Source organism: Denticeps clupeoides, chromosome 7 (assembly GCF_900700375.1).
Source record: "Denticeps clupeoides chromosome 7, fDenClu1.1, whole genome shotgun sequence".
In the NCBI taxonomy this organism is placed as follows: Eukaryota; Metazoa; Chordata; class Actinopteri; order Clupeiformes; family Denticipitidae; genus Denticeps; species Denticeps clupeoides.
Genome location: NC_041713.1, coordinates 19,556,603 through 19,810,472, shown reverse-complemented (window position 1 = coordinate 19,810,472; position 253,870 = coordinate 19,556,603). Strand labels below are relative to the sequence as shown.

The following is a 253,870-nucleotide window of genomic DNA, read 5'->3' as shown; positions in this document are numbered from 1 at the left end:
TGATTGTGAAGAACAGTGCTCACTAACACCTTGACTTTATTTGCAATTTCTGTGTGGGAAAGACTTGCACTTCTAAATCTAATGATGGTCTGTCACCACAGTCACTAAAGCAACACACTACTTTCTGCATAATGCTCACCAAGGTTTGGTGCTAGTGTTCCAACGCTACTTTTACGCAGACATAAAGGAGTTGGGACAAATGTAGGAACTGGTACATTAACACTTACAGTATTTATCAGACGCCCTTATCCAGAGCGACTTACAATCACTATTTAAAGGGACAGTCCCCCCCTGGAGCAACTTAGGGTTAAGTGGGATTTGAACCTGGGTCTTCTGGTTCATAGGTGAGTGTGTTACCCACTAAACTACTACCACCCTGTGGTAGCTGGTAGCACCAACTTTCCACTTTCGAGGCTTGACCAACCACCATGGTCGCAGAACAACCTTTTTATATCATTCTAAAATGTACATTATTTTCGCTCTGATACCAGCTCCTCAGTGGCAGTTCACCACTTACCTTTGTACTATTCAATGGCCGGCCTGTATTTCAATACAAAACTGGATATACAATCAACATTTTGTACAACATGCACTCTGATACGACATTGAAAACATCAGCAGGGTTGTAGGATGAGTAGTTATGGTCAGCATTAATTCAATAGAGCTCGTGTTTTGGAATTTGTTTAATGAATTACATAAAATGAAAGTGAAGTGATTCTCATTATGATACACTGAACACAATGAAATGTGTCCTCTGCATTTGGTGAGGAGTTGGCAGCCTGGGGAGCAGTGTGTGGGGACTGTGCTTTGCTCAGGGGCACCTTGGCAGAGTTGCAACCTTCTGATTATGGGGCCGAAATCGGATACCGTGAGGAATTTGCTGCAGCCTATGGCAAGAATTTCACACCACCAATGGCCAATCAACTTAAGTACCTCCATCTCCAGCAGCACTAATCGCCGTGATTTACTGTCCAAGGGTGAAAATTTGTCCAATGGTGAACTTCTGCGAATATTCATTCAGTCCCTGCAGTCGATGTCCTCACACACCTGATGGCCCACACCAGGGAGCAGGCTCACCACGAGCACCCAGGGGAGAGAGCTGGGCCTGAATAAGCAGTGTGTTAAAAGGGGCGTTCTTCTTTCCTGAGGCCGGCTGGATGAAGGTCCCCCACCCAGCGGTGTTATGAAGAACTTTTACAGTCTAGAACATAACATTAATACGAGATTTATTAGGCAGCGAGCAAACATTTATTCTTAAAGATGATGTGCTAGAGGAAGGAAAAAAGCGTCTCCAACAGTGCTGCTCTTGTGGGATACTCCTGTTTTGTAGTGACCGGGACCTACTGAGAGTGGTCTGTGGCATGTGAACTGACCAACCGGTGACGGCACCACGGGTGGTCCAGGGGAGAGGGGGCAGGCTCGAGCGGTCTGATCCAGAGGAAGAGCTGCTGCTGCTCAGATTGTTGAGTAAGGGGCTGCATAGCGCCACCTTAACAACGCTGCAGACAAACTCGGACAAATTAAGAGCTCAATCCAATCGAGCATCTGTGGAACGTTCTGGAAAAACGATTATGTATGATGGATCAGACTTGACCAGATCCCACAGCGAAGGTCAGGACTGACTAATCCTGACTAATTTACTTGATTTGAATGTGTATATCGGTCCCACATGATCAGAATATGGCCAACCAACATAAAAATTTCTCTCTGTCTCAATTAATTGTTATTCTTTAAAACTCAGTATTTAATTCATGTAAGATTAAAAAAAAAAAACATGTTGAGTCACCATAATATTCAGTTCCTTAATTGCAATTCATTGTGTCACTTTTGAAAATATAGTATTTTTAGTTATTTCAAATGTTGTTGTTTCTTTTGCTGAGTGAGAAGATAATTTAAGCATCTTACATTTGCTGGTATTTCACAGCAACTTCTGACCCAACTTCTTTATGTTTTAAGCACAGTCGCCCACCGGAATGGTAACCTCCTTGTTCAGTTCCAGCGACACCTCTTCCATTTCCAATTTCAGGTTTTCAATTCAGTCGCTTCCAGGCATTCTCGATAATCAACTGAAATGTACTTGACTAAATCATCTCGACAAAAGAAACGTGTATTAATTGTGTTACGTGTACAAAATTCATTCTGTTATTATTGTTATATCATATCTGATCAATTCCTACACTTGTGTTTCACAGTGAATGTAGTGAAATATTTCTTTAGAGATGGCTTTTTTCTTCATTTCAAGTTAGAAGGCAGTCATCACCAGTTCTCCCGCCGTTCTTCTCGTTCTGATGGCGGCCCATTGATACCCGTGCCGGGAATGCAAATGGCCACAAGCGGGTGGCGTGGATCTTTTTAACATGACAACAGCAGCCGATCGGGTTTGCCGTTCAAAAGGCCGAGATTCGCCGCGGGTTCGGGGTCCAGGATCTGCTCGGCGTGGGTTCCGTTTCTCCCACGGTCTCCGGTTCCCTCCTCATCCACAGCCACGGATGCCGTCGCGACCAAATAACGCGGCCGGGCCGACGCGCACCCCGGCCCGCCGCCGATCAGCTCGCGTCCGCGACCGGCCGCCGAGGGCCGCGCCGAGCCCCGCCGCCGTGCCCGTCCAGCCCGCCCAGGCCGCCCCGGCCCCGCCGCGGACGCGCCGGGCCCTGCGGCCCTCCACGCCTCGGGTCTACGTAAGTCGGCGTGGATCGTGACGTAGTCGCGTCGTTTCAGACAACAGGGGAATATTTATTTATGGGCCTGATGATGCTCCGCGCTGCGAGTCATGCTGTCGCTTTCGAACCCGTGTTTGCAGGTGCCGCCGTCTACAAAGAAGCAGGGCCGTAAAGGCAGCCTGTCCAAGACCACCGGAGAGCCGAAGTCGCGCAGCGTGAAGCGCGGGAACCTCTGCGCCATCCTGAGGTCCAGGAATTAAAAATACACCGCGTGGCGCTTTAAAAAGGACCCGAAGGACCGAACGTGGACGAAGGACTGATTATATTAATCTGCAGGTTTTGTGTCCCGATGCCACTCAAGAATAAATTTTGTAATTTCGTAATTTTGATGGGATCTTCGTAAATTAGCTACAAACTGCGCGTCGGCCGCATCGTCTGCAGTTCCGTGAACTGCCGCTGGGGGCAGAAACCAAAGCGAGACAAACACTCACAATTATAATACAATTACGAAATGACGGGAATTAAAGCATATTTTACTAAATTATTACATATAAAAAATTACTCATTAAAAGATGCCTAGAAATAATCGATTCTATATCTATAACATGCCACGACAATATCATTTCACAAAGTTTTTTTTAATTTTTTAAAATCCTTTAGTCTGTGATAAATCGAGTTTTATTAAAATGTATTTGCGAGCGTTTGAATTGAGCTCCGTTGGCTCCACGTGACTCCTATTCGTCCTTCAAAGTGCGAATGAATAGAAACGCTGTGCGAGTGCGCCACCTGCCGACAAAGACGCGAGCTTTTTTTTTTTAACAAAGAAGCAACGAATAGAAGTGAATTAACTCGATTTCTTTTAATAAACGCAAATTTCATATTACAAAATATCATAGAACTCACATCTAACTCAGGGTTCTTTTTTTCTGACAGCAGAGGAGTCACTTCTTTTCACTTGCTGGGTACGACATTCACTGGATTTCGAAGTTTTCTAACTGATGGTTCGCTGCTGGGGACCAGGAATGGAAGAAATTAGGGACAGAATATTACTCATACGTTACACGGCGAGGCTGCTGAGGGACAGAGAACAAGCTTTTGTGCAAGTTGTCGTCAGCGTTATACTTTCTCATTCATCACAGTTAGTAGCATTGTTACAGACACACACACACACAACAGACGTTCGCTTTTATCTGCTGTTTCTGTGGTTGTGGAGGATGCACATGGTTCCGTTTGGAGTCTGTGTTAGAACTCCGAAACCCCTGCAAAACACTCACGATAAACCATTACGGGAACCAAAAAGTAGCTTGGATTTTATGTGCCAACCATTACCAACTGTGTAAGAGTCAAGACATCCACTTTTTTGAAGTGGCACACAAAAGCACATTCACTGAACTTCAGTTTGACTTTTCTCATTTATCCAAAAAAGGATTCAATAATAATGGCATGATGGTGAGTAAAATGGCAAACACAGAACCTTGAAAGAGAACGGAAAATGAAGAAGTACTCAGCGCTTGTCCGTTTTAGCCCTTCCAGTGCCAGCCTGGCTCCAGGCCTCTGCGCCCCTGTAAGCGGCCGGCTCCGGGGCTGCTGCCGGGGTGAAGCGCAGGTCCTGGTCCCTGGGGAACTGAGCAGCGCCGGACGGGCCGTCCCGCTGCGGCTGTGGCGTGGGTTTGCTCGGGGGAGGGTTCTCCGCGGGTACGGTCCATGTCTGGGGTGCTGGGTCAGCCGCGCCCCGTGGAGAGGGTTCATGGCTGGGCTGAGGAGCTCTTCCCTCCGGGTCCTGCTGCGTAATGAGCTGCAGCAGAGCAGTGGCCACGGTGGGGCTGATGTCTTCAGCACGAGTCTGTTCTGCGACGGGTGCAGGGGAAGGCGGCCGGGTCTCCGGGGGGGGCACGTCGGACGTCTGGACACTCAGCTTCCTCGGCGCTTCGTCTGTAAAGGGGACAAAAAGGGACGTTTCAGCACAAGCGCCGTAAGGGGCGTGGCGATACCCGCGGCCACCGCCAGAGGGCAGCGCACGTTTCTGACGTCCGCGACACTCACATGTGAATGCTGCTCGGCGGAAAGTCTAATTATCTCATTTATTACGCACGAAGCGAATTAGACGGGAGCTGTATAATAATTATAATATAATAAGGACCGAAACGGCGTGTGAGTGGGAACATCGGCTTCGACGCAGGGAACACGTGACGCAATAAGATCTCTGACACGACGTAAGCGGCGTTGCAGAGATCATACGAAGGACAACTGATGTAACAAATATGTAAAAATATCAGAAATAAAGTTAAACAACGAGTCAGAGGACTGATTGATTGATGCGAGATCTAGAATTGATTACTCGAATCAAGCGATCAGAAAAGCTTAATAGAGGAGTTTTACTGCTTAATTCACGGCAGTAAGGCAGTAAATTACTTGAAGGAAAGATCAATCCGTGGTTGTAGTTTCTCATTATCACGTGAGACATACGTTCCTAATAGTGTGCTCATCAAAATAATAATAATAAAAAATTGTAAAGTATTTACCCCTACTTTAAATGCCACGTTTGTAAATGACTGTACCTGTACAATAAGCAAATTAGACCATACCTGTGCATATCCCTCCCATGAAGGCGAATAAGAGTCGGGATTCAGTAAGAGGTTGGGGGGAACGATCATGTCAAGTCAGGGTGACTAGCTACTCATGAGCTAATTTTCCACCAGACATCGCCTTACCATGAGCGCACAAAATGCAATTCCAAGGAAAAGTCAATAAAATAATTAGAATAATAAAACAAAAAACACCCTAGGAATAGCAGGCATGATAAATAGCAGACAAAATTGTGAATTAATTGGTGTGGGGAGGACATAAAAGAAGAAAAGAAAAAGAAAAAAAAAAACATGCAGGTGAGATCCAAGTGAATACATTTATTTCTGAATTATAATTTATTTTTGTTTTAATAAAAAAAGCTGACATACAGACTGTGATTGAGTCATACTTTGTGTAAGGATTAACAACTCCAACAAGCCAGCTTTACAGGGAGAAATGAAAGAAATGAAGTATGACAGAAGAAGGTGGGGAATAAAATAATAATAATAAAAAAAAAATTTAAACATGTGAGACAGCGCAGCGTATCCTGAGGGTCTCTGATACTGGAGCGTTGTCTGCTCCACCAGTGCACAATACATGCTCAGAAAAGAACAGTGAAAAGAGTGAAAACAACAACAAAAAAGAAAGTGGCATCTTCACTGGCAGTGGACATCTGTGCCTCCTCCTGGTCTATATTTACACTCGTACTCGGTCATGTGACCAGAGTCAGCTGAAGCCACTTCCTGTTCGGCCATCTTGTGAAAGCAGTCAGCTCATGTGCGTCTGTTGCCGAGGCGAGAAGCCCCGGCACTTTCAGCAGCAGCAGCAGGGAAAGGGGTACGACTGACACCTTGGGCTTGGGAATGAAGATTCGCATTAAAACCTAAAGAGAATTTTATTTAAGCATCTGGGTGGGCGGGGAAACAAAAAAAGATGTTTCCTCCATATAAAACAGAAGCATCTTTTTATTGTCTTGGGTTAATATGTATTTTCCGTTTTCCAGAAAGAAAATAAAATCGGAAATAAAATCTCAGCACAAATAATAAAATAACTCACTTAAACATGTTTACTGTGATCCCGTGCAGATCACACCCTTCCCATTTCACATTGCCCTGCCCACTAAAGACTGAACTCAGACTTGCCCTTCCGATCGGCACCTGAAATGGGGGCAGAGCCTCTGCGCGCAACTCCCTCGTCTGCCTGGATGCCATTGCTCTCGTCGCCTTGCTCCGCCCCTTGGGTGGTGATGAACTGGCTCAGCAGCAGAGTGAGGAGACGGGTCTGGTCATCCTGGCTGATCTCAGAGGGCGGCGGCGGAGGCGGCTGACTGACGGACGACTGCTCCTCTGCTGGCCTCGTGGGGTGCAGGAGAGAAGACAGCTGGCTCAGCAGCTCCAGCTGCGGGGCGGGTTCGGGCTCTGGGTTGGGCGGAGCAGTCGAGGATGTTGTCTCTGAGGCGGGCGCATGCAGAGACTCTGGGTTGGAAGAGGATGAGGAGGCAGAGTTGAGGAGCTGGGCCATCTGGGGGAGGGTCAGACTGTAGTCCGACTGGCTCTGCAGTAAGTTCAGCAGCACGGCCATTTCTGTCTGATTCAAGCCTACAGAGGGGACAAGCAAACGTTTATTCTGTTCAATCACCTTCCTGCAAAAGAATGATGTTGAATAAGATGAAAAGCAGCACTTCTCCAAGCTGTTGCAAAAAATAAAAAATCTCGATGGAAAATTACTCCATACAAATTAATACAATGGGTATCAATAGGAATCGGTCCAGAAATGGATCTTTGATGGAAATGCCAGAATCTAATATGGAAATTTGGAAACACATTTTCCATTTTGAAATAAATGCTTTAGATTTCCCCTGAGAAAAAGCTGCGGTACATGAACATGTTAACTAGATCAGTAAGAGAGGGAATTCAGTGAGAGTTTGGGGAAATTGCGCTATGTATTTAATTAGATTCAATTTAGACCTTTTTTTTTTTTTTTTTACACTATATTTGTTTGTTAACAATAAATTAAGATGACCTGCCGCAGATATAGGTCATGTATGACTTTACACAGTAAAAAGAAATGGGACTTCATGAGGATTTGCACAACTTCAGCACATACCTACACATCTACACATCGCCCACCCACACACAGCTCTTAGTGAAATGAAAACGGCAGAGCAGCCCAACTGAAAATATGGTCGACTCCTGAGTGTCTAACCTGCCAGTTCATTGGCTGAGATGGTGGAGGGAGGTGGACGTGCAGATGGGGGAGGAGGTGGTGGGCTGGGTGGAGGTCGACTGTTCTCTCCACTTGCGGGTGCACTGGGGTCCTTACGGGGCACTTTAGGAACAGGCACATCCTCAGACAGGCCACTCTGGCGCTGCCTACGACGTTTCTTACTCCACAACTCGTGGCAATCTTGCCAGTGAGGAAGACTGAAAAAACAGAGATCAGAAGAAAAAGAAAACTCAGAGAAAGAGACAAAGCGACAGCAAGCTCACCAGTGGTCAATCTTCACAGAACCGCATACTATATGTCTCTATTCATAACTTCCATATTCTGAGTTTCCCAAAACATCATAGGCCTATAAACAGCTCTTTTCACATTACATGTTTTTTGAAAGTTTTTTAAAGCCTAAAAGTTGGAAGAACTTGTGTATGCAAAGAGTGAAAACAAAGTAAAATATGAATCTCCATAATTTAGCCTATTACATTAAGTGTAGTCTTCTGACTAGCATAATAATAAAGCTAAAAATAAAGTTAAGAAATAAGAGATTACAGTTGACACCAGCTATAAGGAGACAGTGGGCAAAAAGTTGTTAATTCTCAGATGAACAGGGGAAAACAAAAGTTGTGGACAATCCCATTTGCAAGAAGTGCTTCACTATTAAAGCGAGTAGTTTAAGTTTAGCGAAGTATTTGCAAAAACATCCCTCCGAATTATACAAGGAGAGTAAAGTTGTTGTTCAAACTTAATATGAATATTTTTATGGCCACTGACAAGCAATTCTGTTGACGCAAGTTAACGTTTTTTTTATATATTATAGTTTTATCAACCTGCACAGGTCTGGATTAGGAGTCAAAATTAAAGTGGAAAACACACTACAGGCTGATCCACCTATGATGTAATGTCCTTAAAACAAGTCAAAATGATGCTCAGTAGTATTTGTTGCCTCCACGTGCCTGTATGACCTCCCTACAACGCCTGGTCATGCTCCTGATGAGGTGGCAGATGGTCTCCTGAGGGATCTCCTTCCAGACCTGGACTAAAGCATCTGGCAACTTCTGGACAGTCTGTGGGGATGGCGTTGGTGGATTGAGTGAGATATTATGTCCCAGATGTGCTCAACTGGATTCAGGTCTGGGGAACAGGAGGGCCAGTCCATACAATCAATGCCTTCGGCTTACAAGAACTGCTGACACTCCAGTCACATGAGGAGGAGGAACCCAGGGCCAACCGCACCAGCATATGGTCTCACAAGTGGTCTGAGGATCTCATCTCCTTACCTAATGGCAGTCAGGATACCTCTGGCGAGCACACAGAGGGCTATGCAGCCCCCCAAAGAAATGTCACCACATGACATTACTGCCAAACCAGTCATGCTGGAGGATGTTGCAGGCAGCAGAACATTCTCCACAGTGTCTCCACGGCTCTGTCACATGTGCTCAGTGTGAACCTGCTTTCATCTGTGAAGAGCACAGGGTACCAGTGGTGAATTTGCCACCTGTGGACGCTGGGCCCTCATACCACCCTCATGGAGTCTGTTTCTGACCGTTTAAGCAGGCACATATATGTAGGACTCTTTTTGCAGGACTCCTGTTCCTCCTTGCACAATGGCAGTGTTCCTGCCGCTGGGTTGTTGCCCTCCTACGGCCTCCTCCACGTCTCCTGACGTACTGGCCTGTCTACTGGTAGCGCCTCCATGCTCTGGACACTACGCTGACAAACACAGCAAACCTTCTTGCTGCAGCTTGCATTGATGTGCCATCCTGGATGAGCTGCACTACCTGAGCCACTTGTGTGGGTTGTAAAGTCCGTCTCATGCTTGAAAGCACCGCCAACACTCAAAAGTGACCAAAACACCAGCCAGAAAGTGTAGGAACTGAGAAGTGTTCTGTTGTCCCCACCTGCAGAACCGCGCCTATATTGGGTCGTCTTGCTAACTGCCAATAATTTCCACCTGTTTCCACCATTTTTTTATTTTATTTTTTTAAGTAAAATTTTCTGTGTTCTCCCCCTGGAGTATCGAAAAAGAGTATAGAGTACCCCTTAGTATCGGTTTCGAGTTTGAAATTTCAGTATTGTGAAAAGGCTAATTGGTGATATCGGTGTCTTAAACATTACGCGTCTTAAAACAACTTGAGGCAAATTTGAACTGAAAGTTTACATTAACGGAATTTACCAGACGCCTTTATCTAGAGCCATTTACAGTTAATAGCTACAGGGACAGTCGCCCCAGAGACACTCCGGTTGACAGGCGAGTGTGTTACCCACTAGGGTACTACCAAGTTCAGGGCTACTCACTCAGGTGGGGACATCTTGGTTGGCTCCACATCACACAGGAAAGCGCTGTTAAGCGCTTGTTCTGCTGTGCAGCGCCGACAGGGGTCAAGGGTCAGCATACGGTCAAGCAAGTCCAGTGCCTGGGGTGGGAGACTAATGCAGAAAATACAGAGAGAGCACAGAATAAACATCAACATCGTTCTACATCTGCCTACACTGGAATATCAGGTTGCCATTACAAAGCGCGCACAATCATACGCACAAGGCAAATTCTTCTCGTAGTCTCCGTCGATACTGTTTCTTCGGCTTCATGGTGTTGAAGTAGGGAAGCTTAATGACGTCGGGCCAGGCAGCAGGACAGGGGCTGCCACACAGCCGGCTTATGGACAGACAGTATAATTAGAAAACTTAACCAGCTATGTCTCCAGCAGAAGACACTACTTATTTTTGTGGACATCCTTTCATGTTCAGCTTTAGTGCATCCTGGATGGTCCAACATACCTAATGAGTTCCAGTTGCAGGAGCTCCTGATTGGCCTGGAAGATTGGCTTCTTAGTGAACAGCTCTCCCAAAATGCATCTGCATGTGTTAGAAAATTGAGCATTGAGCATATAGTTCAGACTGGTATAATTTCATGGGTTATACCACGCCCCTTCTTTCTTGATCAGGAGGTGACACAAAGAAGCATATAATCTGTCAGTGCTAGACATATTATATTAGTTTCCATATTAGTGTCATCTGCAGCCATGCATTCTGATGATGTGATGATCTTGAGATAAAATGACGAAAACTATAAATTTTTGTCCTCCACAGACTTTCCGTAGGTGATCATTTGGTTTAATAGGTAGATTCAGTACATTAATATACCTGCAATAAGCTAAGCAACTTTGGCACGACAGTTTGAGGCTCAACTGTCATTATTTTAGTCCACTTGGGTGTACTAAATGAAATCACTGAACATACACACGATCATAATGGTGGTCCTCTGAGAATCACACATTTTCCTAGATTGTACTTATCATGACATTTCAGAACTACTGATATACATACGGTGGACATAAAAAAAAAAAAAGAAAAAGTGTACAATGAAAGTTTTTTTTGTGATTCCCAGCTTTAATGTGACCTATAGAACTGAACAAATCTGGCATCTTATAGACAATCCAAAGATGAAGAGGAAGAAGATTTCACCTTGATGTGACAATGACCCAAAACATACACACAATTCATCATAAGAAACTTTTGGACCGGCCAAACCAATAGACCACACATACACCCTAAGGAAAATCTGTGGGGAGACCTGAAAAGGGCCTTGCACAAGAGACCAAATAGGTTTAAAACACTTCTACAAGGAGGAGGGGTCAAATATCAAGTCAAGGTGTGCCATACTGTTAAATCCCTACCCAAGAAGACTGAGTGCTGAACATAAATCAAAAGGTGCTTCAACAAAGCGTTAGTTTAAGAGTTTTGTTCTCTCCCCTGTAATAGATTTGTTTTTCAATTTAATTACACAGTTATAGGCAGTGGTGGCCTAGTGGATAAGGAAGCGGCCCCTTAATCAGAAGGTTGCCGCCAAGGTGCCACTGAGTAAAGTACCGTCCCCACACACTGCTCCCCAGGCTCCTGTCATGGCTGCCCACTGCTCACCAAGGGTGATGGGTTAAATGCAGAGGACAAATTTCACTGTGTGCACCGTGTGCTGTGCTGCTGTGTATCACAAGTGACAATCACTTCACTTTAACTTTTTCACTTTAAATCCGGCTTTTGTATTTGGTAAATTCTCTGCTAATTAGAACTATCAGTTCCCTTCATGTGAAAATGCTGTGAAAATTTAAATACACTGAGAACAAGATTGGACACCCCTAGCCCTCATTACTCAGCCCTGAGTAATGTGGTGGTGAGTATGTGTGGCGAGTATCTGTATTCTCTTACCCGCAGCTCCAAACATCAATGGCTGGTGAGTATCGTTCCTCCCCGAGAAGCAGTTCAGGAGGGCGGTACCACAGTGTGATCACCTTATTGGTGTAAGGACGACTGCATAAGAGCAAAAACATGGTTTTAATTCAACACCAAACACAACTTATTTGTGTAGCTCAGGGGTCGGCAATCTGCGGCTTGCTGTGGCCACTCCGCCTGTCCACCCCCCCCCAGAGTTGTTATTCAGTCCGTTCAATTAGAGTCGCGTTTATGAGTTTTGATATGAGCTTGATATGAGTTTTTAAATGATTTGCATGTGCTGACTAAGTTGATAAGCAAGTTGTGTAGAGTTAGCATAGCGCGCTAATTCAGGGTGACCAGATCTCCTGTTTTCCAGAAACTACCGGGTTTCTGTCTGGGTGATTAAATATTCGTCACATTATCGGCTTCTACACGTATATTTATTCTAATCAGAAAAAAAATGCATTCTGGCAGCACCCCCAACCCATGCAAAATATTTACTGTGTTTCTCGTGAAATTTTGTTAGTGCACAGTAGCATAGCTTTTTATGCATACCATAAAAGTAAAAGTAATAATAGGGTAATGAGTGTTATCTTGTCAAAATGCATTTGTGGCTGCCGGTGCTTTCTCTTTTGTGGAAACAGAATCCAAATGGCTCTTTAAGCGTTAACGGTTGCAGACCCCTGGTCTAGGCAATACATTTCTGATCGAAAGCAATCTTTTCCAGAATGAACTCAATAAAAGCACACAGTACTGACCTCTCTTCAGAGTTATACAGACGGGCCAGTCCAAAATCCGCCAATTTGATCTGTCCACTAGAAGAGAGAAAAAAATAAACTGAAACAAATAAAATACTCCAGCTATCATCCTTATATACAGAGATCTAACAGTGCAGCCTCAGGACCTCTTAAACGTTTTACCAAGCATCTGATCACATTAATGGTGATCCAAGCTACCATAGTTGAAAATAATTGATTGCTAAAGGAAAATGTTTCTTGTTAACAACAAAAAAGAAACTTGGGGGTTTGGGAAATAAGCCACAGGGCGACATCTAGTGTTCAAGTTGGGTAAAACATTTACTATGTTTGCCGCATTTAAATTGATCCCCCACAGAGGGAAAAAGGACATTTACTCGTGTTTTTTTGGTGTGAGTCTGTGAGGGTACCTATTGTTGAGCAAAATATTGGAACATTTGATGTCTCTGTGCAGGAAATTCTTTTTGTGGCAATAGTCCAACCCTTCCATCAACTGGCGCATGAAGCTTCGCACATGCTCATGGGAGAATGTCACCAATCCAGACTCGAGCAGCCCCATCAGATCATGATCCATGTACTCGAAAACTAGGTAAAAGGCACCTGCACACACACACACACACACACACACAGACAGAAATCAATATTTCATCAATGGGTTTGACATTTGTTGTAGTTATATTTTTGCTTGTAGCTAAATAAACAGTTTTGGGGGAAGCGCGTAAGATTTTGCAGAATCCTTTACGGAAAAAACATACAAGAAAAAAAGAAAGTGGACACATTAGGTTAATTTACTTTCATGTACACCTGGAACACAGCACCTACAGCGGCTGCATTTTAGCCACAAAAGCACAGCAGAAGCTTTTCACAGCAAGTCCTTTGGTGCATAAGTAAATTGCACAACTCATAATTGAATACAACTAGATCCTACCCAATGTGAAAAAAAAATATTCAGAACGTCAGCAAAAATAAAAGTTTTTACAGTTTTAGACCCTGCTGTGTAGGTCGGAAATTGTCAGTCTAGGTTGTTAGTAGGCTACCGGGTAACACTTGCCAAAAAACCAGAAGACCTCAAAGTCGTAGGTTCAAACCCCACTTACTACCATACTGTCCCTGTACCTACTGATTGTAAGCCGCTCTGGATAAGGGTGTCTGAAAAGTGCCGTAAATGTAACAGAACAGACTTAAAAGAAAAAAGAAAAACAGTCTTTGTGCGGACAATTAGACTGTGGCGACCCCAAACAGGAGACACCAAAAGGGGACAATTTGTCACAGTAGATACTCTGACATCAAAAAGTGATATGAACTTGTGTATTCACAACCCTTCGAAAGGCCCTTAAAAACTGCCAGGTTGTATGTTTAAGAAAATGACCTGAAGCATTCCACAGTTGGACCACATGGGCCTTTCTATCAGACAAAACTGACCTTTGTCCTTCTTAAAGTCTAGCGCATCCTGTTTATCCGTGACAATCTCCTTCATGTTGACCACGCTGCGATGATTCAGCTGCCTGAGGATCTTGATCTCACGAATTGCAGTGATGGGGAAGCCCTCCTTCTCATTGTCTAAACGTACTTTCTTCAAGGCCACCAGCTCCCCTGTTAAACACACATGTAGTCAAATATCTACGCCAAAAATCACATGAAGATTCAAAACTTTACATACCAGTGTCCTTGTCCTTGGCTTTGTAGACCTGGCCATAGGTGCCCTCCCCTATGATGCCAATGATATCAAATTTGTCCACACAGCGTTTGCCCCAGTCACTCTGGGTCTGTTTCCGCTCACCGTACCGTGGACAGCAGAACCTGCACAGGTATTAGAAATGCATGTTAGAGTTGGCCAAGTGATCTCTTTTCATGCATAATAAAGTGTAATAACACCAGTTCAAGGTACCATGGCCATATCGTCCACAGCCATCATTAAAATTAGTCACGATCAGAAAACCTTTAAAGTCCCTGTCATCTTGTATTGCTTTCTGCATACGAATTGTAGAGTATGTGATAAATTTCGATTAGCCAAATATCTGACAGCAGATCAGCTATCCGAAGCAGAGACATGTAGATATTGGCGTATTTTAGTTATGGATAATATCTATAAACATGATTAGAGCGCTATACTTTTCCACTGAAACCAATTTCTGTAGCATCTCAGTTATTGGTTACACCTCTAGGGAGAAGCCTATGATGTACTTTTATTCACATTAGATTGTAATATTCCTTTCACAGCTCAGATCTGCATTTGACTTCCTGGCCTCACACACACACACACACACACACACACACACACACACACACAAAGTGCGTTTTCACAAAGTTTATCCAAACGTACTTTGGTCTCTTCTTGTAGGTTGGCTGAACTGGAGGCGGAGCCTGTTGTGGGGGTGACTGAGGGGGGGAGTGGTCCCCTCCAGGCAGCGTGGGTGGGAGAGGCAGATCGCTCAGTAAGTGGCGTGGCCGCGTCTCTCTCTCCTTCTCTCGGCGGGTGGAGCGCTGTGGTGGTGTATTTTTCTTTGGGCTGTCGAGAGAGAGGATGAAATTGGCGACGTGTTCTGATTCTGTCCTTGGTTCCACTGGTCTGAGAACACGTGTCCTTACCTGTCCCGGCATTCTCCCAGCAGGACTGGGGGCAGAGGAAGTGGCGGCAGCGTGGAGGTCTTCATGGGAAGCGGGTGCCGGGCAGGGCTGCGCGTGTGCAGGCTCTGATTGGCTGGAGATCTGGGCGGTGGAGGAGCGGTCTTTGCGGCGAGGCCGGGCATGGGGGCCAGTGCTGGAGACTGAGGAGGGCAGGGAGGAGAAGAAAGGGGAAGCGGAGGTGGCGAGGACAGGGGGAGGGGAGGAGGGGACGAGAGGGGTAGAGGTGGAGGGGGTGAAGGGGCGGGCGGAGGAGGAGCGACACCCTTCTCCTCTGCTTGAGATGTTCCCGCCGGGGTTGATGGAGGGGGTGGAGGTGGCTGCTCCGCAGAAGGAGCCTTCTCCTTCTCTGGAGGATTCGGGGAAGGGTCTGGTTCCACCTGCCCAGGTCGGGAAGGAGTAGTAATGGGTGTAGCAATCCGGAGCAAAGGGGAGGTGCCACGAGAGGCGGCCAGCGAGGCGGCCTGCCTCTCCTTCTTCCTGCGACTTAGCTCGGCTCCAAGGCTGGATGTGATGGGCAGACGAGAAGACGGCGATCGAGACCCACCTCCACCAGACGAAGAGTGTTTTTTACTTCGAGATCGAGACGATGAGCGACGGGATGAATAAGGAGGCGACCGTGACCGGGACCGAGCAGAGCGTCTAAACAAAACAGAAAAGACAAAATCGGTCACATGCTGACAACACATTTAAAAGCATGGCAGCAAATCACAAGGACAGCAGCTGATCCAAAACCACACAGAAATCACCAGAGGCCGGGAGAGCAAAAAAATATTATAATATTTATATATAATATAAGACTTATCAGACTGTTTTGTGCTAACTGCCATGATGGCTGTAACACAGTTCAGTTGTAAAGATGTAATAGGAACTGGACTGATGTACACTTTAGGTCAGAATTAATCACTGGATGGTTTGTGAGAGGTGACATGGTGTTTCATTTGGGAAGATGATTTTTTTTTTTTTTTTTTTTTTTTTTACATAGGTTTGTATAAATAAGCACAGGTTTAGCAAATGCTGGGATGAGAATGAAGAAATTTGCCTAAAACAAATTAAGTGTAATGGCGCTTTGAAAATATTGGAAAATGTTCCCATTTGGTAAATGTGAATACATGAATGTATTTAATTAAAGGACGTTGATTTTCAATCCACACTGCTTAGAAATAGACAGTGTTAAATTTCACTCTATAACCCCGGAAAATGAAATAGGGTCCCAAATGTGGGACAAGTAGTATGTATGTGTAGGAACATTTGGGACAGGTCTCCATTGCTAGAGAGGCGGCTGAAAACTTTGGTTTACTTCCTTTCGCCTAAGCCCGGCCTCTTCCTCATTCCGGCCGTCAATTGGTAGATCAATGGACTGATATTTCCTTCCACCTGGCCACAACCAGCTCACTCTTTTACGTATTCTGCAATGTCGCTGTGCATAAAAGGTGTGTGCAGGGGTTGAGGTGAAATATAATTTTTACTGGGAGCTTTCGGCACGGTTCTGATTGACAGCAGTCATGGCCCCGCCTGGGCTAGTGCACAGCAGGGCCACGAACACCATCTGTTTGAGGCGGGCTTGAGACTCTGTTTGGGACACTGAATACCGCGGCTGTACAGGTGGCTAATTTCTCAGCGCTTATTGGAGAATATGAATTTTGTGCTACCCCAACAGCAAGGAAATATACACGCGCGCATGCTGGATGGGCATGGAAGTGTTCGTTTGAAGACTTTACTTCGGTCCACAACAAATGCTCCAAAATGGCTGCTCCCATTTAAAGGGCCCAACCGCAGCAAACGCATACAGCCTGATGCTTCCAACCCGGACACTAACTACAGGGAATTCTTTTCCCAGGAGAAGGCACGGTCAACTCTAAAATGTTCAATTGTTCCCCATTACAGCAAAGCAGTAAGTGTCATTTATTGCATTTTTCATGGGTGTTAGTAGCCTAGTGGGTAACACACTCGCCTATGAACCAGAAGACCCAGGTTCAAACCCCACTTACTACCATCGTGTCCCTGAGCAAGACACTTAACCCTGAGTGTCTCCAGGGGGGGACTGTCCCTGTAATACTGATTGTAAGTCGCTCTGGATAAGGGCGTCTGATAAATGCTGTAAATGTAAATGTTTCAGCTTTGTGACTAATGACACGACCAAAGGAAATGTCATAGAAATTGTTTTTGGGCCATAACATTTACTTGCGTTGACTGAGTAAGCCTGTTGTCTGCGTAAGTTATGCTTATTTCACCACATGATGCATGACTACTTCATCCGAGACAAATAGCAAAACGACATTTGCTTCATGAGACTAAAACCCTCAAAAGACAAACGGATGTTTATGGTTTACAAGAACAGTATTAAAGTGACCAGCACTACCAGCCCCAAAGACACGCATGGCCTGGACCGCAGGGCCCTTACTACCAAGTTACCACACAAAGGTTGCTCTACATACCTCGCCTGAACCGCGATCTTTAACAGAGGCCCACAGCTCACAGCGGGACAAACGTGTAATGTGTGAACGGTCCCCTCACCTGGACATCGGGCTCCCGCTGGAGGATCTCCTGGTGCCGTAGGGACTGACCGATGACCTCTTCCGTGACCCATAGGGGCTGCTCTCCCTCTCGTAGCTGGAGGACCTCTGCCTGGACCCATAAGGGCTGTCCGACCGTTGTCTGCTGCGCCGGGACGAGTCCCGGTACGGACTGCGTCGCGACGAGTAACTGTCCGAGCCGTCTGGGCCGTAGCCCCCAGCTCCTGGAGAGCTGTCCCGCCGGGGACTGGGGGACAGGGCCGAACCCTGCGTCTTGCGGCGGGGGCTCCCCCGCGACGAGGCCTTGCCTTTTGGGCTGGACTTGTAGGCCTTGGAGGACTTCCGGTGGCCGCGGTCCGAGCGATCCCCCTTGGACGAGGCGCTGCCCTCGCTCCGGCCTTCCCGGTGCTGCTTGTCTTTCCGCGGCTTGGAGCGGCCTGCCTCCTTGCTGCGTGAGGAGGACGGGGTTCCGGAGGCGCTGCTCCCTACACCGAGCCCCGGCTGGACCGCGGTGGAGGGAGCCGGGTCGCCCCCACGCCTCCCTGCCTCCGACTTCTTGGACACGGCTGTCACGGGCTGCTCCTTGCTCTTCCCTTCCTTCTCCCGATCTTGGCTCCTCTTCTTGGAGCCCCCCGCGCCCTCTTCAGACTCCTTCACCAGGTGCGGATCCTTGGCTTTCTTGCGGTAGTGCCGGTGTTTATGAGAGCGACTCTCCCGGCTGCCCCCCGAGCCGCCGCCGCTGTAGAAGTCATCGGAGCGCTCGTCGTCCCTGCGCTCCCCGAGCCTGGTGGAGGCCGGCGGGTCCGAGAAGGTGTCGGAGTCGGAGCTGATGTCGTCATACTCCACCAGCGGCTTGATGGCGCCCACTGCAGGACGCGGCGCGGGGCTGTGCGCGGTCGGCGCCGAGGCCTCCCCGGGAAACTCCGCTTCCCGCTTCGACGATTTATGCCGTTTGTGCTTCGGGGTCGACGCAGACGACGAGCCCGGGGATCTGGACTTCGGTTTGCCGTCTTTGGTCGTCATGTTTGCCGCAGGGCCGTGACGCGAGGCCGGGGCTTGATGAGGCCCAGGCTGCGAGATGCTAGCGCTACTGGATTCTGGCTTCCTCTTGGTCCCATGTTGACGGTCTGATCCAGGCATTCCTCTCGGTCAGCGGCGGTCCCTCTTCCAGGCGCAGACCTCTGCGGCCAAGACAATACATTAAGGGCTGAGATAATGTCCCCAAAATACAACCGGCAACAACAAACAACAGTTGATGTACAATCAGAAGCACAAAGCAAAAAAAAAAAAAAAAAAAAAAGTCTTCCCACGTTTCGTTCTCAAGTCTTTATCCCTTTTTCTTTCCGGTCAGGTCGCGTCGCATTTCTTTTTCATGGATGGAAAAGAGCCAAAAAGCGACTGTGTGAAAAATAAAATTCCCGTGAAGCCGGAGCGCTGGTCTCTATTTTAGCCAGTTAGCTAATGCTAACAGCTAGCAGCTTCGTAAAACAAAAAAAAAGACGAAAAAAAGACCGAAGTCGCCCTCTTTTTAGTCAGGTCATCCGAGCCTCGGCCTCTGGCACCAGATTAAAGTTTCATAGATCCAGAAAATTACGGTCTCTGAGCTCAGGAACGAACGAGAGTCCTTTTATCATTGGGCTATACGGTCTCGCAAACTGAAAAACTTGACCCGGTCGGCAGCCAATGTTTTCATGTTCGTTTTAATATGCCATCTTTATCTCTTTGCAGCTTTAGTATTGATCAGCAATTATAGTATAAGCGTGTGCAGAATATGTTCCAGTTTATTGTTCGTGGCTCTGGGAAGCAACCAGGCCTGGTTAGAGGGCGATGTTAATGGATTTCGAGACATCCACAGCCCTTGTTATAAGACCACACGAGGGCGGCCATTGAGGCGAGCGTTATGCGCGCTCCAGTTAACGGACCCAGAGAGAGGCGCTCGTGCCATAGAGCTATACAATCCAGATCGAGGTGCTGTTTCTCGTTCTGGCGAAGTGACGTTTCTCGTTTTTTTTTACATCGCAATTATAGTGTCAACGTATCTACACCGAGCGCTGTGGCGATAGATTCGTCCCGCGCTAGTCGCACCAGACGATCCTCGGGATGCTGTTCGCTCTAGGCGGTAGGATCTGTGTCACCCGAGCTGTCACTCTTCACGGCGGCCCTATCCGCCGCCCGGCTCTGGTCCCGCCCCTGGCGCGCCGCAAACGCCGTCGCTCACCTGAGGTGGTCCTGGAAAAAAACCAACTGTTCGCAAAACTGGGCACAGTTAGCAACAATTTGTGTAGTTTCTTACATAATAAAAAGGTATCAAAGTTTTAAACTGGTAACCAATGAAAGAAAACGCTATCGACGAGTTAATTTATTTTCTTTTTATTGTAAAAAAAAAAAAGAAAAAAAAAAGTAGTCCCAAAACAACCACTCATACTATTAAACTGATTATGCTATACTGACAGATATGCTGACGACACTGCCGACTGCAAGTTTCGGTTTCTAAACGTTCCTGAAACATGCATGTCTGTATAAAAGCGTCCATATCGAGGCCCAGGCCACCAGTTGTGCAGGAAACAAAACTAATCTTCTACAACTCGTAAGTAAGCCAGCTAATTATGCAGGGGTGACGCATGAAGATCCAACCTAACCAGACAACTGGCACGGATGTCCAAGCTCCCGCGACTCCGCTAATCTTTTTCGTAAAATCGAAAACGTGCAATAATTTCGGCGTGCACCTTTCTCCAGGCCTTAGCTGAAGACCCCACTGACTTAACCTGTGCAACCTATGTCACGTGTAACGTAGCGCAAGGAATTAATCATTCGCCAGCTCGGCTAACAAACCGTCGCTATCGACCCCTGACACCGGAAAGCCAAGCATTAGATCATAAAGGACTGAAATCACAATCGTAGATTTCACCTTCGTTAGTCTTCATCGGTGATGGCTTGTGCTGAATGGATGTGCTAAGAGTAGCAAGTTAGGCACCAAACCAAAGATCGAAGGCAAGTTAGCTAACGGAGACTTGCTACCACCATGTTTCCCCCGAGCTGCCCCTGTCGCAGGCCTATTGCGTCACAGGAACGCGACGCCGAGGATCCGGGCACGTCTGGGCGGCGGGCGGACCCGTCCGAGCATGATGGACAAATGCGCGACAAAACATGTCAAATTCACGCAGATCTGGGGTCAACAGTCGCTTACGACGCGAAATATTGCCCATATTAGTTTGAACGTAAACAAGCAGCATTATGGCTATGAGCTTTACCTGCTAATACTTTATTAGTCCCACCAGTGGGAAATTGACATTGTTACACTCACATCTAGGTGTGATTATTATTCAGAAGGTAGTGTCGTAAGATGTCTCTTTATGGCATTTCTAGACACTCCTGTTGTGTGAAACTTGACAATAATTCATTAAGAGATTAAAACAGACAATCTGGAGAATGCTCTGAAGACGCCCTTGTCCGGGTAGTGACAGGAACAGTCCCACTGAAGCAGCTCAGGGATACATTGGTAGTAAGTGGGGTATGAACCCCATGAAGTCTTCTGCTTCTTAGGCGAGTGTTTTACTCACAAGGCCACTACCACCCAATGATATTATTAAATTAGTACCCTGAGTCGCGTCACATCGCAAATTATTCCTGTACAGGGCCGCGGCTGCTGGGTCCCATGCTGGAAGGTCAGGTGCAGGTGAGTGGCCAAAGCGCCTAGCCCGGGACAGGATTCAAACACACCGCCTTGGAGGCTTAGCAGCCATGCAGAGCAAAGCAAAGAGGAAACCCAACTGGATCTACAAAAAGTAGGCAGTACAAACAATAAAAGCCTACTTAACAATTGTTGCCGACCAAGTATACGCCTTCATAGGTTCAGCCCTAATAGCGGCGTCCTCTTTCAGCAAGATAATGAGCTAACTTGATATTATGAAGCAGTCCTGTTCAGTTGTCTTCCAGGGGTGTTATTGCATTTTTTTGACCAAATGAAGGAGCAGCATGATTTGTTTTTTCCCTCATGCCACCACCCATATTAACAGTTGACCATATTGCATTTGTTTTATTTGTTAGAACATTCTGTTTCACCCATATGCTCTGGTCTAATCTCATACATGCCACATTTTATTGTTATTTCAGTTTATGTATGCTGCGCAAAATAAAGGGAATACAAACATATCTGAATGAATGAAATATTCTTATTGAATAATTTATTATTTACATGGTTGAATGTGTGGACAACAAAGACATAAAATTTAATCAACCCATGGAGGTCTAGATTTAGAGTCACACTCAAAAAGTGGAAAAACACACTACAGGCTGATCCACCTTTGATGTGAGGTCCTTAAAACAAGTCAAAATGATGCTCAGTAGTGTGCGTGTCCTCCACATGCCTGTATGACCTCCCTACAACACATGGACATGCTCCTTATGAGGTGGCGGATGGTCTCCTGAGGGATGTCTGCCCAGACCAGGACTAAAGCATCCACCAACTCCTGGACAATCTGTGGTGCCACGTGGTGTTGGTGGATTCATTGAGACATGTCGTCCCAGATTCAGGTCTGGGGAACAGGCGGGTTAGTTCATACAATCAATGCCTTCGGCTTGCAAGATCTGCTGACACTCCAGCCACATGAGGTCTAGCATTGTCTTGCATTAGGAGGAACCCAGGGCCAACCGCACCAGCTCGGTCCCTGATGGCAGTCGGGCTGCCTCTGGCAAGCACATGGAGGCCTCTGCGGCACCCCAAAGAAATGCCACCCCACACCATTACTGACCCACTTCTAAACCGCTTCATGCTTCAGGAATTTGCAGGCAGCAGAACGCCCTCCACAGCATCTCCAGACTCAGCCACATGTGCTCAGCTTTAACCTGCTTTCATCTGGAAATGATAATGTCTCCACCTGTGGACAGTGGGCCCTCATACCACCCTCATGGAGTCTGTTTCTGACCGTTAGAGCAGACATATTCACATTTCTGGCCTGCTGGAGGTCGTATTGCAGAGCTTTGGATGTGCTCCTCCTGTTATAAAGATGGAAGTAGCGGTCCTGCTGCTGGATTGTGGCCCTTCTATGGGGGCCTCCTCCACATCACCTGATGTACTGGCCTGTCTCCTGGTAGCACCTCCATGCTCTGGACACTACGCTGACAGATACAGCAAATCTTCTTGCTGCAGCTCACATTGATGTGCCATCCTGGATGAGCTGCACTACCTGAGCCAATTGTGTGGGTTGTAAAGTCCGTCTCATGCTTGAAAGAATTTACATTTACAGCATTTATTATATGCCCTTACCAGAGTGAATGACAATCAGTAGATACAGTAGTGAGTTTGAACCTGGGTCTTCTGGTTCATAGGCTACTACCACCCTACCTAAAGCACCACCAGCATTCAAAACTGATCAAAAAATATGCCAGAAGGCATAGGAACTGAGAGGTGTTCTGTGGTCACCACCTGCAGAACCACGCCTTTATTGGGGACGTCTTGCTAATTGCCGATAATTTCCACCTGTTGTCTATTCCATTTGCACAACAGCAAGTAAAATTGATTATTAATCAGTGTTGCGGACAGTTTGATTTCACAGAAGTGTGATTGACTTGGACTTACATTGTGTTGTTTAAGTGTTTTTTGACCAGTTTATATTGTCCTCTTTCTAATATGTATATTATTTGGTGTCCGTAAATAAGATTTTAATTGTATTTTGTATTATTCTTTTTACCTTGTGCATAATACATAAATAATTTAATGGCATGTTTTTGTTCCTTAGTACTAAAGAAAAGGCTTTCGAGATAATGAATGATTTCCAGTATTAAGCCCACATTTTCAGTTAAATGTTGAAATACTATGTTTTAGTTTAAAGTTTTGTTTTGGTCATGGACTGTCGCAACCATGCTTTATTTTGGCGCTATAATGACGTAGACCGTCCCCATGGCTTTGATTGGTTGCCATGTTTGGGGGCGGTGCTCTGCACAGGCGGAAGTGCAGTTTTCACGCTACCTAAACAAAAGTTCTTGTTTTTCGTCCATTCACAACATGAGTTTTACTTCAGTGTCCATATTTGAAAGCTTAGTTGTGGCGTAGCCGCGACCAGGCGGTGTTAAAAACTACTTTATTCTTCATGTCGGGCCGAACAAGAAATGATATAAGCCGACGGAAGACATGTCTGGCTGGGATGTGCTAAAGGCTGAAATGGATGCAACTACCTAAATAAACCGATGTAAATGCCGACCGCCACGTCATGGTCTCCCCCACCCCGGGAATTTCGACGGCCCTCCGTCAAAACGTGTCCACGGACGGATGTAATGTCTGTGCGGGCCGTGACGTGGCCGGGGTCCTCCTCGGCCCTCGACTTGTTTATGTCCGTAAAACGCTCAGACGCGACTGTCACCAGGGAGTCGCGTGTGCAGAAAACGCCACTTCGGTCCCCCGACGCGGCGTAAACATGTCACCGGCGCATAAATAAATGGCCGCAGTTTAGCGCGGCGATCCGCCGACGTATATTTGATTGCCTGCGTGTGTGTGTGTGCGTGCGTTTCCTCGTCGGCCAGACGCGGGCGAGTAAACAGCCGAACGCGCGTTCGGATCGGGGGTGGGGGGGTGTCGACGGAGGAGGGGGAAGAGACCCGTGGCGGGGACGGAGATAAGAACCAGGCTTCGCCCGCGGTCCGGGCTCCAGCGGCCAGCCTGCGCGATCGCGTCGCGGTTCCAGGAGGAGGAGACGGGAAGAAGAAGAAGAACCCCGCGGCGGAGCCCCGAGTCGGTGGCATGATCGGCGCGGACGCGGCGCCTCGCCTGTAACCACTCGAGTCGGGCTCGGCCGCCGTGCGCCGTCCGCGATGGGGAAGGAGGTGAACGGGGTGTCGCGGAGCCGCTTCGAGGTGAGCGCGGCCGACGGGCGCCCTGTTTGTCGTCGTTTTGTTGGGTTTTTTTTTTTCGGCCTCCGGGTTACCGAGTTAGTCGGCGGCTTCCGCAGTCAGCAGTTGGGATTTGGGTCAAACATCCCGCTCCCGCAAAGCGCGAATTCACGTCTAATTTCGCCACGACAGTCACGGTCCACCGAGGCGTTCATCTCGGCGTCATTTTTTTATTAGAGAGCTGGGATCGCGTCGCCTTCTGCTTCTTTGTGACATCAAAACAAAGACAATGGGACAAACGTGTCTCGCCCCCACCAAAAAGCCAGCACAGTTTCACGCGTGTTTAACACACGAACGCGACATTTGGGGTGTCCGCCTCGTCCGCCCGTGCTCTGCCGTTTTTATTTGGGGGGGGGGACATGGACGGCGGAGGCCGCCGCGCCGCGTCCCGGGACCCGGTCCGCGATCCCCGGGCCTCACGGCACCCACGGTGGGCTTTATTTCGGAGCGGAGTGGCCTTCGTGGCGGTTGTCGCGTAGCCTGGGCCGCGGTGAAACTTTGTGTCGCTAACTCGCCGCGTCCCGGTGAAGGGGGTCGAACCCGAAACCGGACAAAACGACCAATGCAACCGACGTGTTGTGTTGTGTGCGTGTGTTGCTCGTTGACCGAGTGCGTGTCATTGCTGGGCTGTTGTTTAATCCCCGGCTCGGCGGCGTGGGATTTGCGTGCTTTTATTTATTTTTAACGGCGCAACAGCTGACGGCGCCGCGGATCCGGGCCCGAGAGCCCGGACCTCCTGGCCCGGACCCGGCGGAGCGGCTTCATCGCCGGGACGCGGTTTACTTCTTTTTTTTATTTTATTTTATTTCCTCCCGGCTGTAATGCATCGGTTGCGGGAAGGCCGCAGTGCGTCGCCAGGCGCTTTTCGACTTCGACAGACATTCGGGTGGATCCCGGACTCGAGCGAGTTTCCGCAACAACAACAACAGCAACAAAAAAAGTGTAACAGCAGAAAAGTGTTGTGTCGTGGCTCGTTGTATCGGTCTGATTTCACGGTCCCCCTCGCCGTGTTGTGTGTGTGCGCGCCTGTGGGCGAAACAGCGCCCCCTGCCGGCGTTTCTGCAGCACGCCCACTACACACGGCGCAGGAGCCCAGATTTCTGCTTTCTCCTGGCTACGAAAATGTAATCGTCCACTACCCGAGCACCGCGGAATTCAAAACCGTGATTAATTTGGCAAAAAAACAAAACAAAAAAAAAACGGAGCTCTGCACGAACGCGGCGGCTCCATTAAAAACGGGAACGACCGTGGATCTTTTAGAATGCAGAGCCGCGCATCTCGACGGAGCTGGAAATATTCGCCGACGCCGCCAGAGAGCTCTTTGCGCGCTGACGATCTAGTGTTTCGTTTTATGCGCACACGACACCCTGTCCGCTCGAAATTAACAGGTGGGCGTTAATGTATTATGCATGCATGCATACGCGCATATTCCAACTGCACACAACACGACAATACGAACGTGATGCATTATTCAGTGGTGTAAATGACACATTATGTGACCTGACCGTGATGTATGTAGTGCCATGTTTGCGTTTCACGGCGTGGGGACGCAGTGGCCGTTTGGATATCCAGCCGCGCAGCGCAGTGCTGCAGCTATAACAGGATCCTAATAATATGAATAATTTAAGACATCCCCCCCCCCCCAGATCCCACGTCACGCAGGTTGAAGCAGGAGCGGGACGGCGCTCCGAATTCGCCCCAGATCCGAAGGGCCTGTGCGTTCCGCCTGACCCCGCTTCAACCGCCGTGTTTACGTCTGGCCGCCGCTGCGTGCGCGCACACGTGTGCGGCGCGGCACCGACGTGCTTATCGAGCGCAGCAAGCCGACTGACAGCAGGGCCTGGGAATGTGGGTCCCGGGCTGGAAACCAGACGCGGTTTGGTCGTTTTGAAGCCGAAATGAAACGCTTGAGACGTTAAAAATAATGTTGTAAATTATGGAAGTAACGCTGTAAAGAGGTGGTAGCGTGTGGTAATATGGGGTTATCCAGGTAGTGGGAACGCGTTGCCTTTCATTGTAGTGCGGTGCTAAAGGACTTGTGTGGATTGGGCCGGGAATAACCGGTACAGCTCTGCTTTATCATGGTCACTGTAATTCACATGCACAAAAGCGCTCTCGGTGGGGATGTTTTATAAAAAAACAAACGATAATTCAATCCAGTTGACTGCGAATATGGCTCATATTCCACCGCAAGGACGGTTCTTGTCGGCCATTGCTCCGTTAATGTGCCGTGTCATCGTTTTTTTTCAGGCGTCAGTGGCCCACCCAGCTGTGGACTACAGAGGACCAGTTGGAAATAAACCAACATGGCAACAAAAACTCTGGCTGCGTTAACAGTGGGGGGGCTTCTGGATGCGGGGGTCCTGCACTGTCGGCTTGCCAGTCACCGTTGTGGAGATGGGCGAAATACAGGCTTGCCAGGTGGTTAGTCCTGGTCTGGGTGGCTGACTGGCATCGTTTAGCTGGTTTTGCAGGTCCGGACGGCGGTTCCGGTTTGTTGTTCTCAGTGCGATTCGTTGAGTGCCGTGAATGATTCGGTCTGAATCAAATTCCTGCTGGCGCCTGTTTGAGTGTGAGGCAGGCGTGCCGAATTTTTTAACGCCTTAACCCATCACCACAGACAGCTCCTATTCATTATTAGTGTACGTAAGAGTACATGGAGTGAATACATGGAATGTGTCTCATAATCCACCTGTTGAGGAGTAAAGTGAAGAATGAAACTTGAGACACTTGGATGTTTATATTTGCATCTCTAAGGTTGTGAGTTTGTGTCCCGGCTCGGACCTTGTGCGCATGGAGTGTATTTGCTCTCCCCAGGTTGGTGTCCTCCTGGCTCTCCGGTTTCCTTGCACTGTCCAATGGCACCTACACTAGATGTATTGGTGACTGTGAACTGTCTGTATACACACACGCATGCACGTCCGGTGTCCCAGGGTTGCTCCAGCAACCACAACCCGAGTAGGACTAGGCAGTCTTGGACAGTGAGTGCATTAGGTGAAATGCCAAGAAAACACATGAATTTTTTTTATAGTGGTCTTATTGGTCCCCTAATAATGTATCTGAAGTCTCTTTATGAAGTTCAGCCGTGGTGCAGAATTACAGCCGCTTTAAATGCTAATGAGGAGGAGAGAGGCGGGACGAGGAGGAAAGCGGCCTATAGAGGTTGAGCGGGCGTTCACAGAAATGACATCAGCAACATCATTCACCCTTTTACAATGTTTGGCGCAAACGGAACTAAACATTTGTGCTTACATCCAGTCACGTGCAACTGCAATGCTTCAAACGTTTGGAAACCACGACGGTCGGTGGAGATAATGTTTTAGGGGAGGGGTGTGAAATTCTCTGGGCGGACAAAGCATGTGAAATGGGAGGTAACCTTTGACGAAGGTCCCCATCCGGTTTCGAGCCACCAAGGTGCCACTGAGCAAAGCACCGTCCCCACACACTGCTCCCCAGGCGCCTGTCATGGCTGCCCACTGCTCACCAAGGGTGATGGTTAAATACAGAGGGCACATTTCCTTGTGTCACTGTGTGCTATGCTGCAGTGTTTCACAATCGCTTCTGGGTTTGAATGTACTGGTTTTGTCTCTGTACAGAATAGCTGCAAGGTGTGTGTGTGTGTGTGTGTGTGTGTGTAGTGATCCCAGCGTTGGCGTTCCACACCTGTTATGGCGAAATCGATTCGAAATGTTCTAAATTGCAACAATGCGATTTTGCACCCTCAGGCTCTGCTCCATCGGTTAATGTCTGGGTTGCTGCGGGTTACACGTGCGCTGGGTGGGCTGGAACCAGTCCGTCACCGAGAGACTGGAGCGTTGGGGACGCGGTCAGAAGAGACGCTGCGGTGGGGAGAGCAGGCCTGGGCGAGCGACGCTCTGTCCGGAGCGGCGTGCAGCTTACCGTTCCTCTCCAGAATCAGCGAGTGGCGTTCAACGGAACCCTAACGGTCAGATTGTGAAAGTGTTTCGGATTCGGCACCGACTTCCGCTCCATAGGAAACAATGGGTTTCAGGGCAGAGCGCAGCGTATGTTGTTCGGCCTGAAAACGGCTGTGGGCCGCCCCCTGTGTCCAGTCACTTTGCGTTGATGTCCCTGTGTGATCGACTGTCATGATTGTCACCAATCAGATGTGTCCCATGTTAAAGCCACGCCCACTTAAACTCAAGCTAGCACACTCGCTCTCAGCTCCTGGTATGCTAGTTGCGTATTCCGTGTTTCAACATACGGTTATTTTTTTTATGCTACAGCTCCTCTCGTAGCTTGCTGTGCACCTCGGGTGAAATGATCTGGTTGAAGTTGTTTATTCTTTTTTTTTTTCTTCTTTTCTTCATCAGATGTTTTCAAACAGCGACGAGGCTGTGATCAATAAAAAGCTGCCCAAGGAGCTGTTGCTAAGGTAACGCATGTGTGTGTATTACGGTGCTGCCGTTTCTTGTTAAGCCTGATTTGATTATTATGCAACTCATCTTGCCCGTCAAGCGCAGTAATCAGACTGGCCAGCCGACCTGGATGGTGGAATGCCGTCCACTGACAAGAACAGGGTTAAAAAATACACACGCACACACACATACACACTCAGTTAATTTATGTCTTACTAACGATGTACACAAATGTTATGTAGTAGTGCACCCGGCAAAAGGAACCAATTTGCATAAAGTTGGACCCAATTCCGTTATGGCCTTAGTCGATGCGGCACTTGCCATCACCATTGCTATTAACACTAATCATTTTGTTAGTAGGCTTTATAACATTTAATGGGTTTAACGAATTTGCTAGCTTGATTCTTTAAAAAAATTGAACCTGCCCAAGAACTTGCTCTCTGGTTCACCTCAGCTCTGTTGGCACTCATGTCTGAGTGATTAGTTGCATTAAGACGCCATTTATGCCAATTTAATATATAGCCCCAAGAGAGCCTAAGTAAATACCCATCCAGTTACGCGATTTAAAGGGTGCGGATGATTTAAAGAGTCAAACGAGAAGAACATTGATTGCATCAGGGGAAAAAAATGACTGAAATGCGTTAATGCGTTTGCTTTGACGGCTGTACTTCTACAGAGAAATTCTATCCGAATGTGGCTTGTATGAGTCATGTGTGCCTAGTTGGTAAGTAGTGACTGCTGTGATCAGTGTAGTCATCACCTCTGCACAGCCCGGCCACATATTGACAAGCTACTTCAGTAGATCTCTCGGCAATCCTTCAGGAATCTGAGGGTCTGGCTGTCCAGACTTCATTATTTCCCCCCATTCGTTATTCATTCTGCTTATTTAGAGCGAACTCTCTCAGTATCCGGTGACCATGGCAACCTGGACCCTAATCCATCATGGTCTGTTTTCCAGAATCTTCTCGTTTCTCGATGTGGTGACCCTGTGTCGCTGTGCCCAGGTCTCCCGGGTGAGTTCATGTGTATTCCACTGTTTAGGTGAAACAGACACCGTCCTGCCTGAAGGTTGTGGCGTTGTACTGGCGATTGTGAAATAAAAGCACACATTACCTCACACAATAGATTCAGTAAAATCAAAGCAATGAGATGGGCAGGATCTGGGATGGTGGATTGGCCTTCCTTGATTGTGCTTAGCGTAAATGGGATTGTGTGATGAAGTGTCCTTTCTTTTCCTTGCCTCTCCAGTCGTGGAACGTGTTGGCTCTGGATGGCAGTAACTGGCAGCGCATCGACCTCTTTGACTTCCAGAGGGACATTGAGGTCAGAGAGACACGCCCACCGCACTCATTCTATCCATTGTCTGCTTGCACAATTACTGTGGTGGATGCGCATTCTCTCTTTTGACACTGTGTGTGTGTGTGTGTGTGGCAGGGTCGTGTTGTGGAGAACATTTCGAAGCGCTGTGGGGGATTTCTGCGGAAGCTGAGTCTCAGAGGGTGTCTGGGAGTGGGAGACAGTGCTCTCAGGTGAGCATGTGAGCGAGGGAGGTGAGGACGGAGACGTGATACTGTTCCTGGTGCTCCTGGCTGTGGTGGATGTTAAACTGCGCTGTTTTCTTACAGAACCTTTGCCCAGAACTGCAGAAATATTGAGCTGCTCAGTCTGAATGGCTGCACCAAGATTACCGACAGGTGTGTGTGTGTGTGTGTGTGTGTGTTTCTGTACTCAACTGTACCGATGCTGCAACTGGATCCGATCAAGTTGTTTTTTGACGAATGCAACTCTGTTTTTCTCTCTTCAGCACATGTAATAGCCTCAGTAAGTTTTGTCCCAAATTGAAGCACCTGGATCTTGCCTCCTGTACCTCAATCACCAACCTGTCACTCAAAGCTCTCAGGTGAGCAGTATACTCCCAAGAATAATGGGGCAAACATGCATAATATCAATCATAATATAATATGTGCATTATATCACACTTCTGACCAGACATTTTGATCATGGTAGAAAACTGTATTGATACATAGTTATTGTACAGTTATGGAAGCAACATAGTCAGTAAACTGTAATTAAAGAAAAATATAAATGATAATGTTTAAACTAAAGCAAAGACACTACAGCTTGAACAAAGTTCCATGAATATCTGCATCATATTTTGCAAAACCAGCCCACACCTTAATGAAATATATTCTATCCATTGTGGAGCTTGCCATGGCTGTGTCTGTTGTGGCCAAGTTCACAATGCTGATCAGTTGGCTGCTCCCTGCGTATTTAAAAAAAAAAAAAAAATCCTGTGCATGGTTTGGATATTTCATAGACTATTTTGTAAGTGGAGAGTCCGAATTGGCAGCCATTATTTAAAAAAAGCAGAAAATCATGTGGCACTTTGTATGGTTCCTCTTAAGCACAGTTACACATCCTCAGCCAATACCCATAAACACAAATACAAACCTAAGATGTTTCTATTTTGAATTCTGATTCGTCTTACACTCTTACATTTTTATACACTCTTGTTGTACATTATTGTCGAATTGTAATCAATATTGTCCTAAAATAAATACTTATATAATACATGTGGTGCTTTACAGCTGATTACACCAGACTCTGTTTTTAGTGTAATACTGCTATTATCACCATATTTAATGGTTGACAATATGAATGTAATCATTCCAATTACAGACTTGTCGCTGAGCCCTTTGTTTCACCTAGTATCCTTTTAACTTGTTTGCAGGTGACTAACGTGTGACACTTTCTTTTTTGTGTATGTGCGTGTGCTGACACAGTGAGGGCTGTCCCCAGCTGGAGCAGTTGAACATCTCCTGGTGTGATCAGGTCACTAAGGATGGCATTCAGGCCCTGGTGCGCTGCTGTCCTGGACTGAAAGGCCTCTTCCTGAAAGGCTGCACTCAGGTACCACTCTTACTAGTGGGTGTTGTCAAGATCACAACACCACAGCATCTCACAATATCGCACTCCCTCTCCTGTAAAGATTAGATTTGCAGCATATTATATCAATATTAAATGCATATTTTACTGTATGTTTTCCCACCTTCCGTCTCTGTCTGACTCTGTCTCCAGTTGGAGGATGAGGCCTTGAAGCACATTGGTGCTCACTGTCCGGAGCTCATCACCCTCAACCTGCAGACGTGTTCGGTAAGCAGCTGCTGTACGCCACACTCAGTACAATTGCTGGATAAACACATACTGTAGTTAAACTGTTCACTCTTGTCTGTGTGTGTGCTTCATTAAAGTCCCTTTCTTTGTATATGTTGAATGATTGATTGAAAATATGCTGGTCATATTTTAATTAAATGAATTAATACAAGAAGAACAAGGCCCAGATATTAACTTGTCAATTTTAATATGAAGTCTAATCATTTGAAAATCCTTTGAATGTGCACTTTTTGGTAAATCTAGCAACCATTCCTTCAATGAGACATGATCCCGTGTTAGTGCCGACATTACAGATGGTGTAAACAGATCCTGCTTTTGTCATGTTTTGCTTGACGTTCTACCTGAACCACAAAAATATTCAGCAGCGTCAGCTATTTAAAGAACCATATCTCTAAACATTACTGTGTAGGTGCTTTGTAGAATTCTTGGGTTTTCTCATGCAGTTTCATTGGCATTATCAATATATATCCAGGTTTTTCAAATAATGTGAAGTCAAATTTATGTATTGGGTTTTGGGAGGATTTTTTTGTACTACCAACTTAGAACTGGCATCCCGTCCTAATATTATTAAATAGTAGAGGTGTGAACCTTCACTGGTCTTACCATTTGATTCAATTACGATTATCGATGCCTTGATTTATCAATGCATTACGATGCATTCCATCACTTCTTCTACATTACTTCACATTATGTTTTCATGAGATGAGAGTTAAGGCCTCATTCACATGAACGTCTGAACCAGGTGTTTTTCTGGTGTTGATACATGGTAAGATGATACTATTGAATTAAATCTCTAAAATCCACTTAAAATCACTGCTATAATCAACCTGTCCTCCATCTTGGTTTCAGAGCTTTGTTTCTATTGGTGGTGCGACAGTTCATCACAGTGCGCAGGTCAAAGTTCAACAAAATTTTACTCTTTACTTTATAACGTCTGTTCTTGTGGATCTGCGCTTTGACTTGAAGTCAAGTTCATGGCACACTTTCTGAGGTTGGAATACCAGCAGTAGGTTCCAGAACTCTCAATTCATGCCATTTGTTGCCCTGGATTTAATATCAAGGTATATGTATGGTTGGGTTACAATTGACATGGTGTATTGATAATCATCATCATCATCATCATAATCGATTATGTTCTGCACAATGATGAATCATCCACGTCTGCATCATGATTCATTAATTATGAGACACCCCTATTTAAGGTACTAGGAATTGTTTTCATGTAATTTTCTCTCTCACTATCATTTTGGCCTGGTCGAGGTGACCCTTGCTAATCTGCCTCTGTATAGTGGGTTCTTCTTTGTGACTGTGAGGTTAGACAGAGGGGGGGGGTTCAGTGTATGGAGATGGGGATAGATGACCTCGCTGTAGCCGACATAGCTAATGTTGTGTGAAATCGGGCTGGCCAAAACACATTTGTTTTCCTGCTTTGCTTTGACACCCAGTTAACTTCTCTCTTCTAAATCCTCTACTCTCTTTTCTCTTTCGCTGTGTGTGTATCTGTGTCTGCACATATATGTGGAATTCTGAATAGCAAATCACGGATGAAGGTCTGATCACGATCTGTCGAGGGTGTCATCGTTTGCAGTCCTTGTGTGTTTCTGGCTGCGCAAACATCACAGATGCCATCCTCAATGCACTGGGACAGAACTGTCCCCGACTCAGGTACTTTACACACTCACATTATTACAGTACACATGTGATCTGTAGCAGCACCTGATCGGTCTGCATGTTCGTTCTCTTCTAGAATACTAGAAGTGGCTCGCTGCTCCCAGCTCACAGACGTAGGCTTCACCACACTAGCGAGGGTGAGTCTGCCGGCGCTCTCAGACACACACAAGCCTGAATGCCGAGCTACACTGTTACAGATGACTACTGATTGTTCTGCTTGCAGAATTGTCATGAGTTGGAAAAGATGGATTTAGAAGAATGTGTCCAGGTGAGTGTAGAAGGACTACAACACATCTCTGTACGTCTTGTGCCAGCAAATTAATTTATGAACTCTGAACCTATCCTGTATCTGGTACCAAGGCCATAGTCCAACAAGTTGCAAGGGTGGGCCTCCATGGATCAAATATTTTTTGTACACACGCTTTGCACATGCACCCAACTTGAGCCACAAGAAATCATGGTTCATCAGACTAGGCCACATATCTTGCATCACACCGTGGGACATTTCCAATGCTCATGTGACCGCAGTGTTTGGGGATGGGGTTGTGTGATTGATAAGTGTCTGTAGTTCTTTGCATTGATGACTCCATTAATGCTGACCAGATCCCAAACTCCAGCCCCGACTTCAAAAGAGCTTAAGCAGTACATCTTGAAACCCCAGTCTGCTTTAATTCCTGATTTGGGAAACCTTGCTGATGCAGTATAACTACCGTGTGTCTTGTTGCTGTTTTCAGTTTTGATGTAGTGATCTGTCATGAAACTGTTCACAACCTTGCTAGCACAGTTTGGCTGCTCCCCATTGGGCTTCAGTGGAAAGCAAAAAATTATTTAGACGGGTGTTCTCTCTTTTTTTTTTTTTTCACCTCTGCCTAAACTTTTGCGCAGTTCTGTATATCAGTCTGAACAGAATGAATGGATTTCAAGTGCAAATTTACATTCCATTCATCTGTATTCTGTTTCTCTCTGCCTCCTATTTTAGATAACAGATGGCACGCTCATCCAATTGTCAATTCACTGCCCTCGTCTTCAAGTTCTGGTGAGGAGACAAAGCTTATTCTGGATGCGTGTGTTGGGTTTTCTCATTCATGATTAAAGAAGCATTCAAAGGCTTTTCTAAAACAATGCCAAGCAAACAAGACTTTTTTTTTTTTGGTATAATTTCACACAGTGTGTCTTTGAATTCTGAATAACACGGTTCTCAGCTCCACTGTGGACTCATTTCAAGAACAATTTTTTGCCCATGCCTAATTGCCATATTACTTGTTATGAAATTCTGGTTTCTACAAGATAAATCCTATAATGAATTCCAGTAAATATCAAAAATTTAGATGGCATGCAATAATTCCAATTGTTTTACCCTAAACTAATAAAAACAATATGCAGGGAAGTTTAATGTGAACGTATGTGGTGGTGATTACTGAAAACTGAATCCATGTCCATGAACATATTCAGCAATCCATTCTTTTACATTATATAAAACATAAACATTTTCTGAGTACTTTGAGAATAATTTGTGTTGACTCTGTTTTTGGTTTGACTTGTAGCTTGTCTTGATTTCAGTAGGGTTCTAGACCGGATTAAAGGACTGTTAAAGGACTGTAAATAAAAGAGCGCAGCTGACCGCTCTGCTGTGTTCGTCCCAGAGTCTCTCCCACTGTGAGCTGATAACGGATGACGGCATCAGGCACCTGGGCAGCGGGCCGTGTGCTCACGACCGGCTGGAGGTGATCGAGCTGGACAACTGCCCTCTGATCACGGACGCGTCCCTGGAGCACCTGAAGACCTGCCACAGTCTGGACCGCATCGAGCTTTATGACTGCCAACAGATCACCCGCACTGGCATCAAACGCCTGAGGGTGAGGCAGTGGCTGTGTGCGTGTGTGTGTGTGTGTATATATGTATATACACACACACACACACACACACACACACACACACACACACACACACACACACACACACACACACACACACACACATATATATATATATATATATATATATATATATATAAAACCTGCATCATCTCTATTTAAGGATATGTGAATATCCCAATATAACAATATTTAACACTATATATAACAATCCCAGACAAAAACAAAACTATAATTTTTAGGAATTTTTGAACTCCGTAAAGTCTGTGTCCCTGTCTCTCTTTGCCAATGCAGACGCATCTGCCCAATATCAAAGTCCACGCCTACTTTGCTCCTGTGACTCCTCCTCCCTCGGTCGGTGGGAGTCGCCAGAGATTCTGCCGTTGCTGCATCCTGCTATGATGTTACCATAACAACCACCCCAACCGGATAATGTAACCCTGCCCCCGCCCCGCCCCACCTCCCCAACCCCAGGTGCACATAGTGCTGAGTCCCTTAAGAAGCTGCTTACAGAGTGAGAGAGGGGGAGGGAGGGCAAGAGTGAGAGAGCTGGAAAGAGAGCGCGCACACACACACACACACAAACCCATACAGTACAAATACACACACACACACACTCACACTACATGTCCCCCTTTGGCTCTGTGACGGACTAAATGAAGGTAGTTGGGCTGAGAAACACCCAGCATGAACGTGGCTGCAGCAGCTCTCATGTGGGAGCTGGTATGTAGAAATAATCCACAGGAAGCACCACAAAAAGTTTGACCTTGGGCATGTTGGCAAAGGAGGGTTCTGAAGGAACTCTGTCCCCTCCCCGTGGGGCTGATCAAATGAAGTACGGTTCTCTGCGACTACCTCCGCCGGTGTGTGGGGCAGCATGTGGAACGCTTCGGAACCACTACCACTTTACTCATTTCAACCACTGGCTCCCACTGGCAGCCCTGGTGTCGTTTACGGCAGCTGAACTGCCTTTTACTTTACACTACCACACCTTACACACAGACTAGACACTTGGAGTGTGCTAGCTGTGTGTTTTCCTCCCGCTGTGGCAATGCTTTGCATTACTGCCTTGATGCAGAGATCCAGAACCCCAACTGTGTGAATATCTGTGCACGAAAAACACACACACACACACACACACATGTAGAAATGCACAAACACACCCTGACATTCTGTACAGTGTACAGTACATACACACACACACACGACCAATGAGGGTCTCCCGTCACCCCTCGCCACTATTTCACATCTCCCTTCGTTTCCCTTTCGTCTCTCTTCAACTCTCGCGCCCCCTCTCGCTCTCTCAGGCTCAAGATTATATTTGAAGGCTTCGTCGGCCTTCAGGAAACAAAGTAGACTATTTTTCTAAAGCATCAAGACTTTGAGAAGGGACCTTGCGAAAGATGCCAAAAGATGCATGATGTTACAAGCGTAGTTTTCTAAGAAAAAAAAAAAAAAAAAGTCTTTACGCGGACACGCTGGAGGGGCTTCGGTGCGGAGGCAGCCAATGGCGGCCGGGTTGAGCAGAACTTCTCAGCCGCGGGAGGAACCGAACCGGACGGAACTGGACTCCCGCGCGGACGCTGTCACGAACGCACACACGCGGTGAAGACACGTGACTGGGGAGAGCGGCGTGTGTGCGTGGACCTGAAAATCTCCGAACTTGGGGCTCAGGATACGCAACCTGGCCCGATGTGACTGATTATGAGTTTTAAAAAAAAAAAAAAAGGACAGTATAAAAAAATAAAAGTTATAAAATAACGTAAATAAATACATACATGCGTACATAAATACATCATTACGGTAGGACTTGTGTTGGATTCTCATCACCACCGTCTTGGATGCGAAAGCTGGAGGATGGAACACTTGATGCCGAGGGGGAAAAAAAACAATCAAGTTTTTGTTTTTGATGAGTTTAGTTTTTATTTAACTTTTGTTTCAGCAGGTTATTTGTTCGTTTGAAGCTATGGGAACTTATGATGGTTGGACGTGTGTGTGGTTAGAGCGACTTTATTAGAGGATGTGTGTATACACACACTCACACAGAACCCGTGTAACACACTTTTGGATGATTGGGCTGGTGCAGGTCAGGGTTTTGTGACCGGATTAGCTCCTTCCCTGCTCTTGCTCGCTCATCTGTCTGCACTTCGTTGTTCTGCTGACGTTTAGTTGGTGTGTGTGTCTGTTTTTTTTTTTCTTTTCTGGTTCTGTTGTGTTCCCTTTCAGTGGATCCAGTTGGCCAAATGAATTCTGTTTCATACTTCATCTCTGGCACGATCAGATGAGATAAATGAAAACACATGAACAGATATGGAGTGAGTGTGACTGTGTGTGTGTGTGGGTTCTGTAATCATCTGTTCGATGTGTCAGGGGCTTGTGGAGAAGTTAGGAGTGTGTAGATGAAAGCTGGTATCTGTTGATCTTTCCGGAACCCCATCTTTGTATGACGTAATTGCACTTTCCTCAAATTCAGTTACAAAGCAGAATTGTGATTTATTCTCAGTCTCACACACATACACATTTCCCCACCTATACACACACTGATTCTGACACTCACACAGTCATACATAATTCTCACACACACACACACACACACACAGGCTTATGGGCTAACCTCGCAACTGCTGAGGGAGAAATACACCCGTTGTCTTTTGGCTAGATGGTGTGATGTCCAATATGTGTGTTGTCCAAACTCAGATTTTCACTCCGACCCCTGACCCCCTTTGCCTCCTGGTATCTTGGTTCATGGAGTAGATTGGAGTTGTGTGTGTGTGTGTGTGTGTGTGTGTGGGGGGGGGGGGGGTTGGGGAAGAGTCGGACGGGCTTCTCTGGATCAGTCTGGTTCAATGTGCATTCTGACCCTGTGTGTTTTTAGGGGGACATAAGAGACCTGAGGATGTGTATCCTGGGTAGTCTTTATCCTTGGGGGAAATATACAACTTCAATTTTGACAATGACTGTAGTTGTTATAATTACTGTAAATCTCTTTTTTTTTTTTTTTTTTTTTTTACAATTAACGGATATAAATGAATCTGTATGTATGAATAAATATATAACTATATTATTAAGAGGTGTGTGTCATTTTGCTACAAGGACATCTTGATGGAATCAGATGTGTATGTGAAAGTGAAGTGATCATTGTGAAACAATGCAGCACAGCACACTGTGAAATGTGTCCTCTGTATTTAACAATCACCCTTGGTGAGCAGTGGGCAGCCATGACAGGTACCTGGGGAGCAGTGTGTGGGGATGGTGCTTTGCACCTCAGTGGATCGGGATTTGAACCGGCAACCTTCTGATTAGGGGGCTGCTTCCTTAACCGCTAATGATAAAGTGAAGTGATTGTCACTTCACTGGGCTAGGCCACCACTGTGTGTGTGTGTGTGTGTGTGTGTGTGTGTGTGTGTGTGTGTGTGTGTGTGTGTGTGTGTGTGTGTTCAGATGGAGTGTAATGAGAAAACAACCTTTTTTTTTTTTTTTTTAATGTACGGAAAGCTGGGTTCTGTCTTATGGAGACGGTATTTGCAGATTGGGTCCCAGTGAACCAAATGACCAATTACAATAATAGACTTAAATCACTTATGTAAATCCCTCTGGATTAGAGCACCTGCCAAATGCTGTAAATGAAAAGTAAATGTATTTCTCAGTCTTGGGCCTCGGAGACCAGCTGGCAGATTTTTATTTTTTATTCCAGCCCAAATGGCTTGCGTCCTCCCACAGTCATTGTTAAGATGTAAAGACACGCCTTCACACTTCTTCAAGACTGAAAACTGTCTGGTCAGTTGACCTGGAATGAACCCTGCTCTATATAATTATGCAATAATCTGCTCCCAGCTGTACTGTAGTGTGATGCTGTCTTGTGGCCAGAGCCAAACACATGATGCTATTAGTGATTAAACCACAATATTTGATGGTCTGTTTAAAAAAAAAAATTACATTTTGTCCAGCTGTGATCCAGCCATTCTGTTTTAAATGTATTTCTGTTAAGGCACAATGTCCCTACAGGGACATGACACGGCATAGCATAGGTGAAAACAATCCAGAAATCAGGAACACACACAGTCTACACCAAACTCCGGACTGGCACACAGAACCGGAGTCCACCGCAAAAAGTCACGCCACAACAGGACTTTTATTTTCGTAAATTCTGTTACCAGAACAATATGTAAAAAATGATGTCATTCTCCACGTGACATGAAACAGTAAAGGAACGAAATACGTAGTTTCTACACCGCACACGAAGCTTATTGAAGAGATCCAGCAGATCCATGCAGGCAACCGGTCACGAAACACTGCGGTAAACAGTATGCTAAGGTTGAATGATGTTTAAAGAGTGATGGTCTCTCTCTTGTCAATCCCAGGATGCCTTGCAGCCAATGAGGATGTCAGGTCAGAGCAATGAAGTGAAGGGGCCGTGATTTTTTGTCTTTGTAAAAGAAACTTAAACGCATCCGGACCTGTATAAGATGTCTTTAGATTGTGAATTCTGTTGGAGTGGAGGGAAAGGCAGAAATGGCTTCAGATTATCAGGAAACCTACAGTTTTTAAAAGAGGTTGATGCCACTGGCACCACTATCATTTAAGTGATTCTTGTCTTTATACGTCACTTTGCATCACAAGAAAATATTACTTATCAGTGAACTATTACAGAGCTCCCTCTAAATGTCTCATATGAGAGGAAAAAATAGGATAATGATCATATTTAGATTTTTTTTTAATCTAATTTTGAACACTTGGTGGTTTTAAATGAGTTCATTGTGTGAAGAACTTCAAACTCGTCCTGCTATTCTGCAGGTTGAGTTTCTTCTGCGTTTCACCCTTCGTCCACACGAAGGCGCCAACACTCAGCGGTGTGGAGGTTGCCATAGGAACGGGCCTGGCAAGCATGCATAGCAATATTGCTGATCTGATGTACGGGGTGGCCTAACACTGATTACGCATTTGGGTCATGAAGATGATGGATACCCGGTTACCCTCTTAAATTAGCCTCGGCCGATCTGGGTCAAATCCGGCCCGCAGATCAGCGCTGCTTCCTGACACGTCATCCTCTCGTCTTCTTCATCCTTTCACTGTCTCTAATTTCCCCAAAGCACACAGTCCAGCGGAGACCAGCGTCATGACAACTCCGGCCAGGACACCTTGGTGGCATCAGATGCTTCTGGAGCTTCGGCTGTGCCCCTGGGGAGCCATTTTGGAGCCCATCTCTCTCCTTAAGTCTGCGCTTGTTGTCTGTTGGGGGACTTGTATTTTTAGCTCACTGCAGGGTGTGTTGTCAGCAACTCTTAAGAGGCCAGTGTGGTGTGGATGCCATGTCTCCAACTTGGTCCTTATCTCATTCCAAAAGGTGAAAAGAATAATAAAATAGAGGTGGACGCAGAGTTGTTGAAGTTGCATCAACATGAAAATGGCTCCGCTGTCCAGTCCATCTGTTGCGCCCTGATTTGTTTTGTGCTGGATGTCTCAAGTGGGCCGTGTCTGGGTCCTATATCCGCCGCATGACGTCACCGAATACGAGCACTCCAGCGTCGCTCGTCTGGTTCGGTGTAGCTGTGCCATTCTAGGGCTTCTCCCCCCGCCTCCCGGACTGCCCTCGTCTCCGACAGCCGAGATCCATCTTTTGATGTGGGGATTAGCTGGAATAGAGGAATTCGGTCACGTGGGTCGTTGTCCTCTGCATCGCTGTTACTCTTTTTTTTTTGGTAAATTTACTCACACCTGCAGTCCCTCTGCTTTCACGCAATATCAAAAAATGAAACAAAACCAGACAAGACATGGTGACGTTATAATAACACAGTGCATGCATCCCTTTCACATTTTTTTCTCTTTGATAAAGTGACACACACATGAAGAGTATATTAGGAAGCAACAAACAGGCAGCCTCCTGAAATGTCCCCCCGCCAAGCAGGAGACGTTGCTCGCGTCATTACGTGATGCTGACTGCAAATCAAATCGCACTCAGATCGGTGGAAAAGATGATCGCTTGTGGACGTCAGCCTCCGTCATCAACGGCACAAAGTGGCTGGAAAGAGGCTTGTAATGATCATTATTCCATCATTACCCCTGACTTGTAAACTCGGAATAAGTGACTGAAGACACCTGAAGGCATGAAGAACCTAGAAACCGACAGAACGGTCCCTGTACACCGCGTCCGACTGGTTTTCTACGCGAAATAACGTTATGGAAATTGGATCACGGCCTATTTTCTGTTTATTAGGCAGAAGGGTGACAGTCCCGCCTGTGGAATTACATTCACTTTCACTGCCTCTGCTTTTAAATCTTGTTCTTTATAGCCTTCCCAGACTGGTAAAGTTCTTACTATCCACGTCTTTTCTATATGTATAGATTATTCATTCATCGGAGGGAATGAATGTGCACCATGCATACGTTGAAAATGACAATGCATAGTCCATTTCGATGTCACGTATGTGTAAGTGGCTTCTCTCACTTACGTTTTACGCTGTAAGATGACTGAAACACTACTTTCTAGTGGGGAGGTGGTGGCCCGTGGCAGTGGTGGCCTAGCGGTTGAGGACGCAGCCTCTTAATCAAGAGGATAAAAAAAGCAGAAGACGCATTCCGTTTGTGTCACCGTGTGCTGTGCTGCAGTGTAGCGGAAATGAAATTCCAGGCCTCCTGAAATGAAGCAGTAGTCCTGCTGGTAGCGGGTTGACTTGGTGCCGGCTTTATTAGACAGAAACCTGGAACCTGTAGAGACTACACTGGTTTCTGTCGACTTTTCAGTGCACAGTCCATGAGTTTGTGGACATGTGTTGAGCACGTGGATTTGTCACGCGTCTCATAGTGTCTACTGACAGATGTCCGGTTCCTTTTACGCCATTTATCAGACGCCCTTATCCAGGTCAACTTACAGTGTTCCACCCCTTTTAAGTATCATGTGACTATGCATTTATGCCCTTTATGTCCTGCAGTGAATTAAAATGTAACTTAAAGGTTTACAGTTGAGTGCCTGCTCTCGGCAATCAGGCACGGTCCATCGTTAATTATACAAATCTCATACAGCCAATATGTTCTACCAAAAATGGTCTGATACACATGAGCAGAGCTGTGGGGTGGATCTGGTGACTCCTTAAAAAAAAAAAAAAAAAAAAAAAAAACATTCGAAACCCATCTATGCCTACAAATGACAGTTTTTGATGGATGTTACGTTTTTGGTTGTGCCAGAGCACGATTTAAGTAAAGGCAAATCAAAATGCAGCATTCAGTTTTAACTGGAAAACACAATATTATTTTTTCTGGTAGCTAACCAATTTCCGACTTTTCAAGACAGCATTTCAATACACTGTTCCATTTTTAACTAAATTAGCATATGGGTAAGGCTGTGGTCCAATCACGTGCATGCAATCGGGGGCGGGGCGTGGTTAATTTAACCTGGACTCCTTCCTTCAAAGGGCAGCGCCGCAGCGGCGAGGTGGCACACTGAGGAACCGGCCCCACCTCGGTGTCTCTGAAGAGAAGGAGACAGGTCCTCCGGATTATGGATCTTGCGGCTTTTGGACACGTTTCCGCGCTGTTTCTAGACTAGGAGGAGCGCTGGACGCAGTGAAACGTTTTAACCCCGAAGATTAGCGGTACCGGCGGGCATCTCCAAAAAAAAGGAAAGCGCGCAGCTTTATGGTCCGCGCAGGTGGACGCGCGGAACTCCGCCAGCGTTAAAAGTTCCGGAGCGCGTCGCGTCGCGACACCTGAGCGACGATGACCGAGAACAGCGAGGTGGAGGGCGAGCCCCAGCCGACCTGCGACCTGCAGCGCTCCCCCAGCACCATGTCCATCACGCCGGTGTCCAAGGTAGGCGTCCGGACAAAAACAACAACAACAAAAAAGTCCTGTCCTCCGAGCGCGCGCTTCGCCGGAAACGATGTTCTAGATCACGCCTGAATAATAAGTGCCGGGTTCTGTCCGCGTGCGTGTCGGAGGGCGTGAACTCGTTGGCGTCAGGGGACATTACCCACGTCACTCCCTTCGGCACGAGACGCCCGGTGCGACGGGGGCGACGAATTAAAGCCACCTGCGCGCGCGCGTCAGTGACGGCTGCGCGACGGAAGTTCGTTCCACGGAGAGGTCCTTTTCTCGGACGCGCAGTCAATTAAGAGCCAATTAAGAGACACGCAGACACCCACGCGACCTTCCGAACTAGAACAGGGTGCGGCGAGACTTTTTCACGCCGTGACGTCAGTGGGGAGGGTTCCACACCTGCATTTATGTGTGGTCAGCAGTGGGCTTCTGCTCTCAAGGGTTTGGAGTGTGCAGCAGAAGGACGAGCAAACTAAAGAAGGTCCATTTAAAAAAAAAAAAAAAAAAAAAAAAAAAAAACTCCAGCACACTTCCATCGTGAAGACATGACCTTTTATGGCACGTTCTGCTGTGTCCGAAATTAATTTATAATGCTCTGTTCCAGCACCATGGCGGCAGAATTTCAGCTCTCAGCTTCACATGTTTCTGGGTCAGATTTTACCGTCTGGGAAACTGGGACCCGCCTAGCGCCGGGACCCAAAAAACAGAAACTGTGATTACACCCGGGGATCAAGAGTTATTTAGGTTTTCTTTTTATTTTCAGCACATTCACATTTTCTTACTGCCTCGTCGCCACGTGAGTAATACCGGCCCTGATAAGCCAAGTGAGAGGCGGCGACGCCCAAATCAATGAGACGAAATAAAGAATTGATGTGCCTATTGGTCTGGTAATCCACCTGGCGTCAGCTCTGCTTGACTTGGCACCAGGCACTGCAGACAGAGTCCCCGCTCAATTTCCGAAGCTGCACTCCATCTTCACGTCGTCGCAGGGGCCTGTCTTTGGTAACTACATTGAGGGACGCTTCCACCTCCTTGATTGCCCACAGTGTGTTTTTTTTTCCACACATGCAGGCAGTCAGTCATGCTGGGAAGTGTAATAAATAAGTGCATCTCTGTCTGGTTGGCTCAGGACGCCAAGTCGCACCTTCGCGTTGTGTTAACGACGCATTTTGTATCGCCTCCGCTCACTTGCAACTTTGACTGGAATCCAAAAAGGTGCGCAGAGTGGAAAATACGTTCACACAAATGGCTTCTACAAGTTGCAAGAGGGGTCGGTGATCAATTACCATTGCAAATGGCGATCAATTTGTCTTTCATTTTGTGTGAGAAACCCAGCAATTTTGATTACCAGTTGAAGGCCTGATGAAGTGTCAGAGGTCAGATGATCAATCGGTGACCTGCTATTGTCCCACCGTCAGTACCAGCAACATTTGACGCAATATCTCTTATTACTGACCATATCAAAGTGGGAAAGAGGGACCTTTTCGAAAAGAAGTACGTCATTTTCCGTATGGTGATCTGACAGACCGACACACCTCTGCAGAGGAAGTGAAGGGATTGTCATTGTGAAACACTGCAGCACAGCACACGATGACACAATGAAATGTGTCCTCTGTATTTAACCGTTACCCTTGGTGAGCAGCGGTGAGTGCCCGGGGGGCAGTGTGTGGGGATGGTGGCACCTTGGCAGAGGAGGTTATGGGGCGTGTTTAGATATGTTTGGGGTTTTGGGGCCACCTGAAACATTAACACTGCTGACCTCTATAAAACGTGGCCTGAAGTCCGTGGTTGGAAGGTTGCTGGGTTGCTATGAACCTTCAGAGGTAGTCGTAGTAATAGATGGTTGTGGGATAATAGTGGAAAGTACGTTCCCTAGTCACGAGGAGGAGACAGATTGCACTTAAGCATCCTCGTGGGCGCGTTTTTATTTAGAATCCCTCCTCGAGTTTTGCTATTTAAGAAACAGAAGAGTATGAGTGAAGTAAACAGAGTGCACGTTTACCTGCTCTCGTCTGTAACCTCAGGATCAGTGGCCGGTTAAGAAGGCTCTGTCCTTATCTGGATCACTTCCAGTTCTGTGTCCTGTTAATTTCATCCTGCACAGGAATGCTGGTTCTGCTTCTGCGCTCGGGGTGTGTGTGTGTGTGTGTGTGTGTGTGTGTGTGTGTGTAAGAACAAGATAAATAGGGAGAGGGGCTGTTGTGAGAGTTAGTAATATGAAACCATGACTCATAAAGAGAAGATTAAAAAGCCGAGTAAGGAAAGACTGAACAACTCCAGAGCCGCTCCGGAGTCTCAGTGCCAAAACTCCCCCTCTCGCCGTTTTCATGTTTGTTTGTGCACGAACGTGTCCTCTGGGAATGTTGAAGAAGATGAGATCCGTGTAGTGTGCACACTCAGAAGCATATAAATACCTCGTGCAAAAAGTCAACTAATTATTACAGATGCTTCGCCTGATATTAGTTTGGTGGCTAATGACTTATGTAGGCATAGCTTGTAATACACACACACACACACTAAAATCAGTCCTGATTAGGGCAACCACATTCATTAATTTCCTCTCATTTTTCACCTGAAAAGAATATGACGTGTGTGTTTGTGTGTGTGTGAATAGACTGTAATAATACGTTAACCTTGGAGGTGACATAACATGACCCTTCTCCATCAGACTGTATTGACTTGCATGCTCTTCTAACACACACACACACACACACACACACACACAGAGCTGAGCATCTCCCCATGACTCACAGGAATGTATTAGGTCATGTCAAAATTGGTTGATTTGTCTGAAGGACATGGAACCTTCCAACCTAACTGGATATCAGAGGCTGATATCCCATGATGCAATGGTGTGACTTCTGCTGCTCTGTACATAAAAGCCTGTAGCCCGTGCGTTTCCGTGCGAACCAGAAGAAACTGAACACAGACACATGCAGGAATCATCTATAGAGGGATCAGCACCTCTGTGTATGATTAAAACCTCAGATAATCAGCAGATAAGTGAGATGCATAAATGTGGCATTTGTAGGGTATCCTTCATGGAAACTGTGTTCTCCAGATCTCAGTCTAATCAGGCCTCTGTGGAATGTGCTGGGAAATAGAATTTATGTGGACCTCCGTGCCTCTAGGTGGCACTGTTGTCAAAATATGTTTTCATGCCAATTTTTTCCATCTTTCTGCCCCTGTAGCTCCAACGGCTGAAGCGCTCACTCTCCTTCATGCGCAGCAAGAGTGTGGAGAACTTCTTCCAGCGGTCATGTAGCGACGCCCGTCTGCCACCTGACTTCCTGTCGGACCCCCCGCCGCCCTCCCCGCCCCTGTTGCCCGGGTCATTGCTGCCAACTGACACTTCACCCATCCCGTCCCCCTCTGTCAGCCCAAATCCTTCCATCAACTCACATTCACCCTCCTTAAGCCCCTCCCCTTCCCTTCCAGCGCCACGCCCACCGCTAATACACTGCTTTCTGGAGCATGTGTTCCGCCGGCCAACCAGCTGCCAACTCTGCAAGAACATCATTGTAGGTAGGACCACAGTTCACTTTTACCCACCTGCAGACAAAGTGCCTGCCATGGGATTTATAGAATAAGAGCACGCAGTAACGGTCCTAGATGACGTTTAAACAGGATGGGATCATTTAAAGCAATACAATTCCTTTTATCATTTGAAAATCTGAGTTTTGTGTCAGATGGTCAGGAGATGAGACGTTTACCTGATGCTCCGCACATAATCACATGTAAACATGAATAAATACAGGAAGTGTGGGCGGGGCCTTGCTGCTGGTTTATATATAGTCCTTTCTGCTGATGACATCACTTCCTTTGCCAAGTGCCCCTGTTGCTTCCTCGGCAAACGGCAGCAGTGACGGCACCAGCAGAAAACTCTGTACACTTACGGGGCGAGAACTGAGTGTGTTTATTTTATATGAGCACTCTGCAGTCTAATGAGCAGAATGTGGAATGGGATTAAAACCACTGGCGTGTGTGTGTGTGTGTGTGTGTGGCCGTTAGAGTTATCCACTTAACATTCCCATGCTGCATCACTCTACCCCGAATCTGTTCACTGTCAGGGTGACTGATGTCGAAGTCTGTTTCTCTCTCTCTCTCTCTCTCTCTCTCTCTCGCCGCAACCATGTTGCCGTGCACAGTTAACTGCATCATCCGTTTTTCCTACAGCCCCGTATGTCTTTTCCTCCACATCTCACTCCGCTTTCCTTCTCTTTCCTCCTGTCCCTCCTGCACTTGATGGCTCTCTACAGGGAACTCCAAGCAAGGGCTGCGCTGTAAGACCTGTAAGATGGGTGCTCACCTCTGGTGCTCCTCTGAGCTCTCCCAGCAGCCGTGCCAAGGCAAGGTATGGCGCTATAAACACATACAGAGGCATTTTGTGGCTTCTTTCATTTCTTAAAAAAAAAAAAAAAAAAAACTTTCTGGCTATGCAAGTGAGTATTTTGTTAAATATTAGCAGTGTGTATTGGCAAGGATTTCACAATACGATACGCATCACGACACGCTTATATCATGATATATTGTGATATTGTACATATTGCAATATCCTACAGTTCACTGAAAATGTTAAAACAAAGCTGATATACAAGATGCTGTGTACATTGCATACAAAAATATGTATATCGATACAACATCACCACGTAAAATATCACGATAAATTGCTGTATTGATATTTTCTAGCTCATCTGTGAAATATGTATCAGCAGTAGATTATAGTAGCGAGACGTATGTTTTCATTGGTGCGTATTTAAACAAGATGGAGTCTTGAGTCATTTGACATTGTGATTTTAATGATGCAATTAGTCAGAGTCCTCAGAGTGACATAACCTCGGGATATTGTTACCCCCTGGAGTCCTGTCATCAGAACGTACATTTTGTAACCTAGAGTTTACACCGTAACTGCTTATAGTGAGCGCCGCCTTATGTTGTATTTGACTCGAGCATTATTATTTGAGCATTTATTGAAAGTTGCAACCTATTGGTTTTTATATTATTATTATTTGAAGTGGAATGGGAAACACAGAATACTTGCGGCACTTCTGTATCCATGGGGACTTTTCTGGTGGAAGCTTGGGACCACTTCAGATTTGATGGGTGGATTTCTCCTGCCTTCTCTTTTGTGATCTCTGATTTTAAAATAGTTGAGTGCTTTGTTTCTGAACATTCCTGGGATTTGGGTCATGGTCATGCTGTAAGAACCATGATCACCAACTTAAGCCACTTGGCAAATATATATCACCAATATTTTTTTCTTGTACAAGTGACAGTCAACAAAAAGAAAATCATCCCAGCGGCCTTCACAGGGGCACCGAAAAAAAAATCTATTATTATTTATTCAGGCGTCCAGCCTCCCTCTGTCCCCGACCGGTGGGTTTAGAAAACGGATGGGTGGATGGATGGATGATGCTAATTTTGTTACCCACCCAATGATCTACTGCATGCACACCTCATGATTTACTGAAGATGGATGTAGACAGTTGAGCGAATGAGGCATGAAGACAGGGGACGTGAAGAAGAACGCAGAGTTCCTCATCTAAATGTGAAGTAATGAATGCAAATTATGATACACAGTCTAGAGTCAAGAAGGCCTTGTCTTATTTGAGAAATGGTCACGCGTGATATTGGTGCAGACGGACTGATGACACGGTGAATGGATGAAAGGGATGGTGATGAACATAGAGACGGGCCTTTCTGCTTCACGTGCTGACCGACAATCCCAGTCTGGGTCACAATCGATATTTTGTGTAGCGAGTTTTTACACAGGTAGTGTGGTGTGTGTGTGTTTGTATGTGTGGACACATCTGCCAGTCCTCTGCATCAATCACCGCGCCTCTCTCCCTCTCTCTTACCATGTGCATTAGCCGGCATGCGAGTAAATGTTTCGGAGTGTGCTGATGTGTTCCTGCCTCTGTTTTATCGTTTAAAAATCTTCCTTTGGCTCGTCTCGTCTCCACAGTCGGGGATGTTCAAACGCAACTTCAGCTCTCCTCTTCTTGGCAGTGACCCACTAGGCGTAGTGAAGGAGGTCCAGGCCACCCAGGGTGAGCGTGTCCTCTTTCTATCCTTCTTCCTCTCCTCTGGCCCGTATCTCTCTGGAAGGCTTGATTTAACTGTGTGTGTGTGTGTGTTGCAGAGTCCAGGGCCCGTGTAGACCCGGTGTATGCCACTCTGCGTTTCGGGACCTCTCTCGCTCAGATGAGCCGCTCCAGTTTTGGCAGCGTGTGTGAATCCCCAACCCGCAGTCTGGTGAGCGTCTGCACACAGGGCCGGGCCTGCGAGCGGCAAAGGGCCAAAAATCCAGAAACACATAAACCCCAATCAGCCGCCTGAGTTAATAAAACGTTCTCTCTATCAACCTTTTCCACTCCCTTTTTTATTAAGGGGGAAGGAGCAGAGGAGAGGGAGGAAGGGCAGACTGCTGCCGAGGTTGCCGAGGCTACAGAGGCTGCCGAGGAAGATTCAGTTCAGGAGATGGAGAAGGGTAAGTCCTGAACTCTGACCTTTTAACCTCATTGAACAACTCTTGAGAACCACTTAAGTGGTTCTCAAGGATGAGCTGTGTGGTTCTAAAGATGACCGACTCCGTACTCTTAATGATAACACCTCCTTTTTATGTTTTTTTTTTTTTTTTTTAAAGCCAGAATCAAACCAAAGTGAACCTGGTTTAACACATTTTTTTGTCACGGCTTCAGATCTGCAGCAATGTGAGCCTCATATGAATCTTGGGAAGTAATTAGCCTAGTTGTATGGCAATCGAAATGTGGGTTGATTTGGAGGAAACCCTTGACTCCCCCCCCACGGATGTGACATAAGCAGCCTGACGTGTGCTCTGGTGTTCCATGACCGAACTGCTTGGTTGAGTATTGTTTGTGTAGATGGGACATTTTTCTTCAGCTGTATTTCTCTGTACTTCAGATACCCTGCCCTCGGAGAATGAAAATACTCAGGTTGAAGAACCTGCCAAGGTAAAGTGGACCCTTTACTCTTTCCATTACACAAATACTCTCTGTGCGTCGTAGCTCTAAAGGAGAATTCCATACAGAAGACATTTAAATTACATTTTTCTTAATTCACAGATTTTTCTAAAACAACCTTAGTCAGTATGCATGAATTAAATCACTTTTTTGATAAGATTTAGAGAACAGAAGAGAAAGGGAGGAGATGGATGCTGCGCTACACCTGGGTGTGTAGCAAAGTGACAGCGGGGGGTTTTAATCGTCCAGAATGAGAAAATGTCCCTACTGGCTCCTCCCTTCTGTTCATCTTCTAGGTTTTGGACGTAAATTGCACAACAAAATGGTCTGGGTTGGAAGATGCAGAGGGTTTAATAAAATGCGGCAGTTGGAGTTTACTGAGAGGGTGTAAATGTTGGTCATTAACAGCACTCTCATTATTGTGTAAAAGTTGAGTCATGCTCAACCAGTCATTTCTCTGGCTTTCGTCTTTGGAAACGGGGTTGTATTTTATTTAAGTTTGGTAAAGGTTTAAGTAAAGAATCTCCTTGAATAATACGTTTGACAAAAATCAAAGCGTGGACAGCATTGATATTCCTCTCAGGTAACGTTGGCCTCTTTTATTTCCCCTTCCTGTGCCTCATCATTCTGTAGGTGCCGAAGCGGATTGAAGTTCACTCGGTCCATACTTATGTTGCGTTGTACAAGTTTCTGCCTCAAGAACAGAATGACCTAGAGCTACAGTGAGTTGGCCACTGCGTGTCAGCGCCGCATTTCAGGCAGGAACGAGGGGGAAAATGCTTCTCTGTAAAAAAACAAGACTTTTATCTAGTAATTGCCATGGTCCTCACAATGATGCTCAAACAGAAGTGTGTGCGTGTGTGTGATTGAAATGTAAATGTTGCATGTGTCTGCATGCTCTGCGCTGTGGCGTGTGGATGTGACCGTACTGTCTTCTGAAAGAACAGAACAAAGTAAGAAGTGGGCTGGAAATGAGGGCAAGGTGCGTGTAGGGGAAGAGGGGAGGAGACTCACAGGTTGAAGAGGGAGGCGGGTCGCCATGGGAACACATCTCAGCCATCTGTCATCTCGCTGTGTGTTTGGGTGGTGGTGGGGTGCTTTACGATGCATGGCCAGGTCTTTGTGTCTTTTGCCGTGTACATTTGACCCATTTTCGATTGTGCCTAACTTTTGTACTTTTATCTTTTTGTCTGTGGCCCACAGTCCGGGGGACAGAGTTCAGGTCACTGATGACTCCAATGAAGAGTGGTGGAAGGTGAGTACACATGAAAGGGGTCTTTAAGGTGCATTGGCACATTGGATGTGCATTAATAGGCATTTTGGTGCATGATTTGCTACAGTCGTGAGTGAATATTCCGTGGTCAATAATATGGCCCATAATCTTTTTAATTTCCTCCATTAGAGTGTTGTCTCTCTCTGCTTCTGTGTCTGATTTAATTTGGAGAATAACGTGGGTCACTGTAATCACTTTGGCTCTAGTCATCAGTGGGAGCTCACTGGCGTTTGATTATCCGAATTCTGATTCCTGCATTCTTTAACATCAGGGAAAATGCGGGGACAAGGTGGGATTTTTCCCTGCAAACTTTGTTCAGAGAGTCCGCCCTGGTGAGAGGGTGTGGCGAGTGACTCAGAACCTCCCAGGAGACCGTGAGATGGGACATATGACAGTGAAGGAGTCACAGGTAAGGAGAAACCTGATATTCTCTGTCACATTGTAATATTAGTTTGTAAAAAAAAAAAAAAAAAAAAAAGAATAGTCCATTCAGGCTCAAGAGTGAAAGTGAAGTGATTTGTTATTGTGAAGCACAGCACAGCACACAGCACATGACACAACGAAATGTGTCCTCTGCATTTGACCAATCACCCATGACAGGCGCCCGGGGAGGAGTGTGTGGGGACGGTGCTTTACTCTGTGGCACATTGGCAGCTCAGGATTCGAACCGATTATGGGTACACTTCCTTACCCGCTAGGTGACCACTGGTCTCAAGACAAAGGAAAGGACCTGCTGTGTAATGATCCTGATCACCTTAAAGTCTGTTTAAGGATGTCAGTGGTCCAGTATGATAAGATGGTCCAGTATGATAAGATGCTAATAATAGTGGGACCCATCATTTTTCAATGAACAGAAGTGGCAAGGGCAACACATGCTTGACAAATACCATTGATTGACAGGGTGTGAAGAGCCACTGGAAGGGGATCAGCCTGTTAGGTTGCATATACAAAAAAAAAAAAAATCATATATTCAAGGTCATGTGACAAAAATTGGTCCTAATATAAAATCACTCACTAAATGTGATTGCTTGTATAGGATATATCATATTTATTATGAAATTATTCCCTTCAGGACATTGTGGGCTTTTTATGGATTGTTTGTGGTCTGATGTGGTGCTGTTTTATTGGTAAATTGCTAGGGGAATTGAAAATTGCTCAACTGGCACCCCACAATGTGAGTATTTATGCCATGTGCTGATGACCTGAGATTGGCACAGTCACCTGTGAACTGGGGCTGGGTGAATAAAAATGATCACAATTGTTTCTGTATTCCAGCATCTCAGCAGCAGTGTCCCCATTTTAAATATTGAGCTGAATTTTATTGTGATCATCGATCATATAATCGCCCATCTCTACATTAAACCTAACCTGGATTAAGCATTTATAGAAGATTCATGCCTGAATGAATGTATGTAGAATTGGAATTGTGCAACAATTCTATAATCTGCTCACTTTCTTCCTTTCTCATAAGATATGTGTTGGAAAGAATGAAGACACAGAAGGTTTCCTGAAGCTCAGCAGCGGGAAGAAGAGAGGACTCGTCCCCACCAACTCATTGGAGGAGATCTGAATCTGGTGCCCATAATCTGCCACCCGCTCACCCGCATACTGCACACTACCTGCCCTCTGCACTCCAGCACCGGCAGTACAACGGCAGTAATGCGACTCGGTTACACGTCCCAGTCGCCTTTTTTCTCTCCACTCCAGATCTGTTAACCTCGTCTCCGGTCTTGATGCTGACTTGCCATCCCTGCCCATCAGGCCCCAGAGATGCCCACTTCCCCGTCACTCATGCCCGTTAATAATTTCAGAGACCACACACACACACACACAATTTCTGTACCAGTTGAAAGTTAAGTTCATACAAATGAACTAGTTCATGGTTCATTTCTTTTTTTTAAATAAATAGGCCAATATTTGTGTCATTTTGCCTCAGTCTACATGGTCTTTTCATGAGACCATCTTGTTGGTGGTGCACAATTGATGCTCGCGGCCTGATCTGCTCTGCCTGTGTGTACAAATTAAAATCTGTCTCAGTGGCTCATCACTCCAGACGACAGGCAAATGTTACACTGGACCCTGTCTATAGAGACGCCATGACATGTTCAATAAACACACACACAAGCCTACTCTGGATACAAAGAACTAGCACCTGCCTTCTGAGAGAGTCACTGTGTGATCATGGAAACACACACTCAGCCGACTTGTCTCTGTATTCCAGACCTGATCAGATGATTTCAAACATGCCCGGACGTCTACCAGTATCTATCTGCTGAACAGAAAAGGCTGGAACGCTGAACGTTTATTCCTGAGGAATACAGTCAGCCTGCCACGGAGCACAGATGAATTGAAAGAGCCTTCGCTTTGCCATTCCACGCCCTGTTCTCTGCCTCTTTCCTCATTTCCCCTGGTGGCCGGGCTGGGATTTGGATCCAGCTTAATTTAGCCCGGCTCTGGTTTACTTCTCTATTTCTGCACGGTCTCTGCCTCACACTCCCCCCGTCTCTTCTAGCTGTCTTATCCCTGAGACTCAAGGACAGGTTCTGTGTGTGTGCGCCAGACCCCTCATAAGCGGATGTTTTTAAGGTTAACTGTGACATACATTATGTGACACTCCGTGCCAGTATGTGAAAGCAAATCTCTCTGGACTGCCGGTTTACGTTTGACATGCGATGTGGCTCTATTTCATCTAGCTCTACGCTCGGGGTGAAGTTTGTGTTTGAAAAGGCCTGAAATAGCATTTGCACTGTATGTGCGATACCACAGATTTCCTTTTTGATCCGATACCAAGTAAAATTCAGGGTGGTATTGGCAACACGAATCCGATACTATTACTTTATACAAAAACTAAATGTGATTGGAAAGTCTGAATAAAAAGTGTGTGTCTTTCATTCTGAGAGTCCGCCCGGGTGAGAGTGTGTGGTGGGTGACACAGAATCTCCCAGGAGGCCGTGAGATGGGAGATGAGGTTGGCACCGCCCCTTTCTCTGACATCAGTAAGTCACGTTGATGTGTGAGGAGCAGTATTTCATCCGACATATTTACTTTCAGTTGGAACATGGTGCAAGAATAGAAGAATGAAAATATCGATACCATTGTGCCAATATTGATACCAACTTGGTATCAATAGTATCGGTATTTAGGATCGAGCCGCACATTCCTAATGCCGTTCCAGTGTGAGATTCTAGGCCGTTTACATCCTCACAAATAAACAGACGCCAGCAGGCTGGGAAACTATGAAGCAAAAAAGCTACCAAACGATGACACCGAGGGAGGTTTTGTTTTTTTTGTTTGCTAGATATCCTCTCCATGAAGGATCAGATTTCATGATTAATTTATTCATGATTCATCGGTTACATGGTTCTTCAGAGTGGCGAAGTTGCGTGAGATTGGGAATGTCAAGATGTTGGTTCGGAAAAGGTTAATTGGCGAGTTTAAGGTTGTTTCTGCAGCAGGGATCGCCTGCATTCGTTGCCAGGTAAACACGGTCGTGTTGCCGTTCCATGTGGTTTAATCCAACCGTGCAGCATATCATGTGGCATCCGTAGGGACTGAACACTGCACAGTGCGCCAAGAAGAGTATGTGTGGTTATAAATGCATAAAATGACTTGTTCACCCCTGCGTTTTGTGCAAGGATTCACTTTTTGTTAAGGTCTCTATAGCATCTCATTATACGTGGGTACCTGAGAAGTGTGTGTGTGTGTGTGTGTGTGTTTTCTGACATGATTATGAGAATTAGAAACTGCATAGTGTACTTAATAAAGATCTCAAATGAAAGATGTGTCTATTCTTTGTGCCGCCTATTTGTGCTATTTTCAGGCTGAACATTAACATAATCAACGCTAACTTGTTGTATGAGCGTCTTAAATAACTCTCCCGCTCCCCTCCTGGCGTGCTGAACGTCGGTACGAACGTTATTTGGAACCAGAGAAGCGGCGCCGTGGAGAGGAAGGCGAGGCACAGAGGTGGCACACTTCATGAGGGCAGAGCCGTGCCGTGATGTTGTGCATTTACATTTTTTTGTTGCGGCTTTCCAGCTTTCCTGTAATTCTCCAGCTTCCAAGTATCCCATTTGTTCTCTGTCTGCACAGCAGCTTGCCGATGGCTATAACAGACAAGGGCTTAAGGCTGTTTTGCATGTGTGTGTGTGTGTGTGTGTGTTCTTGTCACTAATGAGTCCCAAGAGATCCACAAATGAGGAAGTCTGTTTAAGAGAAAGAAAGGAAATAATGTAAGCCTGAAAGAAGTCAGTCAGATGTTAGCCAATAGGAAAAAAGGGAGTAATAGACACCATCAATATGGGAAATGTGGTTATGCAGATTGGAGTAATTATGATTCTGATCATTTTGCACTCGTCATCTTCTCGGAATGAGCAGGGTGACAGTAGGGCTGGCGGGTAGGGATTTTTGCGTAGTAGAAGGCAAGCGTACTCCTGCTGAGGTGTCGTTGTGCACGACTCTGAAACAGATCAGCAGGGTCGGGGCTTGGCAAGTGTCTGTGTGTCGTACGCCAAATGTCCCCTCCAGGCCGTCTCGTCCAAAACAGCTCACTACATTACGCTGAAACCTTACGACGGAATCATTACAACAGCGAACAGGGAGAAATGGAGTCTCGGGAAAGAAGGGGTGAACAGGAGGAGGTAGGAGACCCCACAAGACGGAGAGGGAGGATTTGAATAAAATCACTTGGGGAGACGCTTCACCAAATCAATGATTTCGTAGAAAACAATGACAATTATAATCAGCATTAATCAACCCTGCGAAGAATCGAGGAGGAACAGGAGTCTGTCGGGACTTTATGTAACCCTGGGAGAGAGATAGAGAGAGATATGTGTGTGTGTGTGCGTCTTGCTATTTTCAGGCTGAACATTAACATAATCAACGCTAACTTGTTGTATGAGCGTCTTAAATAACTCTCCCGCTCCCCTCCTGGCGTGCTGAACGGCGGTACGAACGTTATTTGGAACCAGAGAAGCGGCGCCGTGGAGAGGAAGGCGAGGCACAGAGGTGGCACACTTCATGAGGGCAGAGCCGTGCCGTGATGTTTTACCCGCGGTTACCTGCCCGTAGAGATGGAGATACTGGAGTTGAGTTGGAGTTTTCATCCGGTGTTTACGGTGAGATTATTCTAAAATACTTGAAACTCTCACGAAGGAACTCAACTCTTGGTCATGAAGTTCAGCATCAGATAAAAGTCTTGTCGCCCCTGACTACGCCACAGATTCCTCCGTGGACTGTTTGTGCCGCATTAAAAGCATCAGGTCGCAGTTTCCAGCCATCGCAGGGCGTGTTGAGCGTAGGTAGCTTCGCTTTGTCCAGAAGGACGACTCAAAACGAATATAAAACCAGAATACAATATTTTCCAAATCCTTTTCAACCTGTATTCAATTAAACGCACAAGACATCTAATGTTCAGAATAATGTTTATTTTTTCCACTCTTTTTTAATTTGATGTCATTTAAAGTATTGAATACAGGTGGCAAACACTTTTCCTAACTTCCAACATCAGGCCGCCTTCGTGGCTGCATCTCCTCCTCTTCTCATATCGCTTGCTTTTTGATTTTGGACAGGTTTCAGGTTTCGAGTAAAACCCTTGAATCTAGTGATAGACGTCTCGTCCAATGTGGGACGTGCGGGACGTGATCACAGACAGGACATAAAAAAAAAAAAAAAAAAAAAAAAAAGAGCTGCTCCTGAGGAGGTTGTGGGTGATCGTCTGTTGCTCAGCCCTCCCTCTGCTACTGCCAGCAGTATCCGTATACAGTATGCTCTACTTAACACATGGTCAGAATCACCTTCGGCAAGCATGTGAGCGAACACATACAATGAATTTGATTCCTGTCGATGGTATAAAACAACAATATACAATATTTTATATACAGAATTTAATTACAGCAATAGCACAACATACAAGTCCTACATAAAGTGTACATACGGCCCTCATTGCGCTTACCTTAAATTAGCCAAAGCCATTTAACAATGGTAGAGACAAGACGGATGCAGTAGGTGGAGGGCCAAATAGGTCAAGATGTGCAAGCTTTATTGCTTTGAACCTGTGCAACACATTACAGACCCTTCAAAGGAGCTGTCAGCCATTGTTGGATGACCTTTGCCTGGACCCTGGCAGCAGCAGTGACGGATGGAGTGATGTGCTCTTTTATTCCATATTGATTCTTTGCCTATTGCTGTTGATAAATGAGATATATCCCTACTGCCAGGAACCTCAAGGAGCCCCGCTTCAGAGCCCCGCCCTCGTGAACTCCTGTTTGGAACACCAGGCACGCCTCTGCATCAAGTGGAGGTAGAGCTCACCGAGGGACCTCGTTTTATTTCGAGTGGTGAACGGCAGGACAGTTCAGTGAACCTAAGGGCCAGTTGCTCAGACAGTGTCAGCTAGTGACCACAGCATCACTTTAATATAATTTATTCGAAATTCCAAAAAGCTGCCACTGTTTCACAATCTTTTGCTTCCTACACAGATTAGGCACAAAGTAAAGTCCACTAAAGTAGTAAAGTAGCACTGATCATCTGGTTGCCCTAAATTGGATATTGGTGTGTTGAAAGCATGAAAAAAGCTAAATGTAAGGAGAAGAGTGGCTCTGGCATTAATTTATTAGTAATGCTAGACAACTAGGTCACAGCCTCTCCAACACACAGCTTACGAGGTGACCATGAGGACCCTTGTCCACCACTGAAAGATCCTACAATGAACATAACCCCTCAATTTGCCCTGTTTGCACAATACACTGTTTTAATTTAGCCAAACGTATGTATAGTTTTGTATAGAGGTTTATTGCTAGATATTTCTATAATGCACATACAATTCACATGAGAAGCTTTGCCCACAAGCAGCAGGATGCAGTAAGGGAACAAGCTAATGGAGGAGTGTTGCATTTTTTTAGTACAATAAAACATTTTAAAACAACAGAGAGAGGGGAGGACCCAGTTGCAGATTAGTATTTATTTAAACTGGACAAACCAACACATAGGACCAGGCTTTGGGACAGTGGGGAGTGGAATCGGGAAAAGGGAAGGCTCACACTCCACACACCACCACCTAAAAAACACACACAAGACTGTTGCACATAATGTACCCCACATTCAAGACGGTGTGTCACACTGACTCCCCTCAAGGCCACGACCTGTGGCTGAGCACAGCCATTCTCTTCACTTTAGTAGGCACTGGTGCAGGAACCCTTTTATAGAGCAAGTCTGCAGATGCAGGCACACGAGGGGGCATGGCCTGCACTCGGTTTTTCCGGGCACTCTCGTCGGGTGTGCGGAGCTGTGGCGGGATCTGCTGTGACAGGAAGGTTTCGGGCATTTTAGGCTAAAGTGCCAGTGACAGCTGGTAAAAACAGTGTCAGTGGGGGGTCAGTGAAGCACTTGCTAATGTAATGACGTGGAATGATATTTAAAGAGATTATCATTCACATCAGCCAATCAAATTGGCAGGTCAAGAAATGTGGAATCATACACGTTTATAGCATTTATCAAACGCCCTTATCCAGAGCACCTTACAATCAGTAGTTACAGGGACAGTCCCCCCCGGAGCAACTTAGGGTTAAGTGTCCTGCTCAGGGACACAATGGTAGTAGGTGGGGTTTGACCCTGTGACTTTGTGATCTTCATCCCCACATATACAAAATTGTGACTGATTTTGGGCAGATAGCACCTTATCCTGACTTGGGAAATAGGAAAATGTAGCCTAACCTGCAACGGTAAGGGCCTCAAAGAGGTTGACTGGGTAAAAGAATCGGAAAAGTCTGTCACAGAAAAGCCAACTTTGCTGCAGGTACGCTGTGCTACATACATTAGGCCACCTGTCTTGCTGGTGACAAATGTGAGCCTACATCCGGGCTTCCGTTTCCCCTGGAGTGCTGCAATTTCATGGGTTGCTTCGGTCTGAATTTAAAAAAGGACGTGAGAACGTCTTCAACCCAGACTAGCGGCGTTTCATTTCATCCTTTATTTTTTTTGGTGCAGCTAAAGCAGCTCAGAATGAGCATGGCAGCTAGTTGTTATGACACTCAGAAGGACGCACTTCTTTTTATTGCACACATGCCGCATATGATTATGTATTAGAAATTCGGTGCACATTCATTCATTATTTTGCCATAATAATTATTTTCTGAACAAACTGAATACATAACAGATTAATCAGCATGCAGGATATTGATGCAAATGATTCTGTTTAACACCGTGTGGTTAATATCACCATCTTGATATGCAGCAATGCAGTCACATCGTGAGATTCTTGCTGTTAGCAAACACGTTATGGGGCAACATACGTTATAATTGCAGTACATGAAAATGAACTAAATGAGCATTCTAATTAAAAACACATGCAGTATTCTAATTCTAATTCTAATATACATTAACATCACTTGTTACCTTCTTTACACCATAAAATATGTTTTTTTTGGATGTGTGTGTTTTTTAAATCTATAAAATGATGTTGGAACCTCTACAATAAATAACTGATGAGTTCCCCTTTCTTGGTAATGTCTGACAAGACAGCAGGGAGCTCAATATTGATCATTTCCAGGTTCTTGACATTCATGGGTCTGGACTTGTTGTTCAAAGGTTATCCTAGGGGGGCACATCCCAACAACCATTACAAAATGGCTTTTTGAAATTCCACTAAACTGCATCTCTGAAAACTATGAAGTCCAGAAACAAAACGCAACAGGCGCACACACAAAATGCTTAGTATGAGACCGTGAGGGAGACGGGCAGAGTTTGCCTTGAGCTGCTCCCCAGCCATTGTGGAGTTGTTTGCCTGTCTGATGTACAGCACATTAAAATCCTTTGTGCTCAACTCGTCACCAGTCATTATGAAAATGCGCCCTGGGAAGCTCTGACTCACGTCAGCGCCACATTCTGATGCAGGCCTCGTACGGCTGCTTTTAAAATTGTTCTCTGTAGACGCGGCAGGGTCAGACTGTCTGCATGTTTAATGCCTATAGGTCAAAGTCTAAAACATGCACACACACACACATATCCATATAATCCAGCAACGAGCCAGACATGAAATTAATGACTGTATATCAATCGATGACCATGAGTGCTTTTGACGTGTGTGCGGATGTATGGATGAAGTGTGTATTTTTGTGCTGTGTGTGCCTGTACCTGTACCGCAGTGAGTCTGGTGGTTGTTTTTGTTGACATGTTTGCAGTTCTGTCTGCATTCAATGTATTTTTTTATTTCAGTTTTTGGTGTGTAAAGAAGTGTGCGTCTGTGTTTGAACGATTGCGTGTGCGTGTGTGTTCGTCTGGGGGGGAGGAGATCACGACAGAGGCGGTCCTGCTGATTTGGGAACGTTTAGGAATACAGATGAGGTTCCCGGAGAGACTCTGACATCCACAGCGTTGGCCACTGAGAGTCCCACTGCGTTCAATTACACGACGTTTATTCAACGCGTTGCTCTGGTAATTAACCATCACGTCGTGCTCCCGCCCTTCCTTCTCTCCATCGTTCCTCCTGATTTGTCCAAATTTACAAGTTCCATTAATCAAAATATCATATAAATTGTTCTCCTAGTGTTCATAGAGGTATATTTAAATTAGGTTAATTAGTAATAAAATGATCTATCTATGCATAAAAACAGAGGCCGTGTCCAAGGCTGCTGAATGAATGTTTAAATTACAGAGGATGTTCCTCATAATTCCAGGCGCCAGGTTCCTGCAAGAATAAAACATGAAGGAGCTGAGAATCTAGTTCAGGCCGTGTAACGACAGCAAATACAGGAGAACAGGGGCACAATGTTCTTTTTAAGTTCACTTCTTGCAGTGCCTTCAGTTCTTGGGGAAATGGGGAAGGTGGAGGAGTGTGGAGGCGATGGGTGAGAAAAGAAGCGTGCAGAGATCCAACAATTGCTGAGGGAGGAGGAACGTCAGGCGGTTCTCTTTCTCCTGAACTTTCACATTTAAATTTCAAACAAAAACGAGTTTTAATTGTTATACTCAGAAATTGCGGTCTGGTCTGAGATACCATAGAACTATGGTCTGCAAAACTATTTGATCTTTGGCTGGAGAGGGGATCGTCCCATCGGTAGTGATCACAAATTCAGATATTTCTCAGAAATACAACACACTGTCCTCACACATCCTTCATACTCCACACACAAAGTTCCTGAATCCGTGCTTTTGATTACTGACTACAATCCTGCAGAAACACAGGATTCTGCACAAATACACTGGTTCTCACTGTTTCTTGTGGTTTCTGTTTCTTTCAGTCTTCTGGGTCCAAAATGGATCTGGTCGTGGTGAAAAAAGGGTACAAGTGATCCAAGAACCTAATGTTATCGTGCATTGCTGTTGGTCGGATATTGGGTTGCTGCAGACTGGTCAGGGTGCCCATGCTGACCCCTGTCCAGTGGTGGATAGTACCAAGTAAATGTAATTTGTTGTGTAACTGTGCTACCGATTGAATTATATTGACCTGCTATAGTACAGTTTGCCAGACCATCCATGGCTTTATTTAAGCGATTTTTTTGGAAGTTTCATTTTCAAATGCATTTTGTGCCTGCCTCAGCCGCGTACAATTTCGTTTTACAGGAATTCACCACCTAATATAAGCAAACAGGTAGAGGTACGATTTAGTTCTGATGGAAATTTCTGATGGCTAGTTTGTTAGCTATACAGATTGGACAAACGCTGTTAACCATAATGGCAGTAGCAGGCTAAAGCTTTTTTTTTTATCCATTTCAATTCGATGGCTGTGTAAGCCTTTTCAGTTTATTTTATAATATGGTAATTTTTTTGTGTTTCCAGATCCTAAATGTTGAAGTATGGTACCAGCATCTTAAAATTATTGTATTTGGATACAATAACACATATTATCACAGACTGCATATTATAATGTTTAATGCAACTTTTACCTACTGAACGGAACACGATCGGCAAGGCAAGTGAAGCAGTGCATTGTGGGATTTGTTGTTGTGTGTCTGTTATCAGTGCTTCATTGGGCCATAATACTATATGTCTATATTAAATAATCTGGCACTCCAGATGTGCCCCACGGGTTTGATGCCGGCTATAAATGCATGTGAGACAACTGCACATAAACAAGCCAAGTATGTCTGTGTAGCCAGATGAAAACAGAGATCTGCTAATGAAATAAAGGGTAAAAATTTAAGGGGAAAAAGTATCATACATTATTGTATTTTTGGAATGATTTATTATATAGATCATACGTCTGGCAACACTGTGTTTTTCAGGGATGAATGTGATAAATTTGCTAACAATAAAAGTGATTAACGTGATTTTTAACTTTTCATGCTGGAAATCGAATCTATTATCATGCACAGTATGATGTAATTGGAGTGGAGTTGTGCTTTTGCCCGGCATCAGCAGACCAACCATGCAGACAGATTATCAGTTAGATGAACACAAGTTTCATTGAGGCGCGTATTTTACAGGGGCTGCATTAACAGGTCAAAATAGATTTAGTTGATTGTATTTACAGTCTTTTCAAAGGCCCTGAGTTCCTCCTAATGTAGGACAATGCTGGACTTCATGTGAATGGAGTGTCAGCCGTTTCTGCAAGACAAAGGCATTGATGCTATGGACTGGCCGCCCACCTGGAATCTTTTCTCAACAAAATCTTTTCTCAACAGATGTGTGAAGTGAAGTGTTTGTCATTGTGAAACACTGCAGCACAGCACACGGGACACATGTGTCCTCTGCTTTTAACCATCACCCTTGGTGAGCAGTGGACAGCCATAACGGAGCAGTGTGTGGGGACGGTGCTTTGCTCAGTGGCACCTTGGCGGATCGGGATTCGAACCTGTAACCTTCCTTAACTGCTAGGCCACCACTGCCACTAATGACAGTGTCCTCTTTCAACAGGATAATCCACCACAGGGCAAAAACAGTTCAAGATCGGCTTCGAGTACCTCAAAAAGCTGTTTGATCAGTGTATTATTTTATTATGCAGACAAATGTTATATCAGTAGGTCCATTATGTATTTTAATCGCACCTTCCCTTGAAACACAGCACACCAGATGTAATTTCACAGCAGAGCTGACGTCCTACTGATATCAGCCCTCAGGTGAGACAGAACAGCATTTATTCAGGGCAGTAATGAACAGAGCCTCACAATGAACACCACAGCATGAACAATGAACACAGGCTGCTGCTGCAGAATCATGCTGAGCGGCGGAGTGCTGGGGGAAATACCAGAAATACATGAGAAATCGTAGGCCACATTTCAGGGATCAGCCTCCCAGATCCAGCTTCTCGTGGTGCAGAACCGCCTCGACTGTGTTGCTGTGAACGTAGGTTCAGATGAAGACACGGTGACCATGAACAACAAATGCTTCGGAACGTCCCTGTATGGAAAAGTTCTCACTTCTGAGCCGATCAAAACATCAGATGTTTCTGGGAAGACGAGATATGTTCACAATTTCATTTTCCAGCTAGGAATACTGAAGACCACCTATACACTTTAATCCCAACATTTATTGGTGTCCACTTTTAACAGGATAAAAAAAGTGAAGTGATTGTCACATGTGATACACAGCAGCACAGCACACGGTGCACACAGTGAAATTTGTCCTCTGCATTTAACCCATCACCCTTGGTGAGCGGTGGGCAGCCATGACAGGCGCCCGGGGAGCAGTGTGGGAGGACGGTGCTTTGCTCAGTGGTACCTCAGTGGCACCTTGGCGGATCGGGATTCGAACCGGCAACTTTCTGATTACTGGGCCGCTTCCTTAACCAATAGGCCACCACTGCCCCATGCACCTAGCACCTAGCTACACTGCAGAAAATATTCAGGAATGGCTTGAGACTTCATCTGCTAGTAATAATAATTGTTTTGTATTCTCAAAATGTCTATACAGTTGCCCATAAACACAAACTACATACAGATAACATGGCATTGGAACATATATACACACATATATAACCAGCCGATAAAGAAGGCTGGACCAAGGGGTCCTGGTGGGTCTGCCACTAAACCGTGCCTCAGGACCCTTCTATGGGAGCTGAGGGCGAACGAGCGTTTTGTCTGTCTGCTGGCACACGTTGAGATCGACGCTCGGTTTATTGTGATTCAGTCCAGATCTCCTTCCCTCTCTGTCGGTGAGAGCCGACGAGGTGATTGGCGGCTCAGGCAGGAGGTCTCGGTTACCAAGATACCGAAGGATGCGCTGCAGCAGACAGGTTGTTGAAACCAAGTGTGTTCGTGGATTTCATGTACCCTTCGCATGAATCTCTTCATTCGTATAGGCGTGTGTTTTCCATATGCAGGAGGTAAATTCGACACTCGTGCCCGCGGGCCAGTTTTGTCCATTTTCCGTCCTCCCCACAGCCATGTCTCAGCTGATAGTTTATCTGTCTGTCTGTCTGTCTCCACCGCCTCCCGATCAAAGCTCTTTGATGTCTCTGTCTGCTTTTTTCTAATTCAGCTCCTCCGCTTGCTTCTGTTCCCACTCCACACGAGAGCAGCTGTTCCGTCTGTTCACCCGGTGACCGAGACTCACAGCAAATACTCGCTCTGCCTTTGTGCTTTAGTGACTCTCGGGAGTCATCTGATTGCTCTGACTGCAGAAAATCATCACTCTCCTGCCCGGTCCACCGTCTGTAAAGCCTGTTTCTGGTCCTCCTCTCTTCCCGGCCCTCGCTTCTTCGAAGTGGCTCCATAGCTGTCTGCTGATTCATACTGAAGGATGTACTTTATGCTAGATGGTTTGAGGAAGCATAGATAGTATCAGAGGAAATGCAGCTCTTTTCCTCTGAGGAACATCAATATAGACAAGGTGTTACGCACCTTGTAAAGCGATACAGCGAATTGTAACCCCTGTCAAATTTTGGCGAATGGTATTGCAAATGAAATACGTTTAACATTTACATTTAAGACATTTGGCAGACGCCCTTATCCAGAGCGACTTACAACGTGCTTTCCAGTTACCATCGATGAAGTGATCAGTTCTTTTTATTCACTCTTGTTGTAGATTCTGTACACAAGTTCGACAATAAGAACGTACAAGTTAATCTAAATATTCTCTGAAGAGGAAGGTCTTGAGCTGTCGTTTGAAGGTGCTCAGTGACTGAGCTGTTCTGACCTCGAGGGGAAGTTCATTCCACCACCGAGGGGCCAAGACGGAGAAGAGTCTAGATGAATGTTTTCCTTTTACCTTCAGAGATGGAGGGACCAGGCGAGCAGTACTGGAGGCTCGGAGTATATGAGGTGCAGTGTGAGGTGTAATAATGGTACATAGTGGTAGACCAGCTAGAAGGGAGATACAGTAGTCCAGTCGTGAGATTACTAAGGACTGAACCAGTAGTTGGGTGGCCTGGGTTGAGAGATAAGGGCGGATTTGTCTGATATTGTAGAGAAGGAATCTACATGAGCGGGAAAGATTGCTGATGTGAGTCGAGAAGGAGACTTCAAACAGTTTCCTTCTGGTCATTAGTTGATGTGTGTGTAACTCAGAAGTGTGAAAACGGTTCATTATGATAACGTGTATAATGGTACATAAACGATCAGCCACTCAGAATCTTGTCAGATGCAGGAACATTTACACCCAGTAGCACATCAGAGCGCTCTCAATGTGTTTTTTATATAATTTACATATGAGGCTCTGGAATAAAACTAGAGGAATGAAAAGGCGGTCGAGTTCCTTTCTAAACAGTTCTATAGCTATTCTGGAAAAACAGGGTCAACCGAGAGACTGCTTCCTCCTCTAGTTGTAGGTCATCTATTCTGAAGAGAAGACTGCTAAATCTGTGTTTTCAAGCCTGAATGGCAACCTACATCACAGGGCACACCAGCATCTGCATCTGGCTTTATATGAGATCAGCAGCAGCACTTCAAAGAACAAAATGGAAAAACAAAGATTCACTTAAACTATTACTGTACATTCTAGACAGCGCAAGTAACTGATTTGTGTGTTCTGCCATCATTGCATGTTCAAGGTTATAGTCATTAGCAGCTTCTTACAGAGTATGATGAGACTTTGTTTCTATATGGCCCTGGTGCAACATGCAGTAACACCGAACATCACAAAACCATCACAAGGTGCAAAATGCATAAAGGAGCTACAATCATTTAACCAACATAACAATGTGCAGAAGACACCGGTGGAGAAATGTAGAACTTAATTGCTGATCTTGCACACGATTATATCGCACAAGGGAGAAGGGAGAGACAGTGATCGATTTTATAGCCGTAGATTAACACCACCAGAGAATAAAGTCTGATTTGGCAGTAAATAAAGAACAATAAATCGCAGTGCAATTCCAGTTAATAACGTGCGCCCAGAGTTATAATTGCTTGTGGTATGGAGCTCTTGCGTAGTCTGCAGCAGAGAAAAGGGTAGTGGGTGGTAATGATCTTCCCAATGTTCATGGCTCTGCCCTAACAACGGGTCTGGAAGATGTCTTTTGGTGGGGCAGACGTATGATCCTCTCATTCGCTCTCATTATATAAAACACACATACATGTATACAGTGCATCTGGTAAGTATTCTCAGCACATAATTGTTTTGCATTAGTTACATTACAGCAGTATTACAAATGTATTTTATTAATTAGAATTGTGAAAGTTGGTTGGAGATGATTTGGAAATCATCATCATCATCATCATGCCGTGGGGAGGTTTTTCAGCTGCAGGAACTGGGAGACTAGTCAGGATGGAGGGAAAGATGACTGCAGCAACGTACAGACACATCCTGGATGAAAACGCTCTTCAACTCAAACTGGTGCGGTTCATCTTTCAGCCGGACAACGACCAACACAGCCAAACTATCTAAGAACGACCCTGTGAATGTCCTTGAGTGACCCAGCCAGAGCCCAGACCTGAATCCGATTGGACATCTCTGGAAAGATCTTAAAATGGCTGTTCACCGAAGCTTCCCATCCAACCTGAAAAAAGTGAAAGTGAAGTGATTGTGTAATTTATTTATATGCACCACACAGCATAAAAAAAGTTTGTAATTAAAATTTTTATTCTTTTAATATGTGTATGCGGGATGGAATTGGGGTTGGGGGGTTCCTAGCTTGTTTTGGACACAGGAAGGCGGGGCTTCATGAAAAAATCAGGTAAGGAAGTGGACTCATAAACGAACGGCTGTGGGTTCAAATTCCGGACTGCCAAGGTGCCACTAAGGTCCCCTTGATCAAGTTACATTTCATTGTGTCACTGTGTGCTATGTTTGCTGTGCATCACAATGACAAATGACACTTTCACTTTTAGATACTTCAATTCTGTTACTGATTGCAGGTGGGGTCCCAAAACAGTGGAACAGTAAGATAAGACGCGGTGCTCGTTGTAACGTACTGAGGCGGATACTGATATACACGCACGCCACTTCGGAAAGTGTTTTTTTTTTTTTTAATACTCAGATGGCGTTCCTTGAGTCAACCTGGACTTTGCTTGAGAGAGACATACAGTATGAGGTTTGAAATGCCAGTGCTGGTCTCTGGTGATTAGTTTGACATTTCGCTTCATTCAAACTGGTAATAGGCCCCAAACACAAAAAAAAACCCACACACTTGCTAAAGGCAACAAACGGAACATCTGTGTCTCTACGTAAAAGCTGCTGCCTTGGGGGACTGGTCGAAGCGGAGCTTGATGTCATCGCCAAAATCCTACTGAAAAATGACAGGCACTTCAGGGGGAACGGAGAATTAATTGGGGGGCGGGGGACAAACTTTCACACCTGCTCCACGGCCTCGGTGACCGTCAGCACTGAGCTTTCTTATTCAATAAAACCACAGGACACCACCGTAACTGGAGCAGGAGACGAAAATGAGAGAGGTGGGGGTTGTAGGTTCACAACCAGAAGAGTCCATGGATCAAGGTACTGTGCCCACATGCCGCACCATGGGCACCTGACCAAGGTGACAGGTTAAAAGCAGGGACACATTTCATTATGAGAGCAGTGTGCTGTGCTGTTTATTACAAAGATAATATACGAATACATGGCTCAAGAACAGCCAATGACAGCACAGGAACAAAGGTAGGGAGAATAATTTGTGGAAGATTTCATGGTCTACACAGACACGTGGAAGGTTACCAGCTGACGGGTCTTTGAAATGCTCCGTGTCCAGCAGAGGACACAGCCTCAAAAGGCTGTGAAAGGTCAGCCTGCTGTCCCACCATTTGGAAGTAAAGGGCTCGCACACAGGTGTGTGCGTACATTTGAAGTATTTGGTCTCAGAACACACAGGATCACATTGAATGTGGTTTATTAAGCACATTTTTCACATGAGGCGTATCCCATTTCATCTAACAAACACAGATTAACTTCAAAATCAAAAGCACGTCTCATGTCAACCAAAAATTTCCATATAATTACTTTCTTGGAATACTTTGAAACTTAAAATATTAATTTGAAAACGCGAAAGCTTGTTAAATTACGCTTTGGGCTCCAGAGGGCTCTGTGGAGGTTTGATTGCGAAAAGGTCGCGCAGGTTGACCTCGGCGTCCACGTGATGCGGGATTTTGCGTTCGTTGAACAGGCCGGAGAGATTTGCCTCCAGCTTGGCGCGGCGGGAGACGCGCATGCAGAGGGAGAAGAGGTTCCGGAGGTCCTCCTCCACCAAGGGCTGCTGGTTGCGACCCTCCAGCCTCTTCTGCCAGCTCTTGTTGGACCGCCGCCTCTTGCACTGCTGAGGAAACGTTGGCCGGAGAGGTCATTAGTAATACGAATTCAGAGGACCAGTGGGAAGACTCGCTCCGCGGACCCCTGTACGGTACCACCTCAACTTCACTCAGTACCGCTTCTAACCAGGTACTTTTCCCACCTCACGCAGCGTTGCATGAAACATCTTCATGTGACACAGATGAGATCAAATCGAAGATAACGCGGGAATACTATACTATATATGGCAGCAAATTTATACATATACGTCACACACACTCTAGCGGGAATAAGACAAACTAAGGGTCTTCCTGCATGTCATGGACGCATGACATGACCATCTAGAAAAAGCAGCCAGGATGACCTGCACTACAGCCTATGCTCGTCGATGGATTATATGACTGCAGAAAGTGTTCAAGCGGTTCAGTCAGTGCAGCCTCTGAGGGAAGCTTTCAGGTGCCCATCCTCACTGCTGCACCAATCTGAACAGTCAAAAATAAATCTAAATAATTCACACTTTCCAAAAGCCTGAAACTCATGTCATGCTAATACACCCCCCCCCCCCCCCCCCCCCCACCAGGCTGAGCCACGGCTTGCGCCGCATTACAAAGAAACACAATGAACACAATGAAAACAAGGTGCCTACCTTCACCTTACAGGCTTCTGGGTCGTGATGCACCAGGTGTCGGGCCAGGCTTTCCTACAAAACATGAACACAGACCGCTCATAAAAAAAAAAAAAAAAAAAAAAAAAAACTACAAATTTGCCCGATCAATTAAATCCGGCCATATGCAGCTCCTGCTTTGATTTACAAATCAGCTGTCTGAGCAGTTAAACAAACTGTCCAAGTCCGCAGGATCACAAAATGAAGCGAAAACGGCAATATAAAAAAAAAACAAAGGGTTGCCTATAAATAGCCAGACTAACGAACGCGGACGAGATTTGACTTAAAATCAAGCCCACCAACCATGGGAGGAAGCGAATTATGTAAGCGGGCAAAATCAGACCATTTTTTTTTTTTTTTACATTTTTAGTGTACAAGGCCGGCTGGCATTTTAAGACAGTTCTGCGGTTCAGGAAGAGGGGTCTTTCATTGGACTGCCGTAACACAAAGTAAATCTCAGGCCAGTAAAAAATAAATAAATAAATAAAAACCACAAAAAGAAGTCCAAACATCAGCACATTTTGACTGCAACATAACTCATCAGCATGAGACCCCATGCAGCCTGAACGCAACTGCAGCCGCACATTAAAATTCTCCCCTAGAACCGGTCCTGAGCGCTCATGACAAACAGGCCACTCTAATAATGACTCAATAAGAAATCAGTTATGCAAACGAGACGGAAAACCAAAGACCAGTCACTAAAACGGAGATGGACGAGACACTTTTACAAACCCAAGAACATTTTAATACATCTCACGGTTGGCCTCGTGTTACCATGGCGCCCACTTAATCCATGACAACTGGAATAAAAGAGATTACATTATTTTACTCAACATGTGGTTATCATTGCGACCTCTGTATTATGGCCATCTTGACCCAATTTGGTTTTAAAATAGCAAACCACAATTGACTTGGATGATTCCATGTAAAACCATTTATTGCAATTCAAATAAAGTGGATTTTTTACTGGAAAGAAACATCTTTAAAAGAGCTTTCTCCTGAACTGTATTGTAAACTGGATGTGATTAATTTTGATACCCCAATATGCCATGCCAATATCCAGAATCTGCGGTCAATCAAATGATTGTGGAGAGAGAGCTGGGCAATGGCGAAGCCTCGGTTTCGAGCATATGCAGCATTTCCCCGCGATACTAACATTTACAGTAATAGTGTAATTCAATTCGGTGTTGGTCCCTGGTACCCACCCTCATGGCAAAGCTGCGCGTGCAGCCGGGGAAGGAGCAGGCGTGGCGCAGTAGCTGCAGGTGCACTTTGCGGATGTGGTGCTGCAAGTTGAAGGTGGTGGAGAAGTACGCCTGGCACCCCTGGCTTGGGCACAGCAGCACGGGCTTCTGGAGGGCATGGGTGCGCTTGTGCCGGCGAAGGGCGTCCCGCTTGCCGATGGTCTTCTTGCACGCGGCACAGGAGAAGGACGCTGGAAGGAGACACAAACGGGGCTCGAACTGGTTTAACAATGAACAGTGGGGACCAGGGCGTGACCGATAGGAAGCGTGAGGTGATTGGCTGGCTGGCTTTTAATGAGAATGGGCGCAGAGCTCAGCGCTGGCACTTATCAACACCAGCAGCTTTACTTAATTACACCGGCTACACGCTTCAACTGTTCAGCGCCGCGAAGCCAGCAGCACACGGTCTGCAAACTAAAAAAGAAAGCAGCTCAGGGGACAATTGCTAGATGGGACATTAGTCATGTGTGGGAGTGGCGCCTCCAAAAAGAGAAAAACCTATACGAACGTTTGACGTTCTCCTGAGAGATGATGCTGTGGTGGCGGCGGCGGGGTTCGGGGACGAGTGAGCGAGCGAGAGCAGAAGCTGGCTCAGTAAAAAGGTGGCCCAGATTGTCACTGGAACGAAGGAAGCGGTCCTCGCCAGCTGAGTGGGCCAGAGCCGAGACTCGCTTTCAGTTCGCTTTGGAGGGAGTAAATAAATACAGAAAACGTAGAAAGTGCACGGTGGGGTCACCTGGGTGCTGGGCCATGTGCCTGCGCATTTTCCCCCACGTGTACTCCACCGCCTGACAACCAGGTTTAGGGCAAGTGTAACCTACAAATTAAAAGCATTACAGTAAATTAAAAACTATAGTCTCATAAAAATCATTACGTAAAAGCCCAACTCACCAGTATGGGTTTGCTCGTGGGCCTTCAGGGCAGAGCGGGTGTCAAACGTCATCTGGCAGCCTTCCTTGCTGCACCTTCAAAAGCATCACCACACTGCCTTACATGACTAGAACGGGAGATCGGCTCCTCTTGACTATTTCAAAATAAACCCTTAATGGCCCATAACTGCAGAGGGCAAATGCATGTCTGCGTCTGCAAGGATGAGCAGGCCAGACTCTTGGCAGAGTCTCACCTCAATTCCAGCAGCCCCGGCGGAAGCCAAGCTGCGCTTACCGAAAAGACGAAAGGCCATGTGATTGCTGGTGGTGTTTGAGGAGACGTCTTTTCTTAAACGTCTCGGTGCAATTTGGAAAGGTACACTGGGAAGGTGAAAAAAAAAAAAAGCGCTTTGTGTGTGAAACCGTAGCGGACAGAAGCGCTCTCTGACACCGGGCTCTGGCGCCACCTTGTGGCCGTACCTTGAAGTATCGGTCCTTGTCGCCATGAGCGTAACGAATGTGCTTCTTCAAATGATCAGAATTGAAGAAAGTTTTGGCGCAGCCGGCGCCAGTACATCTGTTCAAATGTCAATAACCAGGTCTTAAAGCTGTAAACGTATTGGCCAAAACTTTTTTACGTAAATACAACAGGTGACTCAACTAGGGTTGCCAACTTTCTCGACCCCCAAATGCGGGGCACTTTCTTGCGCAGAGCAGCTGACCCCCTTCCCTCTTACTTAGATTTTCCAAACACGCTTAGTTTTAGTAGGAGTTATCAGTCACTAACCAGAATTTTACGTGGTATCGGATCGAATAGGAAATCAGGGTTTTAGTACACCCCGAGTGGAAACTGCTCCTGTTCACATCCAGCTGCAACTCGGGAGGCCGACTGCAGCGCTGCATTATGGGATCTGTAGTTTTTGTGTTCTCAGCGCTGCTGTAGTAACAGATCTATATAAAGTGATCTCGCAGGATGTGGCACCCCTGAAACGGTCTACACCTCACAACTAGAGTACCGTCAGCATGGAGAAACTCATGCGAACTTTGCATGAGTTTCTCCATGCTGACGGTACTCTAGTATTGGCCGATGAGGGTGTGAATGGACAAATCACCCATATTTCGGGACGGTTGGCAACCCTACACTCAACAGCAAAATCTAAACAGTCGTGCAGTCATAAAACGACATTGGAACAAACGTTGCTGTAAAGAGTGGCGGGAGGTGTACTTGAACTGCTTAACTCCGGTGTGTTGCAGCGAGTGTCGCCTCAGGTGCGACGTGCGCGTGAAGCGGCGACCGCAGCCGGGCACCGGGCAGAGCTGGGGTCGCTGGACGAGGACAGGAAACACACGATCAACACGAGGGGACACGTGAAACGCGGGGACGTGCGTGCGTGCGTGCGTGCGTGCGTGCTGGACTTGCCGCCCCGGTGTGCGCGCTCTCGTGCTCCTTCAGCCGCCACTCGCGCGTGAACGTGGCGCCGCACTCGGCGTGCGTGCAGTTGAAGAGCTGCAGGCGGGGAACGGCGTCCGCTTTCATCGTCGTCGTCGTCGTCGTCGTCGTCGTCGTCGTCGTCGTCGTCGTCGTCGTCGTCGTCGTCGTCGTCGTCGTCGTCGTCGTCTCTCGCTCCTGTTTCCGTTCTGCGGGCAAATGGAGCGGCGACGGGGCGGGCGGCCGAATTTCAAGCCCCTCGTCGCGGTAAATGGACCGAGCACCTGGGCCGAGGTCACCGGGTCATTAGACTAATTGGATAATTAGAGCGGACGCTGCGTGGAAATCATGGTGTAAAAAAAAAAGATACACTTCCGCTTTTATCAACACAAGTTTTACTCCATACTGTTAATATGTTCCTTATGCATTCTGTAAGTAATGTTGTGCATCTGCGTGGACAATCTCGGGAATAATGGACGACTCTTGTTAACCCAGCGTTAACAGTAACGTGCAGGTACGCGCTCTTGCTTCCATGGAAGGGTGTCTGTCTCTGAACTGTTCCTTCCCAGGGTTTCTTCCATTTTCCCCTCCATGAGTTGTTCATTGTGTCCAGAGAGGATCTAAGTATGAGGGGCTTCATCTGTGGTGGCTATAAAAGCCCATTAAGACACACTGCTTGTGATTTTGGGCTATACAAAATGTAGTTGTAGTAGTAGTAGTAGTACTTAATGTAGTAGTAGCAGGTGCGTGTTGACTATGCCAACCTGCTACACAGGGCTTAATCTTACCTGGACGATGTGCAAGTATCATTTTAAATGAACCTATTAAGGTAAGTGAATATTAAAAAAGGGCTGATTCAGACAGTCTTGTGTTTTTGGTAAGGCTGTATTAACTATGAATTATGTGGAATGGCTACTGGATGAGGGTCTTATTTGGAGCATTGGGACTTTTTTCCCCCCTTCATTTAAAGGTGATATTAGAATAACTAGATATTTTTGTGCACTTAATCAACCCATAACTTGTAGGAGGGAGAGAGAAGCACTTTACATTCCACTCAATACAATATTTTGTAATATGGTTGATGTGGAAATGTGGTTTGATTAATGTTGATTGTGTTATTGACGTGAATGCTAAATTTCATTGTTTGAATTTGATTGACAAGGAACACCCAGTCATTTTAACCACAGTTATATATTGCGTAATGTTGTTATTGTTATGGCTATACATATCTGGATCGTGTTTGGACATGCAGTTGAAGCGAAATATTGTATGAAAATGCTGTCATTTTTATTCATATTTTTACTGTAAATAAATGTACAGCACAGCCATACTAATGTACTCTCTAGTAAAAACAAATCTGTCTGTGCATTAGTTCTAGAGTTAATTTGCTCCATTATGGCAATACAACAACGTGACATTTTGTGTGGAGAATTTATGTGCGAGCATTTTTTTTTTTCTATGTAGAAACTTTGCTGCTCAGATAACAGCATTGTCATGACCACAAAGGAAAGTTCTTTTATTCATTTTTAAATGGGGATAGAATGATTGTGCAAGATACATCTTTGATGATTAAACAAATAAATTTGTATGCATTTATTTTTGATTAATAACTTCTAAATGTTCAAATATATATTTCTATTTACATGGATCTACAATGTCTTGACAAAACTAACAAGAAGTAAGCTGTCACAACTCTTCTCTGATGTTTAGGAACAGCCCAAAGCCCCAAATGGAAATGAAACAAACTGCCAAACATTGTGGTGGTAGGATCAAGCCCTGGGCTTTGATTTGCTGCCAGGAGCATTAGACACATGAAGGAGGAGGACAACCTGCAAATTCTCCAATCAACACCTAGGACACAAACTTGGATACAATTAAGAGGACACTGATGTCAAACGCACGGCGAGACAGGCTGTGGAACTGCAGAAACAGGCCATTGTCTTGTAAATGTATTTGAGCAACCCAAGTACAGTGCATGATTAAAGCTTTTACATGTTTACTTTGCAGAAGCTTTTATCCAAAGCGACTTACAAGAGGAAGACACCAGCAAAATAGATTTTGAGTTCACAGAGTCCTGATAAGGCCTAACTTGTCAGAAAAAGAACATGCTCGGAAATTGTTAAGTGCTAGACAAGGACAATTTTTTCATTTTGTGCAGTGTGTGTGCATGTGCGTGTGTAAGTGTCAGATTCGTCTGAAGTACTTTTTGAACAATTGGGTTTTCAACTACTTAAAGGTGGTGGTAGTCTCGGCTAGTCGTATGGAGCAGGGCAAGTTGTTCCACCAGCCAGGGACAACAAAGGAGAACAGAGTTGATTGGAATCGGAGACCCCGTGAAGAGGGAATTTTCAGTCTCATTTCATTTGCAGATCATGTTCTTTCAAAAACATGAGGTTTTGCTCATTCGACAGGCTACAAATTACCAATGTGGGCAATTGGTTGGAAGATGTAAATCAAAAGAGAATCAGTATAAATGCAGTCAATTACTTTTGCTAGATGAACACACTGGATATATATATACACACACACACACACACAAAATAGTAATTGTACGATATTTGTTCTGGGGTAATCATTAATAATTAGAGGATTATTACTGGTGTTGAGAACTGTTACATTTTGGACAGTTCACTCGGAATCATGTTGCTCCACATGTTGAAGCCAATCAAGGCCCTACAGGTCCTAATAAAGTGGCCACTGAACGCAAATATGATCCTGCGCTCCTCCCTTGCTCCCCACTGCAGTGTGTCAGCATGAACAGCAGGGAGCACTCCACAACCAGCCAACCCAAACTAAACACATTCCGAAGTCAGGAGGGTCATGGGCGTCGGCCCACGGAATTTGGCAGGTGAAGAGCAGTGAAGGGAGTTAGTTTGGGTTGGATATTACTGTTACGCCCTGCCTTAGGTGCTGAAATGCAATCATACAAGCCAACGTGTAGAGAAAGTTCATTTTTACAGACCTTTTTTGTACCTGATTTTGTTGTCCAAGTAGGGCAGAGTGATATGCCATATAAATGATTTCCACAAAATGTTTATGTCAGAACTACGTTGTGACATCAGAAACAATAGGTTTTAATTGGTCAGTGACAACTTCCTGTAGGCCAGGGGTATAAAGGTCTGCTCACATGTGGAAAAGGGACTCTGAACTTTCTTGCTCAGGGGGTTTTCCATCGGAAGCCGGAAGGCTTCTGAGTCTTTCTCTCCCCCTCTTTTTCTCTTCTCCCTCTTTACTCTTTCTTCTCATTTTTATTTTCTCTGTAACCTTGGTACCTTTTTACATTCAATATTCACATGTAACTACAATAATTATTTACCGGTGTTAATAAATTAGAAACTGTTCATTTTTAACCTCTATTGTGCCATGCCTCTTTCTGCCAGGTAACATCAAATTGGAGTGGTCAGTGCTTTGTGTGGAGGGAGAAAGAGTTTTTCTACACACTCTGTTCTCTCTCACACCACATGGTCTTTTTTACAATCATGTAATTTCACAGACTCGAATACACAGTTTTTTCTGTTTTTTTTTTACATATTCACATATTTTACAAAATGTATTTGTATGACTTTCAGTATGGAGATCTAGCAAATTGTTTTGAAATGTAAAAAGTGCAAGCCTGAGATCGGGGATGTGGCATCACATGCGGCCATACAACAGAATAATTTATTGCTTTCTCCGCTTTTTTTTGTTCAGTGATACACCCATGGTGCCTAGCAGATGTCACGCGATGTGGTAACGTTCTTTGCAATAAATGCATTATGCTAGTGCATGTTTCCACCCTTATGCGTAGGTAACCTAATTAGCAACTGTGCTTTTGGGAAATTGTACTCACGTGATTGGTGCACGCATGTCTACTCTATATCAGCCAGCACATTTACATGATATTATAAAACACAGAATTATTGTGTTCGTCTAAAGAGAGAGTGACATGAGAGTGATAGACAAACTGCTCCTCCACATAAACCATGTCCAGGTTCTCACCTGGAAGCCTCAGCATCTACCTGGTGGTAGGCTATTGTGTAACACAGTGACCCATGAATCAGAAGACCACAAAGTCACAGGTTCAAACCCCACTTACTACCATTGTGTTCCTGATCAAGACACTTAACCCTGAAGGCGTCCTGCACTGCATCGACGCGGAATCGTCCACATCTGCAGCGCAATGATTCAATTATGAGATTCTTTTCGACATGCCTAATACCAAAAGACTTAAAATGCTGCATTCAACATTTTTTTGGGTCAATTTCTGCCAAAATCATGTTGAGCGTTAAAAAGAGTCAAGTAAACGCCTGTTACAAAGCGCAGCAAAAATGCGTATGTTCAGGAAGCATTCATATCGAACGCCTATGCAGCTGAACTCCGACCCTTTTCATTTTTATACAACAGTCTAAAAATCACCAAGCAGCGTCATTATGATCTAATCGATCATGTTCTGCACCATGTCAATTATACGATTAATTTCGAAACCCCCACCACACAATGGACAGACCTGAAAGGCCGTTTGATTCACTGAAAATTGCTATTAATTGTTTGTCTATTGTTTTGATATCACACGGAAAAAGTTGTTTTAGAGCAAATGGCCAAGTTGGACTATATAAGTGTCCGGACTAAAACTGCATGGAAATGTGCTGAATGTGACTGGGAACGGGACTCTGATCGACGCCTGTCAATTAACGTTAATTACTCACTCACTTTCCATACCCCCTTAGTCCTAACACACCCTGGGCGGGCGTCAGGGTTCACTCGCACATCTACGGCGTCTCGGAGTCACCAACACGCCTATACTGTGCAGAACTTTGGATGACAGGACAGATCCCGGAGAACCCATCATGAAGCCTAAAGGGCACATTTCGTTGTGTGTGCATCACAATGACAATCACTTCTCTTTCATATGATCTGGTGGGCCAGAGCTCACTACTAGAGTGGCAGTGGTGGCCTAGCGGTTACGGGAGCGGCCACGTAATCAAAAGGTTGCCGGTTCGAATCCCGATCCGCCAAGGTGCCACTGAGTAAAGCACCGATCCCCACACACTGCTCCCCAGGCGCCTGTCATGCCTGCCCACTGCTCACCAAGGGTGATGGGTTAAAAGCAGAGGCCACGTTTCACCGTGTGCACCGTGCGCTGTGCTGCTGCGTATCACAATGACTTCACTTAAATGACCATCTAGATGTCCTCCTTGCCAACCAGCATGCGGTGAGCGACCTCTTCCTGCAGGAATCAGGATCCGCGTCGCGCTCCTCCCACCTCCGCGTCGCGTCGCAGGCCGGAGGAAACTGCATGGCAACGGAGGGATGGAGGGATGGAGGGAGGGGAGGGAGCTCCCGGTCCCACGTGTCCTGCCTTCCTCCGCTGGCTCGGCGCTTCTTCCTTCCTTTCTTTTAATCGACAGCTCCCTCCTTTCGCAGGCTGGCCGCGTTTTTCATTTGATTTCATTTTTTCATTTTTTTTTTCCTTTGGAACCGCAGCGCCGCCCAGTCTCACATTCGCCCGCGACGGGGCGCGCATCTCCCCGCATCGCCGCCCGCCCGCCCCGCTCCCCCGGTTCATATTTATCGACCGCCTCGTCGTCGTGAGCACGTTCCCGTCCGGTTTTTCCTGCTCCATGTGAGCCCGCGGGGCGACGTGAACAGGATGCTGGTCCTGCGGTGCCTCGTGTTCGCTGCTGCGGGCGCCGGGCTGTCCGCGACAGGTAAGCGGGGACACTTGTTCCGCTTTTTATTCGTTTATTCTGAGAGAGGGAGGGAGGGAGGGAGAGAGAAGTGTCCCCAGCGCCCGCGGGGACAGAGAACGGCGACGACGACGTTGACGCGAGCCTTCGGCCATTTTTTTTACCGCGCACCTGATCTGTTGCGTCGCGGCGTGTTTCCTCACTGCGGCCACCAAGTGTCAGCTGTGGCTCCCCGGTCCCCCGCGGGTCTGGTGCCACGGTGGCCGGTGTCCACGTCTCGGTGTCTCGGCACATCTGTGTCAGGGCCGATGTCCACGTCTCGGTGTCTCGGCACATCTGTGTCCGGGCCGGTGTCCACGTCTCGGTGTCTCAGCACATCTGTGTCCGGGCCGGTGTCCACGTCTCGGTGTCTCAGCACATCTGTGTCCGGGCCGATGTCCACGTCTCGGTGTCTCGGCACATCTGAGTCCGGGCCGATGTCCACGTCTCGGTGTCTAATTGTGGCCTAGTGGGTAACACACTCACCTGTGAACCAGAAGACCCAGGTTCAAATCCCACTTACTACCATTGTGTCCCTGAGCAAGAGTGTCTCCGGGGGGGGGGACTGTCCCTGTAAATACTGATTGTAAGTCACTCTGGATAAGGCCGTCTGATAAACAATGTAAAAATCTCGGGGTTCTCTGTGTTGCAGGCGTGAGCGGCGGGTCTCCAGCTCAGGATGCAGGCTTGTGGGACCGGGTCCTCCCAGTCCTCCCAGAAGAGGAAGAGGAGCTGTCCCGGCCACACCGGCTGCTGCCGTGGAGGGACTCGGACAGGGAGAGCCCACACAGTCACCTGGACACCCGGTTGAGGGACAGCAGCGGGAGCGTCACGGTGAGTTGATGGTGGTGAGGGGACCATCAGGCCAGCATCATCGTGTGATTGTCATTGTGACAAATTAAAACATTTTTTTTAACCGTCACCCTTGGGAGCAGTGTGTGGGGACGGTGCCTTGATCAAGGGGACCTCAGAGACACCATGGCGGTCCGGGGTTTGAACCCACAGCCTTCTGGCGACGAGGCCGCTTCCTCAGCCGCTAGTATTGCAGTAAAGGGGTGTACATGGGTGTATTTGGAAATGTCACCTATATTCAAATCTGGATCCTGGTGGGGGCAGTGGTGACCTAGCGGTTAAGGAAGCAGACCCCGTTGACAGAAGGTAGCCGGTTTCGAATCCCGGTCCGCCAAGGTGCCACTGAGCAAAGCACCGTCCCCACACACTGCTCCCCGGGCGCCTGTCACGGCTGCGTCACCGTGATAACATGTATTCCGGTACAGGTACAGGTTTCGGTGCACGCTAAGACGCGGTGCGTATGTGCAGGTGATCAGGTCCTTGACATTCAGAAAAAACCACCGCAAGTTAACGTTGGAGTTAACACTCTTGTCCTACTTTTAAGAGAAGAGAAGCAGTTCGTGCGAACTTTGCTTTCCAAAATTTGACCACAACCCTCCTGACGTTAGAAGAGCTCCATGGCCGCACGTGGCCATGTACATTTAACAGAAACCGCGTGCTGGGTCGCGCCGAAAGAAGCAGGGTGATAAAACGTCCTCGGCAAAGACAGACTAGACTAGGACGGCAGCGCTGCCCCTGTCGTGTGCTTATTGTGGACGGAGAGTCTCGCTGAGGAGACAGGACACTTGTCTCGGTGGCCACCCAGAGGCATGTGGTTTCTGTATTAATGCCACGAACAACGGAGCGCTGCTGTCTTAATATCTTAAGTCTATGCTTGAATGCCTGTTCCCTTTTATTATATAATATATATAATATATGATTAGAGCTTTTTTTTTTTCTTATAAATCTCCCCTGCCTTCCACTTCATTTGCCGTGTTTCCTTTGTCTCCACCCCTCTGCTGTCTTTGTTCATTATTTAGCTGCCCGTTGAAGTATGTCCTCTTTAATATTTAAACGGGCCAACGTGCAAAGTGCTGCACTGGACAAAAAGCTCGTCTCATAGTAACGCATCCATCCATCCATCCATCCATACATCACTCCATCTGCGCTGAGTGATTCCGAGGAGCTGCATTATCTCGCTCCGGCGAAGATGCTCTATGATGCCACTGAAATATTTAACGCATTAGACCAGGCCAATCACGGCGAGCCCCGGCGAAGGAACCCCGGAGGTGCTTTGGCTTCGTGATAAGTTCTCTCATGGTGAACGTGGACAAAGCTTTATTGGTCCTCCAAGTTACTGATTTTGTTTGCTTTGAAAGACGATTCTACACTTGGGTTTGCACCAAGGAGCCAATAGCAGGGCGGGGTTCCGCGAGGTTCGTATTTGTTGTGGCAGGAAACCCGGACACTGACTCCATGCACAAGCATCTTGCGTGCCCGGAAATGCATTTATGGTCATGCGTTTGCCTCCCTTTGAGTCCCTGTTTCCTTCACGCTGATGATTTAAAAGGACCTGAGCGGTTTCGTATCGCGTGGGACATCCTCCTTTTTTCTGTTTAAAGTTGCACACACTAGTTCAGAAATTGCCATCCATACCCAATATTACCCGGCGTTTGACGTTTTTCATTCCCATGGGTGTGGTTATAAGAACCTGGGCGATGTCAGCTGCCAGGTCTTTACGGTGGCTCTCACCTGCCAGGCTGTCCCGCCTTCTCAAGGACGGTTCACGGTTGTCACATCTGTTCATCACTACATTGACTATTACATTTGTAATATTGAAAGCGGTGATGATACAGAACGTCCATATCAGTGTTTCAATATATGAACACTATTACGCAGCGGGCGGAGCCGTCTGTACAGCCCCGCGTTCTCTCCGTGGTGCGCTACTACAACTTTTAATCTTCCCCTTTTTACTATCCGGTAGTATGAAGCGGCAGGTGCAAAAACTGCTGAACTAAGAAGGCAAGTTTGGGAAAGACCCCAGCGGGAACCGGCGGAATTTCCCCATGTCTGCAGGCAGCCTTCAGCATTCGGGCCTTTTTTAGCTCCTGGAAGCGCAATGCAAATCCATTTTTGTAACCTGTGTCAAAAGAATGCTATATATTTCTATTAACACCGATGCTCTTTCTCTCCTTGCCTCCCTGCCGGTCAGCCTGTCCATTTGGCCCAGAGCAGCTTCCAGGTGGAGGCCTTTGGGAGCGTCTTCACTCTGGACCTGGAGCTGAATCAGTGAGTTGACGGCGCGGGTCTTATCGATCGGCACTTAAGTGCTTTAGAGTGACCAGTCAGCATCCACTTTTCGAGCAGAAGATGCAAGCGACGGTGCTTTTTCTTTTGCCAGTAATCTGCTCTCGTTGGATTATGTGGAACGGCACTTTGACCGGAGCGGAAATCCTTCAGAGTCGCTGGTGAGTGCCGTGTGAGTGCAGCAAATTTATGAACGTGCTACGGTAATATAGTCGTCTATGTACAGATAACTGCTTGCTAGTTACACGTATCCGTACGGCGTGGAGCAACTATTTAACTATTGGTGGTGTGGAACTATTTCTGACAGTTTAGGAACAAGGTTTAAAAAAGGGAGGAGTCTGTAGGCATGATTGACAGCTCTCACACAGCCTACTTCCTCATCACAGATGATCACTGGTGATCACTGGTTAACACTTCCTGTAGATTAAGTCTACACGTTACGCAGTAAATGGGGTAAGAACACGTGACTTTGCCGTCATCTGGTTCTTTAACAAGAACATCTTACTGAAAGACATCTAGAGATTTTTACCTGTATTGAGCGTTAACGTTTCTTTTGCGTTAAGTGTTGGCATGTTTTTTACATTTACATTTACAGCATTTATGAGACCCCCTTAACCAGAGCGACTTACAATCAGTAGTTACAGGGACAGTCCCCCCCTGGAGATACTCAGGGTTAAGTGTCTTGCTCAGGGACACAATGGTAGTAAGTGTGATTTGAACCTGGGTCTTCTGGTTCATAGGCGAGTGTGTTACCCACTAGGCTACTACAGCCCCTTTTTGACACCATTGGCTTGGATTTGAGACATTTGTAATTGCAATAAATGCAGATGAAAAAAAAAAGGTCATGTTAACACCATGATTGATTGAGTTCTTCGCATCTCAGCCACGCTGTTTAGTGTACAGCTCGTAATATACGTGTTGCTGTATACCTTTAAGATCCTGGCTTCCCGGAGGTATTTCATTCATCATTGATTTTCTTTGCTCTCATTGTGTTCATGTGTGCGGTGTGCAACATTTACTGTATACAGCACCTCCAGAACCCCTCCCTCATCCCACCCATGGGAGCCAGAAGTAGTTGCTGGTGCCGGATGCCTGATGCCTCTCAGTGTTTGGATTGTCTGTCCTGTGTTACCATTGAAGCAAGGAGGTGCAGCTTGGTGACACTACGTAGATGTAAAGGCAACACGGCTACTCGTTATCACTGGTGATTAAATACCACACATGAAATATACCTCCGAATGCACTATTCCGTTTCTTCTGACTAAATCATGAAAGCTGTGCAGTTTGAGTCAATTGCAAGACCTCAGCAAAAAAAGACTTTTTTTTTTTTTAAACAGACAGGCAGCAGAGAGAGCTGAGGTTCTGCAGGGCTTTTAAAACCAGGGAACTTCATCCTCCACATAATCCGACCATGTTAAATCTGTAGCAGCGTACAGCATTTATAAAGACAGCGCCGTGATAAATATCTCCTGTGTGTCGGGGAAACAGTGCTGGCCCATGTATTCCTGTCACAAGAAGACCTTTGTCAGCTGCCCACTTGCAGTCCCTTACATGCCCTTCTGTTAAACAGGCCCAGGGGTGCATTTCATCTCATGGCCACTGTGCACGGGGTTATATTTCTGTCGTCCACACGCATTAGGAAGTGGATGTTGGTGTCAGAGTCATCAGTTGTTAAGTTGGCGTTTCGGCAGAACAAAACAATGCAATTTTTTGTGGAAGAAGCGAGACAGAGGATGGTGTGGTGGTGGCGTGCGTCATGGTTAATTCGTCACTTTATATGACCCCCAATGGGGGGGGTGCGGCGTGAAGTTCGTTTCAGCAGCATGACATTGCCACTCCGTCCGTGGAAGAATTACGATCGGTGCTGCTGAAACCTGAGTGGAATCACACGGGACCTTGTGTGGCTGCTGACCATTCATTATATTGCTCTGTGAGGAAGTGAGGAGCACGTCCTTCACCCACATTGGAGTGGACAACGTGGAGTCAGCATATTTACAGCTCCCGCAGCATCTAGATCCATATTCATAAAAAAATCATCAACATAGATCTTTTTAAAAGCTTTGCATTTTATGTCAGCTCTTCATTTTTACCTCTGATGCCCTATAAAGTGAGACGGTGGGACTTGACGTTCTTTGGGTTTGATGACAGTCACATTGGAATTTGGTGGAACGTCTAAGGGATAATCTGCTCGACTGAGGTCAGATATGTAATCTGTATAATAAAAAATGTTATAGTATACTAGCAAGCATTTGAAGATCAGCCCCTCACACACACACACACAGGCGTAGACCACCCACTCTCTTCCCTTAGCACTTCCAGCCAATCGGGAGGCCGTTGCCATGGCGACGGGCTCTCAGCTAGACCCTCCACCTGCTGTGTGCTTCCGCAGTGGCTGTGCAAACTTGTTGGCAGAGAGGGGTGTCTGTCTGTTTCCCTGCACATTAACTATGCTGGAGTGACCCTAATTAGGACTCGCTCACCTCTTTCTTCATTTAAAACGCTTTTTAACCATTTTAGGTTTGGTTGAGGATGCACGGGCATTTGAGTGCCAATACAGAATACCAATCCAACCACAGTGTTTAATTAATAAAATGACAATGTGAGATGGCATCAGAATATTTAAAATGGGTCACAAAGTAGTTATTAGCAGCTGGTTATATCCCTGCCCTGGCACACACTGAGTATATAGCATAGGATTAAAAACACAGGATTAAATTGGGCCAATTGCAATTTGGGTCTAATATCAGTCTAATATGTAATTTTTTCCGTGCTCACTGGACTGGGGCCTGGGTGTGTGGTGTGTGGTGTGTGTGGTGTGTGTGTGTGTGTGTGTGTTCACAGGGAGGCGAGCACTGCTATTACCATGGTAAACTGAGGGGAGTACCAGGCTCCTGGGCAGCTCTGTCAACATGCCATGGCCTATGGTGAGACCACTTAAACTATGAAGACACATATCTGCCATGATTATTAATACAATTAATCCATTAAGCATGGGCATCTGCCATAATTGATCTAATCTATGAATGGCAGTATGCATTTATATTTATGAATATGATCACATATGTATGAATATTAATATTATTGTTTTATTCCAAGTGTTTACTTGAGCAGATCTGTCTTCAAGCAGTTAGAGAAAATTTATAACTTTTCATATGTATGAAAGCTCACTTCCAAAACACAGCAATGATTTTTTTATTAATTATTAAGCCACTGCATGTGCCTATGTTTTCTTTGTTGATGCATGTGACTTTTTTTTGTATTAAAAATAATCGTGTACTTATTAAAACATTTGTTTAATAAAATAAAATCACCCCTCAATGTTGAATTCTTTTTTTTCGGCCAGTGTTCCAGTCCCCTGACCCTTAATTATATGAATTATACAATTAGCTCTGTTAACTTGTGCTGAAGCTTTTCCTTTCTTTTTTCAGTGGCATGTTTTCAGATGGCCTCCACTCCTATGCCATTGAGCCCATCTTCAACGGGACCAATCAGGTGAATTTGTGTACAAGTGTCTGTGTCGGAATGGAATTGAATTTATGGTCTGTGTGTCTGATATACAGTCTGTCTTTAAAGGCTGATGGCACTCATAAAATCCGTAAAATGCCTGATGTCAGACTTCCAGCCTCCTGTTCAGGTATTTGTACTTTTCTCTCACGCTGCCATATTGATTTGTTCTACCTGGCATCTAACACTAGCTGAGAAAAGGGTTCATGGACTAATGTGACAGTTTGGACTAATGTGACAGTTTTACTGGCACTATCGGCAGAATCGTTGACATTGGGAGTGATAAGAGTGTGTTCGGCTTAGCCAATAAAACTTGGTTCTTTCAGTTGTCTCAGCTTTTAAAACGGAAAGGAAATATGGATATTAAATATGTTTATGGATTGTGCTGAAGTGTGCATTGTGGGGTTTTTTTCTGCTTGAAGTCAGAATGTCAGGTCAGGTTCTATTTATGCAGAGATTCGATTGGAATGTGATTACAGCCAATAATCAGATCAGGTTTTAGACACCAGTTTTAAAGCATTCTCATATGATTGAAATAGCAGTTTCGGAAATCAGGGTGGCCCTTTCCAAAAATGATATAGCGTAGCAGTTATGAGTATATACTTCATGTCATTTGCACAGCCATTTTTCAGTCACGCAGAACATTACAGGCACCTGGCCTATATGTGTTAGATTTTCACCTTTATCCACACTAGGAGGAGAGGTCTGGTAATATGTGGGCACGTATCAGTCTGTGAGATGAATAATTAAATCACTTTTTGGGAAAAACAGCAACACAGCAACACAGATTTGACCCAGGGCCAGGTACTGAGCTTTAATACTTTTTCTTATATTCTGGGCCGGGACACTCACTTTAGTTAAACTAAATGATTCAGTTTTACCTGCGCTTTGTTTTGTTCTGTATTTAGAGTAGTTATGTATATCTGGATCATGACCAATCAGCACACAGCAAGAGTTTACACATCCTGTGCCAGCTGATAACTGGTCTCAACTTTATTCACATTAAAAACACTGGAAGTCCTGGCTGTTATTGTTCTTGTTTTTATTTTACATTTTTTTTTGTTTTCTGAACGTAAGGTTGTGAACAAGACGGAGAAAATGACACTGGTGACAATGACAGTAGTGAAAATCTGGACCCTCAGAGAAGGCCGAAACATACGGAGGGACTGAAACGTTCCAAAAGAGCGGTGAGGAGCACCTCGTCTTTACACGCCCGAGAGCAGTGCTGGGCGGGGATGATGATATTTCACCACTATGCTGCCCGCCCTTTGATTTGTGCTTGTGTTCCTCGTCCCCCTCGCAGCTCTCGCGGCCCAGGGTGCAGACCGAAACCAAGTACATTGAGCTCATGGTGATTAATGACTTTGAAATGGTGAGTCTGTCATTCGAGGTGAAGGTAAATCTTGACGTTTATCTGCAACAGAGGAAAGTTTGCAGTGTGCCAAGATTGGCTTGTTGCCTGGACGGTAAATTTGATCAATAAAACCAGTGTCTTCAGTCACAACGTGTTGTCTTGTTTGTTAAAGTTACAGAACTGTAATAGTAGTAATAATTTAACTGTCTAGGATGTTTGATGTTAAAAAAAATGGCATCATGAATGAAATCTGGATTCTATGCTAACACTCTTTAGTTCGTTCTTCTCCGGCGCTCCACTGCTCAGACCAGGAACTTTGCCAAAGCGGTGGTGAACATGGCCGATGCGGTGAGAAATGCTGGGAATACGGGAATTAGAGGCTAACGCCTGCAGTACAGTCTAAACCTAGAGCTGTTTTTATAGTTTACAAAAAGTCTTGGCAATATGACCCAAACGTATTAACCATCATACAATTGATAAATGGATATGTAGTAAGCAGTAAAATATAAAATCATTTCTTCTGGGCATAATCCGGGATTACCATGTGTTAGAACCTCAGCGACTATTAAAATAGTTTATTATCCCATACGTTTGTGTGATGACTACCACTACATTTCTCAGCTTCAGATGAGTATTTCAGTTTTGCTAGTTTCTTCCTTCAGTTGAAATACTTGGTTCGTACTGTAGCATCACTTGCTCAGACAGGATCAGACGCTGTAGATACGGAACAGATGCATCGTTGGGGGTGGGGGTTAGTGTATATGTACTCACTCGCCTTTTGACCAACCACCCTAGATCTACAAGGAGCAGCTAAACACCCGAATTGTGCTGGTTGCCATGGAGACCTGGACATCTGGGAACCCCATTACAGTGGAGTCGGACCCCCTGATAACTCTTCAGAACTTCATGAAGTACCGCACGGAGAATGTGAAAGAACAGAGCGATGTGGTGCACCTTTTCTCGTGAGGGCCGCATCTCCTCTTGCTCTTCCTTTTGCTTACACACCCTTAAATTTGTTTAATTTGTCATATGAACAAATGTCACTGTCAGGTGTAAATTGACAGGGTTGGGGAGCCATAACATATCATACAACGCAACATCAAAATATATACGCAATAATCAAAATGTATGTTGTGTAAGTTGCAGTTACTGAAATCCAGTCAATGATTTGCAGCAATATGTGACTTACAGTGCACTTCAACCAGATATCCATACCAAGTGTTAAATAGGTTCCCTGCAAGTGAAAGCAGTTCTTTTTGCTGATATCGGTGTGAAGTGATGTGAAGTTGAACTGTATTGATGTGCTGATGGTGTTCTACCATTGGCTTCTTCAGGGGCAGCACGTACCAGAGCAGCCGCAGTGGGACGGCATACTCAGGCGGAGTGTGTTCCCTTGCCAGGGGAGGAGGCATCAATGAGGTGTGTAGCACTGTTAGATTTTCATTGAGCGTTCGATTATTTACTGCAGTATACTTCTTCATGTGTACCCATCTCCACAGTATGGGAATGTAGGTCCCATGGCCATCACGCTTTGCCAGAGTCTGGGTCAGAATATTGGCATGAAATGGAACAACATCCGCAACTCAGCAGGTGGGTGACCCAAGTGGACAGAACTCTCTACATTTAAATCAGTTTCTGGGACCGTACAGATTGAATGCATCCTCACATTTAACTCTTTAATATCCAAACACCTGTTCCATATCCATTTTTATAAATAAACAGACATTGTTGAATAGAAATGTGGTAGTGAGACTAAAGGTGTTACAGTCTCGCAAAAAATACTGCAGTCAATGCACATGTATGACTTCAGTCATAATTACACTGTCCTAATTTTCCTATCTGGACTGTAAAACTATTAAATAGAAATATATAATAATGCATAATGAATATGAAATACATTTAACTATTACATTCAATAGCAATATTATTGTACTGTGCGTTTTTGGTATTATTACATTCCTATTGAATATTAAAGAGAGAACAGTCCATGAGTTAAGGGGTTCCAGAATCAGATGTAAAGTTAACATTGCAGAACAGGCACTAAATCACTAAATGTGTTTCAGATCACATGTTTTTAACACACAAGAGGCATTATTAGTGAGTGATTGTTTCCAATTATAATACATTTACCTTTATGGCATTTATCAGACGCCCTTATTCTGAGCGCCTTACAACCAGTAGTTACAGGGACAGTCCTCCTGGAGACACTCAGAGTTAAGTGTCTTGCTCAGGGACACAATGTAGTAAGCGGGATTTGAACCTGTGAATTAATACGTTTGTTTTCAGGTGACTGTAAGTGTCCTGACACTTGGCTGGGATGCATCATGGAGGATACTGGGTAATAGCATCCACACACACACACACACACACACACACACACACACACACACACACACACACACACACACGTATAAGGTCCATCCTGGGGGTCAAATGGCAGGTCTAACGAAAGGCTGTATTGACCTAATAATTTGATCATATGTTTGCAAAGAGCAGCTGGCCCTCTGAGGTTTGATATGTGTGGATCTGAAAGTGGAAGTGAAGTGATTGTCATTGGGAAACACTGCAGCACAGCACACGGTGACACAACGAAATGTGTCCTCTGCTTTTAACCATCACCCTTGGTGAGCAGTGGGTACCCAGGGAACAGTGTGTGGGGACGGTTGGCAGTTAAGGTTTCGAACTGGCAACCGTCCGATTACGGGTCCGTTTCCTTACCCGCTAAGACACCACTGCCTCTACTGATGTGGCTCTACACCAGAAAAACATTTGTGTACCCCTGGTATACATTTGCAGTTTAAGGGTGTGCTGTGGTCCGAAACCTATAACCATTGTTATGTAATGCTGCAGGTGCACTCATAGTTCTTAAAGAGTCAAACAAATCTTCTCTTCTCTTCTGCACAGCTACTACCTTCCACGGAAATTCTCCCGCTGCAGTGTGGATGAGTACACACAGTTCCTGCTCCAGGGAGGTGGGAGCTGCCTCTTCAACAAGCCCAACAAGGTGAGGAGCAGCCCCTCCAGAGGCGACAGGGAGACCCCGCTGTCATCAGCGGCAGAAATGATGGTTCCGGCCTAATTAATTTTTCATTTGGCCCACATTCACTGGGATCCAATATTCATTAGTGGCTATATTCATATATTTCTCAGACATTGTTCTAAGATTTCTTTTTTTTTGTCTCACAGTCACACACTTTTTTTTTACAGTAGTTTCATGTTTATGCTGATGATGTGACTGTGCTTGTTGGGGGCAGCAGTGACATTGTAAAATTCAAATTTTATTTGTCACATACACAGTCATACACGGTATGATATGCACTGAAATGCTTTAGCCACTGCTATAGACCTCAATATAGCAAATATTGCAAGTATAAAGTGAACCAAACATGTTCATGTCAATATGGAGACCTGTTATAGCCAATAACACCAACACCTGGTTAATATTGGTGGACAGTCTCTCCAGAGATGCGCAATTGGGTTTAAATCAGGGCTCTGCCAAAAAGCCTCGACTGGTGGAGCGTGGCAGAGATGGTTGACTTTCTCCCATCTCCCGACTGCATCTCTGGAGCTCAGCAACAGTCATATTTGGGTTCTTCTTTACCTCTCTCACCAAGGCTCTTATCCCCCAATAGCTCACTTTGGCTCTAAGCTCTAAGAAGGGTTCTGGTCGACCCAAGCGTTTCCCATGTAAAGATTATGGAGGCCACTGTGCTCTTAGGAACCTTAAGTGCAGCAGAATTTTTTTGTAACCTTGGCCAGATCTGTTTCTTGCCATAATTCTGTTTCTGAGCTCTCATTTGCTCTGACCTGCATTGTGAGCTGTAATGTCTTATATAGACAGACAAATTATATAGACATCATCTCAAGGATGATGAGAAGAAATGGACAGAACCTGAGTTAAATATATGAGTGTCACAGCAAAGGGTCTAAATACTTAGGACCATGTCATATTTCAATTTTTATTTGTTAATAGATCTGCCAAAATGTTAACAATTATGTTTTTCTGGGGAAAATAATGAACATAAATGACTTTAGTAAATGGCTGCAACATAACAAAGAGTAAAAAATGCGATTGTTGGTTTTGTGCAGACATATATGATCCTTTCCATCTTTTAAAGTAAAAAAATATTTTCTTTCTTTCTTTCTTTTTTTCTTTCTTTCTTTCTTTCTTTCTTTCCTTCTTTCTTTCTTTCTTTTATTCTTTCTTTCTTTCTTTAATATTTCTTTCTTTCTGTCTCTGTCTCTCTCTCTCTCTCTCTCTCTCTCTCTCTCTCTCTCTCAGCTGCTGGACCCACCTGAATGTGGGAATGGTTTTGTGGAGACTGGAGAGGAATGTGACTGTGGCTCGCAAGTGGTAAGAATCCACTGCGTTTCCTATACTGCCCCCTGTTGGTGGTTCTCATTCAGTGAATGTCATTTACTAAAGAATTTCACGCGTTGTGCTGTACCTCCACACCAAATAGAACCTGAGTAAAGATTGCGTGGAGGTTGTCCTTGCAACCAAAAGTCCAGGAATATTCTGAGTAAATGTTCTGTACTGTGCGTGACCCTTGTAGGAGTGTGCCCGCAGTGGAGGGGCGTGCTGTAAAAAGTGCACACTTACTCATGATGCCATGTGCAGCAATGGACTGTGCTGCCGGGAATGCAGGGTGAGTCTTTGCCCACACACCAAAACCTTGAGTGCAGGTGCTGATGTATGGAAGATTAAAGCGGCGAAGGTGTTTGAACTGAAAAAAAGATACAGAATAAAAACATGCTCGATTAATAATGCATGTAAGTTAATGTAGTGAAATTTGAATAGAATTGAAATTTCAATTGTAATTATATTTAAGATTCAATATGGAAGCATTTAGCCATTCAAATTGAGCAAAAAATGACAAACACACCTATAACCCCCCCCACACACACACACACAAATAATTATTTGAAAAATTCAGTTATTAATTTGTTTTTTAATTTAGATATATATTTGGTCTTTAATTCAAGCTGACATCCAGGACCTATAGGAATAGAAGTCAAGAGCAGAGCTCATCCTCACTGATGGAAATGACATTTTCGGCAATGTCAACGTTCTGTGTGTTCACACGTTTAGTGCATTGACGGTGCCATAACGGCTGCAAGAGTTCTCAAATACTTTTGTCACTTTAATACTTCCAAACTGACTCTTTGTGACGTTGTTGGTTGACTGATGTTTCCTGCTTCCTCTCTGAAATCCAGTATGAGCAGAGGGGAGTGGTGTGCAGAGAGCCGGTGAATGACTGTGACATAGCTGAGACCTGCACAGGAGACTCCAGTCAGGTAGGACCAGCCCAAAGGAATCATGGGACGTTTTTTCTTGGGAGGTATTTTAAGTGTAGCAATTTAAATGATGAATGTTTTTTGTTGCAGTGTCCACATAATGTACATAAGCTGGATGGGTACATGTGTGACAACAGCCAGGTAATTTCTACTAACGCTATGTAAAAAAGGACACCACAAGAAAACATTCATGTGATCTATAACCTGTACAATTCAGTTGAAAAACACTAATCTGAGGAAAAATGCAAAAACAAAAATAATCTGGTTGCATAAGTGGTCACACTATATTAATACTTTCTTGAAACCCCTTTTGAAATTAATTATAGCATTCACTCCATTACATACAGTACAGTACTCCAGTACATACCTTCCATTAATTAAAAAAGACACATAATGAAGTTCAAATGTTCTAGTTCAGTTTACCACTACAACAAAAGTTAAGGGATCTCATTGTCTGTTTTTCAATTCTATTGTACAGATAGTAGCATTTTTATAAGGGTTATGTATTTTTTATATAATCTGCACATTTTATATGCTTTTCTGTATTCAATGAGATCATGATCATTTGCTTATTCACAATCAGATCGTTCTAGTGCTGCATCCTTATATGACAGTGTTCACCAAATTTACTATGATTATTTGTATTTTATTGATTATCAGTTCCTTGATCCCAAGTCTAGTTATCTCTGTCTTTTTTTTTTTTTGCTGTTTTAGGGTCGTTGTTATAATGGTCGTTGTCGGACACTAGATGGACAGTGCAGACGTCTCTGGGGCTTCAGTGAGTATGAGTGTTTCCTTATGTCATATTTAATATGGCCACGGACCAACAAATTAAGTTTCATAAAATAGTTCACACGTTTTGTCTTTAGAAAAGAGCAAATAATTAATTTCTGAGGAGAAAATACCAAAATTGAGAACACAAAATGTAATTTGAATTAATTGTTCAAATCATTTATTGTCAGTCAGTGTAACTGTTCATGTTAAATAATTTAACCAATTAATGTGAATCCCTTCACTGTCCGTTTCCATCCTTGTAGGGTTAGGAGGAATTTTGCACCCTTTTTAATGGAAAGCATTACATATAGATGAATAATAAATGATCTATTTATACTAAAACTACATTAATATAACATTATATATTGCTGTGTGAGAGTGGCTAGATGTGTCCATAAACGTGTTTCATGACACCATGTATGTTTTATTAGACGCTGCTGATCGGTTCTGTTATGAGAAGCTGAATTCTGAGGGAACAGAGAAAGGGAACTGTGGCCGCAACCCTGGTGGACAGGGCTGGATGCAGTGCAATAAACCGTATGTCATTGCTTTTGGATTTTATTTTTTAATTGTCACTTTTTTGTTGTTTTGTTTCTGTCTCTCTCTTGCGTTTTTTAACTTAAAGGTTCACTGCCTCTTTTTTTCTTCCTGTAGGGACGTATTGTGTGGCTTTCTGTTCTGCTCTAACATGACTGCTAAGCCTAAATTTGGGGACCTTCAGGGTGAGGTGACCAGTCTGACCATCTACCACCAGAACAAGTATCTGGACTGCAGGTAAGACTGTCGCCCATGAGAATTCTATGTAACCTTACTGAGAGAACGCAAAGCAACATTTATTATTATTATTGTTATTTATTTTGTGTTTATTTTGTTTATCTATTATTTTTTGCATTTTAGTTTTTGTCACGTCTCGGGGTTGGAAGGGGAAGGAGGCACAGAAACTAGTCATTTTTATTTAATATAAAAGAAACCAGGAAGTTGGCCAAAAAAAAAGAAAAGTAATAAGCACAAAACAACCCGTAGGTGTGTGACTTAATCATCAGGAGCAAAAACACTGAGAAAACAATTACAGTGTCCACAGTATTGTGGCTGCCTATTGCATTTAACAGGTCCTGATCACTCTCAATTGCTGATGCTCAATTGGCATCAGCTGGGAGTGTTCAGGACCCGCCTGAGCACCTGCTGTGCGCTGGGCATCACAGTTTGTCTTTCTTTTTTCTATTTCCTTTTTCACATTCAGATTACAACCTATGAATTCTGGTACATTCATCCTAGGAAATATAACTGCTACTGTGCATCTGGAAAGTATTCACCTTTCCCACATTTTATTATGTTACAGCCTTCTTTTTTCTTATTTTTTTGTGTTCTACAAAACAATTTATTAAAAATAAAATAACCAAGACATTACATGTACATAAGTATTCACAGCCTTTGCCATGAAGTTCAAAATAGAGCTCAGGTGCCTCCTGTTTCCCCTGATCATTCTTGAGATGTTTCTGCAGCTCAATTGGAGTCAACCTGTGGAATAAAAAACAGTAGATTGGACCTGATTTGGAAATGCACACGCCTTCTATATAAGGTCCCACACTTGACAGTTCATGTCAGAGCACAAACCAAACATGAAGTCAAAGGAATTGTCTGTAGACCTCAGAGACAGGATTGTCTCAGGCATAAATCTGGGGAAGTTTACTGAAAAAAAATTCTGCTGCTTTGAAGGTCCCAATGAGCACATCTGTAAGCAGAAGTACAACATCACCAGTCCGGTCACCTAAACTGGCCTTAGTAGGGAAGGTGACCAACATTTACATTTACAGCATTTATCAGACGCCCTTATCCCCCTGGAGCAACTTAGGGTTAAGTGTCCTGCTCAGGGACACTGTGGTAGTAAGTGGGATTTGAACCTGGGTCTTCTGGTTTATAGGCGAGTGTATTACCCACTAGGCTACTACCACCCACCCAAGAACTTGATGGTCACTCTGTCAGAGATCTAGAGGTCCTCTGTGGACAGAGGAGAGCCTTCTAGTCAGGATAGAGGGAAAGATGTACAGAGACATCTGCTACCGAATGTTCTTGAACTCAGACTAGGGTTCATCATATTGTCAGTACAACACCATATACAGTGTGTTGAAATACTGTTTCACAAAGACCCCCCATAGTGCAAACATCTGAATTTAAACTAAAACTTAAATACCTGTACAGACAAAAAACAATCTATATAAAATAATACTATTCTATCAATACTATTAAAACATACAAGACAATGACCCTAAGCAAGATATCAAAGGAGCGGCTTCAATACGAATGTCCTTTAGTGACCCAGCCAGAGCTCAGACTTGAATCCGATTGAACGGATTGGATTGCTTCCCATCCAACCTGATGGAGCTTGAGGGGCTGCAAAGAGGAATGGGACAAACTGGCCAAGGATAGGTGTGCCAAGCTTGTGGCATCATTTTCAAAAATACTTGAGGCTGTAATTGCTGTCAAAGTGCATCGACATAGTATTGAGCAAAGGCTTGAATACTTATGTAGATGTGATTACTTGGTTTTATTATTTTGAACCTGCAAAGTGAATACTTTCTGGATGCACTGTATGTTTGTTACATGTTCCTGCCTTAGATATTTGCACTTACGCAGCCAACGTAGGGTCCATTATCATTATACAGCACAATCTCCTTTTTGTTGGCAATCAGGACTTAAAACTATCCTCGGCTTTCTTCAGGTGTCACACCTTGCTTGCTCTATGGTGGGACGTTCAAACCACAGAAAAGGGACAAAGCTTTAATCCAGATAAACACATAACTTGAGAGGCTTCTATCTTATGAGCCTTTAACATGCTTAAGTTATTTTTTGGATTTTATTTTTTTTTTTATATTTTTTTGGATTTAAAATTTGCAATTGGTGTTTTTAAATAAAACATAATAAAAAGCTATTCAGGTTCTTGTGAGTATAGCAGTGGAATTTATTGCGATGCAAGTCAGCACCACCTAAAATCTTGCCTAGGGCTCCAATTTTTTGTTGTTGATATGGTTTACCTTTTTTCTGAAGTGACACTGCTGAATGACTATCTAACTGGCCTGTTGCACATTTTGTATGTGTTTCTTTGGTGTGTATTTAGAGGAGGGCATGCAGTTCTAGAGGATGGTTCAGATTTGGGTTATGTGGAGGACGGGACGCCTTGTGGACCCAACATGATGTGCCTGGAGCGCCGCTGTCTTCCCATGTCTTCATTCAACCTCAGCACTTGCCCTGGGTCCAGCTATGGACGCACCTGTTTTGACCACGGAGTAAGAAAAGCACACACTTGTACTTGTAATGTACAGCCAATAACAGTAATTAAGTGTCATTCCATGTTTTTCTCTTTTCCTGCAGACTTGCAGTAATGAGGTCAAGTGTATATGTGACAGTGACTACACAGGGAAGGACTGCAGCGTGTATGACCCCATCCCTGACCCCACAAATCCTCCTGGCCCAGATAAAAAAGGTTTGCATGTCATCACTTCCCCGTAGCAACATCTTGCACCTCTGAACACAATCCTCAGAACCTGTCAAGCTCCCATCCACAACACCTCATGTCGCTGTAATTCTAAACGTATCCTCTGTTTGTGATTATCCTTACTCACTGCTTTCTATAAAGGTAAGGTCAGGGGTTAGAAGCAGTTTTTTATTATCCTCTCTAAAATAATAAGTCAAATTATCCTATACAACAAGACTCCAAAACCTGTTTTTAGTACAAATCAATTCAGGCCTCAAGATGAGTGTTTTTCTTCCCCTCTGTGCTTGTTGGTTGGGTGGATTTTTTTGGGTAGCTTGTAGTTGAGGTGAATAGAGTGCTACGGTGAGCTTTTGCAGGGGATGGCAGTATATTGACAATCTAAAACGAGGTGGTAGTAGCCTAGTGGGTAACACACTCGCCTATGAACCAGACCCAGGTTCAAATCACAGACTGTCCCTGTAACTACTGATTGTAAGTCGCTCTGGATAAGGGCGTCTGATAAATGCTGTAAATGTAAATGTAAAACATTAATCATATTCTAAAAATAATTTATTTGATAATTAAGAGTTATTTTTAGAAAATCCCATCATTCTACCAGCCACTTGCTCCATTTATTATTAATACAGTTTACGTATTAATAAGATCTATCAGCACCTGCCATGTATCTTTAGATGAATATACTGGATATTGAAAACTGTGTATTGATATATTTATATATATATTTATGATATACTTAATATTTAGGGCATGTTGTGCCTGAAGCAAGCTTATTTTACTTAGTATGATCATGGGAATTATTATGAACATTATATTTATTATGGGTTTTTTTATGCATTCATACACAATCATAGAACAACTTTGCTTTCTTTCAATAACATTTCTAACTAAGCTTGGGTTTAATGCCTAGGAAAAACTATACTGCTCAAAAAAATCAAGGGAACACTTAAACAACACAATGTAAGTCAAACTTCTGTGAATTCAAACTTCCTGCTTAGGAAGCAACACTGATTGAAGATCAATTTTACCTGCTGTTGTGCAAATGGAATAGACAACATGTGGAAATTATAGGCAACTAGCAAGACGTCCCCAATAAAGGCGCGGTTCTGCAGGTGTTGACCACAGAACACCTCTCAGTTCCTATGCTTTCTGGTTGATGTTTTGGTCACTTTTGAATGCTGGTGGTGCTTTCACTCTAGTGGTAGCATGAGAGTCTACAACCCACACAAGTGGCTCAGGTAGTGCAGCTCCACCTCAGTACAAGGAGGAACAGGAGGAACACTGCCAGAGCCCTGCAAAATGACCTCCAGCAGGCCACAAATGTGCATGCGTCTGCTCAAACGGTCACAAACAGACTCCATGAGGGTGGTGTGAGGGCCCGACACCCACAGGTGGGGGTTGTGCTTACAGCCAAACACCGTGCAGCCACAAATAAAAGCAGTGAGCACGTGTGACAGATGTGACAGACTCTTGCAATGCTGTGGAGAACGTTCTGCTGCCTGCAACATCCTCCAGCTTGACCGGTTTGGCAATGGCTCTGTAATGGTGTGTGGTGGCATCTTTGAGGGGCCGCGTAGCCCTCCACATGCTCACCAGAGGTTACCTGACTGCCATTAGGTGCCGAGATAAGATCCTCAGACCCCCTGTCATCCTTTCCATGCCATCCATGGGGTGGTAGTAGCCTAGTGGGTAACACACTCGCCTATGAACCAGAAGACCCAGGTTCAAATCCCGCTTACTACCATTGTGTCCCTGAGCAAGACACTTAACCCTAAGTTGCTCCAGGGAGACTGTCCCCTGAAACTACTGATTGTAAGTCACTCTGGATAAGGGCGTCTGATAAATGCCTTAAATGTAAATGTAAATGTTTCTCCTGCTTTCATCAACCCCATTCCCTGTTTGTTGTGTTTGTTTCTCGAGCATAAACCTCCATGAGGCTTGCAGTGTATGCTGAACGTGTTTGCAGAGTAAACGATGGAGACTCACCCACCACTTTGCGTCATCCCGTGATTTAGTTCCTTGTCTCTTCCAACATTCATCGTGTCACACCACAGCCCCATGTCAATTTCATGTGGTTGGAATGTGTCAGAAGTTCCTGCAAGACAAAGGGATTGATGCTATGGACTGGCCTGAATCCAACTGAGCACATCTGGGACATCATGTCCCATCATCCATGCTTTAGTGCAGGTCTGGGAGGAGATCCCTCAGGAGAACATCCGGCAACCTCATCAGGAGCATGCCCACGCGTTGTAGGGAGGTCATACAGGCATGTGTAGGCCAAACACACCACTGAGCCTCACTTTGACCTGTTTTAAGGACATTACAAGTTGGATCAGCCTGTAGTGTGTTTTCCACCTTAATTTTGACTCCAAATCCAGACCTCCACAGGTTGATACATTTGAGTGTGATTTTGTTGTCAGCACCTACAACTATGTAAAGAACAATGTATTTAATAAGAATATTTATTTCATTCAGATCTAGGATGTCTTATTTTTGTGTTCCCTTGATTTCTTTGAGCAGTATATAGCTGGGCCACAAGTGGGTGACTGGAGTTGGCCTCTGATCATCTCGTACATGATGTGCTTTCCTAGAAAGGGAATTCTTTATAAATGTCTTACAATCTGCATAGTTTCTGTTTCTAATCCTCGGAAAACAAAGAAATCCACAATATTCTGTATTTTTTCCTGGTTTGCTGCGTGGATTTGAAAGTGTCTGTGCATGTGTGTTTAGTGACAATCTTGCTCCTCTCTTCAAAATTTCTTCCTTGCTTTCTTGCAGTCTGGCTCTTATAGCCAATCCCTGAGCAGGAGTGTGTCCATACACAGAGCGAGGGATGAGAAAGAGAGAGAGAAGTAATAAAACAAACTCCTCCTTTTAATGTTGTTTCCCTCCTGAGTTATCCCTCGCTCTCCCACCTTTTCTTCTGGTCGCTGGTATCTTCTCTCCCTCCCTTTTTTTTTGGACTTTCAGTTCAGTTCTCTCTTTTTCTCTCGTCTCTTTCTCTCTCAGCAGTAGTGGTAGTACTGGTGGTGGTGGTTGGTGTATAGTGTTTGATGATGTGCTCTGATGTGTGTTTTGGTGGTGTTGTTTTGTTTTTTGTCCCCCCTCCCTCCCCACCCCTTTCTTCCCTCGTTCCCTCCCTCCACAGGTCCCAGTGGTACCAATATAATCATAGGCTCCATCGCGGGGGCTATTCTCCTGGCAGCTATAGTCCTGGGGGGGACAGGCTGGGGATTTAAGTAAGACCTCTGTTCTGGCATGCCTTTTCATACCTGTCTGCTTATACAGTACTGCCATGGGAGCCCCTATGCCACCCCACAAACAAACAACTGTCCCCAAACCCAAAATAACAGCCCCAGGAAGTCATCCATTTACCTATATTTCCACAGGCTGTCCAATTTATTTATAGCCTATCCCTAAGCATAAATTGTGGCAGCATTTGGAAGTTCTGTTTGGAGAGAGCCTACGCTCAAACTGGAATTTCCGGTCGCAGTCATTGGGATTGTGAACAAAAAAATGCTCAAAAACAACTGCTCAATGTGCACATTCGTAAAAACAGCACTTTTCTAGTGTTTTGTTGTTAATATATTGTGAACTGGTATTGCTAACAGTGGCTCGCTTTGTTTTCTGTACTGAACATGCATCTCATGTGTGACATTATTCTCATACCACTCTATTCTCAGATTCAACTTCTGATTTAAGAGGCAATTGCTAAACATTTTTTTCACACAATAAACCACAGACCTTATTTTCTGAATTACCATTCATGGCTTACCATTCGGTTTTCTCCAAGAGGGACTAGACCAACTGCATACTTAGGTTCCCTTCTGATATGTGTTAGCAAGCTAGAAACTAATAACAGGAAGTAAATTCAGTTATGACTTTTCGGATTTGAGGCATTTAGGAACACATTTGACATGATTTAGTGTATAACTGAATTCATATCTTGATATTATACAGAGTGGTGTAAATCCAGTCCCCCTAGAGTAACGGGAGTAAGTGCCATGATAAGTGGTCACAATAAGGTCACTGCCGCTACTACCACCCCAAGACTGGCATAAATTACTCCACATGCTGTGGGTAACGCGGTTTCCCTCTCCGGCTTTTCCTTTTGTCTCTATCAGTAGTTCCCCTGCAGTTGTTCCTACCTTAGGTGCTTTCACTGCAGTGCCTCAGCCGTGCATGTTAAATGGTGTCAGATCAAATCATGGATATGAATCATGCCTTTATTTGGTACTGTGCTTGAAACAATTCATTTGAATGTTTAAGTATGTCTTTATATGGTAGCTGAGTGAATGTGAATTACTACAATTACTTTACAATTAGTGGGCTAATCAAAATGTGGTGTTGCTTCCCTCACTCATCAACCCAGCATCACTTCTTATAGTTCAAGTTGCACAGAAACCAAGGTGAGATTGAGGAAGACAGTTTCATGGCACACCATGGAAAGACTGGGGTGTCAAAAAGTGTGGTCAAAACTTTTTAAGAAGCAAAATAATGATGATCATAGGTGCATTGGTTGGCCATGGAAAGATGACGATGAAAAACACATCAAGCTTATTTCCCTTCAATATCAGAAGATGTCCAGCGCTGTCATCTGCTCAGAACTGTCAGAAACCAGTGGAAATATTTGGATGTTTGTTTCCTGAAGGTCTGGAGAGCAGTACAGTGTCTGCGGCGGTTCCTTGCATGTTTGTGGCTGCATTCATGCAAAAGGAGTTGGGAGATTTGGTCAGGATTAGTGGTGTCCTCAGCCAATACAGCCAATGTCATTAAGAATCATATCTTCAGTGTAAAGAAGAAGAAGGAGTGGGGGGAGAACAACCCCATACAGCCCTGATCTCTGTCTGGGATCACATGAAGAGACAGAAGGATTTGAGGGAGGCGAATCTGTGGTTAGTTCTCTAAGATGTTTGGAACAACCTACCTGCAGAGTTACTTTAAAAACTGTGTGCAAGAGCACCTAGGAGAACTGATGCTGTTTTGAAGGGTGGTCACACCAGTTGTTAATTTGATTGAGATTTCTGTTTTTTGCCTAAAAACTTTTTCACAGTACTCGAATGAACACTGAAACTTGCAAGAATTGAGGTTAAAGAATCAATGATTGATGATAAACACCCTTGTGATACAGACCATGTTGAACCAGAGTTAATAAATGTATCACATATGCACCTTTACAAAGTAGATTTGGCTGTAAAATGTCATTGTATTATTAAATATAGTATTGTAACATACTTAAATATTGTACCAAGAATTCCACAGCTTCAGAACTGAAAAGGGCATGACTTATATCTGATATGCTTGTTTGGATTAGACGCCGTGGAGAGGACTGTGCTTGTGCATGTGTGCATGATCATTTGGAAAGATCAGAGGTCTGAGAAGTCCATTTTCAGAAGTGATACCTTCTGCCTCTCTAGTGCTGCACCAGTTACTTGAGATGTGGAAGTGACATATGCTCATTGTTGGCACCGAACCTTTATAAAGGCTTGATATTACAGCAGACACATGCAGCAGTGTAAGCCCTGTATACAATATCGCATTTGAATTCTCCTGTTATAATGGTGATGTAATGTGTGGAATGACATCTGTTCTTTAGAGATTTATGAGCATACGTCATCATTTCCAGTTCACAGCAAATATGAAGTGAAATTGATATAGCAAATACACCAAAATGTACCAAAAGAACGATACTGATTACATCATGCCTGATGCATTGGTTAAAAGAACAACAATAATTGATGTCATTTCTGTACAAATCATGATTATTCTTAACAAAGAACAGGAAATTCATACTTCATAAAAATGATTGAAACTTTATTCTGCATTTGCAGTTCTGCAATTACTCGCTATTGAAAGCTTGTTAATATGGTAATAATAATGTTTTATTTATTTGTAAACAAGAAAAACCTAACTGGCCAACCATATCTTCATGAAATAGGAGCACTTTTTAAAATTGGCACTGATGTTTTATTGTGTCTGTTGCTTCTGCTCTCTCTTTTCTGTTGTCTTTCCTTGCAACTGTGAAGGAACATACGAAGAGGAAGGTATGTATCAGACGGTCCTCTTGTCTTGTCGTGGACACAGATTGCTTCGTTGAATTCCTCCCCCAAATGCATTAGTACTTTGCAAATATCTTTGAGGACTGACTTCCATATAGAACTGGTCATCAACTGGTCATCTTCCACATAGCTGGTCATCACTAGCATGAGGTATGGATGTAACCATGGTTGTGTGAGAAGTGGATGACTGCAGACCAAGAGATGTATGCCAAAAGGGTCACTAGGTGGCTTACAAAAGGCCAAAAAATGTCACACTAAGTTCCTGGGACTGTGGTGCCATCAGATGACAGGGTACTGACTCCATTTCAAATGATTTTTTTTCCAGTTGTCATTATGGGGTGTTGTGTGTAGAATTCTGAGGAAAACAATTAATTTCATCAATTTTGGAATAAGGCTGTAACGAAACAAAATGTGGAAAAAGTGGTTTCCCAAATATGTCTATAATGATTCCTTCTTTTCTTCACCCTGCAGATCTGGAGGGGGATAAAATCGATCTTCCTGTCTGTGTCCATGTTGCTGTGTGTCTGTGCTGTCTTCCTTACACTGTGTCCTTTCCACATCGGAGAAGAACAAGTCTTCCAACCACACCATTCCCTACAAAATATCCTCTGAATAGCTTCCAACCGAGATTCATCTCAATGTCCCTCTGTGCCGTCTAACGGCCTGCAACAGTGGAGCGTCTCCTGTCATATTCCAGCCTGCCATGTGTCTTCAGGCGAACCTCATTGACAGTATGGTCATTTCCAGATATAGGGGAGAGTGGTCCTTTGAAGATGACAGACAGCAAGGACTTGTATGTGTTTTTATGTGTGCGTTTATATATCTGTTCCCTCAATTCCATTGTTGAGTGTCCAGGAAGGGAACATGAAATGGATGGAAGGAGCACCATGTAATGATCTCACAAAGACACAGAGCAGTTTTTTTTATGACCTTTGTTCTTGGCTCTCCTGGTCACTGCTTGTCTGTTGCAGAACCTGGAGACCTTGCTCAGACCGGGTTTTTTGAACATACTTTTGAAAAACGTGACTTGAAACAAGAGAGACAATTTTCATGAGAAAACAGGCTGATTAGGAGCTGTTATATCAAAGAAGTTGGATTTCAGTCGAAGAAAGACTGGTTAGTTCTTCTCTTCCCAAAGAAAAAGGCCAGAAGAAGGAACAGATCAACATTGCAGGAGTGGAACTCCATGGACTAAGCCTGGAACTACAGCGGCGGGTCTTACATCTGCCAGTCTGAGCTCAACAGCTATAACTGTGTGCGCTTGCGTGTGTGTGTGTGTGCGCGTGTGTGTGTGTGTGTGTGAGACAGACTGTGTTTTTGGTTTTGGGATCATTGTTACTCCTGCCAGTCTTAGTGACAACCTTGTACAGGGCAGGGACCAGGTCAGTACTATAGAAAAGCAACATTCCACGTGGTTTTGTGTAGACCTTTTTCTTCCACAATATTTGTCTAAAAAACATTTTGAGAAGACCAAAAGTCCTAGAAAGTATGCCTCAAGGATAACTGTGAGCACATGCATGTGTCTGAGGATGTGAGAAATGATGCACAGGTTGACAGCTCTTAAATGTAGATATGAATGTCATCACTATGTTGTGCTGCAGATTAATGTCAGCGTTAGACCAGCAGCACACTACACGGAAAAAAAGGTTTTCATATGATGCAAACATAAGGAACACTAAAATGTGTTCACTCATATGCACTTGTACATTATGGCATTTGCAAGAGACATGTTAATACATGTGAATACATACGTTAATAATATTCTATGAATTCCATAATGCAAATTGTTTATTTGATAAAAATAAGTAAATATCATCTATCTATCTTATCTATCTATCTATCTAACTAACTATGGGCTTGGTAGCATTTAAGTCTTCTGAATATACAGAACGCACAAGAGGTCCTACCACTCCCACTGATTCTTAATCTGTTTACCACAGTGAGATATTCCGTGTTTTTCGCTTCAGCCTGCGCCCATGCATCATCAGTTCGTAATGTTTGTGGACCTGTCCAGATATCCACCCCATTAGCTGTACTTCACTGCCCTCGTTTTCTACTGTAAATGTGTTGATAGGCCCGTAGCCATGAGTTTAACCCGTAGGCTGCATAGACTTTGTTTAGTCTTTCATCGTAAATGAGATTACTTGGTCATATGGTTCCAGTAAGTGTAGCTTCCAAATAAACATTCATGAGCACCTACCAAGTAGCGGTGTTCCTGCACAGCACCCTACGCAATGCTCACAAGTTCCTCTGTAGTGCCTCGCAGGAAAACGGTCTAATACAGCGTTCTGAAATCTGTATGCAAGTCTCGATACCGGTGCCGAATGTCTGTTAATCCAAGCTACACTTAGAAGTCCAATGTGACCAAATGAAAGGAATAAATGTGAACGCTTGTGGGGATAAAAGCATTATTGGGTTGGGTGCTTGTAAAGAAGAGCTTTTTGCACTAAGGTAGATACACATTAGTCATGTACAGTAGGGACTGGGGATTGGGGCTGGTGAATGCTGGTTTCAAATTAAGAGGACAGAGGCTTTATGAGGAAAAGACCCCCGTCCATGACTTTTTAATGTGACCTTTTTAAACAATGTTGCAGTCATTATGACTGAGTGAATGGACGTGACTGTACGAAACACCCATAAAATAAAAATTTAGACATGAAAAATAACCTCTTCAATTGTCTGTGTAAATATAGTACATTGCCAATTGCATTTTAACCATGGAATGTCAAGTATAGCCAATATGACGTGTTGTCCATGTACATTTTTATAGATTTTGCCAATGAAAAGTTTAAAAAGAAAAATGAATAAACGCTGAACCATCAAATGAAATCGGATGAGGAGGCTGCTCTGATACAGACTGCATCAATTTTTATATGCCCAACAACATAATTTCTATAAATTCATATTTTCTAGTTCAATTTTTTTTCTGTACCCACCAGAGACGTCAAGTCAAGTCGCAGTTTAGTCAGACAATCAGAATTAAATAGCTGATTAAATGTTTAGTGGTTAATGCCCTAATTTCAGTATAATTTCAGGCTAATTCATTACCCAATTTATGCGAATTAGAGGATCTTTCTACGAACAAATCAGGATGTGGAAGACAGTACCCACAGTAGGGGCTCTAGAGGATTCTAGAGTCCAGGCACTGAGAACACAAGTTTGGTATGAGGCCCAAAAATGAAAGATACGACTACTAAAACTGCAACAGTTGCACTGAGCTACAGCCACACATTCACCTTATTTGTTCACTAAATAAATAAAAATGAATAAGCACAACAGAAGAAGACAACATTAGGATGCTAATGTGCTATAATATTCCCAAACAATGCTATGTTTTGGAGATGCTTTTCAAAGTCACTGAAATCATTCCTGCTTCTAAAATATTAAATTCAAGAAAAAGTGCAGATACAGTACAAAATATTTTTCATTTTCTTCCAAAAAAACCCCCCAAACTTTAAAATACCAGACAGGAAAGTGTAAAACCAACTTTATTTTTAAGTTTATTTAATCACAAATAGACCCAACATTTCACAGCAGGTGCTATTCACTGGCATGTAACATCATCACCATCATCAATAAAAAGAGATTGGGAGGTCTGAGTAACAGGAAAAGATCTGGAGATGAGGACAGGCTATTCTGCGTCGGCCAGTAAAAGTCACATGAATGGTGATGGAGACTTCGTCAACCCCTCAACATCTCATTCATATACACCTGCAGAATGAAACCGACTGACCAGTTCTCATGATCTTCTGATTATCTCGATTTTCCCAACAAACATGACCCAAATATGATGTTGTAGGACAAGGTAAGTTTTGGACCCTCATAAAAGCAACTATTTACAGGCACAAGGTAATGGTGTGTAAAGCATGTGTGTGTTATAAGTCAGGCTCCCCTGTGTCCCCTTTGGTTTTGGGTTCTTGCCACCATTCAGCAATGAAGGACTCCTCATAATCGCCCACCCCCTCAAACTCTGCGTCTGGGGGTGCAGAAGGACCAGAGACCACTTCTTCAGGGCTCACTATACCCTAAAGGGAGTAAAACACACACAAACACAGTCATTTTCTGGTTGGTTAACCTTCCTTTGGGCTTCAGCATCTCCCTGACAAATATAACATCTCACTAAAGATAAACACTCACACACACACACACACACACGCTGTTACTCAGTGCATCCTCTTTTCCTTTCACACATCTTTAACATGACCTTTACTCAAACACTGCCATTGATGACCTTCCTGTGAAATGCGTTTACACAACTACGGGGACCCCATGAAAAACTTTAATGGCGCACACACATGTAACACTGATTCACGGAGATTCTATCCAGAATGTGTATCATGATAATAATATTATTTACTTGACATGTTACGTGCATTACCTCATCATCTGTCTGAAGGTAGTTCTGTGCAAAATCCAGCATTTCCTTTAGCTTGATTGTCTGATTAAAGTACCGCACAGCTTCCTGTCATTTAAACACAAGGAGATTTTATTTTAAAACCAACAGTCTTCTGATCAGTAGGTTTTTTTATGTATATGTTGGTGGCCTAGCGAGTAAGTAAGCACACCCGCAGTTGGAAGGTTGCCGGTTCGATTCTCGAACCGCCAACGTGGCACTGAGCGAAGTATACTGCTCCCCGGGCGCCTGTCATGGCTGCCCACGGCTCACCGAGGACACATTTGCAGAAGACACACTTTGTTGTGTGCACCGTGTGCTGTGCTGCAGCGTTCCACAATGACAATCACTTCACTGTCCCTTTTTATGTCCAATTCCTCATTGTAGTTTTGGTTTAAATCCCTCGAGTAATCCGCAGTTAATAAGCATCATAATACACCTGCTGGTGCCGTATGTCATCACAGTCTGGTGTCTGCATGTAGGAGGCTGTGTGTGTACTCACCGGCCGCGGTTTAAAATGTTCTTCCTCTAGGCCCCACTGTTCTCTGTAGAACCTGTAATAGACCATGTTTTTCTGCATCACCTCATCCGCGGGGTCAAACAGCATGTAGCTCGCAGCACATGGAGCTGCACTTCGTACATCGTTTACTACAGAGAGAGGGAGAAAGACAACTTTCACTTCGTTAAATCCACCGACCATTTTTACCAACATATTTTTCTCTTTTTTCCCCCCACTCATGTAATAAGAACCGATGTGTCTTTGGTTGGACTGAAAATGTCCAGATGTGGTATTAGATTTGGCTCTAGAATGAAACAAGCTGTTCCTAGATTTCATGGCACCTGCTGGTAGTGTGGTGAGAATTGTCCCGTCTGGGGAGCTGCAATAAAGAAAGTCAATTGAATTTATCCAAGTTTAATTCACCATGCGCATGGGGGGGACTCGCAAGAAGAAGTCCCCCCGTTAGTAAGTTCACAAGCATAGTGACAAGGACACCATAGTGCGCCTCTACAAGGACACCAGAGCCTGCCTTGTGTCCAGCACAACACGCTTGTTAGGAAAACATCTTAGCCTTGTACATCACCAAGGTTTAAAGTGAGATACAGTTGTTTTCTGACTGTTCCATGACCAAAGGTGAAGCACGTGGCCTACACATTTCTCCCCTCTACAGTAGCACTGCTGAGTAAAGGGCGGTCCAGCCAGCAGCGGCTAGAGAAAGCCAAACCTAATAAACACAAGGTGTACCAACTAGGTGGGCATGTCCATTTAAATGGGTGGTGTAAGTGTGCCTATCCACTTTAATCCTGTGAGCGGTCCTGTGTGTGTGTGTGTGTGTGAATATTTAATGCAAATATAATACTCACGCTTATAATAAGCAAACTGCATATAGTGATACATGGTGGCAACAAACTTCTCCACAAAAAAACCACCAACGTTGGGGGTCAGGTTCTGCTCACACTTCACCTTGCACTTCAAAGCATCCAGGTAGAGATCTGTGAAGCGTATCAGAGGAAAACGGATCCAGCGGTCCTAAACATTCACAAGTCTCAAAAGCTAGGAAGCTTGTTTTCTTTTTCTTTTAAGTCAGGCTTGTCAGGAAGTTTGAAGCAAGCTTCTGTTGGTTGCTAGAATGTCATATTTAATGTGGTTTTAGTTAAATGGCCCTCAAACATTTTAAGCCACATGCACAACACACTTTTAAAACTGCCCTTTATCATAAATGTAATATCAGGTTATTCTCAGTTTTATATCTTCTGACGATTTCTCTGATGTACTTAATAAACATCAGTCAGTAGAAAACGCTGTCCTTACAAGGCGCGTGAACTCGGCAGACTTGCAACACATTCGTTGAGTCTGCATTCATAACTCATTAATAAGCCTACCTAGGAGATTGTAGAAGGTGTTTTATTAATCTATTGCTACAGTTTAATGTGCACATAATCATACCAGAAAAATTAGACAACAAACATCAAACGTGGCCCTCAAATGGTAGAGAACATACAGAAAATTAATTGATTGATATTTAAGATGTGTAAGTATTGTAGATACCTAATATGTGCACTCTGTAATAACAGCTTTCTATGTAGTCATTCATTATATATTAAACCTTCATTTATTAAAACCACATTAAAAAGCACCTACCTGCTAACGTGGGGTAAAAGTCCTTGAACTCAGTGACCTCAAATGATCCCTCACAGGTCACGGAGCAGAAGTCGTAGAATTTATAATACTCAGCAATGGCCTGTTCCATGTTGTGTGCACTGTTACTGAAATCCCCGGAGTTAAATAGCTTCACCGCCTTCAGAAATATACTCTAAAATTACAGCAAGATTACAATATTGTGAATATTGCGAATATTACAGAATAAAGCAGGGAAGGCTGTACAGTACGTGGCTTCATTTGAAAGGCTTACTTCGTATGATCTCTCCTCATAATCCACTAGATACTCTTCAACGTCAAAGAGACTCTTGTAATAGTTCATGTTCTTCGTGAGAAGAAGGTCTCCGGGGTTCCTTTGCAAGAAAGTATGTGCAGCAGACACGGCCTTCTCCAGATGATTCAGCTGGGAGGAGGGGAAAGACAATATTATGGGTTCAGAATAAAAAGGTTCTTCTTACAGGAAGCTAAAAAAAAGGCTTGATATCCAACTTTATATATCTATTCAACACACACACAGGATATTGACAACGGTTTCCAGGACCATTATCAGCAACAATTAGTTCCAATGGACTGTTAACTAATGAAGTCTGTCACTTTAAAAGCTTCATTGATTATTATTTCAGTGATCTTAGTAAAGCTGAAAACATTTGTGATTGTCAAACAAGTGATTGGCATTGTGAAACAGCACAGCACATGGTGCACACAATAAAATGTGTCCTCTGCTTTTAACCATCACCCTTGGTGAGCAGTGGGCAGCCAAGACAGGCGCCCGGGGAGCAAAACTAGTACATGTCTAAATGACCACAAATCTTTTAAAGGTTTTAATGTGCCAGTTTTCATCAAACCATTCAAGCGTTGGTATTTTACATTTATATCAAGCACTGTCTGTTTAAATCATTTTAAAAGAGCAACTTTATCTCTCTCTCTAAAATATATATATCTGCATATTTGCAAAGCGGTACAGTAACCTATGAGCAGCTCTGGAACAAGGACGCCTTTTTAAAGTTCTTTACATGTCGGTGGCCGCGTTCCTGTGTTCCTCAGCGTTCTGCTCTTTTTTAAGTTCTCTACGTTCCCGTGTTCCTCAGCGTTCTGCTCTTTTTTAAGTTCTCTACGTTCCTGTGTTCCTCAGCGTTCTGCTCTTTTTTAACTTCTCTATATTACTGTGTTCCTCAGCGTTCTGCTCTTTTTGAAGTTCTCTACGTTCTGCTCTTTTTTTAAGTTCTCTACGTTCTGCTCTTTTTTAACTTCTCTATATTACTGTGTTCCTCAGCGTTCTGCTCTTTTTTAAGTTCTCTACGTTCCCGTGTTCCTCAGCGTTCTGCTCTCTTTTAAGTTCTCTACGTTCCTGTGTTCCTCAGCGTTTTGCTCTTTTTTTGAAGTTCTCTACGTTCCCGTGTTTCTCAGCGTTCTGCTCTTTTTTGAAGTTCTCTACGTTCCTGTGTTCCTCAGCGTTTTGCTCTTTTTGAAGTTCTCTACGTTCTGCTCTTTTTTGAAGTTCTCTACGTTCTGCTCTTTTTTAACTTCTCTATATTACTGTGTTCCTCAGCGTTCTGCTCTTTTTTAAGTTCTCTACGTTCCCGTGTTCCTCAGCGTTCTGCTCTTTTTTAAGTTCTCTACGTTCCTGTGTTCCTCAGCGTTCTGCTCTTTTTTAACTTCTCTATATTACTGTGTTCCTCAGCGTTCTGCTCTTTTTGAAGTTCTCTACGTTCCCGTGTTCCTCAGCGTTCTGCTCTCTTTTAAGTTCTCTACGTTCCTGTGTTCCTCAGCGTTTTGCTCTTTTTTTGAAGTTCTCTACGTTCTGCTCTTTTTTTAAGTTCTCTACGTTCCTGTGTTCCTCAGCGTTCTGCTCTTTTTTAACTTCTCTATATTACTGTGTTCCTCAGCGTTCTGCTCTTTTTGAAGTTCTCTACGTTCTGCTCTTTTTTTAAGTTCTCTACGTTCTGCTCTTTTTTAACTTCTCTATATTACTGTGTTCCTCAGCGTTCTGCTCTTTTTTAAGTTCTCTACGTTCCCGTGTTCCTCAGCGTTCTGCTCTTTTTTAAGTTCTCTACGTTCCCGTGTTCCTCAGCGTTCTGCTCTCTTTTAAGTTCTCTATATTACTGTGTTCCTCAGCGTTTTGCTCTTTTTTTGAAGTTCTCTACGTTCTGCTCTTTTTTTAAGTTCTCTACGTTCCTGTGTTCCTCAGCGTTCTGCTCTTTTTTAACTTCTCTATATTACTGTGTTCCTCAGCGTTCTGCTCTTTTTGAAGTTCTCTACGTTCTGCTCTTTTTTTAAGTTCTCTACGTTCTGCTCTTTTAACTTCTCTATATTACTGTGTTCCTCAGCGTTCTGCTCTTTTTTAAGTTCTCTACGTTCCCGTGTTCCTCAGCGTTCTGCTCTCTTTTAAGTTCTCTACGTTCCTGTGTTCCTCAGCGTTTTGCTCTTTTTTTGAAGTTCTCTACGTTCCCGTGTTTCTCAGCGTTCTGCTCTTTTTTGAAGTTCTCTACGTTCCTGTGTTCCTCAGCGTTTTGCTCTTTTTGAAGTTCTCTACGTTCTGCTCTTTTTTGAAGTTCTCTACGTTCTGCTCTTTTTTAACTTCTCTATATTACTGTGTTCCTCAGCGTTCTGCTCTTTTTTAAGTTCTCTACGTTCCCGTGTTCCTCAGCGTTCTGCTCTTTTTTAAGTTCTCTACGTTCCTGTGTTCCTCAGCGTTCTGCTCTTTTTTAACTTCTCTATATTACTGTGTTCCTCAGCGTTCTGCTCTTTTTGAAGTTCTCTACGTTCCCGTGTTCCTCAGCGTTCTGCTCTCTTTTAAGTTCTCTACGTTCCTGTGTTCCTCAGCGTTTTGCTCTTTTTTTGAAGTTCTCTACGTTCTGCTCTTTTTTTAAGTTCTCTACGTTCCTGTGTTCCTCAGCGTTCTGCTCTTTTTTAACTTCTCTATATTACTGTGTTCCTCAGCGTTCTGCTCTTTTTGAAGTTCTCTACGTTCTGCTCTTTTTTTAAGTTCTCTACGTTCTGCTCTTTTTTAACTTCTCTATATTACTGTGTTCCTCAGCGTTCTGCTCTTTTTTAAGTTCTCTACGTTCCCGTGTTCCTCAGCGTTCTGCTCTCTTTTAAGTTCTCTACGTTCCTGTGTTCCTCAGCGTTTTGCTCTTTTTTTGAAGTTCTCTACGTTCCCGTGTTTCTCAGCGTTCTGCTCTTTTTTGAAGTTCTCTACGTTCCTGTGTTCCTCAGCGTTTTGCTCTTTTTGAAGTTCTCTACGTTCTGCTCTTTTTTGAAGTTCTCTACGTTCTGGTCTTTTTTGAAGTTCTCTACGTTCCTGTGTTCCTCAGGGTTCTGCTCTTTTCTGAAGTTCTCTACGTTCTGCTCTTTTTTTTAAGTTCTCTACGTTCCCGTGTTCCTCAGCGTTCTGCTCTCTTTTAAGTTCTCTACGTTCCTGTGTTCCTCAGCGTTTTGCTCTTTTTTTGAAGTTCTCTACGTTCTGCTCTTTTTTTAAGTTCTCTACGTTCCTGTGTTCCTCAGCGTTCTGCTCTTTTTTAACTTCTCTATATTACTGTGTTCCTCTACGTTCTGCTCTTTTTTTAAGTTCTCTACGTTCTGCTCTTTTTTAACTTCTCTATATTACTGTGTTCCTCAGCGTTCTGCTCTTTTTTAAGTTCTCTACGTTCCCGTGTTCCTCAGCGTTCTGCTCTCTTTTAAGTTCTCTACGTTCCTGTGTTCCTCAGCGTTTTGCTCTTTTTTTGAAGTTCTCTACGTTCTGCTCTTTTTTTAAGTTCTCTACGTTCCTGTGTTCCTCAGCGTTCTGCTCTTTTTTAACTTCTCTATATTACTGTGTTCCTCAGCGTTCTGCTCTTTTTGAAGTTCTCTACGTTCTGCTCTTTTTTTAAGTTCTCTACGTTCTGCTCTTTTTTAACTTCTCTATATTACTGTGTTCCTCAGCGTTCTGCTCTTTTTTAAGTTCTCTACGTTCCCGTGTTCCTCAGCGTTCTGCTCTCTTTTAAGTTCTCTACGTTCCTGTGTTCCTCAGCGTTCTGCTCTTTATTACTGTGTTCCTCAGCGTTCTGCTCTTTATTACTGTGTTCCTCAGCGTTCTGCTCTTTTTGAAGTTCTCTACGTTCTGCTCTTTTTTTAAGTTCTCTACGTTCTGCTCTTTTTTAACTTCTCTATATTACTGTGTTCCTCAGCGTTCTGCTCTTTTTTAAGTTCTCTACGTTCCCGTGTTCCTCAGCGTTCTGCTCTCTTTTAAGTTCTCTACGTTCCTGTGTTCCTCAGCGTTCTGCTCTTTATTACTGTGTTCCTCAGCGTTCTGCTCTTTATTACTGTGTTCCTCAGCGTTCTGCTCTTTTTGAAGTTCTCTACGTTCTGCTCTTTTTTTAAGTTCTCTACGTTCTGCTCTTTTTTAACTTCTCTATATTACTGTGTTCCTCAGCGTTCTGCTCTTTTTTAAGTTCTCTACGTTCCCGTGTTCCTCAGCGTTCTGCTCTCTTTTAAGTTCTCTACGTTCCTGTGTTCCTCAGCGTTTTGCTCTTTTTTTGAAGTTCTCTACGTTCTGCTCTTTTTTTAAGTTCTCTACGTTCCTGTGTTCCTCAGCGTTCTGCTCTTTTTTAACTTCTCTATATTACTGTGTTCCTCAGCGTTCTGCTCTTTTTGAAGTTCTCTACGTTCTGCTCTTTTTTTAAGTTCTCTACGTTCTGCTCTTTTAACTTCTCTATATTACTGTGTTCCTCAGCGTTCTGCTCTTTTTTAAGTTCTCTACGTTCCCGTGTTCCTCAGCGTTCTGCTCTCTTTTAAGTTCTCTACGTTCCTGTGTTCCTCAGCGTTTTGCTCTTTTTTTGAAGTTCTCTACGTTCCCGTGTTTCTCAGCGTTCTGCTCTTTTTTGAAGTTCTCTACGTTCCTGTGTTCCTCAGCGTTTTGCTCTTTTTGAAGTTCTCTACGTTCTGCTCTTTTTTGAAGTTCTCTACGTTCTGCTCTTTTTTAACTTCTCTATATTACTGTGTTCCTCAGCGTTCTGCTCTTTTTTAAGTTCTCTACGTTCCCGTGTTCCTCAGCGTTCTGCTCTTTTTTAAGTTCTCTACGTTCCTGTGTTCCTCAGCGTTCTGCTCTTTTTTAACTTCTCTATATTACTGTGTTCCTCAGCGTTCTGCTCTTTTTGAAGTTCTCTACGTTCCCGTGTTCCTCAGCGTTCTGCTCTCTTTTAAGTTCTCTACGTTCTGCTCTTTTTTGAAGTTCTCTACGTTCTGGTCTTTTTTGAAGTTCTCTACGTTCCTGTGTTCCTCAGGGTTCTGCTCTTTTCTGAAGTTCTCTACGTTCTGCTCTTTTTTTTAAGTTCTCTACGTTCCCGTGTTCCTCAGCGTTCTGCTCTCTTTTAAGTTCTCTACGTTCCTGTGTTCCTCAGCGTTTTGCTCTTTTTTTGAAGTTCTCTACGTTCTGCTCTTTTTTTAAGTTCTCTACGTTCCTGTGTTCCTCAGCGTTCTGCTCTTTTTTAACTTCTCTATATTACTGTGTTCCTCAGCGTTCTGCTCTTTTTGAAGTTCTCTACGTTCTGCTCTTTTTTTAAGTTCTCTACGTTCTGCTCTTTTTTAACTTCTCTATATTACTGTGTTCCTCAGCGTTCTGCTCTTTTTTAAGTTCTCTACGTTCCCGTGTTCCTCAGCGTTCTGCTCTCTTTTAAGTTCTCTACGTTCCTGTGTTCCTCAGCGTTTTGCTCTTTTTTTGAAGTTCTCTACGTTCTGCTCTTTTTTAAGTTCTCTACGTTCCTGTGTTCCTCAGCGTTCTGCTCTTTTTAACTTCTCTATATTACTGTGTTCCTCAGCGTTCTGCTCTTTTTGAAGTTCTCTACGTTCTGCTCTTTTTTTAAGTTCTCTACGTTCTGCTCTTTTTTAACTTCTCTATATTACTGTGTTCCTCAGCGTTCTGCTCTTTTTTAAGTTCTCTACGTTCCCGTGTTCCTCAGCGTTCTGCTCTCTTTTAAGTTCTCTACGTTCCTGTGTTCCTCAGCGTTCTGCTCTTTATTACTGTGTTCCTCAGCGTTCTGCTCTTTTTGAAGTTCTCTACGTTCTGCTCTTTTTTTAAGTTCTCTACGTTCTGCTCTTTTTTAACTTCTCTATATTACTGTGTTCCTCAGCGTTCTGCTCTTTTTTAAGTTCTCTACGTTCCCGTGTTCCTCAGCGTTCTGCTCTCTTTTAAGTTCTCTACGTTCCTGTGTTCCTCAGCGTTTTGCTCTTTTTTTGAAGTTCTCTACGTTCTGCTCTTTTTTTAAGTTCTCTACGTTCCTGTGTTCCTCAGCGTTCTGCTCTTTTTTAACTTCTCTATATTACTGTGTTCCTCAGCGTTCTGCTCTTTTTGAAGTTCTCTACGTTCTGCTCTTTTTTTAAGTTCTCTACGTTCTGCTCTTTTTTAACTTCTCTATATTACTGTGTTCCTCAGCGTTCTGCTCTTTTTTAAGTTCTCTACGTTCCCGTGTTCCTCAGCGTTCTGCTCTCTTTTAAGTTCTCTACGTTCCTGTGTTCCTCAGCGTTTTGCTCTTTTTTTGAAGTTCTCTACGTTCTGCTCTTTTTTTAAGTTCTCTACGTTCCTGTGTTCCTCAGCGTTCTGCTCTTTTTTAACTTCTCTATATTACTGTGTTCCTCAGCGTTCTGCTCTTTTTGAAGTTCTCTACGTTCTGCTCTTTTTTTAAGTTCTCTACGTTCTGCTCTTTTTTAACTTCTCTATATTACTGTGTTCCTCAGCGTTCTGCTCTTTTTTAAGTTCTCTACGTTCCCGTGTTCCTCAGCGTTCTGCTCTCTTTTAAGTTCTCTACGTTCCTGTGTTCCTCAGCGTTTTGCTCTTTTTTTGAAGTTCTCTACGTTCTGCTCTTTTTTTAAGTTCTCTACGTTCCTGTGTTCCTCAGCGTTCTGCTCTTTTTTAACTTCTCTATATTACTGTGTTCCTCAGCGTTCTGCTCTTTTTGAAGTTCTCTACGTTCTGCTCTTTTTTTAAGTTCTCTACGTTCTGCTCTTTTTTAACTTCTCTATATTACTGTGTTCCTCAGCGTTCTGCTCTTTTTTAAGTTCTCTACGTTCCCGTGTTCCTCAGCGTTCTGCTCTCTTTTAAGTTCTCTACGTTCCTGTGTTCCTCAGCGTTCTGCTCTTTATTACTGTGTTCCTCAGCGTTCTGCTCTTTATTACTGTGTTCCTCAGCGTTCTGCTCTTTTTGAAGTTCTCTACGTTCTGCTCTTTTTTTAAGTTCTCTACGTTCTGCTCTTTTTTAACTTCTCTATATTACTGTGTTCCTCAGCGTTCTGCTCTTTTTTAAGTTCTCTACGTTCCCGTGTTCCTCAGCGTTCTGCTCTCTTTTAAGTTCTCTACGTTCCTGTGTTCCTCAGCGTTTTGCTCTTTTTTTGAAGTTCTCTACGTTCCCGTGTTTCTCAGCGTTCTGCTCTTTTTTGAAGTTCTCTACGTTCCTGTGTTCCTCAGCGTTTTGCTCTTTTTGAAGTTCTCTACGTTCTGCTCTTTTTTGAAGTTCTCTACGTTCTGGTCTTTTTTGAAGTTCTCTACGTTCCTGTGTTCCTCAGCGTTCTGCTCTTTTTGAAGTTCTCTACGTTCTGCTCTTTTTTTGAAGTTCTCTACGTTCCTGTGTTCCTCAGGGTTCTGCTCTTTTCTGAAGTTCTCTACGTTCTGCTCTTTTTTTGAAGTTCTCTACGTTCCTGTGTTCCTCAGGGTTCTGCTCTTTTCTGAAGTTCTCAGCGTTCTGCTCTTTTTTTTGAAGTTCTCTACGTTCCCGTGTTCCTCCGCGTTCTCCTGTTCTACCGGGCCGGGGACGTGGCAGCTGCGGCCGCTGCAGGAACGGCCCCGGCGGTAAACGGTGAGTAAACGAGCCGGGCGCAGGTACCTGGTAGTAGGCGTACTGTAAGTACTGGTACGGCGCCCTCTTCTCGAAGGCTTCCAGGGTCTCTTTTTTGGGGTACGTCAGGGAGAAGACCGGGAGGTCCGACTTGCACTTCTTGAGGCAGGACGCCCGCCGCAGGACGTGTCCCACGACGCGCAGCGCGCCGTCCTCCAGCAGGGCGTCGCGGTCCCGGCCGACGCGGCTGCAGTTGTGGCCGCAGTGCGCCTCGGCGTCCTTCAGCAGCCGGTGGAGGCGCAGGCTGAGCTCCAGGAGGCGGACGCTCTCCCGCCAGTTGGCCGCCGCGTACTGGTCCAGCGCGGCTCCGTACGCGGACTCGAGCGGCATGAGGTCGGACTGCGGGAAGCTCCTGAAGCTGTACTTCTCGTACTGGGCTCGGACCGGCGCCGCGCACCAGAGCACCAGGGCCGCCCACAGACAGACGCGGGACCACGGCGCGCCGAGACGCATGGTGCCCACAGCAGCGTCCCGCACCGAGGAAGGGGCGCTTACAGGCGCGGGGACATGTCGCCTCGCCGTGCGCGGCGCGGGAGGAGGGATGGAAACGTGGACGGGAGTTCCTCTGGAGGTCTCTGGGGGGGAGGCGGTGAACTCCCGAAAGGCTGCTGGGTCCTAAAGCCCGCGCTGTACAAACACACGGCGACATTTCATCTCGCCACTGCGTTCATCTCATTTGTTCCTAGTCGAAACGAACATTTCTGAAATCAGGTTCAAATCCCACCATTGTGTCCCTGAGCAAGACACTTAACCCCGAGTGTCTCCAGGGGGGGGGACTGTCCCTGTAACTACTGGTTGTAAGACGCTCTGGATAAGGGCGTCTGATGAATGCTGTAAATGTAAATGTCTATTGTAGTTTCCATTTCAGATCCACAAAAATTGTGGATGAACTACATATGTCACAATTATTCCAAAATTTTGTTCCTATCCAAATGTAAAAATGTGATGTATAATGAATATTGCAGTCAGTGCTATGGGCAAGATGGGTGGCATCGTGGTGGGGGGCGGTAACGCGGGCATTGGCAACTTTTTTGCCGCCGAATGATTTTCTATTCCCCGTTTGCGGAGAAAATGAGGGCCCTCTGACTGCGATTCTCTGACGGGCTGGAGCGGCATCTGATAACCAGCTAACAAAACAAAACATGATGCTGTTGGTTCCACCATAAAACTGCTCAGCAGGCTGCAGTACCCATATTACACATGTAGGGGGTGTAGTTGAGCGAGGTGTGAAGCCAAAAATCTGTTTCAGAAATAAAGAACATTTTAAATCTGTTGATCTATGTGCCCACACAAAATCCAGAACTATTAGAAATGGTATGAAGTGTTACCTGTCTGGCCTAACATGGTTTTCACAGTATGTCACAATGCCACAGAAGAAAATGCAAACTGATTTTGCACACTAAAGTGTCTATTCAGCTTTTGTATAACCCTGATCATCTGAATTATCAAGTGGGGGGGCCATATGGTATATTTTTAACCACATTGTATGTTTCTGAACCTTTTATGCTCTTTCAACGAGATCATGCGCTCACATGCACACCTGCAGAAAACTCCTTAGAGGTCGAAGGCCAACCAAGATTTGGGAGGAATGGGAAGAACCGAGATAAGACTAGCAAGGCCAAATAAATTATGGGGAGGTTCGGAATGGCCCGAAGAAGGCCTGACTGTCACAACTGGGTGTGCTCTTGCTAACGCAAAAGATACTGGCTGGGCAACAGCAACCAGGAACTAAATTATGATGACGGATGTGCAATTACTTTTACTGAACTCACACACTTAAAACTTTTACTATGGGTCTAACTGTGTTTGCGTGAAGGAGAACAGAGATATTTGTTGGAGACACATATACATATATACAAGCACTATACATATATGCATGCTATATTTTGAACACTTATTTGTAAACTGAAGTTATAGAAATGTAATATGAATTGATCTTTGTTGTATGCCTAAGCACACGCACACAGAGGGGACAAGGTCTGTCCTTGAGGCCTTTAGCTGATTCCACACGGATCCTGGGCATGAACGCAAATCCTTTAACAAGCCCCTGACACATTTTAACTAACTCCACATGTGTTCATTCATAGTTTTGATGCCTTCAGTGAGAATCTACCAATGTAAATGGTCATGAAAATAAAGAAAACACATTGAATGAGAAGATGTGTCCAAACTTTTGGCCTGTACTGTACACACTAAACTATACTAACTAAAACTAAAGCTTTAAATACTGTGCAGGTTATCTCTATAGGAGAAAAGTAAAACTTTTCTGTACAATGAACAGGACATAAGTGGACAACATCATGTAGGATGCGTGTAAGTGGATATGTTGGATATTTCAAACAGGACACACAAGACAAGACAAACATGTGCAAAAAGAGCAGAACGTTAGAAGGTGCTTAATGTGTATTTTTGTTGAGTTTATCAGCGTTCTCGTGACGGTGGTGCATTGAGAGCTCTGACTGCTTTGGGGAAGAAGCTCTTGCATGTCTGGTAGTTACAGTTCTGATGCTGCGGAACCGTCTTCCAGATGGTAGGAGGGAGAACAGGGCATGTGAGGGGTGGTGAGAGTCCTTCATTACGTTCCGAGCTGGGAGATTGTGGAAGTGGAGCCCTTATGATGCGCTCAGCTGTCTTCACTATCCGCTGCAGGGCCTTCTGCTCAGCGACAGTGTAGTTCCCGTACCAGACAGTGATGTAGCAGCAGAGAACATCTCAATGGTCCCCCGGTAGAACGATGGGAGGCTGGGAGGAGGGAGGTTGGCTTTCTTCAGCTTCCTGAGGAAGTACAGATGTTGCTGGGCTTTCTTGGTGATGTTAAGGCTCCACGAGAGGTCGTCTGTCATGTGCACACCAAGGAACTCTACTGACGATGACATCCACCAGATGTTCCATCTCCTCTCTGTAGGCAGACTCATCGTTGTTGGTGATGAGCCCACAGCGGTGGGCTGAGCAGCATCCCTGTGGGGAACCTGCACTCAGTCTGAGGACCTTGGAGGTGTTATTTCCTATAGACACAGACTGGGGCCTGTCTGTTAGGAAGTCCAAGATCAAGCTGCAGAGTGGATAGCTTATTCCCAGCAGGTCCAACTTCATTTCAAGATCCTGAGGGACGACAGCATTGAATGCTGAGCTGAAGTCAATAAACAGCATTCTGGCGTAAATGTCTTTTTCTGGTCGAGGTGGGAGAGGGTTGTGTGAAGGAGAGAGGGTTGTGTAAATATGTCAGATATTTATAAAGAATAGAACAAACCTCTAAACACAGACACATTTATCATTTTTCTACTACTATCTTACTTGATAAAGCCCACTTACTTGATTACTTGACAAGGCCTATTTTGTCCCTAACATTTTCAAAAAAAAAAATGCAGTATTGCAGTATACAGTATTGAAGGAAAATGTAAAACCAGAAAGAATGACAGCCCATTCATCATCATCCATAACCTCTTGTAATGTGTGGATTTTGTGAAAGGCTTCTTTCCGATTCTCTTCCTGCTTGAATCTGGTTTGCAACATTTGCAGCAGCCGTATGGCAAGAGATTCCTTGAACGAACTACTCTTACGATCCATATGAGAATTCACACCGGTGAAATCAACATTGCTACACAGAATGTGGTAGGCCACTAGTTACTGCACACTGGTGAGAAGCCATATCATGGTGTAAGGGTGATGGTTAAAAGCTGAGGACACATTTCACTGTGTCACCGTGTGCTGTGCTGCAGTGTTTCACAATGACCATCATGTCACTTTCACTCTAATCCACATTGGAGAGAGTCCCACCAATGCAAGGGTTATACACAAGCTTTTTTTATATATACAGTGGGTACAGTACAGTATTCAGACCCTTTGTTATATTGCAGACAAAATCATTTAAGTAATTTTTTTCCCTCGTTAATGTGGACACAGCACCCCATCATGACAAAAAACACAAAATTGTGGACATTTTTACAGATTTATTAACAAAGAAAAAAACTGAAATATCACATATTTTAGACTACATAAGCCCCTTGATGGAGCCGCCCCACCTGTAGGGTGGATGTGCAATCTCCCTGCCACTGCAAAATAAAATGTTATCAAAAATTATTTTTATAAAATATGATAATTATTGTACGTCTGGCAACACTTATATACATTGCCGTCTACAGCAAACCCCGAGTGGATAAAAGTACATTCCTACAACATATGTTGTCCATGATTTAAATTGCATAAAACTGTTACATTTATTTCATTTCATTTAAAAGCATTGGAATCAGCTCTTCTCTGACAGCATGGTGGGTGAACAGAACGGACATACTACAAAACAATAATGGGGCTCATTACTGACTCAATATACACATACATACTAGTGCCTCTTAGACATTGTGGGTTCTTGGGAGGGATTGCTGTTTGGTTGAGGGTTGTCAGCTCTGTACCCCTCCCTTGATTTAAAAGCATTTTAGAACAACACACATCAACAACACAGAAGCACAAAACGCAAATTCCTGGACCCTTTAACTACTACTTCCTCACAATATTTAAAATCCTGTTATTTTTTGTCCAAGACTGCACTTAGCAATAACATGTAATGCACTTAAAACTAAACACTTAAACTGGTTAAAATGTATTTGTTGGGTTGGAGGGGGCCTCTGTACTTTTTTTGGTTTGTTGACTCAATATATGTCCAGGTCAGGGAATGTGTCCAAGATGTAATCTGCTAAGACAAAATCCTCCACTGGAAACTCCACATCCTTCCACTTCTTTGGTAAGATGATGCCTTGTGGAGTTTTCAGAGAAAAACTCTTTATACTGAGACAGGGAAGCACGGGTCCTTTTTTAAACTTGATCTCCATCCCCCAGTCCTTCAAAAAGACAACAATGGTTTATTTCCACTTTTGTCCCTGATAAAAGTAAGGAAAACTATGCAGGACCTACTGAAACATTGCAGACTACCATTTCAGTGTTTTTTTCACTTGCTTGGTACATTTCTCACAAACAAACTGAAGTTCTCAAAACTGCTTGTGCAGTTTATACTGTTTATACTGTTTTTTATACTGTAAGTCATTGCAGTCAAAAGCGTCCAACAAAATATTGTTGGCAGTCAAAAGTATTTTATACTTTTCATCCATGTGGGCGTAATTAGATTGGACAGAGAGCTACTGTTGACGCGCCATGCCAGCAGGGTGGGAGCATCACTGTGTGTGGCTATTTTGACAATGTCAACACTCATATCCCTCTTGTGGGGCCATACCACACCCAAAAACTGCATACCTTTACGGCATTTATCAGACGCCCTTATCCACAGCAGACCCTTACAATCAGTAGTTACAGGGACAGTCCCCCTGGAGACTCTCCGTGTTAAGTTTCAGGGACACAATGGTAGTAAGTGGGATTTGAACCTGGGTCTTCTGGTTACTAGGCTACTACCAGCCACGTTCTTGAACCAGCCACGTTCTGCAGGGATCTCATTCCTGAATAGGTGATCATTTGTGATTATTAATGGTTGTCCTAACAACTCCAGGATGCTGATGGAATTCCTACTGCGTGCGGGATATAACAGCAGACGGCTGGAGAGGCTGTATAAGACATTCTCGAGGGTTCGTTCCACGCCGCATTGCAACATAAGATATCCGTGGTGTCACACCCTCAGCCCGACTGCCCCACCCACCTTCTCCTGCATTCTGAACTTTCACTAACTGTCAGTCACAATCAGCTCCCTGCAAACCCCTGCACCACCAGACTCATAAAAGGACCTTCAGATTCTAGTGAGCATATTTTCTTGAGTTGTGCTAACTGCTACACCTACACCAAGGTTCTACACCAAGGATCTGCTAGATCGTAGATGTCCCCTTCTGTTCTGTCTTCCAATTAGTTTCGCCACCTAGTCCAGTTCCTTTCTGCCTGTTTTTTTTTGTGAGTAGTGATCCTTATCTGTTTGGGGCCTCGTCCCCTTTTTGTTTGTGTGTATCTGGTTTAATAAAAGATACTTTGACACTTGCGCCTGGGTCCTCCGCCCCCACCATTAAATGTTGTGATGTGGACCAATATAACAGGATTGGTGGCAATTGTAGAAAACATTTAGAGTTTCAGCATGTATATATTGGTTTTATCTCTTTTTTTTCATATGTTATGCATAAAGCATTTTTCTGGACTGTGGTTTCAGTGCATGGTATGTCACCATATACCTGTACAATCAATAAAATATTCTTCTTGAATCAGTCTCCCTCAGTAAGTGTTTTTTATTTTTATCCTTCCCGCGCTTGTCATTCAGCTGTAGTGCTGGTTTTATATTGATAACATGACTTTACATTTTGGCTGTCATGTCAAGCCCATTGAGACATACTGTATGTGATTTTGGGCTATAGACGATGGTTCACGGACTTGGGATTTTGATGGCACTGACATATTCAATTATGTAAATACTCACTTTTGAGGCATGCACTAAGTATTTTGAAGAGGTCACCTGCTTTTGTCAAGTGTTTTGAGAAATGCACGCGCTGTTACGCAACCGTTAAGTCTCTTCTGAGAAATGCACCAAGGCAACTGAGAAAAACTGTATCGCGCTAGAACAGCGGTAGTAGGGGTGGTAGTAGCCTAGTGGGTAGCACACTCGCCTATGAACCAGAAGACCCGGGTTCAAATCCCGCTTACTACCATTGTGTCCCTGAGCAAGACACTTAACCCTAAGTTGCTCCAGGGGGACTGTCCCTGTAACTACTGATTGTAAGTCGCTCTGGATAAGGGCGTCTGATAAATGCTGTAAATGTAAATGTAGAACAGTACAGATCAGTAATTCTCAAAACGAAGAGATGCTTACATTTCCACATTTCTGACAACTGATGGTACGTCCAGGTTCCCACTCCTCAAAATCCCTTTCCAAGCGCACTTGGCCCCCAGACCTGTAGTGATTCCTAAAAACAAACTCACATCAGTTTGTCTTTTTTGTATCATTTTTGGACATCTGAAGGCTACACACTTACTTAAAGTCAGGGTTAACATTAACGTGATGCGAGTTCTCGATAAGCCTCATATCACTTCCCTGGGCCACAGAAGTGAAACACTTGCGGCAAGAGAGCTGCACCTGCTCTGCGCCGAAGCGGTGCCTTCTTTCCTGTCTACTCTGTTCATTGAGCATGCGACACCATACGGCGTCCTTCTGCAACTCTGTGATCTGAGGGAATAAAAGTAGACAGAACATAGCCACATAGTAATTGTAGTATTATTTGCACACATTTATTGCATATAACCCAGCTACTGAGGAGGTGAGGACGCATGGGACTGTTTTTTGGTGCCGGTCCCAAGTCCGGGAAAATGGGCAGGGTTGCGTCGGGCAGGCATCCAATGTAAAATATTTACGAAATATGCAGATCCTCTTTTTGACCCTTAATGGGAACAGCCGAAAGGAGATGATGATGGATATTATTGCATATGCACAATTTTGCTACTGGGCCCAAAAACTTACCTATAACCCTAAAATCAAGATGTGTGGAAATACAACCGCAAATGCCAAACCTATTCTAGCCGTAACATGACATGTAGGGCACCAGTGGTTTTCAAAGGCAGATGTCATCATGCCGCTCATAGACCTCCACTGCCTAATCTTTGTCATTGAATGAGAGCAGACATCTAGGTCTGCACCCATTTACTTTAACTCGATCATAAAATGTTATACCCTATCCATTGCCAACAAGGCAGTCCCAGTCTAGGCTGCAAGTCTAGCATCTCCACCCCTTCATATGCTATGAGCATTACATCAGCCATCAAGCAGTACAGTGCAAACCTTTTGCTGATAGTTCTGTGGCTCCTCTCTCTCCATCCGCTGCACCTCAGCAACAGCCTTGGCAGTCAGCTCTTCCAAATATTCATTCAGTTTTTCTCGTTGTAGCTCCCGACCCCCTTCCCGGGCCACCACAGCGTAGATGCTGCCCTGTGCTCGTGCACGTCCACTCGCCTGCTGCTGTGCAATCTCATTGGTGAGTAGTCCGTAGCGGACCACCATATTGCATTCTGGGATGTCGAGTCCCTCCTCTCCCACAGAGGTGGAGATTAGGAGGTTGAGGGCATCTCCTCGGAACTGCTCAATGGTGTCTTTTTGGTGTACCTACACATGGTCCAGACAAAAAAAAACAGTAGACACTGGTCATCTACAGTTGCACTAGGAGACACAATTTATAAGGTGTAGCATTTCAGCTACATACGTTAGACAGTACATAGTGAAACGAAACCTTTCTCCTGAACCTGGTGCTACATGGAATATTTAAATTGACATTTTGAATTTTTTCTTTTTTGCTGGTGCAGAATTACAGACACTTTGATCCAGTCCCACAATGAGATTTCCCCAGAACGCGCCGTTTTGGTGTCTGCAGCTTTAAATGCTAATTAGGATGAGAACGGCCTATAGAAATTGAGGGGCATTTGGAGGAATGACGTCATCAACACCATTCACCAACCACAATGTTTGGTGCCACCAGGTAGACGTGTCAGTGTTTTTCCAGATAAAAATTTTGTTGTCCCACTGGTTCTACAGCGTCTCGCATGACGGAACAAAAAAAAAAATTGTCACATCCAATCACCAAGCAACTGCAACATAAATAATGGGACAAATTCCAGATCCGGCCGTCTGAGCTGCAGCTCTGAACGGCGAAGCAGAACAGCCAAAGCACTCTTTACACCTATCACTAGGGGAAATCGGATTAATGTGGTGTTGTGATATTTGTGGGTAATATTTGTTTCACACAGTGAACTCCATGTGGACAAGGTGGGTGCGGTGGATGCACACCAGCGGGAAACTCCGTAGAGATTGGTCGGAATATTGGGGGAATGCCCATAGGATGATGTATCCTATGTTAATTAAGGTTGTTCTTAAGGTCCATGCTAGGACAAGCGGGAGTGCGTGGATGGGACAACGGCTGTTGAACTTTGTAGGAAAGAAGCAAGATTTTGACTTAGGCTTAGGCTCAAACTGAAAATTCTCCTCAGTGGGAAGAAGATTTTGCACGGTCTTGCATTGAGGGCCCTGAATGCTTTGGTACCTTTTTCCAGATATAAGAGGGAGAAGAGTGCATGTGAGGGGTATGTAGAGTCCTTCACAATGCTGGTGGAGAGACTGCAACATGCAACATCCTTCAGCATGACTTGTTTTGCAGTCATCAGTAATGGTGTGGGGTGGCCGCACAGCCTTCCATGTGCTTGCCAGAGGTAGGCCTACTGCCATTAGGTACCGAGATGGATTCCTCAGACCCCTTGTGAGACCATATGCTGGTGCGGTTGTCCCTGGGTTCCTCCTAATGTAAGATAATGCTGGGCCTCATGTGGCTGGAGTGTCAGCAGTTCCTGCAAGATGAAGGCATTGATGGTATGGACTGACCCGCCCGTTCCCCAGTCCGGTATCCAGTTGAGCACATTTGGGACACCATGTCTCACTCCATCCACCAACGCCATGTTGCACCACAGACTGTCCAGGAGTTAGCGGACGCTTTAGTCCTGGTCTGGGAGGAGATCCATCAGGAGACCATCTGCCACCTCATAAGAAGCATGTCCAGTGGAGTCTCGAGCTTTGAGCAGTTCATGTACCTTGATGGTGAGACTGTGACGTCATCCGTGCAATTGCTGATGTACCAGTTGTGGCCATAAGTTTTGTGAAAGACACAAATACTTGTTTTCACAAAGTTTGCTGCTTCCGTTTTTATTATGGGAATTTGCATCTACTCCAGAATGTTATGGCTACAGGGTGGCAGTAGCCTAGTGGGTAACACACTCGCCTATGAACCAGAAGACCCAGGTTCAAATCCCACTTACTACCATTGTGTCCCTGAGCAAGACACTTAACCCTAAATTGCTCATGGGAGACTGTCCCTGTAACTACTGATTGTAAGTCCCTCTGGATAAGGGCGTCTGATAAATGCTGTAAATGTAAATGTAAATGTTATGTAGAGTGATCAGTCCCTCTTTGCCATGAAAATGCATTTCAGCCATGCCATAAAACCACCAAAACATTGAAATATTGGGTCCATGGCCAGGAAACTTCATTCAATTGAGACCTTGTGGTCAATCCTCAAGAGGTGGGTGGACAAACAACAAACCCACAAATTCTGACAAACTCCTAGCGCTGATTATGAAGGAATGGGTCGCAATCACTCAGGATTTGGCCCAGAAGTTGATTGACAGCATGTCAGGGCGAACTGCAGATGTCTAAAAAAAAAGGGCCAAAACAGCAAATACTGACTCTTTGCATAAACTTGAAGTAATTGTCAATTAATGCCTTTGCTTGTAATTATACTTCAATACACCACAGAAACAGCTGACAAAAAGATCTAAAAACCTATGCAAACTTTATGAAAACCAGCGTTTCTGCCAATCTCAATACTTTTGGCCACGACTGTAGCTGTTGACTGATGTCGTATACTCCTCCGAGTTGATGTGTTGTCAGTGCACTCAAAATAGTCAAAACAGCAGAGATGGCATATGACACGATATGTCTGTATGCTGCAATTTGCATAACGGTGATGTGGTCTGATTGTCCGAGATGGGGGCGGAGCTCTGTTTGTGTAAAGGAGATCCAGCGCATTTTCCACTCTCATTGCAAAGTGATTAGATTAGATTAGATTCAACTTTATTGTCATTACACATGTACAAGTACAGGGCAACGAAATGTAGTTTAGGTCTAACCAGAAGTGCAATAAGCAGCAAGTGCAGGATACAGTTCAAATAAGTTAAGTTATATATATATACATAAAGTGATATGTGCTATACATAAGGTGATATGTGCAGTACAAAGTGATATGTGCAGTACAAAGTGATATGTGCAGTACAAAGTGATATGTGCAGTGCAGTGATTATCAAGAGTGAATGGGGGGGGCAGAGGAGTTCAGCAAGGAAACAGCTCTGGGAAAAAAGCTGTTCCTAAGTCTGCTGGTTCTTGTCCGTGGTAGCCTGAACCGTCTGCCTGAAGGCAGGAGAGAGAACAGTTCGTGGGCCGGGTGGGAGGAGTCCTTAAGAATACTGTGAGCTCGACGCAGACAGTGCTTCCTCTGGATTTCCTCAATGGATGGAAGTGGAGTCCCTGTGATGCGCTGGGCAGTTTTCACCACCCGCTGCATCGCCTTACGCTCAGCAACAGTGCAGCTTCCATACCACACTGTGAGACAGCTGGTAAGGATGCTCTCTATTGTAGAGCGGTAAAAGTTCAACAGGATGGTAGTGGGTAGCTGGTTCTTTTTTAATGTTCTCAAGAAGAAGAGGCGCTGGTGAGCCTTCTTGACCAGGCTGGAGGTGTTAATGCTCCAGGACAGGTCCTCTGAGATGTGGGTCCCCAGGAACTTGAAGGATGTAACAGGCTGCACAGTCATCCCATTGATGTGGATGGGATCATGCGAGCCTCTTCTCTCCCTCCTGAAGTCCACAATGAGCTCCTTGGTCTTGGTGGTGTTTAAAAGAAGGTTATTTTCTGTGCACCAAGTGGCCAGATGCTGGACCTCCTCCCTGTAGGCAGTCTCATCGTTGTTGTCGATGAGACCTATCACCGTGGTGTCATCTGCAAACTTAATAACGGAGTTTGATCCATACATAGGTCGGCAGTCATGGGTGAAGAGGGAGTAGAGGAAGGGGCTCAGCACACAGCCCTGTGGTACACCAGTGTTGAGCGTGACAGTAGTGGAGCGGATGTGGCCTGACCTTACATGCTGTGGTCTGCTGGTCAGAAAGTCCATAATCCAGTTGCAAAGTGAGGTGTTGATGTCCAGGGCTCTAAGTTTAGAGATTAGCTTAGAGGGGATGACAGTGTTAAATGCTGAGCTGAAATCAACAAACAGCATCCGTGCATATGTGTTTTGCTTGTCCAGGTGTGTGAGTACAGAGTGCAGCGCTATGGAGACTGCATCCTCTGTGCTCCTATTGCTACGGTACGCAAACTGGTGTGGGTCCAGAGTTGGTGGGAGAAAGTCCCTCAGATGTCCCAGGACTAACCGCTCGAAGCACTTCATGATTATGGGTGTGAGTGCTACAGGGCGGTAGTCATTCAGGCATGTTGGGCTAGAATGTTTCGGCACTGGTACAATGGAGGTGGATTTGAGGCATGTTGGAACAGCTGCTTGGGCGAGAGACATGTTAAAAATGTCCGTGAATACGCCAGCGAGCTGCTCTGCACATGCTCTAAGTACGCGGCCCGGGATGCCGTCTGGTCCAGCAGCCCTGCGCGCGTTTATCCGACTCAGTGCAGTGCAAACATCCGAGGAGGTGAGTATGATGGGCGAGTGGTCGGTAGATGAGGGGATCTTGACAGCAGGTTGCTTGTTGTCTCTTTCAAAGCGAGCATAAAAGTCGTTGAGCTCATTCAGAAAGAGGACATCTGTGGTTGTGGGGGCTGAGTTGCTGGGTTTATAGTCTGTAATGGCCTGAATGCCCTGCCACAAGCGTCGAGGATCAGCATTGGAGAAGTATTCCTCTAGCTTTAGTTTGTAGCAGTGCTTGGCCTTTTTGATGCCCCTCTTCAGGTTCGCCCTGGAAATGCCGTAGGCCTGTGCATCACCCGATCTGAAGGCATTGTTGCGTGCCTTCAGCAGGAGACGCACCTCCTTGTTCATCCAAGGCTTCTGATTAGGGTATGTGGTGATCTGTTTCTGAGTAGTAACCGTGTCTATGGTGGTGTTAATGTAGTTCAGAACAGAGGAGGTGTAGATGTCGATGTCCGTGTGAGAGCCACAGGTGGCCTGTGAAGCAAACATACTCCAGTCTGTGTGTTGGAACCTGTCCTGGAGTGTGATATCAGCCCCCGCTGGCCACACTTTGATGGTCCTCACTGATGGCTTCACACGGTTGATGAGGGGGGAGTACTTGGGGGTGAGAAACAAAGAAAGGTGATCTGATTGTCCGAAGTGGGGGAGGGGGGGTCACAGCATAGGCTTCAGCCATGTTTGTATAAACTTGATCCAGAGTTTTGTTTCCTCTGGTGTGACAGAGAATGTTTTTATGAAATTTAGGAAATACCGTCTTCAAATTGGAATGATTAAAATCGCCCGCCACAATGTATGCAGCCTCTGGGTGATCAGTCTGTTGTTTACTGATGGCCGCATGAAGTTCGTTCATAGCAAGCTTGGCATCAGCATCAAGAGGAATGTAAGTGGCAGTTATAATGGTGGATGTGAACTCCCGCGGCAGATAGAACGGTCTGCACTTAACCATGAGAAACTCTAGGTTAGCTGAGCAGTGTCTCCCAATGATAGTAGAGTTCGTGCACCAGGCTTTGTTAACATAGATGCACAATCCCCCACCTCTGGTCTTACCGGAGTCATCCGCCGTTCTGTCTGCCCGGAGAATGTGGTGCTCAGCTAGAGCAATAGCATTGTCCGGTATTCCGTTGTTTAGCCATGTTTCAGTGAAAATCATGACATTGCAGTTCCAGAGTTTCTTGCTGTGGTTGATTCGGAGTCGAATCTCATCCATTTTGTTCACCAGTGACCGTACATTGGCGAGAAGAATGCTGGGCAAAGAGAGCCGGAGTGCACATATTGATGGAATTTAGGGAGAACTGACTTCTCAGAGCGCCTCCTCCGTATTAGCACGGGTGAGTAGTTTTTAGCCTAGCACGGACCCCCACCCGTTTCCCGCGTTTCCGGGTTCCCACGTGCATCTCCCCGCAGCAGTCTGAGATTGTGTAGTTGTTTATCATTAGGTTTTTACGGTTGTAGACATGGACATCGTCCATGCGCTGAAAGACAAAAAAGCACCATTTTGGATCCAGAGAGGCCGCTGCGAGCTAGTGTCGCACCACCATCCTGGTCCACCATCACTTTATATAAAAATGTATATCACATTTCTATGAACTATGCACATACCTGTGACATGTTATTGGCACCTGTACCAGCACCCGTGAGAACTGCCGCTTTGATTTTGGCATTCTGCAGTTGGACATTAGCACACACCCAGCCAAGGAGACAGTGGGCAATCAGACGGGTCTTCACAAAAATTATGCACTTGGAAGGTTTGGAAAATTGCTCCAGCAGAGTTCTCTCCAGACGGTCCAAATTTGGGTTCTCATAGCAGACAGTAGACGCCAGTAACCTCAACTCCACGCGGTTCTCTGCGAATGATCAGGTAGAAACATTTAAAACAGAGCAAGCCACATACACATTTAGCTTTGGAAATGACCTACATTGGGTGTTGTGTTACTATGACAAATTGACAGTTAGAACACAACCTCTTTGTAAGCCTATGTCACGGCCACCAACCCTCCGCCAGGGCCATAGGGGGGCACTCAGTCGCACGTGGACACGACGACATGGAAACGGAAGAAAACAAGGTCGGCGTTGTGTGGCCATGTTGGACGCTGCGAACTCCTCACTGAACCTGTTTACGTTTCTGTAAGGCGATCCTGATCCTGACTCACGGCGACCCATCGTTTCTTGACTGCTCTTTTGGATTCTCCTTGCCTGCTCCCTTGCTCCAACCAAGACGATTCTCCTGCCTCTGTCTCATGACAACCCACGTCTCTCTGGTACCAACTGCTTCTGTCCAACAATTCTCCAGCACACTGCTTTCCACCACAGCTACCTGATCTCCCCTTTGTCCCCATCGCGTCGTCCTGAATCGCACTCACGCTGCTTTTGCAACAATCCCGTGGGCTATGGTAGCTTCAGAACACCATGACCACACTGGGTGATGTGTTATAAACTCTTACATTACTTTACTATTCTTGAGTGCACCCAGTTTCATTCATTTAAAAAAAATTCTTACCTTGAAATAGTCCAGACAGGAAAAAGTCTGTTCCATCGATTTCAGTGGCCGTCCTGGAGGCGTAGAAGTCCTCTACAACCTGCAGCGCGTCCACCATCCGCACAGCGTCGTTAATGAGAAGGGCATCATTATATGTTCTCAGATGCACTGCACACTGTGCCCAAAGTCGGTTCTCTACTTGTACACCTGCAACAGATACATGTATTTGTCAGCTGGGTTTGTCAGATATTGTGTCAGACATGTGCGATTATCAGAAAGCACAGGTTTGGAATTAATGGGCAGGTAAGTGCCTTCAGCCAAACGCACCTTCTTTCTCCAGGTTAACCACCTCAGCTTCATACTCTTGAGTTCCGAATGCAGAGAAGATCATGGTAACATCCATGAATTCATGGACCATTTTCATCATATTTTTTAAATGATCACCAAATGGATCCTGAAACATAATTTGGGAATATGTTAAATTACAGTGTGTGTGTGTGTGTGTGTGTGTGTGTGTGTGTGTGTGGTGTGTGTGTGTGTGTGTGTGTGTGTATATATATATATATATATATATATATATATTTTTTTTTTTTTTTTATTATTTTTTTTTTTAAATACAAACTGCCTTACTGAGATCCTTTTGTTAGCAATTTTGTATTCCTTCCTTGGACTGGGCACAACATCCTTCAGCTGAGGGATGTAGTTTTTAGTTGAAACGATTACAGAGTCTAGATTAGCACAGATCTGGGAGACAAGAAGAAAAGATGGATAAGAGTAATTAAAAGGGAAAGAATCCATAGTGACTGCACTCTGTTTTCATGATCTCATTTCAGGACCATGTCCGCTACCACAAATGCAGACAGATTAATTCAAGAATTTTGATTGGCAAACACTCCCTACATGCTACATATTGTCATTCTAAGAATTTGATGGCAATTTACATCCATGGTGATACCAGTACTCCTTGAAATTCCATGAAGTGAAAAAAATGTAGAATCAATAAAAGATCTACTGCTTATTGTCAATTCGAACCTTACCTTCAGTACGTGCTCCACAGCATGTTTTATTGTCTTGCTTCCACCAGTTCCAGGTGATGCGGTGAGGCCCAAAATCTGAGGAAGGCCTTCTTCACGCCGAAGCTTCTTCTCCACGTAGCGTGCCATAATCTTATTATACACGCCCTCTTTGTGTGTGTGATGGCACTCGTCAATTATCAAGAGTGTGAAGTCTATTAGTAGAAGACAAGCACTTAAAATTATATTTTTAGAAATACACTGCTCAAAAATGAAAGGAAACACTTAAACAACTTCAAGTCAATCACAGAACACCTCTCAGTTCCTATGCTTTCTGGCTGATGTTTTGGTCACTTTTGAATACTGCCGGTGCTTTCACTCTAGTGGTAGCATGAGACGGAGTCTACAACCCATCCAGGATGGCACATTAATGCGAGTTGTGGCAAGAAGGTTTGCTGTATCTGTCAGCGTAGTGTCCAGAGCATGGAGGTGCTACCAGTAGACAGGAGGTCTACATCAGGTGATGTGGAGGAGGTCATAGGAGGCCAACAACCCAGCAGCAGGACCGCAACCTCCACCTTGGTGGAACAGGAGGAACAGGAGTCCTGCAATACGACCTCCAGCAGGCTACAAATGTGAATGTCTGCTCAAACGGTCAGAAACAGACTCCATGAGGGTGGTATGAGGGCCCAGCGTCCAGAGGTGGAGGTTGTGCTTGTTTGTTGTGTACAGGACTCTAGGATTTGGTTGTTTTCACATCGTAAATAAATGCACTATATTTTCACTTCGGTTTGTTGTGTGATATCCCTCTCCTTTGTTCCCTAAACGGGAATGTGACAGTGATGGATTCCCAATACTTAACTTTGTAATAAAATGTGAAGATGCACATAATTTACTCAAAAATCAGCGTATCATCGGTAGAAGGCTGGCATTTGCAGGCTACGAACAGACGTGCACTAACCCATGTATTTTTTTTTATTTTATTTTAACATTTTACTTTTTTAATTATTATTAATTACTGTTTTACTGTTTATTTTAATTGCTCTTTGTGTCATGACACCTACTACTAGCTGTCTGATATATGTGTGCCCATGGACACACCACAGTGAGGTCTTCATGCCACATAACTTGCAAAATTATAAAACAATCAAAGGACCACTGAGCAAACACTCACCCGTGAGCTCAACATGCTTCTCTTCTTCTGTACTGACCAGAGCGTTCTCCAGGATCTGAGCCGTGCAAATAATCACATCAAAGTCTTTCACCATACAGCCAAAAAAGTCCTTCTGGCCAGAGTCTCCACTGATCGGAGCCAGTCTGAAGTCCTGCAGAGCAGTCTTGAACTCGTTCTCGTAATGTTGGTCTACTAGGTGAATCTAGGTGAAAATACAGCAACCACAGGTAAATAACCACTTTCCAGGGAACACACTTAAGGGTCCCCCATTTCACTTTGTAAGATTATTTAACATGAATCTGAGTTCCCCTCGGCTGTCTATGTTCCTGCAGTGGCTAGAAATGGCGATAGGTGTAAAGAGTGCTTTGGCCATTCTGCTTCGCTCTTCAGAGAGCAGCAGCTCAGAGGGTCGGACCTGGAATTTGTCCCCTTATGTCGTCATAAGGAGAAAGGTTACCTCCATTTTCTCATGCTTTTTCCACCCCTCCCCTACAACATTATCTCCCCCAACTGTCATGGCTTGAAAACATGCAAAGAAATGTAGTTGCTCGATGGTTGGATGTAAAAATAAGCACAAATGTTTTGTTTTTTTCGTAAGTAGACAGTCTGAGGAACCAGTGGGTTCATTCAGTGTTGCCAGATCCTAAATGTTGAAATATCGTACCAGCATCTTAAAATTAAAAATTATCATACACACGCAATTTCCATTCTGTTGTTGCTCAGAAAGTCTGCTTCAATGACACATATCATCATATATCTGTACAGTATTTAAGTTTAAGTCTTAGTTAGTATAGTTTAGTGTGTATATACATATATATTTTCTTTTGCGATTGCACTGGGGGGAGGGGGGGTTCTGTGTGACAATTGTATTTCAATTTCAAAACATGGTATACTGTGTATACTGTTGTACTGACAATAAACCAATCTTGACTTGACTCTTGACTTGATATTATAATGTATAACGTAACTTTTACCTACAGAACTTTTAGAAAAACCTCCTCTGGAGTGCAGGATAAGTCCCTACACTGAACATCCCAGAATATCACTTACACCTAGCAACAGCGACAGAAAGATTTACTTTTAGTGCTACAGGCTGTACCCACCCAGTCATTTCTGTAAGTCTGATGGCGAGGTTGTGTATGATGACTCTTTCATAATGCGAATCTGCGCTTAAATCCCTCATCACCAATTACATTGTGCACATGAGACGACCGCGGCGCATAAAACAAGCCAAGTATGTCTGCATAGCCAAAGGAAAACCGAGATCTTTACCTGGTCGGGCTAATGGATTCATCGTAAAGTGAGGGGGTAAAATTATCGTACATCATGTGATTTTTGGAATTATTGACAGTCCATCGCAACATACAGAGGGTAAAATTATGGTACAAATATGGTACGAAAAGAGGCTTCAGATATACAGTACAGGCAAAAAAGTTTGGACACACCTCCTCATTCAATGTGTTTTCTTTATTTTCATGACCATTTACGTTGGTAGATTCTCACTGACGGCATCAAAACTATGAATGAACACACGTGGAGTTGAAATAACTGAAAACATGTTTTATATTCTAGTTTCTTTGCTCTGATTACTGCTTTGTACACTCTTGCCATTCTCTCGATGAGCTTCAAGAGGTCGTCACCTGAAATGCTTTTCCAACCTTCTTGAAGGAGTTCCCAGAGGTGTTTAGCACTTGTTGGTCCAGCTCACCCCAAACCTTCTCGACTGGGTTCAGGTCCGGTGACTGTGGAGGCCAGGTCTCCACTTTTTGTTACATAACTCCACATGTGTTCATTCATAGTTTTGATGCCTTCAGTGAGAATCTACCAATGTAAATGGTCATGAAAAGAAAGAAAACACGTTGGATGAGAAGGTGTGTCCAAACTTTTGGTCTGTATTGTAATTAGGGGACCACTAAGACTGTATAAAAGCAAAAAAAAAATCTTAATAGGGGACCTTTAAGGACATTAAAACACAACGCGCAAGAACATGGAGAGTGTGGAGTTACCCTGTTGACCAGCACGGCCACCCTGGCCCCGGGCGTGACCTCCAGGTGCCTCCTGGCGACGTGGACAGCAGCTCGGGTCTTCCCACCTCCGGTCGGCAGCCAGATGATGGCGTTCTCCCCTCGCAGGGCCCTCTGCACCACCTCTTCCTGGTACGGCCGCAGACCTGCCATCTCTAGCCGGACCGGACACAGAGCGCGACACGAATAATGACGGATAAAAACGCGCGACAGGGTAGCCCGTGGACTGGTCTGGAAGTCCTGGTCTTTCTGCTGTCGTGCTCCGGTCTGCTGCCTGTCGACTCCGGCTTTGGAACGAAGAGCCTCGTCCTTTTAGAAGAAGCGAAAACGAAAGCGAAAGCGGGCCGGCGGCCGGCGGGGCCCCGTGAAGGGGGACCGCGGAGGACGCGACGCCTGCGGACTCGGATCGGGGTTCAGTCCCCCCCCAAACACCTGCTCACAAAAGGTCGGAACGGTTCTATTTCCTCGGATCCAGAACGTATATGAAGCTTTTTAGCATTTTTAAAAATCGGATACTGATTTATCATGAGAGGGGAGGGGGGACCCCGGTTTGGCCCCAGTTTGCATGTTGTTACCGAAGGAAAACGAAACTTCTGCGAAATTCCCCTGCCAGGCGGGGTAGTCCCTGTCCCCTGCCAGGCGGGGTAGTCCCTGTCCCCTGTCCCCGATGCGCATTAAGTAAATAAACGGGAGTACTGTTTATCCATTTAAACTCCACAAAAGTATTTATTTGTTCATTGGCCTGTTCTATATTGTCCATCAGACTATTTTTATTCATGTATATGCTTGTAATACTTTTATTACATGCGCTTATTTCTGTAAATATTTCATATTTATTCAGAAGCTTTCTGTAATAAAATGTGGTGTAGATGAAATGGAAATTGTGCAACATGTGAACATTGCATATAAAGTGTTTAATTTCAACAGGAGGTACAGCATCGTGAGCAATTTACAGGCTTCTTTTAACACACAAGGCCGAAACGAAACGAAACTTTTCCTAGTTTCATTTACTTGAATTCGAATGCAGCATAGAGAAGGTAGACTGGGACTGGGTGTCCAAACACACACACACCACTGCAGGTCACCAAAGCTAGTCGAGATTCAGCAGTTCAAGTACATGCTCCAATATATATATATATATATATATATATATATATATATTGGGACAAGACCCAGTACTTCTGGGTCAGTCATGAGGGCAGTCTGCAGCCATTACAACTACTTACAGACACTGCTGATATGGGGGTTTTGGCAAAGAAATAAAACTGAATATGCAAAACGGAAACCATGAATGGTACCTGGTCATTAATTTTCATAAACAAAAATATTAATTGACAATGAATAGTCACGACATGTGAAATACCCCAAAAATAAAAAGAAACAGGATTCACACACACACTGATCATCGAGGCACATGACAGCCAAGGGACACTTTGGTTTAACAGTAAAACAGACCCGACCTCCGGCAGAGATTAAGGCATAACAAGAATGATGTAGAATGTTCTTTTAAAATCATTTTCAGAGGTTGTGAAAAAAAAAAAAAAAAAAAAGATTCCATCCACAAATAGACATCAATGATAAAGTCCAAACAAATAAAAAGCAGCTCCAGTAATTGGACAGCAAGAATGACCCTTGACTTTCAAAATCTCCACGGGGAGGTGACTTTTAACCAGTGAATGTATGAAACATCTTGTAACGTCACCTTTTTTCTTTTTTTTTTGCATATTTCGCCAGGAGGTGTATTGAATTGGACATTAATTAACTGGACAATAGACTACAGAGAGATAATTGAAGTGTTTAAAACAAAAGACACAAAAAGACAACTGCTTCCTAACTTCTGCATCCGTGTATGTATGTTCCTAAGACGGCAGTCGGACGTGAGACACTGATTCCACTTGACCGATGAGAGACTGAAGGAACTGAATCAGAACTTTGCTGAATGTCCAGACAATCAGGACACTGAACAGAAGACCCTGCATTCAGTCACATCATGCAGAGAAAAAAAGGTGAACAGGACCTGACGTCTGTCTGTGTAACGTACGTGTAAGCAAGTAGTAACCAGATCTGCACAGAGCCCAAGGAACATAATGCGGTTTCAAAAGAAAATTTTACAGCACAATAATTCCCAAATAACCTTTTTCACAAAATAATTTAAACCTTTGCAGCATCAAAGACAGACATGGTGCACAGTGACGGGCAGCACTCTGGTGAACGTGACAACCGTGTACGAGTTTCTCTGGGTGTTCGCAGCCATCTCGGCTTGAACACCACGCAAACGCATTTTTCAGCATCAACATTTTATAACCATGAGGCGGAATATTAACAGAGAGAATGTTATATGTGCATGTACAGTTATGAACCAGGTTCTAGCTGCATGTGCAGGTGAGTGCCTACTTGGTACATTAAATACACAAATGGACCCCTAATCTTCCCTCATTACTGACCAATGAAGCGATCTGGCTTCGGTTTATTTCCCGATCATTTATCAATGAGCCCCCCTTCCTTGAGCTTGAAGTAGAAGAACTTCTCCAGTGTGTTGGCACACTTGCAGTACTCGCTGTCTGGAGGGTTATACTCGCGGCAGTTGGTAATGATCCTTTGCAGGTCAGCGATAAACAGCTTCTTAGTCACGTAGTACCGATTCTTCAGCCGTTCAGTCATTGTCTTTAGATCTACAAAGAAAACAAATGAGGGGAGAAAGAAAGAAAAAAAATTACTATTATAAAGACGTGCATCCACAATACTATATACACTGTACATCAATGACCTCTGCAAACGCAGGAACACCATTAAAAGTAGGCAGAGCTAAATTAAATCAAATTAAGCATATTAAGGTTATTTCTGTTAAATTTGTTTTAAAAAAAAAATTATATAATAATTATTGACTACAAATCCTTGATGACATCACCCACCAATGGGAAAACGGATGATCTCATAGTAGTCAGGAGCTTCTGACTTCTTAACCGGTTCCATGAACGGCCAGGCATCTGGGTGCGTCTGGTTTTACACAGGCCAACCACACACACACACACACACACACACACACAAAAAAAAAGTTAATCTTGTAATACAAAATATATTTTATATAATATCATATTTACCATAGTACAGAGTCTTACTTTAATCTGTGCCAGCAGATTTTTAAGGATGTTGTAAAGTAGGTCTGGATCCTTCATCTCTTTGCTAGAAACAGATTTGGTATAATAAACAGCTTCATTAAAAGGTCATTATTCAGTCAAAATATTTAATTAACACAACCAAAGGGCCAGTTCTTTTAAGAATCAAAGAATAGAGAAGCAAAACATGCTCAAAATTTGAACAGTGTTGAAGTTCACCGTTTATAGGTCTGTAATTATACAGATTTAGTAATATCTTACCTCTTCTCTTTTGCACTGGGCTTCCAGCCTGTTTCTCCTGGACAATGTGCGTGACACCACAGATTAAAGAGAGACAGTGATGGCAGGAATCAATTCCAGCTTTATACCAGACAAAAAAAAAAAAACACGATTGCCAACAGAAGCACTTACTAATGCCGGGGATGCTCTCCACAGGTATCTGTCGAACACCCTCCTTAAAGCAAGTGAGACCAGGATACACCTTTCGGATCTGGCTCTGTTTCCGCTCAATGAGCTTTTTGATTATCTGCAATGCAGAGGATGATCTTACAGAGAGCTTGACAAGACTTCATCCCATAACCAACAGAAGGAATTTTTATTACTTACACACACACACACACACACACACATATATATATATATATACACAATTCCATTGTCATTTCCACATGTTCCTTCCACGTAAAATAATATATTCTAAACACATCGGAGAACACAAGCATTGCACCGAGTGCCAAATTTCATTCAGCATCCAGATGTTACGGCCCTGACCCGATACTCGTCTGATATATACAGGATAACAACATACAAGCACTGACAAAGTCGCATGTGATAAAGATCACCTCTTTCTGCCTCTTGATGATGTGAGACAGCTCCGTGTAAGGGATTCTGGGATTGAGTTCACATTCCATCAGGGTGGCACCCTCATAATCCTTGATGTAACCAAGGTAACGACTCTTCGGCACTTTGATGTCTTTGGAAAAGCCCTGCAAAAAACAAAAGACATGCAGATGTAAGTAAGCAGCAAATGTGTTTAATGATGAACCAGAAGACAGAAAGAAAATGAATTCCACCAGGTTTAGGTAAATAACCTGCTTCTTGAAGTATCCAATGGCGTACTCATCAGCGTAGGTGAGAAAGTAGAGGATGCTGTGTTTGATGTGGTATTCCTTCAGGTGGTTCATCAGATGCGTGCCATAGCCCTAATTCACACACACACACACACACACACACACACACACACACACACACACACACACACACACACACACACACACACACACACACAGGTCTGCAGCGGCTCATGGCTTCAATTCATTTGTATGGACTGTCCCCGTCCCCCACCTTCACTTGCTCATTAGAGGTCACTGCACAGAAGACGATCTCAGTGAATCCCTGAGTAGGAAACATGCGAAAGCAGATCCCTCCAATCACACGGCCATCTTTGATTAAAGCCAGCGTCTTGTGCTTCCTGCAATGGGATGAAGATATCAGATGGCCGTGTGAATAACAGACTACTTTACTTCCCTCATTCGTGTAACCGGTGACAAGAAATCTCATCTGTCTGGAGGGGGTGCACCTAAGATGCAGTTACGGGTGGTAGCTCCAGTCTCCCTGAGTGTGCAGCACTGTAAAATGCTTCCTGAAACATAACTATAGACAAATCTCAGTAACACCATAAATCAGGGCTCTAGCCCACCCAAAATGCACTTTCTTAGGTGCACCATATCTTTGATGGCGTCGCATTTAACAATGCAATTTTACAGGTTCACTTCCCCCCTCTTTAAATCACTGTGCATATAGGCAATATTGACTTGTTATTGATTCATCTGTTTTTTTATTTGAAGGACAGCGGGCAGTGGTGGCCTAGTGGTTAAGGAAGTGGCCCTGTAATCAGAAGTTTCGAATCCTGATCCTCCAAGGTGCCACTGAGCAAAGCACACACACTGCTCCCCGGGCACCTGTCATGGCTGCCCACTGCTCACCAAGGGCGATGGTTAAAAGCAGAGGACACATTTTGTTGTGTCACCGTGTGCTGTGCTGCAGTGTTTCACAATGACAATCACTTCACTTTTTCAATTCTACAAGAAAGGTAACTTACTGAAAATGTGTCTGATAAATGCTGTAAATGTGTTGGTGCAAATACCACTGAGCTGAAACTAAAACAAGATAAACAAAATAAAATGGATGCAGAGGTGCTGAAACGGAAGCTGGCCAATCTGAGTTGTGGAAAAATGTGAAATTTATGAAAGACTCGTTATGTTGGAAAACAATGTTGGTACAGTCAGGTTGGCAGACATCCGGCGCCACAATAATGTTGGGTTCGGGCTTTAAAAAAAGCTGTACTTTGACCCATGGGCTCGAGTCAAATTTTTAAGGCCTGATTAAAGCCTACTCACCCAACGCACTTACCAGGAACATCTGGACCATGGCCATTTAGAGGCCCCGCCTTTCACGATCTCGGATTGGTCAATCTGATTGGTTTAGAATACGACATGGACCTAATATGTGTTTTATGTGAACGGCAGGCAGTTTCCAGAGACACACTATTTTAAGACACACTATTGTGAAATTACGTCGCATGAGCACCTGTAAATGCTTAAAACTGCTTAAAGCATGAGTAATACTGGGTACACAGATTATGCTTTTAAAAATAAAAAAATAATAATATATCAATACATTTTTGGATTATGTTTACGTATTCGACCATAAGAATACTTACGGGTCAAACACCAGGCGTGTGATGTATTCTTTAGGCATTCGAGGCAGCTGGTGAGAGAACACATTCTGTAGGCCCACCAGCCACATGAGGATTTTCTTGTTGGATTTCTGGGAAAGCGAGTTTCCAATCACGTGGAATTCGATGATGCCACGCTTCTCCTCCAGTCGAGCGGTTTCATCCCTAGCAGCATTTGCTGAGAGCAAACTTGTCTGGGAAGTTAAATAAAAATAATACATTTTAAAAGCCCCGAACAAGCCATCTTTAATAAGTGTGTTAGTATATAGGGTAATATGCCCTGCTTCTCCCTCAAGTCAGGGTTTCATTAGTGGAAAGTATTTTAGCACTGACTATCTAGAAAAAAAAAAAAAGTATTCCTCAATTTAGACAATACATATATTGCTGAAGTACAGTTTTGTCTATAGTGCCTAATCGTGCACGCATGTAAGCACTGTTACCTCAGGCCCAAGCATTGCAGCAGGGTCAGTGATGGTCATCATGACCTCGTTGACCAGCTCCATGGGGATGTCACCCATGACCCGTATACGCTTAGCATCTTCCAGAGTTAGAGCTTCTGGAAGTTTTCGCTTCTCTCCTAAGTTATAGAAGGCGGAAAATTTAATGGCATAAGAGTGGGGCTTAACATTATTCAGCACATGCTTCAGTACAAGTACCTGTGATTGGTTCAGTAACAGCCGCATCCAGACCCATGCTGCCGAGAGAAGAGCCACCACTGCTAACACTCTTCGCGAAAGAGGGAGACCCCGACACAGCCATTGGACTCAACACTGACCGGAAAAAAGTGTGTGTGAGGACTCAGTGTGTGTGAGGACTCAGTGTGTGTGAGGACTCAGTTTCATTCATTTTCAGAAACAAGAAAGCATGCATTGACTCACCTGTCTGATGCCCCATTTGTGCCCCTTCTGAGGCTGGCATGGTGAAATCAGCATCCCAGATGGGTGAATTCTCTCCATAAATCTCCTCCTCCAACATAGACAGGAACCTGCGTGTGTTAGCAGATGTGTATATGGAATCAAGATGGGGGAAAAAATTACATAAAAATGAGGCCTGAAGTCCTTGTGGCGGCAGTTACTATACAATATTAAACTGATCAATTATAAGGAAGTTAATTCATGTAATGAATGGAGTTCACATTTCAAAATTGTTTAACAGTTAAGAATATTCAATCATCAATTAGTTACAATTACTCATATAGTAATTGAAATAGTTACACTACTATTGCATCTTAAATAGTAATTGTAATGAATTACATATCCAAAGTATTCTTAACACATTTATAGGATATTCAGGAGGAGACACAGATATATCCTACTTGGGGAAGTGTGTCAGGATCAGCGTGCGCTTTTCAGGAGGCAGCTTGTCTTTTTCGACCCTAAATTTTTCCAGCAGCTGCCTTCGAGTGACCGTGAAGATGGACTTGAGGAGACTGCGGCCGAACACCTGAGTTGTCTCATAGCGTGGCAAACTGTCGTTGCTCTGAGGAACGTGACAGTAACAGAGCCACCTAAAGCATAACACACAAAAATCTGTTAAAATGTTTTAAATTACGCCTTTTGTATTGCTTAAAGATGCGAAACGTGTAAAATGCACATAATTGAAAATTCTGATAGTCTTTATGTAAACACCAAGCGTGCAATTTCTATTGTATTCTGAAACCATATTGTATTCGAAACCATATCACATATCGCTCATGTGATGCGAACATAACGATTATTATTGCACGTGGGCATGCAGACCTCGTGTAGTCAACTTTATAAGCAGAGCTGTCGTCTTTCTGGACACGCTGCCGGTACTGAGAGGGAGTCTCCAGCTTCCAGTAGTTTAAGCAGAGCAGGAACATCTTACTGAGCTCGAACATCGTCTGCCGCTCCTTAGGGGCCAAGTGACTGAACTTATACTGCACAAAGTTTAACACTCCCTAAAAATGAAGAACAAAAAAGGGTAAGAGGGCGGATCAGTGAGTGAGAATAGGAGTTTCTTGGACATGTTAACACTAATCCACATCACAGCATCTAAAAATAGTTACTACAATTATTTAAATATAGAAAATAAAGATTCCACGTTTCACAATGAACAGTATGCTCTGTGCTCTGATGGTGACATGTTTAATTTCTGGTCAAATGTGAAACGTGCATTGCAACCAAAATAAATCCTAATGAGGTCAATTGCGATTAAGCACGGTATATATGGTATTTGGGTTCCTTAAATCCATAGCAGATAGTGTAATTAGAAGAAACACAGACCTGTTCAATATTTGGTTTCTCAAAAGGGGGGCTACCCAGTGAACCCTCAACTAAAGGCTTTCCCATCTGCAGAATACACTTCCTAAGAAGCTGGGAAAAAAAAAAAAAAAAGCAAAAACATTCAGCAAGTTAAATTCACTTAACGCTTGAGACTAAGCAATTGTCTGTGTCTGCTAAAGCAGCGTATGATGGTCAGCAGACCTGGCAACCACCTTAAAAAGATAAAAGTACACTTGTTTTGTGTCTGTGTCCTCCTCCTTGTGGACTGACATGAAAAGATTCTCTACGTCCACGACCATGCCCAGAAGCCGGTTCATCTCGTCCTCAGAGACGTTCTCCAGGTGGGACACATGGTCGGCTACATTAGACAGAGAAGCAGATGTGCATTACAATTTTTTTACTCAAACTGGGACACAAAAACAAAAAATATTCTGGAAATATTCTGGTTCTTGTGCTCTTTCTGTTTTATTAATTAAGGTTTTAAAACATTTACATAGTACATTTTGCATGGTCAGAATTCTTAGATTTTTCCTAAGAATGTTTTAAAGCTCCAATTAACTTATTTTTGCACCAAATGCCCCCCCGCTCACACTTGGGGCTCTACTACATTATATGCTCCAATCTGGTCACCATAATTCACCACATGCAACTGAGGAGAACAATATCCCTCGGTGTTTCACTAGTGTGTGTGTGTGTGTGTGTGTGTGTGGGGGGGGGGGGGGGGGGGGGTGGGGGGGGCTAGTAGTGTCTTACTAGGCCACTGTGATTGCAAAGAAGAAGAAAATAAAAAGGTAAAATCCTGTGGGGCTGCACATACTGTAAAATGGTTGTGTGCAATTCCAATGCCTGTATTGCGGGGTTACTGTTATGGCTGGAAACATACTGTTATGAAGTGATTGTCATTGCGATACACTGCAGCACAGCACACGGTGACAACGAAATGTGTCCTCTGCTTTTAGCCATCACCCTTAATGAACAGTGGGCAGCCATGACAGGTGCTTTGCTCAGTGGCACCTTGGCGGCACGGGATTCAGACCTGCAACCTTCCGATTACGGGTCCGCTTCCTTCCCCGCTCGGCCGTACTCTGCTCTGAGCAGCAAGCTGGCGGCGTAATGGTACGGATGCAGGGCGTACCCAGGGCGTGGCTGCAGCTGCGGCACGGCTCGGTCAGGCTGGCTGCCTGCTGCTGGAGCTCCATCCGAGCGGCGGTGGGGGGATGTGGGTTCTTCCATCCATTACACTTGCACGAGTCGTTTGCCTGGTAACAAATTCACACCATCATCATCATCATTTACATTTACATTTGCAGCATTTATCAGACGCCCTTATCCAGAGCGACTTACAATCAGTATTTACAGGGACAGTCCCCCCCTGGAGCAACTTAAGGTTAAGTGTCTTGCTCAGGGACACAATGGTAGTAAGTGGGATTTGAACCCGGGTCTTCTGGTTCACAGGCGAGTGTCTTACCCACTAGGCTACTACCACCTTAACATCATCATCATCATCGCTCCATTTCTCTCAAGAAACAATGGCTGAACTGACAGGTGTCAACAAGAACGCAGTAATCTGTAAAGTTCAATCAATAAGTAAACTTTGCCCGTCCTGAATGTGCAGCTTTATTCACAGCGTGTCTACTGGTGAATTTATCGTCTCCAGCGGGCGAACTGTTTAGCTTCACTGAGCATCAAACGGCCGCTCGCACCGCGCCAGGCTAGCAGCGGCGGCGCCGGCTAGCTGGCCGGCGGGGCGCCGTACCTTGCAGGCGGAGAAAACTCCCAGCTTCTCCAGCTTCTTCGCCCGCGGGAAGGCGCGGACCTGCGCCTTCTTCTGACTCGCCCACTGCTGCTGGCTCAGGCCGGGCCTGGCCGGGTCGCTGGCGCCGGGGACGGAGGCCGCGGGCCCGCCGGACGGGGCTAGCTGAAGCCGCGGCTGCGTGGAGGCCTGGTTCGCCGGCTCCGCCATATCAGCGCCCTCGCGGCCACACGCGCAGCGCTCTTGCTTCTTGAGGACCAATAAAGTTTAGACAAAGAACATTTAAACGGCAAAGAACGACGACTCGACTGCCGTGGTCGGTCACGTGGTATAAACGGCCGCTCCAATTGGCTGAGGACATTTAGTGAGAGCAGAACACGCGTGGGTCAACTTTACAGACATACAAACAAGTAAAAATTGTAGTAAATAACAGCTTATTTATTGCCGTGATGATTATGTGTTTTTATGTTCACAGACCTTTATTTAAACTCACCTTAATGTTCAGACCATAAATCGTATGGGTTTGTGCTAATGTCAGTCATTTAGTTGTTTTAAGAATGGTAGTAGCCTAGTGGGTAACACACTCGCCTATGAACCAGGAGACCCAGGTTCGAACCCCACTTACTACCATTGTGTCCCTGAGCAAGACACTTAACCCTGAGTGTCTCCAGGGGGACTGTCCCTGTAACTACCGATTGTGAGTTACTCTGCATAAAACAGTCTGATAGTACTACAGAGAGGATGTTTGAGGATGCTCCAAAGGTTCTCAGTAGGATTGAGGTCATGGGAGGATGGGGACCACACCATGATTTTCTCTCTTTTTTGCCCATAGCAGCCATTGATGCAGAGGTATTCGTTGCAGCATGAGATTTTGTCACGGAAGCACCATTCTGTGTGTGTGTGTGTGTGTAAACACTGTAGTAAAAGAAATCAACCAACACAAACATGCATGGTTAAAAATCTAGACATAGATTTCAAATCTTTTACTGATTACTACTAAAATACTGTTGATTGTTATATATTACACTACAAATTTGAATGAATGTTATATTGAAATATGGTAAAGAGTAATAATATTAATGTGGAACCATGTAAAAAAAAAAAAAAAACGGATTTACTCGTCATCATCCTCGGGGACTTGAACAGGGCAAAAAATAAATCCACACAACGTTGAAAGATGCTTATCGCTTTGTCCCCCAGGTAGCATTGGGACATCCTGATCACTTTCTGATTCATATTATTATAGTCTACAGACAGACAATAAGACCCGCAATACCTGTTGTTAAAACTGTGAAAAAATGGACCTCGGGATCTCTGACTCCACTCAGAATGCACAAAGACGTCAAAGACTTCCAGAAACAGGAGACCAGGAAAGCACCAGGTCCGGACAGCGTCTCCCCTTCCTTCAGCACCGGCTCTCCTCAGGGATATGTCCTCTCCCCACAGTTTTCCAGGACCGGCTACAGAACTGGTTGAATGGGTGAGCCAGAGGGACATGATGAGAAATACATAAACCATTGACTGTTGTTTTTATAAATCATCACTGTATATGCAATATCTACCTGACGTGTTGTGTGTACTTCAGTGGCACCGTAAAAGAATTGCACAGATACTGGATGAGGTTAGTCATGTTTCTACACCATATGGCTGAGCGACTTACATGCCGGAAAAGATGAAGGATGAAGTTTCAATGACGCCTTTGCACTTAATTCATGTGTGCACCTTCATTGACCTGCTATTAACTGTAGGAGACGTGCTATGTAAATAAATCCTCGCTGCTGCCACTCGACGGCGGTGCCGCTCCACTGACTCACGGCGAAGCAGGAGCCGCACCGTGAAGCGACCTACTCATCAGAAAAAAAGTCAAACGGATGAATGAGTTCATTTTACGTAAATGTAATATAATGGTTCATCTGCAGGCTCTTGAAAATGTCCAGAGAGAGGAGTATTTCGGATGTCGGAGAGGAGCAATGTCCATGGAGCAGCAGAGGCGTATGGCCTGGCCTGAGGGATGGATTGTAATCCATCTGTGGGCCGTACATTCTGACATGGAGTGTAGGTTGCTTTTGCAAGTCAGAAGTAGGATTGCCAGTGCAGGTGGGTGAGTGTAGGAGTGATGTGTTACCATGGATTTGTGCTAGTGAGAATTATGGCAGCTGAGTGGGACTTTGGTGGGATGACCAAACATTAAGAGCTTCAGATGCAGACCAAAAGTCTGGAGATGTTCCTGAGGTTTCTTCCAGAAAGCAGATTCATGACTACTTACAATTTGACTGAAATGACACACAGGTAGATGTGGATATGGATGTAGAGATGGAGAATCCATTCACATCAAGGAGAAAGCAACTCACTTTCTGAAGCAGTGGCTACAAGCAGAATTTCAGTTTTATTGTTGTTCAGCTTGAGAAGGTTTTGATTATAATGACACAGTTGACTAGAGTTGGAGTCACTTATTAATTGCTTTTGTGTGTGTATGTGTGTGTGTGTATGTTAATGGAAACTTCTCACTGCTCACTGCAGTTTTGACTTATTACAGTTCACACATCTGCGGCTGATACTTGAAACGATTGATTTTTGCAATCATTGCCCTCGATTGAATTAAAAACTATGATATTGTTGGACAAAACACATTATTGACATGGAGACGTCACTGCAATCAGAAGAAAAGGAACCAACACAATGACAAAAAAACAAACAGCTCCTGCGTTGTCTGGGTGACATTACTAATCTTCTTTTTCTGCCTTTGGATGCTCCTGTTAGGGGTCGTCACAGCTGATCAACCAGTCTGGTTGTCATCAACATAGCAAAGGTTTTCACAGGATACCCTACATTCCTCCCCAGTGGCTGGTTTAGGTGCCATTGTTGTCACTATAGTCAAGTGGTCACATCTGCTGGTACCCTTTCACAAAAACAGCATCCCGATTATTCCATATTTAATGCAAATTTGCTTTTGATTGTTCTGATTCAGCTGAAACATTTAGGATATTAACAGTAAATAAAAATGTGATGGCTGAAGTGATTTATTCGTCATTTATTTATTTTCTACACCAGTTGCGAATTTCGTCCACTCCTCCTGAACAGCTTTGTAGGGTGTTTTCTGCACATTACATTTTAAAGATCTTTCAATGGAATTAAAATTTGTGCTCATAGTCCAATGTTATTTACCAGACGTTCTTGAGTGATTTCATTATTCTGATGGAGAATGACCTGTGACCTGTGCCAGTGGCTAAAAGCCCCATTGACATAGATAGACGCTTCATGATCAGTGGCATCTTACACTGACATCCATATTGCAAGTTGCATCTCCGTTAAATAGTCTAGTAAAGAAACTAAGTAGAAATGGTCAAGATGTCTCATTTTCTTGTGCTGTGTTAACTGCTGCGTATTTGTGATAAAATGCATGAGCCTTTTTCAGACCTTTTACACCCCCTGCCTTCCCCTTTACAAAGATCTCAAACCTCAGGTTCTGAAAGGATGTGGACTTTGGGGGTTCTCTCCCTGGCAGGGGCGGCCCTAGACTATTTGGTGCCCTGGGCGAACACCCAGGGCACCAAATGGGAACAACATAAAACATATTAAGAATTGTGCATGTGTGGCAGAACCATACTGAATTGAACCAGATAAACATACATGGGGCTTTCAGCTTTACTTGTCCGCATTCCATTTGTGTTAATTTTGCACTCCAGCATCAACACCCATCCTCCAACTCGAGGATCACCACAATGTAATCTAATAGATGCACAGATGAGTTTTTTTTTCCTTTTCTGCAATTTCACACAGCCCAGGAAAGAAATAGAATATCACAAGTAACTCCTTGTGGAATAATGAGCTTGGACTGACAAAATCGCCTCCCTCCCCTTTCCATAGGTTGCAGCAGCAGCAAGCAGGTGCACCGTGGCCCTCACAATCACTTTTGAAAGAATTTAGAAAACATATTGGTGCAAATTCTAAATCTACACCACAATGCCTGGCGCTTTTGTGTTAGTTGGTTTGTTTTTATATTCGTTTTATTTTGAGTGGCTTCAGGACGACTCTTCTGAGGAATTCCATTTTGGAATTAGGCTAATAAAGAGTTATACACTGTGAATACTTTCCTAACACACTGTATATGAAATCACAAATAAAAAAAATAAAAAAACTAACAAATGAGTGCATGAATACTTCAGTAAAGTGTAAATGGTTCAGTTCTTTTAATAAGGACATGGCAAATGACATCTTATGCTTTATTTACAGTGTTTGAAAAGCACTTCAACATGTTTTTTTCCACAGTTTATGCTTGCGAAGGTTATCTTGCAGTGCCCTTCATGTAAAGAGTTACCAAATATACAAAGTACAGAGTACAACAGTTCATTGTGAATTTGGTCAGATAGAAACAAATCTTCTCTTACTAGTAGTATTGTCTTTTTTTATTTAATATTTGTAATCTGATCTGCATATATGAATGATTCAAACAATTCTTTAATGCTTAAAAAAATGTCATTCATGTAATGACAAGTTAATGCACTATATACGCAATATGATATTTGATTGGGAGGGGGGAAAAATATTGAACCTATTAAATCATATTCCTTGTGTGCCAAAACAGAGTAGTAATAGTAATATAATCATCATATTAAAAATAAAAAGAATGATAATGAAATACAGAATCTACAGTGGCAAAATCTGAAATGGAAATGCATACTTCCCCCCTCCCTGCCCGTCTCTCTTATTCATCTGTAGTTTCTTCCCGCCCATTTTTTCCCCACATAAGTGACCAGTAGCGACAAAGGGTGTTAAGTGTACCATGATTGGAGTGAGATGGGAGTCCGATCAACAAGGAGACACAACTGAAATACTGTTTTAGGGGGCCATGGGGAGAAAGAGAGAGAGAGAGGAAGGGAGGAAAGAGACGGACGAAGGGCGATCTCCTTTTAGCTGCTGTTTCGATTTAATGGGACCCTATAGAAACGCGAAGACGAAGTGCCAGTTTCTTCAGATAAATGGGACTGGTTACGTTTTGCCCTCACCTCCTGTCTGCCATGTCAATTACACAGGTCAAGTGCATCTGCCGTCAGACAGTCAGTCGGGTTAGTGGCCACAAAGTTTAGCTGTTTGGGAGTGGGGCTGTAGCTTGAAGTTCCAATCATCAGCTATCATGCACTGATGCAAAATAGTCGAGTTAGGCGGACGTAAAATTTGTACGTCTGACCGAATTGCACGGATGTGTGTTTGGGTTGGTGGTGCGTTTGTGTGATAGACACTTCACACGGGCGTCAACTGAAACTGTCTGCTGGTGTGCCTGACTTGATACTGTCGGTGGTTTGTTGTAGCTGGCATGTGAACTGGTCGATGAGTTAGTTCCCGCTGCTGCAGCACTGGCCACTTCTGCTTGGAGAGGCGGTCTCCTGCAGGTCTACACCTCCCCTGGCCCGCCCACCAGCACCAGCTCCTCCCTGTGGCTCGTTCTTCGGCAGTTTCTTAGCTAAAGGAGAGAGCGAGAGAGAGAAATAAAGTTCTCATAATGCACTGCTTATTTTGCCAGTATGGCCCACAACATTACAGCTTTCTGAGTTCAATTCAGGAACAAGACAACTAGAACAATTGTTTTTTTTAACAGTATAGACATGAAGACCGATGTCACCAGTGCAACACAAGAAATGTTTTTAAATGTGAAGGGCCAGACACTTCTAGGGCAGAATAATGAGTATTTTGAATGACTTGGTTGTATATTAGTATTATTAACGCTTGATTTCTCAGTAACATTTTCATGAAATGCAGTCCAGGTGCATGAAACATGACCAACAGTGCACTGTATTCTACCTATGGCCATGAAGATCTCGTTCACGTTCATGGCGGTCTTGGCTGAAGTCTCCATGAAAAGCAGGCTGTTGTCATCTGCATAGGCTTGTGCTTCCTGAGACAAGGACAAATACAATCAGACCTCCAATTCACAAGGTCTTATTGCCTCTAGCATTATAACCTGGCTAAACAGTATGACACTGCTACCAGGGTCAGTAAATAAGTAACCGCAATTAGGACTAAAGACAGATCTGATTCATACTAAAAGAAGGAGAGGCTGGATAACACACACACAGAAAAATGAAGATGACAGGTTTACCTGGAAGTCAACAGCTCGCTTGTTGGCAAGATCAGCCTTGTTCCCTGCCAGAGCAATGACTATGTTTGGACTGGCCTGCCTCTGGAGCTCCTTCACCCAGTTCTTTGCACGGGCAAATGTGTCCTGGGATCAATAAAAAAAACAAAAACAAATATTTCACACTATAGTAGATATTCACAAACACTTTGCATTCAAATTAAAGGTTCAATAGGATACATACAGGAATATACATACATTTGCAATTAAATAAAAACCCAACCAGCTTCTGAATTATAATTTAATACACAAATGCGCTTTTCAAAGGTCATGCACATTTCCTACTGTCTTGCTGAACCTACTGTCTTGCTGATTTACCGAAAAAAATGCAACTCACAATGCCCCTTTTAAGCATGGTGTCACCACCAGGAGACAGCAAATTCATTTAATGTCTAATGTCATACAGGGCATCTGGAAAGCGCATAATTTTAATTAACTATAGCGAATAGAGAATATTATTAAATAAATAAGTAGTGGCAATTGATAGAGAAACATTTGCTGATGCACTAGATATAAACATATCTGAATACAGCCAATTCTATTGCTTTATTAATTGGTTTATTAATGTTTTGAGCCATAATATGATTATTAGAATCATATTATGCCTTTAAATTATATTATTTGCCTTTAAATTATATTTAAATAGATAATTCCATTAATTTACATATACCAGTCATTTACAACATCAACAATGATTGGACAATGTGATCAATCTGATGAAAACAATAGTTTTCTATCAAAACTGAGAGTCTAAACTTTTTCAAAGGTAGTGTAACCATACCCATTTCAGCATTTGATGAGATCATTAAATCAGTGCTAGAACAACATTAAATTCCCTTTTCCCTATTATCAAACCTTCATCACTTCCTCTTTCTGTTCTTCTGGCAAAGGTCACAGCACAGCACAACTGCACCCAAATCCAGCTGCGTGAAGGTGCTTTACAGGGAGCAAAGGCTGATTTGCTCCATAACTACCTGCCAATCATCAACTTTTTAACTGACAGCTGGAGCCCAGAGCTCAGCTGACCAAGAAATGACGTCTCTGCAGAGCCTGCAGCAGGGTGCACATGTGTTTTGACTGGTCAGAAAATCCAACATTCCCAACAACAGGCACAGCGGAAAGGCAACGGTCCAAACCCCTTTCAGAGATGCTTTCAGGCTTTCAGCAGATATCGACATTTGTGGGCATCCATGGGCAAACACATCTTTATGTGGTTCCTGTTAAATTAAGTTCTATTTAAGACATTTTTTGGTGCTGTTGGTCCTGAACGCCCGTATTTTACACTTTGATTTTACTAATGAGCAGTAAAATGGTTGCTGTTCATTCCACGCTGAGCTGACGCCACGAACACCAGAACAACGCCGGGTTCAGGCGTCCGTGTGAACGAGGCCTTAATGAGGACACCGACTATCACGGCCTTTAAGAAGGAAAAATCAAAACCACTGCTGATGCAATTTAATAAGCAGGCCCTGCAGACAACATATTATATTATCTATTCACTACAGAGGAAAGGCCTAATGTCTAGCTGCGGGTCTGACTGGGGACTAAGAGCTCTGAACCTGGTCTGATTAATTTAATATGAGGATCAGCCAAAACGTTTTCCACGACCCCGCAACATACTGGCACTTTGTGGATGTGACTGGACACTGCTAGGCTACTTAGGACCCATACGATCATGCAGTCGGCTGTAATGAACGTGAAGGAGCCCATCTTACTGTGTTGGTGATGTCGTAGACTACAATAGCCGCCTGAGCTCCTCTGTAGTACATGGGAGCCAGACTGTGGTAGCGTTCCTGTCCTGCTGTGTCCCAGATCTCAAACTTTACTGTTGTGTCATCCAAACAAACCGTCTGTGTGAGAAAAGCCGCTGTGGAGAGGCAGAGGAAAAACATGATCAAGCGAGAAACAGAAGAAAAACCATCAAATACTGCAAATGCCTGCATGTCAGCAAACATTGGGTTCAAATCCTGAGGTCCCCTTAAATCAGGGTACCGTCCCCACACTCTGCTCCCCGGCGCCTTTCATGGCTGCCCACTGCTCACCAAGGGTGATGGTTAAATGTGATGGTGATAATGGTGATGAAATGGTGATGTTCACATTGTGTCACCGTGTGCTGTGGTTGCTGCGTATCACAATGACAATAACAATCATTATCTATTTAATATTAATGACAAAGCATTATATTTATATTTAAAATATAAACTTAATGCTTATTCATTATATTTAACCTGGCAAATTGGTGTATTGGTCACACAATATATAAAAAAAAACGGATTAATCAGTTTTTTTTTCCTAAAAAAATATCACTGTAGTGATTACGATGTTACAGCAAAAACATCGTAATTCATCTTAGTTGATGCACTGAATATCATGTCAGAATATGTATTTCAGGAGAGTCAAATTACTGATCAAGGGAATGACTGAAACGGTGTGTGGAAGGCAATCATTTAAAAAAATTATGAACTTCAACATTTGGTGAATGGGGGTAGAAAACGGACAGTAGAAAATGGACACTTTAAAAGTGAAAATGTAAGACAATGCAATTAAAACAACAAGCCATAGACTAAAAAAAGCGGTGAAAAGCTCTTGTTGGTGAGACAAATGTGCAGCCATGGAAAAAGGTCACAGTTGCAGATTTAACCTGTCTGAGGCCCTACCCTGCAAGCCTGTGGAGGAAGTACTATGACCTAGGGCTGCTTCAGATGGTCAAACGTGGCTTCAACATTACATGGAAATGAAAATGAAGTCAGCTGACAAAGCCTGAAACAACTAGTCGCTTACTCAACAACGTCAATCATTTAAAAAATGTCGTATTACAGCAACAAGTCCACAGCATCTCCACCGATGTTCATTTGTAACTGGAACGCACTACAGGAAGTGCTTTTGACGAAGGAGGGGGCGTGAATCATGGCGGAACTGATTTCTCCTTCCACAGCGGCATAACTTTGTTTTTGTTTTGTGCACCTTTTATTCTTACTTCTATTTGGACTGTGACAGATTATTTGCACGTTGTCTTTTGTAACCCGTTTTTAACGTTTACTTCCTCCTGGGGAGGGGTGCCTAACAGAAAATAACTCAGAAGGGGGAATTTTTACACGTTAAAACAGAAACCGAACTGGGTAACATTTACAGGTGAGCAGATCCAAGCTGGAGAGGTGAAACATGAACCACTTACACCAAAGACTAATTGGAAAAATGAAAACCAACACGTTAGCAGAATAATCGTTAGTTTCAGACCTACACTAACCATTCATTTATTTTTATTTTGTCGTCTTTTTCAAGACAACAATGCCAGGATTCATCAGGCTCTAACAGTGAATGAGTGGCTCGGGGAGCACGGAGAATCTTTGTGATGTGCTGGAGAAGCTGCGAACGAATGCAGCTCAGGGATGAAATGACAAGTTTACTGGAACAAGGCTGCGGTGAGTGTCTTACCAAAAGGATCGGGACAATCTTCCAAAATCGGCAACTTGTTGAATTTAGTCAGTCGTTCGTGAATGTATTTTTTTCTACTGTTGGAAAATTACACAAGATCCCATCTGAAACGCTGATGCCGTGCCGAGCGACCACAGCTCCCATGACTACTCCCCTTACTCCAACCAGACCAGATACAGCGTGCCGTTACACCGCAGGCTGTATGATCGGCCCTGCGGAATCCTGGGAGTGTCCATCTCACACGGACCACATTCCAATACCGAACGGGCGCCAGGTATAGCTTCAATTAAGAATGAAATAACACTAGTAATTATTAATAAAGCAACTAATTCATGTACATGAGCAAGTTACGCCCAGTAGAGTGCTTATTCAGCGCATTTAGTCTCATGATCTCTTCCTCATAACCACTGAGAACCTTTGACCAGGCTGCTGAGGTCAGGATGATGAACGGGAGGGAGGAAAGCGCTGACGTTTTCCTCAGCCGGCGCTGGAGTAAGCATCTAGTATCCTGCCTGTCCAGGCCCGGCCCTGACACCTCCCGTCTCACCACCAAAGCGGGTGGAGTTCGGGGGGCTAGAGGGGTCGAAATTCTCAGTGTCATGGTCTTCTCTGAGCCCGCTTTAGTAAAACCTTTACAGAGGAGGGGAGATCACTTCAAATACACACACACACACACACACACACACACACACACACACACACACACACACACACACACACACTCAAAAACTGCAGCATCCAGCACAGATGCTTCAGATGCAGGAAGCCACCATTGTTGGTCAGTTTCCTTCCTTCTCACAGCAGACATATTTCAGCACCCTTCTGCTCTGTTCAACTTGTGTGAATGTATGCAGCTCGTGAGGCAGTCATGTGACCCGGTCTTTCTCAGAAACCAGCTTTTCTGCTTCACTTCAGAAGCTCTACAAACACACACACACACACACACACACACAGAGTAAAGAAAGGAAGGAGCCGGGACGTTACCTCCGATGGTGCTCTCCTGGTACTCGTGAAACTGTCCTTTGACAAAGCGCAACACCAGACTGGACTTCCCCACTGCAGACTCTCCCAGCAACACCAGTTTGAACTGGCAAATCTTATTCCCCGCTGCCGCCCCATTGGTCCGCGCCGGCCCTCCGCGACCCGCCATGTTGGATTGGGAAGAGCTACCCCAGGAAAAGGAGGCCGGACTGGCGTTGGTGGGAGGATAAGGTCAGGGTCTGGAAGCCTCCCGACAGAAGATGGAGGGCGAGGTGTGCCGTGCCGGGACGATGGCGAGACACCAGCCGGAGGACGACCAGAGGAGTCTGAAGTATACACAGTGAAGAAAAAAAAACAATAATCCAGGGTCATTTTGAGCTTTATCCCTTCAGGTAATTATTATTTCAACCAAGCTCATCGCTGATAAAATTACAGCCATTACTCCACAAGGGCATAAACTCTCGGGATTTATCCCTGTTATTAGTGTATATAGAGAGGGAGGAGCAACACTTTTATAAAACGACATACAAACAAAAGCAGGATTTCCAGTCTAATCCAGAGCATGTGACCAGATATCACTCACGCAGGAACGGGCACGTTAGTGATCACACACACACACACACACACACAACAATGGCCTCAGTTCCACCGGGGACGTCCGGAGAAGAGACGAAGCGGAGGAATCGATCGGCTGTCCTCTGGTCTGATCAGCCATTTCCTCACAGGAAGAAGCCCAGGGGGATTTCGGGCCAATTCAGCATGCCGGCGTTTCGCGGCGTTTCTTAATGGCGCAGAAATGGAAGTGGGTCGCCAGGGCGGGAGGGGGGGATGAAATATTTATGTTAAGTCCTTTGTTGTGCTACGTTCTGCTCGCTAACAGGGTGCTTTACGAACGCGGCGGTTCTCGAGAATATTACTCACGTAGGAATTTGTGATGCCTCAGCAGCTCAGAGCTGCTTACAACACTGAGGCTACAACGGGTCTCAAACACGATTTCTTCTTCCTCTTTTGGTCCGAGTGACACACACACACACACAAAGACACAAAGAAACACAAAATTCACTTGGACAAAATCCATCTGACGTAATACTACTGAGCAAACTGCACACAAAGTCATCGTTTCACATATTTCATATATTCAATAGTGTATATATTGATACGGGTTTATTTGTAAAATACATATTTTCTGCTAAATACAAGCAACACAAATACATAAAATTCAGCAGATAAAGCGTCCAGATGTTAGAGGAAATGACCTCTGGTGTATTTACCAGTTTTCAGAATTTACCCGCCCATCACCTACAACCCACAAATGGCATCAACCTACAAACAACCGAACAGAAATATACCGAGACCCAAGCCAGCTGTCAATATGACAATATGAATATTCAAACTGTCATCACGTCATGTGGTGACAACATGACTACACAAGCCGGACCAGCGGCGAATAAACGGGGCGTGAGGCAGCCCCGCACTACACACCGCGCCGAGATAAGGCGGGCCGACGAGGACGTCAACTGAAATCAGGGTGTGGTCGCAGGGGGACCCCGCCTGTCCCACTTGCTGGGTTCGTGTATTCGGTTTCCCGGCGTCGAGGTGCACTTCCCAGAATGCCCCTGCGTCAGCCTCGATATTCAACAGGTCCGCATTTCTGGTCCGCCACAAGGTTTCACTTCAGCTGCAGGTCGCGACAACCACGCATTCCACCACACCGTACACACCTACGAGCGTGTGTGTCAGCTTATGGTCACAGCGCATAACTACCAGGAAACATTAGCCAGAATAAAAACTCGTAAGACGCGTGTCTGGTAATGACGCACCTCTGCCTCCGTGCTGACAATTCGGCCGAGCAGATGGTCAATACGGCTGACCGTGGTCCGACCCAGACAGCACGGTGACAAAGAGAGCGGTGGCTGCGCGCGAGGTGATCTGTAGGTGACAAACCCCTCCTTTTCGCCAGACTCTACCAGGCTTACCAGCTCGCCACCGAACCGCAGGCGGGCCGGGACCCCCGAGGCACAGACACTTCCTGGGAGCCAAGGGCCCTCCGTCCACACACCGAGGACAAGGCCTGAAGTCCGAGCTTATCTCGTCACCTCGGTCATGACAGTCAGCTGACTGTACTGGCACAAGTCACACGATTATATATATAAAAAAGTGCCACCACGGGCAGATTGGAGCAGGAATGTGCTTTGTAGGTCATTATAACCGCGAGTGGAGGAAAGTCGAGCGCTGACGCAGCCGCACACGACCGCAAACGAGCAGAACGGGAAAAGTTTCGGCGCAGCGACGAGATTCTCAAAAAAAACGATAAAAACAAGCCAGTTACAGGCGAATACGCGCCGCGGCTTCTTCTTTTTTTCGGCACTTATCGCAAAGCTACAAAACGGCGCGACGCGGTCACACGACGTAAAGAAAACGAATTAAAGACGCAGCGCCACGACTCCGCTCGCCGACCGCGATTCAGCGGGCGACAGCTGGCCGGTTACAGGGACATGGAGTCCCCGGGCACGGAGCGCGGCGTGCGGAGGCTAGCTCTCCCGCTAGCCGCGTCAGATTGGAACGGCGACCGTGGCCGGGCAGCGGTGGAAAGGGATCACATGACAGTGGCCATTCTGGACAAAAAAAAAAAACAGGCGGCGCGGCAAAAGCTTACCGGCGGACACCGGGGCAAGGTTACCGGGGGCTCCGCGGAACGAATTCTCCCCCCACCCCCGAGAAAAGCTCCGACTCCGCGCTGTTTTCCTCTTTCGCAGCTCACGGCGACTCCGCATCAGAGGGCACGGCCTTCTCTTCCGCCTACGGCCGCCCGACTTCCGGGATCCGCCCACCGACCAATGGGAGGAGCTGTTGTTTTTTTTGACAGCGGCCGCGCTCCAATCGGCGCTCTCCGTTCCGCTCACCGGTAGCAGTTGGCGGAACGTGGCGACGGACTGCGTGCTTTATTTCTCACACGAAGAACCTGTTTGCTGAACCGCAACGCTTTCGTTTTGCTCGGCGTCTCACGGGTCTCTCTCCCCCCGATAGTGCCGTTCCCTGCTGGGTAGAAGGCAGGCCAGACGCTGACTGCTAGTCAAACAACCAATCGTGTGTGCAACTTCTCCTCCTGCGCTACTAGCTGTTCAAACTAGTTAACAAATACACATTACACCTCTCACAGAGACGAGACATTAACAGTTCTAACCAGTAACCAGTTCTAAAGACTGCCGTTCAAGATAATATAACAACGGATATTTCACAGATTTTCACGTTCATGTCTGCATGATTGGCACCTATCAGTCCTTCGCAGGTGGGCCATTTATATGGATACACCTTAATAAAATGGGAATGGTTGGTGACATTGAACACATTTTATAAGTGGTCAGAAACTTGGAAATAACTCATGAGAGAACTAAGTTGTTTTTCTTGTGAAATTTCCAATAAATTTGATGTGTCACATGACCCTCTTCCTAATGAAAAAACAAAAGTTGGATCCAATGGTCGACTTCAAAATGGCCACTATGGTCACCACCCATCTTGAAAGTTTGCCCCCTCACATATATTAATGTGCCACAAACAGGACGTTAATATCACCAACCATTCCCATTTTATGGCCCACCCTGTATATGCACGAGAGGTGAACTTTTGGTCGAGCTTTTAAAGAATATGTGACTTATTAATATTATGACCATTTTATGCATGAAACAGGAGGTAATATTTCTGACAGTGTTTGAGGTAGAGGGCCGGGGGATGAAGAACCCTGCTTGTATTCTGGCCCTAGATTCAAGTACAGACTTATTGCCACTTGCCACCAAAGGATGGCACTATGGTCCAGTTATGGTGTTTTTAAAGATAAATTCCAATGCATGAATTTCATTAAATAGAAAATAAAAAAAGAAGAAGACGATCACAGAAAAAGAAAAAAACACACACATCTCCTGATCATAACCCATTATAAGATGGGTCGAATACTGTGCTCAGTCAATTAAAACATTCAAAATGATTTAGTTATTTGACTGGAGCAGCGGTGTAAAGCATTAATGTATACATGCAGCATTGCATTTGTTTAAAATGATAAATGAAGCGCAGAAGTCGGACCATTATAGGATGTACCATAAACTGGATAGAGAAGGCTTCAAGAAACTCTGGGGTAAAAACAACGACCAAAGAGTGGGTGCATAGAGAGTGAGAGAGAGAGAGAAAGGGGGAGGAAGTATGCAGCTTTATCTGAGACAAATAACCCCTTGTCCACATGTAGACGTTCTTGATCTCCTGCGCGGATGTGGCGGTAGGAAGGGGTCCGCGATGACCTACAAAGGGAGCAGACGGGGCAAAGCATCCGTGTAATGAGTTCTCAGCAGCATGGGGTCCTCAGTGGTGGCTCCGGCACAGCCATGTGTTCCCTTACATTCAATAAGATCAATCTACCCACCACAGTGGATTTGGGGAGGGGGACGCAGATAATGATGTCACCGCGCAACGGGCAGCTGATGCTTCTAATCGCCAATGTTTTCGTGAGCCTGGGGTCGTGAGGTCTGCGGCGACGATTGAAATAAACATGTTTATCCGTTGCTTCGCTCAGTTTAATGACCACTCAGTCAGGTGGCGTGTAGAAATATGACCCATGCATGAAATATGACGAAGAACACAGTAAATAGGGTACAGTGCCCAGTTTATTTTGTTGTTTTTTTTGTCCCCACTACATTGTCAGGTGAAATATGTTCTGGCTTTCTTTGTTCATTTACATATTTTTGTTTAATTGGAAATTATACAAAATATAATATTTCAGCATTTTTGAAATATATTAATTAAATGTAAACAAAGCACACAATAAATATTAAAGTAGGTGTATAATTTTAGTTTTCACATTTTTAAACCATGTGCAGTCGTCCATAAGCAAAATACGTACAATTACATAAATACAAACATTCATCTGGTGTAGATTTCAGGTCCTCTGTGCAGCATTGTTTCATTCAGTAGCTTCAGTGCAAAGATTACAAAAGCTGTATGACTGAGCGTAGACAAACTGGGGAAATTTATCAGGACTTTTTTAATGCCCCCGAATGTGGTTAGTGGTACCACGCCCCGATATAATACAAAATATGCAGATGGATTATCAGTGCTTTTATATTAAGGAATTTTAGAGAATATTAAAGAACATGTGAATGTAACATTCCTGAACACACATGCTTTTATCTTATGGAATGTGTATTCCCCTAGCTTTGGTTTAAGTTATACCATGGTTATCCCTGTCTACAGTTGATGCACTGCTGAATGGGCCGATCTGATCTGTTTGGCCCACTGTCACCTGCATGCAATGCATTAACATGTTCAGAAAGCCAATAAAGATCCAGGAGACACCTGCATGCAAACCAGTTCTCCACTGAAACTCTTATCCTCTGTAGAGGCGTTCTTTAAGTGGGATTTTTTTTCTAGAATATTATCACAATTGTGTCAATTGTGGATGCACACCAGATCTGGACCAGATCCTACATGTATTGACTTCTGAAGCTCCTTGTCTGGTCATTAAATAACTAATTTATGTTCCCGTTCATATATTTTTTCAATGTAAAACAGCACAGATGTACAGAGAGAAGCACACATGCAGGTTTTCATGCAAATCCCATTTCTAATCGCATTGTGTAGTTATATACGTGTCCCTTCGATATGTATGTGTTCCAGGAGAAATGAGACTCAAAGTATGCAGATGCTACACTCATGGAGGACCAGTTCCTGATGCTTCTCCTTTGGGAGTGACTAGTGGGTCATGTGTATGGACCGGACTGGACCCCACTAGGTCATTTTTCCTGGTACATGTAGGATATATGCGGGTCAGCTGCTGCTCATGGGCTGACCCAGGAACACAGATGCCAGCGGGTGTCGGGTGGCTCACAGCAGTGTGAAGCAGCGACTGGCCAACTGGACCGAGAGAAGTGTGGACAGGCGCTGGCATTCCAGACTGTGGTCTTGGGAACTCCAAAGTTGCTGGAAAGCTTAGGGAAGGATGGGACTGACTGAGGCTGTCGTGGGAACAAAGAGGGTGGATGGCGCTCTCTGCTGCTCTAGAACACCTGAAACCTTTCTGCTGAGCCAGAGTGGATCCGGGGAGACCAGAGAAGGCAGAATTGAGGCCCAGTAGACCAGCACCAGCCCCAGCATGTTGCTGGTTCATGTATGGTGAGTTTGGAGTAGTTCTGGAGGTCTGAAAACCTCCCGCACTGTCCCAGTCAGGGCAGCAGGGTGAGTGCGGACTGGATGGCTGAAGTTCTGCCTCCCCTTCCTGCCCTACCACAGAACCCCTGATTTGAGAGTTTTCACAACATCTCCACCCACTCCTGTGCCCTAAAGCATCCATCCTTTGAGCTTCTGGGTGAACACAGGAGCCAGCAGGCATGTTGAAAGCTACTCTGGACTGCCAGTCAGGAGCTGCAGCTGCCAGGGTGTTGTTGGCTGTAGAGTTGGGCACCATCTGGACACCAAAGGCAGGAAAGGAGGACAGGGTTGCGTGCACATGGGGAAGAGGCACATGACTCTGAAGGAAGTGCATCATCTCGTGAAGTTCTTTAGCCAAGGCAGACACCTCTTTGTTCAAATTACTCATCTGTAACCAAAAAACAAAAAATAATCTGTATGAGTTTATTAACATGATGACCTGTTCAGCATTCTTGAAATATCTATTTGTCTCTCTACCTCTTTGTTTAGTTGGCCGATGCTCTGTCTGACCTCCTCTGTTTCCAGCAGCAGGTTTGCACTGACCTGGCAAGGGTCTGTTGGTGGGGATCAAAGCACAGTGAGAGCCCAGTAAGTGATCAAACCTTTAAAACTGTGTTTAATCTAGAAGATGAACCTCTAAATCCTAAAAGGCCTGTTAGTACGTTTAGCAAAATGTAAACTGCATAAACTGTTGGGGTGGTGGACTTCTTTTCTAATACTCAAATTTCTAATAATCAAGACGAAGAAGACCAAGGCACCCTGGGGTTTTTTTGTGGTGCTATTTTAGACAGGGGGGTGGTCACATTATCTTTTCTTGAATTAAATACAGAGGCAAATGGAGGACTGAAATGTGTGACGACTACACCTGTGCTGATTTGATGTGGTTCGTCAATCATCTCTACGGGATTCTCTCATTCTAAAACATTATAAAAAATTGTCTTATGGGTGTCCAAAATAATGACACAGAAGAAATGTGCTCATTGGGTAGTTCATTTTTGCTCTATTGGTTTATTTCTGCAAATCCTGAAGACATCCTGATGTGAAGATAGAAGCAGAGAGAGTGGATTATGTGTTCTGCTGTTTTAGACATTTGGATTGTAACTTAGTCACAAGTTAGTATAGATTAACAAAATGTAATTGCATATGTCAACACGCTTAAACAGAAGATGAATCAAGCTCTGGCAATCTTTATTTTTATGCGTGAGGAGAAGGATTGTAAGCAATGGAATATGAACCTGGTCAAATGCACCAGTCCAATACATGTATCAGATATTGGTCAAATAATGATTAATAAATGCATTGTGTATTGGTAACAGTGTGTCAATCTATGAAACTATTCTGTTCAATGGTAGGTGGTTCTAACGTTTTATCCTTTTTTTATACAGCTCTATAACATCATCAGTAAGGAGGTATCTCACGCTTGCTACACCAACATGTTCCATGGCTAGTTGCAATATCTGCAGCACCTCTTCAAAGCATAACACGACCAAGCATGATGCACATCAATAAGCATCATGCCAAAGAGCAAAACAAAAAGGGTGGATAGTTTAAAGCAGTGTTAACATATATTTTGTTTTATTACAATTTCCTCCTCATTAATATACTAGTATCAAATTGGAACATGGTCTTCAATTGCAAGACTATGACTAATAATAATGACTAATAATAGTTTAATAACAAATCAACAAATAAAAGAAAACATTAAACCTGTCATGTAAAATGTATTGTGCATCTAAACATTTAGGACATGCTATTATCCTGGAAACTATACTCAGTAACATAACATCATATGCTGTTTTTATTCAAACTCTTTCAGTGCACTTTCCTACCCGGGAGGTAGGATTATGTGTAAAGAACCACAATTGTCCTTTTATGGGTTTGACATTTTTCTTGATATAAATTTTAATATTATTATTGTATTCACCTATATTTTTCCTATAATGTGGGTCATTCATGTACCACCTAAGGGTGGTAGTACCCTAGTGGGTAACACACTCGCCTGTGAACCAGAAGACCCAGGTTCAAATCCCACTTAACCCTAAGTTGCTCCAGGGGGGGACTGTCCCTGTAACTACTGATTGTAAGTTGCTCTGGATAAGGGCGTCTGATAAATGCTAAATGTAAATGTAAATGTATTTGTGATGGTGTGTGTGTCCATGTGGTCTTGTGTTTTGTCCTGTGGGTGGCGCTGTGGTTTGCGCGGGAGGAGGAGTTTGATTAATGTGTGTTAAGGGGTTGATTGTTAAGTGAGATGTGCCATGTTCTGTTGTTTACTGGATTAGTTTGTTGCCCAGTTTGAACTGCAAGTGTATTGCTGAAGATGGTCTTGGTCACTTGTCAGATAACAGAGGAATTGATTGTCATGCTGTATGTTTGCATTGGTGAGCGCAGTGAGGTATGTTTATTTTCATGATGTGTATTTAGAATTCTGATTTATGTGTCAAATGTATGGTTATGTGTATGTTTCTGTGTATTTTAATGTAGTTTTCATGGTGCTGTAAACAAACAAAGACTGGATGAGTTTTCAAGAACTTTGAATAAAGCAAAAATAAACTAAGCATCTGTCGAGACTCACTTTGGGATCCAAGGGTTGCTACTGTCATGGTCCACAGAACCAGAACGTGAGCATGTGTAGGAGGAGACGAGGAACCTTGGTGCGGTGGGACACAAGGAGGCAGGTAAGTTCCCTCCGACTTAATATGCGAACGCGAACCGGCGTAAGCCGCACCTCCACACGGATGCTGTCGTTCGTATTAGGGTACAATTTAGGATGGGACAGGACGAGAGGAAGGAATTCAGGAGAGAGGACGAGATAAGGGCAGGAACGAGTGGAGCCGAGTCTCGTTGACGTGTGTCAATCGATGACTGAGCGGCTGGCAGTGGTCATCTTCCGTGTTGCTCCCAGTCACATGGATGGAATTATGTGACAGCTACAGGTTTATACAGCCATGACTAGATCTGTACATGTGAGCTCTGAGGACAGTGCATGTTCACCACTCGCAGACTGTATAGAATTTTGCACTGAGAGATTATTCATTTTCAATGTCCAATTGCATTGGCACTTTTGAGTCATTCATCTAGGCATAAGTGGCAGGTTAAGATTTTAGTGAAGGTCCATATTAACCCCGGGGTTTCTCACCTTTGACCCCGGTGCTCGGTGCGACCTCATTCTGCTCCATGTTGAAGTGAAATGCCCTCCCATTGTCTTCAATTCCATCAACAACCCTGCGGGGACGATAAAACCATCTATCAAGGCAGTGTACACACTTTCTTTGTTTTATTGTGTTATTTAATGACAACATAACTGTGTTTTTTTCCCCTTACAAAGTAATGCAGGAGAGTTGAAACCCTCCCTGAAACCCACGCAACCGGAGTGTTATTTTCAGACCTGGGGCTGAGGTCCAGCGGGCTCACGCAGCTCAGAGAGGGAATGAGCAGCTTGGCTGGCCTGTGGCAGGGGTTGCTGGTCATGAAGTTGGGCACCGTGCTCTGGGACAGCTCCTCAGAGATCGACGGCTGCGGGGACGGGCTTCGACCTCTGGATTGGCTTGGTGAGCGACATAGGTGGAGCATGTTCATGTGTTTAAGCTCCTCCCCCAACAAAGTTGTAAGGGAGCGCTGATACGTAGGCCCGCCCACGCCAGACAACAGGGGCAGTCTGCCAGGTGAAGGAGAGAGGCTAATATCTTTCTTAAGCTCTTCCTCATCTTCTGCCTCAATAATGAAGCGAAGCTTTGTGTCCAAGGGACCCTGCACAAGAGGTAAGAAGAATAATGTTTAATAAAAGAAAAGCATACTCCCTGAAGTGTTGAGGGCATGTCAAATCCACTTTTGCTAGTTAAAACCTCGTTCACATGGATGTCTGAACAAGATGTTTTTCTGCCGTTAGATGAGCGCAGACTGAACGGCGGCCTTTTTTCTTCTCATTAAAGCAAATCAAAGCGTCCTTCCTTCCCCAAGCTTTAGGTTCAGCAGCAGCGTTTACATGGTGCTCGATTGACTGAATGTGTCACATGATTCTATACAGGAACTGCGAGGAACCCAAAGCCTACGGCGCCATATCAGAAGGATTTTCAAAACAAGAATGCAGAATATAGGTTTTAAGAAAGAGATCCATGTTTTCAATGCAGAAGTGGAGAATAAGATGACCCATGTGTAACCATTCCAGATAGAGTAACTACTGACCCCACAGGTAAATACAAGAAACTACAGATGGGGCGTCAGGCTGGCTGTAAACAGCATCAAACGAATGCCAGTGAAGCTACAAAGCTACAAAACACAGCAAAAATGGGAATGGCATTTAGAGGTCATTCATTTTGAATGTCCAAATGGACGAGGCCTAACAGTGATGCCTGAGCAGGAATAAACTCAGAAATCTATTCATTTGTGAAGATGAGTGTTCAGATAATGTAATGTAATGAGCAAATTAACACACAACATTCATGTCTGTTTTATTTTCTATTTCAGGAACCTTAACGAAGGTAAAATTAAATGTTACTGTCATGATCCAGTCCAGCAGGGGTTACTCCGGGTCCGGAGTTTCTTGTTGGTCCTGTGTTATGTTTCCTGATTGTTATCACCTGTGTATGATTGTATAAAGCTGCCCTGTTTCTGTCTGTTCGCTGTCGGGTCATTGTTTGGTGATGTTCCCCTTGTCAAGGCGACCAGTGCCCAGGAAGGGGTGATTGATTGAGAATCAATATGGGCTCCCATATTTAGACTAAGGTTTTAAAAAACAGTTAAAGTACATCTTTGTGGTATCAACAATAACGTCACACCAACAAAAAGGGCTGGGTGGTAGCTAGATATTTCATGTTACTAGATATGCTTCATCATACGCAAGAATGCAAAGTGAAAGCGTGGTAGAGAGCAGTATGATTCCTTCAATTATGACATATTACTAAGTAATTTGATGTACACAATATGCTAATGAAAATCTTTTCAGTGTGCCAACAGTGCACCTAGTTCCACCTTACTTTAAGACCAATACCACCTTGGGCATAAGCCCAAATGCATTTACATTTACATTTACAGCATTCACATTTATGGGTGGTAGTAGCCTATTGGGTAACACACTTGCCTATGGACCAGAAGACCCAGGTTCAAATCCCACTTAGTACCAATGTGTCCCTGAGCAAGACACTTAACCCTGAGTGTCTCCAGGGGGGGACTGTCCCTGTAACTACTGATTGTAAATCGCTCTGGATGAGGTCGTCTGATAAATGCTGTAAATGTAAATGAACCTTGGGCATGAGCCCAAATGCAAAACATTGCTGGGTGCTGCAACACATTGCCCAGTGGCCTGCTCTTGACAGACCTGGAGTGGAGCCACTGTTATGGATTTAGTGGACCCTCAGAAGAGGGTTCTGTAGAAGAGTGTCTGCGCTGGTACATTGTGTTCTATCACTGGAATTGAGGGTTTCTGTGGGGGAGGGGCACAGAACTGGGTACACACAGTCTTTCTGCCCATCGCGTTGCCATGCACAGGCTCACATGAATACTAATACCCATTTCTCCTTGTCCAATTGGGTTCTGTGTTCACTGAAGATCCAGGTCCCATGGAAACGAGCTGCTCCAAAAATGTCTTTTTAGAAGCTCTGGGACAACATTGCACAGGAAGTGGATTTTTTAATGGTTTTGATGCTCAGATGAAGTACAAACTAAGCTTACACCAGGGTGAAAATTATTCAGCAACATAAAAGAATGAATATTTTTGTGTGTATGTGTGCGAGGTGTGCATTTGCTGTTTTACCTGAGAAAGACGTGGAGAGTGTGTAAACCGTTTTACACCCTACATGCAGAAAGAATAGTAGTGTTATTGCTTCAGATAAGAGTGTGTATAACACACACATGTGTTTGGTGATTGTCTCACCTCTCTCAGGTTGTATGTGAGGTTCTGGTGGATGTCAGCAGTGAAGCGGTTCCCGTATTCAGGGTACAGTTCCAGAACCTCGCGGAGCGCCCTTATGCTAATATACTGCAGGTCACAGTAGGTGAGTGCTTTCACATCTGCATTTACCTTTATCACCCGATCACCCGCTGGCAAGTCTGCCCCAATGAGATCACCCTTTCCTGAGAAAATATAACATATAAACACTCAAAATTAAGTATTGCCACAGTCCTGTTCTGATAATACAGTTGCATACACACTTCGAGTAAAGTCAATCATATCAATCAAACATCTAAGATTCCTATAAAGTTATTTAAAGGTACAAATTTGATATATGGCAATTGTCCATCACATGGGGCAGTATTTTATAGAGATTTTTAATCTCCACTATTTCACCAGGAAGCCATCCAGTGAATTTTAATGGTAACATCACTAAATGGAGCCAGAGTACCACTGTTTGAGAACCAAGGCTATCGGGCAAGACTTGATACTACAGTAACTCCCCTTTTTAACACTTTTTACCAGAAATCTTACTTACAGTTAGGGCTGCAACTAACGATTATTTTACTAATCGATTAATCTGTCGATTATTTTTTGATTAATCGTAGAATCAGATAAAAAACAAAACTAAACAAAACAAGAAAAGAAAAGCATTAATTTACAACCCTTTATTCAAAAACAGAACCAAAATCTTTAGAAAGTGCACAAACATGTTGCTTCTTGAGCTGTTATAATAATAAAATAAAATAAAAATGGACTAACACAAAAAACATACACATGTATGCTTTACATCTGCCAAATATAGACCTTTTTTTAATAAAGTGTCACCTGAGCTGCCAGAACGATAAATAATTAATAAAAAAATAATACAAATCAGAAAATGTAACAGGATTTGTTTGAATGTCAGAACTTGTTCTCTACACTACACTGCAGATGCACACACTCGCAGAAGCACACACTCACAAACTCTCACACACACACACACACACACACACTGCAAAAAATGCTTTTCTAACTTAGTAGTTTTGTCCTGATTTCAGTCCAAATCTCTAAAAAATCTTAAATCAAGATACATTTACTAGACACATGAAACAGCATAAGAAATGATGTCTTGTTTTCTGATAAATTAAGTCTCAAAATTAAGTGATTGTTTGTTTAAAACAAGCAAAATTATCTGCCAATGGGGTAAGAAAACTGATCTTAATGAGATTTAATCTCAAACAGAAGTTTTAAGCATCACTTAATTTTCTCATGGAATTTTTCTTGTCTGGTAATCTTGATTTAAGAATTTTTAGATATTTGGACTGGAAACAAGACAAAATGACTAGGTAAGAAAAGCTTTTTTTGCAGTGTAGCTATACATGACAACAGATTGAAAAATGAATGGACCAAAAAAGGCTAGTGAATAAAAACATGTCTGCCGCGCTGTCTATGAGGCGCTCAAATAAAGTTTTTTTTTTTATAATCAAATGTCTCCGCGTCGCGTGACATAACGAATCGATTAGGAAATTCGTTGCCAACTCTTTTAGTAATCGTTTTTTATCGATTCAATCGATTCGTTGTTGCAGCCCTACTTACAGTGCTTACTTACTTAAAGAAAATAGCACCTACAGTTAGGTAGCTCTTTAAATAAATACTTTAAATGGATTTTCATCATCACGTAGAATTTTCTTTCTACTTTCACACACTTACCCAATATGGCAAGCACTGTGCCATCTTTCAAGACTTCAAGAGAGCCGGAGCAGACAAAATGCTGGGCGTGGAGAGCATCACCATGGCGGATGAGAAACTCTCCGGGGGCACAGAAGGAGGTTTTGATGTGGAGGGACAGGGAGCGCAGGCACCCCCTACTCGCTGAGGAGAAGAGTGGCAGCTGCAGGATGTTCTTGTTGAGGTGCATAGCGATGTCGGCTCGCAGCTCGTCAGGAAAGTCATGCAGAAGCTGTGAAAAACATTCAAGAAGCTCCGTTTACCTAAACTTAAAGCCATTTGGTGTGGAGCAGTGAATGTTTTCCACAAACTGGACAGATAGAGCTCCTTCCTTCATAATTATTGTTTCAGACATCTGGAGCTATTTATATGCTGTGTGAACCAATTAGAACTTTCTCAGATGTAATTGTAGTGTACATTAACACACAAACACTTGTTAAAACTTGTCATGTCGGTGTGTTAAAATCCGAAAGTGTGTGTATATATATTCTCAGTGAATAAATCTCAGGGCTGATAAATGGGGGTGTTGATGAGAAAGTCTGCCCCCCTCAGTACTTCTGTCACCAACCCATTAATTAGCAGAAGCTCTCTGCACTGGGCCAAATAAGCCATCAGCAGAAGCAAAGGCTTGTTTCGTTGTTCACAAAGCAACCAGCCATTATCAGCCAACGGCTGAACTGACCCAGATTTAAAATGATATTCCCCGTGCTGAGCATGCCCACACAACACCTACATGAACAATGAGGTCGGGCATCCACTCTCGGCAAAAACCCACTCACACCGAAACATCTGCCATCTGAGGCATTTGTTTATTTTAAATGTCTATCACTAATTGATTTGATTTTTTTCGTTAAATGAACAAACATGCATCATTTTAATTATATTGCAGCAAAAGGTTTATCCCCAGCAATGAGATGCCTAATGGCTTTAGATTACTGCAATAATGCATCCTTTGACTATGCATTAATATCATTTTACGTGCACTTTACATGCTGACAGCAATTAGGTGAGTATTGATAAGACCGGAGCCAGAATTCTTCAGCCTCTGTCTATAAATAAGAAGACACTATCGTGTCACACACACTGGCTCACCTCATTGGCATTGATCCCATTGTTGACGGACCAGGTTGTCTGGAAGTACTCCAGCATGCGCTGTTTGAGGTGCTGGGGGAGGCGATGGACACGAATGAAGTCTTTCAGGTCCTTCATGCGTGTGTGGTAGAGCGAGCGGCGCGAGTACATGCGCTGGATGATGGCCGTCACGTTCCCAAAGACCACAGCATGCATCAAAGCTGGAAAAGGCCGGGCAGAGGTATTCTCAAGTATAACATGAGCTTTGGGTCCGGGCTCTCTGTTCATGTTCAGCTGCACTACAGCATTTGTTTTCTACCTCTACCATGAAAGCAGTTAGAAGAACATTCCTTTAAATGAGACTTTTCACTGTTAGGTTGTGGTGAATTGTCTCAAATGAAAACCTGTTAATCAGTAAAAGTGACTCATTTTTTTTTTTTGCAATATTGCAATAACTACAGCATACCTAACCATAAAATATATGCAGCTCAAAATAAGGATGAAGTAAACATATACTCACCTAAATCCAATTTCAAAATTCTGTCTATGATAATTCGGCATGTACGGCAGAATTGTGAAGGGGGTGAAAGGCTCCGCTGAACTCAACTCACCCCCAATGAGCATGGTGCAGATGGAGAAGATCTTCTCAGCGTCTGTGTTGGCACAGACATTGCCGAAGCCCACGCTGGTCAGACTGCTCAGAGTGAAATAGAGCGAGGCGATGTAGGCGCTCTGGACCGATGGACCACCCAGAGTGCTGTTCACGTACGGGGTCTCCAGACGTTTCCCCAGCTCCTGCAACCAGCCTGACAAAACGAGATTGTGCAAAGCATGTATGCGCAACTCTTTCCACGCGGCTGCCATTCTGGGCTATTTAGGGCTAGCAAGGCCACGCCCATTTCTGAAGGAACCGATAAAGTCGCAAGTGCACTAGTAATACAACCGTATTGCGGTTGAGAATGTCAAATGGTACACAACTGGCTCAATACTATTTCCCAGTTCCCTGGTCACTAGATTATTCACTAGATTATCAGTAAAGATACAGACACACACAAGTATTACCAAGAAAGTATTACCAATGTCCCAGGTGAGGGGGTCGTTGCTCTCAAGCTCTTTGCGTCCAATTACGTACCACACACAGGCGAGCCAGTGGGCTAGCAGTGCGAACATGGACATGAGTAGGGTGAGCACCACCGAGCTGTACTGAGAGTATCGGTCCAACTTCTGCAGTAACCTCAGGAGGCGCAACAAACGCACCGTCTTGAGAAGATGCACTAGAGACGTCTGCAAAACACACACACACACACACACACACACAACATATTTCCACAAATATACACTAATTCACAAACACATCACACACAACTATTTTAATAAGAACCATTTTATGAAACAGTTTATGTGTGCACATGCACACACTTACAACTGTAATGTTGAAGGCGTAGAGTAGGTCAAAGGGCAGCGCAGCAATGAGGTCCAGTATGAACCAGGTAGCTGAATAGTGCAGGCATATGGAACGGGTGTCATATACAACCTGACCTGATTCACTCACATAGGTGGTTCGGAAATTTAGCACGATGTCTGCAGGGGAAAGACAGAAAGTAAAAGACTGCCTTTGCTATACATTCCCACACAATAAGATACATTCTGTAGGAAGCCATGGGTTAGAATCGCGGGTTTTATTGTATAATGAAGCGTCTATCTTTAAAAATAAGACATGACATTGGTATTTGCAGCAGCCTTCCGGGTTCGAAACATCCCTGTATTGGTGTCCCAGAGCTGGGTTTACCATGTTCCCTTGGGCCTATGATATTTCGGAATTGAGATGATCCTCATGAGTCCTTTGACATTTACACTCACTCACTTTCCATAGCTCACACACTTAGACCGACAGACAATTCAGAGTCACCAATTGCCTAGCATGCATGCCGCCGTGTGGCCTGTGATATACAGATTGTGGTTTAAATTGTATAAAAATATATATGTATCTTATCGTATATATCATTTTAATATCATATTGACACTATGTGCCTTGGGAGGATTGTGACTCATGCCTGGGAACGTCTAAACCTGGCATTCTCCAGGATTAGATGTGCCAAGATTTGTTGCTTTTTTGTTTTGATGTACCAAGGCTATGTTCACAAGGTGGCGGGTGACATATGCTATGATTGACACCTCCGTTGACGCTCAGCCATACTGTGCTATTAACAACATCTTGGGAGCTGCCACCTATGAAATTATGATATGAGCTGAGAGGTGAAGAGGTGAAGAGATATAATAACGAATAACTAATTGTTTGCTGTGGTGTTGCTGCCATCACCCATCTCTGGTGGCATCCTTGGGTCTGTCCACACGCACCTATGATGAAGAGCATCTCCACGGCAATGTCGCTGACTATAGTACTTCGGGAGGCTGAATCGCACTCGTCGTTGCCATGACTACTGTCATCAAGGGTGGAGAAGCAGACATTGTATGGCACCGTAACAGCCACATAGAAAGTGGCCAAAAGAATCAGCCAGTCCCACAATGCTTTGCACAGACTGTAGTGCAGTAGGATGAAGCGAGACTTCTGCACGGCAGCCACCTTGTATTCTGGGAGCGAAGGTTTCGGGAAAACATTCTGCAAAATTCAAGAAAGCATCAGTTAACAATGACCTGTCCTGAACATGTCCAACGCACTGTTACAAAAATGATTTTGTTCCAGCATCTGTACTCTGTCATCTGAAATAAGTATGCAAATGCATGCATGTACAGCATGTATTAGACATCCTTATCCTGAGTGGCCTACAATCAGTAGTTACAGGGACATTTGCCCCCTGGAGACACTGTTTTAAGTGTCTTTCTTAAGAACACAATGGTAGTAAGTGAGGTTTGAACCATCCTTAATATGCAATATATATTCTGTCAGGTAATGTGTATTCTTAGTAAAATGAAGAATCCAAAGACACGATATGTGTATGAGTAAGTAATGCTAATATAAAGATTGGTTTAGAAATGACCAGCACCCAATGGTCCAATGTAACGTGTCAAAGAACAAATAATATTACCTATAATACTATAGTGCAGGGGTGGGCAAACTTTTTTAAGCTCAGGGGCCACATTGACTTTTAATATTTGACAGAGGGGCCGGGCTGGCACCATATGCATTCATATCAGACATAAACATAAAAAAGGCAATACAGTGTTCATATTTACACAATCAGTATCGCAGAGAGTCAAGGACAGATCTCCTACACTGCAAACAACTAATCGTCCTTTTGTACTTCATGATCACACTGGAATAAAATGTTTGAGACATGTGCATTTTGTGTATTTGAAGTGTGCGTGTTTAATGAAAACGCATGTATGAAATACAGACTCATTCCATCACATAATAAGTATGTGCCACCTAGTCAACGTCGACAAAGGTTTTTTAAAACGATAAGCCAATCATCTGTTCCATGACATGGACTAATTGCTGGATTGTTAAGGAGAATAAAACAAGCGTATCCCTTCGTTCAGGGAGCACTTTAAGCCAGGAGTACTGTAGCAGCTGTCCTTGACTTTCTGAGACACTGATTCGGTCCTGACAGTTCAACTTTATTTGTTGTGAAGCGTGCAGGAGCGCAATACAAGCAAAATGCGTTTTTACGCCATCCTGGGTAACGTAACGTGACGCCGTAAAAAGCGCAGTTGAGGTGGTGTTCAGAAAGGTGCTTTCACATGGATAGCTTTTTATTATTAAACCTGTCACCATGAACCTGGTTATTGGCCCTTATTGCTTGCCATTCATGACCACAATACAGTGTAAAAACCTGTCGGGTTTGGGGCGAAGATCTTCAGCTCTGTCTGCGCCTAATGCGCCACCTGGTGGAACACCATGCATTACTGGAAAACTAACGCAGTTATAATTATGGGCAATTCGGGCTGCAGGCTGTAGTTTGCCCACCTCTGGTTCTAAGTGAACCTCTCTGCAACTGCATGGCCTATTAGTATATTCTAGTTTATTAGTATTATTTTTCATTCTAAATCTTAATGCTCCTGAAATTACTCCAGAGTGTAGGAATCCGCGTATATGTGGAACACTGAAGAAAATGACAAAGGAAAATAAAAAAAAATCCTAATAATTAACCTACATTAGACATATTGCGAGAAAAGATAACAGGCAGCATTAGTAGAGAAATTTCCAACCTGTCAATTTGCGCATGTTAGTGACGTTTTGGACACCATATGTCCAAAATGTCATTTGAGATTTTTCAGGAACTGTAAAACTATTTTGTTTGATTTCTTGTCACAATAGTTATTCATTCCAACTAATAATAGCTGTTTTGGGACTGTTTTGAAAATATCACATCATATGTATAATCATAATTAAAAATGTGTGTGTGTGTGTGTATGTATGTATATTTGTATGTTCCCCAAAAGAACAACATGCAAAATAAATTGGCTGAACAAGAACAATATTTATTGATTAGAAATTAGAAAATAACAATACTAAAACGAAAAATATAAGTCGTATAAAAATGAACTATATTGAACGCGCTTGCACACATAATGGCTGGATTAAGGTAATGTTTTTGCCCTTTTTGGGGTCTCTCAATGCTCGGCAGGGGTGCAGTTTTTACAGTCTTTGTGTGGCTTCAGTCGAGATACTTCACGTTAAGACGAAATGCGATTTGCCTGAATTTTACATATGGGTGTTAATATTGTGTGCACTGTGCTGTGCCCGACGGTGGGATCTTCGTTCGGAAGAGGTTAATTGTCCCATGTGACACACCACAGCACATTGCTTTTAACCCATCCCCTGAGGAAAGCCGCCCGGGGAGCAGTGTGTGGCGGCGGTACCTTGCTCAAGGGGACCTCAATGGCTCTGACATTCAGGATTTTTTGAACCCGCAACCTTTTGATTACTAGCGAGCAAGGAAGCGGACCCAGGGCAGTGGTGGTCAAACACTTTACTACATCGAAGTGTATGAATAAACAGTATTGTCACTGCTGTTAAACAAAGAATTTCATATAAGAATACATGATGCAACATTCTTGTTTTTTTAAGCTAAAGATAATGAACACTGATGTCTTCCTGTGTACCACTGGACACTGAAAAATAACAATGAGATCTACTAAATCTACTGAATTAAAAAAAGAATCATTACAGATTTACTTTCATGACTTGGACACCGTCACCACTGACTTAAAACTTGAACTGAATTCTTGGTCAGCTTGTTCTTTTTTATTCTAATAACTGACAATTCTTAACTGTCATTTACAAACATGCTGCCAAATAGTGTGGTTTTCATCAACGAAATCTTTGATGAGATATCTCTGTGAATGAACGTTAAAGACGTGATGGAAGCAAGACAGGGCGCATGCTAGTCATGTGAGAACTACAACGAGATACATCATGTAACACTGTTTACAAATAAAACTGGAAACGATGATTTACAATAATAAGACAAGACGTTATTTTATTATTACGCAGTCTGTTAATGCATAATAAACAATCAATGGCGTTGCAAATGCTGCAACAGCACATTTAATAGAAATCGTGCGTCTCTATGGATGTTTCACCATAATCTTAATTTCAGAGTTTTTCTGTTTAGTAATACTGTAGATAGACACGAGAAAGACTTGGACTTCTTTATACTTGCAAACAAAGAACATGTTGATGCCTTTTAGTGATTTTTATGTTATTCATTAACACATAAAATGGTTTTATAAGTAGATAAGCTAATATCACATAAATCAATAAAATTGAGATAAATTACTGAGGAAGGACTATATTTTCTCAGCCAAATGTCACATGTGGAACCACGGTTAGATTCCAAACTTAAACACAATTATCCAGCTTCATTCAGATAACAGGTTTATTCTGGCCTGTCATATTAAAGGGCTGGAGAAGCGGATTGTGTCGGCATGGGTGAACTTTAACATTCAGATCAATGATCCTGAAAGAAGAAAAAGCCACAGCCCCTGAGACGTAATTAAAAATGATCCTTAACGACCTGCACTACTGAGTATTCTCTTTTGAAAGTACATTCCAGTTTCATTGCGTGTCTTCTTTGTATTTCCCTTATAAGTATAGTTTAAGTAAGAATGCATTATGTATTTTATGCATTAGTTACCTCACATCAAAACAAAAATAAATTTTATATAATTTTATAAAGACAAATGCATGAATTATATATAATTTTTTCTTAAGTTGGATGACTGAAATGGGACTCAAGTAATCAATACAAATATGTTAGTAAACATTTTAAACATTATATTATAAGTATTATTATTTTACAGGCACATTTGATTAAAAGCATTAAAATGAGTATAATTTTCATACAAGATATGTTATTAATTAATTAATGACTTGTTTTACATTTATGGCATTTAGCAGATGCTCTTGTCCAGAGTGACACATATCATCACACGCCATACATTTAAAAAGTACAGTAAGTACAGTAAGAACACAATAAACCCAATTGCCTCATATTGTTAACTGTTCACCCTTCATGTTTTTTATCCAATATTAACAGTAAAATGTACAGTTGTAACACTAGGTGGACTTGCTGCTTACTACAGACTGTTCTGTTGTGCTTGTGTTTTTAAATCTTGCTCTTCTGGTTCTTTTTGACTCATGGTTCTGTTGTTGTTAAAGAATGTTGTTAAAAAAGTGAACACTGGATAAAAATTTACGTAATCTGTCGCACCTAATATTTTAGCATTGACCTTATGTAAATAAACAGGTTACAGCAGGTTTGATTGGTTTATTTATGATACATCAATGCTAAAATATTAGGTGTGACAGGTTAATAATTTTTTTAAGCTTAGCCAGTGTTCACTCTTTTCAGTGCATAATGTAACATTGCAACAAGTAACAGTGCATAATGTAACATTGCAACATATAGACTCAATTAGAATCAAGAACTCAATTAAACTTTTTTTAAACGATTTTGCAATAACTATGGGATGTCATGATATAGCATGATTGTTCCTGACAAATAACAAAGGTTTCATAAATAACCAAAAATCATTTTAAAGAAATTAATTCATGTAGGAAATAGCATTTGCTTCATATTTTTATTCTTTATGTTTGTATCTTATACATAAGTGTTGTCTGCTACAGCTATTACCATTTATTGACTCACGCAATAGCTCTATTCTCACATTCGCTTTATTTAAACACCCAAAAAGTAGAGGTGGAGTCAACCTACTAAAGTCACAAAAGTGACATTTTGTCTTAATGAGTTCCTACTGAGAACAGGAAGTCTAATTCCGGAGGAGCTGAGTGGAAGACGGTAGGGAGTAATTAGTAATAAGACATGAAAAGGAAACAGGACTTGTTTCCTAGTAACCAACTTCATTTTATGTGCCTGTGCATAAAACACGCAATTGCGCCGTGTTGCGTGCTGGTTCACCTGTGCACTAGTGTGACACTACTGTCACAAGCACTTCCCTACACATAAGGGCTGAACATGTCTTGTATTATTAATACTTAGTGCTGTTAAATAACATTTAATATTCATTATCTACTGTGACTTATACAGATGTTGGTTTGTTTTCTTTGCTGTTTCGGGTACCGAAGCAGATTGTTGGTGTTTGTTCTCTAACCTCCTCCCTCTCCAACACCCCCCAACACACACACACTCACTCCCTTCTTTTTCTCTATCCTCTCTATGTTGACTTTCTCCCTAACTTCTCTTTTTCTCTCTTTTCTTGAACACCCGGTCTTCTCTGTCATGACTGTACCAAGTTAAATAACAAAAATTTAAATTATACTATTATTTTAAAAACTTATTTTGAAAAATTATTTGAAAAGGTAGTGAAGGATGACAGCACACTTTTACATACAAACTGACAGGTCGGGAAAAAAACAAGAAAATATTTAAGCCCTTCCTTTTATGTAACATGTCTATAAACCGCGTAGTTACTGAACAATATGGTAATGATATCTATTAGTTCTCTTTTACAAAGTTTTGAAATTTTAAGTGAACATGACAATTTGAACATACAATGTTATTTGTATTGATTTACAAAAACATAATACTTCTCTAATAAGAGGTTGGACAATCTTACTTAAACCTTTTCCTTAAGTGCTTAGTCCAGAGCTGGGTCATGGGGAAACTGTACCTTTATTAGTCCCACAAGTGGGACATTTGGTGCAAAGCAAGCTGATTAAGAACAGAACATCGGTTTAGAGAGATTACTCGAACTTATCGAAACATTCCATACTGAACAACGCCTCGCACCATCCGCATCACACCCAGAGGAGAGCATTCGCAGCTGCACTGTTCGTGTGAGAACCATCCTTTGCCAGCCACGCCCTATTACTGGTCTCCCCTGACCTGTCTGGCAGTTTCCAAACCACCGGTATGCTGTGCATTTCAATTCATGCCGCACATTGCGCTGTACTTTGATGTCTGCCGTGCACGGCACTTCTGTACATTCCTTGTTCATTCAGTATTCCTACATTTCTCCTCTCAATCATACCTCATCGTAAAAAAAAAAAAAAAAAAAACGTATCTTACTCCAGTCTGCACCGTTGTCATTGAGACCCATGCTAAACATTTTTCTTGTAATAATTTCTTCAATTACAGGATCTGTTTAGTTCCAGATCCTGACTCAGTGTTCCCGCACGCTTGTTTTTCGAACCTATTTTTCAAGAACCTAAGCACTATTTTCGCCGTGTGACTCATTAAACCGATTGTTCTATATTCCCCACACATCTTAGCACCCGTTTTCTTGGCCGTCGGTGTTATATTGGTCTCCAGCACATTCTCCTGGCCACTGTCCTGCCTCGCCGTTCCACAGGCAGAAATCTGTGAGTCCATTTGTTCTGCGGGGATCCCATCCTCCTCCTTTTCCTCGGTAGAGAATACTCAGTCCAAGGCTGTCGGGTTCCGCTCTATTCCACTCTCCGCTCGGAATGTAACGCTACACACTTCTCCTTGTTGGAAGCCCTCACTTATTCAAAACTGCCTCATTTGTTTCCTCCTTAAAGGTGTATACACCTTTTCTTTTTTAACTACCTTTGATCTACCTCACTGTATCCATTCTGCAGTATTACATGAAGATGCTGGCGCAGCCACGGCACGGAGAGGGGAAAATACGCAAATCCATCATACAAACAGTATACGACCGCTCTCTCACACACAAACACACCGTGGAGGTAACGAAGCCCTTTGAAGCACCGTGGATCCTGATCTGAAGCGAATCTCTCACTGAATCACTATTGCTGGGGCATCTGTAAATGTATCGCCGCCCTCTCTTTCCAGCAGCTCTGGAGGTGGTAACGTCCTTTATTTAACCCCACCTCATTCCATCAGAAACATGGGATAATTTGCACGTCCGTAAGAAGCACATAGGCCACTATTTTCAAGCTTGATCGAAGTGCAGTGCTATGTTCTAAGCCTGAGACGTGTTCGCGAGTGCAAGGTCATTTACTATGAAAACATAAAGCAATAGAGAGAGACGCTGGGTTGTTATCGGCATCTCCAAGAAGAGAGTAACTACCCTTTTTGTCTTGAGGAGCCTGAGGATCTCATGCATGCTACTTCCTCATTCTGCATCCGACAATACGTCACACGCACAAACATTGTTAAAGTTTACTTTCATTTACATAAATCCCAGGTCAGCAAACTAGTCCTACAATTATGATATAGCACTGTGCTCAGTTTGAGAATTGTTTCCATAAAGAAAATGAGAGGTGTGGACTACGTAATGAATATTTCATTCATATTTGTGACAGATGGATGGACATTATCCTCAACGTAGTTTCACATCGTTGTTAGTTGGCCCTAATTATGGTTACGGATGTAGTCGTGGTTAAGTCTGTGGTTAATGTAAGGTCATTTTCAGCAACTCACATTTGTCAGTTTGCCTTTGCTCCTGCTGGTGAACTGGTTGGTGAGGCGGTAAACCAGAGTCCTCCCATGCTCTCGAGCGCGGGAAAAGTGTGAACCGCCGGCTTTTCTCCTCTGTCTGTTGTCCTCAGATAGTCCTGATTAAGAACAACATTGTTAGAGTCATTGCATTTAAATCACTGAATTCAAAGCTGCAAGAATAAACATGCACGAGGGCGTGAATTTACACAGTTTCTGCGGTTAAAGTAAGGGAAGCAGAATAGTTTTATAAATACATCAGTTGCATAATTCTGTGCTTAATGTTAATATTGCATGCTCTTCTGGGTTCAGAGTGGGTGAATGTCTGGATGGAACCATACCTTCTCTTCTGCTGCTGTGGTGACTCCTGGCATATGAGTCACTGATGTCTTTGTATGAAAACAGATAGAGAACCACCTCTCCTTTTTCATTCTTTATTGGCACAATGTCTAAGAGACACCAGAACGGATTTCCTAACAGGAAGATAAAGAAATATTTTTGATTTGGCCCACGTTTTCCAGACACCCAATGTCTGGAAATAACGGCTTTCCATTTAATAGTCAAAAGTGGTAAACCTACATCAGGGGAATAAGCTTTCATTTCAAATATAGTTTACATTTGTGGCACTTATTAAACATCCTGATCCAGAGACTTACAATCAGTAGTTACAGGGACAGTCTCCCCGGAGCAACTTAGGGTTAAGTGTCTTGCACAGGGACACAATGGTAGTAAGTGGGGTTTGAACCTGGGTCTTCTGGTTCATAGGCAAGTGTGTTACACTGAGCCCAGATACTGTGACATTGTGGTTTACCTTGTAGTATAACATTTAATGCTATTTTTAAGCCACAGGCAAGTGTTAAAAATAATAAAGAACACACTAAAGTTTTTTCTAAGGAAAGAAAAAGTCCACGACACAACTACTTCAAAAATCATAAATATATTGAACACATTGTGATGGTACAGTGGTACAGTGATGCTGCCACTATATCTGATATTTACAATGCTAGTTACATTCTGAGAGGAAATATATATCATGGCAAAAATATATAATGGACTGACAGCAAAAAAAAATTCTAAGTGTACAAACTAATAAAAAAAAATAAAATGAAATAACAATTAATATCCCAGTCTAATTTTATACATTGCACTGATTCCAAAAAGTGTCAAGTGCTGTTTCTTACTGATTCGAAAATACCAACTATCACTTCAAAGCTGTAACACCGTAACACTCCAGGAATCAGAAACACAGCAGATGTTTATGATAATTGTCATAATTCCCACCCTTGCTGAAAAAGTCATCTGGCTACCTGATTGGTGAATTAGGTTAAGAAAATTTTTTTGCCTACAGCCATTCTTACCATTCTTCCTGTAGAAGCGCACTTCAGCCTGATACTCTCTCTGGCCCTCCAGAGTCTTCTCCACTTGTTGTATCACCCGTTCACTTGTTTCCCCTCCACACAGGAAGTGACACGTGCACGTTTTCTGCATTACCTCTGTCCGCCCATAGCCTGTGAGCTCGCAGAACCCATCAGAGCAGTACACAATAGGGTATCCGCGGCAACCCTGGGCATTTCCGAGCAGAAAGTTGCTGTCTAGGATCGCAAGGGAGTCAGAAAGAGAGAAAGAGAGTCAGGAGCTTAGTAAAAGTTCACCATGAGACAAAGCACTACTTTCAAATCAATTTGAAATGGCTTCAATAGTTTATCTTACTAGATCATTACATTATTGGCAAGAAATCTCAGAATGAACAAGATTTTAACAAAATGAGCATGTCTGAAATGGTGTAGACCTTTACCTTTATGTAGACCTTTACCTTTACCTGTTCAAAGTAGACCATGTCCATTGTTATTTGTGCCAATATGGCTGTGCATATGTGAGTTATGCATATTCTTCAGTTTTAACATGTAGGATGCTGTATTAGTCATTACATATATATATAAAACTGAATTTAAATGGTATTTTAAAACCATTTTAGCATTACTGCCATTTATGAGTGTGAATTTAAATGAAGGATGTGGTGTAACTTTAGCCCAGATCCAGAGGATGTGAAATTCACCAAGGTCAGGATGCAGTGAAGATTTCACTCCTGATTTTTTACCTTTCCCTCTTTCTCTCTGCCTTCTCTCTTCATTCTCCCTCCTACACACTGACAGTGTTCTTTTCTTTCACCCACTCCTGAATTCCAGCCTCTCTGCCGTTCAGGGATACTGCTTCACGCTGCCCTGGCATTTCAGATATTTCAGAGTATTTCTGCGTGAAAGCAGGGATTATGATCTAATGGAATAAGAACTATTTTTGAAATACACCTTAATGACACAAAATCTGTGCCAGTTTGAGTCATGGTAAATCGGAGTCAATCTTTTGAGCTGGGTCAGAGTGTGCTGAGGAAGTGTGCATTTTTGCATTTGTCTCTCTGTGAATGAGTTTTGCATCAAAACTAAATGCAATAACTAAACACAAAACCCTGGAATGTTGCAATCTGAATATAGTTTATATGTTTAATGCCAGAAGGACAGACGGGTTCATCTTCTCAGTGTCTGTCACTGAATCAGACGCTCTTTTTCTCATACTCATTTACAGACACATATTGTAAGAGCTGACGTCCTCTCCAGCTAGATGACTGGTGTTCAGAGCATCCAAACACATGCTGTCCGCGTTACCATGGCAACCTGAGTTTCACCTAGGCTTTGATGGGTTGATGTTTATATAAGATACTTTGAATATGTTATGTCCTTTATCACTGTATCCCTCCAATCACGGCACTTGGAACCTATAACTCGCATTTGCACCTATGTACAGTCCTGGTTGTACCAGGTTGTAGCACAGTTGTTATAATAGAAACCCCAAAGACCATCCACATTGTGGTGATAAATACAGTTACAGTAGGCATTCAATATACCCCAAATGATAATAATAAGTAAGGCCGTCAACCAAAAAAAATCCCCCATTTTGCAATTAAACTCCTTCATTGTCCGTCTCCATCTTTATGTAGGCATTGCCACTGGCTAGGATGAATTTAGGATGAATTTGCCACTTAAGTCATAGGTCAAGAAGTCAACAAATTGTAGTTGCGTTTTTATTATTTTAACGCATGATATATTTATGAATTAATCACTTTGATTAACTCAATAATTTTGACAGCCGTAACAAGATAATTAGTTTAGATGCTGGTTGGCATTGGATGAATGTGTTTACTGAGGTATCAGGTACCCTAACATATATTTCTGCGTTGTTCACCGAACATGCATTAACGCACCATTCCAAAAGCCCAAATCTAAGCTGCAAAGCTGCAGAGCCCCCACGCCCACTTCATGGGGTCAGGGTTAGCAATTATTCCCCTAATTTCAGGCTTGTGTTCTGTGTAAAAACGCCACAGGAACCTATGCAGTCAAGTGTTCTTAGCACTGCCTCTCTAAGCGACCCATTTTCTCGATGAGCCATTGCGTTTGAGGCAGCTGTTTAGAAGGTACGAGGCGAGCACTTTGATTGGTGGAGGCAAACCATCAGTGTTCCTGTTAAAATTGCCCTTCTCCCAGGCCAACTGAAAACAGGCTATACCTGAAAAACACTCTGAATACACCCACACACACCTTGCATAACAAGAACTTTAATTTAGCTATAGCTCTCATTTCATGGGTCATCCTGACTCAAGGTGCGTCTATATGAGCGAGAGAGAAGTGAAAGTATATTTTGGTCGACTCCAGCTCTGCTAGCTAATACATCCAACTCATTTACATTTGGGCCCTGGTCATGAACAAAGGTGCCCGAGTTTTACATTCACAATGTGTTGACACAGCCAGACTATTTTAAGATGGTGTCACATTGACAGGTGATGACAGCCTTGGAGGTAATGGCGGAGGAGAAGAAGAAAGCACACACACCCACACAAATGTACTGCCGGGCCACTGTGAACACACACACATGCAGATCGTACTCAGTGACGGTGATAAAGCTGCAGCAAAAATCATTATATTTGCAGTATATAACAGTATATTACGCACTGCTCTTATGTGGCTGTGGGTCTGTGTATAAAATCTGGATTAAGAACATCCACAATGGCATTAAGCATATTGCATTATTACATTACTATATAAAATATTGCTCTCATTGCTCCATGGTGACACAACCTGACAGAAAATATCAGTCTTTATGATATGAAGTCTTTCCAGTTGTTCTTTTTGTCATTGTCTCAACACTCAGAACCATGAACTTAAGTGACACCATTTGACGAAGCCACCAGGTACCACTTTTATTTTCTCTTCACTGCCTTGTGTAATAACTATGATTTCCAACCCATCCACCTGTTGGCATCAGTCTCAGCACCCGACCAGACAAGCCAATGCACCCTGGGGAAATTCAGTTTTCCACAACATAGAATTTTCACATAAATTTGAACATAAAAAAGACTGCTATTTTGTTTTGGGCAGTGGTGGCCTTGCGGTTAAGGAAGCGGCCCCTAATCAGAGGGTTGTTGGTTGGAATCCCGATCCGCCAAGGTGCCACTGAGGTGCCACTGAGCAAAGCACCGTCCCCCCACACTGCTCCCCGGGCGCCTGTCATGGCTGCCCACTGCTCACTCAGGGTGATGGTTAAAAGCAGAGGACACGTTTCGTTGTGTCACCATGTGCTGTGCTGCAGTGTATAAGAATGACAATCACTTCACTTTCACATTCACTTCAATTGCAGCTTTTCCAGTTCAGACCTTCAAGGACTGTTCAGTCCAAGGATTGATAGCGCCAGACACTGGTGTTGCAGCACCTCACCAACTGCTGACCTTCTGGGTCACACTTCTGAGAACAATGTGAGAAAAACACCATCTTGCGAGCAGAAATGTAAAAAAAAAAAACCTCAGCAAAACTGAACAGATATTCATTCCTGCTGATTCCTCCCCACAGCAGGATCTTAAAATTACCCTGGAGAACTCTCCAATCTCGTCTTCTTTCACTGCACGCAACCATGGGGTAACCATGGACAATTCCCTCTCCTGCTCGCCTCACATTTCCAATTTCTCTCACTCATGTTGATTCCTTCTCTAGAACATTAGTATTTGTTGCATTTCTTTTCAACACAGGCTACTCTTCCAATCTCTCGTATTTTTCCGATCAATGGTCATCTCCAAACTGGGCTACTGGAACTCACTCCTGGCCGGTCTTCCTTTTGGTGCTACTCGACCTCTCCAGCTGATCCAGAACGCTTCCCAAATTCTCCCACACCGCTCCATTGCTACGTTCCCTCCACTGGCTTCCTGCACCATCCCGCATTAGATTTTAAATCCTGATGCTTGCCTCTAAAGCACAGTGAAGGGTCAGCAGCCTCCTACCTCAGATCTCTCATCACTCCTCACTCTGCACCTCCATCCCTCCCGTCCTCCAGCACTGCTAGACTAGATGTTTGAACAGATTAATCACTAAAGATCTTCGAATGCAAACTATTGAGTTATTAAGATAATGGTATTTACAGGTCGGGTCCTAGTAAACCAAATGAGGAATTACTATGATGCAAAATGCTGTAAATGTAAATGCAAATAAATGTTGGTAGTCAGAAGTAAGTAAGTCCTACAGATTTTATGCTTGAGACCTGGAAGAAGAGCAGCAGGACGTGACACTGTTTGCCATGCAAGAAGAAGGAAAATTACGCCATGGTGGGCAAGAAGTCTAATTTAATCTCAATTACCGATGCTGCATGCATGGTCGAGTGGGAATTTGACACACAGCATGAGTCCACAGAGCGTGTGCCATCTTATTTTAGCACAATTGAGGACAATTGACAACCACTGCTTGCCTGCTTACTGCAGCAGAAAACCTTTCTGGGTGCAGTCTAACTTATTTAACAATGCAACATACAAAGGTGACTCAAACTAGAATTGAAAAAAGTGGATTTCTTTTCCACCCAACAGAACATTGCATCTGAGGGACTGCAACGTGAAAACGGGAAATGGATGAGACAGTAGCCTATAACCAGCTAATAGGCATCCCACTGTGCTGCACCAGTGCTGAAAAATAGAATGTCTGACTACCTCCAGTCTGAATTAAAACCACACACCTACATCGTAAGGCTGGTATATTCCTTGGTTGAGATTTATTTGCCTATAATTGTAATTATGCCCAGCTGATTAATGTAAATTAATACCACGCTGTGTTCAATCAGAGAGGTGTTGCTTAACACAGCATGACATAAACTGATTTATGGAGTCCGGCCACGTCCGGCCACATTTATAAAGTAAGTGAAAGTTTTTAAGTGCAGCATTGTGCTCTTGACAGATTCTTGCTGGCGAATGTTTGAATGCTTGTTTGTAGTTATTCACTCACTAAAGAACATATAAAGCAGGGAAGGACTTGCTCATTATCCATAATCGCGTAATCCAAGCAAAAAACAAGCATTTGAAAACCACAGCCCCCATTTTCAAATACAACTACAACTACTTACTGCTCCATCTAACAGTTATGAAAGGTTGCCGGTTCGAATCCCAAGGTGCCACTGAGCAGGGGTGATTGGAGTAAAAGCAGAGGACACATTTAGTTGTGTCACCGTGTGCTGTGCTGTTTATCACAATGACAATCACTTCACTTTCACTTTGGTCTACAGCCATGGTGGTTGATTAAAGCCTTGAAAGCCGCTGCTACTGGTTCATGCGTCCCAACTTTTCCTCATTATTTGCCTGCATTAAAGTAGTGTTGGAACACAGTGGAACCAAACCCTCGTGAGCATTATTTGATTAGTATTGTGCTGTAGAAAGTAGTGTGTTGCTATAATAATTGTGGGAAAATGTAATTAATAATGGGAGAACATCACTTCCCCACAGAGAAATTGCAAAGAAAGTCACTCAGAAATACTCAGAAACACTCAGTTTCAACTGTATAGAGAAGACTTTCAGCTGCAGGTTTGACATGTTGATTTGCAGCAAGAAAGACGTCAGAATAAGAAAAAAAGGCCTTTTTTCACACTTTCTTTGCAGTCTTCCTAAGCAATTAAATGGAAATGGAAAGAGTGGACATTGATGAACAGGTTTGCTTAATTGGACACTACCAAAGAAAAATGTGATGTTCTCACATGTGGTGTTGCTATGGTGATTTGTATAAAAAAAAAAAGTCACAAGGAGGTTATAAAGACATATGGCAGTCTACATTTTCTCAATAGGGGCTGCCAATGCCATGCCCTCAGAAAGAAGAGAATGAAAACAGAAATTTGAGGAACCATGGAAAATCAAGATTTTCATTAATCGGCCTGTAACGTTTTGCAGTGCAGATTAGTCCAAATTATACATCTTGCAGTAACCACTTCCAGTAATAACAAACACCAAAAAATATATGATTCTGATAGTCAGTCCCAGTCAATTTCATAAGCTCATTCCATTCCATTCAGTTTTAAATTAATCTGTAATAATGTTTATTTAGGTGATAGTACTAAATCTTTTTCTATATATTACCAGAGGTATTCATTTAAATGAAGAGCTGCCATTAATCACTCACAAGTCAGAATATTTCTGTTCATATTGTGTTTCCGTGGTGACAACCTAGAGGCTGTATGAAAGTGCTGAGAAGAAGAGAGCGAATGGAGCGCACATGCACTCGTTTCACATGCTCAGCCGTCTTCATATAAGTGCACGAATCAGGTTGGAATGCCGTTGTGTTGAATACACAGATGAATTCATTGCTGCTCCGTCATGTGTGGCACACTATACCGTGCCCACCCGCCCACACACACATACGCAAATAACACAACGAGAGGCGGGAACATATCAGTGACTAAATTATAAAAAGTCATCGTGACTCCCAGCAAATCAACAGCAACATTATTGTAGACATACAAATCTGAATTCTCCCGAGTTAGATCTTGTTCACGAATATATCAAAACATGTAATTTAGTATTATTCAGGAATCATTATATAAAACACATCTATACAGTAAATATTAATGGTAAATACATGTAATAATTAAATTGAAAGAGATTGGAAGAGAGGCAAGTTAAAGGACCATTTTGGTGTCATAGGCGATTTTATACATATGCATGCACTGATCCAACATGTATAAAATAATGGTCAAATAATGACAGAAATAACTCAGGTATCAGCAACAGTATGGCGATCTATGAACCTTTCTGTTCAGTTAAACTGTATTTATTTCCTATGTTTCTTACACTGTGCATTCACTCTCCGTTATATGGACCTACACTTAGCTTGGCACTAACATGGCATGGAGGAAGCGAACATTCAAATGTCATCAGCATGGCGGTATTTGATAATAATTTATCAAATGGACAGCTTGCAATAAATATATCAATTTATCAAGTTTTGCCTGTGTTCACTTTTTACAGTGTATATAACAACATAGCAGCATAATTTCAGTCCCAATTTATTCATTAAATTACCTGTGTTGAAATGCAGTCTCTAGAGAGCCCATCAGTGTTTTACTGCAGCAACCCTTACAGTTTTATCAGGCTGCTTTCCCAGTAGACATGCTCTGAAAGGAAACCAATTTAATGACTGTGCCACGGCTGGGTGCTGCTGGGTACAGAGCCTGACAGCAGGGCTCTGATCGCCGATGAGGAGCCCCATAAAAAGGTAGCGGAAAGCAGCAAGACAGTGCTGCAACATTGACGTGGACGCTGCCGTACCTTCTGTATGTTCTTCAGTTCCTGGCCGTGTGCCACACGCCTAGGGGTGTTTAAGTTCTTTTCCTTTTGGCCCTCATGCCAATTATATGTTATAATAAATCCCTCTTGAGATGTGACAGACTGATGTTTGTCAAATTTCGGCAAAAAAGGGTGACAATTCAGAATCCAGAACAGTCTTTAGTCACTGTTATTCATTTTTAGGCCAAAATAAATACATGTATAAAATTCCACAGTTTAACCAGAAATTAAAATCAATATGAATTCAGGCCAAGGCAACATATGATAATGTCACGTCGCCAAAGACGGGGAGGACCCATGCGCAAGTGCTTAGACACAAACCATTTTATTTAAACACATAGGACTCTACTTGGGGTGAATGGAAGTGGAAACGGGAAAAGGAAAGGTTACATTCACTTGTGGAACACATGTTCATTCATAACGCATGCCCTCGCGCTCACACGTTCAACCAAAACATTCCCACAGACTCTGACACGCCAGGCCACCGACCTCACACACAATACACCCTCAACAAAACCACATACTCAACACTCACACCACGCTGACACACCGCGATGGACAGCTTGCAATAACCGCTGACGCTAGACACAGGGGAGGGTCATTACAGGAAACCATAAATACCAGGATATTGCATATACAGTCCCTAACAAAAGTCTTGTCGCTTGTGTACAAATTGACCTCAAGTGCCGCTGAAATAAATTTCTAATCAAGATTTTTTTACAAGAAATGCAAAATGTTAATTTTATTCCCAACAGCTTTTGTATTCTAATGTTTAAAGCTGGTAAAGCGCATTTTTACAAAGACATAAGTGTTGTCGCCTTGTCATATGAGCTTCACCTGTGACTAATAATGGATCAATGAGGTCTCAGGTGTGTATAAAAAGACCCCCAGAACACTAGACCTTCACATCAACTGCAAACATGCCTGAGATTCACCCTGAGACTAAAGTGTTGATTACCAAGAGGCTGAAGACCAGATCCACTGCTGATGAGGCAGACACCTTCAGAGGATTAAAAAAATAAAGATTTGAAGAGACTGGAGACGTTTTTGACTAGTCCAGGTCGGGCAGACCCCGCAAGACAACTGCTCGAGAGGAACGTTTGTTGAAAATCCAAGGCCAGCCCATTTTCCACTGCAGCAGAGCTCCACGAGACCTGGTCACCTGAAGTCCCTGTGTCAACCAGAACAGTTTAGCAGATGCTGTGTGGAAATGGCCTCCATGGTGGAATCAGTGCCCTGAAGCCACCACATAACAAAAGACAATTGAAAAACCGTGTGGTATTTGCCAAGGCCCACAGCCTGCTAAAAGGATGGACTCTGGAAAAGTGGCAGAAGGTGGATTTTTCAGATGAATCTTCTGTTGAATTACACCACAGTCGCCGCAAATATTGCAGGAGACCTACTGGAGCCTGCATGGATCCAAGATTCACCCAGAAAACAGTGAAGTTTGGTGGAGGAAAAATCATGGTCTGGGGTTACAGACAGTGTGGGGGTGTACGAGAGATCTGCAGGGTGGAAAGCAACATCAATAATCGGAATACCAAGAAATCTTAGCTACCTTGTATATTCCCAACCATAAAAGAGGCCAAATTCTGCAGCAGGATGGTGCTCCATCACATACTTCCATCTCCACATCAAAGTTCCTCAAGGCAAAGAAGATCAAGATGCTCCAGGATTGGCACGAACAGACATGAACAGACACCAGACATGAACATCATTGAGCATGTGTGGGGTAGGATGAAAGAGGAAGCATGGAAGAGGAAACCAAAGAATATTGATGAACTCTGGGAGGCATACAAGACTGGTTTCTCTGTTATTCCTGATGATTTAATAAATAAATTGTTTGAATCCTTGCCAACCGCATGGATGCAGTCCTTCAAGCTCATGGAAGTCATACAAGATATGAAATTTGGATCTCACAGCACCACTATTTAATTTGCTGACATATTTTTGTACTTGCCGTAAATTTGTTCAATTTCTCTATAGGGGACAAAACTTTTGTCTTGCCAAAATTGGACCTTTCTGTCTTCATTAAGTGATAAATCTTTTTTTCAGTGAAAAAAATGCATTAAACATAATTTGGTAGGTTTTCGCTTTTCATATGAGCTATTCCTAACAGCAATTGATTAATTAAAAGTCAGGTTAATAGCAGCTGTTTCTACAAAATAGATAAGCAACAAGACTTGTCAGAGACGGTTATTGTTTTATCATTGAATGGATATCGCCATGAATTTTGTTTTAAGTTTATAAAGCCTTGTGGTGAAAAATATCATGTAATACTGTTGACGAATAAAAATGAGATTAAACTAAAATGTCTAAAATGCCTCTTCATTTTCATTGACAAAAACTAGATCAGACGTTCTTTCCTTTATAATATAACAATAATAAGGTAATCTTATTTTAATTGTGAAATGTGTTTGACTGAAAGAAAATGTTGTTTTTGTCTGTTCTGCTGGGTACTATTAATTTATTAACTTGGTTAAATAGAATTGCTGTAATAAAAAAGACTTACCGAACTTTTTGTTGACTGAAACTAGACTAGACTATAATGAGTATGGACGTGACTAAGACTAACAAAGACTAAAATGACAGCTTGATGCAAAGGCTAAACTAAAACTAAAATTAAGATGTGCCTCTCACATTGTTTGTGGGGGTCCTCACACTGCAAGTACTTTACAGTCTGGGGGGGGGGGGGGGGGGGGGTGCTCTGTGCCGTGAGGGTGCATAAGTTCAATTTCCTACTGAAGGACTGTGCCATGTAACATGAGGGTAGTGAAATTGTGAAATGTCTTCCGGTCACACTGAAACGTTTTCACTCACACAAACATGTGAAAAGCTTCACTAATGCTATATGGGCATTTAACACACCGTTTAATTGTAATCTTTGTTTGTGACATAAGAGTATATTTCACCTGTATCTGTGTGAGTGTTTCATATGTGTGTGTGTGTGTGTCCGAGTCCTTTTCACCTGTATCTGTGTGTGTTTCATATGTGTGTGTGCATCCTTTTCACCTGTATCTGTGAGTGTTTCATATGTGTGTGTGTGTGTGTCCGAGTCCTTTTCACCTGTATCTTTGTGAGTGTTTCATATGTGTGTGTGCGTCCTTTTCACCTGTATCTGTGTGTGTTTCATATATGTGTGTGTGTCCCAGTCCTTTTCACCTGTATCTGTGTGTGTTTCATATGTGTGTGTGCGTCCTTTTCACCTGTATCTGTGAGTGTTTCATATGTGTGTGTGTGTGTGTGTGTGTGTCCCAGTCCTTTTCACCTGTATCTGTGTGAGTGTTTCATATGTGTGTGTGTGTGTGTCCGAGTCCTTTTCACCTGTATCTGTGTGTGTTTCATATGTGTGTGTGTGTGTGTCCCAGTCCTTTTCACCTGTATCTGTGTGAGTGTTTCATATGTGTGTGTGTGTGTCCGAGTCCTTTTCACCTGTATCTGTGTGAGTGTTTCATATATGTGTGTGTGTGTGTGTTTTCAGTAGTATAAATGCATGCTTGTCAGTTTCATATGTGAATGTGTGTGTGTGTTTCACATGTGTTTCTGTAACAAAAGTCTGAAATATTTCCTAAACGGCCCTTCATAGATACTCTGCATCAGTGCGGAGACACTGAGCGTATTCGCTCGAATAAAATCTGTTCTTTTTTTTTAAATAATCAAAAGTCTCTGCGTCGCGCGCCACAACGGATCGATCATGAAATTGGTTGCGGACTCTTTTATCCTTTTAATCGATGCGTTGTTGCAGCCCTAAGTCTATGTGCAACGTGGTGATATAGTGACGGAACAACCACAGTCCCCGTCCACTGTGGTGATACTCACGGGTGCCATCGAAGCGCTTGGTGATCGTGTCCAGAAAGGTGTTCTGAGGAGCCAGAAGCCCCTTCATAACCGGCATCTCCACGATCCCGACCTTCCTCCTGCGGTGGAGAGAGCAGCCACGGATCTGAATGTACTACGATCATTCCCGATCAATCCCAGCATTACATTTATCACATTACACATCACAGTCGTGGATAATGTTAAAAAAAAAAAAGTTATCCACAGACCAGATAGTAATCTGATCGTGACAAGCAAAGAAGCGGGAACTAAAACTAATTGAAAAATGAACTTCCTCCCAACATCGCATATGCGCGGCTGTCGGCCAGTCGCCGTTCAGAGAAGAACGCGGATTTCATCAAGAAACGAATTAAACCAGCAGAACCCGCGACAGGAACCGCGCACGGCGCGTCTTACCGTCAGGTCAGCGCCTTCCCTCCATCCTGGTGCATCCACCTTCCTTCCTCCCCCTCTTATTCCTCCTGTCCTCGCATCCCACGACCCCCTGCGTATTCCCGGCGGTGGCGAGTTCAATACACTCCGGGACTTTCACGTGACCCACGCGACCCACGTCACTTATGCTTACAAAGATTTATCCTTCTTTTCGTGTGTCAGAAGTGCAAAGTCTTTCCATCCCTCCGCTCGCAAACTGTTCAGTAATCTGAGTTGAGTTGCGCTTCAGATCTACCTCTCTCTCTCTCTCTCTACCTCTCTCTCTCCCTCTCTCGCTCTACCTCTCTCTCTCTCTCCCTCTCTCGCTCTACCCCTCTCTCTCTCTCCCTCTCTCGCTCTACCTCTCTCTCTCTCTCTCGCTCTACCTCTCTCTCTCTCTCCCTCTCTCGCTCTACCTCTCTCTCTCCCTCTTTCGCTCTACCTCTCTCTCGCTCTCTCTCTCTCTCCCTCTTTCGCTCTTCCTCTCTCTCTCCCTCTTTCGCTCTTCCTCTCTCTCTCTCTCGCTCTACCTCTCTCTCTCTCTCTCGCTCTACCTCTCTCTCTCTCCCTCTCTCGCTCTACCTCTCTCTCTCCCTCCCTCCTTCTCGCTCCCGTCCCCCCTCTCTCCCGTTAGTTGTTGATGTCTCTCGCCCTCTGTTCATACCTGTTCCCTTCAGCTCCGTGTTCCCTCTCCTGCCCACGCGGGTCTCGGAGCCGAAGCATTTACATTTACAGTATTTACCAGACGCCCTTATCCAGAGCGACTCATCAGTAGTGACAGGGACAGTCCCCCCCTGAAGACAGTCAGGGTTAAGTGTCTTGCTCAGGGACACGATGGTAGTAAGTGGGGTTTGAACCTGGGTCCTCTAGTTCACAGGCGAGTGTGTGTGTGTGTGTGTGTGTGTGTGTGTTTGTGTTTATTCGTATTCAGGTCCCGCCACGTGTGTGTGGACAACGTTGACATGTGGAGGTTACACACCAGTCTGATGTAGAAACACGTCTGACTTTTACTTCCTCGTTCAATCCCCCCAACACACGCACACGTTTGCAGTATTACAATGTCGCCACCTGCTGGCGGCGGCCGGGATTACAGCACATCAGTTGTCATTACTTATCAGCATTATTTACATTCAGTTCCTTTATTGTTCCTTCTCGGGCGTTTTATGTTCTTTTTTGTCGTTGTTTTATTCTGCACGCTGCTCCTCGCTTTTTACTCCGGGCGGCCAGGAGGTGGCGCCTCTCCTCCCCATGGTGAGAATCCCCGCCGCCGGGTTCCGGGAAGCCTGCAGGATCTGCTGCAGGCGGCTCCGCGCCCTCCGCTTCCCGAGCGTCAGGATGCCGGCCGCGCTGCCCAGGAAGCCGCCTCCCTTCCCCGAGCGGCACAGCAGCTCCCGCAGGCTGCAGGTCCGGGAGTCCCGCCAGCAGCAGCCGCCGGTGTCGCCCGCGTCGCAGGGCAGGCGCGCCAGGAGCAGGAGGACAAGGAGCACGTGGAGCCTCTGCGGGACGAGGACAGCAGGTTTACAGCGTCTGAGAGCCTCTCTCTGCCACTGTTACCTCTGGCTCGATCTTAAAGTGAAATGTGATACACAGCAGCACAGCACACGATGCACACAGTGAAATTTGTCCTCTGCATTTAACCCATCACCCTGAGTGAGCAGTGGGCAGCCATGACAAGCGCCCGGGGAGCAGTGTGTGGGGACGGTGCTTTGCTCAGTGGCACCTCAGTGGCACCTTGGCGGATCGGGAATCGAACCGGCAACCTTCTGATTACAAGGCCGCTTCCTTAACCGCTAGGCGTCCACTGCCCCCGATCATCAGGGGGCTGGATCAGAAATGCATTATTATCTGTTGTGGTGCTCAGTGTTCTACTCCTTCTATACATCTTCATGTAGCTACTCTTTGGAAAGGGCCATTTATCTCCAAAGTGAAATTCTCATTCTAAAACGGACAACAAAATGTACAGTACAGGCCACACCTTTGGACACACCTTCTCATTCAACGTGTTTTCTTTCTTTTAATGACCATTTACGTTGGTAGATTCTCACTGAAGGCATCAAAACTATGAATGAACACATGTGGAGTTATGTACTTAACAAAAAGTGGAGACCTGGTCTCCGCAGTCACCGGACCTGAACCCAGTCGACCTCTTGAAGCTCATTGAGAGAATGCCAAGAGTGTGCAAAGCAGTAATCAGAGCAAAGAAACTAGAATATAAAACATGTTTTCAGTTATTTCACCTCTTTTGTTAAGTACATAACTCCACATGTGTTCATTCATAGTTTTGATGCCTTCAGTGAGAATCTACCAACGTAAATCGTCATGAACATAAAGAAAACACATTAAATGAGAAGGTGTGTCCAAACATTTGGCCTGTACTGTATGTAAACTGTTAAATTATTTTGTTTATTATTATTTTTAAACTGGCGGAGAAAGATCTGGACGAGGTAGTGGTCTGAAACTGTGGTCGATGCTACAGCCTGAAACAAGCCTGGAAACCTTTTTCAGGAAAAGAGTCGCCTTTACAGTATCGAAGAAGGCGCCACAATTAGGGACCTTTCGTGTACAAAAGGTCACAAGGTCAAAAGTGATGGAATAGCAAAGAGAATTAGAGACCTGACCGCATCGCAGTGAATGTTGGAACTGCCATTCATGCCTAACCGTAGATCGATCCACAAAATAGAGCAATGCCGCTATTTAACAGTGTTCGGAGGCACATATTTCTATAACTACACTAACATATGCAAATCTTCCTGGCACGCCATCAATACCCCGTTACAAGGACGTCGTCGTACGACAGAAATCACATCCGGAATCTGAGCGGCGTGAACTGTCGATTAAACCCGGTCGTAGAAGATGAACTTCTGCCTACCTTATCAGATGCGATATCCATTAGTGTAGCTGCGGAGGAGTGTTCATGTCGCCGTCTCCCAGCCGGGGCTTTATATACGGGACAGGTCCCCGTCGGGCGGGCCGAGGTACGGGCTGGCGACACCGTCCCTGCCTCGCCGTGACCTTTCAGGCAGGGTTTGTTGATTGTGAAAGGATGAATGCACGCTCAGGTCTGGTCGTGAGGGTCATTAGCATGTCTTCTTTCATGAAGCCGTCCCATTTTAAAATGTATCCTGGGTTACAGCGAGCAGGGCCGCAGCGAGAGCCGATAATTTAGCTTAATGCATGGGACTCATTAACACATGCCATTTGGACGATCGCTGGCTACCTTTAATTAGAGGGGCGCGAGTTTACAAAAGAGCAAGAGAATTCGGGGTGCTAAGGGCATCCAAACAAAGAAAGGTAGCTGATGGCCATTAAGCAGCTTCTTCTAGTGAGGCCTGTGTTACTCTTCCTGTGTATCAGAGTTGCTGGCGCGAAGGATCCAGAAGTATTTGTTGTATCAGGGAACGTGAAATATCATTGGTCACTATTGTCATCGTCAGAATGCTGATTAACACGAGTGAACGATAAGAAAGATGTTCAGCACGAACCTTCAGGACTGTTGGAAACCGTCCCCGTGGTCCAACTTAAGGTGGTGGAGAGAAACCAAGGGTGTGAAATGCTGCCATCACAGCAGCACATTTGTTACATAATTACGTGTGTTATTTCATGGTCCTGTGTCTGGCTGTAAATAAGTAGACGTGTATAAACCTTCGCCTGATCGTGTATTTGGTTAGTATCATTGTAAGAGATAAAGAGATTTGTGGCATAAAATCGGTCAGACACAGTTAATATTTCAATGTGAACATACGGTATATTTCATCCTACTGCGAATTATACTTTAAGATTCTGTCACATGAAACCAATGGAACAATTGTGAGAAATATTTGTTCGCATTTCAAACCTTCAAGGGCTTGTCACACTGGTCTAGCTGGTTCAGCATTAGTTTAGATACGTACAGGCCAAAAGTTTGGACACACCTTCTCATTTGTATTTAACAAAAAAAAAGGTGAACTAACTGAAAACATGTTTTATATTCTAGTTTCTTTGCTCTGATTACTGCTTTGCACACTCTTGGCATTCTCTCGATGAGCTTCAAGAGGTCGTCACCTGAAATGCTTTTCCAACAGTCTTGAAGGAGTTCCCAGAGGTGTTTAGCACTTGTTGGCCCCTTTGCCTTCACTCTGCGGTCCAGCTCACCCCAAACCATCTGGATTGGGTTCGGGTCCGGTGACTGTGGAGACCAGGTCTCCACTTTTTGTTAAGTACATAACTCCACATGTGTTCATTCATAGTTTTGATGCCTTCGATGAGAATCTACCAAAGTAAATGGTCATGAAAACACATTGAATGAGGAGGCGTGTCAAAACTTTTGGCCTGTACTGTATGCAGATGGATATTTTTTATTGCCATGGTGACTGAGGTGCAGTAGTGTTTGTTGTGTATTTATGTGTGTATTTCAAATCCCAAAATTGTGCACAGCTCTCAAAGAACGTCACACTGAGTGTATTGGTCCTTCCCGCCGTCCAGTGTAAGCGGAGCGTGATAAGCGTGCAAGCCCCGCCCCTTCCTGATTCCCTGCACCTGTTTTCCCTACTTCATGGGAGTACCTGCACCAGTGTTCCGGGTCCGGAATTACAAAACCGTCCATCGCTGTGTCAGCGTGGTGTGAGTGTGAGCGTGTGATGGTGTTGAGTGTGTATTGTGCGTGTGGTCGGCGTTCTGGCACAGCCGCAGGGCCGCCCCCCCCCCCCGAGCGGCGTCTCCATGTCAGAGTCTGTGGGACTGGAGTCCATTTTATGTTTGTGGAGTGTGTGTGTGTCCTATGTGTTTGTTTAGTTTGAATAAAATGTTTTTTTGTCGAATCACCTACGCCTGGGTCCCCCGCTCCTTTGGTGACGGAGACAAGGACAAAAACCCAATATCTCTGTGGGATCCATGACAACACTCCCACCACAGCCAATCCACTCCCATGTGGCCTTGGGGCAGGTCGGTCTCTATTCTGTGCATTCTAATAAATGTGTGTGTTCAGTTCATGTGATGCTGAACACATTTTTAAGCCGTTGTGATACCAGCCTGGCTCCCACCTAAGCCTGGTAGCCATAATGTACAATCAATATCAATAACCTATCAATAATGTTGATCTTTTTTGCACATTTGTGTAAATGTTACCCAGCTACAGATTTAATGTGTCCTGGTGGTGCTACCCCGCCCCGAGACTGTTAACCTGTGGGCCACTCGTACCAGCAGCTGAGATTGGAGCAGTACTGAGAACCGGGCCAACGTCCAGGGATATTGATGGACATTTTCCATCACGGGCGTGTCCCAGCCTTAGTGGCTTCATGTGGTTATCTCACACGTCTGCACTTCTGTTTGAGTGTGTTCTCCTTGTCCTAATTTCTAAGCCTTCTTACGTACACCAGCTTGTGTTCCCTGGGTCTTTATTTAGCTGCTGTTGTCCCGTGTTGCACTCTAAAGTTCAACACAGGAACTTGAGGGCTCCATAAAAATGTTCCGTTTTCAGGCCACGGACACCTCATGGAAAAGCCATTTTTATGGAGCCCTCAACAACAAACCTAATTAGTCTTGAAGATGAACACATCACAACTTTTTTAAACCCATGTTCAGTTAGAACTGCACGACAAATATAACACATTTTAATACATTGCATTCTTCTAATAACTGAAGATGCCAAACAATCTCTTTCACCCTCTGAATACTTATTTATTCATCTTAAAGACAAAGTCTGTTTTAACTTTATTGTATTGTTATGGGGCCGCGTGGTGGTGCAACGGCTTGTGATGTGGCTTCATACCTCCAAGGTCATGAGTTTGAACCTGCTCTCCTTATGTTGAAGCGGGGTTGCTCTGGGTTCTTTGGGTTCCTCCCACAATCTAAACGCATGTACACTAGATACACTGAATTGTCTGTACGTGTGCGTGTGTGAGTGAATCGTGTGTGTGTGTGTGTGTGTGTGTGTGTGTGTGTTTGTGCGCCCTGCCCTCAGTGTCCCAGGATGACCCTGAGTAGAACCAAGTGGTTATGGAAAGTGAGTGAGTACATTGGCATGAAATTATACAGTGAGAACAAGGCAAAGGGAAAATATTCAGAGTGAAGGTACTAAAATACTACAATTTTTTGTGTCCTTATTTACAACATTGGGAGTGTTTATGAACATCATGTTTAATAGTTTTCCAATATTCTTGAATAAAAGCTCTGATCTGCATGTTTGTCTCAGACAGAGACAGAGATTGAAAGATTAAAAGGAGTATAATGCAAAAAAAAGAGGGACGAAAGGACAGCTGCTGTGGGCAGGAGGCGGTTGAAATCGTCCAAAATGAGGAAGTAGGGTGGATGAGAGCTGCCAATCATCCTTACAGACATGTCCCGTTATAAAATGACTTCATAAAAACACTTTTTTCTGTGTTTCTTGGGTTCAGTATCAGATTGCACATCTTACATTGTCACTTTTATGTTGTGGTCACTGTGTCAAATAATAGGGTAATACATTCTTGGAGACTAGCAAAGCCAGCCGTTACTATGCACACCATCATCAGGAAGTAAAGTGTCAATCATGGCTGGCAAACAAAATGTCATATACACATTACACATTATATCAGGTTTTAGTTCAGCATATACCAGACATTCAGATGCTGTGGGCCTGTCTGTGTGCAGAATCTCTCTATGATTTCTATGAATCTCTATGAAACTGCCACATTGGCTATTATGGCCACTGGACAATTGTGGAATTATTTTCATTTCATATAGAAATGTACATTGGTTGCTACTCTATGCCTAATGTAGGGAATCTAGTAGAATTCCCAATGATAATACAAATAATAAACACCATTGTACAGACCTCACTACTAATTTTTTTGTCCTGGTTAAGGTCACTTTGACCTCATCAACATCCCATTAACATTATAACAGAATATCTTGAGGGGTTATTTCTTCAAATCACTGGCATGCTATGTTAATTGAATTCTTCAGGTCAAACATCAAAGGTCAAACAGTCCTTTTCCTTCTTGTCCTCGTGATTTCCCACCTTGTACAGCACATTTGGTCCACTTTCATATTTCTTTAAAAAAATGCGGGACATTCACGCTGACTGAGTACTCCCAAATGTGTTTATTTACAAAAGAGACTATGTCTCCACCTGAACCAGAAACAGACCGACAGGTCAAATATGATCACACACACGTTACAGACATTTGGGAACATCAAACTGGTGAATACTCTTGTCTGCATTACAGTGAGGAACGTATCTGTAAAGCCCACATAATTAATGTCATAAACCTGGCACCCGCTGCTTCTGAAAGGTTCCACCGTCCAGTGTTTATGACCGTTTTATACAGGCTTCATCACAGAGCTTTATTAAAAGTGCATCAACAGTCCAACCCTCTCCGTCACCCCGTCCCTCACCAGCAGGTGTCCAAGCCACTAAACAAGAGACAGGTCACTGTCTACCTAGTGCCGGTTTAAGAAAAAGATTTCCTTTTTTTTATATATTAATAAGCCTAATGACAGTAATAACAATGATAATTACAACAGTAATATTAATAATTAGCAGGTCGTCAATGTTTAGGCGTAGCCAGACAGTCGACTGTCCATTTATTAGTCTTGAACGTGTGTTTTTCATTTATTTTGGTGGATTAATGCTCTTTCTTTTGTTATGGGCTGTGGTGTGATGCACCCACTGCTGACTTAGTATTTGATTGGCAGCAGAATCTGTTATTTTCTGTATTCTCCTCGGTCCTGTTACATTCTTTTCTGCAGGGTTAAAAAAAAGCCTATTGATTGACATCAATGCAGATACACACTACTACTTGCTCCCTCACTACTCCACTGTCTGAGCTTAGTAGTACAATCTGGGACGAAAAGAATACCTCATATGTGTAGCAGGGCAGGCTATTCACTTTAAAGCAGTAGCTGCAGAGTTTTCCAGACATCCTGTTTATATGTGTATGTGTATGTATGTGTGTGTGTGTGAGTGTGTGAACTGATCCGAATTGTGTCATCTTCTCTCACAGTTTGTGTGCTAAAGCAGTAGTTCACAGGTCCGTGCTGAGAGCTTCTCTTCAGCTTTCACCAAAAAAAAATGCAAAATTGCTGCTGTGTCCCCACACACATGTGCAGTGGCAAGAAATGATGGACGGAGGTTAAAAATATATAAAAATGTAGAAATGTGAAGTATGAACAATTTGGGGTGAAGTCTGGAGGACGTGAAAGAACTGAACCCATACGTAGAACGTAAGGTCGAGTAACAGGAGCTCGTACCTTCTCTGACCTTGGCTTGCCTCTAGTTTTGTATGAAAGGGCAAGAGCGAGCACGCGGGGTCAGTGCGAGGGGAACGGGTCGTGGTCGGCCGTCTCAGCCTCAGGGATGGCGTGCAGGGGAGGGGGGCGGAGTGTGTGGGCTACGTGAGGGGATGCAGGGGGAGCCTGGGGCGCGTTGGCTCCGTTCTTCGCCAGGCCGCACGACTGGGCCGCGCAGTGAATCTGCCTCAGCGTGTCCATGGCCTCGCTCTTAGCATGCTTCAACAAGTCAGCCTGACCCTGGGGGAGAGAGAGGAATTAATCAGTTCACCTTCACAGGTTCTGATGAAATTGAAATCTGAAATTGTGCAGCAGCCCCACAGGATCTCCACTGGGCCATTTCAGCGTACACGGCAGATATTTGTTGGTTTCTCATACTGGAGAAATGAAACAGAAGCTTCAGTTCGCCAATTCAGCCAGCAGGTGTCGCCCTAACACAGCATGTAAGGTCCGAATATAATAATTCCAGAAGGTTTTAATGAATGTAACTCATTAATTATATTTAGCTCATATACACCCCCCCCCAACACACACACACACAAAGTGGGAAGAAAAGAGTTTAAATGGGACATGCTGTTAATTGTGCGTGTAAAAGCAGTCCAACGATTCAATGAATAAAATTTAGCTGTGAGGTTGAATTCAAATGAAGTACAGAATCTTAAAACACACACACTCACACACACACACACACACACACACACACACACACACACCATTTTGCCCCTCATTGCTTCTGTTCATGGGTGGGTCTGTGCAGCTGCACCACATCCAGCTGCAGCAGCAGCCGCTCCTTCTTGACCTGAATTGCAGCACTGCAGAGCTGCACCATGATATGAATAAATTATACGTGTAAAATCGGATAAATTAAACATTGTGGCCACGATGTTTAGTGGACAAGCAGCGACTCGACACAGCTGCGCATCAGACGCAGTACAGGCGCAGGATGGCAGGAGGTCACTGAAACTGCGTTCCAACACGTCCCTGAAACGACCCCTGGATTGTCTCCCTCACACCTGCAAGCTATTGGCCAACATAAAGATAAGGAGACTGCAGTAGCAAAGTTCTGTGAAGGTCATACGGTATCCACAGCCACTCCGCCACAGACTGCTCAAAATTCACATGAAATGCTTCCTTTGAAGGGTGATGCTACCGATAATAAGTGTTATTGTCGTTATTACAGTGACAGTTAATCATCACCGGCACAAGTGGTCCAGAGGACGGACTGTAACTAGGCCTGCAGTGCGGCGCAGGCGGGACACGGCTGGTCATTAAACTGGGACTGCTGCAGTGTGGGACGGGCGATTTAAATATACACTGAACCCGCCAGATAAACAAGAGAAAACTCCGCAGAGAGCGGTCCCGAAATCCAGGATTTCTATAGCGTGTTTGCCTGCGGGAAGACCACACCCCTCACATACACTGTCCATCAGACCGTCAGACGGAGTACTGGTCAGTGGTCAGAGTTCAACACCCTGATTACACACTTTAATAACATATATATATAAAACACACACACACACACACACACACACACACACACACACACACACACACACACCTATGAACCAGCAGACCCAGGTTCAAACCCCACTAACTACCATCGTGTCCCTGAGCAAGACACTTAACCCTGAGTGTCTCCAGGGGGGGACTGTCCCTGTAACTACTGGTTGTAAGTCTGTCTGGATAAGGGCGTCTGATAAATGAGGTAAATGTAAATTTAACAATGTCTTTATCTATATATACATATATATATGTGTGTACTTGATAATTTAAAAATGCAGTATATTGTCTTGCTGTTAACATATATTTAATAAGGCTTATTTCAAATTGAGAGAATAATGTTTGGGAATTAATTTCAGACGTTTTTATGTACCACATATTGTAAACCGCATGTACATGAAACAGATCAAAAGATCCTAAAATGATGATAAACACAGATAAAAAAAAAAAAAGCATGAGATTTCCTGAAAGAGGTGCATGTGTGTGTGTGTGTGTGTGTGTGTCTGCCACTCTGCTGTATTCTGCACAGGGGAAAAGGCCTGAAATAAAGCTAACAGTGTAATTATCAATCAGCCCAAATTAATTAGCGTGCGATTTAGGCTGCGAGCCGGGGAGGTGGTTATCGCCAGCGGCATTACGACTGCCTCCCATCCAATCAGTGCTTACGACCGACTCCACCTGCACCCCGAAACCTGCTGCGTGCTCTCCGCTGGGGCTCGTCTCGTTCTACACGGTCCATCTCGCAGAACTGTGTTCATGTCTGTTTAAGCTATGCCACTTTACTTGATGGTTTGAATTTTGCATAATTCACTTTTTTTTTCCACTTTCACTTTTCACATAGTGACTGTACAGCTTTGGAGATTACTGCCATCTTCTAGTCCTTCTAGTCTCCCCATCAGTGACACCGATTACATGGTCAGTAGCCAGTGTTTGCGTTTGAACATAGAAAGCCCTTTTTGCTACATGGAGTACTCTGGGATACTGCTGCATGTATACCCTTTATGAATTTTGCCAGAAATGAAAGAATTCAATATATTTGGCACACTTGGGCACAAAAACACATATAGTAATCTCTAATCGTGTATGCGTGTCACGGCTGGGTGCAGCTGGGGACACATACAGGCGGACAGGCGGGCATGGTGGGAGCCCTGTTACGAGGACCTGTTGGGCAGCAGACCAACGCTGCGACACTGATGTGGACCCTGGTACTTACTTAATGTTTGTTTTCAGCTCCTGGCAATTCGGCACACGCCTGTGGGTTCGTTTTGTTTGGTTCCTTGTTTTTGGCCCTTGTGCCGGTTTTCCTTTGTTGTGTATATTAATATCCAGTATGTCCCGTTTGTGTGCTTCAATTCCCCCGTCAGCCCACGGACGTGACAATGCGGGGATATGAACAACCAGATTGCATCTCCCGAGTACGGTGAAAAATGTACCAACATCCAATTACCATGATGTTGTTTTGTAGGATTGTAGGTTCAAGGTTGTTCCGACCAGACGACTGTTATTACAGCCAAAAGCCGAGCATTTTCACTCGTACCATCAGAGAAGCGTGATGGAATGAGCTGGGAACCCCGTCCAAATATAGCAGCGGTACTGACGCCTTCTGAGATGCTGAATGCGACATCTAGTGAATATATCTATGGTGTATATATCTATTAGGGTTGGCAACTTTTTCAACCCCAAGTAAGGGACACTTTCTTGCAGGTGCGCGTCTCACTCCGTCACAATTTGAGGTTGCCGCTCAGTCTATGCTTTGTTCGCCCCCTGGTGGTTGATATTTAAATGTTAATATCACCAACGATAATCTTAATGGAATTGTGGCAGCCATAATTGTGATTGTGATTAGAATTCGATGAAATATGCAGGCCTTCTGTCCATAGAAGTCCATTAAATGCTTTGAACTACCCCCATCATAATTGTGAATTTCTGTAATCAAAAGTAGCATGAAGTCTCAGATACAGGTCACGTCTTGCGAATCTGAGAAACCATTAGGCCGGTCGGCGGAGTTTTACGTACCTTCAGCACAGTGATGTTCCAGGCGTAGCTTTCCAAGGCTTTCTGGAGCTTCCTGCCTTTAAGGCCCTCCTTCGCTCCGATCCGATGCAGGTCCTCGTGAAAGTCAAGTCCTGGAATGAGAATCTGTTTTGTTGAACTCCGTTTGATTTCATCGCAGCTACGGGCCAGCAGTGGGGAGAGAGGCTCAGAACTCCTAGTGACCTTGTGCTGTCTGAGTGAGTGCTGTCAGGCTTTCAGCAGTGGACTGGCACTAATGAGCCGCTGCATTCAGCACTTACTGATGAGCCGCTCTCACATGGACCTCAATCTGCCCCTACAGAACCGAGAATGTGACTCACACACTCGCTCCCACATCATTCAATTCATCAGCTAGAGAACAGTCTCATTATAAGTGTAAAAATCTGTAGGTGACACACACACACACAGACACACAATAGAGAGTTTTGCCATTCCAGACCAACACATACTGCAGCTTACAGCAAGGTCAATACACATACACAATCACACACACCAATGCATATACGCATGCATGTTCACACAGACATGCATAGACATAGAGACACACACACACACCCACACTCTGTCACTCTCAAGGACACCATCTCCTCCACTGAGTAACTGTGTTGGGGTTTGAGTATGTAGGAAAAGCACCTTCACTCCCAGCTCTCCACCCTCCCTACTCTCTGTTCCACTTTCCAAAAGCCTCAGAGATCTTCAGCTACCCTGATGCCCTCTTCTTCATCCTCACCACCTCGCTGTTCAAGGAGTGTGTGTGAGGGGCAGTGGGCATCGGGCAGGCCTGTACGCATCCGTGATGAGTGTTTATAGCTCTAAATTTACACCATTACACCTACTACACTCATACGCTCTCTCTCTCTCTCTCTCTCTCTCGCACACACTCATATATATATAGACCTACATGCACAGACACATAAATACAGACAGACAGGGACACACAGCAGAAAGAGAATGTCTCAGTGTGTGGGTGTATGTAACTGTCTCTGTATGCGTGTGTGTGTCTGGGAAGAACAGAGTGGAGTGGATATAAAAATGGAGGTAAAATATTTGCGTTTGATTATAGGTGTGTGGCGGCTGTGTCTCATCTGACACTGAAAGGTGTCATTTGGACTAATCGAACTACAGGAGGCATCCTGAGCACAGAGATCCTCTCTGGGTCTGAAACGAGTGTGTGTGTGTGTGTGTGTGTGTGTTTCTGTGTGTGTCTAATGACAAATCACTGTAGCATAAGTGACCGAGAGAGATTGACATGATCTCCATGGTGACAACGGTGACGTTTGTGGTTTTATTTTAAAACGATCCGTTTGTGTGCGGTGGCGGGCATGTAGATGGAAAGAAGGAGGATGTGACCTCAGGGTGATTCTTCAAGCTTTTTGTCTCTAATAACCTGACTGGTCCATCGTCACCTCCCAGGTTCATCTGAAAGCTTTTATCTGAAATAGTGTGAAATGGCACCCCGCTCAGCACCTCTGTTTTAATACAGGACTGCGCCTGCAGGGCAGCGGCACTAAAAAAAAAAAAAACTCCCCATGATCCTTCACGTTTCATCCCATCCCACATTTCAGTGCCCACACACGCCACGCGCCCCGTCTGTCTTCCTCTGCTTAACTCGGCTCGGAATCTCTTTCACCACCTCCTTATCCATCTAGCCCGCATCCGCTCGCAGTCCAGCTCCCTGCTGTTCTGTCCGCTGCCTTTATTATCTGTATTTTCTGCCTGCCCGCACTGACCGTTAACACACACACACACACACACACACACACACAAGATGCTGGTGAATCTCCCTCCCATTTCAGTGTATCTCCCTCAATTTGTACTTCCGGGGGCGGCTCGCTGAGAGGCTGGGTGTCAGACTGATGGAAGACCAGCAGAAAGGTTTTTTCCCCCCTCATTCTTCCCTTTTCTAACTTTGGGGAGATGTATGGGTTCGGAAAATCATTCTGACAAAGGATATTTTCTGATAAAATGTTTCTGCAGCAGCAGCATGAATGAAATCTTGAAGCGTCCCAGACGTGTTTTTCTTCGAATATCTGTTTGAATCTCAAGGTGTGAATGTATGAAATTTCAGGGAAGACAATGTACTGACTGAGGTTACGTTCAGAGGTAGGGTGAGAATTCAAGTCTAATATAACAGTCTAAAATGTAACAAAATAATATGAAAAACAATGAACAGAATGTGATTAATGTGATAAAATGGGGTTGCACTGCTTATTTTCTCAGATCCTCAAAATGATAAATGAGATGACAGTATTTTAAGGCAATAAACCTATTTGATGTTGAACATAAGCAACGGAGCAAAGGTGATGATGAACTCTTACCCTATCTGACCCTACCAGAGGCAGTGGTGTAAGGAAGCAGACCCCTAATCGGAAGGTTGCCGGTTCGAATATCGAACCACCAAGGTGCCACTGAGTTGAACACACTGCTCCCCGGGCGCCTGTCACGGCTGCCCACTGCTCACAAAGGGTGATGGTTAAATGCAGAGGACACATTTCGTTGTGTCACCATGTGCTGTGCTGCAGTGTTTCACAATGACAATCACTTCACTTTCACTACCCCTAACCCCAACTTACTGTGCAAGTGGTACAGATTCCGCACTGACACCTCGTCTATAAATATGCAGACCCCTTTTGTCCCACTACGCATTTTGGCTGAGAATTACCCTCTGGCTCTTCCCCTGATGCGCGGATTATTAAAGAGCAGAGTCAGATTTTTCCACAGTCAAAATTGACTTGGATACGCCCATGACATCTGCTTCCCAAAGTGCACCAGTGTCCTGTACATCAAGCAGTAACAGTGAGTTGTGAGGTGCCTTTACGGGGAAATGGCACTACATTACAGTCAGTGGGAATTTACCATCACCCCACAACAGCCCAAAATCAATAGTAAACACACCTTTCCGACTTGATCAAACTCCAACGATGGGTTTGTTTTTCAAAAATGCAGTGAGGCACGACATATAACGGCTTAACTGTAAGCTCGGCATCAATGACTTTTGCTGGTAGGTTCCTGTATTTTTGTGAGACGAAATAATTGCATACCTTCAGGCTGCTCAATTCCAATACTTTAGTTCTGTTAAAAGCGCTGAAAAAAAAACATTTGCAGTATGTATGTAGTTGTGGATAAAATGCTGTAAATGGATATTACATTTATTTCATAAATCGTGCCTGTAACATCTTGCTCCGTTAATATCTCATGTTTCAACGGGGACACCTGCGGCTTACAGACAAGTATGTACAATTAGTTTTTTCTTTTAAAAATGAGCAAGTGCCGCTTATATATAGATGCGCTCTGTAGTCCGGAAATTACGGTAATTGCTGATTTTAAGTTGCTCTAGATAAGGGCATCTGATAAATGGCATAAAAAAATTGTTGGTCCTTGCAAAAGGTGAAAAATATAAAAACAACGTGAAGAGCGATGCTGGTTAAGTAAACACTTGCTGCCTATTTATTGCCTGGAGTCTCCCAAATGTGTAAAAATGTGTATGTGTGTGTGTGTGTCTGTATGAGCTCACGTTCTAGCATGTGTCTGATCCCCAGTGTGTTGCTGTTGCCTGCTCATCATGGACTAGCACAAACACGCTGCACTAAAGACAGGATATTTCTGGCTTCTGCTTGCCTGTGTGCTTATTATTTCAATTACTGGGTATATTTTATTTAGTTATTTATTTAGATTATATATACCATCTAGGGCATAGACGGAATTTTGATCCAATTATTCGGGACTACACGTTTCTACACATAAACATACCTTGCTCAATGCGCATTTGAATGTGAGGTGAGGGGATTGTGTACCGTGAGCAGTCTGAATCTTAATAATATGCACAAGGTCACGCAATGTCAGGAAATATCGAGTACGACCTGTCGCTAGCACCGCAGCACATGGCGAGACCTCATGGTCTAGCACGCCACTCTCACCTTATCCTGCTCAATTCCCTCAGTGGCTGCCCGAGTGGGATCGAAAATGTCCGAGTAAAATATCGATTACGTCCTCTGTTGCATAAGAACAACTCACATGAGCACTTCCTCCAGACTGCAGCTAGCATTCCTGGACATGTCTGATACAGTTTCTCATTCTTGTCATCGGAGTTGCAAGATCAAATCAAGCTCAAATTAGCCCCGGTTGTCTTCGACTGTGTCTTGTCTTGTGTCTCTGATGATTGCGGCCCTCCGTCTGTGAGTAAATCTGCCCCATAGGGAGTAAATTGCGTCGCTGATTTCAGAGGACGGAACCGGGAGGACAGACGACCCTTTCTCGACCCTCGTCTCTTTTCACATGCTTAGTCAATCAGCAAACCTGCAGGGACAATTCGCTTATGAGCGTGGTGCTCATAACGCCAAGGTCATAGGTTCAACCCCCCATGAGGGCCACATTTAATATTGGGTGCTTGTGGCCTTGTGAGTAAGACACGACCACAAAATCCCAGGTTCAAACCCCACTTAATAATATTCCATCCCTGAGCAAGACACTTAACCCTGAGTGTCTCCAGGGGGGGATAGTCACACCCTATTTAGTCTTTGCTCCTCCTCTCTCGATTCCAGTAACCCTGCATCATCCACCTGTCATTATTAACGCTTGTGCATGGTGTTGAGGGCTGCTGTGTGAGGTGTGTTACCTGCTCGTTGTGCTTGTGTAAGTTTGGCATGGACAACGTCTGCTGACTCGATTAGCGTGCGGCTGGTCTGGATCATCTGCAGGAAAAAGCACACCGGAAGTTAAGCTGGGCCACAGCAGGAAGTGGAACTTCCACACTAGCGACTTCCTCTTTATCCGAACACTGGAAATGTCACACTATTACACAGGGCAAAAGAAAAACCTGATAATCCTGCAGAAACAATGAAGAGTCACACACTGTAATATGGATTATAATATGCTTTAAATAATGTGTCTCTAAACTCCATGTTTTCATGTGAAGTGGATGAGTTGTGATCCTCAAAGCCATTTTTAAAATAACTTCTCTTTTACAAAATTCCACGTTTCTGGTTATTTGGCCATGAACTAATAAATAATGGACAACACACACACACACACACACACACACACACACACACACACACAGAAACACATAAAAAAAACACACGTCCATGAGCACAGTTTCAACTGAGCATCAGCACACTGGAAGCTGACCCCCTGTTCTGCCCGGCAGGGATGTTTGAGGGGGGTGGGCAGGGTGACACTATTCCAGGCTGACATCCCAATGCGAGAAAATTCTCACACTCACAGTTTCACTACCTCTGGCCCTCGCTCTCACACACGCTGGTTTCTGACCAGTTCATTAAATATCCAACACGTGTATTATAAATCTGTAACAATATGTAATGAATATATGAAGAAAATTTTAACCTTGATACTTAACCCAACTAAATGAACTCCTGTAGTTGTTTAAATGTTTTTTTTTAGTTAGAATTTTGGATAATATTTCCTGTTATTTGAATATTACAGCATTTTCAAAACATTTGTCTAACGTGTTATCGTACTATTTCAGTTCTTTGTATATTGGGTTTATGCTTTAAATGATCGTGTTAACATAATCACAGAAAAACAAACGCAAGTTCATTAGAATACTGCCATATTGGTTAATTAAGGCTGCTCCAGTGCATATCCACATGCATGTATTTGAATAATTGGCGCTAACCTCCCCGGCGCACCACGACAAGACAGAATGAGAATGACTGAGGGTGTGAATAAAGAAATTACTTCGGCGCTGACCTCAGTGTTCCCAGGCAGACATACAGCAAATTCGACAACCCCACAGTGCTCTCATTAGCACTCATCAACATTCATATCATATAGTAAATGCAGAGCGGTCCGGTGGTGAATGACTAAAGACACCGAGTGTGAAGTACCTGGCGCCTCATAACAACTGCTCGACATTACAACGGCAGGAATCCGACTGAACGCAGAGGAGGAAAGAAGACCTACCGTGTCGTAAGCAGTGAGAACCTTCCGCAGCAGCTCTGGGACAGGCCCCTGAGCCTCCATGGTGGGGTACGCCCCAGTGAGGTCCACAGTGACCCTCAGCGTGCGCTCGCTGTTCACCAGCCAGGACGACACGGTCAGTATGCACTGTTTCATGTTGGCTGCAGGAGCTAAGCCACACAGCTCCTTAAAGGAGACCATGGCATTCTGGGAAAGCAAAACAGCGAAATTAAAACTTGCACATTTATATATTCATGACTGCATTAACAACTCGATTAAACCAATCGTATATATAACCGAGTTGTTCAAGAAATACAGGCGGTAAAATAAGAGGTGGCAGTGCTGTGTGCAAAAACGCGTTCCTCTGCCAGCTGAACTGAGACATTAGGTGGAGTTAACCTACTGAGTCTAAAAAAAGCCACTTTCCAACACCCTCCCCCAAAACCAAAAAAAAAAAAAAGAGAAGAGAAAAAGAATCTGTCCAGTTCCTGTTCTGTTTCGGGACTGTGGAATGTTGGCTGGACCAGCGAACCCAGTGATCAGCACGTACCAGCTGGTCCTGGCAACGTTTCTCTTTATTTCAGTCCAAACCCGAACCTCAACCCGAGCAGCCACTTTCCAGATTAGTGCCGTTTTTACGGACAGGGCTAACATGCATGACACCTCAACGACCCAGAATGCAACACTTCTGCAAGGTGGACGGCAGGGGTGTAAACGTGTCAGCGGCCAGCCTGTTTCCCACGACTTCATAGCCTCCCTCGGAGGGCCTGTCGACGTCGCTTGTGCTGAAGTGTGTGTGTGTGTGTGTGTGTGTGTGAGTGTGGTTATTATTTGTATGCATGGGCGCTTGTCGGTGTTTTGTTTGTGTGCTGCTGGAACTGTGGTCCTGGGGCTACACGCCAGGTCTGGTTCGCTCAGCCTCGCTCTTTCCACACCTCCCCTGCTCTGAACAGGGCCAATGTACTGTTTGATGTCAGATTTCTTTACTGTTTCACAATGAAATAACATCTATACAAGATTAAACAACCTAATATTATCAATTATGACTCCAGAACTGATCAAAATATTTCTTACTGACAGCCCTTCAAGAGAATATTATTTTAATAGCCTAATATTAAAAGTCATGACTCCAGAACTGATCAAAATAATATTTCTTAATAACACTTCAAATGAGGGTTTTTCACTTCTGCTGTAATTCACACCCACGAAACTATACATGCGTTAGAAAGGTTTGTAATTGAGCGAGCGCTGATGGCCTTACTGATAATTGAACCATTTCTTTATCAGACAGTGATGAAAGTATGGGATGCGATTACTTTTTATTAACATATAAAGATTATAATAAGATTATTTAGTTATATATAAGTCTATACACACACACACACACACACAAATACGTACACGCACAAATAGTTAAGCAGTCTGCCCACAGACACATTCACACACAATCACTGGCATCCTTTTTTTCCAGTGACAGCCATTCACTCTTTGTCATTTTCTCTCCACATCTGCCATCGCTTCCATTTCCGAGGTTAACAACCCTTCCTGTCTAAATCCCTAATTCACTAGCCATCTCACACACACACACACACACACCCACACACACCCACACACACACACACACACACAGAAGGGATTGGTCTTGAGCCAGACGGCCCAGGAAAGACCACTTCCTCCACATATAGGCCTGGCATGTCTCAGACACTTTATCATTTGTTTGTGAAGAAAGGGCACGGAGGAAGGAAAAGAGAAAGAAAGGGCGCGGGCCGAGAGGAAGGAGGGGTGCAGGAGATGTGCGGCAGCCGCTGCTGCTCACCGGGCATCCTGTTTTTCCCGCTGCACCATTCCGGCATCACTTTGGCCCGTAAGCTCGTAACGGCTCTGCTTCACTCCAGGGCTGGCAGAACCTGATCCAGGATCAGCAGCTGGAGCTTTATCTGTCCCTGGAGCGCCACAGCTCAGCCGGTGTGGGAGCCTCTCTGGCATTTTCTCATCGCGAATTGCAAGCTCGGCCTGTGTGTGTCCCGTGTCGTGGGATCCGCAAAGCTGTTGGCAGCCGCAAATCTGTCATAGTAACACGACACGCTCTTATTGACGTGTTTAGCATTACTGGACACATTCATCACAGCCGGCGGTGGCCGCGTGATTTACGCTGCAGATGAAAGCGAAGTGACTGACATAGTGAAACATTGGTGAGCAGTGTGCGGGGACGGTGATAATTCACTTGTTAAGTTGCGAGAGAGGACCAGAAAACAACCAGAGGTTGTGGTTTTGAGTAATATTTTTCAGCTTCCAGATTCGGGTATAAAGTTCTGCATTTTCAATGCATTGATGAGCGCAGCATCAATGAACGTACAGCAATTTGCTGAGTTTGCTAAATGGGCAGTATTAAGATGATGATTATTGTAAGAAGTACATTGCGATAGTATCATATCATGTTCCCGTACCTACCGACTAGTCATAATAAAAGCCACAATTATTGATTCTTTAAAATTGTCCATGTTAGTAAAGATCAGAAACTGCACCAGTTAACTCACCTCATAACAAGTTTCATGTACATGGCGACGTAGTAAACAAAATTACAGTTTAAATTAAGTACATCCATTCCAGTATATCTGATCTGACCTTGTTCCTGGACTATTTTCTCATTTACCTTCCATTCTCTTTCTTCATTACTTGCCATTCCAGATTCCCAACTCATTCCCTATATAGTAGTCATCGTCTAGTTCCAGATCCACGGCCAGTTCCGGCAGTTCGGCAAGGATGGGATTTTCACCATTCAGTGGAAAGAGCTCAGACGTGCGTGTGTTAAAATTGACAGCGGCTCTTTTTGAAAGTCATCAAGTTCAGAGTGGACGGAAATGAGAATGGAAATTCTATGTTCTATGCTGGCTTTATCTCAGCCACTTCATAAAGACAGAAACGGACCAAGGTCTTTCAATACTATCGCAGGTGGTATTTGCCAAAACTTGGAGCATATTCTGAAGTGTACTTTTAAAGATACAGAAACAGTTACACAATATTGCTCCCCTGGGGAAAGAGCGGAATACAAATGTCTTCATATCAGTCTTGGAATACATGGCATTTTCAGTGCCAGTGTCCAACGAAGATGCAGGGTGTGCGAGGGGACTCTCCCCTCATTCATAATGAGCCCTTCGTTAATATGGACATTGGACACACATCCGTTTGGCCGTTTCGCGTCTGCTGTGAGGCCTAATCTGTATGCAGCAAAGACACGGACTAGATTAAGCACGTCTCACTCCAGGGGGTTTAACCACACGGTCAAGTTCATGCAAGTTCTTTTAATTCAGCCTGTTATTCTTATACTTATAGTAAGAAGGAAACCATGCACAAGTTTTGGGTTTCTTGTCGTGCTGGAGTTAACACACCTTCTTCTGTCATTTCGCAGAATCTGCTCTGAGACCAGTGCCAGCGCCTCTCATCATGCTGATTTGTGCAGGTCCGATCCTGTAACATTCTTCTATACCCAACGGGTCTGCAAACCTAACTGCCTCCCAGACTCTGCTGAACAAAATGTCCACGGCGTAGGCTTTTCTTGACCCCCTTCCCACCCACACTCTTACCAGCTCTCGTTTTTCTAAGCTCACTGCTGTGTCATTTACTGCGTGCTGAATCTTCTGTAAATATGAAGTAGCATAATTACCGCAGCCCGAAGATCTGTACTGGTTCATTTTCGGCATTCCCAATTGAAGTGCTCTGGGGGCCTAAATAACCTGGTAAATGGAGCTCAATTTGTGATGAATAAAGTTTTGCTCTTTTGTTCGTGTTTTTTAATCACCATTTTAATTACTGCTATTCATTTACATATTTTCTAAAATAGTACCACAGTTAATAGAACATTGTAATTGAATTCGGCTCAATTACATCTTGCCTCTAGACACCTTGGTTAATAACATTCTCCTCTCTGTACTAGAGAGTGTACAATGGCTATGCATCCAGTACTAATGGGGGGGGGTCTTTCAAGACATCATGTGGAGAGGGTTTGGAGAATGTTCTCAGTTCATAGAAGTGGCTGATAATCTATCTGTAGTTTGGCAACTGCCATGCTCCCAAGATGACTGTAACGGTGATCACATTTGTTATGATGGCCTGTGAACAAGTGGAGAAAGGGTGGAGAAGGGACCTGCACTTGTGCCATTGTGACTAAGGGTGGGACAAAATATCCATTTGGTGTTATAGCATCGTCCTTGCACAAGCAGTACGGTGATTGATACGCTGGCACCAAAACTGATATTTCAATCTGATAATAGTGCCTGCTACTTTAAATCGCTGGCAAAGGGGTGCGATGCAAGCTTCTCCACAGACCGTGGACAAAGTTGGCTTTTGTTGAACTTTGAGCTCAGTGTGCTGTGACGTATTGCTGCACAACCAATACAAAAAATGCAAAAACGTGTTCAACTGCAGATCAACAGGGGTTTCTTGCATTTTGATCTTTATAAGTTACTGCTGTTAAAACTTTAGCTCATGACACACATGAAGAATACCTGCATTTGTACATGTTTTTTTTCTCTTAGTGATGTATTGCTACATGATTGTCTCACAATATATTGATTATTGTGTGGTACCCACTGATTCCCATCCCGACTTGTGATGATATTTAAATAGTCCAAGATAAGAAAGTATGCTGAGGCATTTAAAACCTTTTTCTTAAAACATCATGAAAGTTATTCTTCCGTGTGTCACAAATACAGATGACTACCAAACGGTCCTTACTTGATTTCATCTGTTTATTTCTATAAATAGTCGCTCCGTTTACATCAAGAAAACTTTGTTACCTAAATACACTCTCCCCATGTCTAGTGCCACGAAAAGTGAACAAAACTCAAAGAGGTTGAAAGTTAATTGAGAAGATACGTTACCTGTACATTCTCCCGTAGGTCAGTAGCTTCCCTGAGTGGCTGTGTAGAGGCTCTGAAGAGTTCGTCCACTACTTTTATCCCCGTGGTCTTAGTAGATGTGTATTCCCTCGCCTTTCGGCCCTTCCGCACCGACAGGCCCCTTTTTTGGGCCTTGCCTCCACCTCGTCTGTTGGTTATAGCCACATGCACAAAGAGAGTGGTGTTGGGCAGGAACTCCCCGGTAAGTGACTGCAGTGGTACGTGTCGGTACCCGGGCTGCAGACACTCAAAGGGAATGGTGTACTGGCCAATGAACTCATCGCCTATATAGTCATCGTCTAGTACAACAAAGCGCAGGACAGCCAGTTCTGGCAGGTTGATCTGGAACTCAAAACTTTCATCAAAGATGGGATTGTCACCATTCTGAGAAACGGTTTTGGTGCGCTGCTCAGTGCAGTCAGCTGGGATGCCATGAATCTCAACATAGATGTAGGGTTCCACGACATCGCCTTTTGCTGCAGAGCCCCTTGGTTTTGGCAGGTTCTGGCCACTGATCAATTTGATGTGGAGCAGTTGTGCAGAAACACCGGGCAGGGAGTCTCGTGCGTTGGCACTAAAATACGACACCTCTTCTCGCATAATCGCAGGACGCAACACATAGCCGCAGTTCCCATTCTGTCGGAACCAGCCAAGGTTCAGGTCCATCATCAGGCCTGGTGTCTGGTAGTTCATGGCAACAATTTGGCAGCCACACTTCCAAAAGTCTTGTGGGTTCATGTTGCTAGCATCAATGCGCATGGGTGTGGGGTAAATGCGTGAAAGGAAACGCTTGTTGTAGCACACAAAGTCCTCTGGGAACTCATTTGCAAACCTGTTGGCGTCCACCTCGTTGAAGGAGCATATCTCCCAGTACTTCTGGTCCCTTTTGGATACCTCAAAATCCCTGAATTGCACAGACTTGCAGAGTGATATCAGATCTGAGAGCTCCTTGCACACAAGCAGCCGTTTGCATCCAATTCCATTTAGGTGGTCTTTCTCCTCAGCTCCAACTATCCGCCTTGACATCTCCATACCTTCCTCTTCATCAGTCACTTCTCCTTCTGAATCAGGGTAATTGGGAGGAAGACATTTCCCCTTGAGTAAGATTTTGCCTTTCAGTTTTTCAGGAGAGGGCAGGTAATGCTCCTCAATACCGGGTGGCTCCATATAGAGCTTGTCACCCAAGATTTTCTTCATGTGCTGGGCCATGACCCTCTGCTGGGGCACAGAGCAGTGTGTCACCACACACAGGATCAAAGGGTACTCTGAGCTTTCGAAGGCATACTGGTTAATGATGTCCAGCACTTTGCTGAAGACAAGCTGAGAGGCGACCGAGCTTCCTACATAAACCACAGGCTCACAGTCTGGACCATCCCAGACCACCACTTCAAGACTTCGGCAGCCCATACGCAGAGCACGAATGTAACTGGAGATGTCTGAGGAACCCCAGAAGTGGTCCTCCAGGAGGGAGGCATTGTGTGAGGAGTTGATGTAGTAATGGGAAAGAGGCTGGCTCATGTCTTGGCAAACTCGCTTGTGCTGAGGGTCAAAGATATGGCACTCAGAAGACAGGAGATAATGCGTGAATCCATCAATGGAGAGGCAACCCCTCTCTCTGCCCTCAGCTGATGGCTCGTACTTCTGGACGATACCATGGCACATCTCCTCAGTGACTCCTTCAACACCCTGCTCCACCTCCACAAAAAGCATCAGGTCTTTATTGTCCAGATACTCCTTGTTGCTAGAGAACTGTACCATGAGAAAGAAAACTTCTGGACGTGTGCAGAGCTCACAGTATGCCTCCACAAAAGTGTCACTATTGATGTCTTCCCCATACTGGTCCTTGGCTTTCTGAAGCTCCTTGAACTTGAGTTCTATCCGTGACTCCCGCATGCCTGGGTTTAGACCTTTTATGATCTGCATGGCTCGGCTGAGTTCAATGTAACCCTGCTTCTCCACATCAGCCAGTTCAAACACCGAGCCGATCCAGGAGGTACGTAAGCTGGGTAGGCTGGGTTCCACCATGTCCAGTGTGTGCCTGCCATAGGACACCAAGTACCGTAGGCCCATTACCCAGGTGCTCACCACGTCTGCGGTGCTGGCCACAAGGTCCAAAGACTCGTAGTTCTCTCCATAGATGATGGAGAAGGCAAATTCGTCAGGGAATTGATCTGAGAGGCCATTACTCCTCAGCACCGGAGTCTTCTTCCCAAGCCGCACCTCTTTAATGCTCTTGATCTCCAGCTTGGCCTTCTCCGAGTCTTTCTTGGAAGGTTCCCAGCGGAGCCAGCGCATGTCAGCGTCCAGGATGAAGTAGCGGTTGTACATGCGGGAGTTGGAGCGTACCTTCTTCATCTCGCAGCCCTCCATCATGAAGGAGATGCAGGCCGCCGTACTGTTCATCTTGCGGTCGCTTGGCATGGAACTGAAGGACACAGTCTTTTTCCTCACCTGCCTCTGCTTTGAACCATCCTGCAACACAAGAATGTGAAAGTAACTCCTTATTGTTGGTAACTACAGCACAGTCTGAATTTCATTAAGAAATGTACATTTATTTTTCACACTTCCTAATCATGCAGCTTAGCAGATATGAATCTTTTAGACTTCCAAAGGAGACACAGTTAGCAGAACAGCGTGTGATAAAAATGAAACCGTATACCGTGGGCAATTCATCTCATACCCCCCAAAAAAAGGAAACAAAAAGACGATGGTGTTTATGACGGGAAATATTCTATAATAAAAACAAGCGAGGCCCAAAAATCCTTGAGTGCTTCAGGCTTCAGTCCACCCTTTTCTAAGCTGTTTAAAATCCTGTCAGCGTCCATCTATAACCTTAACACTCCCACGCTCTGGACTTCCTTCTTTGGATAAATGGTAACATGACGCCTGCAATCCAAATCTTGTGAAAGGCCAGGGGACGATAGGCCAATACGTACTTGAGAGGGACAGCAGGGGCTAGAGAGACAGACTGTGTCATGCGTTCGGTCAAATTCACGTGAGATCATGAAAGCCAATTCTACCTCCTGGTTTGCGCCGATAGGATCTTACCAGGTTTTCATAAACAGTTTATGTACTTGAGAGCCTCCCTAGGATATTTGTTTTTTCAGTAATAATTTTTTTTTACTGTTGATGATGTCACACATATTGTCTAGGCAAACTTTATTGTCATCTCCACTATATTCAGTACAGCATTTAGAGAGGATAAGAAAGCATAATTCTAGGGATTTCACACTTTACTTTTGGGCACTGTATTTTGTGATTAATTATATTAATTAATTACAAAAACAAAAGACTAATTAATACTTGCAAGCATAATTCAGCTGTTGATTTAAAACTATTCCTATTTTATTCTTCAATGTCCGTGAAATGTAACATTTGCTAGATGGTTTTGCTTGTGTCCGCTGCCTCAGCATCAGAAATCCAGGTCCACCAGCAGTGTTCCTGGTTGCGTTTGATGTTAGGGGGAAGTGAAGACCATGACAACTGCGTGTGGGAGCAGCAGCAAGCGCTTCATTTTATTCCATGCAGTTGGAAATTGCAGGTATCCATGACTACATGAAAGACGATGGCATAAATGCATTCAGCGGAATCATATCAGGACAGACTTTACAAATGGAATGTCACCCAATCAGCACATGCTGGAAATTCCCGTGCAACAGAATTGAAAAGGAAAGTGACCTTTTCCTCTTCATGGAGCGTAATTGGACAAATGGCTTTTAAAGCAATTCTTCTGGTTGCAGACCAACCTTGGTCCAGTCACTGGACCAGTGGAGCACAGCATATTAAAGCGTCTAATTCACGCCCCGTCACAAACCCTTTGTGTTAGTTTGTCCTAGTTTGACTAGTGAAAGGCCAACTTGGATATGTAACCGGAAGAGACGCCATTTAAGCACCATTGTACATGGAAAAAAAAAACTAAATTGAAAACACTGACTGCATCCAATCACAAAACAAGTCAAACTAAACTACCGAAACTATCGATCCGGCCTCCCTGAATTCATATTTTAACAAGCTAGATCCAACCTTAATATTAAATAAGCAGAAAACACTTGGTTTTAAGGTGCGGCGAAGAGTGTGAGTTGCTGCCTGTGTATTCCAGGCCCTCCAGAACCTTCCTTCCTGTGGAATTAAAAGTGACATCAAGAACGTCACGAACAAAAACACACTGCAGGTGTTCACCCGCTCACCACTGTCCCTTCCCTCACCAGTGGTCAGCTGGAGGCTGTCAGCCTGCTGTCGCTCCAGTGGGCAGGAGTAAAAACCTGACACACACACACACACACACAAACACACACACACACGATACCAAGAACCACGGCGCGATTCATTCTGGCTCACAGGACAGCGGGTGGGGAGCGTAGTGAAAGAGAGAGAGGCTGACAGTTATACGGAGCTACATATTCTACACATCACACACTCACACACACACACACACACACACACACCTCAACCACAAACCGCGGAGGCAGTTGATAAACCACCTGAGCAGCAACACGGGAGCTTTATTACTCCAGCGTTTTACTCCGCATCACACCTCTTCGCCTGCTCTTTCTCAGAACTCTCACTTTTAATGTTTGACATCCTGATGCCCTTTGACACCGGATTTGACCGACCCGTCTGCCCGAAGAGCCGCATTTTATTCTAACGTGTACACAATTGATTAAACATTAAGCATTTTAATATAAAAAGATCCCTTTGAAATTCAAGAAGCGATCTGATTTTCCACATGGATGTGTGTGTGTGTGTGTGTGTGTCTTTCAGACGAATTTGTCTTTGATGAAGCGCCTTTCATAGATTAAAAGGCTTGAATCTGATCACCTTCAGCAAAAAGACATTAAGGCCTCACAGCAAGGACAGATGTGCACACACACACACACACACACACACACACACACACACACATAAATAGATATAAATCAGTCATCCAGGTGCATTGATTCATTCTTGTGTTGCTGTGGAAACGCTTTTTTACATCCGGCCCATGGGTTTCTATGTTAGTTTTATTATTGATATTTTTCCAGTGTACCACCAATGATTCTCCAAAGGGGCCAATTATCCTCCAGCCTGAATTCTCCACGGCTCCGCACGCCTCAGAGTTGTGCATGTGTTTGCAGGCAGTCAGCATTGTGTGTGTGTGTGTGTGTGTGTGTGTGTGTGTGTGATTTTGTATCTACACGTATCTGCATTATTTAAAGGGCGTGATCTTAAATGGAGCTGAGGCGTCAGTTCCTGCCATTCGCACGTGTTTAAGTCTTCGAGTGTGAGAGGGTATGCCTGCGTGGGTGTGTGTACGTCTCTCTATTTGTGAGGTGACAAGTGTGTGTGTTTCATCAGCAAAACGGCAGTCAAGGTTACAGCAGTCGCCGTGGTAACACACTGCAGGCAGGTCTAGGATTCAAACCTCCAATAATGCATCCTTTCTTCATGCAGGAAGTAGAAGTGTAACCCAATTTGCCCGACATGCCTCCGAGTGGCGCCTGTGTGCTGTCCCCTTTCCTTCCCTCCATTCATACAGTTCGAAAAGTTAAACTTTAATAGTAAAAAATGTGATAATCACTTTAGCATTTTTCTCAATGGTTCCTTCGGAAACGTTTTATTAAATGGCTGACCTACAGAAGCAGAAGCACACAGGAGCCTATGGCCATACACAGACTGGGTACTAGATCCTATCTACTACATCCAACGTTCCGTTGCCAACACCTGACCATTGAATCCAAACCTGAGAGTTGTGTTGAGTTGGCCCATGTGGTTAGTTCCCTAAAGGCGAGCCCTCATTTTGGCCTCAGAGGGTTCACACAGAGGTAAACAATCCTGACCCATGGAGGCATGGACTCCACTAGACCTCTGAAGGTATCTGCCATGGTATCTGGTGACTGGGGTCTCCATGGATCGAACTTGTTCTTCCAGCACATCCCACAGATGCCTTATTGGACCCAAAGAAAGAAATTGCCCTGAAAAGTGGATCATGGCCTTTCTTTCAATGCCTGGCAAGATCAATCCCATGCCTTGCAAGGAATGTTAGTGGCACAGCAAAGATCTACCAACACAGCTCCTGATGAATTTTTCCACTCCTTGAGGGGTTTCAGTGTTCACGCAAGCATGAAATGAAACAAAATTTCAGCCTTACAAATCACCACACAGCACATCATAATCGGCATAATTGAGACTGCGTGTGAGCAAACCCATCACAGCTAAACCGAATTGGACAAAGCCACAAAGTAGGTATGCGCAAATGTACACTTGTCATACACATTCATAAACACACACTCACTCTGAAAGCTGAGGATTCGTTTGGTAAAGATCTCATAATGTGCGGTGAAGATGGGAACATTTTCCTCTTCGGAGACCAATGTCAACAGGATCTCAGCAAATGTCCAATTTGTCGATGATTTTTTTTTTTTCTTTGTAGGCTCTTCGAAATGTAATGCAACACTCACAGACCCCGAGACGCCAGGGTGTGGACGTGGAGAATTAGCTACCACTGGTCCCCCACTACCAGAGCAGGAGAAAGTGGGCGAGAGTGTTTACTTAAAAAGTTTATTTATTTATTATTATTATTTTTTATATCTGATCCATATTCATCCATATTTAGTGTTTGTTGGCTGGGTTTGATGAGCGAGGGCTGCTGTACTGTGACGCACTGCACGTTAGCATCTGCGGAGCCCACTCACTGCTAAAAATAAACCCGACCAGCCCGAGCATCCACGGGGCTGTGGGCTGGCAACGTGGCTGGCGTGGGTCTCTTAGACGTGGGTCTCTGGTGGCTCACTCGTTTCCGGAGCATCTTTGGGCATCACCGGACAAACATTCACCTCTTTCAAATGAATTAATGAATTCTATTAATTCTGATAAGTTTAGCATATTGCCAAGAATGGCTGAACAACTGAACTGAAGAGCAGATGAACATGAAAGAATGCAAATAATTCGTCAAATTAAATGGAATGCAAAGGTGGAACTCTGTACTAATTCTGGATGATTGAACAGAAATAAATAGAATAACTCTGATCTATTGTCTTTTACAGATGGTCATCGAAAACCAATACAAATCAATATCGGTCAATACTGAAATATTAATAACATCCTGGACTAACTGTGCTGCTATTAGTATGTTGAGAACTAACTAAAATTGGGGCAGTGGTTGTGCCACTGAGCAGAGCACCATCCCCACACGGTGATGGTTTAAAAAAAAAAAAAAAAAAAAAAAGCAGAGGACACATTTCATTGTGTGTACTGTGGTTCACAATGACACTTTCATGTTGGCCCTCACGCCTGCTTAAGTTCAATTTATCATTAAATCCCACACAAACTTTATACAGTAATTCAACTACTTTCGTCGGACCTCTACTTTTAAAAAGGCTTAGAAAAGAATTCGCTGTTCGTTAAAGTAAAAAAGACGCCATTGTATCCACGCTTCCGTCCAGCCTCTAAGGCTGCTTACCCAGGCCAGGGTCACACAGGAGCTGGATTTATCTAAGAAGGCTACAAGGCCGAGCCCTGGACAGGGGTTCCATCACCGGATGAACAAACCCACCCGCCAAGGACAAATCAGCATTACCAGCTCGGCCTGTGGAAGGAACTGTAATCCCTCCGAGGGGAACGCAGCCGCTTTGACCACGCAGGGAGTTTAACCCCTGGCATCTGCTTTGGGTTTCGTGCATTGGCTTTCATGTCATGTCATGTCATGTCATCTGAAATTGAATTTGTTAGAGGACAACGTGCTCTTCCCAAACCTTTTTTGTGCAGCACCGGAATCAGTGAAGGTGAGACTACCCATAATGCAGTGCAATGGTATTTTAAAGTCACCTGGCTGGCAGGGCTAATAAAACTGGGACGAAGGGAGTCCTAGATGAGAGGGGGTCGTATTTCCATGTGTTTATGCCTCACTGCGTGTGTTGGTAGGTAAGTACGTGTGTGTGTGTGTGTGTGTGTGTGTGTGTGTGTGAGCCACAGAGGGCATGTGTGAACTCTCTTTCACGTTTTTTTTAAAGTTCAGGATCCCTCTGAGAGCTCCAAAGAGTGCACCAGGAACTGGGAACACGTGGCCAGAGCCCCCTGCTGCGAAGGGCCACAGATGCAGAGAAAGCTGAAATCGGTAATCCCACATCATTTCCTAAAAAGCCACGACTCGCACTATAGCAAGCGGATAATGAAGCGTTTACCTTGGCACCTCGCATCTGCGTAAATTGAAATCTGATGCAATCTCAATGTGCTATAACCCGCCCGAACAAAGGAGTTTAACACATCAGTTCCTCTGTCAGGCACACACACACCTCCTCAACACACAGGTCAGTTCACACCCATGCACACAGCAGAACAACATCAAACACACACACACACACACACACAACAAAAAGCAGGCAGTAAAGATCTAAAGATCATATTATGGCCACTATTTATATAATGGTGTTAACAATGCTTTTTAATAACAAATATCAATAAATTATAATAATACATTTGATTATGCTATATATGCTAAATTTGCTTAAACAATACAGCATATTCATGTGCATGCCTTCATTTGTATTATTTGCACTAATAATTTTTTTTTTTTTTTAACAGTGTCCAGTTCTTGACATTATGTCATGATATTCGATAATTTTGTAATTGTAGGGACAGACTGCATTTCATATTTAGGGCATTATTTTATAGGGCATTTTTGCATTTTTCATGCCTTTATGGCTTTTGAGAAGTACATCTATTCTCTGAAACCATACAGAAACATATGCAATGAGAATAAAAGAATGAATGAATGTAAAATTATTTTGTTTCTACAAACTGCTACTTATAAATACCCAGCATATTCATTTCATATTAAAAGTGGTCAATGTGCTAAATGACTACAAGCTAAACAAGACATGATGTCAGAATGTATTTTATAAGGAAATGAATCTACAGATGTACACTATTGATTTTACCATTAAACCTTGATGGTAAGCAGTCAATTTAATATATTGACTGTATGTGGCAAATAAAACAAATAAATTAGTTTGGTGGCACTCACTGTTCTGTGTCCAGGGGAAAATAGAATTTGCTGTTCACATGTGGACTCCCTTCTACTGCTTTACTCTGCCCTGCACTGAAGGTTATATGTCTACCATGATGATTACTGGGTGGCACTAAAATATCCTCCTGATCCCCCCTTAGACTTCCTGACCAATCTGGAGTGAGCGAGTGATGAGCTCAGTCCTCATCTGGAACTGAAGGAGGACAAGAGAGACCCGTGAAGTGTGAAGGTGTGAGACTACTTCCCACGTTTCCCTTCCTGGGCTCGCGACGGAGAGAAACAGAGAGTTGAGGTGCAGACAGCATTGCAAAAATACACAGAAAACATTAAGCCATAAAGCAATACCTGGCACGTGCACACACACACGCACACACACACACACACACACACAAAATTGCTTTTGGTACGACTCCCCCAATACCTTTGAATTTGATCTGTTGTACTGAGGCCACTGTCACCTTCAGCTTAATCCAACTAACCATAAAAAGGACCTTACATTATTAAATACAAATTTGCATAATTATTACACTTTAACAGTATGAAGTAAAATATTACTTAAAGATAATTACTGTGACTGAAAATACTTACAATATTCATTTACATTCATATAGTAATTAATGTTAAGACAGGCTATTATGAAAAGAGAAAATCACAGACAGGCCAGTCACAGCTGAGATATGGCACATCTGGCTCCGCTCCGGCACCGGCAAGAAAACGTGCGGGCCACATCCGGTCGTAATCAGGCTCGCATTTTCAGCTGGCTGCAGACGTTCCTCATGCAGCCCAAATTTGTTGGAAAGCATTTAGCCTGATTGGCACAAAGGATTTTGGGCCCAGAGCCGGTCATATCCAGGAAAATCTGTGCCTGGACCATATCTGGAAAACGGGGCCGTCATTCTTCTGAAAATGCGGAAGTGCTCAGAGGTTTGATGTTAATGACGTGACTGTATACAATATATTTTGTAGCGCTCAGTGAGTGAAGAGGTGGAACGTGTGCCGACCCTGTCCGTGTCTGAGGCTCCATCACATGGACCTGGGACGCACCCTTGTGAACCCCACTTTGTTAACTGTCCAGCACTGAATGGACTGTCTATTCAAATTAATGGGACTTATCATTACTACAGTAACGCTGATTACACTTACATTTGCAGCTTTTATCAGACGCTCTACTCCAGAGCGATTTAGTAAGCAGACTGTTGTGTTTCAACCTGTATCTTTGCGGTTATCTGGTTCATAAGCTAATGGATGATTCTCTATGTGATGCATGGGACATTTTGATAACAATTGATGAAGTTACTTTATCCCCATAACTAGTGGTCAGAACTATGAACTATATAAGAAATAAATATTGTTGGTTACCTCTCACGATGTAAATTTTTTACTAATTTCAATGAAATTCAAAACAAATTATTATCATAACCTCAAAGATACTCAAAGTTCTGTTTATATATGTTACAATAAATAGTGCATCAGGTTAAATAAAAATATTCATACAGTGCACCACAATTTAACTTTTTTTACTGGCTATCATGTGTTAAACTTAACAGCACTCGTGCATCACACCATCTTGGTCATTTTAGTTGCATATATTGGTTGCATAAACATTATTTTAATGAAGTGTTGCACAGTTGCGACCCAATTGTTTTGTCTGAATGCTTGTAGAGTTTTATTGAAAACAAGTGAGACTATTTTTCTGTGTAACATGCATCACATCGCAACTGATTGTATGGCTTTTGTCATAACGTTATATTGAACTACCCAGTAATAAGGCACGACAATAGCCCAATGGGCTTTGACAGGCTCTACAGTTGACAACCCCCATACTTGATATTTCTGAAAGGGGGGTGTTTCAAATGTCTGCACAACCTTCAGTTTTTTTAATACATTGAAATTAAATGACGTTACACATTATCTGAGTACCCATCTTAAATATTAGGACAAGTAAAAGTGCAAATATTATGGACATTTTTTTTAGCATTTAGGTTTCATTTTTCAGAGAATTGCCCAAATACTATTATTATCTGTCCTTAATGACATCTTCCATTAAATCACATGGACGTTCGGGAGCAGAGAGCCTGTATCCACCCTGCGAAGAGTCTTGTGGAGATCCTGGGATGTTCTGGAGCTCTGCTGGGAATCATGTGGATGCTACTTTGACTCGAGCCACTTATCTTGGTAAGCAATGCTTGGTAAATGGTACGAGTGGAATATTCCACATCTGACCCGTTGATCTTTTTATTCCGGAATTGCCAAAATAAAGTCTTTTGAAATGAAACGGACTCAAGCCTCTGGCGATTACGTTTTTTTGGTACGAGACACCTGTTTTTTACTTACTGACTGATTTTACCTGCTGGCACCACAATGGAGACGGCGCCCGACCGCCCAACTACATTAAACTGTTTAACCCCCATGTAACATGCAACACCCACCCTTATGAAACAAACGTATATATTGCTATATACTAGAATTTATATTGCAATATATTGGTAAATATATTTCAATATATGAGAAACTTCCCCTTATATTTGCAATGCCTTTTTCAATACATAATCTAATTTAATGTAGTACATTTTTCAGACTATATATTAATAATATATTAAATAGTATAACAATGTATTTATTAAATATACGAAAATGACAATAATTGCATTATTTTCATATAGTTTTATAAGTTCTATTTAAAATATTTATATATTGCTTACACATAAAATATATTATTATAGAATATATAAAATATATTACTATCTATATTTGAATACACTCTAAATATACTGTCACAAAACCAATTGAGAAATCTATTTTTGTTGCTTCTGGGCAACCGGCTCATTTCCTTTTCTTTCCTAGTTTAGCAAGCCTTTCTCCGAAGTTAAGGCTGCTAAGCAACACAGTTCCCACTAAAAGTGAATGTAAATATGAACACTGTGATGTCTTTTTATGGTTATGTATCATACATCTGCATCTGGTGCTGATCCAGCCCGTCTGACAAATTTTAAAAGTCAATGTTGCCCCTGAGCTTAAAGGTTTGCCACCATGGAAGGTGGGCAATACAGCAGGGGATCTGCTCTATTCCCTGACGGCAGTGACCTCTTTTACCGAGAAAACATTCCACCAAACCTAAGAGCTCACAGCTGATGGGAGAAAAACTGTAGCAACTGTAGTATAAAAGCATACGTCTTATAGCAACTGTAGTATAAAAGCATACGTCTGCCGTTTATTTTTCATGCTGGAACTTGGCCATGAAATGCATTATGGATTTCTTTTAAAGAGATAATAGAATAACTGAGACTATAGCTTGTTACCAATTATAGCACGAATGAATGTAACACCCTGCAAAGTTAGAAGAACGGGTTCCAGTCACTCTGGTGCGTGCATGGTCCCCCGGACAAGTGGGCATTTGTATGTGGGAGAGTGAAGTGGCCGTAGTACTTGATAATAATAAAAAAAAAAAAAAAGAAAAAACATCCATTGTTTGTCAGTCAAGCTTGTGTATATGAGTGTAGGTGGCTTGTCGCATGTGCTCGTTCAGAAAATGGCGTAGGTGTGTGTGCAGCTCTCAAGTGTTCTCATCCTTCTACGCAGCCATTACGGTGTTTATTTATGCAGAAGAAAAAAAAACTGTCTTATTTGTTTCCTGGACTCAAAATGTATAGAGGAGGTAAAACAGAGAGAATAAAGACTTGATGTTGATATTTATACTGAAAGCCAGGCCTGCCCACTTGAGACACGGTGAATCACCAGCATGTGTGTGTTTGCGTGTAAGTGTGTTTGTGTGTGTGAGCGACCGCAGTGATTCTTTGGGTTTGACAGGCTGCCAAACAGGAGCTAATTATTTATTATTTTATTTTCAGCCAAGTGAACTCCGGTAGCCTCTCTGTCCAGCCGACGAAAAAAATGAACACCCACACACCTCACTCCAGCGCTGGGGCCTTTCATCTGAAAGACTGAACACCCACGCTTCACACGCCGATAAAGTTTCGTTCAGAGAGAGAAGTTTCAACAACATGTAATTTCTCCGAAATCTACATACACTTAATATTCACGTACACATATTATATATGAATATTTCGATATACAGGGTGGACCATTTATATGGCTACACCTAATTAAAATGGAATCACTGCGGTTGGTGATATTAATGTCCTGTTTGTGGCACATTAGTATGTGTGAAGAGGGTCATGTGACACATCAAATTTATTGGTGATTTCACAAAAAAACAATGGTGTGCTTGGTTTTAACGTAACTTTATTCTTTCATGAGTTATTTCTAAGTTTCTGACCACTTGTAAAATGTGTTCAATGTCACCAACCATTCCCATTTTATTAAGGTGTATCCATATAAATGGCCCACCCTGTACATATACAGTATCATACATATAAATGCACACACAAGTTAAAGGCAGAGGACACATTTGGTTGTGTCATCGTGTGCTTTGCAGTCTTTCACAATGACAATCACTACACTTTCACATATATGTTCACATTAACAGCCTTGCTCTCTCTCTATATACACACACACACACACACATATATATATATGCATTCCAGTATACATATAAAGTGAACATGAAGTGATTGTCATTGTGAAACACTGCAGCACAGCTCACAGTGACACAACAAAATGTGTGCTCTGCATTTTAACCATCACCCTGAGTGAGCAGTGAGCAGCCATGACAGGCACCCGGGGAGCAGTGTGTGGGGACGGTGCTTTGCTCATTGGCACCTTGTCGGATCGGGATTTGAACCTGCAACCTCCTGATTACGAGGCTGCTTCCTTACCCGCTAGTCCACCACTGCCCTTAATATCATTCGACATTAGTCTCCCATACAGCAGAATATATTAAATGGTTGTACATTACACCAAAATGTCATTATTAACAATTATTGTTGTTCTGGTGATTGTGAGGAATATATTCGAGATGCTTGATCATTACGCATTAGCTGAATACGTTGAAGGGCCCTCCATTGGCTTAATCAGGTGAGCCCACCGGCTCTCACGTGTCTGAGGACATGGCCAGCGCATTTATATATGCTGATGAAATCAGAAATCCTGCCAGTTGAGTCACGCTGGACAACAATCCTCTGCACTCGTCAGTGTCTAGCCTTCTGTTTCACACTCCCTCATCTGTCACATGCTGCATCTGTGTGTGTGTGAGGTGGCGGCTGGAGAGGGTACATGAAGGATGAGCAAATCGCACATCATAATGAACAAGCCAATCAGTCTGCGTCTTATTTCTCTCTCTCTCTCTCTCTCTCTCTCTCTCTCTCACACACACACACACACACACACGCATAACACACACAAATATACCATTCATCTTGGCCTTTTAAAGGATCTTAAAATGAGGAACAATTTTTCACACACACTTATACACGCAATGTCCTCCAGAGATTGGTATATATAAATGTAATGGACTGAGAGTGTGGGGTGCTGCGGATCCACGTCAGGACCAGAGATAATTGTGGACTGTGCTCCCCAAATTCCTGACTGTTTGCACCTGCTGTTATCTGTATACATCTGCCCTGTTTGTATCATGTCTTCATCGTGTCATTGTGTGTGTTATGTGTCCTGTCCAGTGCTACCACGCGTGCTTTGTTTCCATGTTTGTTACACATCCCTCTTTCAGTATACAGGTTGAGCGATTGCGTCCTCCATCTCCACGTAGGCACCTGCAACCGTGACAATAAAGTGCCAACCGATGATCTCTAGGCCAATTTCAGCTTCACGCCACCCCCACTCAGCGCCTGCTGCCCATTCCCACACCGACCTGGTCTTTCATCCCACTCTCCTCAGGGGGCAGAGACTGTACCGAATTAAACAGCTTCACAGCATCTCTGACCACCACGCCCACCCGGCTGCAGCAGAGCACTCAGCCCAGAGGGAGAACGACTGAAGAACTCATTTCAGAGGTGACAGGGCCACGAGGCCCGACGCTGAAACTGCCCCGAGAAATGACATTAATAATAATTCCCAACTGTGAGTGAGGCGAGGAGGTTTTAAAATGACCACTTTTGCAATAAGCTGAGATTTCTCTGTGTTGTGAATACCGAATGTAAAAAAAAAAACCTGTGCGAGTTTTAATTCACAACAAGCATCAAAAGCATCAAATTATGAACATGGCAAAGGTTGTGAATACTTATGTACATGTACATGTCTCGTTTTTTTTTATTTTTAACAAATTTGCCAAAACCTCAAGTAAACTTTTTTCATGTTGTCATTATGGGGTGTTGTGTGTAGAATTCTGAGGGGGAAAAAAATATTCAGTGCATTTTGGAATAAGGCTGTAACATAACAAAATAAAATAATGAAGTAGGACATCAAATGTGAAAATACATTTTTAAAATTGTGTTTTTACTAGAATATTCAATTACATTAATGTGTGTGAAACTGTCTGTGTGTGTGCGTGTGTGTGTCAAAGGGAAAGAGAACAATGAACAGGTAAATGCATATGGTCGTATTGGGGGTGGGGAGGTAATCTTTAGCCACTTAACTTCGTGTCTTAAAGCCTTACAGATCCTTTCGGCTCAGAACTGCAGCATCCTGAGTGCCTGTCAAGCTGGCCTCGGTACTAACGCTGTACACTGCATTAATACGGGCAGCCATTAAAAATTCAAACAGTCACAGTCACATGGAAGTTGTTCTGGATGTTGCAGTGATATTCACATTTTTAAAGATGTCATATTTTGTTCAAGCCATTGTCATTAGGATATTGTGCATTGTGTAAGTGTGGGGAAATAATTTTGTTCTGGTTAGGGAATGTGCAGCTATATGTGAGCTGCATAATATCATTAATAATATAATATCATTATAATAATATAATATCATTATAGTGATGACCCGCAATTATATATTAATATTTATCTAGAACACTTTACAACCAGTAGTTACAGGGGCAATCCCCACAGGGACTTGGTCAGTGACACAATGGTTGTAAGTGGGGTTTGAACCATGATCAATGTTGTGGTTAATGTTTAATATCTCTAGCCCCCCACTGGAGACATTATTGGAGGAAAAATTCACACTTACTACAACACACAATATTTAATAAGCAGATACCTACACTTGGACTGTGTAGGTCCATAAAATGCTATGATAATGGCCAATTAAGAGAAACAGGCAGTCAGCAGGGTGCTATTGTAGGTACTTGAGAAGTGGAATCTTCTTGAACTGGAATTGGAGATGTCCAAAGTGGACATTTAAACAGATCTCTAGAACAGCAGACTGGGACACTCCCTGACCATATGAACACAAACATGTATTACCAGAGGACAGCATTAAAGCAAAATTAATAAAAATTGATCCATGGATGAATGAACACAAGCTTATGAGCTTATATATCTGGTTTCGTATCCTGCACTGGTCATTAGGTGGAAAAAGCACCAAAACGAGAACAAAGGTCTTTAGTATCCAGTAAGGCTTTCAACTGAATTCCAAATGCAACTGAGACTAAATGAAAGCCACCATCTGCAAGGCTCCTGTCCTGTGTGTTGGGTAAGCGGATCAGGAGCAAGGTGAGAGGTGAGGGACTCAGTGTTCACAGGGAGATTTCCTCAAAGCTGCTCTAGCTGATTGGAAGTGGAGGAAGTCAATCGGGGCTCAGCCCCTTCTGCCACTGATTGATCCACAGCACAGAGCTGAAGGCAATCGATGAGAAATGAAGCCTTAGTAATGCAGGCTTGTCGCTGTCGTTCACCGCACATGTTTTTTTCAGAGTCCATTTGTGTGGAGACATGTTATTGAATTAATAAGAATTGATACGGCACCCATCAGGCCAGAAGGACTGATTGAAATCATCTGAGGTCACAAGACCTTCTCGCCCACACACATCCATGAATCAAACAATGCCATGAAAATTAACATAAACGTTTGGACAAAATTACAGTCGGAAGTTGTAACAGTCGGAAAAATGTATGAAATGGCATCAAATGTGAGCATATTTTAAGCCATGCAAATTAACCGAGATGCTAGCCAGATGCCATCATATGCCATCTTAACTGCTGATCTGGTCTTCAGAAAGCTAGTCCAACATTCCGTATAGTTTGAAGGGGTAAAAGCTGAATTGCGCATGTTAACCAGCCAGCAATGGCTGGCCCTGCTCTGTAATGTCACTGTTTACCACAAGGTGTGAAACCAAATCTGTGCACACTGCAGCTTTTTAATAAAAAAGGTGTATTTAAAAAAAACAAAAACATGATGCACACCTTAAGACTAAGAGGGGAAAGACAATGAGCGTCTCGGGCGTAAATGTTGCATGTTGAGATGTGTTACGTGGGGGTTAAACAGAGTTTGGTGAAGGTGGGTGGGTAGGCACCGTCTCCATCGTGCGTTGCCAGAGAATAGGAGCAGCCGCGTTCTCAGCATTCAGTAAGCAGAAACTGGGTGTGTTATAATGTCGGCTCCACCTACCCTGTTACAAGTAAAAAGCTCTTTTTCCAGCCAGAATGAACGGCGGTAATTTCTTCCTCCAAGCCGGGCAAAAGCGCACTATATTATTCAAATGTGAGATAGCTCTTTTGCCGTAGGTCACAAATGAGTTATTTATACATTTTATACATTTATTCATGGTCAGAATGATTCCACACCTCACACTTTGCTTTTGTCAGCGCAATCAAAACGTAATGGCCAGAGGCTAGTCTCCGTCTCACCCCCATAGCATCCATTTTCGCATCGCCACTGGAAAGGCATCAGCTGACCGCTAGTTTACCGTGCAAGCCCGAGTGTGAGTAAAATGGGCAACAATTGGTTTCGAGCAAAGGTTTCGGCTGTAGTTTACATGACTTTTTCATGCAGTCTTACGGCAACTATGTACTTCTTTATACATTCAGGTGTCAATCAGATTTCAATGACTTTTCCAGAACGTTATATGTTTATTCCGTATTCCAAAATTGTTCAAGGCCTGGAAAATTCTCTTTTGAAATTCCATGACTTTTCCAGGTTTTTAATGACACTACAAACCCTGCCATCAACATGTCGCAGCCCTGACCAGAAGTGTGGCTCACATTTGTACACATAAGTCAACACTAGTCACCCCCATGAACCCAGACATTCATAGAAAAGGGGGGGGGATCATATTGCAATTATTGCTTTCAGTTATTGCAATATAATAAAAAACAGCATCAGGATTCACCTTGCTTTGTTAGCTAGAAAAAAGAAATAAATTACTAATACAGCTATAATAAGTAAATATCCGGAAAAAAAAAACATTATGTAAAATAACATCCTGCATTACTGCATTCCTTGCATTGTTTTGTAAAGCGTAATGTTCGCTCCACTCCACGCCCATCGTCGCCTGGCTCTCGCCACGCATGGCGCACCTAAATTAAGGAAGCCCGTTTTCACCGCCAAAATGATGCAGTTAAACTAAGGCAGAATTTTTATCACCAGAATAGGAAATAGGCAAAGTGTTCTCAGAGACAATGAATTGTCATTGCAATTATTATTGGATTAATCACTATTACGGAACATTTCATTACTTTTCTGCATAGTAGGATAATAGTAAAAACTCATTGTTTGAATTCACTTTACCTTCTGCCATAATGCACTTTTCATGGCTAATTTTGTAATATTTTACATTCTTTGTTAATCTTCCTTTCTAATGTTAGGAAAAAGGATGATGGGATATGCACAGGTGTCGGTTGCTAAGCAATGAAAAAATGCTTTCATTAATTGGTGCACTCTCCAGGCAGGGTCAAGGGTCCATCTCAGCCCTGCTGGGTAAACAGCGGCGGGACTGGCTTCAAATGGGTCCTGTGGCCGTGGTGGCAGGCCAACACACAGTAGACGTTTCTGGAAAACCTTGACACTGGTCATGGTAGAAAGTTCAGAGCGGCCATGCTGACCCCCAAGGCCACGTGAGCATCAGAACTGGAATAAGGTTCCAGTTGATGAAGAGATAACTCACCGTCGTTTTAGATCACGTGCACGACACTGCGTTTTGATCCAGAGAAGGTGAGTCTCCAGGGCCGTGTCACGCTTTCTTCTGTTTGAGGATTCATGTGGATGTTGCTTTCACATTGTGCGTCTCACGAAACAGAAGTTGTGGCCGAGATGCAGAGAAACTCAAACAAACTCAAAAACCGTTCTATATTTTTAAGGGTTGTGAATGAGTTCCTGTTTGAAGGGAGCAATATCATCTTCTGATCTTAGATGCGGAGAGGAGGCAGTCCAAGAATAAGCCCCGACACAAACACAAATTTCCTCCATTCGGTCGTGCACAGACGCTGCACAGACGCTGAGACGCACATCAATCTACTGCTGTGGAAGGATGCGGGGTGTGAAGTGGCCAGCCATAGCTGCAGTCGGAGCGGCGGGCATTAACTGCGGCATGAGCGCGCAGATCTTTGGACGGGAGGCTGCGCATTGGTCTGTGCAAACTCAGCACTGCGCAGGAAGCTGAGCGCATGACCCTGTCGGTCACACGATCGCAGACAGCAGGAAGTCACACGACAGCTCTGGGATGAGGAAACCGCAGGAAAAGGAGACAAGAAGAATAAATAAAGAAGGACGATGACAGACAGGCGTGAAAAAAAGACAGAAATGTTCATTCAAATCATGCATATCTATTAAAATCTTCATTAACTTCATGGTTGTGACTGAAATTTCGTTTTTTTTTTTGGATTTTTGAGGTACACTGTTACAAAGCAATGAGTCCATTACTCCGTTTCCTGTTCGATCGGTGATGAAGTGAGGCAGAACAAACGTGACTATAAAGTAATCAGATAACCCCACCCGCGCCACCCATAAAAAAACGAGCAGCTTAGAGACGGACCCCGCCGCAGCTAAACGGGTTAAACATTAATTCAGGATGTGAAGGTGTGAACGAGGCCGCTTCTTATCTATCAATCATCGTAATGTGTTCAGAAAACAGCGCCACTTCCACAGGGGATGAAAATGCTAGTTTGGCTCTGTCTCTCTGTCCCTTTTTGTCACACTTATATATACACACACACACACACACACACCATAATCAAATATAAATCTGCTATATATAGCTGTATATATAGCAGATTATATTTGATTATGGTGTGATATATATATATATATAAATAAGCGCCTCACTATATACAGTATATATAACACCATATATATATATATATATATCATATCTCAGAGTTATGATTTACAAGCCCAGTTCCAGAAATACTTTTTTAATGAGCTTTGCAAATCTTTGCATCCTGTTTGTATATACATTATGCATGGGAATTGGGATATGTTAATCTTGTGTTAATAGCATGGTATATCAATAATGTAGATTATTATTATAGATTAAAATCCTTCAGATTACATTTGATTATGGTGTGATAAACACTGCATTTACATTAACCTCTACACAATATTGATCAAATCTATCATTTCACTGCATGAAAAACAAACAAACCAATTTTGATAAAATTGTATTTAAATGTTAAACATTGTTTTGCAAAATATGAGTGTAATTATGAATGATGCACCAAAACACTCACAAGATGTAACACTTCCCTAAATGGCCATTTGAACATGGGAATTTTGATAATGAAAAATCTCATTTTCTTTTAACCCCTCCATTTTCCAAACCGACTTCTTCAAATTGAGTCTTGTGGAATATATCATCATTTCTACCATGATAAACCCTCTGAGGACTTTTTTATTGCAGGATTGCCTCATTTTAAGGATTTCTGAATCAGTTCTCACCCATGAATGTATAATGTATTTCGTGGAATGCTTCTAACCTCTATTCAATCAGTCGATAGGCAGGCTGGAGCCAACAGTCATTCCAACACTGCAGCTCACAACCAATCATGGAGCCTCGACTCCGCCAGGGTTGAGATGGTGGGTGAGGTGGATAGCAGAGGGTTCTACAATGATCACAATGTCACTAATCACCCAGGTTATCTGGGAGTTTGGGTGCTGGTTGGTGTGTATGTGTGTTTGTGGTTCAGTGTTAGCACGATGCTGACAGCTTCCTGTGTTCACATTCAAACTTTCACTCTTTCAGACACACACACACACTCACACACATGCATTTAAAATATATAACTACCTCTATATACCTCTGTGGTCGAAGGTATATAAAGGTATATAGGGTGGTAGTAGCCTAGTTGGTAACACACTCGCCTATGAACCAGAAGACCCAGGTTCAAACCCCACTTACTACCATTGTGTCCCTGAGCAACACTTATTCCTAAATTGCTCCAGGGGGGGACTGTCCCCGTAACTACTGATTGTAAGTCGCTCTGGATAAGGGCGTCTGATAAATGCTAAATGATAAATTTTACTAAGTATGTATGTGTGTGTGTGCATGCATGTCATTTTTTTCATGTACTGACACACACACACACACACACACACACACGCACGCACACACAAGTAAGGGATCCCATACTGAAATGGTCCACTAAACAGGAATACTCATACACACATGTGCACACACATCTTATTGTCACGTGTCACGTGTCATGTTACTGCCAGTCCCCAGAACCACGATTTTGGGAATAAATAACATCATGTGTTGTAACCAACAGGGAGGCAAACATTTTACAGCCAATATTTCCAACATACAGCAGGCCTACTTCCTATCCCTGATTTGGCCTGTTTCTTGTTAAGAAACCTTGAGTTATTCCCAAGTTCTTGGTTCAGTGTCCTAGTTCTTTGTTTTGCTCTCTTTGGATTCCTTGGTTTTGACGCTGCCTGTCCTGGATTCCCCCTCAGGGTTCTGGTTTTGGACTCAGGTCTGGCAGGCAGTTGGGAGGAGTCAAAAAGCAGCTATAGCTTCTGTGTAGGCCATTTGTCCCTGAACTCTATGTAAGGTTCTTTATCAAAAATCTAGATTTTTTCTTGAATCCAGATCTAATCGCTCTATTCATAAAAAAAAGGCACTGTCATCTATATGTATATTTACAGCAGTTGGCAGACGCTCTTAACCAGAGCGACTTACGTAAGTGCCTTAAAATGTACTTCATTGTGCCCTTCGTTTGATGAAAGGAATCTCAATCCGTGGCTTTTTCCTAAAATAGATCTTCCGCAAAACGTGGAATCAGAGAATGAAATGTTAACAGGCCGCTAGGGCCGTGAGGTAGGAAAATAAATCAGCGTGACAAGGTCCTGTGGTCCTTGCTCTAGTGGTACCTTTTCATTACAGGTCATTGTCGAACCTTTGAAACCTTGCACGAGAAAGCACCGAAAGCCCTCGTTTGCCAAAAATATTTTTTCTAAGAAAAAAATTTTAATACAGCCAAAGATACGTGTCTGCTTATGGAAACAATATAGAAGGGAATTTTGCAGGCACCGACGCAGATCATTCATTACTCAACGTTTTTAAACCAATCTGAGAGCAGCCATTGTGACAGGTCCTCCTCCCATTTAGCAGTAGGAATGGAGAAGGGCATTTATTACAGAATTTAATACAGAGTGCACGCCACCAGATGACAGAACGCGGGCTAATCGAAGTAGGTCGGTGGCAATTGACATGGATTGTGACCAAGTCACAGGAACAAAATACCTGATCCGCCCTGTCTGCCAGATCCATTCTGTTATCTGCACATCATTTCACTGCAATCTACTGGCCGTCGTTTAGTCCTGATCGTGGCATCCTATCACTCTGGTAACAAAAATCAAGCCAGGAGAGAACTAAGGGGACACACAAGTGCCACTGGCCAACGCTGGCGGGGCTAAGGCAGTCCTCAAAGGATGCCACACCCAGCGCGGTACATGCCGCACCTACCCCCACCCACACAACGAGCAGCGACCACCAACCACAGCGCAGCGGGCAACTTCAGCCCGGAGCCACAAATCTATTTACGGTTCGGTATCTCTGTCTGCCACGCACACACACACACACACACACTTAAAAAGACACACACCCTGGTTGCTGAGCCTCTCTCTTCTCCCGCCATCTGCGGCAGCCTTGGCGAGGCCAGGCGCACCGCCATCTGCACAGGCTGAGAGAAGGTCTGGCACAGGACGGCTGTGGGTTCCTCCACCAGAACAGAGGGTGCCGCGCCTCCACCACCCCGCGACAGAAAGACGCCGATGCAGACGCCGCACGTGGATATTCCGTGTTGTAGTTACTATATTACTGTAGTTACTATATGCCGGTTCGAATCCCGATCGTGAGGTGCCACTGAGCAAAGCACCGTCCCCACACACTGCTCCCCGGGCGCCTGTCGTGGCTGCCCACTGCTCACTCAGGGTGATGGGTTAAATGCAGAGGACAAATTTCACTGTGTGTGCTGTGTGCTGTGCTGCTGTGTATCACGTGTGACAATCACTTCACCTTCACTTACTTCTCCGCTTATCTAGTCAATAGGAATTAAACTGCTTGTGGGGCGCTGGTGTAAAATGTAATATGTGTATTATGTGAATAAAAGTCATACTGCCTCATACTGGTTAAATTGATTATGCTTATACTACTTCTATATGTTTGCCGTATGTGCACTATATCGTGAACGCAGTTAAATCGTAAATCTTGATTGTCTGGGCTGTGGAGCATTTCACTGTACGCCGTATGGCAATAAAAAGCTCTGAACTCCAAACTATGGCTGCACAAGGTGCTCGATCCCACCGCAACAGGTGAAACTGTCAAATATGGACACTAATGCCTTAATGTTTTCCCCTGTGGTCATTATGAAGAAAAGTGAAAGTGAAGTGATTGCCATTGTGAAACACTGCAGCACAGCACACGGTATTCAACCATCACCCTTGGTGAGCAGTGGGCACCTTGGCGGATCAGGATTCGAACCGACAACCTTCAGATTATGGGGCCACCACTGCCCCTAACTATAAAGTAAACCATAGGCTTGTGGGAAGAGGGGCGGCGTGTAAAAATATGACCGCCATTTTTTGGCGCCCAAGATGCTTCTCCGAGACTTTAAGTGATGTTTCTCCTGCCTTAGAAGATCTCTGGTTGTACTGACCACACACCAGCCACAGCCACACACAAAGCAGAGGAACAATACGGCAAAATGGAGAGCAAGAAGAGTTTAATGGGGGGTGCTGCAGGTTTTTTACACACAACACACACACTCACACACAGCGAGGCACTCTGAAATGCTCTGAGGAGGCTCTTCTGTTCTGAATTAGTCTGGCATGTACAGAAAACGAGACTGGTGGCACCTGCCAGATAATGGAGGGCAGAGTTTGGTTGTTGTGGGTGGGCGTGAACCTCCTTCGCCCCCAACTCTCTCCTCCCTCCCATCAGTCGTTGTCGCCTCAACGCCCAGGTATTAATCTATCCGCACCTGCCCGCCAAAATCCACACAGCAAAAAATGGGATCAAGTTCACTGGCCACATGCGGTGACATCACTTCCTGTCCAAACCCGCACATTTGTTTACTATAGCGGATGCGTTGCGCCCTCCGATCTTCCTCGCCCCTCCGCGCTTCTGTGTTTCTAAGCTGTTCTCACTTCCTGTTTTTGACAGCTGGCTTTAAAGGGAGAGATAAAAAAAAAAAAGCTCAGCATTGATACCGACACACCTTACAAGAACAACAGCGAGATCAGAATCACAGACACGCATGAGCCGACAGACGGAGCTCGGCGCTCCGCGGCTTCGTCACACGTAACCCAGCGGCATCGAGCGAGAGATACTGCGGGATTTGGACGTTGACGCTGCAGATTTTCAGGCTGAAAGCTGGCTGAGCCGAATGAAACAGTCTGTTCCCTCCACACTCCCTCCCTCCCTCCATCACACACATATTCCACAGTGGGAACGAAGAGTGTGGGGTAATGGACAGAAGCAAAATGGCCAGACGTTGCGGTGAGAGCTGACAGACGGGCCGCCATTTACATTTTACATTTACGCTGTTTATCAGACGCCCGTATCCAGAGTGACATAAATTGAAATAGTTACAGGGACAGTCCCTCTGGAGACACTCACCGTCTTGGACACAATGGTAGTAAGTGGGATTTGAACCGGGGTCCTCTGGTTCATAGGCGAGTGTGTTACCCACTAGGCTACTACCACCCTACCGCCGCCACATTGGGTTGTCAGATTGGGGATGTCTAGCAAAACAAAAGATCCTGCAGATCAATTCCTCTCGGTGATTGTCATTGTGAAAAACTACAGCACAGCACATGGTGACACAACGAAACGTGTCCTCTGCTTCTAACCATCACCCTCGGTGTGCAGTGGGCGGCCATGACAGGCGCCCGGGGAGCAGTGGGTGGGGACGGTGCTTTGTTCAAGGGGACGTCAGTGGCACCTTGGTGACTCGGCATGTACCCCCCACAGTGGGTCAGTTTCCTTACCCACTAGGTCACCACTGCCACCACTGCCCCAAGCTGTACTCTTTAAAGGGGCAGCAGGACACTTTCAACGCGGTGGCGCCACTGGTGAGGTTGTGTTGGCTTGAGGGGTGTACATAAAAAAATCCAGGCCAGAACTTTTATTTCATCCAAACGTTTGAGCAGAATATCCATGATTCTGGTCTGAATTTGAACGCTTGTAATCTCACAACTGTGCCGGGATTAAAATATCCAGAAACACCGAAAATATCCAGTGTATAAATTAACAGAACATTAAAGCTGCAATTAAAAATGAAAGAACTTAAACCACTGCTTGTCCAAGAAGCTCAGAAATGAAATACGCAGCACAAACAACAGACTCCAGCAGTTCCTGGACCTCCATGACCGGGTGACACAACAATGGCAGAAATGTGTGATTCCAAGAGGGCGTAAAAAAATGAAGGCCGTTGTTGAATCAGATGCTCTCCGGCCAGCGAATGGCAGCAGGCGTGTGGGAGACGCCGAGAATCGAGTTTGGACCACGACAATCAGTTCAGTGTTCAGCAGCGGCCCTGACGGGTCCTGAGGGCCCTTGCTCTGCTATGACTACCAATGCATCGTCAAAGTATAGAATTAAGAATCCTATTTGGTATCTAAATATTGTGTCATATTGAATGTATTGATTCTTTCCACTTTCAATAATGCTTAGATTTAGTTCCATTTCAGTTTCTTTGTATTGTTTTGTGCATTCTGTAACCCCATGCGGGTTAGAAATTCAAGATTAAAGAGATTAATACAACAGTATACACAATATATATCTGTCCACTACTTCCACACCCTACAAGCCACAATAGTCTGACTGCAAACTCGTCTGGGATGAAGATGATGGGGACGATGATGATGGGGAGTGGGAAGATTTGCTGGGCGAGATTAAGAACAACGGGGAAGACGTGTCAACCGCTGGTCTGACGAGCAGGAGGAAGATGATGGCAGAGATTGGGATTCCACGTGGCATAGTGAGGAGGAGGAGAACAGCAGCGATGGAGATTACTTCATCACCAGCTCCCGTGCTGTGGTATCCTCAACCACGCCTTCAGACCACGCTCACCCAGCCGTGTCACTTCTCCACTCCCGGCGTCAGCGCAGATGCCTCCACGACTCGCTGGGCAAGCCACTGTCCAGATCTGGGACAACCTAGCCGCCCAAGGCAGGCGGGGCGAGCTCGGCACCCAGCAGCACGCCAAAGAGGGTGCACTCACCGTCACGAAGGAGCCCCGAAACCGGCAAAGGTTACGGGACGTTTCATTTGCAGGTTCAGATGTGAAGAGCCTCTCTCTCTCTCTCTCTCTCTCTCTCACACACACACACACACACACACACACAAACACACACTTGTTCTCATTCTATAAAAATGAGCAACACAACTACAGACTCTTACACACACACACTCTTATTCAGTATTATTCATTATTGAATACATATATGTATTCAATAATGTAAGTAATGATAATAATTTTGGTATGTATTCTTTGGTATTTTGGCGGTCATGTGTACTTATTGCATCGATTATTGTTGTTTCATAAATTCAGTTGCATCCCAAACCTGCAAATAAATGATGGCAGCGTGTGCCATCTGAAGAGAAACCGGACTCCACGCTCACGAATGACAAAGAAACGGACAACCAGCGTTTCAGGTGTTTATTGTAATATTGAGTATTGAATTTACTCTTCGCCTTCAACGCCTTAACTTTTTGATGTACTTTTATGCTCCAACGTGTTCTGTAGTATCCTACTGGCATTTTCATAACCGCTGTAAATGCCATTTGGACTTCTAATAAAACAGTATATTGCGGGGCAACTGGGGAACCCTTTTACGGGTTCGACGTACGTCGAGAGATGCAGCTGCATACTGAGAGGCGCAGAGAAGGCAAGAATAGCTGTGTCCCCATACAGTCAAACATCACTGTCCTCCATGAGGAGAAGAATATTCAGGTTCTTTAATTCATGTGTTGGACAGCTAGATTGTGCAATTTATCCACATCTTGGAACAGCTTGAAGTGCACTTTAACAGTGGGTCCAGGAAGAAATGTTGCAACAGTTCCTGTCTCTTAAGATGTATAGAGTCGCAGTGGTCTCATCGCCACGATCTTGCCCCCTTCTGTGGACCACCGCGACCACCAGCGGCGAGGTAGATCACGGTCAGTGGCGTCAAGTGAACGGCACCCTGCCTACAAACGCCATGCGGGCGGCAGGATCAGTGTGCAGGTTCAGCACCGCGAGCCAACAGCCAATCAGAGTTCAGGCAGGCAGGCCTCACTCGCTTCACTGTCCTGCTAAGTAATGGCAGGATCGTCATTCTCCTTCTCATGAGTTAGAACATTTTAATACAATTGCAAAATATTGATAACAATATTGGAAATAAACTATGGTAATAAACTCTTGGTAATGAATAATGTTCATAACACCATAACATATATATATGTTTTTTTGTTTTTTTTGTTGCTTTGGCCAGTATTGGAAATGACAGTATTAAACAAAGTAGTTTAAAAAAGTGTTCATGTGCACAATTTGCTTAATTACTCATCAAAACATACAGTTGAATTATGTGGTAAAAATGGTATGGAATAACGTACAACTCCTGGCGTGCTGCATCCAGACTGTACGTCTTCGGATGATTTCATAAGCGGGGCAGGAGCGAACTTTTTATGTCTGTAGGTATTTTACGAGCCATGCGCCTGCCGCAGCGGGCCTGCATGCCCAGTCAGGTGTGGCGGTTCAGCCTCCCCAGAGAACACATGTTCAAGCTGCTGTGTAATAACACGGAGAGGAGGGTATGCAACAAAAAAAAAAAATTAAAACAAATGTGACAGATGTTAAATGCGTTAAATGCGCTAGTGTCATTGCAAATTTCAGCTGAACCAGCATTTCGTCTCACCTCATCTCCTGCCTTTCAGGACTGGTGGGGAGTCCACCATTATTAATGATGTTGGCCAGTGTGCGGGTCACAAATACCCAGCAGCAGTTAGAAATGAACAAAGAGGAAAAAATATGAGTGAAATTGCCACTGATGTCTGGTTAGAGAGTAAGAAAGAAGCTGCATCGATGAGGGAAAGAACACTGAAGCTGAGAGGCTTCTGATATTAGAAGTGACGTAATAAACCCCCATCCATGTGGTTCGCATGCTCGAATGATCAATATGCAAAATAATATTTTATACCTTCGTTAGTTCAGACCTGGCAATTCAATTAAGGCCTCATGACCGAAAGATTTTTAGTTACACACAAATAACTACAAATGATCTAATCACACTTTAATAACTACACACACATCTTTGATTATGATTATGTCTGCAGTCATGTGACCAAATGCTGCCTGAATGTCGTTGCTTAGGAATTTGGACTTGCAATGATATCCATTGTACATAAAGATTTTAGGTTTTAAAGTTGTCTGGCACCGGTATAAATTCAGAAAGAGTTGAATAAAAATAAAAATCATGTTCGTATGATGCATGACCAACTCGATAGCCAGTCATCAGGCTACAGAAAACAGAATAATTCACTCAACGGGTTAACACCTCACTGCTCCATCTTAAGAAGGTTGACCTTGAACTCTGACCCCATCTCCTTGGCGACACGCGAAGATTCTGATTAGGCCCTGATGTGATGCAGGTGGATGAACCGATTCTAACAGTTTGTTGGGCGCGAGCGGTTTGCAGCATTAAGAAGAAGAAGAAGAAGAACGGCGACAGCATCAGGATGTGAAACTGAGCTGCCCGCTGCGCTTTCTTCTCTTTTTTTATTCCTCTAATCAAACCAGCGCTGCACTGGTAACCGAACGCGGCTACTGCGGTGAACTGATGGCGGCGGGCCGAACAGCGGAATTAAAGAAAGCACAAAGTCTCAAATTACTGCTGAAGCGGGGCTCACGAAGGAGCCCCGAAACCGGCGAAGGTTACGGGACGTTTCATTTGCAGGTTCAGATGTGCAGAGTCTCTCTCTCTCTCTCTCTCTCTCTCACACACACACACACACACACACTTGTTCTCGTTCTATAAAAAGGAGCAACACAACTACAGACTTTTACACACACACACACACACACACACACACTCTCTCTCTGAGTGTTGGGTTACATGGCCGCCTCCCTAGTGCCCTGGCTGAGAGAGTGAAATGGGACTGCTTTTAGACGGCAAAACTACTTCCATGGAGGGAGGGAGCGATGGAGCGAGGGAGGGAGGGAGGGAGGGAGCGATGGAGCGAGGGAGGGAGGGATGGAGGGAGGGAGATCTATAGCGGGATCTATAAAGATGGATTTTTTTTTTCTTGACATGATTCACTTTTCGACGGAGCAACAACAAAAACAGAAACTATACGACTTGCTGTTATAAACTCTGCTAGAGGCAAAAAAAAATATTCTACTAGCAGGTGTTAAACTTCAGGTGTGTGTACACACACACACACACACACACACACACAGGCGTGCTGCAGTCCCAGGGCCGGGTTACATAACAGTGAAACTCCCTCCCGCCCCTCTTACTGATACGGGATGTGAGTGTGTAGGTGCATCTTCATCCCATATTCCTCCTAGTAGAGCTGCAGTTACAGTAAAAGCGAGCCAAGCGCGCACACACACACACACACACACACACACACGCTGATCTTCACAGTCTGTTGTCTCATTTGGACATCCATGCTCCAGACGATGGCTGGAATGACCCAGATTCCCGACGTTCCGAATCACGTGTTCTCCGCGGCTGAAATCATAAACGGCGTAATTGCCGTCTCCTGACGAAGCGAGCACAACATTAAACAGCCATTAATAGCAGCGGGGCGGGGCGGGGCGGGGCAGACATTTCCGGAAGCTGCAGTTAATGGAGGCGGGATGAAGGGATGACGCAGGGAGCACGTTTCCTCGCCACCTTCTACCCATTAAAATTGGGAATTCGTTCATCCAACAATCAACTAATCATTTTTATAAATCCTGGAACTGAACGGATCGTTTCCTGACGGAACCACGGGCCACGCCCGGTGTCAGCACACCCGACTTCCCGCCGTTTGTGTATTTGGCAGGGAGAGAGCGGAATGCTATTTCGTGCAGCCGGAACAGACTGGGCACCGACACAGGCGCGCTTCTTGCTTCGCGGGTCGTCTTCTTTAACCCCTCTCGGATACGGAGGCTATTTATAGCCCGGTCGTAACTAACCTACATTTGGGAAGAGGCTGGGACTAACGTGGTAGATGGAACTGTAACCCAAGCGGCTGCCGCGCGACGTTTTCCCCGCCAAGTCCGGCTCTAAGCTGCCACCCGAAGGGCGAGAACGTCCAAAGGACGGGCGGACCCGGTCATTAAAGGCCAGTGGAGCTAATTATTACATGAGCTGTTCGCAGATCGTCTGCCACTTCCTGCCAGCCATCACACGGCGGCCATTAATCACTTTTATTCCTCCTCTCGACTTCACGCCGAGGACATCCATCTCCCGCTCCGACGTCTCCCGTTTCACATGATCAATATCTATTTTCTTAGCCGGGCCCGGCGAGCTACCCGGCAAAACCTCATCCTGAGGCCGGCCCAGGCCCTCCAACGTCTGGCCCCTGTTCCACCGACCCCCCCCCCAAAAAAAGGGGGGAGGGCGGCAAGACGAACCCGTCCCCGGACGCAGACGCGCCGTTAACATGAATATTTCATTCATTTAATCCTATTTAGCAGAAAACTGTCATAAAAAAAAAAGAACTGAAATGAAAACTCATATTTCCAAAGACAAAATAAACCCAAATCCATAAACCCCAAAAAACCACACTTGTGTAGGTATAATAATTTTAACTATTACATTTCATACATCGTCTGCTAATGACCGATAATCTGTATTAATTGTGTTTCAAGTTTTTTATTATCTTGCTTTGCATTTTTCCTGTCTGGCTGTCCCCTGAACAAATGAAATGTCCCGGCGTGGGAAATCGATCACTGCAGTGCTGCGGTCCCCACGCGGGACCAGGCTGTTCCGCGTCGGAGAACGCACGCCGCCGATCCGCCTCCAGCGAGCTACTTCCTGCCCGAAGCGACGCGCGTCTCACAGCGGGCCTGGACGCGAGAGGAGACGCGCCACAAATACGCCCTTTACGTCCCTTTATCTCCGCAGATGTCCACCCCCCGTCCTCAAGAATGCCTTCATACTCCCTCTATCACACACTCACACACACACTCACACAAATACACACACACACACACGCAGAGGAATGTGCTTTCCTGCCTTGGGGGAGGCGTTTGTGTCACGACTTGATCAGCTGTGTGTGACACATGCCACACAGACGACAAGCTGCTTCCCGTCCGGGTTCGACCACCAGGATTCCCGTCCAACATCCAGAAGGACAGCAGCGCGGCACACGCGTCCACGGGGCGGTTCTGAGGCGAAGAGACGGGACGGGGTCACACGTCCTGTCACAGTTCCCCCACTTCTATACAGCTACCACGGGAGGCCAGACAGGCGGACGTCCGTGCCACTATTCATACAAAGACTCGTTTCCGTCCCCTAATGTCACCCTGCATGCAATCTGCACCGGATCCTAAATCAGAACGGCCCATGCTGGACACACAGTCTCTGTCCCGCTGCTATTAATCAGCTTTTTACACAAGATCCTCGTTTGATCCATTTAACGCTGCGCATTTCTCTACTGCTGAGTTGACCTCTTACTAATGAAGTGACCTGCAGTGTCACAGAGTTCTGTCTCACGTCCCCAATAACTTACAGCATTCTCAACAACATGTGTTCACAGCGGAGGAGAGGACAGGACAGGACCGGAGAGGACAGAACAGGAGAGGAGATGACAGGACAGGACAAGAGATGAGAGGACAGGACAGTACAGGACTGGAGATGACAGGACAGGACAGAAGAGGACAGGAGATGAGAGGACAGGAGAGGAAAGGAGATCAGGGGACAAGAGAGGACAGGACAGGAGATGAGAGGACAGGAGAGGACAGGAGATGAGAGGAGAGGACTGGAGATGACAGGACTGGAGATGAGAGGACAGGTCAGGACAGGAGATGAGAGGAAAGGACAGGACAAGAGATGAGAGGACAGGACAGGACAAGAGAGGGCAGGAGAGGACAGGACAGGACAGGACAGGAGATGAGAGGACAGGACAGGACAAGAGAGGACAGGAGAGGACAGGAGATGAGAGGAAAGGACAGGAGAGGAGATGAGAGGACAGGTCAGGACAGGAGAGGACATGAGATGAGAGGACAGGACAGGAGATGAGAGGACAGGACAGGAGAGGACAAGAGAGGACAGGAGATGAGAGGACAGGACAGGACAGGAGATGAGAGGACAGGAGAGGACAGGAGATGAGAGGACAGGTCAGGACAGGAGAGGACATGAGATGAGAGGACAGGTCAGGACAGGACAAGAGAGGACAGGAGAGGACAGGAGATGAGAGGACAGGAAAGGACAGGAGAGGAGATGAGAGGACAGGAGATGAGAGGACAGGAAAGGACAGGAGAGGAGATGAGAGGACAGGACAGGACATCATCTCACCTTCATGATGCCGCACGGCGCGCCGCCTCCTGTCTGGCTCCGGTCGGCGGAGCTGTCTCGGCTCCGGCTGCCGATCCCGGGGCTGCCCTGCTCCTTGTAGCCCCCGTTGGGGTGACCGTCGTCGGCGGGCAGCTCCAGGCAGGTCCGGACGGAAGCGGCGGGGGCGTCAGCGATGCTCGGCGCCGCCACCCCGACACCCGGGGCGGAGCGGGTCTGGGCGCCGGTCTCGGAGGAGACGGGCTCCGGGAAAGCGGCCATGGTCCCCCCGGCGTCACACGCCCCGCAGGAGCCCGCGCATGGCGCTCGGAAAGCGCGCTGCGTCTCCGGTGTCCTTGGTGGCCCGGGCTGCCTGTCCCCTCCGCCCCGTCGCCCCGCCGACGAGCCGCATCCGGCGCTCACCCCGCTGGACGTTTATCCCGCGTGTTCGGAGAGGAGCCCGAACATCCACGACTCGTGACTGACACTCCGCCTTTTCCAGCCGGGAATTTTGGGGAAAACAGGGAGAGAGAAAGAGAGGGAGGGAGAGGGAGAGAGAGAGAGAGAGAGAGAGAGAGAGAGAGGGGAACCAAGTCGAAAGTGGCGCAGATTGCGCGGACCTGGCAACACTCGGGAGCGAGCAGCCGCTCCGCACGTGCTTCCGCGGGACGCGCGCCGTGCGCGCGCACGCTCGAGCTCGGGATATGGCAAGCCATGCGGGCCAAAAAGCGCCGCTGTCGCCGCCAGATTTGAACAATAACGTAACGTTGCAAGGAAACGTCGTAAAGTTTACTTGCTTAGTGATTAAAAGCGGCTTTCCGAACAGCGTTACCGAGGACGCAGGACATCGCGCCGTTTTCTTGTGTTATAATGATCTCAGTCCTGTGCGCTTCACAACCAATAAAGTTAAAACTGTCGGGACCACACCGGTAACTGAGAAGGTCGGACCGCAGCGGATAGATTAACATTTATGGCATTTACCAGACGCCCTTATCCAGAGCGACTTACAATCAGTAGTTACAGGGACAGTCCCCCCCTGGAGCAACTTAGGGTTAAGTGTCTTGCTCAGGGACACAATGGTAGTAAGTGGGATTTGAACCTGTGACTCTGTAGTCTTCTGGTTCATAGGCAAGTGTGTTACCTACTAGGCTACTACCACCCCCTTTCACCGTGTGGTTTTGCGTGATACCGCCGAACTGCTGAATTGTTGTGTCCTTTTGTTCACTCTCCCCACACGTACAAACACGAGCATCGCGGGACGGCGTAAAAAACGGCATCTTTTCCGGCGTTTACTTGCAGCGTCACGTTATTTTCATGGTGAAAGTGGGGTATTTGGGGCCCGGACGGCTTGCCATATGACGAGGTGGCGCGCGCGCCGGACGAAAGTTTTCGGGTCGCGGCGACGCGGACGGTGTCGCTGCAAAGTCCTTTCACGGCGGAAGGCGGCGGGGTTCCACACGCTGCCCCCCGAACCGGAGTCTCTAACTTGTAAAGAAGCAGCTGTCGACATTTAAAAAGCGGAAAAGCTCCACTAGCACGTCCGGCCGCTTTTGGGAGTGGGTGTGGTCGATCGGAGTCAAATACTCTCTCCGTTCCTAAGATTTACGTCATTGTCGTTCATTACCACTAGGTTATTACGTAATATTATATTAGACTTCCACATCAGACCCATGCTTTGCAGGACGTATGCCACTTAATACTTACGGAAAACCGTTCGGGATGTACGAAATTTCAAAAGTGACCTCGAATTCCCTGCTTTCGATGCCCCGTACTACAATTTAATAAAAAAAAAAAAAGTAAAAAAAAAATTTAAAAAAACGAGCAACATGCGCCATCTAGTGGCGATGTGGTGACACCAGTTTTTCTTTTAGCTCGTCAAGACCGCGGTGGTTCTGTCTCAAACATGACGTGCCATGTAAATTTTATGTGATACATTACAAATTAAAGTCAAAGTTATGCCATATTTAAGCTTTAGGGTCGGAATACGAGCGACATGAGCCAAATGCGGCTAAAAACACGACCCATATTGGCGCGGCCTCCTCCAGCTCATCCGTAGGTCCCTGCGTCTTCCCAGGCCGTCATTTACATATTGGTTCACTGTATACTTGCAATATTTGCAATATTGTGGTCTGTACAGTCGCTAAAGCATTTCACTGCATATCATACCGTGTACGACTATGTATGTGACAAATAAAATTTGAATCAGAAAGAATCACCATTTCCACCATACTACACCTTCTCATGACTGACATGTGCAGTTGGGATCAGCTTTTGGCAGCTTTACTTTCATGTAATTACAAGCAAATAAAATGATAATTCTATGTATCAAAAATAATCCTCATGTGAAAGTCATAATTACCTACAAAACATCTAGTACAGTATTAGATGCTGAAGTGGTGATTCAGAGAGAGCTGAATTCTCAAACCCCCTCCCTTTCATTGGCTTGTAAAAAGCATTTTAAAACGTGAATACCCAATAATGATGCCAAATCACACTGATCTGTCCTGGTTTGAAGGGGCGCATGTGATTACAGGGCGTTGCCCTAAAAGCGTGAATCGTTACTGATGAAAGTGCAGTCAAGGATGAGACAGCGCTTTACTTCCTCATTCAGCCTGCGACAGTCTCTGCAGTTGGCCGGGCCTTCTGGGGCTTTCTGCGAGACATCGCTTTCCGTATCGCGTGACACGAGAGATCCCATGCTGCACGGGTTCATCTGAAAACCGTCAGTTGCGAACTAGTTCAGACAGTTGCGAACTAAATGACACAAATACTTTCACTATGTTTTCTGCTTCTGTTTTTACATTTTACATTTACATTATGTACATTTTTACTATGGGAATTTTCATAAACTCCCTCTTTGAACTTAATTCCAAATGAACTTAATCCCAAAACCTCCTCTCCACTGCATTTCAGCCCTGCCACAAAAGGATCTGCTGAGATCATTTCATTAATACAAGTGGGAGTGTTGATGAGCACATTCTGTCATGCTGATTGAGTTAGAAGAGCAGACTGCGGAGAAGGCTTCAGGGTGCGGGATCCGGGTGCCACCAGTGCAGCGCTTGCTCAGGAATGGCAGCAGGCAGGTGTGAGGGCATCCGCACACACGGTGAAGCAAAGACTTCTGGAGGATGACCTGGTGTCATGAAGGGCAGCAAAGAAGCCACTTATCTCCAAGAAAAACATCAAGGACAGACTGATATTCTGCAGTACAGGGATTGGACTCATTTTCTCTGATGAAGCCCCTTTCAGATTGTTGGATGCATCTGGAGGCATGATTGTCCGGAGAAGATAAGGTGACTTTACTTTACTTTTACCTTACTTTATTTTGCAGACGCTTTTATCCAAAGCGACTTACAGGAGGAAGACACCAGCATCAGTCTACCATCAGTCCTGTTTCGCGCCAACAGTAAAGCATCCTGAGACCATTCATGTGTGGGGCTGCTTCTCATCCAAGGGAGTGGGATCACTCACAATTTTGCCTAAAAACACATCCATGAATAAAGAAATGGTACCAAGACATCCTCCGACAGCGACTTCTCCCAACCATCCAAGAACAGTTTGGTGAAGAACAATGTCTTTTCCAGCACGTTGGAGCACCGTACCATAAGGCCAAAGTGAGAACTAAATGGCTCAGGGAGCAAAACATGGCCAGGAAACTCCCTGGACCTTAATCCAAATGAGAACTTGAGGTCAAACTACAAGAGGCGAGTGGACAAACAAAAAAAAACACAAATTCTGACAAACTCTGAATGCAAATATTGACTCTTTGCATAAATTTGATGTAATTGTTACATCTAAAAACACTGAAAGAGCAAACTTTGTGAAAAAAACGTATTTATGTCCTTCTATAATAAACCTTTGGCCACGACTGTATGAGACTGCACATTTCTTGGTGCCGGACCCAATCCCGGGATAATGGGGAGGGCTGTGATAGGAAGGGCATCCGGCCTGAGACCTACTAAACCCGCTAAATCAATTCCGCAGACCACCAGATCGGTGGATCCGCTGTGGAAACCCCAAACAGGAGCAGCCGGAGGGGGTCGACGATACTCTAGTAATCACTCTGATTATGAATCATGTAATAGTCAACAGCGGCAGAATTTTTTCCCTGATGGAATCGTGCGTTCAGATAAATATGAGAAATAATCGTGAATTCATCGTGATGATAAATTTGGCATGATATAACAGTGGAAGCGGTGCCCATGTTAATGCCGGATGAGCACAGATGCGCTTGCTTTTTAAGAAATTGGGCTTATCAGAGTCGTGTAAGAAACGTTGCTCTTTCTGCAGACAGACTACTGCCGAATAATTCATTCGGACAGACAGAGAGAGCAGGGCAACAACATGCAGGCTTTAGATGATGGCAGCAAGATATCTGCTCAATCTCTCGCTCTCCTGCTCATGATTTATGCATCCTGAGAAATAATTCACACATGGCACCACTTTTGAAAGGGCCGTCTATCCGATTGTCACTTCGAAATGCACAGAGAGAATTGGTGCACAGTTGGGAACGACTGCGAGAGAGAAGCAGAGAGAAGGCGGCCTGA

The 253,870-nt window shown here is 44.2% G+C and overlaps 12 protein-coding genes across 24 annotated transcripts; 3 read left to right on the top strand and 9 right to left on the bottom strand.

Moving 5' to 3' along the window:
• Positions 1 to 3,500: 3,500 nt before the first annotated feature.
• On the bottom strand, positions 3,501 to 20,598 carry cdk12 (cyclin dependent kinase 12). Of its 5 annotated transcripts, XM_028986008.1 has the most exons (16): positions 20,456 to 20,587; positions 19,766 to 19,776; positions 17,549 to 18,728; positions 14,996 to 15,673; positions 14,730 to 14,915; positions 14,067 to 14,206; positions 13,829 to 13,999; positions 12,817 to 13,006; positions 12,410 to 12,466; positions 11,646 to 11,747; positions 10,218 to 10,295; positions 9,979 to 10,095; positions 9,738 to 9,869; positions 7,431 to 7,648; positions 6,368 to 6,823; positions 3,501 to 4,592 (listed from the first exon to the last, which is right to left on the bottom strand). In XM_028986008.1, the coding sequence occupies exons 3-16, from the start codon at positions 18,685 to 18,687 to the stop codon at positions 4,165 to 4,167; spliced, it is 4,092 nt and encodes a 1,363-aa protein (XP_028841841.1). In that variant the 5' UTR covers positions 18,688 to 18,728; positions 19,766 to 19,776; positions 20,456 to 20,587; the 3' UTR covers positions 3,501 to 4,164. The 5 variants fall into 5 exon arrangements, with proteins under 5 accessions (XP_028841841.1, XP_028841839.1, XP_028841843.1 ...); XM_028986006.1 differs by lacking the exon at positions 19,766 to 19,776 and having other exon boundaries at positions 20,456 to 20,598; XM_028986010.1 differs by lacking the exon at positions 19,766 to 19,776 and having other exon boundaries at positions 6,383 to 6,823; positions 20,456 to 20,598.
• Positions 20,599 to 24,118: 3,520 nt separating this feature from the next.
• fbxl20 (F-box and leucine-rich repeat protein 20) lies at positions 24,119 to 37,313 on the top strand. Of its 3 annotated transcripts, XM_028987093.1 has the most exons (16): positions 26,271 to 28,438; positions 28,577 to 28,623; positions 28,767 to 28,828; positions 29,770 to 29,824; positions 30,060 to 30,134; positions 30,246 to 30,340; positions 30,437 to 30,505; positions 30,616 to 30,711; positions 31,595 to 31,721; positions 31,890 to 31,964; positions 33,520 to 33,650; positions 33,733 to 33,793; positions 33,880 to 33,924; positions 34,636 to 34,692; positions 35,300 to 35,512; positions 35,825 to 37,313. In XM_028987093.1, the coding sequence occupies exons 3-16, from the start codon at positions 28,767 to 28,769 to the stop codon at positions 35,930 to 35,932; spliced, it is 1,269 nt and encodes a 422-aa protein (XP_028842926.1). In that variant the 5' UTR covers positions 26,271 to 28,438; positions 28,577 to 28,623; the 3' UTR covers positions 35,933 to 37,313. The 3 variants fall into 3 exon arrangements, with proteins under 3 accessions (XP_028842925.1, XP_028842927.1, XP_028842926.1); XM_028987092.1 differs by lacking the exons at positions 26,271 to 28,438; positions 28,577 to 28,623 and adding an exon at positions 24,119 to 24,396; XM_028987094.1 differs by lacking the exons at positions 26,271 to 28,438; positions 28,577 to 28,623 and adding an exon at positions 25,086 to 25,820.
• Positions 37,314 to 42,839: 5,526 nt separating this feature from the next.
• On the top strand, positions 42,840 to 55,256 carry LOC114794387 (SH3 and cysteine-rich domain-containing protein 2-like). Its single transcript, XM_028986904.1, has 11 exons — positions 42,840 to 43,336; positions 46,534 to 46,867; positions 47,602 to 47,696; positions 49,308 to 49,392; positions 49,485 to 49,597; positions 49,733 to 49,832; positions 50,267 to 50,316; positions 50,959 to 51,047; positions 51,529 to 51,580; positions 51,870 to 52,007; positions 53,070 to 55,256. Exons 1-11 carry the CDS (start codon positions 43,244 to 43,246, stop codon positions 53,166 to 53,168), a joined length of 1,248 nt encoding a protein of 415 aa, XP_028842737.1. The 5' UTR covers positions 42,840 to 43,243; the 3' UTR covers positions 53,169 to 55,256.
• Positions 55,257 to 68,785: 13,529 nt separating this feature from the next.
• On the bottom strand, positions 68,786 to 73,699 carry 42sp43 (P43 5S RNA-binding protein). 3 transcript variants are annotated; one of them, XM_028986520.1, is made up of 10 exons: positions 73,590 to 73,648; positions 73,391 to 73,517; positions 73,196 to 73,296; positions 72,451 to 72,547; positions 72,266 to 72,351; positions 71,993 to 72,066; positions 71,838 to 71,918; positions 71,063 to 71,292; positions 69,840 to 69,893; positions 68,786 to 69,221 (listed from the first exon to the last, which is right to left on the bottom strand). In XM_028986520.1, exons 2-10 carry the CDS (start codon positions 73,505 to 73,507, stop codon positions 68,967 to 68,969), a joined length of 1,095 nt encoding a protein of 364 aa, XP_028842353.1. In that variant the 5' UTR covers positions 73,508 to 73,517; positions 73,590 to 73,648; the 3' UTR covers positions 68,786 to 68,966. The 3 variants fall into 3 exon arrangements, with proteins under 3 accessions (XP_028842353.1, XP_028842352.1, XP_028842354.1); XM_028986519.1 differs by having other exon boundaries at positions 73,391 to 73,699; XM_028986521.1 differs by having other exon boundaries at positions 68,786 to 69,218; positions 73,391 to 73,699.
• A 5,012-nt stretch (positions 73,700 to 78,711) lies between these two features.
• Positions 78,712 to 105,387, top strand: LOC114794095 (disintegrin and metalloproteinase domain-containing protein 11-like). Of its 3 annotated transcripts, none has more exons than XR_003750304.1 (27): positions 78,712 to 79,086; positions 79,757 to 79,938; positions 82,148 to 82,224; positions 82,337 to 82,403; positions 85,084 to 85,166; positions 85,671 to 85,734; positions 85,816 to 85,876; positions 86,824 to 86,933; positions 87,050 to 87,118; positions 87,377 to 87,448; positions 87,896 to 88,062; positions 88,435 to 88,519; positions 88,600 to 88,690; positions 89,387 to 89,438; positions 90,005 to 90,104; positions 91,383 to 91,454; positions 91,657 to 91,749; positions 92,318 to 92,398; positions 92,489 to 92,539; positions 93,113 to 93,176; positions 93,604 to 93,709; positions 93,827 to 93,946; positions 96,288 to 96,456; positions 96,542 to 96,653; positions 99,441 to 99,514; positions 102,689 to 102,706; positions 103,193 to 103,315. XR_003750304.1 is itself a non-coding variant. In XM_028986423.1 (27 exons), the coding sequence occupies exons 1-27, from the start codon at positions 79,029 to 79,031 to the stop codon at positions 103,206 to 103,208; spliced, it is 2,331 nt and encodes a 776-aa protein (XP_028842256.1). In that variant the 5' UTR covers positions 78,713 to 79,028; the 3' UTR covers positions 103,209 to 103,359. The 3 variants fall into 3 exon arrangements, 2 of the variants coding, with proteins under 2 accessions (XP_028842255.1, XP_028842256.1); XM_028986423.1 differs by lacking the exon at positions 99,441 to 99,514 and adding an exon at positions 99,811 to 99,901 and having other exon boundaries at positions 78,713 to 79,086; positions 103,193 to 103,359; XM_028986422.1 differs by lacking the exon at positions 99,441 to 99,514 and having other exon boundaries at positions 103,193 to 105,387.
• Positions 105,388 to 106,198: 811 nt separating this feature from the next.
• LOC114794547 (endoplasmic reticulum protein SC65-like) lies at positions 106,199 to 117,722 on the bottom strand. Its single transcript, XM_028987180.1, has 7 exons — positions 117,125 to 117,722; positions 109,526 to 109,675; positions 109,255 to 109,426; positions 108,477 to 108,605; positions 107,617 to 107,762; positions 107,100 to 107,183; positions 106,199 to 106,746 (listed from the first exon to the last, which is right to left on the bottom strand). The coding sequence occupies exons 1-7, from the start codon at positions 117,587 to 117,589 to the stop codon at positions 106,597 to 106,599; spliced, it is 1,296 nt and encodes a 431-aa protein (XP_028843013.1). The 5' UTR covers positions 117,590 to 117,722; the 3' UTR covers positions 106,199 to 106,596.
• Positions 117,723 to 121,071: 3,349 nt separating this feature from the next.
• Positions 121,072 to 136,380, bottom strand: dhx58 (DEXH (Asp-Glu-X-His) box polypeptide 58). Its single transcript, XM_028986196.1, has 11 exons — positions 136,012 to 136,380; positions 134,006 to 134,207; positions 132,856 to 133,046; positions 132,449 to 132,562; positions 132,146 to 132,272; positions 131,840 to 132,025; positions 130,942 to 131,186; positions 124,890 to 125,210; positions 124,090 to 124,280; positions 123,927 to 124,020; positions 121,072 to 121,971 (listed from the first exon to the last, which is right to left on the bottom strand). The coding sequence occupies exons 1-11, from the start codon at positions 136,180 to 136,182 to the stop codon at positions 121,783 to 121,785; spliced, it is 2,031 nt and encodes a 676-aa protein (XP_028842029.1). The 5' UTR covers positions 136,183 to 136,380; the 3' UTR covers positions 121,072 to 121,782.
• Positions 136,381 to 136,922: 542 nt separating this feature from the next.
• On the bottom strand, positions 136,923 to 146,091 carry kat2a (K(lysine) acetyltransferase 2A). The gene is made up of 18 exons (XM_028985724.1): positions 145,885 to 146,091; positions 145,264 to 145,387; positions 144,341 to 144,486; positions 144,129 to 144,218; positions 143,622 to 143,803; positions 143,198 to 143,389; positions 142,761 to 142,867; positions 142,539 to 142,652; positions 142,323 to 142,459; positions 141,868 to 142,076; positions 140,490 to 140,616; positions 140,237 to 140,347; positions 139,988 to 140,131; positions 139,557 to 139,671; positions 139,407 to 139,443; positions 139,149 to 139,212; positions 138,942 to 139,026; positions 136,923 to 138,701 (listed from the first exon to the last, which is right to left on the bottom strand). Exons 1-18 carry the CDS (start codon positions 146,089 to 146,091, stop codon positions 138,508 to 138,510), a joined length of 2,385 nt encoding a protein of 794 aa, XP_028841557.1. The 3' UTR covers positions 136,923 to 138,507.
• Positions 146,092 to 150,047: 3,956 nt separating this feature from the next.
• rab5c (RAB5C, member RAS oncogene family) lies at positions 150,048 to 159,249 on the bottom strand. Of its 2 annotated transcripts, XM_028985726.1 has the most exons (7): positions 159,087 to 159,249; positions 157,352 to 157,435; positions 156,434 to 156,756; positions 153,730 to 153,881; positions 151,979 to 152,101; positions 151,681 to 151,774; positions 150,048 to 151,342 (listed from the first exon to the last, which is right to left on the bottom strand). In XM_028985726.1, the coding sequence occupies exons 3-7, from the start codon at positions 156,597 to 156,599 to the stop codon at positions 151,215 to 151,217; spliced, it is 663 nt and encodes a 220-aa protein (XP_028841559.1). In that variant the 5' UTR covers positions 156,600 to 156,756; positions 157,352 to 157,435; positions 159,087 to 159,249; the 3' UTR covers positions 150,048 to 151,214. The 2 variants fall into 2 exon arrangements, with proteins under 2 accessions (XP_028841559.1, XP_028841558.1); XM_028985725.1 differs by lacking the exon at positions 157,352 to 157,435.
• Positions 159,250 to 161,081: 1,832 nt separating this feature from the next.
• On the bottom strand, positions 161,082 to 194,331 carry kcnh4a (potassium voltage-gated channel, subfamily H (eag-related), member 4a). Its single transcript, XM_028986038.1, has 17 exons — positions 194,007 to 194,331; positions 193,593 to 193,690; positions 182,500 to 182,733; positions 181,483 to 181,614; positions 181,127 to 181,260; positions 173,652 to 173,913; positions 172,717 to 172,874; positions 172,370 to 172,577; positions 171,905 to 172,099; positions 171,315 to 171,514; positions 170,205 to 170,454; positions 168,495 to 168,694; positions 168,375 to 168,413; positions 166,011 to 166,372; positions 165,762 to 165,847; positions 163,100 to 163,176; positions 161,082 to 163,010 (listed from the first exon to the last, which is right to left on the bottom strand). Exons 2-17 carry the CDS (start codon positions 193,666 to 193,668, stop codon positions 162,126 to 162,128), a joined length of 3,498 nt encoding a protein of 1,165 aa, XP_028841871.1. The 5' UTR covers positions 193,669 to 193,690; positions 194,007 to 194,331; the 3' UTR covers positions 161,082 to 162,125.
• A 674-nt stretch (positions 194,332 to 195,005) lies between these two features.
• Positions 195,006 to 196,915, bottom strand: hcrt (hypocretin (orexin) neuropeptide precursor). The gene is made up of 2 exons (XM_028987340.1): positions 196,891 to 196,915; positions 195,006 to 195,517 (listed from the first exon to the last, which is right to left on the bottom strand). The coding sequence occupies exons 1-2, from the start codon at positions 196,909 to 196,911 to the stop codon at positions 195,206 to 195,208; spliced, it is 333 nt and encodes a 110-aa protein (XP_028843173.1). The 5' UTR covers positions 196,912 to 196,915; the 3' UTR covers positions 195,006 to 195,205.
• A 4,145-nt stretch (positions 196,916 to 201,060) lies between these two features.
• Positions 201,061 to 250,130, bottom strand: LOC114793925 (inactive phospholipase C-like protein 2). 2 transcript variants are annotated; one of them, XM_028986097.1, is made up of 6 exons: positions 249,348 to 250,130; positions 216,602 to 219,091; positions 211,725 to 211,928; positions 210,418 to 210,493; positions 205,785 to 205,894; positions 201,061 to 202,508 (listed from the first exon to the last, which is right to left on the bottom strand). In XM_028986097.1, exons 1-6 carry the CDS (start codon positions 249,603 to 249,605, stop codon positions 202,290 to 202,292), a joined length of 3,357 nt encoding a protein of 1,118 aa, XP_028841930.1. In that variant the 5' UTR covers positions 249,606 to 250,130; the 3' UTR covers positions 201,061 to 202,289. The 2 variants fall into 2 exon arrangements, with proteins under 2 accessions (XP_028841930.1, XP_028841931.1); XM_028986098.1 differs by lacking the exon at positions 249,348 to 250,130 and adding an exon at positions 225,621 to 225,691.
• Between the last annotated feature and the right edge of the window lie 3,740 nt (positions 250,131 to 253,870).

Bases quoted from the DNA above. Each gene is read 5' to 3' on its own strand.
- fbxl20 (XM_028987092.1), top strand. From the start codon at position 24,355: ATGGGGAAGGAGGTGAACGGGGTGTCGCGGAGCCGCTTCGAG. The intron at 24,397-28,766 runs GTGAGCGCGGCC...TTTCTTCATCAG, and splicing joins TGTCGCGGAGCCGCTTCGAG to ATGTTTTCAAACAGCGACGA. The intron at 29,825-30,059 runs GTGAGTTCATGT...TTGCCTCTCCAG, and splicing joins GCTGTGCCCAGGTCTCCCGG to TCGTGGAACGTGTTGGCTCT.
- kat2a (XM_028985724.1), bottom strand. From the start codon at position 146,091: ATGGCGGAGCCGGCGAACCAGGCCTCCACGCAGCCGCGGCTTCAGCTA. The intron at 144,487-145,263 runs GTACGCCCTGCA...TGTCTAATGTAG, and splicing joins CAGCTGCAGCCACGCCCTGG to CCGACCATGTGTCCCACCTG. The intron at 139,672-139,987 runs GTGATCTTTATC...TCTGCATTGCAG, and splicing joins TCATCAAGAGGCAGAAAGAG to ATAATCAAAAAGCTCATTGA.
- LOC114794095 (XM_028986422.1), top strand. From the start codon at position 79,029: ATGCTGGTCCTGCGGTGCCTCGTGTTCGCTGCTGCGGGCGCCGGGCTG. The intron at 87,449-87,895 runs GTGAGAAATGCT...CAACCACCCTAG, and splicing joins TGGTGAACATGGCCGATGCG to ATCTACAAGGAGCAGCTAAA. The intron at 91,455-91,656 runs GTAAGAATCCAC...TGACCCTTGTAG, and splicing joins GTGACTGTGGCTCGCAAGTG to GAGTGTGCCCGCAGTGGAGG.
- LOC114794547 (XM_028987180.1), bottom strand. From the start codon at position 117,589: ATGCGTCTCGGCGCGCCGTGGTCCCGCGTCTGTCTGTGGGCGGCCCTG. The intron at 107,184-107,616 runs GTGAGTACACAC...TTTAAATGACAG, and splicing joins AACATTTTAAACCGCGGCCG to GAAGCTGTGCGGTACTTTAA. The intron at 106,747-107,099 runs GTAATGCACGTA...TACTCCCTTTAG, and splicing joins ACCTTCAGACAGATGATGAG to GGTATAGTGAGCCCTGAAGA.
- LOC114793925 (XM_028986097.1), bottom strand. From the start codon at position 249,605: ATGGCCGCTTTCCCGGAGCCCGTCTCCTCCGAGACCGGCGCCCAGACC. The intron at 205,895-210,417 runs GTAACACACCTC...TTCTCATTCCAG, and splicing joins TACACAAGCACAACGAGCAG to GACTTGACTTTCACGAGGAC. The intron at 202,509-205,784 runs GTACGTAAAACT...TCTCTCCCCCAG, and splicing joins GGAACATCACTGTGCTGAAG to GGTCAGGCTGACTTGTTGAA.
- cdk12 (XM_028986006.1), bottom strand. From the start codon at position 18,687: ATGCCTGGATCAGACCGTCAACATGGGACCAAGAGGAAGCCAGAATCC. The intron at 6,824-7,430 runs GTTAGACACTCA...TCCCCTCTGTAG, and splicing joins CTCAGCCAATGAACTGGCAG to GCTTGAATCAGACAGAAATG. The intron at 4,593-6,367 runs GCAAGTCTGAGT...TCCCCTTTACAG, and splicing joins TTCAGGTGCCGATCGGAAGG to ACGAAGCGCCGAGGAAGCTG.
- LOC114794387 (XM_028986904.1), top strand. From the start codon at position 43,244: ATGACCGAGAACAGCGAGGTGGAGGGCGAGCCCCAGCCGACCTGCGAC. The intron at 49,598-49,732 runs GTGAGCGTCTGC...TTTTTTATTAAG, and splicing joins AATCCCCAACCCGCAGTCTG to GGGGAAGGAGCAGAGGAGAG. The intron at 51,581-51,869 runs GTGAGTACACAT...CTTTAACATCAG, and splicing joins CCAATGAAGAGTGGTGGAAG to GGAAAATGCGGGGACAAGGT.
- hcrt (XM_028987340.1), bottom strand. From the start codon at position 196,911: ATGGATATCGCATCTGATAAG. The intron at 195,518-196,890 runs GTAGGCAGAAGT...CTCGTCCCGCAG, and splicing joins TGGATATCGCATCTGATAAG to AGGCTCCACGTGCTCCTTGT.
- 42sp43 (XM_028986519.1), bottom strand. From the start codon at position 73,507: ATGAAAGCGGACGCCGTTCCCCGCCTGCAGCTCTTCAACTGCACGCAC. The intron at 72,067-72,265 runs GTAAGCGCAGCT...ATGCTTTTGAAG, and splicing joins CATGGCCTTTCGTCTTTTCG to GTGCAGCAAGGAAGGCTGCC. The intron at 69,222-69,839 runs GTAGGCACCTTG...ACGTTTCCTCAG, and splicing joins CAGAAGCCTGTAAGGTGAAG to CAGTGCAAGAGGCGGCGGTC.
- dhx58 (XM_028986196.1), bottom strand. From the start codon at position 136,182: ATGGCAGGTCTGCGGCCGTACCAGGAAGAGGTGGTGCAGAGGGCCCTG. The intron at 134,208-136,011 runs GTAACTCCACAC...ATTTTCACCTAG, and splicing joins TGGCCGTGCTGGTCAACAGG to ATTCACCTAGTAGACCAACA. The intron at 131,187-131,839 runs GTAAGAATTTTT...GATCATTCGCAG, and splicing joins CCTGTCTGGACTATTTCAAG to AGAACCGCGTGGAGTTGAGG.
- rab5c (XM_028985726.1), bottom strand. From the start codon at position 156,599: ATGGCGGGTCGCGGAGGGCCGGCGCGGACCAATGGGGCGGCAGCGGGG. The intron at 153,882-156,433 runs GTAACGTCCCGG...GCCTCTCCACAG, and splicing joins CCAGGAGAGCACCATCGGAG to CGGCTTTTCTCACACAGACG. The intron at 152,102-153,729 runs GTAAGATGGGCT...TATTGATCCCAG, and splicing joins TCTACGACATCACCAACACA to GACACATTTGCCCGTGCAAA.
- kcnh4a (XM_028986038.1), bottom strand. From the start codon at position 193,668: ATGCCGGTTATGAAGGGGCTTCTGGCTCCTCAGAACACCTTTCTGGAC. The intron at 172,875-173,651 runs GTGCGTGTGGAC...TTTCCCCTGCAG, and splicing joins GGAGATGCTCTTCATCATAG to ACATCGTGCTAAATTTCCGA. The intron at 163,177-165,761 runs GTGAGAAACCCC...CCCCACCAACAG, and splicing joins ACCGAGCACCGGGGTCAAAG to ACCCTTGCCAGGTCAGTGCA.